General features: G+C 44.1%; 4 protein-coding genes across 7 annotated transcripts; 3 read left to right on the top strand and 1 right to left on the bottom strand.

Annotated features, from left to right (window-relative positions):
• Positions 1-38394: 38394 nt before the first annotated feature.
• COTL1 (coactosin like F-actin binding protein 1) lies at positions 38395-61321 on the bottom strand. Its single transcript, XM_064160046.1, has 4 exons — positions 61105-61321; positions 60656-60738; positions 50406-50563; positions 38395-39781 (listed from the first exon to the last, which is right to left on the bottom strand). The coding sequence occupies exons 1-4, from the start codon at positions 61179-61181 to the stop codon at positions 39671-39673; spliced, it is 429 nt and encodes a 142-aa protein (XP_064016116.1). The 5' UTR covers positions 61182-61321; the 3' UTR covers positions 38395-39670.
• Positions 61322-61445: 124 nt separating this feature from the next.
• Positions 61446-82681, top strand: KLHL36 (kelch like family member 36). 3 transcript variants are annotated; one of them, XM_064160043.1, is made up of 5 exons: positions 61446-61736; positions 67057-67138; positions 70937-72010; positions 72768-72925; positions 79342-82681. In XM_064160043.1, exons 2-5 carry the CDS (start codon positions 67079-67081, stop codon positions 79895-79897), a joined length of 1848 nt encoding a protein of 615 aa, XP_064016113.1. In that variant the 5' UTR covers positions 61446-61736; positions 67057-67078; the 3' UTR covers positions 79898-82681. The 3 variants fall into 3 exon arrangements, with proteins under 3 accessions (XP_064016113.1, XP_064016115.1, XP_064016114.1); XM_064160045.1 differs by having other exon boundaries at positions 67060-67138; XM_064160044.1 differs by lacking the exon at positions 61446-61736 and adding an exon at positions 66324-66787.
• A 5398-nt stretch (positions 82682-88079) lies between these two features.
• On the top strand, positions 88080-136978 carry USP10 (ubiquitin specific peptidase 10). The gene is made up of 14 exons (XM_064160048.1): positions 88080-88188; positions 105497-105565; positions 108772-108817; positions 112725-113750; positions 119125-119216; positions 120659-120768; positions 121233-121288; positions 122610-122713; positions 123483-123582; positions 124811-124991; positions 129444-129609; positions 131749-131893; positions 133133-133198; positions 136245-136978. The coding sequence occupies exons 1-14, from the start codon at positions 88168-88170 to the stop codon at positions 136430-136432; spliced, it is 2370 nt and encodes a 789-aa protein (XP_064016118.1). The 5' UTR covers positions 88080-88167; the 3' UTR covers positions 136433-136978.
• An 8181-nt stretch (positions 136979-145159) lies between these two features.
• CRISPLD2 (cysteine rich secretory protein LCCL domain containing 2) lies at positions 145160-186263 on the top strand. 2 transcript variants are annotated; one of them, XM_064160049.1, is made up of 15 exons: positions 145160-145357; positions 149344-149672; positions 156310-156428; positions 160187-160319; positions 160442-160557; positions 163221-163321; positions 164862-165020; positions 166935-166995; positions 167984-168050; positions 169040-169170; positions 169303-169346; positions 170842-170914; positions 172503-172578; positions 179131-179264; positions 182403-186263. In XM_064160049.1, exons 2-15 carry the CDS (start codon positions 149430-149432, stop codon positions 182455-182457), a joined length of 1512 nt encoding a protein of 503 aa, XP_064016119.1. In that variant the 5' UTR covers positions 145160-145357; positions 149344-149429; the 3' UTR covers positions 182458-186263. The 2 variants fall into 2 exon arrangements, with proteins under 2 accessions (XP_064016119.1, XP_064016120.1); XM_064160050.1 differs by lacking the exons at positions 160187-160319; positions 160442-160557 and having other exon boundaries at positions 145166-145357.
• Positions 186264-247929: the final 61666 nt, after the last annotated feature.

Consider the following 247929-nt stretch of genomic DNA (forward strand, 5'->3'; position numbering starts at 1 on the left):
AAATCACAGAATTTTTCTCTGTTTGTTTGTTAATTTATGAAGATTTTTTTTTTTGGTGGCTGGTTTGGATTTAGACCAGGGTTTCTATTTAGACCAGGGTTTCTATTCATTCAAGCAGTTACATCATGGAAAATGTGATAGTTAAACAGACACATATTTCACCTTATTTGAATTAATCAACTTTTCCTGTGCTCTGCTGACCGTAGTGTAATTGATGACCTTTTCTTGCTTAAAAAAAGTTTAACATCTTACTGCAAAACAACTCAGTAAGCAGTAATTGTCGCCTGGAGGATTACAAAAACAATAATATGTGTGTTTTTCAATCAAGTCAGATGGTCACAGGTTTGTTAGGGTTGAAGGAAATTGTACATCTTCACTTTTTATTTCATTTACTGCTACAGTTGTTCCTGTGACAACTGTAAGGGACTTGTGTCGTAGAATCATAGAATCAACCAGTTGGAAGAGACCTCCAAGATCATCCAGTCCAACCTAGCACCCAGCCCTAGCCAGTCATCTAGACCATGGCACTAAGTGCCTCATCCAGGCTTTGCTTGAACACCTCCAGGGATGGTGCCTCCTCCACCTCCCTGTGCAGCCCATTCCAATGGGAAATCACTCTCCCTGTGAAGAACTTCCTCCTAACATCCAGCCTATACTTTCCCTGGCACAACTTGAGACTGTGTCCCCTTGTTCTATTGCTGGTTGCCTGGGAGAAGAGGTCATCTCTGAGCCTCCTCTTCTCCAGGCTAAACACCCCCAGCTCCCTCAGCCTCTCCTCACAGGGCTGTGCTCCAGGCCCCTCACCAGCTTTGTCACCCTTCTCTGGACACATTCCAGCACCTCAACATCTCTCTTGAATTGAGTGGCCCAGAACTGGACACAGTACTCAAGCTGTGGCCTGACCAGTGTTGAGTACAGGAGAGTACACTCAGCTTAAGATGTTTCTCAACGTTTTATGTTTGTCTAGTGCAACTGAGAACATGTTACTACAGCAAGTCATAGCACAGGCTATAGCTCTGGGCATCCCCATGTTAGCAGTAGTGTAGTGCCAGCGATGGCTGCAGCTGTGCAGAGAATTAGTTTTAACTTCAATTGCTCTCAGAAAAGTTTCCAATTGTTTTAGCATTCTGTGGTGGGCTCTTGCTGAAACACCTCTGCCTCTAACTTCTCCCAAAAACAAGATGGGTTTCATTTTATTTTCCAGACGCATTGCTCCTGTGTGTGAGAGTTTCAGAAAGGAGGAAGATGACCACTTAGAACAGTTTGCTGCTATCAGAAAGAACCCATTTATTTGCTATTTCCTTCCTCCTCTTGAGCTTGCTGCATGACTGATGGGGCAAAAAATATGTCATGAACCACTAAAAAAGACAAGACAGGTTCAGCCTGCACCTCATAACCTACTCATCTGAAATTCATGATCATTTCATAGGATTTCACTCTACAAATAGCACCTCCATGACCCAGGAATTCTGGGTCTTCCTAGTAGCAGGCACCACATAAATGAAGCACTCAGTGTTAGGGTTAGGTTAAGTTTAGGGTTAGGATTCTTAGTACATCTTAGAGTTTTCCAGACCCCTTCATGCTTCAGCTCCCCACCTTTTACTGCAATTGTTTACATAGGTGTGGGTTTTGGGGGTGTTTGAGAATTTAAAGTACTGTTTCAAAGATGATTGACACAATTTTGCAGGCTTTACAACAGCAGCTATGTGACTGTTGTGAGACGGTTTGACTCCACCTTAAATGAAGAAGCCTGTCTGCTGCCATTGTGAGCTTCGATCACTCCAATTACAGTGCTTTTCCCAGCCTGACAGCTGGCACACACGGCAATCTCTCGCTAAGGCTTGCATGAGAGGTGACTTTTTTCCCCTCAGTCAAGCAAATGACCACAGCACCAAGCACAATCCCAACACCACCCAGCAATTTACTCAGCTGGAGAGTTTGCTGATTTCACACAGCAGCTGTTTAATGCAGTACCCACTATAATGTGCACAGTGTCTGCCCTCCCAGCGCATGCAGCAACACAAAGCATACTGAAGCAAGGGGGTTATTAAAAGAAGCTGTAACAGTTAACATTAAACAAAAGCTCAGTTAAAAATGCTATGCTTGTTGTAGCTGGAGGTCTGGCAACACAGGCTACTTGAGTCAGAAGTGGGTAAAGAGAACAAAACTACATGTGTCTGCAGGAGGAAACATTGTTCTGTCCAGAGAATTGACTGACATTGTCTCAAGTGTTAGGAGAAGTTCTAGTGCTTGGCTTCACTGTCTGGCAACTTCCCCTGCATGGCCACACTGTACTGACTTCTCAAACAAGATTACTGTGGTGGTTCTGGATAATGGAGGTGAACCTTCTCCTCTTCCTGGCAACGTGAAAAGTTCTGGCACATTCACTGAGAACCTAACTTCCCAGGTGTTTGATGCACAAAGAAACAAAATCCAGTCACAGACACACTGAGAGTTTTCACAGCAGTCAGAATTTGCCTCTTTAACACTCCTGTTCCAGAGCAGATCCTGTTGCTTTTACACAAGTTGAGTACCAAAGCCTGAAGAAAGGCTGTGGATTTCATCTTTCACAGGGCCTGTTGTGACCTATGATGAGTCAAAGGTTCAATAATGAGCCAAAGGCCAGAGAAGAAGTTTGGTATCAGTTTTTTGGGGGTTTCTGTTTGTCTTAGTGGCAATGCCACCTTGTACAACTCTCTGGTTGCCCATCCAGTGTGTTCAATTATGTGTTCAAAAGCTTTTCTTTAAATAATAATTTGTTTGTGTGGTTTTGTTTGGTTCTTTCCCCCTCTGATACACACTGCTCTTTTCCTTCACTTGACTCATCCAAGCAGCTGGACAGATGCTTCTTCTGGCACAATGGAAGAGATCAGGCACAGTTGTTTTTTGCAGATGTGTTATCTGGTGTCTTACTGTTATTGCAGTGTCACTAACTCCCAGGAGTTCCTCAGAACACCTTTAGAAATGTGTTCTCTGGAAACCCTCTCCAAATAGCACTGAGTTGAGAGCCCCAGCTTAAAACTGATTAAGTCAGATGCAAAACACCTGTTAGAGAAGAAACAAACTGATATATTTGCCACTCTAGTCCATTAACACAAATTAACTTATGCCCCAAACCCAGCTGCCTTGCAAAGTTCTCCAAAGGTACCAGGATAACCTGGTTACTTCCTTCACCCCCATCTCACTTTTTCATAGAGAGTGAGTAACTGCTGGGACGTGCAAAGCTATATTAACAAATTGCAGGTCTCTGACTAGTAAAGAACCTGCCTGAGAAGAATGGGTATGCAGCAACTCTCTTGCAAATATTTCCTCCTAATCCTAGTGAGCCTCACAACTCTGTGGAGCTGGCTAGTTTGACCTTTTTTACCTCTTTGACCTTTATTTTTCACTTCTTTTCACTGTTGAGCTGGAATTGTAGCTGCCAGTGCCTTCTCTAGCGATCAGAAAGGCTTCCAGAAGTGTTGGCTTCGTGTCCCATAGAAATGACAATGAAACCCAGAGCCAAGAAATGAGAGCAAACCACAAATACCCTGGAGAGAGATGTGTCATGGCTATGATTTTACACCCGCCTCCTCAGCCTTCCTCCTCCCTGCTGTAAAAGTGTGTTTGAACAATGCAGAATGAAAGTTGTTGTGGGATTTCTGTCTAGTTTATAATAGTTCAGGCTCTGTTTTGTATATAACCCAAGAGAAACTGCCTGCAGAAGTAAATGTTCACTCTCCACCTGTCCTGTAAGCTAAAAGTCCCTTTAAGGATTCCAAGTGTGCCCTAGCAAGCAAATGGGTGCTGATTGTGCTCTGCCCTCCACCTGTCCTGGGAACTAAAAGTTCCTTTGGGGATTCCAGGTGTGCTGTAACAAGTAAATGGCTGCTGGCTGTGCTCTGCCCCTTAGTGTATTGTGAGGCAGAAGTGGGTGGTTTAGGGTCTTTGCTAGTTTCTTTGTTGTTTCCCTCATTCCTGCTGGCTGAAGGTAAGTTCAGATTTCTCAGAGGGGAGGAGGGGACCTATATCACATCTTTGTCATGCCTCTAATCTCCTCCATAAGACCACACATCACAAGACCCTGAAAAATTGCTCTAAAAGCCAAGCTTTGACTGTTTGTGCCCAGCAACCTCTATTCCCCTGCCCTTCCTTGAAGAAGGTGGTTTCTCATGCCTTGGAAACAGGCTTTGAAATAAGAAGTTCTTTTTTAAAAGCACTTTTCAGTTGTGATAATTGTACTAATCCTTACCCAAAGTCTGTGATAAAGGCATGTGTTTGGTGAGACTGGCAGCTGCAGGTGCCCAGCCTATAGGAGGGCTGCCCTGAGTGTGTGCAGACACCGGAGTGGGCACACCACTGCTCGTTTGCATGTTGCTTTAGATCTACCTTTGTTTAGAAAGGTTTAGCATTGCTATGGCAACCCCAGCCACAAACTGTAGAGGATTCATGCTCAAACTCAAAAAGACTCACACTTTGAGGGCTTTTCTCTCTTCCTCTTTCTTATTTTCTCCCATCAGAGACATTGCTTCTGAGCAGATGGGACTATAGCAGCGTTACCGTGGACTCTTTGTACATTAGTAGCCCTTTGTTCCCTGCTTTCACAAGGCTGAGCAAATGCAGCTGCTCTTGGAGTCAGTGGGAATATCAGGTGTTTGTTTTCCAGTTACTTGGATCAGCAGGATTCTTGCAATGAGATCACCCAGTCCAGTGGCTCTTTTCAGCCCCAGAATATCTTGGTGTGGTGAGGTTTATAACTGCTGGTCTTGCACTGCTCTTTGGAAAGACTCTCCCTTACTACAGCCAGAAAAGCTTTGGTGTGTGTTCTGTGTTCCAAAACTTTGGGTCCCTGGGACGTGAGCTCTGTCAGGCCTTGTAGGAGTGGTGTAAGAGATTATTGCCTCATTTTCACTTTACACCCTGCTCTGAAATGTTATGAACTTGATTGCAGAACTCACTCGCTACATGCACACCTCTGGCTTCAGCTTAGAAGAGTACTGTGAGCTTCCATGGATGGGAAATTATTTGGCTGCCCCTTGGACTGTGAGTGTTTTCTCTATCTAGCTGCTTGCTTGGTCCCATCTTGGACAGCTGCATACAGTGTTATGATCACATCTTTAATTTTTCTATCCTTATCCTACTTATGCAAATAGCATGTGTGCACAAAACTCTGTCCAGAGGGTGACCTTTGAGATGAACAGGGGATGTGAAAAATTCCTTTGAATCATAGAGTCAGACAGGTTGGAAGAGGCCTCTAAAATCATCCAGTCAAATCTATCGCTCAGCCCTATCAGTGAACTAGACCATGGCACTAAGTGCCTCATCCAGGCTTTTCTTGAACACCTCCAGGGACAGTGACTCCACCACCTCCCTGGGCAGCCCATTCCAATGCCAATCACTCTCTCTGGCAACAACTTCTTCCTAACATCCAGCCTATATCTCCCCCTGCACAGTTTGAGACTGTATCCTGTTGTTCTGTTGCTGCTTGCCTGGGAGAAGAGCCCAACTCCATCTGGCTACAGCCTCCTTTAAGGCAGTTGTAGACCGCAATGATGTCTCCCCCGAGCCTCTTCTTCTCCAGGTTAAACAACCCCAGCTCCCTCAGCCTCTCCTCACAGGGCTGTGTTCCAGGCCTTTCACCAGCTTTGTTGCCCTTCTCTGGACACCTTCCAGCACCTCAACATCTCTCTTGAATTGAGGAGCCCAGAACTGGACACAGCACTCAAGGTGTGGCCTGACCAGTGCTGAGTACAGGGAAAGAATAACCTCCCTTGTCCTGCTGGCCACACTGTTCCTGATCCAGGCCAGAATGCCATTGCTTGCCCACAAGGCAGCAGAACAGCTCAAGGAGATCTCTCATCATACTTCATGCTCTATGTGTTCTATATACTTCAGAACCATCTTCCTTTCCCAAACTGAAATATCAAAAGCATTTCTGTTCAACCCACTGACCCTTGTCCTTGTCCCTGATGGACAGAAGTAATTCCTACACAGGTAACATTTTTCTCTGTTTCTGAGGAAACCTTCTTTATTTACTCTGAGTCATGCTGGATGTTATTAGTGGATCTGTGGTTACACAGTTCACCCTTTTGTTGCCTGCCCAGAATTCACCACAAGATTATCCATTGACAGAAAGTGGAAGACCTTTAGAGGTTGGAACTTAAGTTTTCCTGATTTATCTCTGCTGACTCTGACCTTTTGCCTAGAATCCATCCCAGGTCTTACACAAATGGCTGCGATGTGCACAACTTCCAGAACACCACATTTGTGCTTGCATCCTTTGGCTGAAAGGGCAGCCAGCTGTATGGGTGGGGGGGATTTCCTGCACCATAGGAGATGAAATAGGGAAAACTCAGCCAAAAAGACTTTTTCAGTTCTCTGAAGAACGTGCCTCTGTGAGCTTCCAGACAAATCTGCCTTTGATTGTCTCTTACTTGCTTGAGTTGAGGATATAGGAACAAATATAAGGAAAAGAGAGATGTATTATTTCTTCCTCTGTTTTCAAACCAAAGAAGCAGATCAGCATGGCCAAAAGAGAGTAGCAACAATCTGAGGAACTGCTAACTTAATACAGGCAATGTGAGGGGTTATATTTGTACTGTCTGAGCTGTAAAGAGCAGAATGTACAGTATTTAATCATACAATCTTATATGATTGTGGTGGATGCATATACTTGGTAAATAGTGTGGTTGGCTCAGTAGTGACCATTGTGCCTCTTGTGGGAAGATCTTTTGCTGCAGCATTAGTCTCTCGAATGCTATTTCTGACAATGAATAAGCTGCAGTGCATGTGAAAGGACTGGTGCAGCATGAAGCCTCTCCCACACAAACAGCTCACAAGCGATCACCCCCTCTTTATCTCAAGCATACAACACAACAAAGGTCTGCAAGGCATGGCAATCAGGCAACGATTGTAGTATCAATCCTATTGCTTCTGAATTAAAAGGCACGAGAGAACTGTATGTACAGGACACCTAAATGTTTCCTGGGCATAAAGCCACAGGAAAAAAAAATGTAACCACATGAAGTATTTCATGATTTGGGGGACTTTCTGACATGCTAGCACAAGAAAATCAGTATGTTCTCAAGGAAAGGCAGAGGTTTTGCAGGGAGTCCTTTGTAGCAGCAGAATATTTTCTCACTGGATTTTGACCCATTTTCCTAATGGAATCTTTAGAGGCCTAATGTTCAAAACTCTGGTGCATGTGCAAATTAGGAGTAAAAGCCTCATTTGCCCATGTGTTTGCCGTGACTAGAAGAACAGAATTAAACTGAATTGGTGTTAAGGGATTAATAATACTCTGGGTCTGAACAGAAGCATGAGGGGGTGGGAGGTGGTTCTAATTTCATGATTCCTGCCAATGTCAGCCCTGGCACATGTACAATTAGCCTACTTGATTAGCATCACAGAATAAAAATATGAATGAGGGAGCTATTCTACTCTGCCAGCCTCGAGGCTGAGGAGCTGGAAGGAGCAGGGAAAGGCTGAGTGGTGGGCAGTGGAGCCTTGTGGATATAACAGTTGGTAATGAACTTTTGCTAGCTGGAGGCTTAGCATGACTTCCTTTTCCCCTGCTTATGGCAGAGCTCCAGTCACAGCCTCCTTCCTGAAGCCGTGATCTCTCTCCAAGACACAAGGCAGCTTGTACAATCCTCTTCTCCTTGCTCACGTTAGAAGGCACAGAGAAATGACTGCTTCGCGTCTTGACAAGCTGTGGAGCCACAGATATGTGTTCCCTGGGCCCTCCCATTAAGTACAACAGCCTTCCAGAAGAAATAACTGCAACAGTTCTTGCTGAGCAACACAATTCACACAAAGGCAGGAGTATTAGTTGCTTGCTTTTTTTCTGTCTGCCAGCAAAACAACCAAAGCAATCCATCCCTCCCCTAGAAAGCGGCAGTAGGAATAAGTAGCTGCAGAATCCTAAGGGCAGATGTCTGATAACAAATCCATTCAGTTTAGCTCTCCCTCATGGAAAATCAAGGAATATAAGAACTCATTACTACCAGTGCCCCAAGCAGCAGCTTAGCAGCTAGCAGCAGCGACAGCTTAAATTATTAGTGTATTTATAATGGAGTCTTTTAAGTCTGCCACATAGAAGGATTTGTGAGTCAGCAAATAGGTCTGCAAGGGACAGGTCGGCACAGAAGGGATTCTTACTCCCTGAATACATCCAGGTCTGCCTCTGTTTCCTTTAGTAGTAGCTATTGTTCTGGGAATGGGATGTTGGTTGTGTTTAATTTCTTTGAGAGCTTAAATGCACGGAAGGCAAAGAGAAGTGGCACAGAAGGCAAAGAGAAGTGTCGGTTTCTGACAGGTTATAATAAGGCAGGTCAGCCTCTCAGAGTTGGCATGAGCATAGAGATGAGCTGTGAGTAAGGATGTTCTACCAAATCACCCGTTGTGCAAAGACTGCTACAGTTTACCCTCTTAACCTACGTTTGGAAATATATCGTGCTTTACAGATGCATATTGCAGTAGGTTTGGGGGAACTGATTGACTTTCTAATAGGTTTAGAGCTGAAGATACCAATTTAGGGCTCAGAGGAAGGAAAGCCCTTAATCCTGTTCAGTCTGGAGGTTCCTTGCAGGACTGAGACTACAGAGAGCCCAAAACTAAACCACAAAAAGCTCTGCCCATCACTTGTTTATCATTTCATTCTTTTTTTCATTCAAGTAATGGGGAAGACCTCAATGATAAGTACATGTTTGCATTTAAACTTCAGGGAAAAGTAGATTCCACTCACAGCTGTGCCTAGCCAGAAAGCAGCAGCTGAGTGCCCTCAAGGGAAGACTTAACCAACAGGCACACCTTGTACCTAGATTCGATTGTGCTTGATTCACATCAGCGTCTCTAAAAGCTGTTGCTGAACACAGATGCTAATCACTGGTGCTCACCAATGCTCCCATTCTGCTTTTTTTAGCAGTAGTAATCCAGGTAACCTGGACAAACTCCAACTTGAGTAATTATGTTCTCCTGACCTGAATTCTTCTCGGTGTTTCAAATTAATACTGTTCTTGCTCTGATACCCTAAGTGAGCTGTTGCCATCGTGTGCACTCCTAAAGACTTCATCTTTGTTTCATCTGTGTTAGCTGGATGTACAGCATGGCTTGGCCACATTATGGCACCTTTATAAGCTCAATCTCTTTGCAGGGATAAAGGGCGATAGGAATTAGTAAATTTCACTTACATTTTACAGTGTCTACTTCAAAATCTTTGTTGATCTATATCAGATCACACAGTACTGTACCATTGCATACATGCTCTGTGAGGTGGTTGCTGTAGGTGCTTGAGTATGCAGTCCTAGAACTTCAGATTTTCTTGCCGTTTATCACTAACTTCAGAGAATGAAAGCTCATGGTTCAGCCATTCAATAAGGAGAATTTCAAGTCAACATTTCCACCTTGTTCTTCCCACTTCCAGCTGGTCACTCAATACCTGCAACACACCCAGTGGGCTCCTAGAACTACATGCTCTTCAGCTAGGCTGAGGAGACACCAATGCAGAGGGTAAAACATGCGTACAGATGAACCCTGCTTGGTTTGGGAGGGGTTTGGTTTAATTTGTTTTTTTTTGAGAGGGGGCATTTGGAGTGTTTAGATTGTTTGGGTTTGGTTTTTTTTGTTTGCTTTTAAATGGAAATTCCAAGATGCCAAAGGATAAAGCAGATCTAGTGGATCATCCTGAGGATGTCAGCTGAACCAACATTCACCAGACTTCCGTTGCTGTCTTTATTCCAGTCTGTTCCGAGTGTGAAGTACACCCTTACCGTCGGTGTTGTGCCGTTAGTTTCAGGGGGTTGTGCTTTTAACAAAGTCATTTTACTGTACCTCATCACCCTTCAGCTAGTGCTTGGGCCTTACCTGCACTTATTCACATGCCATGATTTGTCAGATCCCCCATATACCCTGATCTTCCTGATAGACTCCCTTCACCAGTCAGGCAAGCACGGGAAAACGGCAAAGTTCAGGGATGAATACAGGAAACAAAGAAATATGTGTAGGAAGGGATCAAAGGGAAAACTGATGTCAAATCCCCAGATTTGAAAGATGGGACAGGAAGTAGGAAGGTGGATGAAGAGGAAGAGAAAAGCTGCTGCAGGACACAGCAGCAGAGCGTGAAAAGCTCTGTGGCAGAAAGTGGAAAAATGGAGTGTCAGTGGGTAAAAGGAAAGCATAGAGGATGGAGCCATGAGTAGAAAGAACAAGACCTGGGACTGGAAACAGGAAACAGCACAAAGCCTCTGCCAAGGGGAAGCCAGCAAAAATCCATTTGGATCAGCACTCCAGCCATGCTAACATTCTTACTCTCATGCCTTTCAAAGTAACACCACAGGGAGCTGCAGCCATTCACAGTGAAAACTCTTTGGTTTATGTCAGCTCACGAAGCCATGGCATTTTCAGTAGTGCAGTAAACCCCATGAATTATATGTGTTTGACTGTATAAGTCTTGCTCTTTGCTCAGATACAGGCAGACAAACTGAGATGCACAAAATGGGCCAGATCATTCCCTGATGCATTAAACATGATGAACTTGACCCAGTATCTTTTAAAAGCACATTTACTTAACTTGAACTGTTAGTTACAAATGCTGGAGCTAGCTGAAGCCACTGATTCCTTGAAATAAGGACATCATATACTTAAACCCACTTGTAGTAAGCACAAGAATGATTGCAGTCTGTAGCTTAGTATCTTGAACAAAGCACTCCTGGGATTTTGGAGAGGACTCGGTAGTTAGTGTGCTGTGTTGCTCTCACTCTGAGAGTACCTGAACCCAGAGCAGAGCCCACTGTGATGTTTTCCTGAGTCATTATGGGAACTAATAAGAGATTACACAATTACTTCCAACTGGCTTCCAAAATGGTTTTGTTCCTGGTGTAAATGTGAGTAGATCAAGCAGGTTAATTGGGGTTTTATATCCTCGTATTTCACTGGAAATAAAAGTAGGAAACCCCCTTGCAAATTAATCTACCTTGAACTACCTCTGGTTTTTAGCATTATCATTTTTCATACTTATTCAGTATTGGTGTAGGGCTATGTTTATGCTTCAGTCTTGAGAAGCTTTAGAGATAGAAGACATTTGACCTTCCAGGATACCTGTTGCATCAAGCCCCTTTCTCTGTGTAAGCACCTCCCTGAAGTGACGCAAGCACATGAGCAGCCTGAGATAGGCAACAGTTTCTGAGAGGAACTGAGAAAGAAGAGAGACTTTAATGGGAAGTGCATATAACAACCACAGTCAAAAGCCATGTTTTTGTGTTACTGCCACTGTTGAGTACTGTCTAGAAGCAAACTCTCACAGAGCCATTTTCAGAACTGCACAGTCACTAAGTGGTTAATGATAAAAACCATGACCACAATGACACTGTCTTTCTCCAGCCTTTTCTCTCTGATGAGCTGAAAGCATGCCACACACGTGTTCATGATTAAACTTCATAGCATTACCCTGGAGCAGATAACTCTATAGTTAATGGAACTGGAGTCTCTCAGTGCCTACCTCAAATTACAGAACAAGAAAACAGCATGAGTTTAGGCTGAAGAGATCTTGCTGGCCATTCTGGAGATATCCCAGTCCATGTACTTTGCCACCAGAATTTAGACACAGCCAAAGAGCTTCTCATCATCCTGAGCCGTTTCCTTCCTTTCATGCTTACAGATGTCTGTCTTTATCACTGCTTTTATCTATCGTTTTATTCTCACCCTGTCCTTCCATCTCTGTCACTCTGAAATGATATGAAATACCACAGTTGTGTCAAGAAAAAGACCTGAAGCACTGAGAAGCTGATATATGTCCAGATTAAAAAGTTCTCCCTAGGGCCAGATCTAGAGACTGTGTAGCCCAGATGAGTCCCATGAATTTCAAAAAGATCCAGTGAAGCCCCAAACATGAATAATTGCTTCATGGTTTGTGTCTCCAAAGGAGATGGCTTGAAAGGATGACTGTCCCATCTGCTGTTGTGTGGTCCTATCATACCATGCCCTTACACCATGCAGTCAACCCTACCAGTAAGCTGCAGATAGATCTAGCAAAAGACTCTCTGCCTTCATCTATTTTGAGGAATCATAGAATCAACCAGGTTGGAAGACACCTCCAAGATCATCCAACCTATCACCCAACCCTATCCAATCAACCAGACCATGGCACTAAGTGCCTCATCCAGGCTTTGCTTCAACACCTCCAGGGACGGTGACTCCACCACCTCCCTGGGCAGCCCATTCCAATGCAAGTCACTCTCTCTGCCAACAACTTCCTCCTAACATCCAGCCTATATCTCTCTCTCCACAACTTGAGACTGTGTCCTCTTGTTCTGTTGCTGTTTGCCTGGGAGAAGAGACTGACCCCCACCTGGCTACAGCCTCCCTTCAGGCAGTTGTAGACAGCAATGAAGTCTATCCTGAGCCTCCTCTTTTGCAGGCTGCACACCCCCAGCCTCTCCTCACAGGGCTGTGCTCCAGGCCTCTCACCAGCTTCATCATCCTTCCCAAAAATCATTGTTCGGAGTGACATCTACACCTCCTTACAATCATGTCTGAGACACAGTGGGCATAGGAAGAGAAAGCGGACACTCAGGCACAGAGAAAAACAAATTCTTCTGCCCACAAAGGTCATGACTTTTTCACTGGAGGGAATATTTCCCTCTCACTCGTTGCTTTCCCACAGCTTAGTTAAAAGAGGGGGTGTCTGCTACCTAGCTCTGAATCTGAGGTCAGAAATTAGCTCATTTAGTTCCATTTTTTGCAGATCTTTTGTGTGACTGGTCAGTAAGATCAACACTGTGTTGGAGTTCATACAGAAGATGCATGAATGTTTCCTGTTAGTTACCATAGAGACAGCACATTCAAATCTTTGTTTTCCTTATTCCTTATCGTTGATCTAGAATTAAACCCGACACCTTTTCTAGTCTTGTTTGATTCTTTTTGTTTCTGCTGCACGTAGACAAGGAGCTGAATTGCTGGTCACATCCTTGTGTTCAAAATCTACTGTCAGTCTCTCTCTCCTCCAAGCTGCTGAATACCAAGAATGCAGACTTAGTGCCACCGTCTCTGGGGTTGAACAGAGTTCATGTCTCAGAGCTCTCCACTTTGTTCCTTAAACCATGCTCACACAACTTCCTGTTTAGACTCAGAAAAAAAGGGGGAGGATGCTGAAGAAGTCTTGGTGCTTCCTGTTGTAGGCTCTGTACAGTTGTTTCTTCCACAGCAGCAGCTGACTGTCAGGGTACTTCTGAAATGCACTTCAGTTAATTGTTCACATGCTTGTCAGTTCCAATGGCTCCTTTGCAAGAGCAGTTTCGAAGCCTGATTTCAAGTGCCTCCACCCCTGTAAAAAAACCCCAGATTGTAAAAGCATTAGCTGAGCAGGCTTGGGTTTGTGGCTCTGTAAGCTTTGTAAAGAAGGTACGAGATAGCTGGGTCAAAGCTCTGCGGATGTTGCTGCCTCTTTGCTATGTTCTCTGCACTCCTTTGAGGTTTAGGAAAGGGTCCTGGTACCAATGCCAATGGCATCCTGGCCTGGATCAGGAACAGTGTGGCCAGTAGGATGAGGGAGGTTATTCTTCCCCTGTACTCAACACTGGTCAGGCCACACCTTGAGTACTGTGTCCAGTTCTGGCCTCCTCAATTCAAGAGAGATGTTGAAGTGCTGGAAGATGTCCAGAGAAGGGTGACGAAGCTGGTGAGGAGCCTGGAATGCAGACCCTATGAGGAGAGGCTGAGGGAGAGGCTGGGGGTGTGCAGCCTGCAGAAGAGGAGGCTCAGAGGTGACCTCATTGCTGTCTACAACTACCTGAAGGGAGGCTGTAGCCAGGTGGGGGGTGGCCTTTTCTCCCAGGCAACCACCAGTAGAACAAGAGGACACAGTCTCAAGTTGTGCCAGGAGAGGTCTAGGCTGGATGTTAGGAGGAAGCTGTTGGCAGAGAGAGTGATTTGCATTGGAATGGGCTGCCCAGGGAGATGGTGGAGTCACTGTCCCTGGAGGTGTTGAAGCAAAGCCTGGATGAGGCACTTGGTGCCATGGTCTAGTTGATTGGATAGGGCTGGGTGCTAGGTTGGACTGGATGATCTTGGAGGTCTCTTCCAACCTGCTTGATTGTATGATTCTACTTGTCAGCTCCTACAACTTCAGTGCATGTTGTCTCACTGAGTGTGGAGGTGAAGTGATCCATACTGGATGCTGCTGCAGTGTGGACTGGGGGAATGAGCCTTGCACTCTAGGAGCTCACAGAGATACATAATCTAGCTACAGCCTCGTTGCACAGCACTGCAAAGCTTTGCAGCTGAGGCCCTTTGGTTGTTAATTTCTCCTTGTGGTTTGAGGAAATTAAAGTGCCACAGTCACCAGGGTTAATATATTCACTGAAAAGTCAGCAAGACTCATCCCACATGAGCAACAAAAAAGAGTTCTACTTAGATTTCTTTCTTTTTCTGGTTGGTTTGACTGAGATATTTTCATGATAAAGAGAAGCTCTGAAAAAGTTAGAAGAGAGACCTCTGTGAAATAAGCAAGGTTTTAAAATGCACAAAGAGGTCAATACAGTTTAGGTGATTGAGGACCCCCTCAAAGGCTTGCCTGTAAAAAAATGTTGAGTGAAGGCAAGACCCAAGTTCCAGAGAATATTCCTTGCCCCAAGACTGACTATATCCAGGAGACAGAAGGATGTAAACCAAGTGCCATCATGGTAGATCTTTTCCACCACCTTCAATATCCCCTCCCAATTTTAATACCTACCCTGAATCTCTTTTCTGCTCTGTATTATTTTGTCACTAATTGTACAATAATTCTTCACTCACCATAGAACAGGGAAACCCATCTGTTGGGTACTCTGTGCCCTCCTGACTCCTCCTGACCTAAATTTGGAAAAGCTGCACCTCACACCTCCTTTCCATTCCCTCAGGGTGTTGACTCTGAGGCACTAACAGATTAAACTGAAGTTCCAAGTGCCAGCAGTCTGCCCTGTCTAGCTCCCAGCAATTAATAGTCTCACAAAGAGGACAGATGAACAGCATATGAAGCAGCATCCTGAATCATGCTGTAATTTGTAGGCCACAGTATTCAAGTCATGAAACCAGAGCTGGTGATGAAAAATTCACTTTCTGCTTCAGGGAAAATAAAGTTGTGGATCCCAGAGGGGATGTCTTTAGGAATAAACTGAGATCCTGAATTAGACACTGCCTCTTCTTGTCCCCACCTGAACAATGGATGCTGTTTGTGGGGTGTGATAAACAGCAGCACATAATTCTGGGTCAGAAGGATCCAGCAGTGCTGGTGAGGCAGGAGGTGGTGTCTGAGGTGGTTCAGAAACACTCTTAAGCTGTAACATTATGATTCTGTTGACTCTTATTACTGCTGTAATAAGCACTTTTACATCTCCGAAGTGCTTCTAGATCTTATCTCACTTAATCTCCTAAGGAAGGAAAACAAAAAATGATCAGTAACAGAGAAGTCAATGGTGTGGTTTTGTGAAAGAACTCACAGTTTAAGGGGAATTAAAGACCTGGTGTCAAGCTAAATCAAAGCAATGGAAACTAGCTGGAACTTGGATCTGTCCAAGGATTCGAGGAGGCAGAAGTGTATTGCATCACTCTGAATATGATCTAGGGGTGGATGCCCTTGTGTGGTGAAAGGGCAGAAGAGAGGAAGGCCTATATGAACTATATGAAAGGCTGAGCTCTGAGGGGGAACAGGGCTCATGGTTTTATTGCCAGCAAGAGAGTGGAGTCTGGCAATAACTGGTGCCGAGAAAACCACTCTTTCTCCAGCCCTTTGCAGTGTCCATCTGAGTCCTTCCTACCAGAGCAGGAAGCTTATGCCTCTCTTTGTAACTGCCTGCCTTGTCCTGGTCACAGCCAGGCCTGCTACAGCCCTTCTGTGAGATCCCAGTGTCATTATGCAGGGAATAAATGTCAGTTGGAGGGCTAAATTAGAGCTAGGAGCTCCAGAATCACAGAGAAGTGCCCAGTTTGCAAATTAGCACAGTACCTCTCACAAAGATCCTGGCTTGTTTTGCTATGGAGGAGGCCAGTTGGATGAAAATATTTCTTTTTGGATGGTAGTTTTAGAAGAATAGAAGAACTGGGGTCACAGAAAGCTAAAATCTTTCCAAGAGCCAAGTGCTGGTTTGAATGTGGTCCTTTCTTTCATGGTCTTCAACTATTCCCTGCATGCTTAGAAACACTTTCTGAAGAACCATTTTTGAAGTGGTACAGCACAAGAAAAGCATTCTGCCTTCAGAGAACACTGAATGCTAATTTACTGTTGGCAGGTTGTGGGAAAAAAAGGCTCATCATAGTCCCCTATACCAAGAATGTTTTTTTCCCCTGTTCTTTTTTATTTTAATAATGTGTAAAATTAGGGTTAAAGTGCTCTGTTTCCTACTCTCCACTCTGGCTTTGGTGCTTTGTGAGTCCTACCCAAGGCTGCTATTCTGTGGCACTGCTCAGATATAGGAATCCCCCAAAGGCCTTTTGTAAAGCTGCTAATTAGACAATGTTTGGCAGTGACAAGTGAAGGGAGTGTGTAAACACAGCAGCCATTATATCCACCCAAATATCCTACATACTGATGTGGACACTGGCACCAGTTAAGGCATGGTTTGTTTTATGTCTGGCTGCCTAGCACACCCCAACAAGGTACCCATCTGGTTTGAAAGCCCTATTCTGTCACCAGCTCTTGGATGAGTTTTTTGTAGGTCAGCTCTCAGCTGTTAAGCAGTGTTTGGGTGAGGAACCTCACTGCCTTCAGTTAGAGTCCATATGTGCTGGGTATTTTCCTCTTCAAAATTCCACTTGTGTAAGCTGGATCTTGGAAAAAGAATAGTCACTCGTTTTCTCTGCAGCTTCTCAAGATGTACATATCTAAAGGCTCCTGCTATCCTTGTGGGACATGTCAGGGTCCTTTTAGAAACAACCTGATGTCCTGCAGTACCGTTGCAACTGAGACACATAACCCCCCCTTGGATGTGCGTTAGTGCAGAGCACAGTCCTGCCCTTTCCCACCAGGGAATCTCCAGCTTGCCTCAAGCCAGTACTTACTTCACAGCACAGACACAAGGCAAGTCTAGACTCAGGTGCAGACTGACAGTAATTTCTGAGGCAAGCTGGGTTTTATGTTGTAAGGGAGGTTCGAGGGACTAAATTATGCCTTTAATGACATCTTTGAAGCATTTTATTGTTTTCAGAGATTTAATTATGAAGACATTCCTGATTTGTGAAGCTTGAATAGGCAAATGCATCTACAGATGTTGCCCGTTGCTTTGTTTCTGGGATTATAGATTCATCTTTTACAGCCATGGAAATTAGTGTACAGTGATTCTCTCAAAGCTCCTCGTTACAAAACACAGGACAATCACAATGTCTGAAATGCCTGCAGCTTGGAAAGGCTTTAAAAGTGTTATCTGTGTGGTGATTAGAACATAAACTATGTACTGGTTCACTGTAAAAGAAAAATATGAAAGCCCACTGCACTCTTAGACCTCCATAAATCTCCAGATATCTACAGGAGTGGTTTCCTTTTTGAATTATGATCAAACAGTGGTTTAGAGCAGAGCTGGCTGCCGAGTAGAGAGTTCAGACACGTTCAGATCTGCCACACAAACAGTAAAAGTGATGCACTGTCAGAAACAGGGACTTAAATCCCTCTTCATGAGAGATGCTGGAATGACTCTAAAAAGCTGTCACTACCACAGTTTGTCTGACCTAAAGTTGGAAGTGTATTTAAAAATGAATGAAACTAAACAGAGCTTCAGAAAAATATCAGATGTGAAATGTTGTGTGGTTCATATTAATAGGCAATTGCAGGCGTTGGATAAATGAAAAGTTAAATCAGGAGAGCACAGTAAGAGAGGAAAGTGCAGGTATCCAGCTAGCTCACTGTATCCAATGCTTTTGATAACAGTTGTAACTCTAATGTTACCATTTTCTATACTTGCACAAGCAATGTCAGGAAACACAGATGAGAACCTGGTAGTCATTGCAGCGATCTGAATTCATGTGTGAATTTGCTCAGCTCCTGTAGCTATTTTGGGGTGGATTGTACACTGAAATTACAGAGAATGATCCTGAAAATGACTGACCTCTTTGCAAGCATGCACTGCACACAGGGCTATCAAAAAGTTATTTTGCAATTGTTGTCTTCTCTTCCCTGGGTGAATTCCTATAGTGACATGATGGGTTTGGATCTCAAAGGTCCAGCCTGAGAATGCTTTCCAATTCTGGGTGGTCCCATGCTGGAACAAGTAGCTCGAATCTGCAGAAAGCCTTCTCCAGAGCTCTTATCAAAGAGGCTGCTATCAGACTACAATGGGACCAGGAGCTCTTGTTCTCAGTTTCAGCAGGGCTTCTCTCTGGCCATTGGTGTTTATATTCATGGCCATGTCTAATTAATGTAATTAACTGCATCCCTGATAAATTTACTTACTTATATCCACATATATAATTGGAAAGGAATCAACGTAAGGCAGAACTATATCAGCCTAGTGTTTAAAGCTAGTTTTTGAAATTATATGCTCTGCATGACTCTCTTCTGAGTTGAAAGCAAGGCTCAGCCTAGCCTGTGCAGGCTGGGGCCTTGGTTTTGCCTTCCTCCCAAGGACAATTACAAGGGAGTCTGTGGTAGCTGCACAGAAATTGTTTTGGCTAAGACTTTCCTTTTCTGGGTGCAGATCAGAGCCCAGCTCCAGCTCAGTTACTGCAACTGTAGCAGAAATTCTCTTAAACCAGAGCAGTTCAGTTCTGTCCTCTTCATTCTTGCATCTCTCAGTGTTACAATAGTCCTCCTCAGGCCCTTTTGAAAAAGTACTCATCCTCTCCTTCAGCTTTTTCATTTTCAGTGTGTTGTTTTCTTCTTTTCTCCCAGTGCCTTTTCAGCCTTGCTTTTCCTCCCTCATTTCATCTAAGCTCTGATTCATACTGAATAAAGTACCCTCCCCTCTAGCAGGCAATTTAATTTTACAGGAGATAACACTCATATTTTTTTTTCCTTTGTAGTAGTGTCCTTCAAGTAGACAAAGGTTTTCTCATTGTGTTCTGTAATTAACTTGTCTTTGAGTCAACTGGTACACTCTACCAATGCAGATCATTTTCTAGCTTAGAACATGGATTGGTTGAAAGAAAATGTATGTTTTAATCAAAGTAACATTAAAAACTATCTGAGCTGGTGTACTGGTTCTGATACTTGGGCAATGAGAAGTGTGCCAAGAGTATTTATGTAAGCTTTGGGATTTGAATGGGGGTGCTTTCTGTGTCCTCTAGTTATGTATTTCCTTTTCCAAACTATTTCCACTCTGCAGTAGAATGGCTCTTGGGCCTCCCAAAAATGTCTAGGGAAAGAATCTGAGGGAGAGATGAGACAAATAGGTTTTATCCAGCTCAGACAACTTAGTCATTGGCTGGAAGTCCACCTGTGAGAGATACAGGAAGCTTGAACACCTTATCCAACACAAAGGTCATTTTCATGTTTCCTAGCTTGCTTGAATCAGGAAGCTATAAATGGCAATAGTGGGGCAGAAATACTACTGAATGGCTTTGTCAGTGAAGAAGGTAGGTGGGAAAGTGTTTAGGATGCTCAGGATCCATTCCAATGTGAGTCTGTTCCAGCCCCTTCCCAGATGAAGGGTGGGATGGGCTTTCTGTCACTCAGAGAATAATTATTCCTGTCCTCAGAGACTCAGGCCAGAAATTCAAGCCACACCAAACCTAGGCCATATGTTCCTACAGAAAGCTCATGTTTCAGCAACCAAATGTTTTTGGCCCAAAGAAGAATACAGAGTTTTTCTGTTGACTTCAGTATGGCCAAGATTCCACTCGTCAATTACCTTAAAATCTTTGGCACTTGGCTGCAGCACATTTCTCTTACAAATCCCTGAGGTCATGATTCAACAATACAAATAAATCCAGCTTAAGGGCTCCTTGTGCCAGATCAGAAAAGTCATGACACAGTCACAGCATGGAAAGCACTGATCCAGAGTAAGCAGACTTGACTGTATTGAAAAATAACAAACATTTGTAGGAGGCATCTTCTGCAGCTACTGCTCTGACATCTTTACTCTGTCAGAAATTGTCCATTCCCTTCTAGGCAGGGGGAAATTCATGTGAACACCACAAGTTCTGTGCTCCAGCTGCTTCACCAGAAAGCAGATCATGTGCTGGTGTCTGAGCCACATCAGATATGTGGCAGGTCAGCAGTGCAGGGCTCTGGTATTAGTGATCAGAGAACCAGGGCCTCATTCCAGAAGTGTGGGAAGACACCCAAAAAAGAAACAGTGCTTTTTCTGAGACAGAGAAAATCAGGGTAACTGTTTCTCCTGGTCCTTTTGTGAGGGAAGTGGACAAAGCTGCACCAGCAAATCATTGCAAAGAATTCTTCCTTAAGCACTGCGAAGATGCTTCCAAACACACAATGAGATGTGAAACGTTCCAGCTGTGGCTGGAGCAGAACTCTGTTCCTCCCCAGTCCAGCACATGAAGATTTCTTAAAGCTGGTCCCTGCCAAACACTTTCTGGTAGTAAATGACCAAAATGCTCAGGACTCAAACAATCCAGGCACTTTCTTACAGCAAGAAAAAGCATAGCAAATCAAGGTGATTCATTTCAGAAAGTCCTTTTCCAAATAGCATCTAATACTAAGGAATTAAATTATGCTTTCATATAAAGCAAGTAGCAGTTCCAAAGCAAGTTCCTCCTGAGAAAAATAAGTGATCCTTGATTGAAAATTTACTTCACTTTTTCTGGCTCAAATCCATCCATGAATTTTCTTTCAGCATTTCAACAAGACACTTTTTGTCTGTGAGACATGCTACTGTGAAATGAGGTTTTAATAGCCATTTCCACTTGGGCACTTGGGCTCAAAGGGTAAAATTCATTGTGCCACACAGGTGCCAAGTGAACATTTCATAGTGACTGGGGACGTAGCTTTGTGGTCCTTGACCATGCTATTAAGTCCTCCTGGTGACAGAAGCAATAGATAAGGTATCTGAGGTCACATTCACAGTAGCCAGAACAATCCTGCAGTCTCTTCCAAAGAACAAGGAATTGCAGTAAACAAGGGAGAGGCTTCCCAGAAAGCCAGCTCAGAGTGAGCTCAGTCCATCATGAGCCACAGAGAATTGAATCCATGTACTGTAGTATCCCTGCAAGTCATTCCTGCTGGAGAGTGGACATGGATGTTTGCAGTGTTTACACATCTGAAGGTTTTGGCTGATGTATATAGGGACAGAGTCCTTCCTGATCCATAGTGCTACCCATCCTTCCTGATCCATAGTGCTACCCATCCTTCCTGAACCATAGTGCTACTCATCCTTCCTGATCCATAGTGCTACCCATCCTTCCTGAACCATAGTGCTACTCATCCTTCCTGATCCATAGTGCTACCCATCCTTCCTGATCCATAGTGCTACCTATCCTTCCTGAACCATAGTGCTACTCATCCTTCCTGATCCATAGTGCTACCCATCCTTCCTGAACCATAGTGCTACTCATCCTTCCTGAACCGTAGTGCTACCCATCCTTCCTGAACCGTAGTGCTACTCATCCTTCCTGAACCATAGTGCTACCCATCCTTCCTGATCCATAGTGCTACCCATCCTTCCTGAACCATAGTGCTACCCATCCTTCCTGATCCATAGTGCTACTCATCCTTCCTGAACCATAGTGCTACCCATCCTTCCTGAACCATAGTGCTACTCATCCTTCCTGAACCATAGTGCTACCCATCCTTCCTGATCCATAGTGCTACCCATCCTTCCTGATCCATAGTGCTACCCATCCTTCCTGAACCATAGTGCTACCCATCCTTCCTGATCCATAGTGCTACTCATCCTTCCTGAACCATAGTGCTACCCATCCTTCCTGATCCATAGTGCTACCCATCCTTCCTGAACCATAGTGCTACCCATCCTTCCTGATCCATAGTGCTACCCATCCTTCCTGAACCATAGTGCTACCCATCCTTCCTGAACCATAGTGCTACTCATCCTTCCTGAACCATAGTGCTACCCATCCTTCCTGAACCATAGTGCTACCCATCCTTCCTGAACCATAGTGCTACCCATCCTTCCTGAACCATAGTGCTACTCATCCTTCCTGAACCATAGTGCTACCCATCCTTCCTGATCCATAGTGCTACCCATCCTTCCTGAACCATAGTGCTACTCATCCTTCCTGAACCATAGTGCTACCCATCCTTCCTGATCCATAGTGCTACCCATCCTTCCTGAACCATAGTGCTACCCATCCTTCCTGAACCATAGTGCTACTCATCCTTCCTGAACCATAGTGCTACTCATCCTTCCTGAACCATAGTGCTACCCATCCTTCCTGAACCATAGTGCTACCCATCCTTCCTGAACCATAGTGCTACCCATCCTTCCTGAACCATAGTGCTACCCATCCTTCCTGAACCATAGTGCTACCCATCCTTCCTGAACCATAGTGCTACTCATCCTTCCTGAACCATAGTGCTACCCATCCTTCCTGAACCATAGTGCTACCCATCCTTCCTGAACCATAGTGCTACTCATCCTTCCTGAACCATAGTGCTACCCATCCTTCCTGATCCATAGTGCTACCCATCCTTCCTGAACCATAGTGCTACCCATCCTTCCTGAACCATAGTGCTACTCATCCTTCCTGAACCATAGTGCTACCCATCCTTCCTGAACCATAGTGCTACCCATCCTTCCTGAACCATAGTGCTACTCATCCTTCCTGAACCATAGTGCTACCCATCCTTCCTGATCCATAGTGCTACCCATCCTTCCTGAACCATAGTGCTACCCATCCTTCCTGAACCATAGTGCTACTCATCCTTCCTGAACCATAGTGCTACCCATCCTTCCTGAACCATAGTGCTACCCATCCTTCCTGAACCATAGTGCTACTCATCCTTCCTGAACCATAGTGCTACCCATCCTTCCTGAACCATAGTGCTACCCATCCTTCGGCACAGCTGCTCTGTCTTTATAGCTGTTGAAGGTAACCTGTGCTGAAAGGGACAAATGGTGATTAATTCATTAGTGATAATGGATAGTGATCAGTTTGTGTACAGAGCACACAAGATAGCACAGCCCCAAGACTTTGGCCACTACAACAACCCACTGGAGAGAGCTTCAGAGAGGGGGATTTCCCATGTCATGGCACCAACACTCTGAACCATGCTGTGTGTTTTGTTCTGCTGTGAGGCAAGGCCTCCAGTCAGATCCTTGTTATTGATGTCTATTTTTAACAAGAAAACCCACTCCCAAAGTAATCAGAATGAAAATGCATAAGGAAAAGTGCTAGCTCAGTTTCTTGGAGTCCATAACAATGGCAGAATGGACTGATTCTTGGCACTACAGCAAAGTCAGTGAGGCAGAAAACCAGGGAGGATGATACCTGTGAGTGTAAAATAATCAGAGCCAAGATGTGGGGTTTTTTTGTAAGCAAGACAAATGGATGGGATTGTTATGACAGAGAAGATTACAGGAACATTCAAGTGCTTAAAATTCTAGTCAGGAGGGAGGCTCTGTTGTGTTCAGTCTTATATAAATGCATAATAAGATGCAACCCCTAGCCTGGAGAAATTACATTCTGAGAGGCAGGACTCAGAGAGGCTGGGGAGGAACACAGGCACAGAGAAGGGAAGCAGCATGCCCCAAGTCAGACAATAGCTTGGTGGCAGCAGTAAAAATAGAATGGGAGCCTGCCTCTTCCCACATTGGTGTGACAGGATCTCACCCCCTCCTTGACTGATTGTGGTGCAATAAATCATCGTTCGCAGAAATGAGACACAAACTACTCACATGTGCAGCTGCAAACCTATTCCATGCACAGGTTTTCAGCTATTTCTTGAGCTGTAGTTTTGTATTAGATGTGTGGTCATAGAATGATAAGGGTTGCAAGTGACCTCTGGAGATCATTTAGTTCAAACCCTCCTCGATAACACAGGTGCACCTAGAGCAAGTTGCACAGGAATGTGTTCAGGTGGGTTTTGAAAGTCTCCGAAGAAAAAGACTTCACAACCTCTCTGGGCAACCTGCTCCAGGGCTCCAGCATCCTCAAAGTAAAGGATTTTCTCCTTAACTTCAAGTGAATTGTCTTGTGTTCTAGTTTGCACTTATTGCCCCTTTGTCCTCTCACTGGGCACCACTGAAAAGAGCCCAGCCCCATCCTCATGACCTCCACCCTGGCCCCTGAATAGAGCATTTAAGCCCAATAAAAATGTTTTCCTTAATAATGTTTTATGAAGCCCTTAGAAGTATTTCTTAGGTTCCCAGGTGTCTGCAAACTACACTTTGAAAGCCTGTGTTTTATAAGGCTGTTTATACATTCTTGGTCTTCAGTTGTTGTGGGGTTTTCAATGTTTATGCTAAAAACTAACAGCTGCAGGAGTGCAGAGCCACCCCATTTCTTGTCATCTTTTCTGGACTAAAGTAAATGGAATAATTGACAATTTCATGCTGTATGAAAACTCTGAAAGTGTTTAAAGTCAGCTATGAAGAGCTCCTACAATGACTCTGGAATTTAGAGTCAGAATTGCATCCAACACAATTCTACCTCCTTTGAAACTCAGGACCCCTAAGATAACACGTAGTACCAAAACATTTGGGAGTCTCCAGATGAATCAGTAGTGGCAACATCTACCCTTGTGCCCAGGAATTAATATTTTGGAAATCTCCATGGAGATAATTGCCATGGCAATTCAGCAATGCCTTGTGTGTGAAACACATTCATATTAACACCTCCAACTTGTCCCAAATGCCCTTTCTCCATTCCTGCAATGTGCCAGAGAAAGAAAAAGCTATTGCATGTTGGATTAGATTTCCAATTACTAGGAGAATACTCAGTTGTTGACAGATCTGTCTTCCTGTTGGAAATAAATGTAAACCAGAATAGGAAAGCTGAACTGATCAAACTGAGGCCTTTTCAAAGTGAAAAAAAAAGAGAACAATTACCGGATACAAGTAGATAAAAATTTTCCCATGGGACAGAAATTCTGTGGAACGTGCTGGGTTTGCAAAAGTAAAACCTTCCCCAGCAGAGTCAGTTCAATTTAGCACCAGAAAGGGAGGGAGGGTACATTGAATTAGCAGTAAAAGATATGTCACTGTTAAGACAATTTTTATGGCTCATTACACATATACCAATGTATCAAAATCAACACAAAATGGTGTGATTGTGCCAAAAAAGACCCCAACTAAACAGGTTTTGCTTTGATAAAAGCATCACAGCATTTTGTGTTTTGGTCTCTCCCTTCTTCTCTTCCTCCTCCCTTCTTCTCCTCCTCTTCCTTTCTTCTCCTCCTCCTCCCTTCTCCTCCTCCTCCTTCCTTCTCCTCCTCCTCCTCCTCCCTTCTCCTCCTCCTCCTCCCTTCTTCTCCTCTTCCTCCCTTCTTCTCCTCCTCCTCCCTTCTTCTCCTCCTCCTCCCTTCTTCAGTTGGAACAAAGCAAATTTCAACCCTACAGAAAAACAGAGGTTGGAAGGGAACTCTGGAGGCATTGTGGACCAAGCTCCTGCTAAAAGCAGAGCTGATTTCTGAGTTGGATGAGGTCTTGGAGGACCTTGTCCTCATGAGCTCTGAAATTCTGCACGAGCTGAGGTCTGAGAGGCTTTCTGCCTCCCTGTTCCAGTGCTTCACCATTCCCTCTATGAACACTTTTCGCCCCTTAGTTTTGATCAGAATTTCCCCTTTTTTGTGTGTGTGTAGTTTGTGACCTTCTCCTCTCCCACTGCAGCATAGCATCATGTCAGGAAGCTGAGTTAGAAAAGGATAAGCACAGAGGTCAGTCAGCCCTAACAGCAGGGTTGGGGAAGGCAGGATGTTGTGCTGTTGAGGAAGCTAACAGTGTTGATTTGCTTTTTGACTCTCTGTGTGAAGTATCATTTTAGAAAGAAACTGACTAATACTGATCACACCAAAAAGGGAAAAAAGCCCAATGCTGGCAGTGCCTCACTTTCCCAACTACATGTGGTTTAGTTCCTCTCACATTCTCCCTGCTCAGTGCTCTTTCACCATCTTTACCCTTCCTCATCATTAACATTTTTCAGGGAGTCAGTCTTTACTCAGCAGCAGTTCATCAGTGCAGATCACTTTAGAGACACAGAAAATGTCTCTTGGACTTACTGTTGCATGAAGAAAACTTTAAGCCACAGTAACTTTCTTACCCTTCTGCCAAGGCTCTAGATTATGTTTAAGTGGACAGTGCAAAATGTCAAGGTTTTTTATTTCCTGCAGACCTGTAGCAGTCTTTGCCCTGATTTTTTAGAGCTGGGTGGAACTGGAAACTTCTTAACAGCCAGGGAAGTGCCTAGTGTCTGAAGATAAAGACATAACATGATTTCCTGAGTGCATGAGTAAAGGTGACTGCCTGACACACCAAAAGGGAGGACCAGGTTCTCAGATTGTTTTTCAAATGGTCAAAAGGGGAGAGCAAAGCACATCATAAAAGACAAACAGCTTGCAGGATTCTTTGTGGGGCTGATGCTAAATGCAGTTGCTGCAGTTGCACTTGTAAGGGGAATAAAAACCCAAAGCAAGTTGTTTAGTATGTCTGTAGCTGAGCAAAATTAAACTTCTGACCAAGCCACAGCTCCCAATCTCTGGGCTTTTCAGGAACCAGGAATAAACTGAACTCATGTGTCAGACTGGCAAATTCTGTTATAGCCAGGCCCACTCAAGAGACAATTGAACACATCAGGATGCACCAATGGAGGGGATTTTCTGTTAAACTGGAGCAGACAAAGCAGGTTCCTCTATTACTTATCCTTGCTATTGCCATCAAGAGGTGCAGCAAGCCAAACATAATAGCTGTAGCACAGACCCCAGCTCTTCTTGTGTTCCTTTAGCAACCAAAAAAAGTTGAAATCATCCTCAGAGAGATGTGCATGGGTGCAAGGACATTACAGGGTCAGTGGCAATGATGTGGAACAGAATAATGAAATGCAGAGATCTCCAGATGAGTCTCAGTGATTGCCATGATCATATATCACACACTACAGCTGCACCTCTGTCACTTGTGTTTTGGCCAGATAGTCTGGAGTCCTGTATCCCTCAGTAATGGAAAAGGGACTAGGTTGATCAAAACATTTTTCCACATCTAACTTCTCTGATACTGTTTCTTTTGAAAAGGGCTTTAGGGTATTGCATTATTTCCACCTTTGTAGGAAAAAATTTCTCTTAGAAAGATTCTTATTAAATTGTCTCCTGCTGGGATTCAGTTACAGAGTTGGGTTATCTGAACACTCCAGAGTGCTCTGAAAATAGAAGAGGGAAAATGCTTTAATGGGAGAGAAAGTGCATGACTGCTCTCAAATGTTAATGTGAAATTTCCTAGAGTGTTGGACACAGAGACAATTGTAGCTACTGAATTAAATTTCTTGCTAAAAATATTCTAGTCAACTCCAAAGAGTCTCCTCTACTCTTCTCTGTTCCCAAAAGCCTTCTGGAGATTTTCCACTTTGAAACTATCTTTCCCTTTATCTTGTACTTGATCATCCTCAGTGATGCTTTTGGGGTCAGTTATTTTTTCTGTATAGGTTTCACTCCTTTGTCAGCCTGGCTTCCATGTAACCATTCCTGTGTGTTCCCCTGAGAACACACATCGGTCGAGGAAGCGTCTCATGAGTGAGGCCATAAAGAATCAGTCCCTCCAGCAAGGAATTTGTGATCTAAGCCCTTAGACCTGCTCCATTCAGACTAATCCTAACAATCTGATTTACAGTATAAGTTGTCAGAAACAAACACCTAGAGACGTATTTCTGCTTATGGATCTGCAGGCTTCCTTCAGAGCTGCATGGAAGTTTCTCTTTTAAACCTGGGCTGTTGTAGGTATTTGTCATACTAATTGAATTTCTGCCCTGGCACTTAGAAGATACTCGAGGTGAGCTGGTAGAACCATCTGCATATGCTGGGCAGCTGGAGTCTCAGGGCAATGCTTAGCTACTGTGGTGTTGTTGAAGAGGGTGTGCTTCCAGGAGTTTGGTTTGCTGTCGTGTGGGTGTGCAGCTGATACTTCTATCACTAATCTGCATTGTGTTATCAAACTGAGTAAATTGCCACTAACCAATCCCTGCCAATTGCTCAAAGTCAGTGTGGAATTTGGGACAGGAGATAATTCAAGCCTCTGATAGAACTGCTTCTGAAGGGAATGATTGTGTCATTTTGAAGAACTGTGTGGAGAACTTTGTATTTCACATGTTTTCAACAGGTTGAGGAAATTAACTGAGCCCTAACTTTATCAACGTCCAGATTATCCCAAGCACCAAAGTCAGAGGAAAGTTAAATGCTAATTTAGAGGCTCTGATTGTGTCCTCTGAACATGGCTACCTCTGACTCTGATCCATGGGTGCTAAAGGAAATGAAAACTAGAGAGAAAAGTGATCCAGTCTGTGCCATCATTTGTCCTCTGATGCATTGTGATGTCCAAGTACACCTGTATGTTCTTAAGTTATCCTGAAAAACTGCTCCACCGAGTAGGACATCTTTCAAGAAGCTATATGAAAGAGGAGATTACAGCTACTGGAGAGATCCCAGCAGTGGAGATGACCCACTGTCAATATTGGGCTGCTCCTTAGGTCAGTGTGAAGCTGTCACGGAAAGGGAGGCATGAAAACGCAACCATGCTGCAGCAATGAAGCTGTCAAAGTCAGAGCACTCTAATGCATTCTTCTTAGTGATTGCTTCTTCCTGAGCTCATCAAGTAGAACATCTTGGCTTGGTGATCTTGCTGAGAAACACCATTTCAATTTAATAGATCCCCAGCATGGTGCCCAACCTCCATCTCTCTTTTCTGTAGCGCTCACTGCTTGAAAACTAGTTCAGGATACCTGCCCCTGTGCTCTAGATGAATCAGATCTTGTTTTTAACCAGCATAGTGGGGAAACTCTGCAGCATCACAGATGTATGCTTGATGCTCTGTGCCATCAATTCCTTATGGGAAAACCAAATGTACTTTATGGTGTGAGAGGAGGTAGAGGATCAAATTATCCTTCTGGATTTTGTACTTAATTAAGAACTCCATCTTGCTCAAGGCTGAAAAGCTTTGGCTTCGGTTTACACAGACACATGGTACCTGTCTGCCTGTCCATATTTCTTAAGCTTACACATTCCAGCAATATCTCTGTGTCTGGTCCTGTAAAAATTGATGGCCAAAAGCTTATTGATTTCAGCTGAGCAGGGGCCAGCAGATGCTGGTTTTACCTGGACAGTGTTCTCTGACAGATGTAGCTCACTAATAATTCATGTTGTTGGATCCAACATAAAGCCATAAATGCACAATAGAACAAAAATCAGTTCTGAGCCTGTTTTTATCCTTTCCACTTAATGAACAGGAACAGAGAGAAGGGCCAGGTGACCTGTAATGAAAGGTCTCTACAATTTCTTCTGTACATCATTGCTGAAATGAGCATCAGCTTTCTCTCTGGCAGAGCAAGAGGGTAACACAGCACCCTATTAATATTTATAAGACATTTTCTTTGATTGATGCTTTTGCCACACCAAGTTTGCAACTGTTGAAACGTAATCTGGACCGGAAAGCCTGGTAAAGAGGAAAAGATTGTTCTGTAGAAGAGGATAGTGAGGTACAGTTTCAACTATGGGCAACCAGCAGAGCTTGTATCAGATGACAGAAGGCATTGCTGTAACTGCCTTGCACAAAGGAATGGTGGAAGCATGTTAGTTAATCTCTGCAACCATTTACAGGGTGTCCAACCACAGGGAAGCTGTGTGTGAGGAGACAGATAAGACTCCACCAGTTCTCTCCTGGAAAATAGTGGAGGTCCCTGGGAGAATCTGAATACTTTCAGGTCTCTCAGGAATTTTCAGGATTGCATGGAGGTTTATGCAATCCATTTCTGACACCAGGCTGCTGAAGCAGAAGCTCTCTGATCCCTTCTTAATGTTGATTTCTGAAGTGGATTCAGATGTGTGCATGTGTCTTCCTTCCTTCCTTTGGAACAGAGTGGATGGTCAGATGTGGCTGTGGATTCAAACACTGAATTTCAGGCCTATCTGCGATTTGCATTGCTCTGCTTGGAACGTGAAAAGTACTCTCTCTAGTGAGAAAGTGGATGCTGTTCCAGCTCCCATATCCCTGATTCAATCTAAACCACATGTCCCTCACAAAGGACCTTTCAAAAGCAAGGCATTTCAGAAATCACTGCTATGAATGGTCCAAGAACCTCCATTGTAAGGAAGTCCCCAGATGATCTATTGCATGCAGATTTGTTTGGTAGCTTGGATTTCTCAGTCCAGCAATGGGTCAATTTTCACACAGATACAAAAAGAGCTTTTGTTGTCCTCAAATATGTGTGAATATTATGGAATCCTTTTTTTTTTGGGGGGGGAAGGAATGAAGGCATATCTGTAGTTTGAAAGTGTAATGTGCCAGAAACAGCTGCTTTGAAAACATCCTTGCCCCTACATGTTTTTCATTAAGAACATGCATTCCCTACCAGAAATGAGTACCAATTTTTACTGAGGGCTCGAGCGTGCTCTTGCCGGGACGTCTGTTGGTAGAAATAACATAGTAAAAATGGGCTTTCTGAGGAGTTACTTTGTGTATATTTGAGGAGATAACTTGTAACTGGGTAGTAATTCTGACAACTGGCTTGTAAATGCATAGCTCTGCTAAATTCAACTACTACACCTTGCATCGCAGAACAACATCGTTACTGCCTGGTTACACTTGCAGAGCACTTTTACAACTCGCAACCAAACAAAAGAGAGGAATTGCAGAGTGGCAGGGAAGTGTCACCACGGGGGAACAGTTAGGCTTGGAAAGGAAGTTTACAGCGAAAGCTGTTTTGTTGCTCTGATTTACATTCTCACTAAAGCTAAACCGCAGGAGAGTTTTGGCCAGTGCTGGGTGTTTGCAAGCTGGTGAGCACAGACCGCAGACCTTCCTCACTAACTGGGTTTGAAAACTTGCCCCCGAATAATTCTTGCAAGAAGGAAAAGCTGCACTTTCTGCACTAATATTAAGGACAGTTGCATTGGTAGGACAATGATAATTGGTATTTGCCCTAGCAGAACTCTTCTGCCCTTACTTTAAGATTTAATCATGACCGTTTAGCAGGATTTGTGATGCAAACTAACTAGCGAGCATCTTCCTCCCCCTTCCTCGGCGGCCGCACAGGGGCTTGGTAAATAGACTCATTCTGCATGGAGGTTGACTTGCAGGGAACAGGTCAAATGCCCGAATGGAAAAGGCAGAAACTTGAGCATACATTTCACTGCTTTCGCTTCCATTTTCAAGCACTGAGCCCTTGTACTGCGAGAGTGTAAGCAGTATCTCTCTAGCAGGCTCCACAGGCGCTGTTTGCTACTCCAGTGTGCGCCTCTGGGTTAAGTGAAGGCTTTGTGTGCTCTTGCTGTTCATCTTGTTCAGCAGCTTTCAGTTTCTGTTCATTCGCTGAGAAGAAAAGGCAGCCATTCGCAAGCAGTTTCAGGGGTGTTTTCTGGAGTGGCAGCTCTTGCCAGGAGAGCAGAGCAGGCAGCTGAGGGCCAGTAACCAGTTCCATACCTGGTTTTCATCTGCCCTTCCGTTTCTGTCAGAGCTCTTTCCCAGCACATCACTCAGAAGGTTCTTAAATGTTTTGTTCAACATGCACTAAACCCAAACTTTTTTGGTTTCTTACCTGATTTGGATTTAAGGGGATGAGCTTGTGCTGACTTAATTTAATTCCACATCAGTTCTTAAATTCTTCTCCCACTGGAGGCTTCTTCTTTTCTGGCTGTGCTGGCAGTAGCATTTGGAAAAGTCATAAACCCTGCTTAAGACAACTTAATCTACACAAAGCGGTGCTGAAAGGGGAAAAAAAAAAAGAGAAAGAGCACACAATTTATGTATCCTTGCAAGGCTGAGAACTTTTACAGCTATGAGAGACAAGTTTTGTCTTTGGACCCAGCTGTCACACTTCAAGATGTTGTTATTTTAGCTGTTTGCTCAGTCTAGAGCTGGCTCCTTTATGCCTTGTGACTGTAAATGCCTCCAAGTTCAGTAAAGACACAGTTTGAATCAGGTCTTGTGGTATGGTACCTGAGATACTGAAGATACTTGGAGTTCAGGTGAGAGATGACCTCCAATCTAACCATCTGTGCACAGCTGGCAGTTGTATTTCCCCTGTTTGTTGAGGCCAATACCTGGTGTTTCATTCAAGTATCTGTTTCAGAAGGGGAGTGTTCTCGTTTTGTGTAGTAGAAGAAATGGTGACACAGTCCGTGGCCTTGACTGTTTTTCAGGAGGCTAGTCATCTTCCCTTATGAAAATGCCTGTCGAGTTTGTTGCTTCAGTTTGTCTGTCTTCAGCCTCCAGTCACTGGGTCTTGTTCTGTCATGTTGCACTCAGCTACAAGACACCAGTTCAGCCTCCAGCAAAACATCATTTTCTTTCCTCGCCCCACCAGGCAGCATGGTTCATGTATACAAAGTGCAATGCCCCAACACAGCCAGCTTTGTTGATTGGATCCAATTGTTAGTTTCCTCTCCTTTGCATCCCAGGTTCAGGTTCTTCTTGGAATATGCCATCTCATTCACTGCAAATTTTTAAATCAGCAGCCAGGGCAAAAATGAGCTCAATTTATGATTGACTCCTCCATGCACTCGTGTAATAATCCTCAGATAAACTGATCATGAGATTGTGCTACTTAAAGCCAGTGTTTATCTTTCCAAGCACTTAAGGCATTAAGTGTCAGTATGGGAGGAAAATGAAATGCTGGCAGAGAAACTTCAGAAACAAACATGAACTGGAATATTAAGAGACTCGATGCAGGAAGGGCTGTCTAACAGATATATGGTTTCATTTGACAGGTTCTAGCTTTTAAAGATCATACATTCTGTAGTGTTTCTGATTTACTGCTCTGATATAAGATATACTGCTCTGTACAGATCAAAGCTGAGATTCTTTATCAGATCATTCCATAATTGCATCCAGATTAACCTAGTGGCAGTGTGATTGTGGAAGTTTAAGGATTCTCCAGAAAGATTGCCTTAAGTGTGTTAGAAGGAAGATACAGCTAGGTGTAAGATACTGTCTGGAAAACAGCTCAAAAGAGAAAAGAAATGCTTGTTCCAGACTTTAAAGAGGCTTTTTGATTCTATCTGAAATGGGTTTTGTTAAGCCTATCATTCCAGCTGGACTGAAGATGTCTGGGGGGAAGAGTCAAAACATTTTCAGAGTAATGTGTCTGATGGCAGGCAACAGAAGCCCTAGAACTGGCTGCCTAGGGAAGTGGTTGAATCATCATGCCTGGAGGTGTTCAAACTACATGTAGACGTGGCACATCAGGACATGGTTTTAGTGGGCATGGTGGCATTGGGTCATTGGTTGGGCTTGATGATCTTAGAGGTCTTTTCCAACCTTAATGATTCCATGATTCCAACATAAAAAGCTATGTAGATGTGGTGCTGAAAGGCATGGTTTTAGCAGCACACTTGGTAGTGTTAGGTTAATGGTTGGGGTTGGATGATCTTAAAGGTCTTTTCCAGCCTAAACAATTCCATGATTCGAGGCAGAAGAGAGCTGAAAATTCAGACTTGGTCACAGCACACTTTAAAATCTTTTCTGAGCTCTGTCTTTTGTAGTCAGATTCCATCTCAGTTTCCTCACGTGAAGCTTCTCCTGGTGCATAGTAAGCTCGAAATCAGTGTAAGAAGGCATCATTCACACATTCACAGAAGGGTGATCTCACCACAGCTCCTCTGCTCGCAGAGCCTCTGGCTCCCCTGAGGATGCCCCCAAGACCTGTTTGATTTCTGATTTTGGCAAAACGCTTCCTCCCATGGAAACTGACATTAAGAATTAAGTGGGACAAGATTCAACTCTTATTATTTTAAAATTGTGTCACTGATATGCTTATTGGAACCTTGCCCTAGGTGTAATAAAACCTAGTTTAGATTGCCAGAGGGTTCAGCTGCTGCCTTGAACAGCTGCATTGCTGCAATTTGCCAGTAGGATGTATTACATCCTGATTACAGTTTTTGTTGAGTGATAAGCCAAAAATACAAGGCAGAAATGTGGCTAATCTTGATAAAGGAGATGAGTCTACTCAACTACTGTCTGCATTTAATATTTGCAGAACAGATGATGTTTGTTCCCCTTCAGCTGCATTTAACAAGGGAATGCACTTTCATTCTGAAGATATCTTAAGGTTAATGAAAGCTATTCGGGGGCATTTTGATTGTAGAAGCAGGGAGAAAGGTGAAATATCTTGGGAGGTTTCTCTTTGTTTCCTAGCCTTGATAAGCTTACACAAATCAGTCAGAGGAGCAAAGTGAGCTCCTCCAGGCCAGAAACAGATGTCTATGAAAGCTGAAGAGACCACAATTTTAGCAGATGGGATGCCAGCAGAGGTGCAAATCACACTAGAAAAGGCTCTACCACTCCAGGGATTAAGCCTGAGTGGGCCTGAATGGTCTTTTATTGCACTCATTTCCACCAAGCAATATGCAGTTCGTCATGCTGCAATTAAACCATCTCGCAGTGGCCATAAAGCCAAGCCTCAGATGAGGGCTGCCTTAATACACTGCCCCCATTATACACCAGAGAGCTCCCAAAAGCTTGAGGTCGGGATGCAGAGGACCTTCATAGCTCACTAAGAGATCTATTTCACTTCCACAGGCCCACGGTTCCAGCCTGGGGGAATCTGTGAGAGATGCCCCAGTCCCTTGCTTTCAGCCCCTGCCCCAGCATCACCACAACGCTAAGAGATGCAGTGCCAGGAGCAAGCGGAAGCACATCCGCCGGGGACAAGGCATGAAAATGAGCTGCTGCCGTCACGCCTGGAGCTGGGCTTCTAGCTCATGTACTGATGTCAATTAAACAATGTCCCTTTCTGTGCTGTGCCATCGGGTGCTGAACTGAGATGGACTCGAATTGTAATGCACAAAGTATCTTGCATCCTCTCTTCACTCCTCTCTGCATCTCCTGCAGTGCCTTACTGCTAAGTGGTGCCTTGTCGCTAAATAACTGCAACAATTCAAGCTGGAGAGATTAGATCACCCCAGGGGTCCCTCCAGCAGAGCCTACTTAACACCAGCAGTAATCTGGCATTATGCACTTTGGGACAGCAGTCTATAAAAACACAAGCAGAGCATGCTGGCAGTTTCCATGGGCCAGCCTGTGTAGCCAGGGTTGCCTGGCTCAGCTATTTTCTGTTCTGCAAGAGCCACTTACTCCTCGGAGTGAGAATTTGCGTGTTGCAGCCAGCTATGACTCAGAGCAGTCTTGCTGCCTGCCCCCCACGCTGAAACCATGACCTCGGTCCTGAGTACAGAGGCTTGTTCGCCTTGATGGCTACCATGGCTTCCTGAACATCTCTTGCAGGGGGAGGCAGGAGCACCCATTCCCCCCATCCCCCAGCACCTTCTGACTGCACTGCTTATGCAGTGCCTCCCAGTCTAGGGTTGATAAACTGAAATCATCTCCAGTGTTTGTATTTGCTCAGCTCTGGTGCTGCCTCCCTGCTAAAAGTAGATGCTGCCTCAGATCTGCTGCACTCATCATGTGGAGGGATAGAAGAACCTTTGGTGATGCCAAATATAAAGCAGACATTGAACCGCTTCAGTCTGTTCCTTGCCAGACACAGTCCCCAGTGTGCTGTCGCCGCCGCTCACACTCTCCCGCACGCTGTTGGAGGCAGAGCAGTCTCCCCAGCCCCAAGCCCTGACATACGGCAAAGTCCCCCCCGCGACCACAGCCTGAGGGACACGGTTGGCTCCTGTACCACAGCGCACAAGCCTTTGTGCAGCAGCAGGTCTTTAAAGCCTGATGAAAGGGCTGATAAGGCTAAAACAGGCTTTGAATGCTAAGGCACCTGGGTGCATAGAAAATACATTAGAAATGTCTTATATGGCCATTAGCATAAGTCCCAGCATGGAGCATTTTCAGCTTTGCTCCGAGAAGGTGAGAGATGCGTCTGTTAAGAGGCTGAGAAGGTGAGGGACCCATCTGTTAAGAGGCTAAAAAGGTGAGGGATGCATCTATTAGGAGGCTGACTCCCCAGGGCCCTTTCCTAAACAAGGGTATTGTGCTCCAGGAATGACAGTAAGGTCTGGCTGCTTCTAATCTGCCTGAAACAGTCCTCCTGATGAGAAGTATTTAGAAAAAAACAGTAATAGATATTCTTAATTCCTCATCTCCACCTCTCTGGGTGCAAAATGTAGTCTGTAGTAGAGTCCCTAATGTATCTAAACAGCACATCAACCACCTGGAGACATTCAGCTACAGCAATGTGTTGTGAAGTATGACACCAAGGTGGCCTGGAGTTTAAAACAGAGCCCATTTCCAGCTGATGCTGTGTTACTGTGATATGCCAAGCATGAGATCCCAAACGTGCCACAAATGATTGTTCTAATGTTTTTACTCTTCACGTCCCAGTCTTTCTTCTACTCAGTTTTTGCAGATTGTTTCTTGCATTCTTAATTGCTAGAAGGGAAAGATAATGCCTGTGAGCACTGTGGGGTGAATACTTTTCCAGCCAAGTAACAGCAGACCCCAGAGATAAGTTTTATCCTTCAGAGTAGATGATGAGTTACACCAGGCCTCTGTAGCTGCTCCTATTACAAACATAAGGGTTTGACATAGTACCAGTAAATTCACTCACTCTCTTGAGGAAAATGAAGACAATTTGGTAATGCTGAAGTATAATCAACATTCTAAAAACAAAGCCATTTAATGTTTAATTCAGATCACTCCTACAGGGGCGATGAGAGGAAGCACAGCACTGAATTCTTGAAACACTTTCTGCTCTAAACACTCCTAGGCACCTGGGATGTACATTCATCAGCCTGGGCTGGGGTCAAGGCTGAGTGTCTTTCCAAGACATTCCTTGTGACAAAGATAATCTTGTGTTTGACTGAGGGTTAGACAGGCATGGACTTAATTAATTTGGCTTTGTTAGAGGAACAGGGCTGTGCAAACAAGAACTTTCCGGTGAGTTTTTCAGCTGCACACCAGTGAAGCCAGACACAGACCAGCGGTGATGCTTTTGTACCTCTCAACCTGTTTTTTCCCCCACAGAGTTCTTCAGAGGATTAGCAAGATGGTATGGCTAGGTAGCCTGCCCAAGAAAGTGAACTTGAGGCTGGAATCAAAACAAAGCCCCACTAATTGTCTCTCATTGGTATCACTCATTAGGCTGGTTTCTTTCACCAGGACTTGTTCTGATGTCTTAGCAGGAATGAGTAACTCCTCTTCCTCTTTTTATCCTCATGTGGATCTAACGTTGCTCAGACAATTGCTGTGCTAGTGACTGTAAGCTCAGTAGCCCTGGGATCGAAATAGGATCACCTGTGCCAGTACACCAAAGTAATGATCCAGAGGGGGAATACAGGATCTTAGATGTTCTGCAAACTGAGCTGATAGGGTAAATGGGATAGTTATTTCGTACAACTACTGCAGAAGTCAGGAGAGAATCCAAGGGAGTGGCAAGGCTTGTGTTTGCCCTCCAAGCCCACCCCACCATTGCTGCTGGTTCATTCCTGGATGCACTGGGCCCCAGCAGTGGCTGTCAGAAAGGACATGGACCAGATGTGTCTGGAGAGGTTACCTGGAGGAGACAAATACTCAGAAAAGACTTAGAAAGTTTTTAGAAAGATACCCTGTGGAGGCACACACCGACTGAGGAGAGCAAAGCAACCAAGGGGGCCATTGTGCTGCAGCCTTTCCCTTCATCCCTGGAGCCAGCTTGCCAAAGGCAGCACAAGTGCTCTGCTTTGTTTTGCTGAGATGCCCTCAAGGAGCTGAGAAACCTCTGTGCGGAGCTCTTCTTAGCAGCTCATCAAACCCCACACCACAGCTGGCGCTGATGAATTTCTTGCAACACTGCTGTTAGGCTTCAAGTCCAAACTGAGACTGTTGCCTCAGCACCCCACAAACGGTCAAGAAATTTATCATGGTCGCTGAACCTTAGTAAGACAAAACTTCAGAGCATCACAAGCTCTCTGCAAAGCTCTTTCCCATTACTTATGCCTGGCCTTACTGCCACTCCTGTAAAAAAGAACCATTTCCCTTCTTTCAGAGCAAGTTTTAGTAAGTTCAGTCCAGAATGTGGAACCCCACACAGGAAATTGCAAAACTTCAATCTTAAAGTATTGTTCTTGCTCCCAAGTCGGTTCCTGACCTCTCTACATTTGCTTTACATGAGTGTGAAATTCTCTTTGACCTAATTACTATTCCCACTTGGCATTTTGGTGCTGAATATTTAGATGTAGAGCTGATGAACAAAAAGTGTGTCAGATGCAGTGTGGTCACTTGTGCTTTTCAGAATGGAAATGAGCAGCCAAGGGCTGCCTGCCCTGAGATCATTTTACATTTAAGCCAGTGTTTAATTCTCCTAATAGCCCCAAGATTGCAAGAGCTCAAAGCCTTATAGCCAGGATTAAGAGACCTCCTAAATATAGGCTTGTTGCAGGGAAGGCAAAAGAACAACAGAGTCACTGAGAACTGTTCTTGAAAAACATTTATTTCTGCAATGGGTTTATAGCACTGAATCCCAAGCCCCTGTACAACACAGTGTCCTCCTTCCACATAATTCTGGGGACAGTTACCTTTGATGGGGAAAAAAAGAGAAACCAACCAAGCCATACAAAGAAGTCCCTCAAACAAACAGTTTGGTACCAAAACAAACAGTGCCCAGGTTATCTCTGGGCTTCAGCTGTTGAGTGTTTCATCCTTACTGGGGCAGCTCTGCCCTGCTTCATCCCTTGGTCACAGGTAGAGGATGGTTCACTGCCCGAAGGCCCCAAACAACTGAGGGTGTTGTGTTGAGCTGCAAAATAACCCAGGGGGAACACGGGCAGGGAGGGCCTGTAGGGCTCAGCAGCTATCTTTGCAGACATCATTTAAAAAGGAAATCTATGCATTTCAGTTTCACCTCCTGAGTCCCAGCATTAGGAAAGTCAAATACAAACCCAGAGACCAAAGTACACAAAATAGTGACCAAGTGTCCAGACATTTCTAAGCCCCTCAATTTACTGTGCCTCAAAAAAAACCACCCCCAAACCCCTGCATTCAGATCGAGTTGGATCTTATTTTTGAGAGGGAGGGATAGAGATGCAGCACGTAGCATAGCAACTCTCAAACAAGGTTTAAGGCAAATTTATTCCCATTTGTCATGAGCTGAAGAATTTGTTGTTTAACAGCTTTGTTGTTTAAGCTGTTAGATAACATCTTGCCTGGACATTTAAGCTCTGACAACTTAAGACGTGAGCAAAGTCAGCTTAAGTTGATCTGAGCCTAGAACAGCAAAAAAAAAAAAATTGTTCCCAAGAATATTAGTTGGAACAAATTTAAAAGCAAAAAGAGAAAACAATGAGTGTTAAGAACTTCCACAAAACTTTCTCCTCTTGGAGACCAAAGTTGAACCCAAATAAGACACACAGACATGCATGCATAGGAAGAAGGACACAATGGCAAGCCTCTACAAACACGGTGCTGAATAAGAGAGCAAAGCAGACCCAAACCTAAATTCCACAGATGTGAGACGATGGACAGAGCTGTGAGTAAAAAAATGGGGAGAAAACAAAAACAGAACCCCAGAGAGGGATGTTTCATGATATGGGTTGGAAAATGAAAGTCCATTGTATGCAAAGAAAGGGAGTTCTTAGCTGCACACACAGAAAGCTGGGGATTTCAGTTGCCTCATCTCTCACTTGTGTTACTTGGTTGTGCCTTTCCCCTCCCTTTGAGATCCAGGTGATGGTGCCCAGAGGTTTGTGCGTTTACTCAGTCTGTGCATCATAGTTAGCCCCTCCTGCTTTCTTCAGCTCATTCTTGATGTAATCTTCATCCAGCTCTTTGTGGTCACTGATCACAAATTCTTTGGCAAAGTTCTGCAAGAGATAAAGGACAAGCCTGTTAAAAAAGAGGCTACTTATTTAAGCCCTGAATGAAGATGAATTATCCACCTTCCACAGCTTCATGAGCAGCATACCCTGATGATAACTAGAAAGCAGTGGGTGAGGCAGAAGACTGCCTATGGCAAAACCCAAGACTTAACCTGAAAAATGTTGTGTCTACTTCTACAGTCACCAGCTGCAAGACCCAATCTTTGCCTGTGCAACAGCTCTTCCTGGCAATAAATGCACAGGCTAGGTCAGATCTAAGTAGTATGCCAACTAAAAAAGCTCAGCATTGTTGACCTTCTAACTGCCACTCTACATAGTTATGAGTGTATCACCACCAGTGCTCCTCCTAAAATAAAGAGGACAGTGCTATACCACAGTACTCTACAGCATCATACCCCACCAGATGATAGAAAGATGCTTCAGTTAAAGATTGAGCAAAGTGCAGATGGTACCAGGAGCAATTAATTCTACTTCAGTAGATTTACTGACTCCTCCTTTCAACCATCTAATACCCAGAGTGGCCAAAACCAATACACTGCACCAGACAGGCTGCTGATAGCCTCTGTGGTCTAATGATCCAAAGTGACCTTTAAGAACTTGCTTTATTAATATACTTGTGTGCTGCAGAGTGGCTGCTGAGCTGCTTCAGTGCTTGCAGGCAAGGCCTAGGCAGTGTGCTGTGATGTGAGACTGTGAACAGAGAAAAGCTTTCTCAGCACAGATTACTGGGACCCCACAGTGCCTTTAGGGCGTTTCTCACCACAGTGTCACTACAGACAAGGATTTATTCCTTTGTGTCCCTCCTGCCTCACTGCAAGGGTGGCATGCATGTGTGTGCACAGCTATTTCAGCAAACATGCACATTTACCTCATTCTTTAGCATCTTCCCTTCTCTTCCTACCCACAGCTGGAAACACTGCATGTGTCTTTCCCCTCACCCCAACCCACACACCTTTTAGACAGCATGAAAAGCACAAGCATCCATTGGCCTCTGCAGGGCCAGGGAAAAGCTGATGACAAAACAAATGAATGAAAATCCCAGCAGCCCTGCTGCAGTGTCTCAGGCAGGGTGCAATGCCTGGCTCCCTAGGCAGAAAGCACCCTGAAAGCTGATGGAGGCTGCCTGGGAAAATGAGGCGATGCTTTGAGAGAGAAGCAGTCCTTGTCCAGGTCTCCCCAGCACTGGAACAGCCCGGGCACAACTGTGGAGGCAAGGGGGGTTCTAATTGGTTTCAGACTCTAAGCCATGGGAGAGCTCTTTATTTGGCAGCATCTCAAGGGTCTCAGTTTGGGATCAGAGTCGGCTAAAGGAGGGGGTGGAGAAGGATTCAGCTTGAAAGAGCCTCAGCACCTCTTTCATGCGGTGGAAGAAATGGAAGGGAGAGCAAAACAACTCCCTCCCCCACACCAGTCTCCCAGGCTGCAGCTGATCCTGTTTCACACTGTAGGAAATCCTCACTACCCCAGAGTTGCTTAGCGGGGGGAGAAGAATAGAGCTTATAGCAGCTATGAGAAGCCTTGTCTGCTCTGCTTTAGTTTATCAGCTGCTAGACAGAGTCCTAAGAAATACCAACTGCTTCACAGCACCATTTTGTTCCATGCTTCAATGGCTGCTTTTCTGGTGTGAGGACAGACAGACATTACAGGCACTAAGCAGTGTCTTAGCAGAGTTCATGGAGAATGGGAAGGAAATTGTTTATTTAGAGGAAACAAAAGTCCTTTTCTTGAGATGGGAAATGAAGAGGCAAGCAGCCCAAAACATCAGATTCAGTCATCCTCACGAGTGTCCTACTTAGAAATCTCTCGCGTGGGATCTGTAAAAGCTCAGTTCTTGCTGAGGCCAAACAAAGGATTTTCAGCTCTTTGCTTTCCACTGAGGTGTGCTACCTACATGGGTTTTGGAGTTGAGCCTTTTCAATTTCTTTTCTATGTGCTAAAAGGTTTAACAAATCTTCATCTCAGGAAGCAGATTATCATGGTCTGCCTGACCTCAGTGTTAGTGTGTGCCCTGACTTTAGTAAGAACTGAGGCAGGCCCATAAAATAATTGCTGAGAGGGATTCCATGAGAAGTGTGTGTGTTTAAAAATGCAGGAAGAGTTTTCTTCAGTGCCCACTCTTCAGAATCCAGTCAATTCCAAAATTAAAACTGCAAGGGGAACTAAATTGTATGTACCACAAAGTACTTACAATTGCTCGAATATCTTCTTAGCTAGACAGTTATCCACATGATTCCTGGGTGATGATCTGTGGGCACCAGCCACTATTTCATGCCATTGTCACCAAGACACCTTGCAAAGTCTGAACAATCTTCCCCCTAGCACTGTCCAGATGGGTTGTGTTACCAGCCACTCTTAAATATCCTCTTAGCTGACTGGGCCACCTCTCATGCCAGATTTGTACCCTCAGAGTGCAAACTGGGTCACAACTATTAATAACTCTTTCCTTTATTCCATTCTGCTGGCAGGTGCTTCTTCAGTTCTTTGCACCAGCTTGTACCCACCATGATGTCTCATCAACCCTGGCACCATGGGGAGAAGATACTTCTGGTGAGTTTGCTGCCTGGAACTTGTGATTTCAATATCCTGCTTGACTTTTCTTCAGCCTTAACCTCCCTTATCACTCTGAATTCAGTTTGAGCTCTTTGGCATTCAGCTTTTGTTCAGGGTGCAAATCATAAGGCGAAGAGAGGCATATAAGTATTTTAGAGATGGCTGAAGCTGTCCCCTGTGCCATCAAGGCAGAAAGATAGGAATGCCTCCAATGTTCAGATGAAGACACTGGGCACCCATGACCAACAGCAGCACTTATCAGCCAAAGGCAATCTTACTCCAAGTTAATTCTTCTTTTTTCTGGATTGTGTGGGTTTTTTTTCTTTCCCCCACTGAAACTGCCAGAATGTAAAATTACTCACAGCTGATTTAATTTGGTCTGATGCTAACTAGACCAGGCAATGGTCCTTATTTGGCATGACTGTCACCTGCAATTACCAACAACCAGTCATAGCAAACCAGCTCTTGCAAAGCACCAGGAAAAACTCCTGTCTTCAAGAGACTAACAGCAATGCCAACAGGCATCCAGATTTCTGCTCTGCCACCAGATTTTCTTTCTGCCCTTAAGAGACTGGGTGGGGTAAGTTCCTGCTTTCTCTTCCCTCTCACACCAGTATCTAGTGCCTTTTCAGAGAACTGCAGAAGTTGCAGCTGCCTAAGGCACAGCGCATAACTCTGATGCTTGGGCCTCGCTTTGCTGACAAGCGTCTCCATTTGACATCTGCCACTTTATTTTTTCTTCTCCTCACACTGTCCATGAGCTTTTTTACAAATCTAGCAAGCCCTGTGAGTGAATTCTAGCCCTTGTATTCACCCCAGAGTCACCAGCAGCCTGCAGATAGCAAAAACAGCAATGCCATTTATCTTTGTCCTTCTCAGGACTCAACAGTGATAACAGTCTCTTTGCTTTGCCTCTCAAATCCTTGAGCATGACATAAAAAGAGCTCATGGTCCTTCAGTACACCTATCTAGCATGTGCTTCACTTTGTGTCTGAGTAGCAGAGAGTCATCATCTTGCAGTCCAATTCCCTGTGTCAACCTCCAGATAAGTGAAGAGAGAAAGGCTTCCAACCATGCAGGTCAAGCTGCAAAAACTGAGCCTGCATCTCTCTCTTGGAAGAATGACATTTATACAGCAAGCTCAGTCCAGCCTTTCTCTTCCAGGGAAAAAAAAGGTGGAGTAGATTTTCTTTCTCTTCCAGGCTCTGAATGTTTAACACATGAGGCTATAAAATTTCCCTAAGCTGGCCAAGGGAAAATCTGTCTGGTGCAGATACTGTGTATAAAAGGTCTGCAAAGGCCCCTGTAAATCCCAGCATGTGTAGGCCTGAGGCCAGAAGCAAAATCCTTGTATCGTCTGCAGACACTTGGGTTCTTAGCAGCTAGGGATAGTGTCAGGTAGTTAAAGCAGCTTCTTGCTGGTTTTATTTACACTGGGGCTTGCAGCACCCTCCACTGATGTTCAAAATCCTCAGGTCCAATGTGTTTAATGTCACCACTCCCATCCACTGGTCATCTTGTTTTTAGTGTGGACACACTACAGAGGAGGTGACATCTCCCATGGTTCTTTTCCTGCAATCAGATGTCAGAGCCCAAGCTAGCAGCAAAACCCCTCTCTTCAAATTTGCTCCTTGCCAATTTTTACATGAACTGGTTTCAGCCACTGGGAGAAGCCAGCCCAAACGTCTGGCAAACACATCTCTCAGCAGTTGGAACTACATTTCAGCTCATCTGCAAATTCCTCCTATTTGTGCTGCATCCCACTGGAAAAGTCACAGGGCTGTGTGTCAGATGTGGGGTGATGGGAGGCTGCTTATTCTGGCATGAAAAAATTACTTATAAAGTTACCACCTTCTCTAGACTAGGACTAGGAGTTCTTGTACATCCATATCCATTTGGTGTGGCAATTAGAGTAAACCAGAATAGGAAAAACAGTCAAAAGGAACAACTCTGTTTGCCTTCCCAGCAGCATCTCACCCACCCTCCTGAGAAAGATAGTCTCAAAGCCACCATGGTGTAGCCATTACAGCATGTGTTTGATTTTCTGAGTGCCAGTAACAAAGGTATGAAACAATCTTCTGTTTAGGTTGTTGTACTGACATGAGAAACGTAAAGCACATACATGGAGTTATGCATATTGTATCTGATCTGAGACAAGAGACAGTAACCCCAGAAGTGGATCCTCTCCCATGAGGCACTAACATCAGTGCAGTGAAGAATCCAGAGGAAAAAAAAAGAGACATTGAACAGATAAAAAAAAAATAAATCTGGCTGTGAGCTCTAAAGCAGGATCTTAGAAATTGTGTTGATACTGCTAAAGCCTGGCAAATTCCTCACCAAAAATAAGAATGAATACAATTCCAGAAATATTTGCTCACAGAAACAGAGCTGTTTTACCCTGGATATGATTTAGGCAAATAGGAGAGCACAAGACATTGTGGGGGCAGGAGTGCTGATGAAAACAGAGAAGAGTCAACATTCATGGAAAATAAGACAAACTGGCACATGTTGTGCGGTGCCTTTGCTGAGACAGCCCTGCAAAAGAGTTCCATTCCATCAGGAAAAAGACCTCCATGCTGCCTAACAAAGGGTTAAAACCTGGTAGGAAATACAGTCATGAAGGGCGAGGAGTTCACAGAGAGGAAGCAACACTCAGAGGGAAACCAATTCCTATTTTCAGTTCTCCAGCACGTACATTAGAACAGGGCAACTTCAGCACAGGTTGCCGCTCCCAGCCCCGCAACCATTGTGCCTGGGCTTGTCCTTACTTGAAGACAAACACCATAACAACATCCTTCAAAGTCAGTAGGGCCATTCACTGGAAGGTCTGATCGTCCTGTACCTAAAACCACAGCTGCCAAGTTTCACCTTGCAGGAATCTTTATGACTGAACCAAACCTCACACTGGCAGTCCTTCCTAGCCTTGACAAGCAGCTCACAATAGCCCTGATCTCTGGGCTTAAATTGACCAACTAGGTTCTCCTGGGCCTCTGGAATAAAAGAGGTCAAAACACCAGGTTTCAGAGAGAAGTTGTCAATGTCCCCTCCCTAGCAGTGTTCAAGGCCAGGCTGGACAGGGCTTTGAGTAATCTGATGTAGTAGAAGGTGTTCCTGCCCATGGTAGAGGGGCTGGAACGAGACAGTTGTTAAGGTCTCTTGCATCCCAAAGCGTTCTATGAGTCTATGAAGAGCCTTCAGAGCACAGAGAGTCTCCTAAATGGATTTGTACTAATGCTGAATGAGCCATAGCTTGTGCATATAAAAAGAGGTAAAAAGCAGAGCTACCCTTACTGCCAGGGACATAAAACATGAATGTAAGACCAGCTTTGGATAATCTCCTTTTTGTCAAGTAGAGAATAGACTCAAAGCTTTTCAGTTCAGCTGGTATCTGCTGGTAGCTGGGTACAGCCTTGGCATGACAATGGGTGGTACACAGTGACCAAGCTGTGCAGAGGACACAAACGTTGTGGGGTCTGCTGTATGTTGTGTCTCACTGCAAGCATCTGCAAGTTCACCTATGTGCACAGGTAAGACACACTACTGATGATGACAAAATAGATGCAGCATTGAAGTTTAAGTCATCCTGGCTTACTATTTCAAGAAGCTCCCCCGGCTGTTTAGATCATTCTATATCTAGATTTAGACTGTACTCCAGAAATGAACTCCCAAACATCTTAACAGTCTGCAAAGCATGGGATGTTGTGTTTCCAGATCTGTCCTTGTCCTAAACAGAAGCTCAGTGGAGAAAAGAAGGGGTACTACATCATCTCACTCTGTGTCTCCCTTTGCACAAGCAAGTCTCCATGCATTATACTATCATAGAATCAACCAGGTTGAAAGAGACCTCCAAGATCATCCAGTCCAACCTAGCACCCAGCCCTATCCAATCAACCAGACCATGGCACTAAGTGCCTCATCCAGGCTTTTCTTGAATGCTTCCAAGGATGGTGACTCCACCACCTCCCTGGGCAGCCAATTCCAATGCTAATCACTCTCTCTGGGAAGAACTTCCTCCTAATATCCAGCCTGTACTTAGTTGTAACCTTAAGAAGAAACAGATAAATACTTGCTCCCCATCCTGGCCTTACTTCTAACCTTCTCTCATCTCAACTACTTCGACCACATCACAGGCTTGATCCAAGATTTCCAGGTAAAGAGGAAAGGATGGAAATAGATGTCTGTGAGGAAAAAGCTACTGAATGTTCCTTAAATGCAAAATGCATTTCTCTCCAATCCAAAACAAGTACAGTAAGTGCAATACCCATTTTCCAACAAAATGAAAGAGGTAATATGGAAAGTCCCAAGTAAGCAAGAAGACCTGATGGTACCATCTCTGCTGTAGGGATCAGGGCAACTAAGGCTATTTGCACCAGTTGAGATCCATCTCTGTACTTCTACAGTTATTACAGATAAAAATCAATTGTCCTTTCTTCTTGAGAGATTTTCTGGTAACCTCCCCCAGTGATTATCATCCTGGCTTTAGATTTCACAGCACCTGCACCCTCTTCCAAGGGAGGAATACAAAAGGGAAGGCAAGCCAGTTCCTCTCCTTGCTTTGTATTTCATCCTTTTGTTCACAAGCCCAGAATCTACTCTTCAACAGCTAATATCCCTTTCGTTTTCCTCATGGCAGGTGCCTCTGGGAGAGCATTAGTGATCACCACATGTGCACACTCTTTATTCTGCAGATGCAGCAGGGTGGGTTTTGCTGGCTAGGCGGTACTCAAGCTGACTGCCTTTCACTTCGAGCATCTCAGCAGCAGAACAGCATTTACTGGCATTTGTTCAGCTTTCAGCAGAGCTCAGCCGTAGCTCATCAGTGCATCTACAGCACAGCAGAGAATATAAAGCAGGCCTCCCCTCCCCTCACACTGCAGTTTTGGCCTTAAAATAGCGAGCCACAGTTAGCTTTGGCAAATATTACAAGCTAGTCAGAGTCCTGTGAGTTTTACTGAGGACTTCTCGGACTGAAGAGCTGTTGTTCTGGAATTCCAGACAGTCACTTCTGTAGACCACAAAATCAAAGCTGCTACCTGCTGCACAAAAAGCCTCCTCCTGCCAGGCTTCCTTGGAAGGAGAGCCACACTGCATAGGGTAGGTAGGCCTAGGAGTCATGCTCACATGCTAAAACTGTGGAGAGGCAAACTGCATCAGCAGCCTGGATTCTCTTCAAGGTGTGTAAGGAAATAAAATCTCACTTTAAGGTACCACTTATTCTGAATGATGAACCAACACTGAGTCAGATTTGTAGTTCATCATTACAGCAGAGGATCAACTGTATTTTTCTATATATAATCCACATCTTAAATAGTCTCTGTGAAAAATCAGAAGCAGTGGAGTGATAGGGAATGTATACTTGAAGGTCAAGAGAACCAGTAAGAGTGAAACAGCTCTGGGATGAATTCCCTCCACTACCACAACATTTCAGTTGCACTTTCTGGTCCTCTTTTGATTTTATTGTCTGGAAGGTTACATTGTCTGGGGTTGTTTAGCCTGGAGAAGAGGAGGCTCAGGGGTGACCTAATTGCTGTCTACAACTACCTGAAGAGAGGTTGTAGCCAGGTGAGGGGTGGCCTCTTCTGCCAGGCAACCAGCAACAGAACAAGGGGACACAGTCTCAAGTTGTGCCGGGGTAGGTATAGGCTGGATGTTAGGAGGAAGTTCTTGTCAGAGAGAGTGATTGGCATTGGAATGGGCTGCCCAGGGAGGTGGTGGAGGCACTGTCCCTTGAGGGCTTCAAGAAAAGCCTGGATGAGGCACTCGGTGCCATGGTCTAGTTGACTGGATAGGGCTGGGTGCTAGGTTGGACTGGATGATCTTGGAGGTCTCTTCCAACCTGCTTGATTCTATGATTCTATGCATATAAAGGAGAAAAGACTTCTGCTTTTATCCCACTCAGTTGCACGTGTGGAACTGTTCAAAGTAGTGTCAAGATAACTTCTTAGGGGAAGGAGATAACAACAGACATCACATTCAGAAATGCTTTGGAGCGGGTTTTAGGCCTGGTTGCTCAGTGAGAGTGAATTAGACACTGGCTGTATTGTTTTCATAGTTTAGTATAGATTAATTGGAATGTGAAAGCTTTTAAGTAACAGCCAAGAATGATTAATGTACCACCAGATTATTAACTCAAACAGACTACTAATCAAAGATGAAACAAGTGAAATTGCAAATTGTATGTAACAGACCTGAGGGGCAGATCTTGGAGCAGCACTCTGGAATGCTATTCAGCTCAACAGGAATAAACTGTTTAAACATATATATTTTTTTTTAGATCTCATGCTTTGTGACTCTTATATGAGTCATTCATTAGTACTCTGTAATTTCATCTTCAGCTACAATTACACAGTTTCAGCTGCTTCACATGAACAGAGATTTGCTTTCCTGTCTCTCAGGTGTCAGTATGAAAGTTGTTTTTCAGCGTGGACCTCTTTGCATAGTTACTATTTGGAAACATTTAGCACCAGTGCTTATCTTCTGGAAGAACAGGAATTTATTAGATTCATGGTTCTTATCTAAATATAATCTCCTCTGTTGTAAAAACTACCACTGAGTGAAGGGAACTTCATTCTCATCCTTCACATTTTCCTATTGGGAGATAATGGAATCACAGAGAAGAATCACAGAATTGTTTCAGTTGTATAAAACCTTTAATATCATTGAGTTCAACTATTATCTAACTACCAAGTCTAGTGCTAAACCATGTCCTTCAACACCACATCTCTGTGTCTTTTGAACACCTCCAGGAATGGAGATTCAACCACCTCCTTGGGGACCCTCTTCCAGTGTTTTAAAGCCCCTTCAATGAAGAAGTTTCTTCTAATATCCAAATGAAACCTCCCCTGGTGCAACTTGAGACCCTTTCCTCATCTTTTCTAAGGAGAAGAGACTGATCCCCAGCTCATCACAATGTTTTTTCAGGTAGCTGTAGAGAGACAGAAGGTCTCCCCTCAGCCTCCTTTTCTCCAGGCTAAACAATCCCAACTCCCGCAGATGCTCCTCACAAGAGCTGTTCTCTAAACCCTTCACCAACTTTGTCATCCTTCTTTGGACTCACTTCAGCACCTCTATGTCTTTCTTGTACTGAGGACCCCAAAACTGAACTCAGTACTGAAAGTGCTGGGTACAGGGGAACAGATTTCTTCACATAGGCAAGAACACAGTTGTTGAAGATTATGTCAGAAGTTAGCCTGTTATCCAAGTGCATAAAACAGATCTTTTTTCATGCTCTGGAGATCTGACCCTAGGTGTAGATGAGAGAGCTAATCTCATACTCCTTCAGAGGAAGCATGCCAACCATTAACATCTTCTCCATTAAAGTCAGCTTTCCTGCAGCAGTTCTCTTAAGCCTTCCACAAGTCACTTCTCTCGTGGCTGTCACTAGTTTTCACTCACTTGGACTGAACTTGAAGATCTGTGGAGTGAGACCAGCTCAAAGTGCCTTGGGAAGCCTTGACAGAGTTAACAGACAAGTCCCAGTGAAGTCTTTCCAAGGTGTGTACTAAGCACATTTCTTTTCTACTCTGATACACCCAAGGCCAAACAGAAGACTATTCAAACCTAGTTAGCTATTAAGAGCTGTTAGTTAATTGGTACAGATAGGGACTTCAGACTTTGGTTGATTAGGTTCATGAATTCATTGTGCAGAGACAAAAGGCCTCAAGAGAAGTTTAAACAAAGGTGTGGGTTTTTCAGTTTGATTTTACCTGCTTAACTTAATGCTGCCTTGTTCTCTACCATTCAAAACTATATTATTTCCATATCAAAGAAGGAAAAGGGGAACATCTTAATGATGATAAGGAGGGGAGTGCAGATATTCCCTTCTCATGAAATACTTAAGCTTAAACTCAGAGGTGCTTCTTTATGCCTGAATGCTCAAAGGGCAGATGTTAAATCTTCCTACTAGGAAGACAGGCAATAAGGAACTGTCTTCTTTTCAAAGCATTAACTGCTAAATTGAAGGGTGCTCCAGTCCTCCCCTACTCTCTCCCCTTCTGCTGGTGTTTGTAGAGCTGAAAGCAAAGAGACTTGGTAGTTAAAAACACAAATAAGAGGTTACCTGTACTACTTCTTTGACCAGAGTCTTGTCGGTCCCAGTTTTGGCTCTCTGCAGGCCACTGACATCCTCTCCAATCCAAGTGATGAGAGCAAACTTGACTCGCCTGCTCATGGCATCGCCAGTGGTGAATCTCACAAAGCCAAACAATCGAACATCATCTGCACAGACAAAGCAAAGCAGAGGAAATGATTAAAACCAGAAACATCCCTGCCTTGCCAATTTCTGGAATGAGACTATTGCTCTCAGCTCAAAGACCAAGCCAAGGCACTGATCCTGTGTTACAGTACCACCATTCGGGGTTAACAGGGCGATACAGAGGCTCTGCTCAGGTGCCCTTTGCTTGCAAGGTGCTTTTGTCCAATGTTAGGTCTGCCTCTTTCTGGGGGGCTTTGAGTTACTGGGAGGAAACTATCTGTGCTGGCCACCCCACATTAGCGTGCTGCTAGCGTACCTGGAAATGGCTAAAATACAGTCAGCAGACAGTTCAAGAACACAGAGCTAACCCTAGTTACACATTACACCAGATCATTCATCTGCAGGTCACTGGTCAAGAAGTGAAGTGTTTCCCAGCATCTCTTTCTTAAGGACAGCAGGGTCAGGGTCACATTTTGTAACATATACCCAGAAACTGGCCGTTGCACAAATCTGACTTTCCTCTTTTTCCCTCCAGCCACATATCTGGCTCACTTGTAGTATGAGTTTACAAGGAGAGGAGAAGCAGGAGCAAAAGCAAAATCTGCAATTACTTCCCCAGATGTGTTTTTCTACTCCTTCCAAAGCTCTATAGAGAAAGGCCTTGGACTTTAGGGCTGTTCTCATCTTCCTTTCACAGCTGGTTTCTGCTATATCACACCAGACTACAGTTACTTAGTCTGGCCATCTGTGTAAAACCCTTGTCAACTCCTTGTCTCAAAGAGTTCATCCCTTCACTGCAGGGTGACTCATCACCCAAGGCAGTTGGAAGCCTTCATGATCACAGGCACTTAGAAAGCATGTGACACCATCCACTGCTATCCCCAGCCTGCGTGTCGTGCACCATGCTGGAGCCTTCAACCAGGACTGTGCAGAAAGGCTGAGCAGATGGGCAGTTGTGCAATCGTGGAATATATTTCATCACAGCCACTTCATCTGTTACAGGCCACTCAAGACCTTTTCAATGAAATGAGATGACTCAAAATAGAAGAACAAACTTGCTGTTTGAAAAGAATCATGTTAATCCTGGCTGCACTTGTTGTGACCAGTTCAACATGTTTTATGGTTATTTGCCATCTTGACTACTGCCAGGTGAAAATGCAGGCTCCAGGTGCAGTAAGGTTTGCCAACATCCCCATCCTTGCATCCGTTACAACACGCTCCATGAAGGGTCAGAGCAACTTCAGGGATAGGAAAGGGGCAGCTCTGAGTTGCTTATCCCCAGAAAATAAGCTGCTAGAAAGAAGTGAGATTTTCTCTGAAAGCTGACAGATCTCAGAACTTGAGTAAAGACAGTTTCCCCTCGAGAAAATCTATGTTTTTAAGTCTGAACAAAAAAAATGGTCTTCCTGTGTTGCCCTCTATGTACCTTTTTGCCACTGACAGAAGACTACTGGGGACAATGGAAAATGTATGTAGAGGGATGTGTGAGCCAGTACAGGGTTTAAAACAAACTGCTCTGAAGATTTGAAATTTGAAAGAAAAAGATATTACTCAAAAGAAAAATCTCCATGGATCTCTGGAAGGAGAATAAGCCCTGAGTATTGACAGTGCAGGCAAACAAAACTTGTCTCTCAGATATCTATTACTGGCAAGTACAAGAAATGCAGGGAGAGACTCCTGTTTCTGACAGTATATCCTCTTCCCAAGATTGAGTAGAGCCATAAATGAACCAACAGCCAGGAAACACCCAAGCTGAGGAAGAGGCAGTAAATCCTCTAATGTTACTATTAGCAGTTCTATGAACAAAAATTGCTTTCCCAGAGCTGACAGTATAGGAGGCCACACTCCACTAAGAATTGTGCTGTGGTTCCTATAGGAACATAGTGCTGGAAGGCACTTTAATGTTACCAAGTCCCAGCCCCTAGTATACTGTAACCATGTCACAGGCCTTCCCATGGACCCGTCACCTTCTACCTTGAGTATGTAGGTTTTTCATCCCTCTCCCTTTCACCAAAGGCTGCTACAAATCATGGTGACTGTCTTGGAATATACAAATAATGTCAGAATATAACAAGTGTGAGAGATTCCAAATTGTTCTGCAGTGCTTTTTCATAGCTACATAGAAAGGAAGTTAAAGGAATTTACCTGTCAGTATGAACTTACATTTGACATGAACCTATGGGTCACTGACAGCACCAGGATCTGCTTCTCAGCAAAAGAGTTTGACTGCTTTCCTGTCTGCCTGAACCAGTGCCACCAAAGAGAGCCAAACCCTACAGTTCCCTGTGGGCTTTTATCTACTAGGTCACCTACTACTCAATGAATATAAGCAACTCTTACTTCATCATCTTGAGTCCCAATCAGTTTAATGAGCATCTGAGGTTGGGCTTGGGGCTCTGAGTCACCATTTTGGGTAGAATTTACCTGGGGCTAGTTTACTTGTGGGGGCTTGAAAGGCTGCACCCAAGCTGTATGCGCTTTCTCCTCCTGCCTCCCAATGGAGGTTATATCCCCAGAGTAGCCAGAGCAGGCTCTTCTGATGCCATAACTTTCAGTTATATGTAATATAAAATACCAATATGTGATGCTTTGTCTTGGATGTGCCAGTCTGTGAACTGCAAGCAGCTGAGGAGTATTTCAGCAGCTGCAAATACAGCCAAGAGGGAATGTGAATTGGAGCCCTTAGCAATTAACACATCTCTTTTCCTAAAAGGGCAACAGGGAGAGACGTGGAGGTTCTTAGCACTAGCTCAGTCTGGGTATGAGCTCGTACAACTGCAGGTCAAAATCCCTGAGCAGAAGTGGCTGAGTTTCACAATGAGTCTGAAGCATGTTCAGAGTGATAACGGGATCAAAACACAAGCTCTTTTATACTCCCAGATTTCCTCTTTCAAGTTAATTAGCACTGCCCTGCCAGATCACCTCGCTGAGCTGGAAGTCATCAATGCCATCAGTGCCAACTCCCTATAAATCTCCAGGTATTAATATCCAGCCCCCATCCCCCCTTCACACAAACCTACTTATAGTGGGTTTAGGAATTTACTGGGTGCTTGGAAGTGTGGGGGTGTACAACAAATCATAGAGAAGACAGTAGGTTTCCTCTGAAAGAGGAAATCCTGCCTTGCTCCATGCAACCATCTTCTCAGTCACTAAGTCATGAATTTCAGGATAGAGAGAAGCAAATAATAGATCTGGGCAGAACAGAAATAGCAGTTTTATTTGATTAGATCTTACAAGTTTCAAGCAGCAAAAATTAACAACCTTAATTCCCACTAATATCACTACTCCTTTATGGCTGCAGAGGCTGACAATAAGGCTGTACAAACAATGAAAAGTACAATGGATGCTTTAGTGTGAGCATCACTTAGTATTTTTCTCCAACCCCCCTACTTATCAGTAGGCAGGATTTTCCAAGTATACTGATTAAGCTTCCCTTGGCTGTCAACAAAGCTCGATGCCAAGCTGCAGAGGTTTCCCTGATAGTATTTCCTTTTATTTTTTTCATCCACTCAAATGCTTTGGTGCAGCTATACTGAAAAACTCCCCATTAGATTAAAATGCACTGACTCATCAGGAAAAGATAATAGCTGCAGGAAAGAAATACACTGTCAAAAGCTTCACAGTTTTTAGCTGTGCTGCTCTGAATGGCAAAGCCCAGAGACGTGCCAATGTAAGGCCACCACTCCCAGCTTCACCTGCATGCAGTCAAGGTCACATACAGAAAGGGAGCTGATGGAATTATCTGCTCTTGTGCTCTGTCCAGCAGTGAATTACTGATAGCACGTGACAGGTTTCATGGAGGATTTATTATGTTTGTTTCAATTGGATTCACTTTAGATTAATTTGTGAGTTTTCCACCTCTTCAGTCACCCATGTAGTCACAGGGCTAGAAGTGCAGGCAGAAAACCTTCCCTGTAGTGGTTTTTTCCCCTCTTTGTCCCTGTACTAAAGCCCCTACATTTCTGATGCAATGCTGCCTTGCACCACGCAGACACATTCATTGAAGCTATAAGACACATACATAATGTTTGACCTCAGGACCATAACCACAGGACTTGCTGTGCTGGGACACCAGCCTCACCCATGTAACCCAGAGGAGCTGACATTAGCACAGGGTACCAGGACAGAAGCGCATGGGGAGGATGACATCGTGCTGACTTATTCAGCTTTCTCTCATCCATTGGGACCACCAGCAGTGTTTCATCAGAATGAATTGTTGCTATCCTAGTGACAGTGGTCCTGTAGTGGTCTCTCTGCCGACCTAGGTGTATACTGGGGGGTAAAGTGGGAGAAAGCAGAGGATCCAGCTAATTTTTGTTCCCTTCGCTGAGGGAAGGAACAGTTGCATTAGTTGATGAGAGGTTGCTCCACATCCTCCCTGGGCAACCTGTGCCAGTGTCTCACCACCCTCACTGCAAAGAACCCTTACCTAACATCCAGTTTCAATCTTCCCTCTGCTTCTTCAAACCCATTCCTCCTCATCCTGTCATTACCAGACCTTGTCAGTAGTCCCTCTCCAGCCCTCCTGTAGCCCTCTTCAGATCCTCCAAATCAGAGGATACACAAAAGATGTAACTCTTCCTTACCTGCTCTTATGCCTAACACAGGTTAGTAAAATGCAGCCCCACAGCCATGCAACTTTATGCATCACAAAACTAAACTGAATTCAAACAGTTATTCCTGTCAAAATGAACAATAATATTCCCTAAAACACCCTCCTGTCTATTGCAAAGGACAATCTAAGCCACAGCTCTAACTGGCAGCTGACCCTTCCACGAGCACGACTTCAGAGCGAGCAGAGAGGGCACAGGGGCAGGGAAACGCTGCAAAGGCAGTGTGACATTTCTATGAGCCACTCATGGCCCCAGGTCTTCCTTTAAATAGATATTCAGGGAAAGCAGGCAGGAGGAACGGTAAAGGAGGACAACAAAAGCAGTGGGAGACTGATTTATAAAGCCCATTTTAGCAACTTAAGATGTAGCCAAAGACAGATAAGCAGCTATCTCATTACATGTCCTCCTGCACTTTTACAAGTCTTTCCTACAACCCAAGCTGCCAATGTAATCTTGGTGATCTCTAAAACACTTAACTTCTAGATTTTATATGCAACCCAGGCTTTATAGGACAACTGCCACAAGCCTAAACAAGCTTTCATTTGTCTTCAGAGCCAATTCTATTTCTATTTGCTTCCTAATACTTTTATGTCAACCAGGAATGGTTTTATAGGACATTTATTTCAGACCAAAGATTTCCAGTTCTTCTTCATGCTGAATGTACAGAGTGGGTTCTGGTTTGATCTTTTCAGACACTCGGATAACTATCCCTTTTCATGCTGTCATTGCAATTATTTATCCAGAGCAGGGTTTTCCAAATAAAAGGCTCATTATTTCCTTTGTCAGAGATGCACTGAAAAACAACTGCTCCCATGTGGCATGGGGGGGAAGCACGGTCTTCTGACCTCTCTGTCACTTCATGGCAGAATACACCCTTTAAAAAAAAATGGAGGAAACCACAGAGAGAGGCAGTGAGATGCTCTGCTGCTTCAGAATACCGAAACAGAGACAAGCTGCCCGGCGCAGCCAAGCGTTACTGACACACACCAAAGTCTAGGCGGATGGTTTTGATTGGACTTTTCGTTCAGCATCTCGCTTGCAAGTCATTCTGCTTTTCTCAGCAACACCATCACCAGCCCGGGCAGGAGACTTTGAAATTAAAAACAACAGAACACAAGAGCCTGCACATCCTTCCGTGCAATAACCTTCAGCTGTTAGCTGTGTCTGGCTTCACACCCACCAGCTGAGCTGGTGCACTTTTAAGAAGGGTACTGATGGCACATACTACCCAAACACCAAATTAAGGCTGCTTCGGGAGCCATGCCATCTGCAGAGGCAAGAGCTGTAACTGTGGAGTAAAATGGATCAAAAGCCTTGAATTAAGTCCTTGTTTAATGCAGAGGTAATCTCTGCTGTTAAGTCCAACCAAAACAGTCTGTAACCAGAAGACACAGGGGGTCTCTGCGCTCTGTGTTTAATGACCCTGACACAATCAATGTCCTCAGCTTTGGTCTCCAGACTCTATATCAGACAAAGGCTAATACAGCCACATACTTCGGTCATTATGCAAGACTGCAAGAGGAAGAGCCGACCTCCTAATCACACAAGGACTTTACTGTGCCAGTGGTTTACACCAACCTCTTTGACTTTACTTCGGGACAAGTTGTAGAGGTGTTCACATATCTGCTGCGTGTCTTTGGAGGACAGAGAATACTACTACTGCCTGAGGCCAAAGCAGAGTCTACTACCCCCCAGCCAAAGCGTTCGAGTCATCTTGTGACCTGACACAGACTGTGACAGCAAGAGCACGACAGCAAGTGATATGACAAGTCCAAGATTCAAGCTGCGTTTGGAGCATAATCTTTGGACTCTGAACAAAAGGGCAGTGAAGAAACTTTTCTTAACATGTTTTCTTCCTTTAAAAAGACTTGGCAACAGCTATCCTCAAATAGCAGAGCAGGGAAAGGATGATAGTTTGGTTGTGCTGTTCCTCTAACTTTTATACTCGTCCACAAAGCTTAGTAAAGAGCTTAGGAAGAACAAGCCTCCACCCCAGGATACGTGACACGTAGGTCTGATATGCAATGTGTGTCTGAGAGTAGAGCAGTGAGAGTGATGAAACTCAGACAAGGCAGGCTGGGTGCAGCAGCAGTTCCTGGCTCAAAGCACAGGCTTCACTGCCCCAGGAACTCAGCATCTCAGTCTGCTATGTGTTGCTTCCACAGCAGCCCACAGAGCATTGCTGGAGTTTGCAGAGAGCTGGTACCTAGCATGGGCTTTTTTGAACTGCTACTTCCATTAAAGGATGTCATTTCAGTTTCTTGCTTTTCCCTTTGTCCTCAGCTGCTCTTGTTGCTTGAGGAGGTTTGCAGAATCAGTAATGGATTGGGCCATGATCTGCATAAAAAGGGTTTATGTAGAGGGGGAGGAAAAAGCAAAAGCACATCCCTGATATCAGCAACCCCCTCCAGCCCTTCCTAGCCTCTGTCATGGCACAAGGCAGGATATCCACCACAGGCAAATGTCTTCCCTAACTGGTACAAAAGACCTTTCTGGTCTCAGAATCACATGAATTAGCACACACTGACACCCCCTGCTCTGAGAGAAGCAATATGTACCCCTTGCTGAATGTGCTTTTAACAGGAATGGTTATTAAAAAAGCAGGGGACACAGAGGTTTGCCACCCAGAATGGCACTGAAATAGGTAGTGCAGAATGTAGAACAGAGCAAGCTCAGATGAAGGGACTTGGTGATACTGAGGTTTTTCAATTTCAGCTCCTGCTCTCACCTTCAACCACCACATTAAACTCAGCTTCTACCAGAGGCAGTTGCAGTACTTTGTGGCTTCTGGGGTAGTGTTTTTCACAAAACATGAATCCAAAACAAGGAAGGAAGTTTATTCTGGTGCCAGTTTTTCTAATCACACTTTCAAGCTGTTTGCATTGATAGTAGCTCTTCTCCCCTTCAGCAAAATGTGGAAGGAGTGTGGAGCAGGAGGGAAGAGACATTGCAGTAGGGAGGAATAATATTTAGCAGATCATCTCATCCCTTTCTACTCTTTTTTACTGGCTTTGTTTCAGTAAAAACACTCCAGCCATCTCTACTTCATGGTAACATTTGGCACCTTTCTTCCAGATGGGAAGGGAAGCTCTGACTTCACTGCTGGCATGAGCCTTGTTTTCTGGCTACATCTCTAGTGCTCCAGGTGAAGAGCTGTTGCACAGATGGAGGCACCAAAACTTGCATCTCTTGCTTCCCCAGCTGCCACACCACCCTAAGTTGTGAGTGGTGGGAGATCCATTCTGGCACTCAGACAAGAACCTGGTACCTGAATTTGCCTCATTCTTTAAGCCTCCAAGGACTCTGCTCCAGAGGTAGGTTTCAGGACAACCTCTTGCCCTGGCCTGCCAAGGAGCAGGTTCATATGGGAAGGAAGAGGAAAAGAAAGAGGAGAGAAAAGGAGCAATGGAGCAGCTATAAGGGATTTAGTTCCATGTTACAGTTTAACAATAGACCACAGTCTACCCCATAGATGCCTTGTTTTTAACTCTTCTCTTACTATGCTTATGCCTACAATATGCAAAGGTTCCTTTTTGCTGCACAAATGCTTCAGGATTGGAGCCAGCTTGGCACCTTGATGGAATCAAACAAGGTTTCCTTGAACTCAGCCTATAATATTTATAAACTCTATTTGTGAATAAGGGTTTGGCACATGCAGATGATGGCAGGAAAACAAACCTCACCATATTCCAAAGTACAGTATGCTCCTCCATTAATTGTTATATGCATTCTACCCAGCCCAGCCAGTGCTTGATCTCGGCCAAAGCCTCTCTGCCTGCTTAGCCACTGGATAAAAGTATTCCCCTTGCTACAGAAGGGGATACAGGAACTGTCCTTGAGAGGGTGCCAATCCAGAAAAAGAATTAAAAAACAACACAACAAACCAAACCAAAACAAATTAAACATTAAAAATCAGGTTAGGTAAAACAAGATCTCTTAAAAACAGAGAGAGAAAATAAATAGGGAAGGCTCTTCTGCAGGCCTCAGATGTCTGGAGATGTAGGAGACACTCAGTTATTTTGGCCACAAAAGGAGACAGAGAACACAGCATTCAGAAGCTGAAGCTGTTGGCCTCCCAAAAAAACACTAACCCTTCAGATAACATTGACATGAACTTCAGAAGTGCTGAGCCCTGGTTTTCCCTGCATGTCAGATAATTGCTTTTTCCCTATGTTGCCCATTGAGAAAAGTTGAGTGGGAAGGAGTTCTTGCAATACAGGCTACCAGCTTTTCTGATATGAACTACAAAAAGATCCTTTTCAGTTCTGCAAATACTCCCTGCAGAGGTCTCAAGAAGAGCTGGAAACAAGTGGCTGGCTTAATCCTTGTAAGACCCCACTGCAAATGTCGTAGTAGAGCAGTCTAAACCCTCTTGATTTAGTGGCTGCTTTCCACGGACTAACGTGTACTTACCTCCTATGATATTTATTGACTGATCAGACCAGTCCTACCCTCATTTAAGTTACTGGGAAGTTCTCCTCTCTAACTCAAATCCTAAGACGTGGCAGACCAATTTGGGCAGACACTAGCATTTCAATAGCTGTGGGACTCTGACTACAGTGCCTCTGGGACTCGCCCCACCTTGGAAAGGGATAGGCTGCTCAACACACAATTCCTTTGCAGTACAGACACCTAATTCTAAATATACAGGTTAACCATCATTGTAGAGATTGTGGAGCAACGAGGTGACTGAGGAGGACTTTGTTATAGCCCAGTATGAGTCCCAAATGCTTCACATCCCATTGGTGAAATCGTTAAACAGCAGCTGAGACAGGAAGAAAAGCTCTACAGTTCCCCACTAGAAGTTATTTTGAGCAAAATCAAGCCATTCTTTAAACACATCAGCAGTTACGATCAGTGGAGGTTCCTCAATTTACTTCCATATTCCCCAGGCTTTGTTTCTCTTGTTAATGTTCTACCACCAAGAGTTAAACAATCAACTGCCACGTTCAAACCTAGAGCAGCAACTGTAAGGGGTTGTGCAAGGCTTCACACACATTGTTCCCAGGGCTGTATTGTTCCAGACAGGCACAAGCCCTTTTTTTTTCTCTCCGGGTTTAATGCTCTTGAAAAATCCAAGCAAACCATCTAACTGTAGTTACTTTAGTGCTGTGAATACACTTTACAGCAGGATTTTATGGCAAAATGAGCTGTGTGACTGCATCATTTCAGTCACAAAAAAAAAAGTGTCTTTTTTTCTCCAAAACTGCAGTGCTAAACAAGGAGACTGTTGCTAATCAAGTGTTTCGTCTTGCTTATGATGAAGAAGCAATCAAAAAATGGGGAAGAAAAGCCCAAAGGACCTGAAGTCTAAGTCTCAGACAAAGGACTTGCCGGACTATGGACTTCAGTGAGTTGCACTCTGTGCGGCTGCAAACCTGGTTATGCAGGACAGGGCAACACTAATTCCAGTTTACCCAAGTTTTCTCCCATCCTTTCCCACCCCTAAACTAGGCAGCGAAAAATACAGTAAGGTGCCAAAGCAATCACGATGGAGCTTACCTGTGCACTTCCTTTTAAAGGTTTCGTAGTCTACCCCTTGGTCTCCAGGGACGATAGTAGAGCCATTGTACTTAAAAGTCACCCTTTGAGAAAGAGGGAAAAGAAGGGGAATGGTACATTTAAAAGTCACCATTTGGGATGGGGGAAAGGGAAAGATACAGTTCAAAGTCACCCCTTGGGACGGGGGAAAGGGAAATATACAGTTCAAAGTCACCCCTTGGGATGGGAGAAAGGGAGTATTATGTTTAACAGTCACCCCTTGGGATTGGGGAAGGAAATATATATTATAGGGAAGGGAAGAATATATTGTAAAAAGCCATCCTTTAGTAAGGGAGGAAGAGGAGAAGGGGAATAAGGTCTCTAAAATTCATCCTTTCGGGAGTGGAAGGGTATGGAAGAGGAACCCCAGAACACTGGTGCCTATCCGGGAGATGCCGGGGAACACTTACCAGTTCACGTCGGTGGCATCGTCCCTGACGAGGTTGTACGCCTCCCTGCACGCCTCCTTGTCGATTTTGGTGGCCATGGGGGCGGCCAGGGGTGGGGATGGGGGAAAGCGCGGAGCGGCGCGGAGCTGGGGGGGCCGCTACCGCCGCCGATGATGCCGCTACCGCTGCCGCACCGCGCAGAGCTGAGCCCGCTGCCGCCCGCCGCCCGCCCCCGCCCCGCCGTCGGCCGCCAATGGCTCCGCAGCGAGCGCTGAGCCTGCCCCCGCCCGCCCCTCCCGGCCCCGGCGCGGGGGCTTGGGGGTGATGCAATAACCCGGGGACTGGGGGACGGCAGGGAAAGGGGAAGGGGAAAGGGGAGGGGGGGGGGAAACCTGTCTGGAGGATGCAAAGCCGAGGCGCTGCCCGGGCAAGGTGGAAGAGGGGCTATACCCGGCGCCAAGGGCCCACCGCGGTGCTGCCGGCTTTTGGGCCGCTGATATTTTTCCAGACCCCCGATGTTTTTGCAGCCCGTGAAGGACGGGTGGAGGAAGGAGGAAGAGGCGATGCGCAAGATGGAGCAGCCACTGCCGGTGCGGCGAGGCCGTGAGCCGGGCCGGGCACTCGGGAGGTAGCGGAGCAGCAGCGCGGAGCAGGTAGGCGAGGGGAAGGCGGGGGAAAGGCGGGGGACCGGCTGCAAGTCGGCGTAAGGGGCAGCGCTGCCCGGGCATGGTCAGGAGCCTGGCAAAGCTGCTTGTGAGACTGCGAGCGGGAGGCCGGTGTGAGGAGCCGGGCTGGGAGCTGTCGGTACCCGTCTGCATACATGCGAGCCTCGGACGGGGGCTGTGAGGGTGACTTTGAGCCGTCAGCGCTCGCTGCAGCTAGCTTCAGGTGTGTGTGCAGGCGCTGGAGGCCTCTCCGTGTCTCTTGTGTGCGCCCGTTTCGGATGCAGCGATCTCCCCCTACTGGGCTCCGCTTCAGCGCTGCTAATTAAACCCAGAAAATCGAACTCGAGTCAATAGGCTAATGAGAGATGCTGGGCTTTGAGCAACGGGACTGTCTGTAAGACTGCACATGGTTCTAGGGTCCACAAGGACAGCTCCTTTGCTTTGCAGAACGCAGCTAGAAATAAGTATCACCAGACACTGTGGCGCCCAAGGACCAGAGTTTTAAAAACCAGTCCTTGTACCTCTTAGTGGGTTTCTACCCTGAACATGAGGGACTGGATATTGCAGTTCTAATAAAAACTACATTCTGTGATAAAAGCTATCACATGTTGTTTCTTTTGAAGTTTGCAGTGGCATGTTCATTATTTATTTCACATCAGTACATCCTAACAGTGAAGCCTGTCCAGTAAGAAAATCTCTTTCCCAAATACAGTTGTTCATTTTTCCAAACATCTGGAGGAACAAGAAAGCCAGAGCATGTGCCAACTGTAGGATACTTCATTTTCTACTGTAGAATAAGAAGCCCAATTCCTGCAGGCAGCTTCTTCCAGAGCGTCCTGAATGACGTGAGGTTCCCTGTAGCATCAGGGCCCAAAACATGAGCATCTTGCTGCAGTGCATCTCAGTGATGTGGATGAGGTCATAGAGAAGAGAGAAATATTTCTGAAGCCAGCACAAGTGCAGGACATGGCATCGGGGTGAATCACACTCTTATCTGTAGACTGCAGGCTCTAGATGATAATCACACAAAACTAGTTCTGAATCTCTATTGATTTTCTTTTGGATCTGCCTTTGGGAACACTCCTTTTATGCTGACCATTATCTGCTCAGAAACATCTTTTTTCCATATTCTGCATTTATCATCCCTTGGCACTACCTTGCTGCTGTTTATACCTGTAACAAATGATGGTTGCCCTTGTCTTTTCACTCCTGTTCCTCAAGTCCTGATGTTTCCTAGGGCAGCAATGGGTGGCTGAAATGCCTTTTCCCTTAGAAGGAGAAAGCATCAACCTTGTTTCTGTCTCTCTGACCCAGTGGCTGGAGTGTACAAATTATATTCATTAAGGACTTCACATCTCACACTTAGAAGTGCCAGATTCTCACCTACATAGGACCAAACCCTCTTCTCTTGGCTTCTTTACTTTGTCTTTGACACATTTTCATGGATCTTTTAATGCATGAAGGAGTAAGTATTGTGTCCAGCTTCACCAGGCTGTAATTGCAGAGGGAAAAATACTGGCTCTGATTTGCTTTTCATATGGGAGTTTTGAGACCTCCCTCTTGTTCACATGGGTCTTTTCAGCCTGTGCAGGAAGGTGTTCCAGCAAGCATGAAGTCTTGGGTATCTGGACTGACCTTCAGATGTCCAGATTCTAGTAAAGAAGTTCAAGGAGGGCCTCAGTGGAGAGAGCTGAGCGAACAGGGTGGCTCTGCAGAGCTTTGGTCCCACAGGAGGCTTAGCTGACCTCCTAAAATATATTGCTAGTGCCTTGCTTCTGTGACTCTTTGCCATCACACCTTTTTGCTCCTTTTCTGATCTTGGCTCTCCCAAGTCCTGCTTCTCCATCTCTGTCTTTCCAGTGCAAAAGCACAGAAAATAATGGAGAGAATAACACCCTCTTGAAGGAAAGGCTGCTGTGAATTCTTGGGTCACACTAAGCATTAGAGCTGTCACCAGAGCAGGATTTTTGCTCAGGTCTTTATCCCGGGTTCCCATGATCACAAGGGCTACGGTGTTATCCCAAAAGCCTGGTGTGCAACAACCAATACACACACCAGAGCAGGGGTATTTATCTCAGATTTGCTTGCATGAAGCCAGGAGCTGGGTGATACTTGTCTGAGCCAGCTCTACCTATTGACAAAGTTTCACACACTTATACCGTTCTGGTTAACAGACCCCTGCTACCTATATGTTGGTATTCTGCTTCTTGTTTGGTTTACCCCTTCTTTGCCTTCAATTAAAGCAATGGCATCTACAAAATTAATAGTGTGTGCTCTGGGAGGGCTCAAAACGATGTGTGTCTTGCTATTAATAACTCTTCTAGGAGGACAGGTGGAGGGAGCTGGGATTGTTCAGCCTGGAGAAGGGCAGACTCCAGGGAGACTATTCTAATAAAGATCTTCTAGTACCTGAAGGGGGCCTACAAGAAGGCTGAAGAGGGACTGTTTACAAAGGCCTGCAGTGATAGGATGGACAGTGGTTTGAAATTACAGAAGAGTAGATTTAGGTTGGGTGTTAGGAACCAGTTCTTTACTATGAGGGTGGTGGAACACTGGAGTAAGTTGCTCAGGGAGGTAGCTGAGGTCCTGTCCTTGGAGATATTCAAGTTCAGGCTTGACAAGGCTCTGAGCAGCCTGATCTAGTGAAGGATGTCCCTTCTCAGTTCAGCAGGGTTGGAGCAGATGATCTTTTGAGGTCACTTCCAGCCCAAATCATTTTATGATTCCATGATTATTATGGGATGTTAATGAATAACGTTCACTCATTCGTGAACAGGCTTACATCTTTGCAGTTGCTGCTGAAAGTTTCTATCATTGACAACAACTTCTTAGTTCTCAACTTTTTAATTCTTTAGATCTTGATGTACTTGGTGCTTTCTTACAGCCTTTTGTTTTTCTCTGGTTGGAATTTCCAGCACAAGCCAGACATCATCAATCTGTTAGCTCCTCTTCAAAGTTCTAGTCTCTAGCAGGCATGCACTGCTTATACAAAGTAACCAGCTTTACACTATAAAGCCTCTGAGCAATGGTCCTCACCAGAACATCAATGCTGTATATTCATCCCTACCTTAAACAGTGTCACTATAACCTGGCCATTCACTAAAGCAGTTGCACTTGGATAACAACAGGAAAGACCAAAGCTACAAAAATGCTTCACTTTTTCAGACTTACTAATCAACTAGACTAGCAGAGACCCCTCATCAGCTCTAGTTTCTCTGGGGTGGCTAAGAGCACATGCAGTTGGGAGGATGCTACTGCTTCAGCACTGAAGCTGTTAACTGCACTGGAGGGCTGCAGGGCAGCTGGGGTGGATGAAGGTTCTCACTTCCCAGGCAGGCCTGGCACACTGCCCTTGTTTGAAAGAATGATGCTCCGTGCTGTACTCATCATCTGCCAGCGACAAGTGCCCCTTCACCGTGTGGGACACATGTGTAAGCTTAGCTGTTCTTGGTGAGAGCAGATGGAGCTTTGTTGCATGCACAATCTTGCTGGCTTCTGCTGTCCTGGCGATAACCTCTGGAAGATCCCCAGAAATGCTGGATTAACAAAGGGGTTTTCTTACTTCTAGTGATCCAGTGAAGGCCATTTTGCTGGTGGGACTCCTTGGGGTCTCCATACAAAGTCTGCTTCTTATGTTATCCCTGAAGGAGGTGTATGGTCAGCCCTGCTGCCCACCAGAGTGGTTTTTACTAACAGCTAAGCCTCTTGGTCCCTAATCCATGAGGAAAAGCCTTAGGGCAGCACACACTGCAGAAGAACTGCCAGCTGCTGGCTGGCCAGTTGTGGAGTCAGTCAGATCCGTGCGTGGACAAGGAGGATGAGATGGTGACACTCACAACGCACACACACATCCACTCTGTTCACTCCCTCACAGCTTTGCACAGTAACACCCCCAAGCATCCAGCACCTGCTGTAGCCACGGCCTCGGATGCAGCCATGGATGCCAGCCCCATTCCCGGCCCGGACTGCCGACAAGGATGAAACCCAAACCCTCCCGGGGCTCCGCTCCACCGTGTGGCCCAGCCCAGCTGGCCCGACCGAGGGCCCGGCCGTCCTTTGCTCCCTGCGGGGTCCCCGGCGGCGCCGTGGCCCAGCCCCGCGACACCTCCTCCGGCGCCCGGCCCAGCGGCCGGCTCGGCGCCGCTCCCCTCCCCGCCCCGCCCCGGTCCCTCCCCGCCGCTTCCAGCCGGGCGGCATTTCCTAGGCCGGCCATGGCCGCGGCGGGTCCCGGGGCGAGGCCGCCTGCAGCCCGCCGCCACACCGCGCTGCGCTAGCTCCCCGCTCCCGCCCGCAGCCCGCCGCCACACCGCGCTGCGCTAGCTCCCCGCTCCCGCCCGCAGCCCGCCGCCACACCGCGCTGCGCTAGCTCCCCGCTCCCGCCCGCAGCCCGCCGCCACACCGCGCTGCGCTAGCTCCCCGCTCCCGCCCGCAGCCCGCCGCCACACCGCGCTGCGCTAGCTCCCCGCTCCCGCCCGCAGCCCGCCGCCACACCGCGCTGCGCTAGCTCCCCGCTCCCGCCCGCAGCCCGCCGCCACACCGCGCTGCGCTAGCTCCCCGCTCCCGCCCGCAGCCCGCCGCCACACCGCGCTGCGCTAGCTCCCCGCTCCCGCCCGCAGCCCGCCGCCACACCGCGCTGCGCTAGCTCCCCGCTCCCGCCTGCAGCCCGCCGCCACACCGCGCTGCGCTAGCTCCCCGCTCCCGCCCAGGGGACGGCGCGACTGCGGGCGCTGCGAGGCTTCTTCCCCCGGGCACCGCTGCCGGCCCTTAGGGTTCGTGGCTGTTTTGCCTTTTCCCGTCTGCTCTTTGGTTGTTTTTCCGTCTGAATGAAGGCTGTGTAAAGCGCAGCCGGCGTAGCTGCCGGGAACGGGCCAGCTGCCGGCGGACGGAAGAGGAGTTCTCCGAGGGGTCTGGCCCCGGGGACCGGCGCGGCTGCGCTGCTCGGCTCACCCCTGCCCTGGAAGGGTCTAAGCAGCAAAGCGTGGTCCGGCTGGCACTGTCAGGAATGATTTTACCTCTGGCGGCGGTAGCGAGAGCTAGCAGTAAGTAAATAACTTAGTAGCAATAAGACACACACAGGTCTTTTAGTTATCCCCCAGCGTATCCCGCCTTATTGACACAACCAAGAAGTAATAACACGAGAAAACAATACCAGGGAGGGAAACGCACATTTTTAACACTCGGACGTCTTCAAGCTGCAAGTTAGCATGAGTGGTTCTTCTTAACTGTGTTATTTATTCAGCAGGATACGGAGTTTAGCAGTCTGAAAGGACTGGCAGGCTGCTAACATCTTCCTTTGGTTTTGTTCTAGAAGTACTTTGCATCAGCCGGTCATGGAGGGAACCAGGCAAACCAGGATTTGTCGTCCACACAAGATAAGTGAATCTTCAAAGGTTAGTACGTTTTGTATTGCCTATACAGAAATGACAAGGGGAGGGTAAAAGCTCTGCTTTGAGCAGACTGTTTTGGAGGAGTGTGAACATTCTGAGCTTTTAAAGAGAGAGCTGTAAGAACAGTAATCTACTTGCTCAAATATTTTCTGATAGAAGTTGCTACCTTCTATCAGTGATAAAAAAAAAGAAGGCAGCATCATCAAATGGGCATCTGCTCGTCCTGAGTCATTACTTGAAAAAGAAACCCACATCACTGCAGCACAGTGTTTTCTCTACACCAAAAATTCAGTCATTAAATGTGATGTGCTTATTTGGGGTATTTTTCATACTGGTCCATCTCATAAAATCCAAGCTAGCTGCAGAAACAAAGCTGAGGTTGCTTTTCAGATTTAGTCTTTGTTTTGTACCAGAGGAGAGGCTTGATCCTGTAAATGGGAATTCCAGTGAACTTGAGATGGTTTTGTAGGTTTGCAAGGTTAATTTTCTTTGCATAAAATTCCTGTCTGTACAAATAGATTGATTTTAGTTGGGAATCCAGGGAAGTCCATCCTAGGTAGCTCTTCATGCAAGTCATTGGGATGTTGACCTTTAGTCTGTAAGATTTAATGTTAGCTGTAATTATGTTCGCTTTCTTTCGTGCCAGTGTGAATTGCTTTTCTGTTCCAGTGTGAGCACTAAGTTACAGGTGCTGCAGAGCAAGTACCTTGTACTACCGACAACACCTGGAGGAGAAAAACTTTTCAGTGCCCGTGTCAGGCTTATCAGAGTTGAGTGAGACAGATCACACTTCTTTTGGCACCACCAACAAGCAGTGATACTGCATTAACGATCCAAAAGAAATCAGGTCTTTGAAGACAAAAGGAGTAAAAATCCTGCTCTAATACAGCTGATGAAAGATGAATAGGACTAATTTTTTAAATGCATCCCTACCAGTGTCATCTTGCCCTGAGTGCTGATCCTGTCTACCATTTTAATGGTTTAGTCTGAATGTAATAATAATTCATCACATGAAAAATTAATTAACTTGACAGCATTGTTTTGTTTTCTTGCTTAGACAGCAGCTGTCGCTATCTGTTCAACTTAGAATCACTAGATAATGCAAAAGCTGTTCTGCAGGCCATAAATAGCTGGAGAAAGATGTTCATGTTTAGGCTAAAATTAGGCTTGGTTTTCAAACGTGCAGTTGTCGGCTTCTGTTGCTTGCTTGCTGAGTGAATGAACTTGCTAAGTGGCTGAAATCCCTTAATGTATTCTGAGCCCATCCAACGCCACACGTAGTGATTTTATGCTTGATTTCTGAAGTAGCAGCAGTTCTACATGGCAACAAGAGGTTTAGGAGTACAAGTTGTCAGGCGTATTTGCGGTCAGGATTACGCTGCTGACTCAACAGCCAGCTAAGCACATAGGGATCTCTGGCAAATCTTAGATTCTGCTGTAATCTTGTTATGCATGATGGTGGTATTAGAGGGAAATAATCAGCCAGTTTACAGAGACAAAAGGGGAATACATTTTTGGTTTAATCCAGTAACTGTCCCCCATGAATCAGATTTGGAAGAGGGTGCTGTGAGGTGATGTTGTCTGTTCAGCCACTATTCTTCATCATCGTTGCCACAAATGGGTGCTTTGTCCTTTGCCATATTTATGCTTTTTCCTGCCTTCTCCATCCCCAGGTCTCTACTTGGGCTCATGTATGGTATCAGCATTTCTCAAACTCTCTAAAATGAAGGTTAAAAAAATTACAGCCCTTAGACTCTATTTTTTTTCTATTATAGATGTCTAGGAGTTTTCTTTCTCAGTGTAAGTTACTTTGTTGTCGATGCCATAGATCTCTTTTTAGGTCAGAGATTGGGTGAGACAATGGGTATGAGCAAATTAAACAGTTTTGCCCAGATTGAAGCCTCTTTGCTTAGTCTGGTTTAACTCTGTGCACTTGCAAGTACAGAGCTACCCCAAGAGAAAGCTTTTTGGCAGCAGAGTCTCCATTGTTTAGAAAAGAACATAAGCAAAACTTCTGGGATATCCCAGCAAAATGCCAGGATATCATGGGAAGAGCAGCACATGTGGTTGTCATCTCTGGCAGACAGCCTGTTGCCCCACCACCAACTGAAAAGCAGACATGGGAGATCAGGCTCCCGAGGTTGGCATTAGGGTGACTGGCTGCCATCACGTCTGGACAGCGGTGAGCTGCATGTGTTAACCCTGGTTATCTCCTCCTACAGCAGTGCAGTTACCAAACAGTGTACACAGAGAATGCATCTGGAGTGAGGGAAAAACTTAGCCTTAGGACTTGACCCTTTCCCATCCAGGTGGCTAGGGAGCTTGTCTCACCATGATTTGACCAACCTGTTAATGGCTTGGCCAGACAGCAATGATCATGTGCTTTCTGTTTGGGAAACCACAAAAAGCTTGGATAGTCAGAAAGCAACAGTTTCTAGAAGCAGCATTTGGGTGAAGGATCTTGAGTACTGAGAAGCTTGAGGAGACCTCAGGTCCTCTGTGTGACTGTTCGTGGTGTAGATATGGACTGAAACTCCTTTTCAGAGTGTCACTTCTGGGAAAGCAGCCTGAGGGTGTAGTGCTAGGTGAGACTCAAGGTTCTACAGCCAGAACTGTTCAGACTTAGGTATGAAACAAAGACTTGCTTCCTCTTTGCCTCCTTTCATTTCTCTTACATGTCCATACAGGCTCTGCATCTCTGCCTGGTTTGGATTTGGTAATTAAAGTTACGTATTTGCATTTAACTTAACTGGCTTTTATTAAGAGAGATCACAAAGTAACTGACTGTACCATTAAGCATTACATTCCTCTGGAAGGGTGGTCCTAAAAGCTGCATCACTCAACATGCTAGGGTCACCAGCCCCTTCAGTGCATGTTCTGCAGGACATTCAAGGGGTAACAAAGTATTTCCATTTTGGTTCTTTGTAAGACTGGTAAAGTGAGTCTGTGAGAAAGAGGCAAACACTGGTAGCCTCAAAAGCTCAGTGGCACGTACAGAGCTGGTGGGAAGAGTGTCTGGGCCAGAGGGCTTCCAGAAAGGCACTTAATGGACACGTTCTGAGGGCCTTTTTCCCTTTCTTTAAAACAAAAATATTTAGCTGTGTTCATTAAACAAAAGCTACCTCAGCTTCTGGAAGCAAGCAGAAGTCTTAGGGGAATAAGTTTCCACATGTGTGGCTTTGCACATAAATAAACAGCTCTTATTTTTGACTGCAGTGTGTGTGTCTGGAATAATATGGAAAGAAAGAGAAATTTTACACTGACAGGCTTAGAAATGTAGAGTTCTGAAAAGATTTGAGAGGGGGTAGCTGTCAAGTAAGCACTCACCCAAACAATACATGGGCTGAATGAAAATTTGGCACGCTGCTGCATGTATGTCTCCCACTCCAAGTGTTTTGCGAGTAGCTTAGTTGGGAAGAACTCTGTAAGGAGTCATTTGGGGGACAAGTAAGAAAAGGAATGTCAGCAAGATGTCTTGAAGACAATGAGTGGAAGAGATTCAGAAAACTGTGCCTGCATAAATCATCAGGGAGCAGGTTGGGATGCAGCATTGTGGAGGAGGTAGGAGTCAATTATAAAAAGAACAGGGGAGTAGGAGGCACTGAAGTCTGCACAGGCCTCTCAAAGGGAAGATGAGGAGCTTGGGCTCATACTACTTTGCTTGCCAACTGTTTCAAGTCAGAATTTATTACATATGTGCAACATTAAGTCAGCTTCCTCTCTCTTGTGTGTGACTGATGGAAAACACTCTGTGCGCCTTGAAATGTATCTTGGTGGAGATAAACTGTTTGTTTATTTCAGGTGTACAGGTGGGACGACCACTCTAGTCTGGTCCTTCAGAGCCTGAATGAGCAGAGACATCGAGGCCTCTTCTGTGACATTGTCCTTGTGGTGGATGAGCAGAGAGTCCCTGCCCATCGGAACCTCCTTGCCGTTTGCAGTGACTACTTCAACTCTATGTTCACCATTGGTATGCGAGAAGCCCATCAAAAAGAGGTTGAACTTTTTGGAGCCTCTTACATTGGTCTCAAGGCTGTGGTGGATTTTCTTTATGGCAGTGAGCTGTCTTTAGATGGGGGCAATATTGACTATGTGCTTGAAACCGCTCACCTACTGCAGATCTGGAAGGTGGTCGACTTCTGTTGTGAGTATCTGGAGAATGAGGTCAGTGAGGAGAACTATCTGTACCTGCAGGAGCTAGCCTCTATTTACAACCTCAAGCGCCTTGACTCCTACATTGACTCTTTCATCCTGCAGAACTTTGGCACTCTGTCTTTTACCCCAGACTTTCTGCAGAACATTTCCTTGCAGAAGCTGTGCCAGTACCTGGACAGCAGCAATGTGCAGCAGGAGTGTGAGCACGACTTGCTCCAGGCTGCCTTGCAGTGGCTTACCCAGTACCCAGAAAGGGAGAATGAGGCTTACCAGGTTCTGGATAACATTCATTTTCCTTTGATACCCAAAAGTGATCTCCTCCATCGAGTCAAGCCTGCTGTCTGCTCTCTTCTTCCCAAAGAAGCAAACTGTGAGGGGTTTATAGAGGAGGCAGTGAACTACCACAACAACGTGACTGCTCAGCCCGTGCTGCAGAACAAGCGGACAGCCCTGCGGACCTGTGAGGAGAGGCTCCTCTTTGTGGGCGGGGAGGTCTCTGAACGGTGCCTGGAACTGAGCGATGATACCTGCTTCTTGGACATCAGAAAGGGGCAGTGGGTAGCAGAAACCCCTCTCCCAGCCAGAAGAAGTCACCACTGTGTTGCAGTCTTGGGAGGCTTCATCTTCATAGCCGGAGGGAGCTTTTCAAGGGACAATGGAGGGGATGCAGCTTCCAATCTCCTATATAGGTATGATCCCCGCTGTAACCAGTGGATAAAGGTGAGACTTAAGCTGTATTATTTCTGTTTAAAATCCTTAATGTTTAGAGTGTTTTCTTCTTTTTGGTGAAAGGCCAGGGCTCATTAGAATAGCTAATACAACAACACTTGCAGATGGAAATTGTTCAAGTTGAAAAAGCAGTTACTTGAGTTCTTTCTGGCAATGCTTGAGTTACACAGCAGGAGAGTGTGGGGCAGATTTTTAACTTCAGCTGAGTTTTGAACATCTCATCTGAAATTCCTGGGCAACATCTACCCACATCTCTGCAGATTACTTTTGAGAATAGTCCTAAAGTGGACATAAGAGAGGCAATTACTTAGTTCATCTTTCTGAAGCAGTCACTCATATTACTAAATCAAAAATTAGTCTGATGTAAAAGGATGTCTCTGACACTTGTCAAATGTCTCTGTGCTAAATGTCTCTTGGAACAAACTGTTTGCTTCCATTCCCACTGTAAAACTCTGCAGCCAGTGCAGGTTCCTGTATAAACTACCCTGTGATTTTGGGAGGAGGCTCATGCAATACAAACATTTATAGGATAACCTCTCTCTTTTGCCCCCTTTTTGGAAAACGAATGCTCTGTAACATGCTAAGGCAGAGAAACAGAAGTGTTTTATCAATACAGTGGCCAAACCCAGTAGCTCTCCTTTCCAAGTACATGGGAAGAAGAAACTGTCCTCTCCTCAAACATGCATGTGTATTAGCCAGCTTGCTTAGCAGGTGTTTGAAGATATCAGCATCTTATTGTCTTTGACAGGTTGCCTCCATGAGACAGCGCCGTGTGGATTTCTACCTGGGAGCTATCACCGACATGCTGGTAGCTGTTGGTGGCAGGAATGAAAATGGGGCACTTTCTTCAGTGGAGACCTACAGTCCTCAGAAGGATTCCTGGTCCTATATAGCAGGCTTGCCCAGGTAATGGAGGTGTTTGGGAAGTCATCCTGTCTTTGAAGAATGGTAGGAAAGGAAGCTTGTGTGACTTTAGGTGATGAAGGGAGGCAAGAAGATAGAAGATACATAACCAGCGTGGTGTCAGCAAGCAAACCATATCAGCATTTGATATTTGAACAACCAGCTCTTCCAGGCTGTGCACCATGTCAGCTTGATTAGGTTCAGTTTTTGTCCTTAGGCACCTCTGAAAGATGGGAGGGAGAGCACTGAAAATTTTGCTCTGTTATTCTTAAAATATTTTTTCCTGAGGTGACTTGGAGTTTAATCTCTTCAGAGGCATTGCTTAGGGCCTGTTCAAAGGCTTCTGTAATTTATTTAGCCTTATTTTGTCACCCTGGTGTCATTGTCTTCCTTGTAAGCTGCTCAGGTTGGCTGTTGCAGATAAACCACACTTACCTGTACTGCAGATAGATAACTCTGGCAAATGTGACTTCTCTTTCTCTCAGTCTGAGTTAAAATTTAGCTGCTCTATTTTGAGAGGCTTTAGCAGTGCAGCTCTTCTTGTAACAGCAGCAGAGGAAGTTGCTAGTATTCTGCATCAAGTTTTTAGTGGAGACTTGGTAAGAATGGCACTCCAGCATTTTACTGGCAAACAGCTGTTCAGATTTAGTAATATTTCACTGCTGTGGAAGCCACAGGAGCATTGCCTGTGTGGATGCTATCCTCATGGTGCCTGAAACCTGCAACTTCAGCAGCAGTGCTTGCATCAGGAACAAGACACTTGTGATTTCATTTTAGAGTTCAGATTTTTCCCTTAGTCCCTGAGCTGCAGAGCTGCAGAGCCATAGGCAGCCAGTGAAGGCACAGCAGCCTGTTGCCTGGTTCTATTTTGGGTAGGTGCTGCAATGCGAGTCTGATCCAGGCTAACAGCTGGGCTTGAGTGCTCTTCAGAAGCAGGATGCTTCTTTCCATTTGATTTCTGCTCACACAGGCACATCTAACAGTTGAGGCTAAACACCACAAGCATTCCTGGGAAGTTGTATATGAGAGCATCTTCAGTTCCATCTGTTAAGCCCTTCTGCTAATTGGGGTGACCTGTGACATGCCACAGAAATTGTAGCACAGATTTTCCTTTTCTCTTTATTTTTCAAAAAACATTTTTCAAAGTGTAGATGTGACCTGACTGCCTTGCCTGGTGCTAGAAAAACACTCACCTTAGACCTGGCTTGGATATTTTTAGTCACAGATGATCCTGGGAAAGCTTGCATGGTTGGCTTAAGCCAATGAGACTGTAAGCTGTCTGAAAAGGGCCAGGTTGTCTGCGCGTTCCCCCTGCTACCTGTGTGCTGGCTTTGGGGTTTTTGCAACTGCCTTATTTAATTGTGAACTTTTGACTTTATTAGATTGCCTAGCTGATCAACTTGGGCCAGGCAAAAGTCTCCATTTTGGGATAGGCCCTACTTACATTTCCTTAGCTGGTTGCTGAGTGCAGGGTCAGGCTGTATAACAGAGGCTGTTTTACATTGCTGCAGCATCCCAGATAAAAGTTCTGCATCTTCTCTTCCTACCTGCTCGATTCTCATCCCTTGCAAACTGCCCCTTGTGCCAGCTCAGATGTTTGTGCAGCTGTGTGGTGAATTAGAGTTTTTCACTTTTCAATGCAGCTGCTCTCTTGCATGTATATGTCATAGAACTTGAGTTGGAAGAGACCTTGAAGATCATCTAGTCCCAATCCCCCTGACAGCATCTCACCATTCTCCTAGTTAAGAATTTCTTCCTAATATCTAAAGTAAATCTCACTTCTTCCAATTTAAAGCCCCTATACTTTGTCCTGTTGCTACATGCCACTGTAAGAAGTTCCTTTCCAGCTTTGTTATAGGCGTCTTTCAAATTCTGGAAGGGCTGCTATGAGCTCTTTCCCATAGCCTTCTCCAGGGGGAACAACCCCAACTCTCTCAGCCTGTCTAGTTAGATCTTAATGGGGAGTTAGTACCTTCAGATTTTCAGCCTTCTTTCTCCTTTTGCAGACCTCTTGCATTAGGCAGTATGTTGTTTGCATGTGCTAGTTTGATTGATTTCTGAGCAGAAAGAATAAAGCAAAAAGAACTTTATGCAGGTTGCCAAAAGCAAAAATGAGTGGAGAGGTGGGCAAAAGAAAAGCTTTCTGTATGCAGGGACAAGCAAATGCTGCTGGAGCTCAGATGTGGCTCTGGCAGGTGCAGGTGGCTGCTGGAAGGGATCTGGGCAGTCCTTTCCTGATGTACTTCAGATAGATTCACTGACAGCAGAGGATGGACAAGAGGGAATTTTGTCACCTCTTCAAGGCTAGAGGATAGCACACTAACTACAGTTCCTTCTGTAGGCTCCTGTCTTCCCTTCACATGCTCTTGAGCTGGTCTGTTTTCCTCACCATGTGCTTAAGCAACTCAAACTGACTTCAGTGATTGTTTTCACTCAACCATCATCTTCTCCAGCCCTCTTCTAGTGGTAGTTTTTTTTTCTCAGTAAAGGAAGTTGTAAGTTCCAATCCTCTTTTTCCTGGTTGCTTGATCAGGCATTGCATCCTAATATAGCTGCCTTGTTTCCTGCATTTTTCTGCCATCTTGCCTCTAAAGAGAACACATGCAGGCTTTTTTTCCTCTTGGGTGCATGTCCACCAGAACCAAGTTCCCTGCTTGAAGCTGTGATGTTGTTTCTGACTGCTGTAAGCCAGTAACTGCCTAGAAGACCATTGTGTGGAGTGACAGTGGCACACATTGAGGTCATCCTGGGGCACAGTTTGCATAGTTTGATTTGAGCTGTGTGGAATGGGACTCCCAGAGGTTACATTTGTTAAATCTTCTATTCTGAAAACAGATTTATTTTTTCCTTCTTCCAAGGCTTATAACTTGCCATGTGTGTGGAGATTTTGGGGGGAAAGGTGATGATTGTGTCCTTGACTAAATATGCCTCCTGTCTGCTGCCAAATCCTGTGTCTGTTGCTGAACACAGGCTCAGCCGTGCTTCTCTAAAGAAAAGCTTTGCAGGCTCTTTTTTATCTCTTCTTCCCCCACCCACTACTGCCTTCCCACTCCAACATGGTCAAAACAACACATTGTTTTCTCCAACCACTTTCTTGGAAGGAGCTGAGCTATTTTGACTGGAATAAAGCTACCATACTAAAGAAGCAAACACAGCCTCTTTAGGCAGATGCTTAATGTGGAGAACTTCAGCCAAGCTATCTGAAGGGTGGACCTGGTCCAGGTCTGTTACAAGTGAATTTCACCTGACTCTTGTCCAGGTCTTTGGTTGTGGGATACCTTTCCCAGTCTTCAGAGAGTTTTTTTTCACCATTTTCCCAGGCTCTTTGGGAGCAGTTGCTGCCACAGTTTCTAGCCCAGAAGGGAGCAGCAGGGGCTGACAAGCTTGGCAGAGCAGAAATTGCTGCAATATGTTCTTGTTGTGAATAGACCATGAAAAAAACTCTGCTGCAAACATCAGTGAAATTAATTGAGTGGCCCTAGGTTAAAGTTTGGCAGAACAACTGAAAGCTGTTGTACAAGGAAATGTGTTGAAACAGGTTAACAAATGATGGTATCTGCTCTGCTAGTTGTGTCATGAATGATCTCTCAGGGTTGCAACAGGTGGACACCAGGATTCACAGCAACCACAGCTTGCCTGGACTTTGCTGGGGTAGGGGATTCCCAAAGCTTTAAGGAGTTGGAAGAAGCATTTGTCTGTTTAGGAAAACAATTGATACATTTTCTGGTTTTACTGAAGGGTGTAACTATGTCAGAAATGGTCATTTTTGCAGCATTGTATCTAGGTAAGCTATCCAGAGTGGGGATCTGGAGCTGACTCTAACAGATGCTCTGAATTGAGACCTTTTTCTCCTTAATGCCTCTACCTTTTTCTGCCCACTCTGATAGACAGCACTGCCAAAAGGCTGGATAGTTTCTGCTGGAGGGTGCCTGGGCCTGCTGTACTGAAGTGTGCTCTTCTGCTGCCTGTTTGGAAATGCCTCTGCTTAAACGGCAGGGCCTGCAGGAAGAATTCGTATGGATTGGCTTTGAATTGTGCGTTTCATCTCACACAGTTTTCTGGTGTGTGAAGTTCTGGATGAGCTTTTCAGAGTCAGGCAAAGTGAAACACATCTAGCCAGTTTCAATGGGTAATCTCCCTCTGCTGGGAAATAACAACGATTTGGTGCTTCAGATATGATCTCCTCTTTCAGAGCAGTAGCTATTGCTGTTCACTGGGCGTAGCCATTGGTTGAGGCAAAAAGAGAAGCATCAGTGCTTTTTCTGTAGCTCTCTGTGCCAGACTGCAAGCATGTGCTTGATAGAAAATGTTTATTGTTGTCTTACCTGCACAGAATTCCCCTTCCCAGTTACTGTAGGAAAATATTCCACCTACTTCCCAAAGGCCATTCAAGTTTTTCTTAACTTGTGGTCTTTTTTTTTGTTATTTTGAAATGCTGAATGATTGCCATCAGCAGTACAATAACCCTGGGTTATGTCACTGCACTCTTCTTCTCCTTTTGAGTCTTCAAAACCATCTGTTACCTGACACTGCCTCCTCTGTGGAGGGCACTGCAGGTCCTCTGGGTAGCTTGCTGGTGAGATGTGGGTTTAAAATCTACTGCAGGTTGAGAAAGGACATGGACTCAGTTTGTCCATCTGAATTCCTGGCTAGGTAGTCTACTTTTTAAGACTCATTCCCATGTACATAGAGAAACAAAGACTCTGGCAACCAGAATGGTGCTACTGGAGACATAGAATCCCAGCTCTTGTCCATAAGAGACCACAAACAAGGTGGAGCAGCACCTGTGTACGTTACACCGGCCATAGTGTTCCTGGCAGGTGCAAAAGCTGAGCTATGTCTTAGTCTTCTCTGTTTTCTTTCTTTTTTCATGAGTGGTTAAGAAGCAGTACAGTTCTGAAGCCATCTCTGCAGGGTCTCCAGGGATGGTGCCTCAGGCTTGTAGTTGAAAGGTCTGTCCTGGTCACTCAGCATTCTTAGGCCAAGTGTCTCAAGGATTTTTCCATTTCTTGTAGCAGGAGCTGGTTAGAATATCTGATTCAGGCACTAGTCAGAGCTCAGAAGCTTTGTCAGACATCTGGAATAGTAAACATATTTTGACTTTTCTTAGAAGAGTTCCTTTCAGGGTAGATGTGGGATTTCTTTTGTATTCTACTTTTTCCCTTGGCAGAAAAGTGCTTGGCATTTATGTGTGTGGAGGAAGTTATGCTACTGCTTGTGTTAGCTGAGAGAAGCTTAGCATACGAAATAAAAACAGCTCAAGGTTCTATCCATGTTGAGTTCCCAGCGTGTTCAGGCATGGTTCAAAAGCATTCCAGGCTAAACTAATGCTAACCTAGGTTTGTCTGCCATCCATAGAGGTTGAGTTGTCTTGAGTCCTTGACTACAAAGGATAGCTGGTAGCAGAGGCTTGTGAGCGCAGCATGATGAATCTATTACTCTGCAGCCCTATGGGTATTGAATTGCTTAGGCTCTTTGTACCAGTGTGTGAGCCAGTCTGCTGTGGCTGGTGCTGCAGCTACAGCTTTTGATGGCCCATGCAGCCCAAAAAAAAAAGAAGACATATTCAGAAAGGATATGTTCAAAGAAGCAGAGGCCATCCTTTGCCCTACCATTCCACATCTAAGAGCTCAAAGGGGTTTGGTCAATAATATCCTAGCGTGCCGTTAAGAACAGCCTTAATAATTCAGTTTGTAGTGGCTTTATTGTAGCTGATCAAAGCAATTTTCTTTCTGCCCTGTGGAAACAGTGTGCATGATCTTGGTTCTACCATTTCATGTTGCCTTATTTCAAACACGGACCTGGATCTGTCTTTCACTGAGGTCTGCTGCCTTGTCTTGGGATGACCCAAGTTATCACCTGTATAGCAGAAGTGGTACAACAGGTGGACAGCTCCTGAAAAAGGCATCACAAGGATCGTGACTGCAAATAAATCAGGCAGTGAACACAGGGTAAGAAATGTGATTCATGATCCTGAAGCTGTGGAAGGGGAAGGCAGCAGTAATTTTCGTGTTATTTTTTCTTGGTTAATTGCAAGTGGTAATTCTGAGAAGTATCATGAATATTTCCCCCTTCTGTCACAGGAACCCTTGTTGAAATGTGGACCTTTTCTTCTCTGCCCCAACCCAAGTAGTGGGACAGGAATATGGCAGCAAAGGTTGTGCCAGCTAGGGCAGGATGAGCTACCTCTGTTGTGTGACCCACTGTAGGGGATGGCTTCAGAAGTAACTGTGATAGCTCAGCACTCTGAAGTGCAGGGTGGAACAGCTTAAGAGTAGTTACTGGGTAACTACCAGGATTAGGGTTTCTGCTCTCCTTAGTTACTCTTTCTTCTTTAGCACCAGCCCTTGCTGAATGTTTGTGTATCTTGATAAAAGCCATAAGCACTAAATCGTATCACTTGTGTTTGCCTGCCCTAGGTTTACCTATGGCCACGCTGGAACAGTCTACAAGGAGTTTGTGTACATTTCAGGAGGCCACGATTACCAAATTGGCCCCTACAGAAAGAACCTGCTGTGTTACGATTACCGCACGGACGTCTGGGAGGAGAAGAGGCCGATGATCACTGCCCGAGGGTGGCACAGCATGTGCACCTTACAGGACAGCATCTACTCCATCGGCGGCAGCGACGACAACATAGAAACCATGGCTCGTTTTGACATTCTGAGCGTGGAGTCCTACAGCCCTCAGTGTAACCAGTGGACCAGAGTTGCTCCTCTGTTGCAGGCAAACAGTGAGTCAGGGGTTGCAGTCTGGGAAGGCAAGATTTATATCCTTGGAGGTTACAGCTGGGAAGAAACGGTCTTCTCCAAAACAGTCCAGGTTTATGATAAGGAGAAAAATAAATGGTACAAAGGAACTGACTTACCCAAAGCCATTGCTGGAGTGTCTGCATGTGTCTGTGCATTGAAACCCAAAACAGAGGACAAAAAGAAAAAGACAAAAACAAAAAAACATCAAGATCGAGGAAGATGACTACTTCTGAATGGCCACCCTTTGACGGTGGGTTCCAGAAGACCCTTGTATTTAATCATTTCTATCTAATCTTTTATTATTTTGGGGGCTTTATTTCTTTACCTTCTTTTTTTAATGGGGGGAAAGCATCTTCTGAAGCCTCAGAAAATGTCTATTTGAATGTGGTTTTTGGATTAAGCTCACGTTTAAGGTAAAAACAACAAAAGAAATAAAAGCAACTTCTGCTACATAAGGGGGGATACGGCAAGAGAAGTTTATGCTGCTCTTCTGAATGTTAAGGCTTAGTCTTTTACTTCTGTGGATCATGGCATTTCCACCTACATCCTATTATATCAACTTTTTGTAATAAGGTTGGATCTGCAGCTAAGACAATAATGCCAAGGGGGAGGAGGCAGAGTAGTATTTAGTTTGAACTTACAGAGCAGTTCAAAGCAGTTGAAAAGCAACTGCTAAGAAAATCTGAAATGGATCTTCAGTGTTGTAATTATGAAGTTTTGTAATGTTGAATTCCATTTACAATACATTCTTGAGTAGTTGGTATCAGATTTCTGGAACATGAGTGTTCAAAGAGAATATTGCTTATGGTGAATGCAGGTCATATGAGCTGGAAGAGCAACTAACTCCACTGTACTCCTAAAATTAAGACCACCTGACTGTGTGGCTGAAGAATAGCTAGGACTGACTTGGGCTTGGATTGATGCCATTATGAACCCTGAAGTCTGGGAGAGGTGGCATGATTTTGTATCCCTTGTTGTGGTACTTCTCATGTCTAAACACAGTAAGAAGTTTTTTCTTGAGCTTTGAGACATGACTCAAAGTGAAGAAATAAAAATAATCTGCTGAAGAACTTGAAAGAAGATTTGAGGATTTGGATGAGAACTCTGCCGTTTGCTTTGGGCTTTAAAGCAGATGGAACTGATAGAGCTCACTGCGAGTGTGGGGTTTGCTGAAGAGCAGAAAGAAATGGCAGGAGGATTCTTCACGTGATGTCCCTCCCTAGCTCTACCAGGCTGTAGAAGCTGCAATGCACTTCATTTAGCTTACGCCTCACAGTGATCTCGGTTAGTAGCCAGTGTGAGCAAGGGCACATACTGGAGTATTCTACTGTCAAAAAGTTTATTAACTCAGGAAGATTAATTGGCATTTGGTAATCTTGAAGAACAGCAACTTAAGTTTTTTATCTGAGTTAATAGCTCCCACTTTCCTCTCTTCTTCCCAAGTTCAAAATGTCTTTTCATGCAAGAAGCCTTTCCTGATGGAGTTGGCGGGGCCCTGAAGTCGTGCAACCAGACACCTGCCCCAGTGAAACAGGTTCAGAAGGGAAAACAAAGTATGCTCAGGAGCGTGGTCAGGATCCAGGCAGTGGGACTGAACTGAAAGCAGTCTGTTAGATCTGCTGTGTCACACCATCCTCTGCATACCAAGTACAGAGATTTCCAACCCAAGTGTTAGTCCACCCTCTCCAAACACAGCTGATTCTGCCGCAGATAGTCACATTCCCCGACTGTCTGGCCAGCGCTCAGGCATTCACCCCGCGGCGGGTTCCAAACGCACCTCTGATTCGCGAGAAGCCTCTCACCAGCAATCTGATACAGCCACTTCAGTTAGTGTAAGGATGCCAGGCCACAGGTTAGTTAATGTTCCTCCTTCCCACAAGAAGAAGTTTTTAGGACGTTTTTAAAACCAACTTTTATACTTTTTTATATAAGACGTTTTGCTAACTCAGCCTCTTGTTTGCCATCTATGCTATTATTTCCTGTAGAAGCTCTCGCTCTGTACTTGTGCCCCTGTTGTTGCCCAGGAGCTCTTCCTTTGGATCTTTGCGTAGCTCATCAGGAGGGGATGCAGCTGTCAGAGCAGCGTTTACATTCTCAGCGTTGTCAGGCACTCAGCTGTAACTATGACTATTGTATGGCCTCCTCCCTGAGAGTCCAGCTCGTCAGACATGCTAATGACCACGCTTTATTTTCGGCTGGTGGTGATCTGCCGAGTGTATTTCAAGGGCTCTGGTTTAAAGTTCTCCTGGGAAACTGTTGATTGTTGCTGTTGTTTCTCCCTCGGTCCTTTCACATCTCCCTTGTTGCGCCATAACTGTGTTTCAGGTTTGCCTTCTTCCCCAGCTGGTGTACAGACAGCTGATCCTGCTACCCACTTCTTCGTTTTCGACTGTTTACCTCAGTAATTGGAAAACATTTTTGCAGTTAATTTCATTTGAAGCACTTGTAAGTTAAAGAACTCTTGGCTGTGTTGCAAGGATCTTTGTATTGAACGAGGTACCTCTGAATAAATTGCTGGAGTGCAAGGATGTTACAGGTTTCTCCTTCAGTGCTAAGAAAGGATTTAAGAAAACTAGTTGAAATTAATTTTGTGAGACTCTTTGAGGTTTTTTTTGGTGTTTAAAATAGAAAAGCCTCAGGAGTTAATGATTCATTTGCATTAATGGATTTATTTTAAAACCTTTTGTACACTGCATGAGGTAATGTTTCTTTTATCCTCAAAATGAAGTTTAAAAGAAAATCCAAACCAAGCATTTTGGTTATGACAGACTCATTAATGAGCTGTTCGGGGAGTTTTATAGCTGAAATCCTTGTTCAGATGACTGACAACTACTTCACTTTTTGGGACATTTTCCTGTGTAACTACAGAACAAAACTCTCCAAGACTTGCTTTGTTTCTGTTAATGGGTTGCTTGTTACTATATCTCCCCCCCCCCCCCCTTTTAATGTGTTTATGTATTACATTAAAGTCTGGAAACAATAAATCCAGTTTAGACTGTTGTATTCATCACTGGTCTGATTTCCTATTGATTTCATTGAGGTTTTCCTTCTGGATGAATTGGAAAGAAGACATGTTGTAATTATTTTTAGGTAGTGTTGATAATGATGGAAACATTTTAATAGGCAGAAGCTAAATGTAACGCTATGAAGTGGAAGTAGAACTTTTTTTGGCTAATCCACCTTTTCTGCATCAGAAATGACTGTTTACATGGAGCTTTTGCCACAGCCATGTGACAGTTTATATACTGGTTTCAAAGACTGTATTTAATGGGGTGTAGATAAACACACTTCTGACTTCATGAAATTAGGCTTAATTGCATAGGCAAAATACAGCCTCAGTACTCATCACTGTAAGCTTTATTTTTCCCAGTTCGTTTATCATCCCTTCAAAAGCAGGGGCTGTGGGTGAGCGTGGGACATCTTTCATGTTATTAGATGCCACAGGGGTGTCATAGCTGTCATTGGTGTAAGCATTCTTCTGTTATTAAAGGAACTAATTACTCTATTCGCCCCTCCAAGACCCACGGCAGTAAGCATTGCTGAAAGCACAGCCTGGCAGACTGCTCCTTGCTTTTGGGTGTCGTGTACCCAGACTTGGCTTATCACTTGGGAAGTGTGCAGACAGCACACCATCCCTGAAAATGGCTTTAGCTCCCAGGTGTTGAACTGCTTTGTGAAATTCCTTGTCAGGTAGCACAGCTCCTTCTTCCTGCCCGGGGGGGAAATAACTACTGCTCTACCTCATCTTTAAAATAGCTGGTATTGCCAAATTCTGAGGAAAGCTTGTCTTACCTGGCACGAAAGAGCTATGAAAAACCTCAGGTTTTCTCTTCCCACGCTTCTATGCCTGTATCTTGGCATCAGCACGTCAAGGAGCTGCTGTCTGTAATAGTGACATTAGATAACATAAATCCCCTGAGATATTCTGAGGAGAAATTACCCCATGGTGTGAGATGTAGTTGTTTTGAAGGCTTGAGAAAGAAGCTGGAAATGTTTTTGTTCTCAAGTTGAAATCTGAAATGGGGAAAAATGTGCCAGAGTGTCTGTCTCTGTAAGAGATCAGGCTGTTTTCTTCTGAACACCAGTGATTTTCTATCTGCTGCTTAGAAGCCACTTTTCTTCAGGGACAGCAAAAGAGTGTCTCATGTCAAAGGAACTTAAAGTACCAAAGGTTTGGTTTTTTTTTTCCTTTTTCTGAGCAGCAATTTTACTCATAGCAAAAAAAAGTCCAGACTCTAATTGTGGTTGTTTCATTGCTGGTACATCGTTACAAAGCTCTGAGTTAGGAGTTTCTACTAGGGGGACAAAAAAGAAGAAGAAACTATTATGATAATCTTTATATATACTTTTATTTCATGTTGTTGTCATATTGCAGTTCTCTTGAATGTCATAGTGAATAAAAAGATACTTATTCCTCCATGAACATACAGCTTTGAGTTGCCTTACAGACCACATCAGAGCAGATGCCTCCCCCGTCCAGATGGAAATGTTCTGTCGCTGTACTGTGCCAGAGCACAGATGAGCTCCATCTACCCTTCCAGTGGTAACAAGTAAGCAAGGCACAGCACAGCAGTGGGGCTCTTGATACCACCTGCAGCTTTTAACATCACATGGAACCTTTCTGTAACTCAGAGTAGCTTTGGGAAGAAAAGTACCTTTGTTTTTATCATGAGGGGTTTGATGACAGAACATGAAAGGAGAGCGAGATAGCAACTGGCAGCTCTAAACAGACAATTGCACGAGAAGGCTTGTAACTAAGAGAAAGATAAGTCACAAATAATTCAACTCAGAGGTTTGCACAGACCATTAAAACACAAACTATACTGAATCAAATATCCATATGATCAACTAAAGTCTTGTCCAGACTGCAGATTAGTTTCAGGTTGACTTGAACTAGGTTCCTCCCATCAGAAAATTAAATGCATTTGTCACAAGTCTTCAGCTAATTTAGGAATGCAGAGGTTGACATCAGGGTGCATTAATGCTTTTTCAGAATGAAGCTCTTGCCGTTGGTGTCCTCTGCTACTCTGCTTATTGCTTCCACCTGCACAACTGTTCCTGCCACTATCTCAACTGTCGTTTGTGAACACTGGGATGTCTGTTGCTGGCCTGGACAATTTAGGCAACAGAAAGCTCAAAACTTATTCTATGAGCTTGTTGGAGTACTCTGAAGCATGAATAAAGTACAGGAAAGTCTCAGGAGTGAACTATCCAGCCTGAGCTGCTTTCTAAGAAAAAAAAAAAGAGGTTGACCAGAGGCCCTAGACAAGTTCTATAAAGGAAGGAGAAGCACTTTGTCAGAGCTGTGAAAATGTTTTAGTATAACTATGATCAGTAAATGGACCTGCTTTGGCAGTGACTTCTGTTCCTTCTCCATAGGCACCACCGCTTGTAACCACGGTCACTGTGAAACCAGCTCAATTTACCCCTAGCAAAGCTTATGGTGTCTCTATGGACCCTACACTGAAGGAGTGCTGTTATAGAATCATAGAATCAACCAGGTTGGAAGAGACCTCCAAGATCATCCAGGCCAACCTATCACCCAGCCCTAACCAATCAACCAGACCATGGCACTAAGTGCCTCATCCAGTCTTTTCTTGAAGACCCCCAGGTCCGGTGCCTCCACCACCTCCCTGGGCAGCCCATTCCAATGGGAAATCACTTTCTCTGTGAAGAACTTCTCCCTAATATCCAGTGGCATCTCTGGGGATGCTGATCTTGACTGGGCTGTTTTTCTACTGAAAACTTAAAATATCAGGAGCCAACTGACTCAGCAGCAGAAGCCCCTCCCAAGAGCCAACCAGGGAAGATGACTGCTGCGTGTAAATGCTTCATGGTAAGCAATGGTATGGATGGAGTGAAAAGAGCTACCTCCCCAGCACTATTTTTGAGTGAAGGGCATAAGGCTGGGACTCCTTGTGCTTTAAATGTTTTTGGCTTGTCTCTACACCTTAGCTTGCTGTATCTTGGGCCCCCCAGAACACAGTATGGTGCTCACTGTTTTTTAGTTTTCTTCCCGTTGACAGATGACTGGAGAAGCAGCAAAGGCCTTGTTGTACCCAGAAACTATTGGGATGAATGTTCTACATTTCTGAAGGAAATTCTTGAGAACTCCTAAAGCTCTTAGCACTAGGAGAAAGCTTTACATGGACAGCAGTAAACCTCCCGCAGTGATATGCCAGTTCTTGCAACACTACAGGATGCAGTGCCCTGACCTGAAAGCATGGATGCACAGATCCTGCTTGCTTCACAAAAGTCATATGTGTTAATCCTTCACCTCGTGGGAACTGTCATGAGCACAGGTCTTATGATCTTGTGAAATCATGAGAAGTACAGTATGTGTGAGCTGTTCCCACATACTTTGCATTTCCAGTAGGATAAGAACAATTACAGGAGTTACAGCGAGGCAGCAAACTTGGGAGTAGTTTATTCAGCTCACTAACTCATGTCAGTTAATCCTTTATTTCCATAGCTGTGGACCTCATTTGTTGTTGAAGTCACAAAATAACTAAGTCACCACCACGTTGTTAGAAGTAATGCTTTACTCTGAATCTTAAAAGGTCATGGGTACACAGAAACAAAACCACACTTGCTTTTTTTGAAGTCAGGAAGGCAGCATCTTGTTTGGGAGCTATAATTCATGGCTATTGGCATAAAGGATAGGAGAAAATAAATCTGATTTGTGCAGTGAGGCAATAACAGGCCAATAAAAATGTCAAAAATAGGTGGTAAACCAGAGCTGAGGTGGAAACTTTCCAGCAGGTAAGTTTCTTCAAACCCTGCTATTACAATAAAACCTACATTACTGCAATATATTCTGGTAAAGTGTTAACAGACTTTCAGAGTGAAACTGAATTAAGGGGGATAAAAATGAAATGGTTTTAAATGTTGATGAAGGATGAGATAGTGACAGCCTTTTTCTCTATTTGAGCTTTCACCCTTACCTATGGTTTTCTGCAGTACCGGTGCTGGAACTAACTGGTTTTCAGGTGGGAGGCACATTTGTGTTTTCAGCCATTTGCTCAGGGGCAGCGTTTCCAGCACAAACAGTTTACTTCGGCAGGATTGCCGGCAAAAGGGAATTTTGCCTTCAACCAGATGAGCTATATAAGAGTTTTTAGCTCCATTATTTACCTTGTAAATTAGACTCCCGCGGGGGAGAAGGGGGTTCAGATGTTTGCTGTATGCAAAGAGCCTGTACATTTGTGTTCCCCCCACTTTTCCTCCCCCCTTTTTAATATTAAACACCTATTTTCACTGCTAGTTCTCTGCCTTAGGACAGAGCAACACTCGCTGGAAACAAGAGAGGGAGTGGCAGCAGGGTGTGGCAGCTAGGAGGACAGAAGCTGATACAGAAAATCACTTAAGTGTCACGATCACACATTAAGTGTTGCCCTGGATAAGAGGGAAAGGTCCTTGTGGTACAAACACGGATGAACCTCCTTCCTGCTTTCTGTGACCTTCTTCTCTGCGCAGCCAAAGACACATTTCCTTTGCTTCCAACTTCTGCAGTTATGTTAGAGCTTTCTCCAACATTTGCTCCCCAAGATTTGGTAGCTCGTTTAAGGAACAAAAATGTTAAGTAAGTTAGCAACCAATTTAACGGATTCTTGCCTGAGGGGTTCGGTATTCAGTGATGACTCAGTCCTCTCAAAATCACGAGACTGGATTAATCACTTGTTTGCTGGTTTGGCTTTTTTTGACACAAACGCTGAACCCCTTCCCACTCTTCTTGTTTGGGGCAGACGTGCAACAGCCTTGTTCTGACAGCACATCGGCACGCAGCCAAGCCCTCACCTGCTGGAGTAACCCTTGGCACAGGGCCCTTCGCAGTCTTTCGAGGTGAACCCACGATTAATTGCTTGGGGGCAGCCTGGCTGCTGGCCTATTTCCAGCTACGTTCCTCCTGCACAGCACTACTTTAGCCCAGCAACACAGGGCCGGCCGTACTACCCCGCTGAGGTTACTCAGAGCTGAGCCACAGGCTGCGTGGCCACAGCCCCAGCAATGTGGGGCCAGTCTCCCGCCACTGCTTCAGCCTGAGCCCGCCTCACGGTGGCCTCAAGGCCGCCCACCTGGCGGCAACTCCTCCACCCTTTCGAGCTGAAAGCGAACTTTCTCGGCAGCCTCGCCCTCCTTCCCGCCTCGAGCTGCCCAGCTCCTTCCCCGGAAAGGCGGCTCTAGGGGTGCCCCCCACGCCCCGGAGCCCCCAGCAGCCTGAGACCCGCCGCCGGGCCCCCTGCCGCACGCCCCCCATGCTGCGCTCGGCCTCCAGCGCGCCTGCGCCGCCCCCGCCCGCCAGCCCCGCCCTGCCCGCGCGCAGGCGCGGAGGCGCGCGCGGCCCTGCCCGCCCTCCCCGGCGGCGCCGTGCGCAGGCGCAGTGCGAGCCGCCTGCCCGCCCGGCTGGTGCGTGCGAGAGAGAAGATGGCGGCGGCGGAGGCAGCAGCGTGAGGCGCCCTGGAGACGCTGAGCTCCCTACGGACGCGGAGCGCCATGGCTGTGAACAGCGCTCAGGTACTGGGCGGCCCCGCGCTGCTTGTCTGGGGTGCTGCGGGGGGTTTGCTGACGGGTTCCGAGGGGCGACTGGGCTCCGCGCCACGGCTCTCCGAAGCGGGGGGGGGGGAGAGGGAGCGTCGTGGCCGGGAGTAGGCCCAGGGTGATTCTGCAGCTTCATTGAATCTCCTGCGGGCGGTGGGGGGGCCTCGGTACCGGGCGGGACGGCAGCCTCCCGTGCTCCCGACGGCGGCCCTGCCCCGGGGAGAGGACCAGCGTGTTGGGGTTCGTCGTCGCGTCGCGCCGGCGTTGCCGTGCCTTGGCGAGGGGGAAGAAGCGGAGGGGGTGAGGAGGCCTGCGGAAGTCCTGTGCGGGGTGAAGCCGGTGCTGTACCCCCATGTGAGCCGCTGCGAGGAGAGGAGGGTTGGAAGAGAGTAGCTTGAGCTTCTTTTTATTATTATTTTAATTCAGGTGAGGAGAGACAGAAGCGATTCTATAATGAGAAGGGAATAAGGAGATTTGTAAACTAATCCTGTCGTCCCCCCCCCCCCCGCCGCCCAAACACTCAGTAAATCTCAGTGCATTGGGGTGCAAAGGGCTGAGTGTTGCAAGAATACTGTGCATGGGGACCGCGTGTGCAGTTTCCCTGTCTCCGACTAACTAAACCAGCCAGAAGATTTGTGCACGGAGTGAAAAAAAAACAGAACTGCAATCGGGGTAGTTTTTCACTGGTAGTTAAAAGCTTGATTCCTGGTCTAATCTAGTGTGTGCTTAGAGCAAATGATTGAATGGGTTAGTTTCACTGTGTTTTTACTGTAACATTTTTCTCCCCAAAAGAAAACATGTCAGGCTAAATGCCAGGCAGTGTGTGCTCTGAGGTGTTTATTCGGAAGATTTCTGTACAACTTCGTTCTTTTGCAAATGAAAAAGCTTAGGAAACTTTAAACGTGTTAAAGATGATTTTATTAAGAAATGGTATGTTTCGTGATGAAAAATGCCTTCCATAAAATGTAAGCTTCAAAGAAGACGATGCTTTATTCTGAGTTAGGTATTTTTTTCGGAAGGGCAGTTAAGGTCCACGTCTAATAAGTTGTGCATTAGTGGCACTGACAATGATTTTTCCTTAAGTAAAAGTTTGTAATCAGTGAAAACTGTCGTGGCCTTTCATGTCCAGCTTGATTGATTTATGTTCTAGAGAAAGAGGCATGGGATTTTATTAACATGAGTGATCTGAGCACAATTACAATTCCTGGAATTCGTTTTAAATAGTTTTAGAACTGTTTTATCCTTCACATTTTCTTTCAAAGTGGAGGTAACTCACATTTGGACATTTTTTCAGTGTTCTAATAAATGATAGTTGGATTCAGTGTTCAACTTGGAGGCTGTTTGACTCACTTCTTTCCCCTCTGCTCAGTACTAGACCGCAGTGCATGTGGTCAGTTTGATAAGGAATTGGGTTGTACATTGCAGCTTTCTTAATGACTTGGAAGAACTAAGGAAATTTTTCTGTCTGTAGTTAATTAAGATGATGCCTCTTGAAACAAAAAGAGTTCAGTGGATGATTTATGGTGAAGCTATAATTAAAAGTAGGCTACAAATTCATGTTTAGCAATAACTTGTACACAGGTTTTTAAATCAATGCCTGCTTTGGGGAAAGGTAGATATTTAGGTCTTGTGAGAATTGCTGATTAAATTTCTGTGTAGTTGGGAGGCAAATCTGTAAGATATCTTTGTTCATGTCATTAAACCAGCCTGGGTTTGTATTTTGTTCCCCCCACACACGTTGTAACCAGTTTATTTAAATACTGTCTGGGATTTATGTGGCTGAATATTCTAGAGCAGTACAGTGCTACGATGCTGAAGCGAGGTAGCTGGTTTGGATTTTTTTTGGATGGAAAGAAGGTAATGAAGATAAACTTAGGAGACAGTTTTGCATGTAGCTGTTTCCTTTTTATTTTAGTATGATAGTTCCCCAGATCAGTAGAGTTAGATTAGAGAGTTTTGATAAAAGTTGTGCATTCTGATCACAAGACTAAATAACGTTATTTAGTCATGGTGTTTTTGTGTCAGAATGCGGAGTCCTAGGCAAAAGTGCTTAGTTTTTCCATGACTGTAATTTGAGTGTACTGTAACTGAAACCTCCTTTTTTCATCACACAGGGGAGAAAAGGGTCTTGGGGAAAATCATGTTCTAATAGCTGCAGCGCACAGTCAGATTGCTGCCAGTTAATGGATTCATGTAATAGTGGGCAGAAATACTTCATCAGTTCACACATTGTAACAAATGAATCATGAAACGAGACCATATTGTGTATTTTCAAAAGGACATTAAGTTTGTCTGGCCAACTAGTCAGCAAGCGCAGGAGTACGTGGTAAAATAGTTTAGATACTGCTGGTCGTTTGTACCTCTGTGTTCCATGTCATTATTTCATAATTGTTTCATGAGATATTTAAGTGTTGCTGTCAATTTTCTAGGTGTGTTCTGAATATATTCAAAATCTCTTTAGGACTTTTTTTACTAGGGTGAGCTAAAAGTAAACCTGTTCTATCAGTACAAGTTTTGTATGACGGTAGATACATTTGAGCCGGTTTAGCACAGAATGTAGTCGAAACTATTTGTCATCAAGGTCAGCTGAAAATCTTCTTTAGAAAAAAAGGATCTATTATAAAACCGTTTCCTTGTTTGGAAAAAGTAATGCTGTAGGAACTGTCTAAACAGTTGCTTTAACCACTTTTCCTATTGTTAATCATAGAAAGAATACAAACACATAATCTATAAATCTTGTGAAAACAAGTTAAGCAGAAGAAAGGATACCATAGCAGAATGAATCATTTATGCTTGTTTTGTTCTTTCACCATTACTGTGGTGTCAAATAAACTTGGTGCCATTTTAAATGTACTGTGTTGCCCCTAAACCCAACTGGAGTAAAACCCAATGGAGTTAATGTTCATAAAAAGCTGAGCAAGCTCATAAACTGCTCATCCTCACCCAGGCAAGCCTGTGTCTGGCCTGGCAACCAGAATAACTGGAACTTGGGACATGGTATGCAACCCGACTCCCTGAAATACTCCACTGCAAACTACCTCTTTTATGGCTGGCTTGGAGTGTGGCTCCCTGGCAGGGTGTAGTTTGATGTTCCCTTAAGCCACTGCTGTTTCTGGAAGGAGGAGGGAAAAAAGAAAGAGGCAGCAGTCTGTAGGCATTTGTTCTGTGCTGTGTCTGCAGTGTTTTGCCTGATGTTTCTGGGTGACTGTGATTAGGAAATCAACCTGTATCACAAATAATCTTTAAAAAATGGCTATCACACAACTGGATGAGTTTCTTGTGCTGTCTTGCAGATGTGTCTGATGTGCCAGTGTCCTTACAGGCGGGAAGAAGTGTGTGGAGAGAGGGCAGTGTGGATTCTATCTGTCAGGTCCCTGAAATACACTGAAAACTGGGAAGGGGGGAGGAGGGCACCCTGAAAACAAAATGAAAGATAGTCCTGGGCAGTGACCAGCGGGTGAGTTTGGAGAGATGTGTTCAGGTGTAGCATCCAGCAGTAGCTGCTGCATCTCCTCTGTCCCATTCAGTTGCTGTTCTGTGTTTTAAGGGGATGAAGAAGCTGGATTTGTTACCCTTGCCTTTTTTTTTGTTTTGCTCCCACTTCCATCACTGAGAAGGGTCTGAGTTCATCCTCATACTAGAGCTTTTGCCTCTGGAGTGAGTACTTCTAGGCTTCTCTGGTGTCAGGAATTCAGGCTGCAGCTTAAGTTGTGAGTTTAGGTAGCCAGAAGGTGTCATTTGCCTTTCTAAAATGTGAATGGTGAATCCGCACAGAGCACAGTGGGAAAACTGACATGGAACTTAAATTTGGAACCATATGGTAGCGTGCAAATAATAGAATAAACCAAACATGTTTTGTGAATCACTACTTTTTGTGTACCTTTGAGGATATAGCACTGACTGGGAGATTTTTTTTAGACTGGATCCAGCCGTTTATCCAGTAATAAATGCAGTTTTTGTAAGCAGTTGCTTAGACACACCACGTTTTCCATTCTTGTAGCTGTTGAAATACTTGTAAAGCTAAGTGGCGTTTGTTTGTAGGTAAACTAAGCAGTCTCGTTTCTGTGTAGTGATATACACGCAACATGCTGTGTCGTACAAAACAGCCAAATCTGTTGTAATAGAAGTTGCTGGCCTTGGGCCATTGGATTATAGTCGTTTGTCACTCTAATGCCATTTCAGCAATGTAGATGTTCATTTCTAAAGAATTAAATGTGCTAGAACTGCGTTTTTTCGTTTCGATGGAAGTGTTTTATGTGTGGTCATTAAACATACAGCTGGGGATTATGGAACAATAAGATTATGCTTCACAGTGGAAAAAAGTGTGTATATGTACACGTGTGTCTGTGTGCTTAGGGATACACACACACACAAACCAATGGAGCAGTTCATTTATAATTGGGATTCTCTATGTTGTCAAATAGTGACATCTGCGTTTAAGACTACATGGTTCAAGCGTTCCCAGGAATGGTGCCATGTTGAGGTTTTTGTTAGATTAGTGCTCGTATTAACATATTCATTAATGCTCTAATAGAGAAAAACTTTGAAGTACATTAGTATTTTTCATTTTGCATTTGACTCTCTAATATCTCATTTAATTGCAGATGTTCTTGATCATTTAAATACACCTAAAAGCTTTTTCTTCTTGTTTGACAGCATAACATTTTTGATTTTTCCTTTGTGCTGCAAGGTCTGTTTTTCTTCACCTGTAGTTAAGCAGGAGGTATGTTAAATCACAGCAGCCCTAACAAAGTGTTTGTGTAAGTTTATTTAAAACATGCACCCTATGGAAGAGCATTTGTTTGACATAAAATTAAGAGGTCCTATGGTAGTGACAAATGCTAGTGCTGTGCAAACTGAAATGTGCAGAAGTGCTTTGGGAATTTTGTTAACTTGCAGTAATGTATGTGAATTCGTATCATGTATGGACGTTTAAAAAAAAGTATTGTATATTTGCATTGGGATTACAGTAGGAAAGGTATATGGATCAGCCTCCATTGTGCGTGTAATGTTTGCAGAAAGTGGAAAATCACTTAAGAGTTTTGTAACTTTACTTGAGTAAAACCCACTGACTTGGGTTCACCTTTGAGGTGGAAGAGAAAACTGCCCTATGTGTAAGAAACTGCAGAGAACATGTCTTCAAAGGTTGTGTCAAAATATGCATTTAAAAACTATCTAAGTGAGAATGTGGATTTTGTCAAATAATTTTTATATTAAATGATTTTTTTGCTTGTTTGTTTCAATCAAGCTGAACGTATGAGCAAAAACAGCAGTGCTGTATTCCCTTGGTGCACCAGGCATGAGTTTTCATGCATCATTTAGATCCTGCTGTAGTGAATCACAGGTTTCCTGCCTCATTTTTCCACATGAATGTTGCAGGCTGGCAATGGGTTTAGCAGTGTAACTTAAAATAGAGAAGTTACATGTCATTCATGCAAAGAGGAGAAGGCCTTTGTCCTGAAAATGTTTTATCTTGTTGAAGTGGGATTCCTTTGTAGGTGGTGGAGCAACACATTGCCAGTAGTGATTCTTACAGTGTCAAGGTAGTGCTTGTATTCTCATGAGCACACTTTAGCAGTTTTGCCTATGCACATACCTGTCTCAGATGGATGTGGATATAACTTGGTCTTTAGCTTGTATTGAAAATATAAACATATGTTTTAAGTTGGTTAGAGATCCCCTGTTATTGGTATATAAAACTCCTAGAATGTAGGTGGGGTTACCCAGGTATTGGATGACAAGAGTGACTTTAGATGTGCTAACTGCCATACTGTGAAGGTATTAAGACTTCAGATGCTGTACATGGTATCAAACCACAGATATTCTCGCTCCTGTCTGGTGAAGCAGAGTTTTGTTTGCACATGGCTCTCATTTGAACAGGCTGATTATAAGTTTTAAAGAGAAAAATTAATCCAAAGCTAAGCTGATGTGAGTTAAAGAAATGATTAATAGAAAAATTGGTAGATAGAGGCAAGATACTGATAATTCCTTTGATTTGTGCTGCTGGCATTAGGCTGGATGCAGAAGGAGATGGAAGAAGTTGAGCTACTTAGTTTAATGCTAGCAATGGGCAATTAGATTAATTGTATTCAAATAATATTTTTGGATGATGCTGCTTAGGAGGGTATTTGTTTAAAAATGATGCTATGCTGGTACATCATATGGGATGGCCTTGTCATTTTAAATAGGACTAGGTATTATAAAAGGAGAGAGAAATAAAGCAGAGAGAAAAAGAATCATTGTCAGCAAAAGATATAGCTGAATTGCAAGAAGAGCCAAGTTCTCTTTAAGTTCCAGTCTGTATCCTTCAAATCATGGTCTATAACAGTAGCTAGCTGTTAGCAGAGAAAGTAAGAAATGGTGCTGTAATGTCCTTAAAGCATGAGAAACATTACTTTTTGTTCCTCTGTGGCCTTTGTAATACCAAACTAAAGCCATCATCTTGAAAAATTTTGTGGAGCACTGTAGTTAATTGAAAATTGGAAAAAAGGTTGAAGGCAGCTTAGGCAATTCCTAATACTCATCATTTTCTTCTTCTCTACTAATAGCAACAGGTTTGCCTTCTCAGTTTTGAGAACGCTTGGTCACTCTTGTTACTGTGACTCAAAAGGACTGTAAATACTCCAGGCTGACATGTAGTGTTTTAGATGTTGCCAAAAGACTCAGAGTTCCTTAATTGAGGAGGATAAAGGCAATGGGCATGTATTTCCCTTAGTACTAATAGTTGTCACAGAAAGGCTGTTAGACTTTTCTGTTTTGGTCTCATTGCATCCTTAGAATAGAGATTTCCTTGAGTTCTCATCAGTCTTCACTCCAAAGCATTAGGGTAGTGGCTCTTTTTTTCCCTTTGTTTTGTGCTGCAGCTTATAATACGGAGTTGAAAGTTGCAGTAGTTTAGAGGGTTCCCTCATTTCCAGTGCTCGATTGTGTGCTGAGCTTCAGTATGTGTACACTATTTTTGTGTTGGTGTGGTTTCGTGGCCAGTCTGAGCTCTTCAGTTTGTAGCTGTTCAATTTCTGTGCCATATTTTGTATATGTATGCTTCGAATTTATTTATGTTGTTGCAGCTTAAGAAAGTACTTGTAATTAATGAACACCTACTTACTATGTTATCCTTGAAGGTCAGCTCCAAGTATCAGGGTCCAGTGCGTTGTTGTGTGTACCAAATGTGTTTTTATAATTTGTATGAGATTTTTTAATTGGATTTGGGACCCAAAAAAGCAATGCACATGAGAAGTACGTTCTTTCAAAAGCTGCCTGAATTGGTGGTGTTTGAAAGTGGAAAGTATTATAAATTCACAATAAGCATGGTGAAATAGGATGATGTGGTGTCATCATTTTGCTCAACTTTGTCTGCAAAATAGATTAGATGGAAATTTGCTGGTATTTATGTGGGATGCCCTAAAATGATCTTGCTCCTTTATATTGTAGGTGGATGAGGGTGAAGATAGAAGGTGCTGGAGTTGCAACCATCACCCACACTGCATCACCATGCCACCCCTATCCCATCATCCCACACCACTCCGCACCACTCACCCCACCACAGCACCACACAGTAGTACCACAATGCCCATGTCACCTATACACCAAATGTAATTTCATGGCCAGAGGGCAGCCTCCTCTTTTGAGTCTCAACAATGGATTTTGAAGTCTGCAGGTTTGGCTGTTCCTTAGAGGTTGGACCACAGCTTTGTAAAGTAGCTCACAAATGGAGTTGCATAGGTAAAAGTGCAACTTTCTGGAAGTAGTTTGTCCAGAATGTCATGTTCAGGCTTTCTAACTCCACTAATCTGGAGTGTTTTGTTTTTCTGTAAAAAACACACTCGTCCAAATATCCTGGGTATTATTATGTTCCTCTAAGAGCTCAATAAAATTAGTTCAGTTCTTAGGAAATTATCAACAGCAGGTCACATTTTAATGTTAAATATTTCATTATACTTTCCACAAATTAACTTTGAGCTTTTCTTTTTTTTTTCCTTTACAAAATAATAGAATCATAGACCCATTTTGATGCCAAAACTATTTAAAAATTGTCCATTTTCAGATTTCTCCTTATTTTGCAGAGCCATGCTGGCCTGTTTACTGTAAACAGTAAAAGCGTTTCCTCTTCATACTGGGAAGAGAAAAATAGCATTTTCAACATCAGCCTGAGTGGGATTGTAAACACTTTAACAAGCTGTTGAAACACTTAAACTTTCTTACTGAACGAAGACCTCTAAAGATGTGATAAGCAAAGGTACTTGGGTACTGATACAGTTAGTGTAGATAGGGACTAAATCTGAATTCCTCTACTATGGAACTGTGCATACCCTTCATAGACTGAAAGCTATTCTGATTCAGATTGAACATTGTAACTCACTCTCATTAGAAGTGAGTCTGGTGATTTAGATCTCTGAATCCAGGGTTCAAGTGACCAAGCGAGAATCTTCCTTTTCATCACCTTGCTTTCATGTCTCCTCCAGTTTGAAAGTGAGCTAGTGGAAGCTCAGACAAGGAGACAAAAAAGAACGCACACTGTTGTGACTGATCAGCAGATGACAAGACAGTAGGTAAATCAGAGGTAATTCAAGTCTTATTTTTCATTCTTCATTATAGGGAGACTTTACAATTTGTGCAAAAGACTCAGTAACTAGTAACTCGGAACTTGAAGTAAATGTTTTTGCTGAAGTATGAGCAACCAGCTTGAAGGTGGTGTTTTCAGGCTCTTTGAGGGTGTGAAGATAGTGGTGTTTTACCAACAACTGTTCTTGAATTAAAAACTAAGGAAGTATTTATTTCATTTATTTTCCTATTTTGGAAGAATTTAGTTTTCTTTTGCCATTTACAAGGACTGCCTGCTTGGAGAATTTTAAGAAAGTGTTTTTCTTTGGCTTTTATTTTGATTTGACATTGCAAGAAAATGAATAGAATGGAAAATATTACTTCTCTGAATTACTGGCAGATATTCTGTGGGCTTGTAGTGTTGGTGATGTTGGTGTAAAAGTGTCCATTTTTTGCTCTCTGGAGAGGTAAGATTTGATGTAATCAGCCCTGACTATTGATTTATCTGCCCTCTTGCTCACTGTCTGGAGCACACTTTCCAGGTATTTCTGCTGTAGTCCCAAAATGGATGCTCTTCACTGAAGCTCTTGTTTGTGTAACAAACCTATGTTCTTACCTTGTTTGCAGTGGAAGCTGCAAGGAAGGTGCTTTCCTTGGAATATCTTACTCTTTCTCATAGGATGCAAATGTAAAAGATATATAAAATATAAATACAATTCACCTGTCACTGAGTATTGCTCTGTGAGCACATATAAGTGATAGAGCTGCATTGTCCTCTTTATACTGTTAGGATTGACTAAATAAAATTGTCACTGTTTTGAAGCATGCTTTTTCGCTTGTTTCCTGGAAGAGAGGGAAATTACTAATTGAATTGGAGAATCTTTAAATGTGAAACAGAGGTTTTATTGCTGGGGCAGTTGTCCTTTGGAGACCAGAAGATAGGAAGATCTTTCTTGTAGTCAGGGAAGGTATGCCATGCTCATAAATGCAATGATGTCTGCAAGATGAAGGACTGGGTTTTTTCTTCCACTCCCTTTCCCCTCCACTGTTCACCACAGTCAGAACTTTACAGACAGCTTCCTTGGACTGACTGCGTTGCTTTTTGTTTGAAATATAAGAATGCTAAGGAGTACTTTCTTTTGAGGAAGCCAAATTTGTTTGGGTTTAAGTTACTGGCTTGTGTTTTCACATTTTTTTTTATGGTTATTTTACGATGTTTTGCCCCTGTTTGAAGCAGTTATGTAATTAACGGAAACAATAATGAACAAACAGAGTCTGCTCTCTTGTGAATGTTTGAATTACAGTCTTCAGGATCAACTGTTTTGATCCACGTTGTGCCCCTGTGATAGTGTCAGGCTGCAGGGGCCATTTGTTCATTACACCTACTGTGGATACACCCGAAATTTCACCAGCTTGCGCTTTCATACTAGGCAGTGATCTGGTTTTTCCTCTGGTCAGAAAATGAGCTTTTGAGAATGTGGTTTTTGTTTTTTTTTTTTTTCTTGGTAGTGGAATAAATTCCACTCTAATTCACATAAAATGTGTGGAAAATAGATATCTAACTTCCATCTGTGAGAATTCAGTAATAGCATCCAAGAAGCTCTGAGTTGTACACGAAAAAAGGGGAAGGTACAGTAATATTTTTGAGCCTTTGATTGCTTAAATGGTAGGCAGGCAGAGTTACACTGACTCATGGGCTTAGTTGACCTACATTTACCTACCTCTGATCTTTCTCCAGGCACGGTGTAGATTTGTTAATGTTCTAGTTTTAAGCTGCAGGCTAGTGATAAAGGATTGTAAGCAGTACTAAGAATTTGCTCAGGATTTGTTACAATTTCAGCTGTTAAAAGCTTTAATATATGGTGCTCTACTGTAAAGTGCAACTTCATTTCCATGCACCTATTTATAATAGTAGCCTTTATTTTGTCACAAAGAGGGGAGAACAGCATGGGATTTTTTTCTTTTTACCTTTTGGAAACTGGCTTGTCTGTAATACTGCTGTTCAGGCTATGATACAGCTGTAACTGTGTGGCTGGTGATTTTCATGACACCTGGCTATGGGTTGTTGCTTACAAATCCAGAGTATAAAGTTGACAAACCTTGAGAAAATGAAAGAGAAGTAAAGGGTGAGGGAGAAATAGCTTATTTGCTGCTAAGATGACTAATGCAAGACTGTTTTTCTCTGCTAATAAAACCCAACTGCTGTCATACTCATGTGCCCTTTTTTACTTGCCAGAAAACAGACTTCTCTCTGAATAGTTTAGTTCCTTTACTTCTGTCTTTCCTGATAGCCTCAGGAATAAGTATACTTTGTAGAAGTAGCTCTCTGAGCAAGGTTGTATAAGTTACGATATACATAAGGCATTTCATAATTTCAATTTATATGTGAACTAGTTTTGACTTGTTAGGCCTTCTGATTAGATACAGTTGAATTAATTCCTTGCTACCATTAAGTAAAAGCTGTATTTTTAACTCCTTTGTGGAAAAGCTGTTGAAGTGAAAATATTTGCAGGTTAAACTAATTTGACTGGGAGATCTGAAGCTGTTGGTTGTTAGATGAAAGCCATGTTAATGCTTCTTGAAAGCAGAAGTTGACACTTCATTTTCCTAGCTTTCTTGTAGCTCAGGTGATGCCAAGATGATGATGCATCAGCAGTGCTATTTCTACTCATTTTTCTAGGACAAGCAGCTGTGTAACACATACTCCTCCTCCTCCTTGTATCCTGCAGGAGGGCGTTCATGTTGCTAGACTGGAATACCAGTGAAGATTTCATTGCAGGCAGTGAAGTAACATTGGCATTCATTTTTGAAATGCTAAAGTACAGTACAACAAAACAGTCGATGTGGGGAGAGCCTGGAGATCAGTCATTTTAATCCTTTGGAGTCGTTGGGGACCTTCTTTTCCCCTCTTCTGCTTGGAATTCTATAGCTTCTGCTTTTGTCTACCTAGTTAAGATGCCACTTGGTCAGTTATGGTAATTTGAGTTACAAAAGTACTCTTCTGTGTGGTAGCAAACACATCTTCTTGTGTATATCTGTTTGGTTAATTGGTTTGCCACAATTTGTGTTATAATCTAGACATAGTACCTTGAAGATATAAAGGTGATGTCATTGATGAAATGTGTTCAAAATGAAGTAAAATCTGCTGGAGTGCAAATGGTTGTTTTACTGTTGTAATCATATTACAAAGATTAACTGAGAAACTGATTCCAGTTGTGTTGCAACTGGAAACAGCAGTGACTGACAGTCAGGAGGGTTTGGGATATTGCTGTGAAAGAGGTATTTAAAATGAAGGTGTTTTTTTAAAGAGCTTATATTGAGAGGCAGGTCCTTGACACAGGGAAGACTGGTCCGTTACAGCATGTGAGACTGAAAGATAAAATTTGTGGTGCCAGCTCACTAGTGAGTTTTGGAAACAGACTGAAAGTCCTTCCTGCTTCACCAGTTTCAGTAGTCTCATTCATTCAATGTTCTGAACTGTACTATAGAAAAAATAGGTTGTGATATACTATTTAGAAGTTCCTCATCAGCAGAGTATTTGTATGATATTCCAGTCTCACCATTTTAACCTCTTCCAGGAGAAGGCAAAGATAAAGGTCTTTTAACGTCCTCCTTTCACACCGGAAGCAGCTGAGAACTGCAGTTATGTCTGGTTCATTCAAAAATTTCCAGGAATTTAATTGTAGGTTTGGGGATTTTCTGGTACTCTCTGAAGCTGTATGAGAATGCTATATATTCAGTCAATTTCCAGACTTTAACTACAATATCTTGATAAGTGGAAATGGGATTTATTTGCTTAAGTGCTAGTAAGATAAGGAAATTGAGTTGAAAACCAAGACACCACCAGCAGCTTCTGAGAGAATAGATATCATTTTATAGTTTCACAAAGTATATTTGATTTTGCAATGATTCTTTCCGCTACCCCAACTTAATATGGTAGTTGTTATTGTCAGTATCCAGAAGGAGGGATTTTGTGTATGTTGTACAGCTTCCCACCTAATACCATCTCATTTTTAAGGTTTATTTGAGCATTATTTTCATTCTTTATTTCAGAGATTCAAAAAGAAATTTAGAAACTTGCAGCAGTTCAGAACTTGTGTATCTCAAAACTAGGATTTTTAAAGAAAGGGTGGATACCTAATCCTTGTGAATGGTTTTCTTTTAGAGTAATGGATCATTAAACCTTGGTGTGGAGATACTAGGTGGAAGAAGTACCAGTTTCTGATTGTGCATTGCAAGAAAGGCATTTTGTTAGATAGGATACTCTCCTTAGTTGAAATCATGTGAATTTTAATGTCTGCAGTAACATTGTACATATTTGCTAAATGGTCAAATTGGATTACAGTTGTGAACTGCAAAATGGAATAAAAACATCATGTTTTGGATTTAGTTTTTTTGTTTTCCATTTCAGATGAGAGATTTGGAAAAGATACTGAGATAGTGGAAAGGCAGTAGTGGTAGTTTGTTGGGTTTTTTACTCCAGGATCCCACAAAGCTATGTCCTCTTCATACCCCTACAACCATGCTCCCTCCCAGATGACTGTTTATATTCCATATTTTTGCAAGTGTTGCAAATTTGTTGATATTTTTATGCTACTGTTTTGACATTGCTCTTAATCTCTGGCAGAAATCAAGTTCACTAGATGGAGGTATCTTAAGGGATACGTGAATGCACATAATGTGAGGTTAATGATGGCCCTGCAGATTTAAATGATCTAAAGAGCAGCAGGAGAAATGAACCGTGAAGTATCTGCTCCCAAAAAGTGAGAGAGGAGCCATAATGGAAAGCTTTTATATAGATTGTAGAGGAGGTTTGAGAAGGAAAAGGAAATCAGAATTGACTAAGCCTCTTAGGGATTATGTATCTTTAAAAATTAAGTCTACAGGTAATGTTAAAATAGGAACATGTCCAGACTTTCTCCTAATATTAAGATTTTTTTTCCAAATCCAGTATTTATGTAAGACTGGACTCTCTTCTAAGCATCATTCTTACTATACTTTGTGACTTGCCGCTCAGGCAGTTGAATACTATTTAGTGTGATTTTCAAGCAGATGCTTTGTTCATCTGACCATATAAATCAAAATTTATTTTTTTAAATAAGTGAATAAGTGAGTACTAAGTGGTTTGGTTTTTTTTTTTTGTCCCCCTCTGGGAAAGCTTTATTTTTTTTCCTCTTTAAGAGTTCTGCACATTTCTTTTTATTTAACCTTTTCACTAGCAGTGTTTTTAATATCTTGAGTTCGCATGTTGCCACAAATAGTTTAGTTTGTGTTACTGATGTATTTTGGTAACTGGGCCAGTTCAGCTCCGATGCTTCATCATAGCAATCGTGTGCATGTAGAGTTGCAGATTTTTGATGCACTGACACATAACCAAGCATCTTACTGCTGAGCAAGTCACAATCTCCTGCCCGTGTTAGGGCTGACAATAAGCAGTCTGTCTCTGAAAACCACTTTTCCCTCAGAGATTCTGTGATGAAAACCCAATCTGTTAATATTTGGACCTTGAGTTCTGGTGATGTACACCCAGGTTTAGAGATTGATCAGTGTGGGACAAGTTATTAGAATAATTTGGAAAAGACCTTTAGGATCAGAGTCTATGAGTGTGACCTTTGAAGTAATCAATTTGATGTGGTCTTGAGTGTGCTTGTTTCTTGTGGAAATGCATACCTGAAAATGCTAAAACGGGGATTGAAACAGTTTGAAAGTACTTTGGCAAAATATTACCACATGATAGTGTAACTCTGTTTGAAATGTTATTTATTGTGTGGGGTGAGTTAATGTTGATCATGAGTAGCTTCTGTAGGAACTGTGTAAGTGTAATTAAATTTGTGTTTGATTGTTCCAAGTGTTGGATTTGATTTATCAGCTTGAAAATACCTAACTGAGGCTTTCAAATTTTGTGGAATAATTGAGAGTGCACAAGCTAGAATCCCAAAAGCTCCTACTGATAATGAGATAATTTCTTACAAGGATGTATTGCTTTTTACAAAATCCTAGTGTTGTTTTGCTTTAAAAATGCTTACTGCTTAGACAGTTGCATCATTCAGTTGCAGAAAAACCTTTGAAATTTGAATTAATGCTTCAGACTAATTCCTACAGATGTCTTTCTGAAACTTTGACAGCTAAACCCAGTGTTTTCTCACATAGAGACCATTTATACAGCAGCAGGCACACTGATCCATTGGGATGTAGTATGGATGAACAGCAGACCAGGGAGCTAGCACAGTATTTCAGATTGTAATGGTTTCTTCCTCCCCCCCCAACGTCTGCATCCTTTTTCTGAGTTTGCTATACTTGCCAAGTAATGTGACATCTTGGTTCTTTGTTGTTTTAGCATGTAGTTGTGTCTTAAAGGATAGAAAATTCTGTTACGCTTGGAGAAATGTATTTCTCGAGAGATGAGGGGACAGGTCAGGAAGCTCTCTTAAGTTGGGTGGATTTAATGTCATCAGTCTTATGGCCTAATGAGTTTATTTTGAAACTGTATATATATCAGTTCATTGTGTAAGTATAAAGCATTGTTAAATAAAGCCTTATTGAATGAAAAAAAATTTTAGTTTCTGCAGACCCAAATGTGAAGGGTTTTTTTTGTGTTGTAGTCTGAGGATTAGTTTTTAAGTTAGATGTTGGTAATTTTTTTATACCCTGTTTTAAATTATAAAGAAACAGTTACACAGGTACTACATTTCCCCATGTGAATAGATCATTATGTAGTAAACTAGTGCCATAAAGATACAGTATTATTGATCATTTTGTTTGATTTTCATCTTATGTTCCTTAATTAAAGATCATGAATGCAGTTTTGCTCAGAAATACCAGGCCTGTGATACCTCAGTTAAAAACATAGCTAAATGAAAATACTATATTATCACATGCAGGAATTCGGGTTGGATTTACATAACTTTATGGCTGAGATTATAGTTTTGTTGCCTGACTATCAAAAATATCTGCTAAATGCATAATTCAGTTATGATTCAGCAAATGGCTTTTTAAGGCATGTCTTTGGAATGTGACCAATTCTAGTTGGTATATTACTGAATAAAAATGGCTTGGTTATGCTGAGAGCTTAAGGCAAATTTACATCCTGTGCCAAGAACTGTGAAGCTGTTCTGTTAAGTTTGATTTAGGGATCTTACTCTCTTTAGGTGTCATAGTGTCTCAGTGTCTTATCAGTTGGCTATGTGAAGATTTTGTAAAACGTTATCTATTTCACTGTGCTTCTGATGTTTGTATCACAGATGTTCCAGTTTGTTTTGACTGTTAGAATTGTTTGTCGACTGAACCAGATGATATGAGTATTTGTTTAAAGACACTGAAGAGTGTTAGAGTGGTTAAACCCTTTCTACACATGGAAGTTGATAACCCACGTTTTGTGTAATTAAGCTAGATTTTGTAATTGCTGTGGAATTTAGCTTAAATTTCACCTTTCAAATTTATGAATGTAGGTGGCTGACTCATACAAACACTGAGTACATGAGTTTTACTGGAGCAAGCCACCTAAAGTCTGAAAAAAAATAGCAGTTTATGGCAACAGCCTGAACTTCACTAGAGGTGATTTTTCACTTTATAAGAAGGTCACTGTGGTTCGTCTCCCAGTGTAATTATCTGTAACTTGATACAGCCAAGTTAAGGATTTGACTATAAGACAGGCTTGGCACTGCTTCAGTAAGCTTTTCTGCTGGAAGGGTGGAGGAGAGCAAAGCGTTGTCTGAAATGACTGTCGGAACACTGCAGATGAAGTCTCGAGTGTGAGATACGAGGCCAGACTGGCCTGCTTTTATCCACAGTCATATTTGTGACTAGTGACTCTTAATGTGAATATCCTTCCACGTGCCAAGAATGAGTTAATAGTGGTATTTTCCAGGCCTCTTGCCCATTATGTCAGTTTATTCAACTCCTTGCTCAGCTTCTTTCTGTCCCAGAATCTCTCTTTTGTCCTGAATGATCAGATGTGATTCAGCTGATTACAGCTGGTGGTGGAAATTTATAGAAACTTCCAGGTGCTATGAAATTCCAGTGTATCAGGCTTTTCTATTGGGAATACTTACTTCTCTGTAAAAATGTAAGCTCTCATTTTAGTGTGGGCTTTTTGTGGCCTTGTTTAGGTACTTGTTACTTCCATAGAAATACAGATATTTAAGAGGGTGCAGGAGGGTGATGTTGCAAAAAAGACACTTTGTCTTATGTGTGTTATTCCCAAGAGCAGCTGTATCAGAATTGACCATATTTAAATTTTGTGGGTTTTTTTCTACAGTGATGCAGTTTCAGTTCTGTGCTTGGTCCTGGTGCCATTAGTCTTATGTAACTCCTTGTTTCCACAAAACCCTGGAAAAGTAATTCTTGTTTTTTTTCCGCTCTGAAGAATAGGTAGATGTCTCTGTTGCATTAGAAGGTAAACCAGCTTGTGTCTAGGGTTTATGTGAACTTATCCAATTTCACACCCAACATGTTGGTTCGAAACAAAGCACAGGTTGAGCTGCAGTTTGTGTTGTGATTGCCTCTAGTGGGAATTTGAAGAGAAATGCATTGTGTACAGTTTTGGAGCCTGCAGTAGTTTGCTAAAGAACTAAGAAGGAATTAAGATTAGACTTGGATGCAGACAAGTGAGTCCTGCCTTCTAACCCACAGATCTTTCTGAATGCTAATGTCCTTAATGTATTTTATTGGAAATTGATTAATTGCCCTGAATATAAATTCTTCTTTAACAGGATCTTTCTCTCTCTCTCTCTTTCTTTTTTAGTATATTTTTGGGGAGTTCAGCCCTGATGAGTTTAATCAGTTCTTTGTGACTCCACGATGCTCTGTTGAGGTAAGATCTATTTTAAATTTAGTTTAGAAATTAATATTTTAAAGCTTTCTCTCTGTGTGTATTTGAAATAGAACAGTACAGTTTCTTTTACAATTCTCTTAGCATGCTGATTTATAAACTGAAGAGATGGAATAGGAATCTTCTTTCCATGCATGTGGATGTTAAGTCAATTTTTAGAAATAAGCAGTGAATTGTTCCACCTTCTTCTTGTCATCTCTCGGAGCAGGAGTAGCTGACTTTGTACTAATAGGACACTGAAAGAGATTTGCCCAGCCCTATTACCTCAGCTTTGATGATTTTTTTTTTTTTAAGAGCTGGATATGGAGAAAACTTTTTCATCAGTGATCTTGATTGTAAGTAAGGTGGGCTTCTAAGTCTAATGAGCTTTTTGAAGCATAGAGATTCTTAATATTTTTTGACAGGTGGAGCACTGCTCACCATCAAAACTGAGAAATGGATCAATAATGAACTAATTACAATGGCTGTGAGAACCACAGAGTGGAAACAGCTGGCTTTGTGTGTTTGTGTTTAACATACTACAGGTAGTATTGTAGCCTCTTACTCTCTGCAGTTCTTGGTAGAGAAAGAAGAAATAATTTTCCTTTGAAGGAAAGAGTATTATGCCATTGTCTTAATCTCCAGACTTGACAAATAATTTTCTTGTAGGTCAGTTTCCAGGTTTTCCTCCAGACATTTCCACTTAGACACTTCAATCCAGCTTCCATCTTCCCCCCTCAGCATAAAGGAAGCAAACACTTTAGCTGCAGATAGGGAAATCCTTTTGTTACATTTTACTAATCTGACAACCATTGTTAATGTGACTTAATTTCCTGTAACTTAATTTTTCAATTGTAATTAATACACTATATCACTGAAAATAAAGCGCATGAAGAGAATGAAATGGGATAGGAGGTGCAGAGATTTCAGAAGGGAAAAGATAGCTTCTCATTGCCCTCAGGGATAGCTTTATATCCTCTGGAAATGGGAAGTAATGCAGGGTAGATCTTCAGATAATTTATGTGTGTTCTAATTTTATTGCTGCTGTCCGACCATTAAATAGCAGCAGTGTGATGCTTGCATCCTATGTAGTGTCACCTTAAGTGTCCTACATCAGCTATTGTTGCGTTTACACAGTGGGAGATGAAAATGTCTATAAAGTGTGTTGAGGAAACATCATTAGAACCAGTCTACCTTTTATAACTGTTTCAGATGTACCACTTACCAGTTAGCTTTCAAAAAAAAACAAAAAAAAAACCATGTTGAACAATGTTTCTGAAGTTTGTCCTTGATCTGGTTCAGTTCAATCTTTTAATTATCTGGATGATGAAGTAAAGTTTCTGCTTATTAGTTTTACACTATGCAGAAAAATGGACTGAAAAAAATAGGGTGAAATTGAAGAAGGACAAGACTGAGATTTTAACACTGCACTGGTGTTTGACATACATTCTGTCGCAGGTGGTGCCAGTTTTGAGAGTCATAGCATCCATTGTCCATCTGAAGTCCCTTACCTGGCAACTGCAGGTTGGACTGAGGCACGGTTCCAGTTAAAGCAAAAAGTTGTCTAGAATGTCTCTTTATATGTGACATTCTTAATACATGTTCTACCAGATACCTGTTGACTGAGCTGATTCAGCTGACCCATTCAGGTCAACTCTGAGATCTCTGCTTTGCAGAGGTGCTGTTGAATAATACGTAGGGCACCATAGGTGGACTAGTTTATTTTGTTTTGGTTGGTTGTTTTTTTCCTTTGTTTTCTTAATCACTTTGAATCAGGGAGAAAAAAAACAATCTCCTCCCTCCCTAAAAAACCAGAAATACAAGGTTTTATTGTAACCAAATCTATGTTCAGTATTAATATGGATAATAGGTTCTTAATAGTTTAAAGTTTCTTTCTGATCTGTAGATTCTCATTTTTTCAACCTGGAAAGCTGATGTGTTGTGGTTTATAAATGGATTTTACAGCATGTGCTCTTTCTGTGCACTTCTTTATAATGGAATTTTAGGGCTATTTTCTCTTCCTGCTTCAAATCCACTGTTGCTTATGGTGCATTAAGGCGGCGGTATTTAAGTATCTGTAGCTTTAGTGAACTGAAGACTTCAGTGGAATATTCTTTGATTTTTGTTACACCATTATAATTGATATTTAGACTAGCATCATAAAACTGCACAATGCTCTCAGTGTTTTATTTCCCACTGCAGAAATGGTTCAGCTGTTACCAAGGCAGCAGCTGGGCTGTGCTGTAGCAATGGCCACCAGTTCACGTAGGCACAGGAGAATACTTTCAGCTAGTGAAGGAGTTTGGGGTTAGGCTAGGGAGAACTAGAAGTTGTCCAGCTGTGGTTATGCAATAGCAGGGTTTCTGTCAACTGCTAAGTCCATAAAATGGTGCCACTGTTCTATACCAAACATTTATGATCCAGATGGAAATTATGCGCTGTGGTTACATTATGCTTAGGCTGATGATCAAAAATTCTTGATTTTCTTAAATACTGTTAATCTTCTCTGAAACAGTCTAAGGGCAACACTGTAGCTGAACCAGCTTGGAAGTCAAAAGGTTAGGTGTGACTGTTGTCTGTGCAAAGTTTTGTTTCATCCTTTCACAGGTAGTGTAGTTTACAGTTCTTATTAAAAAAGAGCCTATATTCCTCATTTTAAAATGATGGTGTGTTACTGTTCGTGAAGGAAGATCTCATGCTGTGAGGTGAGTTGCTTGAGAAGTCAGCCTCGAACTGCACCAGGGCAGATTAGGCTGGATGTTTGGAAGAAGTTCTTCACAAAAAGAGTGATAGGTCATGGGAATGGGCTACCTGGAAAGGTGGTGGAGTCACTGTCCCTGGAGGTGTGTAAAAGGAGACTGGATGAGGAACTTAGTGGCATGGTTTAGTTAATTGGAAGGCGTTGGGTGATAGATTGGGCTCGATGATCTCAATAGTATTTTCCAACCTGGTTGATTATATGATTCAATGAGCCTGCAATGTGTGACCAATATTATCTTTCAGTAATTGTGGTAATCTTCAAGGACATTTGAAGCTACAGTGTGGGATTTACTAAATAGAGAAACCTGAGTTCACACTATACTCTCAGAAAATCAAACCTTAATAATGATGTTATTTTTAAAGGATGCAGATGTTTCAAATGAAACTGATCTCAGATGTTAATAGAGTTTCTTTGTCTTAAATAAGTTTCATTTCTTTTTTTTGCACAGCTGCCCCCGTACAATGATACAGTTTCATGTGGTATTAAGTCCACAGGTAAGTTTTACAATGGTAAGAAATCAACATCCTTTATTCTAAACTTAAAGTTGAGACACATTCCTTAGGTTTACTGCAGCCTTTGCTTCAGTTTAATCTTTAGAACTCCTTCAGCAGGTATATATACACATATTTAGCAGGCTAGGGTTTTTAACTCCTTTAGTGAAAGAGATCCATGAGAGCATTTGAAATACTGCACTCACCTGCAGCTATCTAGGGAACATATGCTTGATTGTGCTACCACGTGACCTTAATATGTTGGTGAAGTATTGCACTGAAAATGTGGAGGACTGAAGTTTGCTAGAGAACTTGTACTGAAGAAGTCACTAGTGTAATGTTCAGCTGACCCTCCTGGATGTGCCATAGCATGAGTGTTTGCTGCAGGCAGTTCTCTGCTCAGTGTTCACTGCGATTCTTGTCTCTGTTTAGCTCAGCTGTTTTTCTGGAAACTCCCCTTTTTCTTTTGCTGGGAGTATGACTCTGATGTGAAAATGCATTACAGAGTTCCCATTTTAAAGCTATAGCTGTGGACTTGACAATGTAGCCTTGCTTCATGGGTCCATCAAGTTGACAGTTACATGGGGATTACCACGTGGTCATCACTATATAGCTTAAACCAAGCTTTCACAGTAGTTTAAACAGCAAGTAGATGAATATTTTGTTTTACCCTGAACCAAGGAAGAGCAAGGAAGCAGAAACTTACCCAGTTGCATATCAGAATGATAGAGATGACATCTAGAGCTCCTTCCAATTAATGCAAGTGTCTGACTGAACGTTTCTCAGAAGTAAAGTGGACCAAAAGGCACCTATTATTGTTTAAGAACACCTGATCATTATGCTTGGTAATGTTAGCCCTTCATTTAAAGGTAAATAAGTTAGTCATAAAGAAGGATGACAGGTCCTGTTTGAAATATTTTTTGAAAGTGAAGGAACTTTAGTGCAGGACCAATTCTAGGACCCTAGGTAGCTTTAAGTAAGTTTGGTATGAATTGTCTGTTTTTGATGACCAGAGTGCTCAGTCATATCTTGCTTTGTCCAGCTATGGATTAAGTTCCATTCTTGAAGACTCAGATTTTAATGTTCAGGAAGTTGGTTTGTACAAATGTTTTTCAGATCATTCCTAGACCCTGAGAGAACCCCTCCCAGCCCTTAGATTAGGTAATGACAGCCAATTAGGTTTTGCCTGAAAAATTCCTTTAACAAACTTGCACTGTATTGTGCCTGCATATTAGCACTGTGATGGCTGCATAAGCAGCTGTGGAAACTAAAATGGAATGCTTTGCTTGTGCAGAATCTTTGTAATTATAACAACATGACATCCACTGACTGTACTGTCACTCCCCCTAGTCTTAATTTTTTTTCTATACTTTGGTATTTAACTTTATTACAGAATTAGAAGATCTGTTAACACTTACTAGGAATAACCAAATCATGGGTGAAGCTCTATTATGCAGTATGCTGTGCAGACTAATTAGGGCTGCTGTACATAGACTTCATCCTTGGAGCATCTGCTGTTACTTGTTTCAGTATATGTGTCATGTTGTTGATGACAGATCTGATTCAATCCATTCAAAAATAGCACCATGAACTAGACTGGAACCAAGATGTCCAGAAGCAAGTGGACGGTCGAAGCAAAGAGAAAAATTTCCCTCTCGTTTGTTTTCAGATGAACTTCACACAATCTCATGGCAAATGAGCTTCTGACAGTCATTCCATAGACTAACTATACAGTAGCTACTGGTATTTATTCTTCTACTCCTGCTGCAAGCTGTAAAGTTTAATCCCTCAGCTATAAGTTTCTAATTTGTATGTTAAATGCCAAAACTCCTATTACACTCTTGGCAAGATTTTCGTACCTACAGCTAAATCTCCCTCATGCAAAAATTCTCAGGGATGTATTTTGTTCTGTGTTCCCCACTTGCTCCATGTTGACTTTTGTAAGTTTTCTAGTGCACAGTAAGCCATTAAGTTCACAAAAAAACCAACAAAAATGTTGCTTAGATTATATTTTTTTTGCTAGGTTAGCTTTTGGTAACAGAAATTCTGGAAGCTTGAAGGAGAGTAGAGGAGCAGGACTAGAGTTCTGAAGTGAGAACTGTCAGTTTTGGCTGTGGTAGATTAAAGTCCCTGATTATTTTGAATTGGTAGTGATTGGATGCATGCCTAAAAATTAATTTTTACCATTGTTAGAAGAATATTAAGTGCTACCAGTTGTTGCTTCTGCTTTTTACTGCTGTAACAAAGGGCAAAGAACTAGCTCTTTGTTCATGCTTAAACTAACAAGTTTCTCCATGAGCAGATGAATTAATAAGGAATAGTTTTAAGGGATACAGGACACAAATCTACAACAAAACTTCCCTTTTCAAGCAAGTGAAGCGGTGGCTGGTTTTGATCTGTGCATGTCTTGACAGGTCAGTGTGTGTAGGGCCAACAGTCAAGTAGTGTTGCTGCTGGACAGTTAGGTGATGTCTGAGATCTCCCAGCCCTTCCCTCTTAGGTGGATATCAGGCAGCAGCTTTCCACCTCTGTGGCTCTAGGCTGCTGATTTGTTTAAAGCAGACTTTAAGCTCTCTTTTTTTTCTGGTTCAAGATAGTGATTGCAGAAATAGCTGGTGAATGGTGGAGTGAAAGGCTTTCTCATGGGTATAGAGGAGAGGTAAGGAAAATGTGAAATTCCTGAGACTCTCTATTTCCTAGATGCAGAAGTAGTTGTAACTGAAGCATTCAGTGTTACTAGTTGGCACACACATTACAAAACTACTTCAGTTCTGTAAAACTGTAGTACTTTATGACTCTCAGTATTTTGTCATAGCACCTCTTTGGTTGGAAAGACCTTTAAGATCATCAAGTCCAACCAATATGTTAGCTCTGCCATGTCTAGGCTAAAACATGTCCTGTGTCTTTTTTAAAGTCCTCAAGGGATGGGAATTAAACCATTTCTCTGGGGAACCTGTTCCAGTGTTTGAGAGCCCTTTCATTCAAGACATTTCTTATTCTTACCTGAACCTCCCCTGGCACAGCTTGAGGCCATTTAGGCTACTGCCTGCTACAAGAGAGAAGAGACCAACACTTACCTCGCTACAATGTCCTTTCAGATAAATCCCAACAAAAAACAACCAAACCAAAACCCCCAAACAGCACCCCCCCCCAAAAAACAAACAAAAAACAAAACAAAACAAATGCAACAAAAAAAAACCCAAATTCAATCCTGTTCATAAATTATTCTCTCCAGGTTGAACACTGGTAAATGTTGAGGCGTATCTGTTCAGTTCCTTACAATAAAATCATGTATTCATGTTCTCATACAGTCATAAATTTGACTGTGATTAAAATGTAACACATTGATGAGCCTTAAATTAACAAGAATAATTGCAGTATTTTCATACAATTAATGAAAATATTTTTCAGTTATTAGAAATGATGATAAATCTTTACACACCAGAAAAACTAAACTAAACTCTACTTGTGGAAATTAAGTTTCCAAAGTTCAACAGGTAAAGGCTTGGATTTTGTAGCTGTCAGTGGAAAAGAGTGGCTTTAGAAGAGGTGTGGAGTTAAATATTGCACCATATTTTATGTGCAGTTATCCAGTTATTAACTTAATGTAGAATATTGCTAAAGTCATTGAGCTTTAATGGTTTTTCTGAGTAGGTGAATTTTATAGGTGTTACTTGCAGGAACAAGGCAGTGATTTGGAAAATTACATAATTGTTTAAGAAACCTGGATCACAGTCTTAAGAAAATGATGTTTTTGAAATAGTCTTTATTTTGCACCTGGAGAACTGCATTCATTTGAGGGAGTCTAGCTTGTTTTCTGACTTGAAGGAAAGTAAAGACTTTTTTCTTGATTTTAAAGCGTTTTTATTAGGTGTCATTCACTTACTCAGGTTTGCTTTCTCTTGTCCAGGGGAAGAGTATCAGAGAATTGAATTTGGTGTTAATGAAGTTATTGAGACACAGCCATCTGTACTAAATAACACCGACTACAGTATTTCAAGTACTCTGAATCCTCAGGCTCCAGAATTCATCCTCAGCTGTGCACCTGCTCAGAAAACCCCTGCTGATACTCTCAGTGAAACAAACTACAACTCCATTGACTGCCAGTTCACTGATCCAACCCTCACTTTGGACAGCAGTTCTAATGCTGAAAATGATGGTTTGGCTGGAGGCCTTGGACAAAGGGAGCGGAAGAAGAAGAAAAAAAGGCCTCCTGGATACTACAGTTACTTGAAAGATGTCGGCGATGGCATCGCTCCCACAGAAGCTCTTGTCAACGGCCATGCAAACTCATCAGGACTAAACAGCATAAGCGCAGAGGACACGGAACTGACAGGAGACATACCCTCTCTGGCCACACCGAGGACTTGCAACAGCCCGGACAACTCTGTGGACTTCATTAATGAAGCTGTCTCTGATGATTCTGTTTCTACTGCACTAGACAATAGCAGGACTGCAGGGCAGCCTGAGGTATGCCGTGTTACTAATTCTGAACAGTTTTGCATCCCCTCAGAGACTGGCAGAGATAGCCCTTTAAGGACAGCTGTTGTACAGTCTTATGCTGGTACTGATACTACTGAAAATGTTGGCGTTACTAATGGACAAACACTTGAATCCTCTGGTGAGGACACAGCTGCCAATGGGGTAGAATTGCACACTGTGGAAAGCACTGACTCAGACCAAGCTAAGCCTGAGGAAGCTTCACCTACTACTGAGGCAACAGTCCCGGCTGCAGGATCAGTCCCTGTTAATCAGCCTGCAAAATCATGGGCTAGTCTTTTTCACAATTCCAAGCCCTCTGCTTCCACATCTGTGGTCTATGTTGAGACTAAGTATACCCCTCCTGCCACATCTACTCTGGTCCCTGAAAAACAGGTTGAAGTCAAAGAGGGACCTGTTCCAGTTTCAGAGGATCCTGTAGCCATAAAGATTGCAGGTATAGTTAATACACACGAGTGGATGTTACACCGGAAGGGTATTAACTCTGCTTGTAAATTGGAGCGTGCGATATTGATAGAGAAGATCCCTCTGTTACGTTCTTAATGAGATGCCTGTTCAAACATTGATATGAAAGGTGTAATTTAAATCAGCTAGTTTTGTATTCCCCTGAGTAAACATTCCAACAAGACATCACCACTTCATTATCCCAGATGCAGTGAAACTGTTGCTACATGTCAAACACGCAAAAGTGACCGATGACTTTTAAGTAAGGCTGGTTGCGTTTGGCAATGTGCTGTTGTAATAAGGAGAATGTGTGAGAAAAGTTTGTTCTGAAAAGGGTGTGTTGTGTTACCCAGTATTTACAATCCTGTCCTGCATTCCATTGCAGTAAAGAAAGGGTATTAGTATATTTATGCTAAGGCAGCTGAAATTCCTGGACATGGACAGTAGCTAAAGTGTAACATCTAAATAGGTCTGTCTTTGCATACTCTTATTCTGGAAATAGTTTGTATATTTATTGATTTGCTGTTTGAAAGGCCTGTCTTTCAAATTCTAAAGAATTATCCTTAACCACTGTAATCATTTTATTCAGAAACAGTGCTTGCTATTGCCTGTTCCAGAATAAGCATAACAAACTGTCCAGGGGTACATCAGGAAAGGCATGATATAAAGGCTTTGACTATTGGTCCTGTCATACCTGTGGTCCTAATGAGTGATGCTAAAATGTTCATGGCATCATGCAGTCAGAAAACGTGAAGAAAAATACCTATGTGGCTGCATTTTGTGTCACTGACTCATGAGTGTGGGAACAAACCCAGTCCTTCTAGATCTGTGAAGTAGTCTGTGTGTGAAAAGCGTTGTGCAAAATCCTGCTATTCAAGCTACCAGCTAATTAACAAATACATGGTGTTTCGTGTAAGACAGCTTCAAGTCAAAGTTTCCTACTCAAACCAGAAACTGACCAGGAAATGTCTATTCAGAATACTCAGAAGTATATTTCTGCTTCTCATCCCCTCCTTACTCCGTATGGTTTCATTGTCTGTTGAGAGGAAAGCTGTCAGAATAACTTCTATTTGTGTGTGTTTTTCATTTAAGCATCACAAAGAGTTGACTGTATTAAAAAACCAAACATATATAAGCAGCTGATGATGATTTGTGTGAACCCATACACGTGGAATGTTTACTCTTAAAATTAATTTCCAAATGATAGATGAATTTAGAAGTCTACAACTACTTGGTGCAGATGGAAAAGGATTTTTTTTTGTTAGATGGTTGTTTTTTTTATCTTGTCCACATAGTTTCAGCTTTAAGTCAACTTTCTAGACTTAGCTGTTTCTGTTCTATTTCTTGCCACCAGGTGGGAGCAGAGCTTTTTATTTTGTCGTGAATGCATTAAAATAGCAATGTAATTTTTATGCAGATTTTTTCTGCACCTTCACTATCAGCAGGCTGGTTTTGCAGAGGAATAATCTTGAGTATTGTCGTTGTAGCTGATTTAGGTAGCAGTTCTGTTGCTGCAATTACTGTGATTCAAACGCTGCTGATTTCAGTATAAAACATTTATTGGAAGATGTAAATGCCATGTAATCAGTGCTTTGCTCTGTGGAAGAAGGTGACTTTCTTCACTGTCTGTCCTTATTTTAGTGTTCTCTGTCCTGTTTGGTAAATCAGTGTTTTGTTCATATGCCCACACTCAAAAATGTGTTATATGAGTTTCAGTTTATGATTTCCAAACGCATCCTTTTCTGTGTTGCATATGTATTTCATTTCAGTCCTTCTGCATATGTTAACATCATTGTCTAAGAGTATATAGTAGTCCTGTTTATCAGAGGTAGCTGGTGATTTTATTCATTGTTTCCTTTGTGGCTGAGTTGAGATCCTAATGTTGAATTTGCTGGGAATTTGGCAGTTTCAACTCAAGCCAATGGGAATCCATCTTTGACCGCAGGTGCCAGAGGGTGATAAACACAGGTAAAATCTAGAACTAAAGTGCCTTGAGTTTGGCAAGCAGAATAAATATTCTGACTTACTGTTGGAGTTCTGAGCCCTTTCTGCACAGTTTCTGTTTAAAACAGGTGCTCAGGACACAAGAAGATAAGTTACATTTTATTAATTTGTTTCTAAGGCATAGTACAATTAGAAGTGGTCTCTGTAAAAAATAAGGCTCTCAAACTTCACTTGGCACATTTCAGAGTTAGTATGCTCTGATGCATAACCTGATGACAGTTTGTAATGCCTGACAATAATTTTTGAAGTAAGGTAGGGAAATAAGTGACTGGAAAAGTAGCAGTTCTTTGCATAGTCTCTTAACTGTTCTTGGTAACTAGGAAGAAATTCACTTAGAGAATCTGAAGATATCCTGAATCATGTTTTCTTGCAGTGTTTTCATTGTGGGTGGTAGAGTTAACAGTGCACATAATTTGTTTACAGCAGGCAGAATTTCAGATGAGTTGAAGAACACAAACAGTTAAGATTTAACTAAATCTGGAATGACTTTGAGTTAGGAGGAGGTGAAGTAAGTACAAGTATGGAATGATACATCAGAACAGGAAAACAAATGCAACATTACAATAGAAAAAATTGTAATAGTTGATAATAGTATTAGAGAATAAAAGGATATGGAAATAATAGGGAGTTGATAAGTGTCCTTAGTAAAACTGAAGAAGACAAAAGGTTTTAAAAAGTGTGTTTCAATACCAATTTACATGGAAAAGATCATAGAATCAACGAGGTTGGAAGAGACCTCCAAGATCATCCAGTCCAACCTAGCACCCAGCCCTAGCCAGTCAACTAGACCATGGCACTAGGTGCCTCATCTAGTCTTTTCTTGAACACTCCAGGGACAGTGGCTCAACTGTAGCTGTTGTTGCAGTTGAGGCCTCAAAAAATATGGGTATTTGTGCATTCTCAAGGAAAATGTGACAGTGAAGCAGGGAAAACAGAAATAAGATTTGAAAACTACACTCTTAGAGCAAACATGGACAATCTGGAGTTAACTTTTCCATTGTTGGAGTGATTGTGGATGTAACTTCAAGTGCATAAATTCATAAAGATGGTGGTGATGATTCACTGTTCTCACAAGGCTGTAGTAAGCAAGACAAAAATTAGTTAATTTGTAGCATAGGTATTTCAGTGTTGCATAGTAGAAAAAAATACCTACTGATAAAAATTTGGTAAGCACCTAGAGCAAGTAGTTGTGGAATGCAGGCATGCAAGCTTTGGTGTTTTTGTAAACAGCCTCAGAAATTTTATTTGGTGTAATATCAAACTGAATTCTTGCAGCAAATTATTTCATGTAGGGTTATCCAGCAGTGTGGTCTTGGCATTTGTTGTCGTTGTCCAGAATCGAAGAAATATGAATGACATCATACTTGCCAGTAACGAAATTGCTGACTTGTAACCTGTGATGTCTTCTGCATGGAGACCATGTCCACGTGGTTTCTCTTCCATTAAACTTCAGGCTTGCATTGGTTAGGGAAGTATTGTGGGATTTTTTTTGATTCAACAGGTATTTTGGTAGCACCAAATGAACTTTAGCAAAGTCTTCTGTTTCTGTTAGTAAATTTAAAATCATTGTGTTACTCTAGACACCTTCTCAAATCGGGGACAGATTTCACAAGTCAGTACCCACCAAAAGCAGTGTGAATTCTTTCTGGTTGGTCACTTGTGCTCTGTAACAGGTTTCTAAATTTTAAGGAGATTTTCTCATGGTTGTGTGGGTTTTTTTCCTGATATTCTTGTTAAAGTACTTCTAGATATTGTGTCGATACTAGATGTGAGATGAAAACGTAATACTTGTGTGTACTACAATTACATTCAAATAATTCCTCATGTTAAAATAGACAGCTCACTGTAGACATGGTTTAAAAAGCAATTTTATGGCCACAAGAGGATGCTAAAGATCCTAGATTTCTTTTGATTAAGTACAATACAAAAGTGGGAAAAGTACACTTGAAGTAAAAAGTCACTGATAAACATTAAAAAGGAATAGTTTGAAAATTAATTTTATGCCCTTTTTTGACAGTGCTTATTTATATTAACAAGTGTACACAACACATTTCAAACCTTGCTACTTTAATAATATATTCTGAAATAGGACATTTGCAATTTAGTAACAAATGTCTTTCAACACTCACTTGCATCTGTACTAAATGATATAAAACTTTTTCCCTTTCACATCCTTTTGCTGTCTGCCCTTTCATGAGTCAGGTTCTTTGTGTAATGAAAGACTGATTTAAATAGTTTCTTTTTTTTTTTGCTGTGTTGCTTGATTAGAACTGATGTCAGCAGGAAATATGATCCTTGCAGGTAAAAGTTTGGAAGTAGAAGGACATGAACTATATTTGCCATTCTGTCACCATCTCAGCTTAGTTAAGACTTTCTGCCTCTGTCATGTTTTCTTGTCTTTATAGAGAGTCTGTCTAGTGAACAGCTCAAAAGCTTTATGCAGTGTAGCATATAAGGACTGTAGAGGCTCTCCTATGTATTATAACAGTAAATAGCCCCCTTGGTAGACAATTGCTGTATTTATTTGCATTTTCCTCTCTGTCTCATATACCTTCTGCCCTTACTTTTCAAATTTAAAATGTACCAGATCCAATATTTTCCTTAAACAGTTTTTATTTGGATACCTAAATAGCAGGTCAGACTTCCTGGAAAAAAACTCCCCCTGTTGCTCTCAGTTTCATAGCTGAGACAGACTTATTTATGTGCAGTGGTTTCTAGTTTTTAAACTTTGGCCATTGCTAAAGTTCTTGAAAGCAGAATAAAAGCAGGAATTCTATTATGCAAGCCTGTTATCTTGTAGACTTTTGGAAGTCTTAAACTAGCAGTAAAACATAGTGTTCTGAAGACCACATTAGCATCTGCCTGTCCTGTTTGCGCTGAGATGTTGGGTTTTTTTAGGTGGTTGGGTTTTGGGTTTTCTTTGGTAAGATGGATCAGGCTCAGTTTACAGGTTTTGACATACGCCATCAGCTTCATCTCTCTTCAAAGCAGAATTTGGAAAGTGCTTCATGAAATTGGAATTACAGCTGATGGGAATTTACATCTATATATGTGTCTACATAAATAAAAGTATCTAATGTTAGGAAAACAAAAAACAATGGATCTTCTCACTTTTGCAACAAAATGATGACTTTTTGTACCAGCATTCTCCTGACCTGAATTCCAGGATGTCTTCAGTTGAAGAAACATGCCTTGATTTGAAATAGGAACAGAGTTCTAAATGAAGTGAAAAGTATTTGCTGGAGTTCCTGGGAATCTTGTTAATTGATTTGAATTACTTTGTAATGTGTCAACAGAGACTTGCTTTGATGGCCAGCATGTGCATTTTGTTGATGTGCCATTTACTATTTCTCATTCTGCAGAAATACTGGAAAATGTAAGGCTAATACATAAACCGGTGTCTTTGCAACCACGAGGGCTGATCAACAAAGGAAACTGGTGCTACATCAATGCTGTATCCTTACCTTGGAAAAAACTAATTCACTTAAGTTAAAATGTGTCTATTATATCTGTCAAAAGCTTTTCTGGATTGATCTGGTAAGTATTTTATAGAAGTGTTTGTCTTCTCATATCCTGCTAGCGTGGTTAAACTTGTTTAAGGGTAAATCCAAGGATATTTTGGATCATTGAACTTTGTGTCTGACGTTCTCCTGCAGCTGATTTCACAACCCTGTTTGCAGTTTATCTCCTTCTCAAAACTAACCTTCTCATGATTGAAAGCCTTCCTGTCATGTTAACTCTGCACATCAGCTCAAGTGGTTATTTCTCTTGAAGTAACTATCCTTACTCTTAGCCTTTCTTTTGTCAGTCTGGCAAGTGGATCATTTGGGTTTCTGTTGAGCTGATTGTAGCTGTTGTATGACTTGGGTAAAATAAGTGTTTAATCTTTTTATAATGGGATGGAATATTGGCTTGCTTTTAATGTATTAGAATTGTATTCCCCCACAAAGTAGCTTCACCTGGGGCAACTGAAGTCATCCTTCAGTGCTGAATTAGTGAGTGTCAGTCACTTCTACATAACAAGAGGAAACTTCCTTAAGTTGGACTTGATGAAGGACTTTTTCCCGAAAAGGGCTGTCAGGTTCTGGAACAAAGTGCCCTGAGCAGCATATTTACTCAGCTTTTCAATCCCACCAGGGGTGGGGACTCTACTACCGCTCAGGGCAGCCTGTTCCAGAGCTTGACAACTTAAGCATTAGCTCTCATTTTTCATTTTTTGGTGTTAAGGTATTACATGGGTATATGTTACTCAAGTTTTCCACACTATCAAGATCAAGTTAATGTATCTTAGGTATTTTTTGTGTCCCTCCAGTCTTCTAATATATTTTCTGTATTCACTGTTCCCAAGTAGCATGAATTTTGATATTTTGAAAGTATTTTTTCCCAACATAAACTTGCTGATTGCTCCAAACTATTCTTTACATGCAGAATGTCTCACATCGCATCAGGTTTGTTTGGTTTGGTTATGAGGGTAAATCGTCACCTTGAACTTTGGAAGTCTGTCAGTTGGCTTCTTCCATTCTTTTCAGAAGACATGTTGCAGATTATCACTTGCCAATTTTCTACTCACTGAGCTTGTAAAATCTTTCCTATGAAAGTTCTTTTGCTCCTAAACTAAGTGTTTCCTTCTGCTTTAATTAAATTCTTCAGCATTAAAATGTCAGTGTGTGCTGTGTAGTGCTGTGTGCTACAAGAGGTGCCAGGATTTTTAGGGTAACTTTTATACATCTTTAATTAATGCTGTGCTAAAAGTCCCCCTGTCTGTTTCAATTTAACTATCGGGTTGGTCTGCATAACAGAGTTAGCTTTGGGTTGTGTATAATTTCTGTTATCATTTAATGTTTGGTTAATATGCAGCTTATATTGTCTGAATATTTCCTTAATGTCACTGGATAGACTCTGCAAGCTTTGGTTGCTTGCCCTCCAATGTATCATTTAATGAAGTCCATTCCAATGTATTCAAAATCACAGCGGCCGTGTACCTCAACACCAATGATAGACAGTTTGTAAGTAGATGTTAAAAAAATCATCATCTGTGATCTCACTAAACTTGCTCAGAAATATCTAACACGTGATCATTTACTGCAGTTGGTGGAATTTGATTTGTACCCAGAAGTCTTTTTGGTTTGTTTTTTTTTTGGTGATACATGGCTTCTACAGTGAACCTTGGTATTTTACAGTTGCTTGAGTAGAGCAGGAAGATACTTCCTTTTGCCTGAGGAATATCACTTTCAAAGCATTTAATATGCAAAAGTGAACCATGAGAATGGCAAGAACTAACTTAACACCTTGATTTCATTAGCAATGATCAGCTTAGTATTTCTGTCTGAACTTTATTCAGGCTTCATTAAGATATTCTTTAGATTTAGTTCTTTTTGCCAGACATTAATGACAATGATCTAATTTTTACTTGTCATTTTAAGTCTTTACTTGCTGCTCATGTCTAGTTGTTCCTTCCCTTCTGTTTCAGTGTTCGTTTAATGAACGAGTTTACTAATATGCCTGTACCTCCTAAAGCAAAACAAGGTGAGTGGGAGTAGGGGGAGGTGTCTAAAAATCATGATAGGAAGACCGTGGGATGAGGATCTGTATTGTGTGATGCACCTTTAAATACAGGTGCTTGATTGCTTACATGTCTTTTTGGACTTTGGGGATTTCTTGATGCCTTAACATGTTTGCTATTGCTTTTCATTATTGATCATTCAACTCAAGGCATAGGTGCTTCACTTTTCTTTTTCTTTCTTCTTTTGGTTAGATACAAATACAGTAAGAATTACTTCTATTGAAAGTTAGCTTCACTGTTAAAATGACTTCCAAGTTAGAACATGTAATTTCTAATTATTTGGTACTTGTATTTAACTTCACTTTCTTCCTTATTTCCAGCTGTTCACTTTATCAGGTTGCTCACTTCTCTGATTCTTTATTAAATACTAAACAGGCATGTTCATTCAGAGCAAAATGAGGCTATAATGGGTCTCTAGTGGTTAGAGAGTGCCTGCAGGAATGTTATTGTGGCTTTCAGTTCCTCTTGGTCCTATGTGCTGTTTCAGCTTGAAAATTGAGGTGTATGATTCTTGTTAATAGGTGTTTATGAGCAGTGATGATTATGTAGTCAGAAATAGAATGTATTTTGATGGAAATAAAAGAATTGAAACCTACAATATAATTTTAATCTCTAACCCAAATCTCTTGTGTTAAGAAACTTATAGAATTGAAAAACAGTTTCAGGAATGTGTTTATGTAACATCGTAAACTATCACAAGGAGCTGGTTCTTCCAGTGATTTCCAAACAGTTCAGACATTTCTGTGGTTTGCTCCTTAAGTTTTGTTTCTGTAAAACAAATTCTGCTGTCTTATGCAACTTGTTATACTTCTAGGTCATTTTATTATATTGAGTAGTTTTCAAATACAGTTTCCGAGGCCTTGTATTGCCATTAGGTTGAAAGTTCTGTCAAACCAGTCCTTGTTTTTTTAATTGTTTTTCTGCAGTGATGAAAAGTGATCTCTTAGATTTACAAGTATATAAAAGATTTAAGGACATTTTTTGAATAACAAATAAGTTAAAAAAGGAATTAAGATAGCTCTTTTATGATAGTTATGGATATTCTTGTTAATCTTCAATGTTGAAGAGAGTATGAACTTTTCCGGACCATCTGTAAGTGTGTAGGGTGGCTATATGGATAAGAGTTGTATGCTATGAGTTCCAAGCTTGACTAAAATTGTACCAAAACTATTAATGAAAAAATCCTTTTGGATTCCAAAATCTAGTGCTATATGAAGACAAGGTATAACAAATTAAAACTAATATATATTGTTACTTATAGATACTTCACTTTTTGCCTTGCAGCTTTAGGTGATAAAATGGTGAGAGACATCCGAACAGGAGCTGCCTTTGAACCTACATACATCTATCGACTTTTGACAGTTATAAAGTCAAGTCTGTCAGAAAAGGTGTGACTTAACAAATCTTTTACTTTAGTAATTTCATTGCAAGGCAGTCACTGTCCTTAAAACAACACAAAACAATACATCAAGTTCTGTTCCTAAATGCCAGTGAAATAAAAACCTTCATTCTAGTGAAGCTTGACTGTCTGAAGATGTAGATCATGGGAGGATATTAAATAGAAGTTTGGGTTTGGTATGTCAGTATAGTGAAAAGAGTGCTACTGTAATGGAATATATCTTTATAGGAATATAGCCATTGATTAAGAAATGATCAGTTCTTTTCTGTTTGAGATTCAGCTTGGAACCATTGAAGGTCCACAGAGCCTTCAAAACACTGTTCTAGCTTTAGTTTCAGTTAAAGAAAATACAATAATTTCAGCCATATTTTGATTTGACCCTAGTCTGAGAGCAGCATTTAATATTACACTAGAAGGAAGTAGCAAAAAAAAATATAGTAACTCACATCTTTAAATCAAATTTGTGTTGGAACTAATGTAGAAGTGCTTGTATCCAGGTGTAACTTACAACTAGTTAAGAATTAATGAGTTAGGTTCTTTCTGAACTGATTTAAAATGAGGGCTTGATATAATAAAATGTATGTTTTATTTGACTTCTCTTGAGTTGAATAGATGGTGAGTTAAATTAGTAGCAGAAAGCTGGATGTTCAAAGATAGGAACCTTCTGTTAAAATGAAAATGTGAAAATGTCCTAATAATTAAAAATAATAAAATAATTAAATAATTAAAAAAAAACCAACCCAAAACATTTTTTTCAGGGCAGACAAGAGGATGCTGAAGAGTACTTGGGATTTATCCTCAATGGACTACATGAAGAAATGCTGACCCTAAAGAAACTTCTCTCTCCACATAATGAAAGTTAGTGGATGTTTGGGGTATTTTTCTATCAAAACTTTGTCTTTCAAATACACTCTTTTTGGTGGTGATTCTGTAAGAATACATATTGAGACAGGGATTGAATGCCATGTTTTAGGGGACTTGAAGGCATTACCAAGTAATATTTTGTTGAAGTCTGACTCATGAAATGAGTCATTTCTGTCCAGTTTACAAATAATCTGAATTGTTTCTGGATACTTGGAGAAACATTATTCTGTACGTTTTCTGAGTGACAATAATAACTCTCATACATGCTCTTTCTAAACAAGAAATTTCTGTATTACAAATTGTTCCTGAGCTCAGCTGAGCATTTTTTAAGGTTAGCTCAACTTGACCAGTCTTGTCTTAAACATAGGAATGTTCATCTGCCATGCATAATACCTGCAATGTCATTTGTTTACTGGGATTTCGGTTTTCTCTGTAGTAGTTCCAAATTACATCAGTACATCTTTTCACTGATCTTTAAGCCACTCAAGTGGAAACTTGTTTGTTAATGGTTAATTTATGTCTGATATAAACCAGGACACAGTAAATTATTTTTAAATTCTGGAGGAAAAAATTCTTTGTAAGAAATCTCAGCATTTCTATGCAGAGTACAATGCCACTTTATTTTATAGTGTCTTTATGTTTGTGTCACCTGTTAAAAATAAAGAAAACACTGCTAGTCTTAGGCAAGTGTAGAATGAAGATTGTTGATTATTCAATTTCTCTGTAGCAGGATAAGTTCTTTATGATAGAAAAACATCATTCCATATTTTGTTGTTCAGCTACATGCAGTTTATAACCTCCTGCCTTTGGCACTTGCCGAGAAAATATTTGCTAAGCCTTGGGTTCCCTGTAAAATACCTGTGCAGAAAAGGAGTTGTATTTAATAGTGGCATAATTATGTTTCCAGAATAAAACTGGGCTTTCTAATTTCCTACCCTATAAATTTGCTACTAAAAATATATCAAACTTTGCTAGAAAACTACATCTGTTTATGTACAGTCAGCAGTGAGCAGCATTCTGTTAATCCATGAATGAGTCCAGCTGTAAATGAGCCTGGAATACACTTCGCATTTACTTTCTCAAAGCTGTGAAATCATTTGATGCTCTGAAAGTTGTTTGTGTTGTATTTTTTCCTTTCAAATTCTTCATCGGTATACATGGGCTTTTTTGTAATACAGAAATAAATAAATAGTTGCCTCTTTTTTTCCTTCTGCACTTTAAGAACTCTCTGTTTCCAATGGCCCTGAGGCTCAGACTATTCATGAAGAAGAGGAGCAAGATGAACAAGGGGAAGGCAGCGAGGATGAATGGGAGCAAGTGGGACCTCGCAACAAATCGTCAGTCACTCGACAGGCTGACTTTGTTCAGACTCCAATTACTGATATTTTTGGTGGTCATATAAGGTACAGTGCTTTTTCATAACATGTTGAAACTGTGTAGAGTGCTTTGTCTTCACAAACAACTTTTCCCCCTCCTTTGCTTTCTGTATTTTCACCATTATTGGATAGTTGTATGTAAGAAACTCTTAAACAGTTTGTTAGGTTAAGGAAAGGTGAACATTTTACCAGAAAGTTGTTGTTAGGCAAGAGAGAGTTCAGAAGCTGGACTAGAATGATCAGAGAATTGACCAATGGTCATATGATCCTATGACTTATTGCAGAGCCTGAGTTTTTCAAAGCCTCTTAAAAGAATAGGATGTTTAGAGAACAAAACTAAACTCCTATGTTTCATACAGAGGAGTTTGCAGTATGTATACTTTGTATATTTATGTCTTCATTCCAAAGAACTTTGGAGCTACTTAATTTTTGTTGTCTCTGGAGGATTCCTGACTCATATTGTAAATAAGGATACAAAGGGCCAGTGAGATTTGTTAAGAATTAAATCTGGTCAGTAAAAGAATGAAATAAAGTATTAAACTTTTGGTCATTTAGACACGTTTCCCAGAGGCAGGAAGGTTAGGTGTAGTAGTTAATAAATGTTAAAGGCAAAAGAAGGTTGGACAAATGTAGATTACCACAAGATGTTACAGGAACGAAAAGTATGAGGGACATTACTTATATTCAGGTCTGATACCAGCTGAAAGGAGAAAGTAGATACTGACAATGTTTTTTTGGAGAGGAAGCCTTGTTTGGAGTAATGTGTAATTTAAAATGAAAGCAAGGTAAACACTCACTAAAAACATTCCAAAACAAAAATGCTAGGCTTGTAGAATTATTTTTAAATTGGAGACAGACACTTAATTGCTAGGGTTTGACTCCCTGTGTTGCCAGATATGCAGTCTAGAGGTGTGAACAATGTGGGCTAGTGCCTTCTCCCTGAGAAATGCTCTGAAATGCTTCTTCTGGGAGTTGAGTCAGACAGCTGTCAAATAAAAGTACATTTTTCATAGAAATTGGCAGACACATTTTTGTAAGTATTGGTGAAATTCCACCTTGATAACACATGTTCATATACCCAAGGTATTGTTCATACCTGTAGTAATTTATTGTGACCAGAATCATTTAGATCTCTACATGATTCCTTTAATTTATAAATTAAGAACACCAAGAGAACAAGGTCTTCTGTTGAAGTCCACAGAAAATGACATAAAGCAAAGGTAATGGTGAAAAAAGGCAGAACCTTGCACTGACCATCAGAACCACAGGGTCCAATCCCACATCTGCTACCACCACATTCACTTTACCCCCAAATCAGGTCACACGGTTTACTTCAGCAAGTGTATCTTGTGTTGTGATATTGGAAAGCTTTATCCTGGGAGGCTGAGGGTGGAGATGGGAAGGACTGAACACAGGATTGCCAGTAGAATTCCACTAAGCGAAAGCATCCGAAATTGGAAAAAATTAAGTGAAAAAAGCATCTAGGAAAACATGGTTTGAGTTGGCATCTTTTGGCTTGGGAAACTTTAGGCTGTCCTCTTGAGACTTTAATTGCCTATTAAATGTCTGTTTAGGCCTAATTGCTTTAAAATAGGCAAAACAAACAAAGAAAACCAGACCCAACAATGTTTCTTAAGCAATGTGAGACTTACATGTATGAGTCTGCATGTGACTTCTGTAGTCGCATGCAGAAGTCCCTTTTGACTTTCAGCTTGTGTGAATTTCAGATATTCATTATGCAAGCAAGCTTTTAAGCGAGACAGAGCTCTGCTGTTTATTTCCCTAAGCAGCACCAACTTTTCCCTTCGACTGCAGTGTTATTTCACACATAATCACAGAATGTCAGGGGCAGGAAGGGACCTCAAAAGCTCCTCCAGTCCAACCCCCTGCCAGAGCAGGATCACCTATACCAGATCACACAGGAACATGTCCAGGCGGGTTTTGAATATCTCCAGAGAGGGACACTCCACAACGCTCCTGTGCAGCCTATTCCAGTTTTCTGTCACCCTCACAGTGAAAAGCTTCTTCCTCATGTTTACATGAAACTTCCTGTTTCTCAGCTTCCACCCATTGCCCCTTGTCCTGTCTTTGGGTATTACCCAGCAGAGCCTGGCTCCGTCCTCCTGGCTCTCACCCTTTACATATTTAGAAACACTAAGGAGGTCACCTCTCAGTCTCCTCTTCTCCAAGCTAAAGAGCTTCCATTGTAGTTTAAACAGAGTAGCAGCAGACAGTGCCTCTTTGCTGAACAACTCTTACCTTACAGTTCTTACGGTACCTGATCCCTGCTTATGGCAGGGTGGTTGAACTAGAGGACATTTGGAGGTCACTTCCAACCTAAGCCATACTATGATACATGAGAGTAATAATTCAGTGAGAATGGTGCATTTTCCTTGTGACCAGTTGAAATTAGTGATTATTCTAATAGGTGATATTGTTACAGAAAATCACAGTCCAGCAAAGATTTTGCTTCCAGATCAAATTCTGCATGTATTTTTGAAGAAATGTTAGTTTAATTTCTAATAATGAAAGAAATAAAAATCCTTAGCATTGTCTTTTCTGAATAGTACTCATATTAATAGTTAAAGCTTTAATATTTGGGCCTGAAGGCACTTGGAGCCATTTCTGTTGATCGTTGCACTAAATAATGGTTAGTTTAAAAAGCTGCTCCAAGAGCAGCAAGCCCTACACAGTAGAGGGTTTGTGTGTCAAAATACTGTGCTTGCCATGTGTTGAAGGTTTTGTCCTTAAATATAGCCAAAGAGGAAGTGTTCAACTGAAAGATGCTACTGTTTTTCATATGCTGTCTTTCCTTTCAAGGATATATATTTGCCAATATAAAGATGCTTTGGCTTTCTCTTCATGCTTCAGGGGCTTTGCCTATGTCAGAGGGGCTCTTGAGGTAGGAGTTTGCAGTACAGACATTAAAACAGTGTCAGCATTTCAGATATGACCTGGAGAAACCACAATGTGGTTTCATTAATTTGGAGTTCTGTTAATTATCTTACTACTTTCAAGCTTCATAAGGCCCCTAAAGTGTAGCAATATAGTAAATAATTTCTTTGGCTGTATAAACCCAACTTTTTGTAGCAGCTGCAGCTTTTTAATGGAAGTGTTGCTTTCAAAAGAAAATAATTCTTGAGTCACATTTGGTTTTACATTTTAAGCAAGCTTTTAGAAACAATAAATCAAGAAGGATACACTTAGTGCAATGCTGTTGTGACTGAAGTGCATTGTCTCATTGCACCAAAAAATTATCACGCCAGTAATCACTGCTGCTTAAAGGCTGCAACTGATAGAATAGATAAACAATAATCAAAGATAGAATAACTAAAAAAAAAGGAACCCAAGAGACAGGTTTCCATGCCCTAGGTTGTTACTCCTGCCAGTTTTCCAAAAGACTGTTTTATGGGCAAAATCTGGACATGGAAAATGATGAGTGGAAAAGGAAATGTTGGTTCTTGATGGAGCGTAGTTTATGTTTCCTAAGACAAGATTTAAGCAAACAATTTAAAATCACTGAGAAATCAGTCTTAGTGACTAAAAAGTTTGTTTGTTTGTTTTTATTGGTAAATGTGGAGTCAGTTGTAGTTTTTACAGTAGAACTTGTAGTTTTGCAGTAGTATTTTCACAGAGTCGCAATCGTTAACTCTTGAGGCTGGAAGAGGCCATTGAGGTCAAATCCAGCTGCTTTTCTAGAACTCCTATGGCTGCTGCTAAAACAGTACCATCAAACCATGTCCCTCAGCACCACATCCACACATCTTTTCAATCCCTCCAGGGATTGTGACCCCACCACCTCCCTTGGTAGCCTGTTCCAGTGCTTTATAACCCTTTCTGTGAAGAATTTTTTCCTAATAACCAATCTGAACATCCCTTGGCACAACTTGAGGCAATTTCTTCTTATCCTGTCGCTTGTTGCATGTGAGAAGAGACCAACCTCCACCTCACTCCAGCCTCATTTGAGGTAGTTGTAGAGGCTGATGATGTCTCTCCCCTTAGCCTCCTCTTCTGAAGATGAAAAAAAAACTCAGTTCCCTAGGCTATTCCTCCTAAGACCATATAAGACTTCATAAAATTTTTGCACTGCTGAAAACATTTGAAAACATAATTTCAAAACTTTAGCACAAGAAGAACCCAAAGGTGAAATATTTTTAAGTGCATTATCAAAATTTTGGTATTTTTCTGGAAACTTTTTGTTGCTTATCCAAAACCTGTTTTAATCCTTACACAAATAGAACAATTCAAATATTCCCTCAGTGTACTCTTAAGTGGATGCAAAGAAAAAAACATACCAACATTTAAATTGCAGTCAAGTGGATCCAGGTGGTTGAAATTCGTTTAACCTTTGTATTTGGGTGCTTTTGGATTAGCAGTAAATTGAGTTACTAAAGCAGACCAGTTAATTGTCACTTAAAAGTTCTGTACTGTTCGAAATTACTCTGTTTTATTACATGTTAACTTCTTGTCTTTCCATAGATCTGTTGTTTATCAACAGAGTTCTAAGGAGTCTGCCACACTGCAGCCGTTCTTCACCCTGCAGCTGGATATCCAGTCAGACAAGATACGCACGGTTCAGGATGCGTTGGAGAGTTTGGTGGCAAGAGAGTCTGTCCAGGGCTATACCACAAAAACCAAGCAAGAGGTGTGTTTATCCCTTTTTACAGCCAAACACTAAAGATTTAAAGAGGGATTTTATACAGTTACTGGTTTACAAATAGTTGCTTGAATATTACTATTTAACAAAAGAGGTACTGAGCTTTTAACTGCCCTGTGGTGGTAAAATGTATTGTACTTAAATACACACTGAAAGGAAGAGAGCTAGCTCTTAAAAGTATACCTGTAAATAGGTGTATTTTCTAAGCTGATGTAGTAATCATAGGTTTAACTGGAGTGTGTGTTAAATTAACCAGATGAACTGTGGTGATAATACATACTATTGAGGGTAGATTTTAGTTGGTCTTAGCAAACTGATTCTTGGGGGATGTTAGATGTTCTTAGTAAAGGAGCATATCTGGAAAAGAGCAATCAAGCTGAATGACAGTATAAAAGTTGATAAGGGGGAAGAACTCTTCAGGTTCAAGAAGAACCAGGAGAGTGGAGGAGCTGAAGCAGATGCAAAAATATACCAAAGGCTGCTGTGAAAAGTAGAAGATTGATTACTCAAATAGGAATAGGACCGAACCTAGACTAGGTGTTATCTATGATGCTTGTAGACTTTGCTTTGCTGCTTTAAGAGAAGGCTGGAGAAATATCAGCTAGGACTTAGATTTTGAACATCTTTGTGTATTAATATAAACAGGAAATCAGACATTTTCTTGCAGTGTTCAATTAGGATTTTAAATGAAAATAAGTGCTTAAACTGGAGGGGCTTTCTTTTGCTGTTTCTGACCCAACTTCACTTGCTCACTAACATTTGAAGAAAGTTATTTTGGTTCCTTCTAGTATTGTAGAGAAGTTTGTTAAATTTTGAATATTTAACAGATATGTATTGGGGTTTTTTAAAGGCTTGATTTTTACCTTCACTACAACAATTTTCTTTTCAATTTCTTACTCCTACTTGCAGCCCTGCTTTAGTTTTCTCACAAAAGTGAGCTCTTGAGTAACAAACTGACCTTACCGTGTTTACTTTTCCAAGTTACCTTCCACATATTCCTTGGAAGGAGTCTTCACATCCCCTGGAGTTCTCAAACTGCTCCTTGAGGATCTTAAAAGTATTTTCTTGGGACTCTGACTCATGTTCACAAAACAAACATTTGTGGCACTTTTGGTTGGTAGTGTTGCTGCCAGAAATCAGGGTCCCTTCGTGCAGTTAAGACAGCAGAACATGTGCTTATTTCTCAGCTGCTGCTCTTCAATCTGGCACTGTCACACAGAACTGCTTTGATTTGTGGTTTACACTAGCACAGTGCTGTGAGCTGAAGTGCAGGCATCTGTTCCTCTGTGCCAGCTTGGTTACTGAGGGTGGAGAATGGCAGTTGCTAAAACCACTGCTGTAACATTCTTCAGCATCCTCAATTCCTGGGAGCTGTTAAGTTCCCTTTTTGCATAAAACTCTGAATTTGAAGACTTCATATTTGAGATTTGGAAGACTCAGTATAGAAAAATCTTGAGATAATTATAACAGGATGACTCAAATGCATATTTTTTTTCTTCATATAAAACCTCTCTAGATTTGCTCCCTAAAAGCAGAAGCTGTTCCATGCTAAGATGCGTGGAAGATGCAGGCTCTCATGAGTCCGTGGGGGAATTGTGTGAACTTCGTGTTTTTACCTTTACTTCAAGAGTTTGCCTCCTAACTTCTTACTCTGCATACTATTTCCTGATGCTTGAGGAGGTGGGCACTTGTAAGCATTTAGTTGTTGAGTGGAAAGAACAAGATTGTGTTTGGCTTGCTGGATTTGAAAACAAACAAAAACAACAATGTGCAAACTACACAAAAAATCCTCTCGGTGCTTCGTGAAGCTGCCATTCTTGCCCCAGGGATTTGATGGATTTGGGATGCAGAAAGACATATTTTGAACTCTTAAAACTCAGGTGACTACTTTGTGTAGAGATTATTACTGACACTATTGGGCTTTCTTTTCAGGCAACACTTTGGTTGAAGACCCAGTGTGCTTTAAATCCTAAAACTCAGTGTTTGTCATAAATTGATATGATACTAATAACAAATCTTGCATTTCTACTGGTATGTTTGAAACTAAATGCTTACTCCTCGTTGAAAGGAGCAATCTTGAGCAGTTAACAAAAATTACAGGTTTTCTTCATCTTTGTTCTGTGTTAGGTGGAGATCAGTCGAAGAGTCACACTAGAAGAGCTCCCCCCTGTTCTTGTTTTGCATCTCAAGCGGTTTGTATATGAGAAGACTGGTGGATGTCAGAAGCTTGTCAAGAATATTGAGTATTTTGTTGATCTGGAAATTAGTAAAGGTAAAGATTTTTTTTAACAGATTTCCCCCCCATCTTTAGGCATATCTGTGTTTCACTTTTCTTTCTTGTGCACAAGATTTATTTTCCATTGTTACCTGGAAATGTAATAATTTGGATTAATGCCTTGTGTGCTTTTCTTTCTCTTTATCGTTTTTCCTTTTTTTTTCCCTTCTTTATTTTCATGAAAAGAATATATTTGGGTTTCTGAGTTTAGTACTTCTGAACCTGACATTGCCTGTGTATGAGTTTGAGTATTCATTTTGCAAAGAACATCATGACGAGAGATGTTAAGACCTCTGACATATCCTAGACATTAAGTTGGCCAAATAAGAGCCTCCTGCTGATCCAAAGAGTAAGGTCATAGATTGCTGAGAACAAATACTGGAAGTGACCCTGTAGAATGAAGGTTGTGTCCCTACACAAGACTGTGGCCAAGTAATACTATGTATTTTTATCTCAAATTTCATTCACAGAAATGACATGATGGTAATAAACAGTGGGCAGTGAGAGGAAACTGGTGTTTCATAGAAAATGCAGCCTGAAGGTGGCCAAGCCATGCTTCAGAGGTTAAACAACTAAGTTCTATCATTTAATAAATACCTTCAGAGGTACTGATTATAAAATGTATGAGAGCTTGCATATAACCGAGCACCTGTAGCTTGCCAAATGAAGTGCATTTTGTTTTCATCTGATACGTTGACTACTAGCCAGCCAGTAGCTCAAACAAGGAAAAATCAAGTTAATGATTACTCTTATCTCAAGTGAGGTATTGTCCTTTGTCAGACAGTAACCCTTTGTTTTGCTTTATTTTATTTTAGAAATTTCCTTAAAGAACTTGAATTTGCAGAACTAGTTCAGTTCACCTTGAGGGACAAAATTTATAATAGCATGACTTATGGTGTTTTTTGTCATTGTTTGACAGCAGGAATGAAAGGGAAAAAAATAGTCTGATCTTTTGCCCTCTTTATTTTTTTTCTCCCCCTCTCTTCACTCTTTTTGATGATAATTTTAAACCTACAAATGTAAGTGTTCAGCAAACCTCAAAACTCGTAGCCTTGATTACCAGGTGTCAGAACAATGCCTGCTCTTTAAAGTGCAGCACATTATATTTTTGTTTAGTTAAAACTTTCTCTTTTATGGTAGTGTTGGTTTCTCTGAGAAATAATTGATCCCTTTTCAAATTGAATTTCTAAACTTGCTAACTGTTGCCATTGTGCCTTTTTTTTTTCCCTCCTCCAGAGCTACTATCTCCTGGTGTGAAAAGTAAAATTTTTAAAGGCCAAAGAACCTACCGGCTCTTTGCAGGTATTTGTCTATATGCCTCTGGTCTGTGTATTACAAGTACAAATTCTGCACATGGATTTCTAGAAACACTGGAGTTTTCCTGCATTGTACACATTTTTGTTTTGGATTACAGTGAAGTGGCTTGTGGGTGTCAGATTCTTTTATCTAGTGGGGATTTTTTGCACACGTACCGATACACATACGTTGTTATAGCTGTGTTTGTGCATCTCACTCATCCACCTTTGTACAAACCCAGGCTTTTGTAGCAGATCCACCCTGAAAAATACCAGCAGAAGCTGAGGTGCAGCTGCAGTATATCCCTAAAATACACCACATGTCCTCAGAATAATGTTTCCATTATGTCTTTTAAAATGTCTGTTTACACATGAGCTCTGCATCCCTTTGAACCCTCAGGATGGCAAAGTACGAATAGCATATTGTAGGTGGAACAGTTTAATTTGGAGGAGATGATGACTTTCATGTGAGGAAATGATCTTTTTAAGAGTGTCAGTGATGTACATGGAATGTCCAAGTTGGTAGTTAAAATTGGAAGCTTATGTAAGAATTCAGAAGCAGCATTTTAATAGTGAACAAAGCACTCTGGGCAGTGTTGAATTTCCTGAAGTTTTAAACTCCTACACAGTTTATGATTTACACCTGCTTGTTTCTGTTGGCCTCAGGAGAACATAATAAACTGGAGAGGTGGAGATCTTCACTTCTCCATCACCAAAACTGTGCCAGTACTGATGGCCTTATGTGACTTGGTGGTTTGGATCTAGTTTTGTGACCGCTGAGGTCGCAGAAGGAAATAACATACCTGTCTCTTGTGGAAATTCAGGACTGTTTCTGGCAGTGTAATTTTTTATTGAGAGTGGTTTTCATGGTGTAAGTTCAAGCAGTGTATTTAAGGTGGCTTGAAGGTTACTGCTGGGATTTTTTTTCCTAACTCTTGTGGAAAAGTACAGTGCTTTAAGTGTCCTGTCAGTCCAGGACTTCTCATGCACAGAAACGGAGCTTGTTAGATGAATTGTAATGTAGTGAAATAAGCTTTTGAAGAATTAAGTTTCAGATATCATGCAAGATTTACCTGATCATTTAAAATTTTCTTTAAAACCCAGTAATTTGAGTTTCAGCTAGTGTAAGAAAACCTCAATTTTCAAACTCCCTCAAATGTATAGATGTTGTATATTCTGCCTTTATGCTTTGCTTCCATTTTTCTGAAAGGTTTCTTCTCATAAGAGTGAAGAAACTCTTGAATGTGCCTGAAGTGTGTTTCTAGTCTGAAAGAGCGTAAACAATTTCAGAGTTGCATATTTCTGCTTTTACATTAAAGCAATTCCTTCTGGGTTTTATTTTTCTTAAGTATGTGGTTAGGTAGGGCTCAGAAGGAGTTAAATGCAGTTTTTTACATGCATCCGTAGAGTTTCATAGATAAAAAAATCTCTTCCTTGTGGAGGCAGTTGTCACACCTAGCACAAAGCTCAGCCTTAAGCTTTGGGTTGGGTTTATGCAAGGAAAACTGAAACATTTCTCTGCAGAACGCTTCTGGGGAGAACTGAGGAGAGCAGCCAGTTTTATTCTCTTGGCAGTAGGAGAAAATGACAAAAAAAACCCCAAAAATCAGAGGGAGAATAACTGAGTTGTGTCGTCCAAGTTAGCCTTTTTATCTTTCTTTCTTTGTGTAAAGTTGTGTGATTTTTTTGCCATATGGAATACTCCCTAGTCCTCCCTGATGTTTTTTACAGTGCTACATAGTTTTACCTGATAACCTATTTTTTTTTTTACAAATGGTTCCAATAAAACACTGCTGTCGTTAGCAGACAGTGAGCATGGTGCTTGGAACATAGGGCAAAGCATGGTGGTTCCTGTCAGAAGCTCTGAAGGGCGTGCTGTGCTGCTGCAGGTGGCCTTTGTGAGGCAAATCTTTCCAAGAAAATCCCCTTGCAAGTTGCAAAAAGCAATTTTGGTGCTTTGGGTTCTTAATTTATTTAAACTTTGTGAGCTTTAGTATGGAGAAACCGTACTGGAGGAACCACTACTACTAGTAACTGTGGTAATGTGGCACTGGCTGGGGGTCCAGTACCCAGCAGTCTGCTCTGTCGCTCCTCTTCTTAGATGGACAGGGGAGAAGGGAAAATATAACAAAAGGCCTGTAGTAAGCTGGAAGTAATTTTAATAATGCAAAGCAAAAGCAAACAACAGTGTTGTTCTCTACTTCCCATGAAGCCAGAGGATGTTCAGCAGGGCTTCAGTACACATGGTGGTTGCTCTGGAGGACAGGCAACATCAGCAAATGTGCCCAGACTTCCTTCTTTCACTTATATATGCGAGCTGAGGCCATACAGCATGGAATACTCTTTTGGTCATTTAGGGTCAGCTGGCCTGACTGTGTCCCCTCCCAACGTCTTGCCCACCCCTCAGCATACTTTTGAGGCAAGGGAATGTTGGAAAAGTACAGCCTGGGTGCAGTAGCCCAAACGCTGGTGTGCTATTGACACTCAGCTATAGCACTGCACAACACAGCACTAGAGCAGTGCTCTGGGGAGAATTAACTCCAGCTCAGCCCAACCCAATGCAACAGAGCATCAAATGCAAGCAAGTTGTCAACACTTCAAGATTCTTACTTAAACCAGATCCTGTCCTCTGACCAAACCATGAAGAGGGCAGTATTTAGTTTTTTAATTTATTTGCTCCTTGTTCTATCACAGGGAGCTCTTTTCACATGCTCCCTCTAATAGGACAAGGAGCAACGGGAGTAAGTTGCAACAAAAGAGGTTCTGCCTCAACACAAGGGGGAACTTCTTTACTGTAAGGGCCACAGAGCACTGGAATAGGCTCCCTAGGGAGGTTTGGAGTCTCCTTCTCTGGAGACTTCCAAGGCCTGCCTGGATGTGTTCCTCTGTGATCTGTGTTAGACAGTATTGCCCTGCTCCGTCAGGGGGGTTGGACTCGATGATCTCTTTGGGTCCCTTCCAACCCCTAACATCCTGTGACCCTATGGGTTCCTTTTTCAGTGGGCATTTCCCTTTGTAGAGGGTCTGTGCGCATCACAAACCTCTCTTTGCAGTTGTCTACCATCACGGAAACAGCGCAACTGGTGGCCATTACACTACGGACGTCTTCCAAATCGGTCTGAACGGCTGGTTACGTATCGATGACCAGGCGGTGAAGGTGATCAGCCAGAGCCAGGTGGTGACACAGTCTGCAGAACGCACAGCCTACCTCCTGTACTACCGCCGGGTTGACCTGCTGTGAAACCTTGCCCTCTCTCGCTGTGTGTGCAAGATACCTGCTTTGTAGAACACCAACTATCACTAACTTCTTCTTTTGTTTCCTCCTGTAAATGCTCTTTTGAGTGATATTTTTTTTTGCCCCTCTCTCACCCCTTTTCTTTTTCCTTTTCTTTTTGTTTGTTTGGTTTTGTTGTTTCCCCCTCCCTTTCCTTAGAGCTATGGGATAGAGTGGTAAAAGAAAAATGCCTTGGGGTTTGTGCACAACATAGTTTGTGTTGACCTTTGACTTTGCAGAATGAAGTCACTCGCTTGAAAGACTCAAGTCTCGTGAATTATGGAAATGCAAACAAAAAACCCTAGATTAAAAAATACGAATTAATGCTGAATCCTAAGAGAATAAAAGCGGATTTGCATTCGATTCCCACTTTCTAATTGCGTAGTAGAAGAAAACCCTGCACCAGCAACAGAACTTGTAGATTTCTGTGAAAATGTTTATCTTTACTTAAGTAAAAAGAAAAAAAAAAAAAAAAAAAAAAAAAAAAGAAAAAAAAAGGAAAAAAAAAAAAGAAAAAAAAAAAAAAAAAAAAATTTTAAAAAAAAAAAATAAAAAGCTCTCTCTGCTTCCCCCCCAATAGTTTTTGATAAGTGGTAAAATATGAGCCGATGTGTATGAGGTGGAAATGGTCCTATGTGCTTCAAAACATGTACAAAAACTGCAGAGTTGCTGGTTCTGAATAGGAAGACACATTTTAACAATGATGCGACGAGAAACTGCTTAAGTACACATTGCAGATCAAATATTTGGAGTTCAGATGTTAGTCTCTATAGATGGGTGATTGTAACTTTATTGCTATTAAGAAATTTCAAACTGCATTTATGCTTCTGTGTACATGAAATTAAGAAAATGGGCAAAATAATTAAGATTGATATTTCTTTAAGTCTGCTTTGTTTAATTTTGCTGTCTGCTCTCCTATAATGTTGAGTTCCTAATTGTACACAGTTTAGTGATATCTAGAAGTATAAAGTTGTCGCCCATCAATAAAAGTCACAAAGTTGGTTTAAGGTGTGTGTGTGTGTGTGGGTTTTGTTTTTCCTCTAGTGTAATTTTTACACTGGGAATCTTAAAAAGTTGTTCTCTGGTGCTTTCACAAGGTGTCCATAGCATTCCCTGTTTTATCTTCTGCAGTATCTTGAAACTATAGAAATGTTCCCTTTGGTGCTGTAGGAACGTTCCCATTTGGCACTGAGCTAGGAGTGAAATTAGAGAGGAGAGAGGGGATCAGTCTTCCCAGAACAGCTAGAAGACTGACGCAGAGCCTGCACCTGAGATGTGGCAGTTGCAAGGCTGAAGGGAATTGAATCCCTTTCGTATCCTGTGTGAAGGTCCTATGTACATCCCAGCAGGATCTTCTGTGGTAAATGCAACGTGTGGAGCTCAAACTGTGGTCCTTTTGTACCCTTCTGACTGGGATAGGCTGCGGTCCCTCCAAATGAGAGTTGTGCGCCATGCCCCTGCAGTGTGATGTCTGCTGCATGATGCTGCTTTAAAAAGAGAACTCCAACCTCTGTAGGAAATGATCTCTCTTAAGTCAGCAGCTGACTTCCAGAGCTATCAAGGCCATCATCCTGTCTATTCAAAATGAGGTAAGTCACTCCTTGAGACAATGCAGTCACTAAATGCTGTCAGCAGCCCTGCCTTACCGCAGGCAGGATTGGGCTGTGGCAATACTAGACCATGCCACCTTTCTAGCAGTGCTGCAATCCTGATGCTGAAGAAATTCGGTGGTTTGTCAGTTGCTTTGGATACTCAACTGCATTGTTATTTTTTTCATTAGCATATTTTGTTAGAATTTTCTGATCCAAAAGTTGTAACTGAGACAGTGTCTTTTATCTTGGTGACATATCACCAACTCCAAACCAATTTTCTTTGATTTTAGCCAGGGAAAACCTCTACTCCTGGTTGCTCACTGAGCCCAATGCCTCAAAGTTTGGGCTGCCAAAGCAGCATGCCAGGCCACTGCTAAAGGGCTGATGCTTCCAGGGTTTCCCAACACAGGGCCACCCATGATGAGAGTCACCCCAGAGCCAGTGTTGGTGAGACATGAGTTCTACATTGAGTTTGAAATGATGGAGAATTGGTAGGAGTTGTTCCAAGTAGGAAAGAAGCCAGTTGGAAACTACTGGTGTATACTGGCTGACAATTATGTCCTGTTTCAGCACCCTGGGTGAAGGAGGTTTCTCCTCAGCAGAAATCAATATGTTTGTTTAGGTTGGTTTTCTCTTGTAGCTATGTTGAGTGTTTCCATCTGTCTCCAGTGGACTGTGAAAAGCTATGGCTGATAGTAACCCTAATGGTTTACCACCACCTTAATCCAGATAAAATTGTGATTGATGAGTAGAGAATATATTTACTTGACATCAGTCCTTGCAATTAACTTGGGTTTTGACTAGACAAGATGCAGTGGCTGGTGAGTTTTAACCCAAGTTACTCCAAACTTATGGGTGTGAGTTTGTAGCCAGGACTGAATATACCTAATATAAACAAACTGGACCCCAGACAGGACTCTTACTGGTGAGGAACTTCCTAGCAAAAGGCTTTTACTATTTACAGATGTGGTTACTCATGGATGGGTTTGTAACACAGGCTTTACAACACAATACTTCTACATTTTGTTCTGGGGGATGGTTGCTGCTTGCCAGGAGCCCTACAGGGCTTCCCCAGGATTGGAGAATGTGCAATGAAATGAAGCTCAGCTTATTGCTATCTGAAGTCTTGCCTTGTGCTGTCTTTTGGAAAGAAAAAGCTGAGCTAGTCTCAGTCTTGTTGTGAGTAACAAATGAGTGTGCAGGTACAGATGACTCCTCAATTTCACAACAATGTTAACACCAGGAGCAGGCTGAGCAGTCTCAAATGGAGTCCAGCACAGCAGAAACAGCTTAAAAAGGTGAGACGGCTTAAAACAGCTTAAAAAGGGTGAAGAGAGGAAGACTAGGAAAATCTGAAAGAAGACACTGGTGTTACAACTAATGAGATTTGTGTTGAGTCACTGCATGTGTGACAGATTAATAGTGTAGTGTTTAAATTACAGTTTAATTGCCTAATGGGGTTTTATCTACTATAGGCTTGGTCCTAAGAACGTCCTATTTGATACTCAAGGTGGGGCTCAATGATTCTGTGGGTGATCTGATCTAGTTGAGGATATCCCTGCTCACTGCAGGGTGTTTGGACTATAGATGACCTTTAGAGGTGCCTTCCAACCTGGGCAATTCTATGATCCTATGTTGTCAGAAGGTTTTGGGAGATAAATGTTACTCTTTTCCCTTGGGAGCTGCAGTGAATTTCCCACTTTCCTCTGGGGTAAAAGAATAGAAAACAAATTTATATCACAACTCAAGTTCTAGTCTGAAACTTAGATCTTTTCTATGCACCATAGACATCTTAGGCAAGGTGTCAAGGTTGCAGAAGATGGTAAGAGATTCTCCTGCTGCAGAAAATGCAATTCTGTTCAGCCTGTCACTCGGTGTGAACAGGTTAGAAAGGTTATTAATTATCCTAAAAGAAGCAGCAGTGAGTAATTGTCAGTTTCAAAAACAAGTGTTGAAATCCTCTCCTAGTACCGAGTGGAAATTGTTCACGTTGGTAGTACTTTTGTTTTTCACTAAGGATATTACAAATGCACTTGCTGAAATCTTGTCTTCTGCAGCCTATTACTCAAAGGAAATAGAGAGCAAAAAGAGTGTAGCAACAGCCTGCTGTGAACACATAACCACAGCTCTTAGTTTTTTTTGTCTTTCAACCTCTCTTGCTCTTGCAAAAGAAGGATTTTGCAGCCTTTAGATAATTTGCTTTGCTCGTGATTATGTAAAGGGGAAAAAGAAAACCCCAACAAACCACCCAACACCCTCCCCCCCCCCCCCCCAACACGCCATAGATCTGGTGGTTGTTTACTGGTGTTTGAACCAGGGTTTAAGAAATAGCTGTTGAAAAGTGCACATTAATGCCTGGAGCTTTTGAAAGCAGAGACTTCAGGGGTGCGAATCCAGAAAGCTCTTAGAGAAATCTTACCCCGTGAGCCTGCCTGGGGGAAGATTTATTGGGGCGAGGGAGAAGGATTATCAAAAGCACAGGGTATTCGGGAGTGAGGGAAGGCTGTGTGGTTTTCAATCGGGAAATGGTTTTGTTTTCCATCATATCCCCCCACGCCCCAGACACTGTCTCACGCAGGGACGGGCTGCAGCAGAGGGCAGTGGTGGCACACACGAGGTTCCTGGGCTTAACAGCTCTCCAGCTGCTGTCAGAATTGCTGCCCACACTCGGGGAAGGTCCCGAGCTGTCAATGAGGGGTTTATCTCTGTGAATCTGCTCTAAATCTAGTTCTGAATAGGAGTGAGGAGTGCACCTTCGACATGCAGTGGGTGTTCCCAGGATGCTCCAGGATTCATGCAGCCGTGGGATTTATTGCAGGCTGTAAGGACCTGAGGGCTTGGAGAAGCATTTGTATTAGCAAACCACCAGACCTAAGAGCTGCTGGTAGCTGTGACTGCAATTCACCTTCTCTGGTTTGGGCTGAAATCTCCGAGTGTAAGTGTTGGGTTAGTGTTTCTGAGCTGTTTCAGTCTGCAGATCTGTACTGCCTTTTTCAGTGCTGCAGAAGTGTTTCACCATCTCTCACTGCAGACATAACCATGAAATGTGGCAAGCTTCTATACCAAGGTGAGTGGGTTGTAGTTTTTAGTTCAGTTTTCACTTGTGCTTAGTCTGGTCGTTGGTGTCCCCAGAATTCAACAGTTAACTGTTGTCTTCACTGATTTTGTGCTTATTGCCTTGCCTTACTGGTTTAACATTTCACCTGGACACTGACAAATCACAAGTTTGGTGAGGAGTTGTTCTCTTGCATATCAGCAGCAGAGGAAATGCATGGGAAATGCTTTCTATTATGAGCAGGAGGAAAAGAAGCTGCAGATGAACAGCAAAGGGTTGGGAAAATGATGAGGGGACTGCAACATCTCTCTTATGAAGAAAGGGACTTGAGGCCTTTTTGCCTGGAGAGCAGAAGACTGAGAGGGAGTCTTAATACTCAGAAATACCTTTGGGGTGGGTGTCAGGAAGATGGGGCTGGTGTTTTTCAGTGGCATCCTACAACAGGACAAGAAGTAACAAGCACAACATCAAAAATAGGAAGTTCCATCTAAACGTGAGGAGGAACTTCTTTACTTTGAAGGTGGTGGAGCAGTGGAATAGGCTGCCCAGAGAGGTGGAGGAGTCTCCATCTCTGGAGTCCTTCAAAAACCCACCTAGACAACATCTTATGCCACCTGCTGTAGGTGAACCTGCAGGGAGGTTGGACTGATGTCCAGAGGTCCCTTCCAACCCCTGTGATTCTGTGAACCTGGCTTGCCACAGTCTAGGCTGCCCTGAAACAGGAGTGCAGCAAGAGTAGACATGGTTTTGCAGTGCCAAATATTAGCTGTGCTTGGGAATCGATCTGTAAATGCTTGGACCCCAGTGATTTGGGATCACCATGCTGTTAATTTGTCTGCTGGAGCAGCCTCTGTATGATGCCAAGGGAGCATTGCGCCATATGGTCAAAAGACTGAAGCATCTTCATCTCATCCCAGCAGAAGAGCAGTATGGGCACAGTGGGGATTTCTCAGCCACTTCTACCCCACTGTGTCACCCTCCAACAAACACAGAGCCCAGACAGGAGGGGAAACACAAGCAGACAGTGAAGCTGAGGATTTGGTTCCCCCAGACAGGAGCATGGCCGTGCTGCTGTCTGCCCCGTACCCATCAGGAGTAGCTGCTGGTCTCCTTTGTATGATTACAGCCAAGTTTCTGCATGTATCCTATTGCCACCATGTTTACTTCATCCCTACTCTTCTCCTCCTTCTCTTCTGGAGTGAGAGTCAAAACCAGATAGTAACTATGGCTTCGAGCATCTCTGCTCTTCCCTCTGTCCCTGCTCAGATTTGGGGCTGTTATTAACTGAGCTTCTATTTGAATAGGAAATAAAGGGGAATGTCCTTGAAGCTGAAAATCAAGACATACTGTCTGCATGCTCAATTAAGAGGGCAGAGTGAAATCTGTCTTTCTTCCTATTCATTGGCTATTACATTAAAAGCCTTCTCTCCTAATATATACTTATATATGCAGCCTGCTTTATGTGGCTTTTACCACATATGAAATGGAGACGTTATAATCAAGGCAGTAATGATGCTGAATGATTAAAAGCAAGTTCTGATTGTTTTGGCTTGGTCAAATGTATGACCTGAAACTGCTGACTCGAGACAAAATGAGGTGGAGGAAAAAGTCTCGTTCCGGGCTGTGCTCATCCCTAAGCACTCCCTGGGCCCCATCTGTGTCTTGAGCAGTGAAAACATAGTGGTGTGTATGTTAAAAATTAATTAAATCAAATCTTTGTAAGGTAACAAGGCTGATGAGGCAGTCAGACAGCTCAAACCATCCTACAGGCATTCATATCCCATAGGAATGTTTGTGGAGATTACAAAATGTGGAATTTCTCTGAGATCTGGAAATAATTTGTATACCAGTACGTATAAAAGGAGTTAATTCAGCTTTCTGGTAATTGGAGTGAACAGCACCTTCTGACTCAGGGCTGTGGGGCTGTGTGGTTTTGAGGTGGCAGACTGGGTAGGGGCATGTTGGTTCACCACTCTTGGCCCTCTTTACTTGGGGAAATAAGGGAACTGGGGCCTGCAGCATCCTTCGACTGATGAAACAAACCCTTTGCATATAGAGAAAACTCATTGATCTGGAGTGAATCAGAGGAACAGGAAAGGAAAAAGGAGGATACAGTGATTTTGAAGTAAAACAGTGCAGAACCTCTTGTCAGCCCGGCTCTGCGTGGTCTTTGAATTGCCAGCCCTGGTGGCAGCCCCAGAGCTGCCCACAGTGCATTGAGTCGCTGTTAGCAAGGTAGAAGCTTCAGGTCCAAGTGATGGACCATATGCTGTCGGTGCACAGATACAGTTTGTTTTGAAGTAAACAGAAGCTCTTTCTAAATACAGCTTAGAGAGTGTGGTCAGTGGGGAAGAGCAGCCAGAAAGGGTGTTGCATCCATGCCAGGCTGCAGGCTGGGACTGCCTGGTGAGAGCACCATTTCTCCCGTGGCCCAGCTGCAGCTCAGTTTAAAAGGCACAAACTAGGAGCGGTGCTAGACCTCAAGTGATGAGGATCAGCTCCTTGTCTAGGAATTGTCAGGGAAGTGGTGTCAGAGATTCAAGCAGCAGATATATGTCTCGGAGCTGACTTCAGAGGGGTTGTTTCTTTGCTTCAGGGGAGCTGCTCTCTCAGCTGCCAATATTGGCTGCTCTGCTCACCGCCGTGGAACAGATCTGATCGATGTCATTCTGCTTTCTGAGCAGCGCTGGGGTTTAAACAAGCTACTTAGAGGCACAATATCCTGTAAGCAGTATATAAAAGTGTTTTGCTCAAAGACATAACTATTGACTGCTCAGAAGAATGGAAGGGCTTTTCCCCCAGCAACTTTGGAGTGAGGATTGGAGAGTGGCTTTTGAAAACAACATAGCTGCTTTGCTTGCATCTAGAAGATGGATGCTCACCTGCCTCTGTGCTGGACCATCACTGATGCCCCTCCACAAGGGGACATCCTGGGCTGAGGTTGAAGCACCCCAACAACCCGTGGTGCTCCTGGGTGAGGATCCCGAGGGATTCACAGGAATGGTGACACCTGGAACTGCTCACTCTGGCCATCACAGCATCCCGCTGCAGTCTGGTGGCTGCTGGAGCAGTGGCTCTGTCACATCCTCGTGTTGTTACTCATCACACTGATTTATTTTTTCCTGTTTGTTTACTTCAAAAAGAAGAAGGAACTTTCAGCATGCCATTTCTCAATCGTTTCCTTTCACAGTGAGTAAAACCACATTTCAGTAGTGGTTGCAGGCACAGGGTTTGAGGTGAGCTGGAGATTTCTGGGCACCAGCCACGCAGTGGAAGAGGTGAGGTGAGCCTTGCCCAGACCTCTTACTAGCTTTGATTTTTCCTTATTCTTTGGAAATCCTGCTGTGGAAGCAGCAGGACTGAACTGTGAGTGTGTGAGGGGAATGTCAGTGCTGGGAGAGCTTTGGCACCAAGCTGCAGAGAGTGATAAAACTTCTGTTTCCCAGCAAACACCTAGATCTGGAAAAAAGAGGGCTGCCATGGGGTCTGCTGGGGGCTGGACCCCACCTCAGCCCCATTTTGCCGTGGGGTCCAGCAGAGCTGCCTCAGCTCTGGATCAGCAGGACCCACTGGGGATTTTCCCGTGAGAAAAGGACTAGGAGACAGCTGGCTTCAGTCTCTCACAGAAAGTCTGCTGTCGTGAATCCCCCTCCCTCACCACCGAGACCGTCGCAGTCCCCTCTCGGAGGTGAGGAGGATGCTCCGGGGACCCCACAGGGCTCCGAGCTCTGCCCGCGCACTGGCAGCAGGGGAGAGCAAAGCAACCCCCTTCTACAGGACCATCGCCTGCCTCCTCCTCCTCCTCCCCTCCCACAGAGTGTTGCGTTACAGCCTTTGGGAGGATGGTCCTAATTTGCTGAGCCCCAATGACTATCTCCTGACTGCTGAGATCCCAAGCGACACCCCTCTGCTTCTTGCTCCTGCCTCCTTTTACTGCTTATGATTTTTCGCCCCCTTTTTAACGCCCCCTGCTTTTCATTATTGCTCCAGACCTGTTGCCAAACAGGATGATCCAGGGTTGTCGTCTGCCTGGAGAGCATAAATACCACTGGGGAGCTCTGTGAGACTGCAGTTGGTATGAGCTGCTGAGCTGAGACCTTGCATTCCTCACACCTCCTAAGGCTTATTTCACCCTTTTTTCTCCCCTCCCTCCTCCTCGTTTAAATATTTCAGATATATAATTTATTTTCCACAAGCAGACTTGGAGGAGCTGCAATTTCCTGGAGATTGGAAGTGCTCGGCTAGGTAAGTGCAAGCTTTGGTCCCTGCTTCTGAAATGTGGTTTTTGGGGTGGCTTGTGTGTGTGTGTGTGTGTGTGTGTGTGTGCAAGAAATGTCTCTTTTAAGAAGGTACAAATTTAGGAACTTTTCCCTGAAGTTGCCTGTGTGGTATGAAGCAGCCCAACACTGCCTGGGCTTCCCTTATGTGTGCTCTGTAGAGGTTAATGCAAGATTAATAAGTGTTAATCTTGAATGAATGGGAGGAGTTTGCAGGTTTCTACACAAAGAGAATCTATCCAAGGGATGCTGGAGTAGCTGACTAGCCACGGGCACAGCTGGGCTGCTCCAGAAAGCCTGTCTTTGTGCACCTTTGCTCTGAAGCCCTGGCTAAGAGGAATTCCACAGCGTGGCCACGTGTTGTGTCTGTTACCAGTGGGTTTTCCAGGTGGTTTTGCATAGAAACTCATCCACTTCAGTTCTGTGGGAGGGGATGGTGCTGGGACGCCCAGAGGGTTTGGCCCGCGGCTTGAAGAGGCTGACCGCACGCCGTGTTCGGTGCAGGTGATGTTATGTCCTGTGTCCAGGAGCTTGTCATCCCACTTCTCTTCTGAAGCCAACACAATTCTTCAAAGCTTGCCATGAGCACGTCTTGGTTAAAGAGATGAGCTGGGAGTTACTGCAGGAAGCGTGTTGTGGTTTGGTCAGTGGGTTTCTTTGCATGGGTTTGAAGCTGCTCCCATGCTGACTGGGGTTAACGGCCGATCTCAGGTTAACTCCCCGCAGCTTCTCTGGTACCCTCTGCTAACTTTTGCTATTTACTTCCTTGTCTGCTTATTCCACGCATAAATCCACCAATCCTGGGATGTTTTAGCTGCAAATATCCATCAGCAAGGAGTAGACACCCACTCCCGCACTTCAGCGGCTGAAAGATCAATAGCTGTGAAGGGTAAGGTGAAGCGAGGACATAACGAAGTCGCAGTCAGCCTGCATGTGGCTTCAGCAGGCAGCTCTGCAAATGCTACCAGCTCTTCTGCTTTCTGTGAAACACAGACACCATCCATTAGCTGGGGAAATAGCTTTCTAAAAATAATCTTTTCCGAAGTCCAGTGCAGCTTTTTAACTTCCTCAGACCCCAGAAGGAGGCCTCCTCTTTTGTCCCCAGTTTGGATAGGCTTCACAGCATAATAAGGAGTCAGTTTCTGCTGACCTACTCATTTCTGATCGCTCCCAGATGTTTACCTGGCACCAGTATCAAGGGCCTGATATGTTGAAGGGGAGGCTACACTAATGCTCCTCTTGAACCCTTGAAAACAACTGCAGAGGCTTCCTCAGCTGACCATCAGGTGACAGTTTTTTCTGAATAGTGTCAGATCCTGACTCAAAGGTGGTATGGTTTCAATCTTCCCCCACGAGGAGCTCCTGGTGCAGCCTGGAGGTATTGCCCCAGCTCGGCAGGATGCTTGGGCTGGCTGAGCTTTAACAAGTCCAAGTGTTTTGTTGCACCTGGGGATGGGGCTATGAAGAGAGGCAAGTGGATGGACATCTGAAACCAATGAGTGCTTGCTGAAACATGAGCGTCTTTCTGCTGCTTTCAATTAGGGAGCTCTTTGCTCTCTGTCCCTCTCTGATCACTTCGTTCTTCCTTTGGCTGCTCAGAGCTCCCCACCTCAAGCCAAAGCAGGGAAATGGAACCTGCACACCCTAAGAGAGAAAGAAGATAGTGCCCAAGTGACCTAATTTTAAGTGCCAGTATCCCCTCGCTCGCAAAGGGGGTAGAGGAAAGAACATCCTGAGGAATAATGACCCATCTGTTGTGAGGTTTTGGCTGGATCACGAAACCAGCCGCCTTGGCTTCATGGCAGAGCCGTGAGTGGGGCAGCTCCTCTGGGCTTTCAGATGTTACAGCTGACTTTTTTCAAGCTGTCCTCTCTGTAAGTTCAGTGTTTGCCTTAAAAGGGTGGTGGATTCGGGCTCCCATTTAGCAAAGGGCGCCCAGCCAAATAAAGAGGTACAACTGCAGCGTGTGTTAGCTGTCTGTTCCTGCCTGCTCTACCTACAGGACAGGCCCCAGTTAAGGTGGCTTCTGCTAAATGGCCACATTGTAAACGGCTGTGGCAGAGCATCTATTTTTAAACTCTTAGGGAAGTGCCTCAAAGTAGGAATTGTTCCTTGAATTTGGGTCAGACAGTCTACAAAAGCAGCAACTCGTTTTGCCTCCCCTGCTCCTCTCTAGCTGGGTTAGAAAGTTAGGCTCCTGCTTGGGGAGGAAGCAGAAGCCAACAAACAGGGCTGACAAGAGGATGAGGTTAAAGCAATATTTGTCCCAGTGACACCAAACCTTGTGTCTTTCAGGTGTGCCTGGAGCTGGGAGCAGGGTTTGGGAGTGTGTGTGTATGTGTTCAAGTTGCTCTGCAGAGCAGGAAATAGCGAGAAGCCGTTGCCTAATCTGAGCAAATGACATTTCTACGCTATTGTAGCAGGCAAAGGCTTAATGCTCTGCCTGGAGAGAGACTGAGGGCAGCTGGTTTTCATCTGCCTTAAGACAGTACAAGTAAGAAGCCTCAAACAGGGACTTTGTCTCTTTTGTGTAGACATTCAACAAGTTTTCTGAAGTTGTCAGTATTCTCAGAGAGTTTTGGGGTCCACACTTGTGCAGAGTAGCTGATGCTTGCCACTGTCCTCCACAGATGCTGTTTTGCTGGGTCTGGGGAACAGGAGTTTGGGATTCTGTGCTCAAGCATAGCTTTTCCAGCTGGGAGATGGAGGATGCTTCCTGGCCTTGGGTGGTTTCCAACTCATCCAGACTCAGTATGTCCAAATCTCGTGTCAGTGGGCTGAAATTTCTCAAGCAGTTCCCACTAATCTGGCGCCTGCTTCCTGTGCTGTACAGGAATGCTTTCAGGGTGTCTTTTAACAGTGCTGCCAAAACCAGCTCCTCACCTAGCGCTGAAGGCAGGCAAAATTTAACCCTAGGGAGAGATGCTATGCTTGCTCCACCTGCACAGATGCTTGTTGCCCTTGTGGATTGATTCTGCACTTAAAGAGGAGTAGGTGCTGCAAAGCCATGCAGCAGCACATAGTTCCTTCCCTGGAATAGCTTGTGAGCTAAATAAACTCAGCCAAGGCCCACAGGGCTCCTAAGACGGAGAAGTCAGAGTGGGGGTGGAGAAGAAGGGAAGGAAGGTTTGGAAATGACAGGTGGAATGAGAGCACCATGGAGCAGGGAAGGGGGTCAAATGGAGCTATTTAAACCCAGCTACAACCAAACCGAGACCATCTCTTCAAGCCCTCGTTGGTGACAGCTACTGAGCATGCAGGGGAACACCTAATCTGGCTGGGGGGGGAAGAGAACTCCGGCTCCTCTCTCAACTCATATCTCTGGCTGTGCTGCCGGCCGCTGCGAAGCGATGCGTCAGCCAGAGCTTCCCGGTGCGTCATTCCCCAGCGGGGACTTGGGCTGCTCCCTGCATTGGTGACATTTCACACAGACAGACACTTTCACACAGTCTGCCAGCTGCTCTGCTGGAGTCTAGTGGCAGAGCAGGGCCTCCGAAATAGCTCTTGCTGGTGCCTGACCTGCCCATGTCTGGGTTACTGGGAGTTTTACTTTCCTTTCTGTTCACATCCATTCTTCGCTTTAAGAGCTACTCGGTGGGCAAGGAGCTTGGGACATCGGCCTGCCTGTGAAAGGATGGTGCTGGGATTATTCAGAGCTGTTGGGCATTGCTGGGTGACAACTGAGCCTCTGGCATCTTCGGTGAAGAAGGCATCAGCTTCTGTGCCTGGGTAACGTTCACTCCCAATGCAACAAAGTGGAGTTCCTCAGTGTCATAGATGGAGGTCCTACCTGTCATGGTGTTGTTCAGGTCTTCCTGTCATTGGGGTGAAGGATAATTGCTTAAGCCATAGGCATTGATTTTTTTCAAGCTGCGTGGCTCCACCTTAGGGGCGTATAAGCACTGAGAGCTTCTCTGGCACTGCTCTGACTGTCTCTTTCTCCCCAAAATCCAGACCTGCACTGAGCCTCAAAAGTCCCTGCAAGAAATCCCACAAACATCTTCATCTTCACTTCTGCTGGCAGTAGAGGAGGAGGAGGCATGAATCCCCTTCTGCCTTGGATCCTTCTCCTTGGATGTGTACTGCTCCTGACAAAGGCAGCCGAAGGCTTTATCTTGCCCAACTCAAGTCACCTGGAGAGCATTCTGAGCAAATACCAGGATGGGGAAATTCACTCCAGATCCAAGCGAGCCATTTTATTCTCGGACAGACAGGAGATATTGATGCTCCACAATAAGCTGAGAGGTCAGGTGTACCCAGTGGCCTCGAATATGGAATACATGGTGAGTCCAGCTCCTGATACCTGAGTGTCTCTTGCCTCTTCTAGTTTTTCAACTTTATTTTTCTTACAATGCAAGAGGTGTAGCAAATTTCCTTTAAAGTAGTTTTTTCTCAAGAGGTTTCTTGGAGCTGTTTCTTTCCAGAGCAAATGATGCTCTACATCATTGGGCTGTTTTGTTTGGAAAGGGCCACTAACGGGTCAGCAACTCCATTCACTGCACAGTTTGGTTCCATTATTCATACACTAGAGTCTGGCCCAGCCCTGGATGTATCTCCAGTGATGGCAATTCCACACCCTGCTTCAGCAGGTTCTTCCATTACCTTAATGTCATAAAAGCATCAAATTTTCCCTAGTGTTTAACCCATATTCTCCCTGTGAAGGCTTTCTGCCCATTGTGACTGCTGCTTCAGGACACCACAGCCTGCTCAGTGAAACTTCCTATGGCCTTTGTGTTGCTGCCACCAGCTACCACCCAGTGCTGGAGGTAGTATCTGCCCTTTGGTCATACACTCATCACCAGAGATTTTTTTTGTGTGATCCATGATACTTCTGGGAATCTCTTCAGGACCTTAGAGAAACAGGGCTTATGGAATGTGGCTTCATTTGCCACATCTGCCATTTCAATTGCTGGAAGTGGCTGGAAAACTTTTGGAAGTTCATGGGTGAACTTTAGGGGTGGATGGGTAAGTGGCCAAACTAGAAGTCTGGTCAATTCTCCCACTTAAAAGTATGAATATAAACTCTGACTCTACCATCAGCATTTCAGATTAATAAGGGTGGTTTTTTTTTTTCCCACCTGATGCCAGAGACCCTACTTTGAGCTATTTTAGACATCTCATCAAAATATTGTGGGCCAGAAAATGATGTAGGCAAATAACTTGTGTGTCTCTGTGTGTGTGCATCTTTTCCCAAGGTGCAAATATAGTTATGACCAAAACTAGTCTGACTTCAACTGTGTGCTCCTGCTGACAGATGAAATGATGAACGATTTGTTAAGACCATGTTTAAAAGGGTAAAAGAAAAGTACACTGAATGCAATATAAAGTTGTTTGCCAGCTGTGCTGAAAGCAGTGCTGCAAATGGAAAATCCTGCCTTTTGTGGCTGTAGGAAGAGGGAAAAGAGAAGGGAGTGGAGATGACAGTAAGAAAGAACACACAGCTCGTTCCCATGAGCTGTCTTTCATCCCACTCTGGTCAGAAATTGAGTGCCTTTCTAAGAACTGGTGCTTAGTGTCTCTCTCAGTGGGCTCTAATGTTATGGAAGTGCTGTGTTGTGGAATGGAGAGGATAGGAAGGGACCTCTGCTCCAACCCCCATGTTAAAGCATGTTCATCCAGACAGGTTGCCCAGGATCACAATGTCCAGATGGGTTTGGAATCTCCCCAGAGAAGATGACTCCATAACCTCTTTGGGCAGCCTGCTCCAGGGCTCTGGCACCCTCACATGAAAGAAGTTTCTCCCTAAGTTCAAGCGAATCCTCCTGTGTCATAGTTTGTACCTGCTGCCCCTCATCCTGACACTGGGCATCACTGAAAAGAGCCCAGCCCTGTCTTCATGACTTCCACCCTTTAGATATTTACATGGATGGAGGAGATCCTGCAGGCAAGGTACTGCCAGAGCAGAGGTGACTTGATTGATTTCCAGAGAGTAAACACAAAGCATGAGAAAGCCAAAGGTGTTTTGGTTGGCTTTGAGGATCTGAGAGGCTGCTGTTGCGGACTGTCCACTGACCAGCTGCTGTTTATGCTTGAAGCATGGTTACACATTTCTATTTGCCTTTGCTCAGTCTGCTTTTCTAGTGGTTTTTATGGCTGATGGAGGGAAAATGAAAGGGCCTTGTATGCTGTGAAGAAAGGAGCTGAGTATGAGATGGTGCTGCTTGGAAGGGCTATAATCAGTCTTTCATTTATTCATATTTGCTCAATGCTACTGGGAAATGCAGTGTGTATTCTGAAAGTGAACTTCACTTTGATTCTCTATCCTGCAGAGGACATGTCTCATTTGAATTCATTTAAGAGGATGGTTTGTCTTTAGTACCACAGATGAACTTTGGTCTTGAGCATGACAGGCAATGTGCAGCACTCCTTTGTGGAGCAATGGGTAAAACTTGTTCTTGCCCATCCACCTCCAAACACTACCTTGTGAAAATCCATTCCAGGAAAGGGATATATTAGAACACAGGAAGATATTGGAAGGGAAAGGAACAGATTTGACATTAGAAAGAAATTCTTTACACGTTAGGAAGAAATTCTTACTATGATTGTGGTAGAACACTGAATCAGGGTGCCCATGGAGGTGGTGGGGTCCCCATCCTTGAAGACATTCAAAGTCAGGTTTGATGGGGCTCTGAGAAGCCTGATCTAGTTGGGATTGTTCCTGCCTACTATGAGGGGGTTGGGCAAGATGACCACTAAAGATCCAGCTTGATGGTGTTCTGCACAGCCTGATTTAATTAGGGTTGTTCCTGCCTACTATGAGGGAGTTGGGCAAGATGACCACTAAAGATCATTCCAATCCAGGGCATTCTATGATCCTCTCTACCACACAACCAACTTCAGTTGGTGAAGGCTGTTAACAAGTAAGCAGTAAGACAGTGAGTCCCTTGACTTATCTGGAGATCAAAACAATTGCATACACATGGGATAGATGTAAAGAAATGAACCAAGACCCAATTTTGCTGCTGGGTTAATATAATGAATGGAAAGCCAGTAGCAATATTCAGTGCTAAGGCAAAGTGTGTGAGCAATGTGCAGCTTCCTGACAAAACTGCTCCAGTGCTGCTCCAACAGCTCTATGATTGGCTTTTCCCCCTGCATGTTTGGACTTTCTAACAGCAGTCACTGCAGCCGAGACCAAAGCAAACTCCTTACGAATGAGCCCAGAGTAAAAAGGACACAATAGGTCCTGAGACATCTTGACCTTTAAGATGGCTTAGTCAGGTGGCTTTCAGCAGTGACGAAAGGCAGAAGTTTCTCCTCTTGCAGGGCTCTCAAAGACAGCTGGATAAAACTAAACTGTTTTCAGTACAGATGGCTGGAAGGAAAACAGTTTATTTTCATGTATAAGGCATCCATCCTTCCTCTCAGCTGTAGGGTGGTGCCTCTCCTTGTCGAGATGGAATGGTGTTTCTGTGTGGCTTAACAAAGCTATCCACACTTCTGCCGCTACAGGTCAGTCCTGGAATCTCAGGCTACTTGTAGAAGTAAATTGTCAGTACTGCAAGAAGTCTAAACTGAGGGGGAGATATGAAGACATAACCTGATCACTGCAATCCAGTTTCCTGGGGTTAGGTTGACAGACTAGCCAGGCTAAGAGAACTTCCCTCCCTGTAGGATAGTTGCACCAGAGGAGGCTTAGATTGGATATTAGAGGAAACTTCTTCACTGAATGGATTCTCAAACTCTGCAACAGGCTGCCCAGGAGGGTGGCTGAATCCATGACCCTGAAGGTGTTTAGAAGCTGCAGAGATGCTGAGGGACATGATTTAGCACCAGACTTAATAGAGTTAGAGAATGGTTGGACTCAGTGGCCTGAAAGGTCTTTTCCAACTGAAATGATTGAATGATTCTGCATACTCTTATAAAAGCCAAACCTACAAATGGTATCACTCTGTGTGTGTGCCATGCAAGAATTTGACACATACAGTGTGTTCTCTGCTTTGAAAGGCCATTACAAATCTGGAAGAGTCAAAATGAGACTCCATGTGCTAAACCACTTGGAATAAGGCTTCTTACTCTCTCCTTGAGAAGGAAGCTGAGTGCAGGCATCACAGGCATCGTCGCTCTGCCTCTGAGCTTCAATAGCTTTCCTAGACACTGCTTTGAATGTTGGCGTAAAGAATTCTTGCATGTGTAGCTGGGAAAGTCTGAAATCCCTCTCTCTCTTTTTTTTGGGTTTGATATGTTTATTGCTCTGAAACAATTCCAGCCTCCTGACCGCATTCACGTCTGAGAAGCAAGAGGCAAATAACTGCCCTAATTTCACTGGGAGATGGCTTTGTAATCTGATGCCTGCAGAAATGAGCCTCTCTACTCTTCGAGCACAAAGCCATAGCTCCTTCCCAACTGCCTGTCCAATGCCTTTTTGCCCAAGTTCATTTTATTTTATTTGTAGGCATCAAAGGGAGATGTAATGCATATGTTCACATCCATTTCCATTTCATGCTCTATTGCTCGGAACATCTCTGCAATAAATTAGGAGATTTGGAACATGCCTGCCTTAGAGCCTGCAGGCAACAACACTCTGCTAGAAGGTCTGAAGCACTAGCAGTGCATAACGTCTTGGGAGAGTTTCTGTGGCTTATGTGCTGGATGGGGAGACAGATTGTGGCTAGCCATTGCCTAGCACAGAAAGTGAGAGACCACAAAAAGCTGTGTGTGTCTAGGCACAATTGCAAATAGTCTGCTTGGACAGAGGTTTGTGGTGAGTCAAATCCCATGCACCTTCAGGGAGCTGGAGGGCTGAGGCAGAAAAGGGTTTCGTTGCCTCTGTCAGAGCTGTGCTCGCATGCAGTCCTGCAGGCTGACACAAGTTTGCTTCAGCTGAAAGCCAAGCTGATGGGCTCTGAGCAGCTCTGGGATGTTGTTGGAATGTGGGTTGCTGAGCATGCTCGATGATAAGCTGTTCTTGGAGGTCTGGGTTGTTAGCTCAGTTAGATGAGCTCATGTTTGCTTCATGAGGATAGTGTAGACACACCAAGTTCCAGGAGACTCTACGTTTTCCTGTTGTCTTAGCCAGGGACTTGTGGCCCCTGCCCAGCCTGGTTAAAACTGCCTAAGACTATGGTCAGATACTTGCTCAGAATGAGCACTTTAAAAATGCATTTGGGAGCCTAAGTGCCCTCTAGTCCTCTAAACAGGCTCTGACAGGTCCTTTGATATGTCTGAGACCAGAAGATGCTTTTCTCCTGGAGAAGACTGGACTTGGAAGGCCAGCTGGTTGTGATGGTAAATGTCCAAAGAGGACATGATCTCTTGCAGGCACATGAATGGGCTGGAGATGCATTGCAAGACCTCACTCCTCTTTGGTTTTATTTGTAGGAATGTGTGGTAATATTTTAATCCCAATGAATTATCCTCTAAGGACTGTTCTGAATAGGCCAGCTGTGAGGAATTACACAATGAATTCAGGGCACTGTCTACTGGGTCCAGCAAGTCTGGCCTTTAAAACAAATACTCTCCTGGGTGCTGGAGCCAACAAAGACTGCTTTCCTATTTCACATTGTACTGCCTTTGAGATCCTGGTTGGCTTACAGCTGGGTGATGTTCCATGAGGGCTGATCTCACACTCTCAGTGGGAGCATAGACAGGATTTGTCACTTTCTAGCCTGATGGCTATTTCAGTGACAGTGATATTAGCTCAACAGCTCTGAGGCTTTGCCCTGCTCTGTTAAATTTGACCAGATCTGTTGGTGGACTTTGCACTTATTCTGGAAGGAGAAGGGCAGGTGGGACCAGGAGACTTAGACCCACACTCCTTGATTTAAAAGGTTGGGCCAAAAATCTGCAGCTGTTTCAGCAGTGGATGGCAGGAGCACACCCTCTGTTGGAGCTTCCCATGATGAAAAGGCCTGGAAATGTCCTTCCTATCAGGACAACGTGTGGTGGTTTGGGTGTTCTCTGTCCTCCCTCCCCCCCACACTTTGGAAATCACTGAGACTAAGCTCAGCCAGCTCTGGAAATATGAATGAAGCTTCTATTTACAGCTAGCACAATATACAAGCAGATAGCTACAGTATATACAGTTAGATACAGAAATACACAAGGTAAAAGGTAATACAGAAATGCAACAGCCCTCACAGAAACCTGAGTCCCCAGGAGGGGCTCCCAACCACTCTTCCACCTTCTCCCACCTCTCTCAACCTTACCCCATCCCCCAAGGAAGGATGGAGGTTCAGCCAGAGGGTTAGGAAGCAAAGTGGATTAATCAGAGAGATGGCAGAGAGGCTAGAGAGAGAAAAAAATGCAGCTCTGAGCTCCCCAGCAGAAGTGCCTTATCTATGTTTGGACTCTTGTTCTTATACCTCTCAGCAAGCCTATGAGTGAAGTAGACATCATCCTGTTTCCCTTTCACAGCCTGTGATCTAATCCTTCTCACCCAAACATTCTAGCTAGCTTCAAACTAGCGCACAATGGATGGAAAATCATGCTGAACTTCATCACAGCACTGGCTGCATGTTAGAATACTTGCAGAGCTCAGAAATAGGTGTCATGAGGAAGAGTTGGGATCTCCATCCTTGATGTTTGGTTTGCTGTGGTTTGGTTTTTCTAACACATTGGAAAAACAACTGCCAAAAATATCTCATGTTTTAGGGTGGATAGTCTAGATGGATACCAGAGATCTTCCTGGGTGTGTTTTCTGCTCACCAGTGCAAAGCTTCTCCTAAGAAGCACAGCACCAAGCAAGAAAAATGATAGGCCCTCTGGTGCCCTGCATTTCTGTGGCAAGAAGTCACCCTGAGAAAGCTGCTTTTAAGTTAAGGCACATCACTGATACACACTGGCTTCACGAGGGCAGACCAGGCACCAGCAGTGCAGTTATTTAGTCTTTCTCCACTAACTGCTGCTTGTCAAGGCTCTTGATCTAACATGTTTGGGATGATGAATTAACCTGTTCTTTTCTCTTCTCATGCTCTGAAGACCTGGGATGATGAGCTGGAAAGATCAGCCCACGCCTGGGCTCAGCAGTGCATCTGGGACCATGGCCCTAGTGCCCTCATCAGGTCAATCGGACAGAACTTGGCGGTTCACTGGGGCAGGTAAGAGCCAGCATGCTGCAAGCTCCTTGCAAAGAGCAATTCAGAGCCAGTTGGAAAGCGCTGCCTAGGTCATGCTTAGAGCACTGTGAGGATGGGAGGAAAGTTGAGGATCATTAATTGCTGCTGCTTCAGAGAAATGTTTAAAGTGGTAACATCTGCAGCTGCCTTGAGCTGACTGCTCCCAGCATACCACCATCAAAGTGGCTTGCTCCATTCATCTGTATCTCTGGGTAACACAGCTGTAACGTGCTTAAGATCATCCTCACTCTTCCTTGATGAGAACAGCTACAGAAATCATAACTTTTGCCCCTAAATCTGCTGGTTTGGGGCTGATTTGGGGCTTTGTTTGTTTGTGTTTGGCTCTGGGGGTGCGGGAGGTTCCTGCGTCATTTTGAGAGCCAGTTGAAAGCTGAGGTTTCTCAGGAGCAGGGCCTGGGCTCAGATGCTAACTCAGAACTTCTCTCTTGCTGCATTTTCCATAAATATTTATCCCTCTCCTAATTTCTCTTTAATGAAAACACTTTGCAGATTTTAAAACACTTTTTTAAGCTTCCTGGGGAAGGTTTTTAACCCGGAGCTGTTAGCTTAGCTAGGAAAGCTGATGTTAAAGCTTCCAAATGGATTTGCCTCTCCTCATGGGGAAATTTGCTTATTGTTAAGCTCTTATCATTAAGCTTGCTTTCTAGAGCAAACATTTCATATGTGCTCAGAAGCCCTAATGGGTGGAAATGTGGTTATGTTTGTTGTCTACCAGGTGGATATGTGGCTATATTTGTTGTCTATCAGGTAGAGCTCGGCTGGAAGCGATGGAAGTTTGCTGGTGTGACATTAGCCTGATATAAAAAATGGGCCTGGTTTTGTTGGCAGAATCAACTAATGATTGGAAAGCAGAGTGGATAATCTGTTGGAAACACGGTCAAAAGATTGTGCTGTTCTTGGCTAGCCCACGAGCATTCAGCATGGCCATGGCTTAGTGATGGAGGTAGATCCAATCTTGCTCCCTTTGCAGTCACTGGGAGGAAAAAGAAATCAGATTCATCTCAGATCTTTCAGGAACAGGTCACAACTCGATTGCCTTAGTTTCCTCTCCTGTTAAAGTAGCCACTTAATGACATCACAAGATGAATGCTTGTTAAATACTTCTAATGAATGATCTTTAATGAAGAGTTGGCTGAAAGAACAAACTCCAGTTGGCAATGACATCATTTGTGTTTCTGGCTGCTTGCTTCACATGAGCTGTTGAAAGGGCTAAAAAGCACTGGGGCTGAAGCACTGCTCTGCTTTGATACAGAGCTTGAAGATTGCTCTCTGCTCATGGGGGATGTAGTGTGCAAGGTACATGAGAGTTTCTACAGGCAGGTTGAACACTGTTTGTGCTCTCCCTAATAGCCCAAGTATCGCAGAACCCCAGCACGGTGGGGGTTGGAAGGGACCTGTGGAGATCATCTAGTCCAACCCATCGCTAAAGCAGGGTTGCCCAGGGACACAATGTCCAGGTGGATTTGGATTCTCTCCAGAGAAGGAGACTCCACAACTTCTGGACACCCTCAGAGCAAAGAAGGTTTTCTTCCTGGGTTCCAGTTTGTGCCCTCTGCCCTTTGTCCTGTTGTTGGGCACAACTGACAAGAGTCTGGCTTCCTCCTCTTGCTCCCTACCCTTTAGCTATAGCTGAGCATTGATCACATCCCCTCTTGGTCTGCTGTTCTCCTGACTAAACAGTCACAGGTCTTTCAGCCTTTCCTCCTTACAGAGATGTTCCAGTCCAATTGGCTTCTTCATATCCTCTGCTGTACTCCTCAGTGGAGAATAGACCCTAATGGCTTTAGAGCTGGGGAACCTAGAAGTGACCCAGTACTCTAGAGGTGGCTCATGGTTAACTTGCTGTCCACCAGCACTTCCAGGTCCTTCCCTGGGATGCTGCTTTTCAGCAAGTTAACCCTTCAGTTGTACTGGTGCAGGGGGTTATTCCTCCCCAGGTGCAGGACTCTACACTTTATTGAACTTCATTAGGTTCCTCTCCACCCAACTCTAGCCAAGTACCATCAGTGCAGCTGCAGACTGCCATACCTGGGTCATAATCTGCACAAAGTCCACACAGCCTGTGGGAGGGGGAGCTTGGTGCAGAGAGAAATAACTGAACTGAAAGGTGGGTTACATGTGTTGTGCACCAGCTCTAGGTGTGATGTGAGTGGGGGAAAAGCCTGCTGACTTGCAAAGATCTGAGAGCATTCACTGCTGCTGTCCTCCCAGATGTAGCAAACTGCCTGGTGGTAAAACAGGCACACGATGGCTTTTGGTTTAAGATGTTAGGCAAACCTGAACTTCTGTTTGCTTTCAAAATAGGCACTTTCCATCACACTAGAAGGGTTTTTCTGTACTTGTGTGGAAAAGTCAGGAGGCCATTTCAGGTCAGCAGTGCTTGAAGGGGATGTCAAACCTCTAAATAATGCACAGAAAGTCAGACCAGGCTGGGAATCTTCAGGAGGGGAAAAAAAAATCATCATCAGTGAGGTATTCTTTTTATGTTCATTAAACTATACTGCTGGGATTTTTTTTTTTTAAAGGAGCACCTTAATGAAAGGAATTTACCTTGAGAGAGGAAAAAAAAACCCAGCAGAACTTATATTGGAGCATCTGAGTTTGCAGGGTGACAGCAGGCTACAGGCATTGTTTGCAAACTTCTGCTAGAACTTTGTGATGGTTTGGGTCCCTCCAAACTCCCCCCCCCCCACACACTTTGGGAATCACCCAGACTAGATTCAGTGGTTCTGGAAATTGAATGAAGCTTTATATTTACAGCTTAGCACAATATACAAGCAGATATTTACAGTATGTACAGCTAGATACAGGAATATACAAGATAAAAGGTGATACAGAAACACAACAGCCCTCCCAGAAACCTGAGTCCCCAGGAGAGGCTCTCAACCACCCTTCCACCTTCTCCCACCCCTCTCTACCTTATCCCAGATGTTGCCTTGTGCCCGAGGAGGATTGGAGGGTCAGCCAAGGGGGGTTAGGAAGCAGGTGGATTAGTCACAAAGACTGAAGGTTAGGTGAGAGAGAGAAGTTCATCCCAAAGCCCAGACAGCATCTCTGTTACCTAGATTTACATTCTAGTTCTTCTAGATCTCAGCAAGCCTATGAGTATCACAGTATCACAGTATCATCAGGGTTGGAAGAGACCTCACAGATCATCAAGTCCAACCCTTTACCACAGAGCTCAAGGCCAGACCATGGCACCAAGTGCCACGTCCAACCTTGCCTTGAACAGCTCCAGGGACGGCGACTCCACCACCTCCCCGGGCAGCCCATTCCAGTGTCCAATGACTCTCTCAGTGAAGAACTTTCTCCTCACCTCCAGCCTAAATCTCCCCTGGCACAGCCTGAGGCTGTGTCCTCTTGTTCTGGTGCTGGCCACCTGAGAGAAGAGAGCAACCTCCTCCTGGCCACAACCACCCCTCAGGCAGTTGTAGACAGCAATAAGGTCAGCCCTGAGCCTCCTCTTCTCCAGGCTAACCAATCCCAGCTCCCTCAGCCTCTCCTCGTAGGGCTGTGCTCAAGGCCTCTCCCCAGCCTCGTCGCCCTTCTCTGGACACGCTCAAACATCTCAGTGTCCCTCCTAAACTGGGGGGCCCAGTGAAGCAGACACCACCATTGTTTTCTCCTCACAGCCTGTAGCCTAATTCTTCTCACCAAAACATTCTAGCTAGCTTCAAACGAGCACAACTTTGTGCTTCAAACTGTCTTTTCTTCTTCAGGTATCGGTCTCCAGCTTTTCACGTCCAATCCTGGTACGATGAAGTGAAGGATTACACATACCCATACCCTCATGAGTGCAACCCCTGGTGCCCAGAGAAGTGCACAGGTGCCATGTGCACACACTACACCCAGGTAAAGGACGTGAAGGACCTTTGTACTTCTACTCTCGCTTCCCCACCGCGTCCCACTTGTCAAGGTGTGTGCCCGCAGCAGGGCAGTTTGCTCCTTTTCAACCACCCACATTGCCCTTGCAGATAGTTTGGGCCACGACAAACAAGATTGGCTGTGCTGTGAACGTCTGCAAGCAGATGAATGTCTGGGGGGAAATCTGGGAGAATGCCGTCTACCTGGTCTGCAACTACTCACCCAAGTAAGGCTGAGGAGCTGGGCTCTCTCCAACCTTCCCAAAGCTGGCAGGTTGCTTAACTAGCCTGGGATCTGGGGAAGAGATTTCTGGCAGTCGAGACTGGTGGTTGTGGCTTTAAATTTTCTCTTTAGACAGTAGCACAGAGCTGGTTCGAGACTTCTGAGTATTGCCTGGAAAACTGAATGAGGGGCTGGGGCCAGGCTGGAGCTTTGATGTTCTTGCCATGGGAAGGAGGAGCAGGAGATGGCCAGGATGGAACTGGTGTGTGCTGCCAAGTGAGGCTTGCTGGCTCTGGAGGGTGGGAGGGGATGGGGTGGTGATTAATGCTGCTCAGCACTGCTCCAACATTGTACCCAGCCAGGTAGGCTGCCACAGTATCACACATTTTCACCCTTCCCATGCAAAATCTGCTGGTTTAAAGACCCCATTATGTTGTGTAAAACCAGTCTGGTTGCTGTTGAAAGCACAGTGAACTGAGGCCCGTTGCAAGGAGCTGCAAAGAGTCAAATCCCAAATCAGATGAGCTCCTCATGGCATAAACCCCCCCACTGAAATAGCTAAGTGTCGACTGGTGCAATTAACTCAATGGTTTGATTAAATCTCAAAATGACAATCACATTTCTTGATTACTCCATCCAGGAGAAGTTTCCTCCCTTGTAATGGCAGCTACTATTTTCTGCTTTAATGACTAACAGGTGAAGCATCCCCATTGCAGGATTTAAACCCAAAATGAAATGGGGAAATCACTGTACAAATGGCACAGCTTAGGAAGCCCCTGACTTCTGGAGATCGTAAGGCAGAGTAGCACAGAGGAACAAGATGTGTGGGTACAGAGCTGGCAGCTCATAGCACCATCGAGCCAGAGCCCTAGGCATGGATTGCCTAAGCCCCTTGCCCTGCTTTAGTTACTGAGCACATTATGCTTGTGGTTTAGTGGGGTTAAATAACCTGCTCCTCATAAGAGATCATCCCATGGAGCCCCTGCAGCAGGCTGGGCTTTTTACACATCATTCATTCAGGGCTGCTGGATGGAAAAATACTCTGCAGTTTCTACTTGATCTTTTCTCTCTGGCTTCAGTGCACATTGTCCTCATCTAGCCTTATAGGTGGAGACAGCTGAAAGAGCAATAACCCAAAGGTTTGTAGCCATGGGCTGAACTCTGGCTTCTCCAACCATCTCAGCCCCTAAAGTCTGCAGCACAGAGTGACAAAAAAGAGCTTCTGTCTCTGGATAGCTTAAGCAATATGCAGTCATCCATTGATCTACTTCTGTGTGTGCAAGATCACAGTACTTGTATTGGAGCTTAATGTAGAAGTGTCACTGCACAAAATTCATTTAAATAAAACCTTACAAGTTGCATCTTAGAGATAAGTGAGGAGCAACATTTTCCTTACAAAGCTTATCCTAGGCTGGTTGTTTAGTCTTTGCTTAGTTGCTCTGGGACAGGGTAAGGTTTCTGCAGCCTAAAAGGCAAAACTGGGAACTTGGAGATGGCCTGGTTGGGTGAGGAGAGAGTGCAAAGTGACCTGGCACGAGGGACTGAGGAGAGGCTGAGGGAGCTGGGATTGTGCAGCCTGGAGAAGAGGAGGCTCAGGGGTGAACTCATTGCTGTCTACAACTACCTGAAGGGACATTGTAGCCAGGTGGGAGTTGGTCTCTTCTCCCAGGCAACCAGCAACAGAACAAGGGGACACAGTCTCAAGTTGTGCCAGGGAAAGTCTAGGCTGGATGTTAGGAGGAAGTTCTTCCCAGAGAGAGTGATTGGTGTTGGAATGGGCTGCCCAGGGAGGTGGTGGAGTCACCATCCCTGGGGGTGTTCAAGAAAAGCCTGGCTGAGGCATTTAGTGACATGGTCTAGATGACCATGACAGGGCTGGGTGCTAGGTTAGACTGGATGATCTTGGAGGTCTCTTCCAACCAGCTTGATTTTATGATCCTGTGATTTGCAGTGGTTTTCTGCTTGAAAACAATTCCAGATGGAAAAACGGAATCCTAGAATCTGTAGGGTTGGAAGGGAGCTTTTAAGGGTCATGTAGTGCAACCCACGTGGAGTAAGCAGGAATATTCCCAACTAAATCAGGTTATTCAGAGCCCCTGAAAATACAGTGTCTCTGAAAAGATAAGAGCTGTGCTCCAGCCTGTCCCAGGCTGTTGCCTGGGAGTGCTGCAGAAAATGATGGGACACCTGTAGCTCTGATGACCAAGAGATATGAGGCCTCCATTTGTCCAGTGCTTGCTTTCTTCACTTGGCACTCTAAGGCTGTCTTCTCCCCATTTAAAGCTCCCATCCAAGGATGAGCACAGCAGACAAGACGAAATAGGCTCCAGTTGTTCCACGGGAGGTTTAGGCTAGATATTAGGATTAGAATTTCTTTACTGGAAGAGTGGTCAGGCAGTGGAATAGGCTGCTCAGAGAGGTGGTGAGGTCACCATACCTGAAGGTGTTCATAAATGATGTAGACATGGCACTTGAGGACATGGTTTAATGGCCATGGTGATGTTGAGTTGACAGTTGGACTCGGTGATGTTAGAGGTCTTTTCCAGCCTTAATGATTCTGTGATTCTACCAAACCTACTCACTTTCTCAATTCCCTTAGCACCAGGTGGTTCTGGGGGCTTGGGTGAGTGGGTGTCTGACAGGTCCACATCGCTCCTGTGCTTGCAGGGGCAACTGGATTGGAGAAGCCCCATACAAGACAGGTCGTCCCTGCTCTGAGTGCCCACCAAGCTATGGAGGAGGCTGCCAGAACAACCTCTGCTACAAAGGTATGTGCTGGAGAGCCTGAGACACCTCCTGGAAGGTGGAAAAAGGCTGGAAACGTTTAATTAGAAGCAGATTTATGCACCTTTTAATGAACCATGCTTAACATTTTGACACCATGACCTGTGGTATATCAGTAGCTGCTGCTGAAACCAAAAAGCCCTGAACTGCTTAAAATATGGAGCTGGGATCCAGTGAGTTTTCCCCAGTGAAAATCAGAGCATGCACTTGGACAGGGGGAGGCTGCTCTGAGCTTCCATGGGTTTGGCTCGGGAGCCCCGGCAGGATTTTGGGCACTGGCAGGCTGTGGGCAGGAGCAGTCCCCACGGGGTTTGTTTGGGAAGGGAATGTTCTCCAGTGCTTACCAGACGCAATGTGGGTGGGCAGAGCTTGGCTGCCTGCCCTGCTCCTTCAGGGGCCAGGGACACAGAGAGTTTCCCTCTCTCCCCACCTTGGTTTTCATGGCTGCAAAATGAGTACAGCAATTCCTGTCTCTTGGAGGAAAGCAGGGGATTGTGGATGGTTATTCCTATCTGTGGAAAAGAAAGGTCAATAGAGTGAGACACTGCTGCTGAACCCTCCAATGACATAGTGCTGTGCCCCAGCACACAGCATTGCCTGGCATCGTGCACTGACAGCTTTTTCCTTCTCCCATGTGTTTTGCTTCACAGAGAGCTGGGCTTTTAAAAACAGACAGGTTCCTTGGAGAGTTGCCCTAAGTAGAGGCTTATTTTGCTGCAAGGGTGCATTTAGCCTCCTCAGAATTCCAGTTTTGGGGGGAGGACCCTAGGGTGCAAGTGAAGAGAGGGGAGGGGATGCCTCAGTGGGACAGCAAGAGGGAGGAATTCCTCTTGGAGCCACCATCCTTCATCCATTTGTTTGCATCATTCCTCTCCTCGTTGCTGAGGACAAGAGCAGCACAGGGTTTCTGGCTGGACTGGCCAAGTGGAATGAATTTTATTGGCACTGTTTCCCAAAGCCCTTTGCCCAGCTGCAACAGCAGGCAGCTTGTTCTCCAGCAGAGGTACAGAGAAGAATAAAGCCACCACAGACACTAAAGCCAGGATCACACTGTCCCAAGACCCCACGCTCTACCAGAGGCTGGGCTGAAGCTCATGGGCTGGTTTGAAGTGCAAACCCAACTGGGAGAAGAAAAGTTTGCAGCCACATTCTCAAATCCTAGAGCCCTCTCTTTGCACAGCTCCTTTAGCAAATTTCTGCTTTCCTCCTGATGGGAAGAGCTCTATGGGAAACAGGGATATTAAAACTCCCCTTTCCCCACCCCCCCCCACTAAATGGTAGGGAGCTTTGCAAACCTTTGCTGCAGGATGCTCTAAACGGACAGAGGAGTGCGAGAGGAGCAGATCTCCACTCCCAGTGCCACACCTGCCCTGCGCTGCCTTTAACAGGCGTTTTTTGAGCTCCCAACTGTCCTAAAGTAGGTCTCTGTCAAACCACATCACCTCCCTCAATACAGGACCCTGTTGGACTTCCTCATCAATGTGAACATGCTGTAATTATTTTCAACCCCCCTCTCTTCCCAAGATCACCACTATGAAGATCCCATCATAGCTGAGACAGACGAGACCAACGAAGTGGAGATTTCACAGCCTGCCGAGCAAATGCCGGTGCGGTTCTACCCTCCAGAACCCAGGAGCAACAAACCTGTCAAGCCCAAGAAGACCATCCCAGAGTCCTACATGAGTAAGACAGCCTCTTTCCTTTTCAGCTCCTGTGAGCTTTAAAGTATCACAGTATCACAGTATTATCAGGGTTGGAAGAGACCTCACAGATCATCAAGTCCAACCCTTTACCACAGAGCTCAAGGCTAGACCATGGCACCAAGTGCCACGTCCAGTCCTGCCTTGAACAGCTCCAGGGACGGCGACTCCACCACCTCCCCGGGCAGCCCATTCCAGTGTCCAATGACTCTCTCAGTGAAGAACTTTCTCCTCACCTCCAGCCTAAATTTCCCCTGGCACAGCCTGAAGCTGTGTCCTCTTGTTCTGGTGCTGGCCACCTGAGAGAAGAGAGCAACCTCCCCCTGGCCACAACCACCCCTCAGGTAGTTGTAGACAGCAATAAGGTCTCCCCTGGGCCTCCTCTTCTCCAGGCTAACCAATCCCAGCTCCCTCAGCCTCTCCTCGTAGGGCTGTGCTCAAGGCCTCTCCCCAGCCTCGTCGCCCTTCTCTGGACACGCTCAAGCATCTCAATGTCCCTCCTAAACTGGGGGGCCCAGAACTGAACACAGTACTCAAGGTGTGGTCTAACCAGTGCAGAGTACAGGGACAGAATGACCTCCCTGCTCCTGCTGACCACACCATTCCTGATGCAGGCCAGGATGCCACTGGCTCTCTTGGCCACCTGGGCACACTGTTGGCTCATGTTCAGGCGGGTATCAATCAGTACCCCCAGATCCCTCTCTGTCTGGCTGCTCTCCAGCCACTCTGACCCCAGCCTGTATCTCTGCATGGGGTTGCTGTGGCCAAAGTGCAGCACCTGGCACTTGGAGCTATTGAACCCCATCCCATTGGACTCTGCCCATCTGTCCAGGTGGTTAAGGTCCCACTGCAGAGCCCTTCTGCCCTCCAACCCAGCCACATCTGCCCCCAGCTTAGTGTCATCTGCAAACTTGCTGATGACTGACTCCATGCCCTCATCCAGATCATCTATGAAGATGTTAAAGAGGATGGGGCCCAGCACTGATCCCTGAGGGACACCACTAGTGACAGCCGCCAGCTGGATGTGGCACCATTCACCACCACTCTCTGGGTCCGTCCCTCCAGCCGGTTCCTAACCCAGCACAGAGTGTCTTTATGGGGAAAGATGTGGAAAGCAGTGAGGAGGCTCAGGGAAAAAAAAATACCTGGGAGGATATTTGAGTAGAGGAGGAGGCAATCTGTGTGAAAATTCTGTTAATTACAGCAGAAGCCTGCCTGAAGCAAGGAGGAAAACTTTCCAAAGCCACTTAAACCTTCTGCAAGCCAATCTGCAATAGCTACTTGTTCTTTTAAGTCACCTCAAGGAAGTATCAATGAACCTAAGGCCCCTCAGTTTAGGAAACACTGGTTTAATTTCCCATTTAGACTCCTCCATGCTCAGCATTTGCCCTCATTGCAGCTTCTCTTTCTTTTTTTTTCCCCTATAGTTTTTCTCTCTCTCTTTTTTTTTTAATGCTTGGGAAGACTTCTGAAGTTATTTTTGGAGTACTTCCTCTGTCATTTTCTAATGGCTGTTAATTAAAAAAGACTTAATGTGCACAGAAGGTGAGGCAAGCCAACACATCCTTTTCAAGCTTATCTACTAGCATCTCGAGAGTCTGTAATTAAATGGAGAATGAGAACTCTGGCTGCAGACCTCAGGCTGTAAATCAAAGCCTATAGCTGTCAGATGTTCCTTCCTTCACAATATTTCCAAAGACACCTGTCTTAAGTGAAGAGCTAAAGAGGCACCAACTGCTTCAGGCTGGGTTGGTCTGTGATAAGGTTTCTATCTTTGCTGCACTGAAGACCTCTAGGAAAGGTGCATGGTGGTTGCTCATCTTCATAGCTTGAGAGCAGGCTGTGGTGGTCTTTTTCCTTTTCAAAACACTCATTTCATCTTTTTTTTCCTCCCCAGCACAAGTCATTACCTGTGAAACCAAGATGAGAGACAAATGCAGAGGCTCAACATGCAACAGGTAGTGTTTTACCTTAGAGTCACAGAACTCATGGGGTTGGAAAGGACCTTTAAAGGTCATCCAGTCCAAACTCCCCCTGTACTGAGCAGGAGCATTCTCAACTAAGTCAGGTTGCTCAGGGCCCTGTCAAGCCTTCCCTTGAATGTCTTCAGGGATGAAGCCTCCACCACCTGCCTGGGCAACTTGTGCCAGTATTCCACCACCCTCACAGTAAAGAATTTCTTCCTGATTTCCCATCTAAATCTCCCCTTCTCTAGCTTAAAACCACTGCCCCTTGTCGTGTTGCTACATAGAATTAACACTTCTTGAAGTGCTGCAGTAAAAAAATGGGCTAAAAACTGTCCAGTGCCTGCAAACAGAATTGGCCATGCAATAGGGTTGGGTTTTTATTGTTTGGTTTGGGGTTTTTTGGTTGTTGTGGGGTTTTATTTTTGGTGACTAGGTAGATCTCTTTAAAGTAATTGTTGGGGTTTTTTTTCTGTTTTAAATTGAAAGTGCCTTAATTTCTCCTAATAGAAAGCCTGCAGTCAAGGCTAGCAGCAAGGTGACACAGTTTATTTCATTCAGCTGTAATGAGCCACACTTTCAGGTGCCCAAAATATTTGAATGCATTTTTTTTTTGGGGGGGGGGGGGGGGAGGGTCAGAGTAATTTCTGAACCTTTTTCATGCATTCCACCACTGTCCAAGCCAGACCAATAATTCATGGCTTGTTCCCTTCCAGCCAGTCAAGAACTTCTGGTTAAGGTTTCTGCAAAGAACAGGACAGTTTATCACTTGGAGAAAACCCAAATCCACAGAATCTAAATATTGGTCAGGCTTTTAAGGAGGGTGGAGAAACTGTTCTAAAAAGTAGCTATTTCACAATCCTGTTTTGAAAGGGGAGAGTTACATGCAATGAAAGGAATGACTCTTAAATGAAAGAGAGGCAAAGTCTGCTTTTCTTGAATTGTGTTTTTCACCACCCTCAAAGATATATATCTTCACTAGGTATTTGTGCCCAGCTGGCTGCTTGTACAGTAAAGGAAAGATCTTTGGAACCTTTTATTATGAGAGTGTAAGTACCTTTTAATAGCTCCTAGATGTAATTTGTGGGGAGTTAGTGGTAATAGCAGAAATTCTACTGTAATTTGGCTTTGTGCATTCTCCTGTTGTGGTGATGTAAAAGGGTCCTAATGGAGATTGTCTTCATTTTTCTCATCATAGTGATGAAAAAAAAAAGGGGGGGTGGGGGGAAGCCAACAGTCTAGGAGGACAAAGTGATTCTGGATGTGATTTGGTCATGAGTGCCCTTAATGTGCAAGGAAGCCCATGGGAAGTGAGGGACAGAGATGAATAGACAGCTCTTACAAAGACCTCTTTAGTGTGGGCAGCTGTGGGTGACAGAAATTCTGTACCAAAACCACCACTAAACCTTGTAGCTAAATAACATTTGGGGCTGATTTGCTGGATCCTGAATTTTAATGACAACTTCTAAATCATGTATAAGTAAAACATGGTGCTGTTTCCCCACCAAAACTGCTTTGAGGGTGAAGAAAGATTGGAGGTAAAGGGCAGCTTCTGTTTTCCCATTCTTGCTGCTGGGGAGATTGTATCCCCCACGATACTTCTTCGCCTGCGACAACTGCAACTGCAGACAGTCACCTTCTCCAAGTGGTTTCAGCAGAAATAGTTTGGGCTTGGATATTTTCTTGGGAACTGGAAATATTTCCTACTGGAACTGGAAATATTTCCTACTGGACATCAATTTCCAGCACTGCTTTCTTCTAAATTGCATCTAACTGTGTGGATTTCTTATTTAAAGAGAGCTTTGCCATTCAACCAGGCAGTGCTTAAACTAATAACAACAAAAAGGAAAAAAAAAAAGGCTGTGTTGGGAGAGTAAGATTTAACAACTAGATTCCAAAGGAGTGTCCTCAGCTGATTTTCCCCTTGGCGTGTTGGTGGTGGTTTCATTTCTTCTTCCCCGTCGGCTCAGTGGTCGGTCAGCGTCGCTCCGAGAAGGAGGTTTGCTTCACTTGCTGTTTGTGTTTGTGCTCTTGTCAGTCATCAAGCATATGTCGTGCTGCAATTCACTATGGCATCCTGGACAATAAAGGAGGCCTGGTGGATATCACAAGGAAGGGAAGGATACCAGCCTTTGTGAAGTCTACCAGGAATGGAGTGGAGTCTTTTAGGTACTGCCTTCCTCAAAAAGCTTTTGGTTACCTGCTTTATGTAGAAGCAGGTGATCACATGCAGGCATTGTGATAAAAGCAATTCTGGGATGCTTGTTTGGTAATCAATGTTTTTGTTTGCTTGTTTTACAGAAAGAGTAAACCTTCAAATGCATTCATGGTTTCCAAAGTCACAAGTAAGTGTTGAAAGCTGAGAAGAAACCATTATTGATAGTGTTTTATCACAGAGCGTCAGGGGCTGGAAGGGACCTCAAAAGCTCATTCAGTCCAACCCTTCTGCCAGAGCAGGATCACCTATACCAGATAACACAGCAATACACCCAGGCAGGTTCTAAATATCTCCAGACAGAACTCCACAACCCCCCTGGGCAGCCTGTTCCAGTCTTCTGTCACCCTCACAGTGAAACAATAGGACACTTGAAAACCTCATTGCTTACAATGCTCTTTGTCCTTTTAAGTGGCTGTATCAAATGCTTCAGCACCACAACTAAACCCTGGACAGTGCTGGTCTTCCTTTGAAGTGGTCATATCAAACAGTTCAGCACCACAACTAAACCCTGGACAGTGCTGGTCCTCCTTTGAAGTGGTCATATCAAACAGTTCAGCACCACAACTAAACCCTGGACAGTGCTGGTCCTCCTTTGAAGTGGTCATATCAAACAGTTCAGCACCACAACTAAACCCTGGACAGTGCTGGTCCTCCTTTGAAGTGGTCATATCAAACAGTTCAGCACCACAACTAAACCCTGGACAGTGCTGGTCCTCCTTTGAAGTGGTCATATCAAACAGTTCAGCACCACAACTAAACCCTGGACAGTGCTGGTCCTCCTTTGAAGTGGTCATATCAAACAGTTCAGCACCACAACTAAACCCTGGACAGTGCTGGTCCTCCTTTGAAGTGGTCATATCAAATGGTTCAGCATCAGCCACTATGGGCAATTCCACCATCAACCACTTCATTTTACTGTAGGGGATCTAAGAGGAAGATTCAGACAAAGGTGCTAGTGGGCCATTTCCAGCAGCATCGCTTGGTGATGGATCATAGTTGGGTCCAAATATCAGCTAGAGTGTACCAACTTACTGATAGTAAAGTGATGGAAGATGAACCACCCTTGCATGGAAGCTTCAGTCCAGTGTGAGCACTGTATAAACACTGAAGAGAATAGTACCTAATAGCATCATGAAACACAAAACAACCAGTTTGTAAGGGTGAGTCACTGTACCTGTGCTAAGCATACAAATAAATACTGTGGAGCTCTACTTTTTAAACAGTTGCCACTTCCTCAGTGCCTTTGAACAATTCCTGCTCCTACACATAGCATCGTTTTCATTAGCTCTGCTTGAGTCACTTTCAGGCAGCACTGTATGTGTCAGGTCATTTGGACTGCACATCTGGAGCTGGAGCAAAAATACACCACCTTGGGGATCAGCTGCTTTTCTCTTTTGAAAGCTGTGACCTTTTTAAGGCCACATTATGACCTTATAGTAACAGAATTTCTACTGGAGAGCTGGCCAGCCCTCTCCTGGGAGCCAGTCACTGGAAGAGCTCTGCATGTGCTCTCATCTGGACATGAGTCTCACCAGATGCCTCGTGTGGTTCTGACTTGTGTTTTCTGCAGCTGCCTGAGATATTAGGTGTAGTAATTTGCCTCTCCACGTTTATTTTTGCAGCACAGACGCTGGATTGTTACACTACAGTAGCGGATCTGTGCCAGTTCAAAAAGCCAAGCACCCATTGCCCAAGGTAACACAAGCCCACCTATGTTCTGCTCTGCTCTGGGGATGGAAGATGCTGAGGTCCCCAAATTTGAGGGTTAGGGGGAATGGGGAGGGCTTTACCAGATGAACTGGAGGAGGGGTTGGGAATAGTGCATTTCCTGCTGCCACTGTGCCATGGTGATGGAAAATTCATATATAGAGGAAGCAGGTAAAGAAAAAAGATAATAATGAGCCATTTCCAGCAGCATCTGGTGATGAACCATGGCCAGGTCCAAACATGAGGTTCAGTGTCACAACTAGCTGATAGCAAAGCTATCCTTGTGTGAAAGCCTCAGCCTAGTGTGAGCACTGTATAAAAACTGAAGAGAATAGCACCTGGTATAGCAGAGACAGAATCAGTAACATCCAAATCAGGCAGCACACCCCTGGAGATGAGCTGCAACTGCGCACTCTGCCTTTATTCCCCTGTGCTTGCTGAGTTTTGGATGTGGTTCTCCTTTCCACCCTAAACCATGGAAGACGTTTGCTCTAGAAAGCTGCTTCGTGCAGGTGTGGGGCACAAACACATGCAAACGACTGCATGTCCAGCACTGTGCAGGTGTGGGGCACAAACACATGCAAACGATTGCATGCCCAGTGCTGTGCAGGTGTGGGGCACAAACACATGCAAACGATTGCATGCCCAGTGCTGTGCAGGTGTGGGGCACAAACACATGCAAACGGTTGCATGCCCAGCGCTGTGCAGGTGTGGGGCACAAACACATGCAAACGACTGCATGTCCAGCACTGTGCAGGTGTGGGGCACAAACACATGCAAACGATTGCATGCCCAGCGCTGTGCAGGTGTGGGGCACAAACACATGCAAACGATTGCATGCCCAGTGCTGTGCAGGTGTGGGGCACAAACACATGCAAACGGTTGCATGCCCAGCGCTGTGCAGGTGTGGGGCACAAACACATGCAAACGATTGCATGCCCAGCACTGTGCAGGTGTGGGGCACAAACACATGCAAACGATTGCATGCCCAGCGCTGTGCAGGTGTGGGGCACAAACACATGCAAACGATTGCATGCCCAGCGCTGTGCAGGTGTGGGGCACAAACACATGCAAACGATTGCATGCCCAGTGCTGTGCAGGTGTGGGGCACAAACACATGCAAACGATTGCATGCCCAGCGCTGTGCAGGTGTGGGGCACAAACACATGCAAACGATTGCATGCCCAGCACTGTGCAGATGTGGGGCACAAACACATGCAAACGATTGCATGCCCAGTGCTGTGCAGGTGTGGGGCACAAACACATGCACACGATTGCATGCCCAGCACTGTGCAGGTGTGGGGCACAAACACATGCAAACGATTGCATGCCCAGCGCTGTGCAGCAGCTTAGGGGAGCCCCTTTGAAAATGCCATAAACAGGCAATTTGCTGCTCTAAACCCCTCTGCTTGCAGCTCTGCAGCAACCACCAAATGTCACCCGAGGGGAACGAATAATGAAATTCGCTGTTGCCACCTGCAGACCAGATGCAGGCACTTGAAATCTCCCAAGAATGCAGCTTGCTTTCCTGTTGAGCCTTGACGTGGAGAATAAACATGAATGCATTGTTTTCTAGGATTTATTGTCCAGCCCACTGCAAAGATGAACCATCCTACTGGGCACCAGTGTTTGGCACAAACGTTTATGCAGATGTGAGTATGCTCTTCTCTCCCCGATGGCCCTGTGTGCCATGCTGTGTGCCTTGGAGAGCCAGAGTCAGACCCTGTGATTTAGGGAAGATATTTCCTGAGCAGTGTGGGGATGAGGGAAGAAGTAGCACCAATAGCTATGAGGACAGGTTTGGGTCAGTGGGTGTGAGAAGCTTACCCACTCCCCAGCACTGATTTATCCTTATGGACTTGGATAGGTCACTCACCTGCTCCATGCCTTAGGGACATGGCTGGGAAATGATGGGAGCACTTCCCTGCCTTTGCAAGGTGCTTTGGGATCAAAGTGGAGTATCAGATGAGCATCAAAGCACTTTTATTGTATTACTATCACAGCATATATTTGGCAAAAATAGACATTCTCCTCCCTTCCCTCTTTCTGGGGGTTTCTGGGCTGTTGAGACACAGCACCAAGCAGTGGGAAGCAAGTGTGTGAGCTGGCGTGGTTGGTTTGGTTTTCTAAACTGGGTGGAAATGAGCAGAGTCTTGATGGTAAAGTTAGACAGAGGCACTTTTTGGAAATCTCTTCATATTAGGCCTCTAAAAATCCCATGTTTCCATTTCCAATTTCAATGTTTTTCCATTGCTAGGTACTTCTTTCTTATATTTTCCCTATTTTTCACATATTTCTTCTCCTTTTTCCCTTGTATATTTTCTGTATTTTTTTCTCTCTTTTCTAACATTTTTCTTTCTTTTTGGTTCTCTTTTCACCCTCTGTTTCTGTTCTCTTTTCACCCTCTGTTTCCTCTCCTTTTTCTTCCTTTTCTTCCTCTTTTTGTCATTTCCCCCCTCTCTTTCCCCTCCTATTTTAATAAATTTTCTCTCTTTTTTCTTCTACCTTTTCCTTTATTTCCCCCCTTTCTTTTTTATCCCTCTCCCCGTTTTTTTACCCCCATCTTGTATATTTTTCCCCCATTTTTTCTTTTTACTTTCCTCATTTCTTCCCCCCTTTCTCCCCCCTTGGAGGTTGTGTTCAGAAATGGCAGCTCCCTGACTAGTGCCTAGACTGTAAGAACCTGCTTTTGGAAAGCTCTTACAGCTGTCAGATTGTGAACCTCTGTCTAGGAGCCACCACTGAGCTTTTGCAGACTCCTGAGAAAAATCATATGATAATTTTGGGGCAAGGAATTTGGAAAACAATTCCATTTAAAAAAAAAAGCAACCAACAACCCTCCACACATCTATGTTTTATTTCCTTTGAGACTGAATTTTTGGAAGGCAGAGCTACACGAACAAGTTAGGCTAGATCAGCTCACATGCCAATTCAGCAAGCAGCTGCCACCCCACCACCCTGCCTGCCTCTCTGCACGCTCTGACCTGCAGGAAATGGGAAATAGCTTCCTCTCTTTTACCCAGGACAAAACTACCTCAGCCTACCCTTGTGATTACAGGGGTATTAGGTGAGGAGCAGCAGCCCAGGCTGGCATTGTTTCCTGATTTGTACTGACGCAAAAGGATTAGAGTCCTTTAATGAATCTCGAGCTCCATTTCCTGCTGTACCCCCTGGGTATTGTTTCATAAATGGGGGGGCAAGAACTGTGATTTGGGAGGGAAATAGCAGAGGAAAAAAAAAAGCATGTGGCCACTTCCTAGAGGGTTTAGTTAACCTTTTTCTGGGCTGCTTCACTAATAGGGTGTGATGAAAGTGTTTAGGTTTTTATGAGGGGGTAAGACTGGGAGCAAAGCAGGTGGAACTAGATGGGGGAAAAAAGCAATTTAAGGTGGCTATGAGAAATGCTATGAAGGGAGAGGTATTGATGCTGAGAAATCATGGAATCATAGAAACATTTTCTTTGCACAAGACCTGTAAGATCATGGAATCCAACCATCAACCCAGCATTGCCAGGTCACCACTAAACCATGTCCCTCGGTATCACATCTACAGAGCTTTGAAGCTCCTCCAGAGATGGGAACTCCGCTGCCCTGGGACATCTGACTCAGGGAGTGACAACCCTTTTGGTGAAGAAATTATTCCTTATGTCCAGTCTAAACCTTGCCTGGTGCAACTTAAGGCCATTTCCTCTTGTCCTATCACTTGTTGCTTGGGGGAAGAGACCAACTCCCACCAAGCTCCAGTCTCCTTTCAGGGAGTTGTAGAGAGTGAGGAGGTGCCTGCAGAGGCTCAATTTCTCCATCAACCTCAGTTCTCTCAGCTGCTCCTCACCAGAGCTCTTATCCAGACCCCACACCAGCTTTGTTGCCCTTCTCTGGTCACATGTCAGCACCTCAGTGTCTTTCTTGGAATGAGTGACTTGAAGCCTTACCAGTGTTGAGTACAGGGGAGTGATCTCTGCCCTGGTCCTGTTGGCTGCACTGTTTCTCAGCCTGGAGGGCTGGCAAGAGAAACATGCCTGCTGTGCAGGGAGAACTTGGGCAAAGGCTTTTCCCTAGAAGCCTGACCTTGTAGGATGCTCTCCAGGAGGGAATGCTGCGAATTAACCCTAGCCCTAGCTGAGAAATAATTAATCTGAATGAGACAAGAGCTAGAGAGAGACTCAAGCTTCTAGAGAGCATTTTGGCTTCACGTCTAGAGTGGCACCTTAACAGCCCAAGGGGCACTTGTGCTCCAACTATGTCTGCTTAAATATGCTCTCTAAAAGAAAGTGAAGCATTTTGCCCCATTCCCACTCTGCATTCCCTGCAAAGTGCCCTCTGGTCTTTTAGCACCTTCTCTGAGCCGTTGATTTGCTCAGTGCTCAGGCAGTAAGGAGCTGATAGTCCAAGCTGAGATGAATAAAAAAATGCTTGGCTGGTCTGTGTAATGGCCTGATTCACTGTGGCATTGCCCCAGAATAGTGTTGACACTTGCATGATCCCAGGAAGACATGTGAAAGTTTGCTTTGGCACGGAGAGCAAAGCTGTGACATGAAGAGTTCAAGGGGAATGATTCTGATGTTGTTGTTTTAATTGAGAGTCTGTAAGAGCCACAGCCTTGGTTTGTGTTCAGGGGGGTTTACTCACTTTAAACACATTTTGATTGTAATTTTTTGTCTGCTCAGCAGTCTTATATTGCCTTGGATTGTGTCTTTATAAGATTATCTGCTGGGTTTTTCTGGTGGGTTAAAGTACAAAGAGATATTGGCAGCCCTTGCTTTCACCAGCAATGCAGGAAATTGTTCCTGGTGAAACTTTGGAACTGGAACACAAAGGAGCTTTATAATTTGGGGTAACTAAACAAAATGCAAGATAAAATGCTGTGGGAAGTGTTGATGCTCAAATCTTAGGTCTTTCTACTGAATGGTCTTAATTTTCAGTGAGAACAGAGTTGCTGCTGTCATGGGGGGTTTGCAGATGGAAGCAGCACATGTGAAACAGATCCAGCATCCTCCCAGCACCCAAATCAGTAGTGAGAAGCTGCTGGCTGGGGAACAGAAAATTTGTAGCCTCTTTTCCCCGGTGACATGTCCTAGCAAAGTTCTTTATGCTGCCATGTAAATGAAGTGGGGGAAATGGAAAAACCTCTATCAACACTTGGCTGTGTCTTGGAAAGTAAACCCAGCTTTTGCTACTGGAGAGGACCAGTTATTGCTGATGCTTTGGCCAAGCATTGGAACAAGATGCCCAGGGAGGTGATAGAGTCACCATCCCTGCAGGTGTTAAGAAAATGTGTAGATGTGACTTCTGGGGACATGAGTTAATGGCTGTTGTGGTGCTGAGTGGATGTTTGAATCCAATGATCTTAAAGGTCCTTTTCAACTGAAGTGATGCTGTAATTCTGTGCTGGACCTGTGGGAACACCTGGGGTCATTATCAAGGCTGCAGAAGAGCTTTTAACTTTCAGGAGACACTGTCATTTGTTGCTCTGCCTGGGTCCTTGTGTGACATAAGACTGCAAGGGAAACCTATCTCCATCCTTCCTCAAGAGCCCCATCAAGATAGGAGAAAAAAAAATGCTCTCTGCACTTGAGATAAGTCTTTTGTTGCTTTTTTTTTGTCCACAGTTGTGTGGCAATTGGTTGGAGGAGGCCAAATCAGCTACATAACGAGGCAGGCTTTTATCACCAGAGCAAACCAAGCTGGGTGGCTCTGCTCTCTGCAGATACAAACTTAATGATTAATCCAGTTACACTAATGAGGAAATTCCAGGTGATTAAAGTCATCATCACAGGCTATTGCTAATAGCCTACTGTAAAAAGTTTTGTCATTTTATGGTGTGTGCCTCAGAGTCCACTTGGTCAGGAAATGCTCTTGGAGCATCCCAAGGGGCCACGTCACGGAAAGCTGTTGCATTGTCACTACAACATTTGTAGTTGGTCCTGAATTGAGGAGAAGGCCATATTCTTGCAATGGTTCACCTTCCAAAAGCTCTGCAATCAGTTCCTCAAAGCAAATCCCAGTCTGGGGTAGGAGAGGGCAGTAATTCAACAGACTGATAAGAGGAGTCTGGGGTAAGGCAATAAAAAGTCTGTTGGGCAAAGCTTTAAGTAGGAAGCAGAACAGCAAGTCCTGGAAAAGAAGCAGGAATGCCTTGAAAAGAACATTGGTTAGGATGTCTCCCAGTGGAGAGTGCTGCAAATTGATTGAGGACAGTTACATTTTATGAGCCACTTTTAGATTTACACATTTCCCACTGCATACTGGGGTGAATTCACAGCATATCTTCCAAACACAGCCTTCCCTTGCTCCCTTCACCATATATAGAAGCAAAATATCAAATTGGCACTCAAAGCTCAGAGAGCTGCCAAGAGATAGGCCATCCAAAGTGATAAATATATAGGGGAGAAGGAGAACCTACCATATATGGCTGCAGGAATGAAACAGCACAATCCGTGTTGTACGTACAGAGCAGGAACGCTAGCCCTTGGCACTGCCTTTGTGGCCCTTTGGTCTTCAGAGGTCAGGGAGTTTATGGGATTGGGATTTTCACCTGCTGCAGTTCCCTCTGCAAGGCTGGTTTTTGATTGTTGTTGTTCCAGCTAGTTCTAGAGAGTTGATGGCCAAGTTTATACTATTCCTAAGCCATCTCTGCTTTTGCTCTTTTTTCTTTCCTCTTTTTTTTTTTCCCTTTTGGATGCTTTGGGAGCTTAGTCATCAGTTGCTAGTTTCTTGTGTTCCTCCCAGCTCTTCTGACTCTGCACATCTGGATGTTAGGAGGAAGTTCTTCCCAGAGAGAATGATTTGCCATTGGAATAGGCTGCCCAGGGAGGTGGTGGAGTCGCTGTCCCTGGAGGTGTTCAAAAAAAGCCTGGATGAGGCACTTAGTGCCATGGTCTGGTTGACTGGACAGGGCAGGGTGCTAGGTTGGACTGGATGATCTTGGAGGTCTCTTCCAACCTGGTTGATTCCATGATCTTAGAGAGCAGGATAATGGTGTGCAGAAGCTTTAGTCTTTTCAGAAGTGTTAATCTCCCTCCACAGAATCAAAGAATCAACCAGGTTGGAAGAGACCTCCAAGATCATCCAGTCCAACCCATGCCCCAGTCCTATCCAGTCAACTAAACCATGGCACTAAGTGCCTCATCCAGTCTTTTCTTGATATTGTCCTAGGGGGCAATGCCTGTCCAAAGCCTACACCACTCAATGGGTGCAGTCTTTCCATTTTTCCTAGAAAGAAGGATAATTGGTAATCATTCCCCTCAGCTCGGGCAAAGCAACTGCTTTTCAAGCAACTGGGTGAATAAACTTTGCTGAGGTGGCTGGTCACTAGCAGAGTTTCACCACAGTGGTTTCTTTGCTGCATAGGTTGAAAACTTGCCCTTGATTCAGCTTTGCCTCAAGAAGCATAGGTTGAAAAGTTGTCCTTGATTCAGTTTTGACCCTGGATCATCTCCCAGGTGCAGCTCCACCACAGATGGGTGTGGCAGAAAGACTGCTTGTCCTTGGTGGTGGTGGATCCTCTAACAGCTGGGGCTCATGGTGTAGCTACAAGATCTGGTCCATGACATCTTTCACCTCTGGTGTGTCCATAGGAGGGGTAGAATTACACAATTCCTTCATAGTTTTTTTTGCTTGTCTTTTTTGTAATGATCATTTTTATTCCCTGTTGTTTTCCTTAATGCTGATGGGAATGGAAAATCTCCAGCTATTGTAAGATATGAACCCTGGTGGGGTTTTTGGGCTTTGGTTGGTTTTGTGGTTTTTGGGTTTTGTTTTGGGGTTTTTGTTTTGTTTTGTTTCTTTGTGGCCACTTCAGCTGATTTCAGTGTACAACTGCAGTTTGAAGTAGAGAAAACTCTGGGGGGACCTTTTGGCCTTACAGTACTTAGAAGAGGACTATAAGAAAGATAGGGGGACACTGTCTAGCTGGAAAAATGACAAGGGGTAATGGTTTTAAATTAAAAGAGAGAGATTCAGACTAGATGGAAGATGTTTTTTTACACTGAAGGTGATAAGACACTGGTCCAGATTGCCCAGAGAGGTGGTAGATGCCCTGTCCCTGGAATCATGTCGGGTCAGGTTGTCGGGGGCTGTGAGCAACCTGCTTGAAGGTGTCTCTGCTGACTTTTGAGTTGGACCTTCCAACTCCAAATGCTCTAGAATTCCATGAAAGTAAATACAGGCAGTTTGTAAATAAAAGCAATTCAATCTCTTTCTCAGAGCTCCAGCATCTGCAAAGCTGCAGTGCACGCAGGAGTCATTCCAGATGAAAGTGGTGGCTTCGTGGATGTGATGCCTGTAGAGAAGAAGAAAAGTTATGCTGGATCCTTAAAGAATGGAGTGCAGTCTGAGAGGTGGGATTTTTTTCCCCTTTGTTCTTTCTTCTTCTGGGTTGTGTGCTCAGTTGCATGTCAAAGCCAGCATATATCAGCTAGGAAGGCTGTTGGATTGGAAACAGGTGACTTAACAGTGTCGCTGTGAATTGTGAGATCCAAGCAAATAGAGCGTGTTGTCCTGCTCTCACCTTCCACAAGTGAGCAGTGGCTTTCAGATTGGTGTGAAAGGTATGAAGTATTGTTAAACCTCCTTTTCTCTTAGTATCACTCTGTATTACACAGGATCACAGGATGTTAGGGGTTGGAAAGGACCCAAGGAGATCATTGAGTCCATATCCCCTGCCGGAGCAGGACAATACAATCTAGTATAGATCACAGAGGAACACATCCAGACAAGTCTTGAAAGTCTCCAAAGAAGGAGCCTGCACAGCCTCTCTGGGGAGCCTGTTCCAGTGCTCTGTGACCCTTACAGTAAAGAAGTTCCCCTTTGTGTTGAGGCAGAACCTCGTTTGCTACAACTTACACCCATTGCTCCTTGCCCTGTCCCAGGGAGCAAGCAAGCAGAGCCTGTTCCCCAGCTCCTGGCCAGCCCTCAGATATTTAGAAACATTTATCAAATCCCCTCTCAGTCTTCTCTTTTCCAGACTAAAAAGTCCCAACTCCCCCAGTCTCTCCTCATAAGTCATGCTCTCCAGTCCCCACATCATCCTTGCAGCACTCCACTGGACTCTCTCCAGCAGATCTCTGTCCCTCTTAAGCTGGGGAGCCCCAAACTGAACACAGTGTTCAAGATGGGGTCTCACCAGAGCAGAGTAGAAGGGCAGTGTGTGTGTTCCACAGAGTAATAGATCAGCATGAATATTTCTGCAGCTTTCAGCCTGGATCATGCTTGGAACAGTGTGGCCAGTAGGATGAGGGAGGTTATTCTGCCTCTGTACTCAGCACTGGTCAGGCCACACCTTGAGTTCTGTGTCCAGTTCTGGGCTCCTTAATTCAAGAGAGATGTTGAGGTGCTGGAAGGTGTCCAGGGAAGGGTGACAAAGCTGGTGAGGGGCCTGGAACACAAATCCTATGAGGAGAGGCTGAGGGAGCTGGGGGTGTGCAGTCTGGAGAAGAGGAGGCTCAGAGGTGACCTCATTGCTGTCTACAACTACCTGAAGGGAAGATGTAGCCAGGTGGGGGTTGGTCTCTTCTCCCAGACAACCACCAATAGAACAAGGGGACACAGTCTCAAGTTGTGCTGGGGGACGTCTAGGCTGGATGTTAGGAGGAAGTTGTTGGCAGAGAGAGTGATTGGCATTGGAATGGGCTGCCCAGGGAGGTGGTGGAGTCAGTGTCCCAGGAGGTGTTCAAGCAAAGCCTGGATGAGGCACTTAGTGCCATGGTCTAGTTGACTGGCTAGGGCTGGGTGCTAGGTTAGACTGGATGATCTTGGAGGTCTCTTCCAACCTGGCTGATTCTATGGTTCTCTAATTCTAAAATTTTAGAGTTCTGCAATTTACATTTCAGCAGTTTGGGTTTGCATGACACAGCTCCTCTTCTTTTTTTCCCTGTCTCCCTCTTGGTTTCACTTAGCTTCTATACTAACAAGCATGTTATTTGGTTGGCAAACTCTATCCTAGCTAAGAATAAACTCTACTGCTGGCAGTGACATGCAATACGAGCACCTGGTGCTGATGTGGGAGGTGAGGGAAACCGAAGACGTTCTCTCAGTGGGGATGAGCATGAAGACTTGGGAAGTGTTATTTACACTCTGCAGTAAGGGAGCACCTTCATGCAGTGAGATCCACCAGGCAGTGAAATAGCTTTCAAAGATCAAGGTGAAAAGCTTGCTCTCCAGGACACTGGAAATTGCCTTTCAATGAGATACATTCCCAGAGAGGCTTGGGAAAAGGCTGCCTTTACCATTCAGTGGCTCTCTACCCTTGCTGGAATATTTATTTTGCAGGAATATGAAATCCTTTTTCCTAAGGTTTTACACCTCAGTAAAGCTGAATGAATAAGAACCTAAACAAGTCCTTGCTGCCATGCAAATAGCCACCCTCAGAATCTCAAGGCTGTTTGGGACACTTGTGCAGAGTGAATATTAGTACCTGTACCTCTGCAGACTGAAAACTAATATCCCTATTTATTGTAGTTTGATGTGAGCTCATCTGGCTGCTCTCCTTGCCAGCACCAGGACATGGGCCAGACAGGCTTTGGGAACCTGCCAGCCTATCTGACAACTGGTTTTTAGGAAAGCATCTTCCTCTTTATGCCTGAATCTCTGCATAAGAGGGAGCACAGCATTCCTTGAAGAAAAACTAACACTGTGAAAGAGGCTGCTCCTTCCCAGCTCCTTTTATTGCTGTATAGCACCTGAGATTTGGATTGAAAATATAAACCAAAGGTGAACTGGTGGCTTTGTGCCTCTTCTTTTCATCCTTGAACCTTTCTCCTGCATCTGATAGGGCCACATCAGCAGAGTTTGCTGAAGGAGCACACCTAAAGAAATCCAGAGTTTTCCGTGTGTCTATCACACCGCAGTGTGCGTTCGGGTCATAGAATCATAGAATCATAGAATCAACCAGGTTGGAAGAGACCTCCAAGATCATCCAGTCCAACCTAGCACCCAGCCCTAGCCAGTCAACCAGACCATGGCACTAAGTGCCTCATCCAGTTTTTTCCTGAAGACCCCCAGGGACAGTGCCTCCACCACCTCCCTGGGCAGCCCATTCCAATGGGAAATCACTCTCTCTGTGAAGAACTTCTTCCTAATATCCAGCCTATACCTACCCTGGAACAACTTGAGACTGTGTCCCCTTGTTCTATTGCTGGTTACCTGGGAGAAGAGGCCACCCCCCACCTGGCTACAATGCCCCTTCAAGTAGTTTTAGACAGTAATAAGATCACCCCTGAGCCTCCTCTTCTCCAGGCTAAACAGGCCCAGTTCCCTCAACCTCTCCTCATAGGATTTGTGCTCCAGGCCCCTCACCAGCTTTGTTGCCCTTCTCTGGACATGTTCCAGCACCTCAACATCCTTCTTGAATTGAGTGGCCCAGAACTGGACACAGTACTCAAGGTGTGGTCTGACCAGTGCTGAGTACTGGTCAGACTGGGTCGTTACGTGTTGGTTGGTTTTTAATTGCTCTGTTTCTGTTTTCCCTTTGCCTGCAGCTTGAGGAACCCTTCAGATGGAAATGCCTTCCGAATTTTTGCTGTGAAGCAGTAAATCCCCAGGGAAGGTGCAGGTTTCTTTGGGAGAGCGCTCTGTCGATCTTCAGAGACAAGAAGGCTCCTCTGACAACATCAGCTCTGACCGTACCCTCCTTGCAGATCTCTTTCAGGGAATGAAAAAAAAAAAAAAAAGAATAAGGGGAAAAAAAAAAGTCAAAAAAAAGCAAAAAAAAAAAAACCCAACCAAAAAAAAAACCCAGATAGAAAGGCACCAAGTTCTGACTCAGCTGTTTGCATCTCATGGCACCCATTCAGCATTGTATCTTCGTTTCGTGTTTTTGTTTCTCTAGGGGCATTCAGCAAGGACAAGCTCTTCTAACTTCCAATATATGAGAGATGTGCTACACAGAATGGTGGTGCCTCAGTGTACAGGAGATGTAGGGATCTCAGCCTGGCCCTGAATGGCGTTTTTAGGGTGTCAGGGATCTACTGCAATGGACATGAGGATGTGCAGGCTCAGATGTGAGCGACCGTCCAGGCGCTGGACACTTTGACATGAGAAACTGTTTTAAAAGTTGCATCTTCTGGGGAGAGACTGGGCTTTGATAGAGTGTTTTTGAGTATGTTTGATGTTTTCTGTGAAAAAGAGGAGAAAATTTGGTCTTTTCCCATCGAGGTGGCATGCATCAGCACTGCTGTGTAAGGCTGCTGGGCCAGCAGGCTAAGCTATGTTGTCCGATGGTGTCACGTTTGGGAAGAGGAGGTTCTTGCTGGCTGGACGTCAAGTTTTTTGAGGAGGGGGGGACTGGGGGAGTGTGTGAAATGGTGGCAGAGATCCTCACTGCAGGAAACAAGGCCACCAGATAATCAAAAGAGCAGGTTTGGTGTTTGCTGGTCAAACATTGACAGGTATTTGGCAAGCTGCGCCAGGTGGGTGAATGGGGGCACATCTCATCCTATACTACATGCCATTTCAAGTAAGATTTCAGTTAAATGCAGTGTATTGTTTTATACAGCAGTGCTGGTCGTTTTATCTGTAGTAGTTGAGTAGTGATAAAGTTAATCTTATTTCTGCTAGGAATGGTTGCATCCCCAGCAAGTCTGTTTGCTTCACCTTTGTGAAGCTCCTTGTGGCATGTGCAGTTCTGAGACTTTAAAGATACAGCAGAAATTGCTGTAGATGTATTTTTCCTGTTCAGTATGTGAAGCCTTCAGCTTCCCACTTTCAGTGTAAATGCTGTACCCATGAACATTTGATTTCTGGCATGATATGTTTTGCCAAACCCCTAGGTGTAATGATGTTATCTTCTACTACTTTGTTATTTAGATCTCAGCATGCACCCAAATGCATTTCAAAGCCAAAGGAAGAGCAAAGCAAGACCTGCTCTTTTAAGGCAGAAGAGTATTCTCTGCTCTATGTTGGAAATGATTTTTTAGTGTTGGTCTAAACCCAGATCTGGTTGTCTTCTGGTGCACACACCCCCAGTAGCTTCATTAGTCATAAGAAGGCAATGTGAATTTCAGTTCTTCAGCTCTTGCAGAGGTATGCTTGCCCTGCTCATTAATTTGATCATGAAATTACACAACAAATGGGAGAGTATTTCCCTCTGTTTAGTAGATGCCTCATAGCTCTCACTCAGACTGTGTTTGGTTTCATCTAGACAGACATATTCAAGACCAAAGCTATTTATACGGTTAAGCACTTCTGTAACTGTATAAGCTCTACAAACTCTCGCTCAGTTTGTCTCACCATTGGGGTTTCTTTCCCTGTGAAATCTGGCTTTTTGTAAAATATGGAATTGGGGTTGGTTTACATCACCTCCAGAAGTGCTGCACAGAAACCTGCCTTTGAGGTAGGTAGAGAGAGATGACTCTGCGTGTCGCCTTTGTTTGCATCTTCCGAGGTGTACAGTATTTGCTTTAGACAGGAAAACTGAGCTTGGTTGGTTTTGTGAGTTTCTTTTGTTCTTACTAAGTAAATTGATGTTTAAAAAACAGCTGGAACATGTCTTAGAAAAGCTGCTTAGAAATGCTAGGAGCATTTGAGATCTTGGCAGTGAGATGAGGCTTCTGTTTCTGCCCACCGTGAATAACGATGCTATAGGTGGCCTGGTTCCAGCCCGTTAAATAGTGCAGCTTGAATCTAGGACCATCATGGGCCAAATCATAGAATCATCTGGGCTGGAAGGGACCTTTACAGGCCACCTAGTCCAACCCTCTCTGCAGTGAACAGGGACATCCTCAACTAGATCAGGCTGCCTAGAGCCTCGTCAAGCTTTACCTTGAATATCTCCAGGGTTGAGACCTCAACCACCTCTCTGGGTAACCTGTTTCAGTGCTCAACCACCTTCATTGTAAATAACTTGTTCCTAAATGGTAGCCAGAGAGCTATTTATTGAATTGGAAGGCAATGCACTCGAGTGCCATTGGAATGGGCTGCCCAGGGAGGTGGTGGAGTCACCGTCCCTGGAGGTGTTCAAGAAAAGCCTGGATGAGGCACTTGGTGCCATGATCTAGTTGACTGGCTAGGGCTGGGTGCTAGGTTGGACTGGATGATCTTGGAGGTCTCTTCCAACCTGGTTGATTCTGTGATTCTATGGGGACTGCAGGAGCACACAAAGTGCCTCGCTGTGCTAGCATAGGCTCCCACCCCTAAACACACTGTCCATGACTATTAGGTGTGCTGTCAAACCATGGGAAGAAATGTGAGGGCTCTTGGAGAGAAGCCCAGGGGATGATTGTGAGCACATAAAACCCCAAATGTCTTGGAATGCATCTACCTAACGAGAAGCAGGGCGAGGGAAGAATCATGATTCCAACAGAAAGAGCCTAAAATACTTAATTCCAGGTACAATCACATGTTTTTATCTTCAGCCAACTGGTTTGGATTTCTTTTTTTTTTTTAGGAACTGATGTTAATTTAAGTCTGTTTATTTTTGTATTTGTTGTACAAAAGAGACATTGTGACTTTACTACACAAATATTATTCGAGGTCCTGGGTGCTATTAAGTTAAACATACCTCCACCAGAATTAGGGGCGATCAGGTCCTCCAAGGCAGTCATGATATATCAATTACTTGCAATCCTGTGTGTTAGCTATTCATACATAGGTGGGACAGTACCAGGGTGGGGTTTTTTTTTAGTCAAATATTTACTGATTGATTTTTTTTTTCTTTTTTGGGTTTAATTTCTGATACCAAAACATTTCTCAGCCTAATGTATTTCAGTGCAGCTTAAAGATGCAGCGTGCCTTTATACCCACCAGACCTGTTCCTCCTTACACCCCGCACAGCTCAGCAGATAAGTAAGCAACTGTCAACTTAACCCCCCTGGAAAAGCTGAGGCTGCCTTCTTGTTCTTTTCAGCTACATTTGATTTTAAAACTAAGATGCCAGTGCAGGCACTGCCACTGCCATCTGGCTCAGCACAGCCCAGGGCAAAAGCTGAAGCGTGGCCCTTCCCCAGCTGCCGCTGTGCTGTTGACTCCATTGGCTTCGTTAATGTCTTTGTTTTAAGCCAACAGCTGATTGAAGAGTCTCCAGTTGGTTGGTTGTGCAAGCTAAATATTTAGGGCCAGTTCATACAGTTGCTTGGTTTTCTTCTTCCCCCTCCCCTCCTTTTTTTTTTTTTTCTATGAAAAATGATGTATTTTACTTCCTATGTGTAAAACTTGCTTGTAAATTTTGGTGAGCCTTTGCATGTTTTTTTTTTTTCAAGGGGCAGTGTGTCTGTTTATAAACAAATAGGGTTTTTTTTTCCTAATTATAAAATTGTAAAATATCTCTCCTCCTCCTCCCCCTTCCCTCTCTCCTTGATTGTCTCTGATTTTTGAATTATTTGTGAAATAAAACCTTCCCAGAATGAGTGCTCCCCTTGTATTTAATGCTCAGCCAGAGCTGGGGCTGTGTCTAGAAGAGCTGTTTGGGATTTCTCCTGGGAAATAGAGAGCCCGAGAGAGATCGGGATGTGCAGAATCTGTTTCAAAAACAAAGGACTAAAACTACCTAGGATCCAGGCATTAAAACTCCTGAAACACCCTGAGAGGAAGGGAAAACCAGTGTCTGCCATTAAGTCTTTGCAATGCAAGGACTGAAGTCAGAATAACTGTTTAATGAGGTAACGCTGTGAAATGCAACCAAGATGAACAACTCTCCACCCAACCAGGCTGTTGATAGATGGTCCCTTATATATTTTTTTTTTTAACTTCTGAAGGGGAAAGTGTATGGATACAGCTTGGTTTTAACTCTCCTTGAAATTTTGTCCAAGCACAGACTTGTCCACAACATCACAAATCAAACCGAGTTGTTTTGTGGTAACTCAACACCACTGCGGTTAAAAGAGCAACATGACAAGGACATTTAGAGCTCAGCCTTCAGGCAGGGAGCACCAGAAGGAATATGGCCAAAAAATGTGGACTGAGCCTTGGGAGGGAGTCCTGATTGACAAGGCCATGAAATTTTATCTTTTCACCAACAAAATCAAGATGCAGAGAGGTTTGCACTACTGCAAAGCTGGCCGGGTACAGTTATGGTTGAATGGCACTCACCTATAAAACCCAAGCCAAGGACTGATATGGCAACATGATTACTGAACTGAATGTAAGTAGAGTGGCAAGAGAAACCCACATGGGTCTGCATGAGAGTAGCCAACTGCAGAAGAAGCAGGCCTTGTTTCCCAACTTTGTTGCTAATCCTCTGGGATCAGCAGAAATGTCTCAGTGCAGTGCCTGTTGCTCTGTGTTCTGCTGCCTGCTCCTCATCCCATGCTGAGCTCATCAGAGGCTATGAATAGCATGGACATACCTTGGGATGGTTGTTCTTCCCCAAACCCACATTCATTTATAGGATGCACCCAGGTGATGTTTTCAAAGCCATTTGCAAACGATGGGGTTGGCTTTCATTTCTTCTAAGGACCTACTTTAAGGCACTTAGAGGACATTTATGCCACTTTAGGGTGCGGGCAGAGCAGTGTAAAGAAGCCTCAGTGCGAAGAGAAACCACCCTTATATCTTGTTGACAGTGGTTAAAATAGGGTGATGGAGTTAAATCAACAAACAAGGTCTCCCTTATGCAGAGCTCTTCTCTGCTGCCTTTGCTCCTCACCTTCCACACCAGGGCTGTATGCAGTCTCCTTCATCATCCTCTGCATAGCCAAGCTCATTGCAGTGCTACTGAGTGTCAAACTGAATACAAGGCTATTTATAGCAGCCTAGAAGTCAGGAGGCTGGGATGGAATGTTAGAGCTGAAAGCTGAAGGAGAAGGGAGCACAGACTTGTCAAATAAATACAGTGCTTTGGAATACTTTACAAGTTAAGTGTTGGTTCTGACAGGCTTGGAGCAACTCTGGTTTGGGGGCTGTGGACAAACATGACCCCAGGAGAGGACCTGCCAACATATATGCTGTCCTGAGAGATGCTTGACACTGATCCTCAGGTTTTTATTTCAGTAGCTGCTTCAAGGCTTATTTCTGCACATTCATCTTTTGCACTTGTGGAAGGTAAGAAAATACCATCTGTGAAATGTGCCAAGGGGCTGGAGGACAAATCTGTCACAAATGAAAGCAAACTGATTTCCTTCTCTATCAGCTTAACAGCAAAGGAAGAAGTAAACCCAGATATGGCCCTGTGGGGGTAAGGAGGGTGGTGTTTAATACCATCTCACTTAATGGGCTTGTAATCAAAATACAATTTAAATGAATGCAAAGCTGCACCAGGAAATGTGTCTGTCTGGAGGGTAGCTCTCAGTGGTTTACAGCTGCTACCTGTTTTGTTGCATTTGGTTAAATCTATGGAGAACTGTCCTCTGCAGACAAAGCTTCAGCCTGGTTCTGACCAGCTATGTCACTAATAATCTCTGTGGTGGAATAGAGATTATGCTTATTAGATCTGCAGAGGGATGGATGGCACAGAGCTGAGATGGACTGAATGTGTGCTGAGAGGTAGGGCCAGAAAACAAGCCAGCACTCAGAAGGGAGGAATAAGAGGAATGGTTAAAAAATGGAGACCAACCAGTGAGGCAGGAACTCAACCCAGCTGTGACAAAAAAAAACCCCAAAACCAAAACAGACAAAAATATTGTCAAAGAGATAAATGTCATCTCAGATGTACAAAGAAGGATGCAGTCTCCAAGACACATGAGAAAACTCTGGACTTTGTTAAGAGCTCTAGTGCAGTATGCTGTTTGAGTTTGCACATACTGCCCAAAAAGTTATGTGCCTGACCGTGGAAAGCCCAAGAGGGAGCAAAGAGAGCAAACTGAGAGCTAAAATGGCTCCCAAGAAGGGAGGAGGGATTGTTGAGGATAACAAAGGAGAGGTGTCATAAAGGAGGAGAGAGTGTTTGGTCTTTGTGCTCAAAGGGGCCATACTGAGAAGTAACTCTAGCAGGAAACTTTGAGACTTGCCATTGGGCAAGGCTCTCACTGGAGGAGATGCTCTGCGTGGTCTTTTCAGGCTATTATTCAAAGGGGTTGAGGAAATGCTGAATGGCAGCTTCTACAAATGGTAGCCTGCTTTGAGTGGAGGACTGACTAGGGAATGTCTTATTGGTCTTCCCAGCTGTAAGTTCTATAATTTTCAAGGCTAAAGGGAGCATAAAGTTACATGGGAAGGGTTGGCACCTGTTTGGCTCCAGATGGTGCACAGTCATGGGCTGTCATTGTTCCACGGACAACACAGATAGAGAAGTCCTGATAGTAGTGGCTAGAGAAGTCCTGATAGTAGTGGCCTGGGTAAAGATGCACAGTGTGGTGCTAGTATGGATAGAGCTGATTAAAACTAGTCATTGTTCTGCTGTTTGCTGTTCAGATTTCTTTTCTTGTAGGTCTTCTGGCAGACAAATGAATCCTGTGGGACTCTAAGTTGGGTTTGCAGACGGATATGTGGACCTCCTGCTGCATCTGAGGTAAAGTACTGGGGACAACCCTAGAAGAATGCTGATCTGAAATGCTGGCACGGGCTGATTTAGGACATCCCTTTAGGGAAGACACTGAGCAGAGTAACACGAAGCGAGGGTTGGCTGTTGGAGTGCAAAAGAGGCTGTTGAAATGTGGAGGAGGCATCTCCTACTCATGCCAGGCATGTAGCACCATCTGAGGACAGGCTTTTGGTGGGAAGATGGAGACCATGGAAAATTTCCCATCTGCAGAGTCATGAAACAATCTGAGGCGTCTGGGGGCAGCAGGCCAGCTCAGCAGGATGTGTTTGCCTTCCAAACACACGAGTGAAGTCAAGCTGTCTTAAACTCTTACAGCAAAACAGATGCATGTAGCATAGCAGCCTACTGCTGATCAATGCCTTTTTTTTTGGGGGGGGGAACAGCTTCTTGATCAGAAAATTATGAGTTTTGTAAATTTAAAGTGTGTTTGCCTCCTAAACACACGAGTGAAGTCAAGCTGTCTTAAACTCTTACAGCAAAACAGATGCATACAGCATAGCTGCCTACAGCTGATCAATGCCTTTTTTTTTTTGGGGGGGGGGGAACAGCTTCTTGATCAGAAAATTATGAGTTTTGTAAATTTAAAGTGTGTTTGCCTCCCAAACATGCAAGTGAAGTCAAGCTGTCTTAAACTCTTACAGCAAAACAGATGCATGTAGCATAGCAGCCTACTGCTGATCAATGCCTTTTTTTTTTGGGGGGGGAACAGCTTCTTGATCAGAAAATTATGGGTTTTGAAAATTTGAAGTGCTAAAGTGGAGTGTGTTTGGACAGTGACCATTTTAATAAGAGCAATAAAATTAGAAGAGCACTTGAGGTTTGATGAGCTCAAATGTCTCTAATCTAGATGAAGGGAAGGACTTAAAAGAGCTATGTCTAGCTGATGTTGTGGACTGCTCAGGATGCAGTTCCAGAAAATGCTTGTGATCCTCTTTTTGAGAAGAGTCAATGGAAAAGTGGCCAAGCCTTAGCCCCTTGTCCATGCATGCAGCACAGCATGATGGTGAGGTGCAGCCCTGGCCCCCAAAGTGTCCCATGCTGACGCAGGAGAAAGTTGTGTGAGGTCTCTGCTCTGCTCTTATATAATCCATGACTTCAGATAAAATTAATGCCAAGTACCCAAAAAAGGGATTGTGTGTGCTCTCCCACAGCCTCTTCCCGTAATCTGCACACAGAGTTCGACAGTTTTACCAGTAAAAAGAGCTTTTTCCTTTGCCTTGAGATCCAGATTTAAAATTAGCTGCGTCTCAGCAGAGCCATCAGCAGCAGTCCCTGCCAGCCTCAGCGCTCAACCTTAGAGGTTTAGGGCTGCGAAGGAGCCCAGCAACCCAGTTTGAACAGTGACCAGAAAAGTTTGTTCAGGGAGGGCTCCTTGGCCGTTAGCAACAGGAGCCTCCATTAGCTCCTACACTGAGCAAACCAGTCAAACTGTACAAAAATACTTCATAAAGTAAATATTAGTGAGTCACAGATATTAAATATTAATAATTCATATGCTGGGAGCAGAAATGTTAGCAGGATCTGTAAGGCAGCTCATTTATACCTGCACCATTTCAGAATTGGATGTGTGTTCCTCCATCATTTTGTCTTTCATGTGCCAGCCTTTCACATCTGAGATGTAGGTTTGAGGTCATTCCAAGGTCTTGGGTCAGTGGAGCTGGTTGGTGTCTAAATCCCAGGAGGGGCGCAGCTTGCCTGGAAGGAACCCAAGCAGGGAGAGTGTTGTGAAGCTCTCCTCATCTAGGGGTGAGTAGTGGGACACTCCCAAGCAACCAAAAGATTTGATTCTGAACTTGAAAACTGCAGATAAATAGGGAGGTTTTTTTTTTCTTTGCCAGGCTGATCCCTGGGGGGAGAAAAAAAAATCAACTCCAATTTAACTACATTTATGCAAATTTTATGCAAGCATCCAATCCCCCAAAGCACTTTTGTCATATTAAGGAGCATAAATGGAGGAAGAGGCACCCATCATTTTCCTAGCAAAGCAGTTGTAAGTGAAAAAAAAAAAAAGTGGTTTTCTTGATCAAAATAAACCAAACCATGAAAAAAAATGTATAAAAAGAAAAAAAGATCAGAGTTTTAAGAAGTGAAGCTGCAGTTTCATGTCTTCATGTTTGAAAGCATGGCTTTTACACAGCTTGTTGGCACTGAAAAGCCTTAATGGAAAATGACTGAGGAGTTGTCTGGGTGAAGAGGAGAATGCTTCTGTTGAAATTTCAAAGGAGTGCCAAGTGGAAAAAGCAGAGGGATTTGAGGCAGGGCTGCAGATGATAAAGGCACTTCTTGGAGGAATGGAGCAAAAGGGGGATGGAAACACAGAAGGCTATGACGAAGAAGAGTCCAGTGCCTTAGTTCTCTTAAATCTGAGAGTAGTTTCACCTTGAACCTCCACAAACATATTTCCCTCTTCTACTCCAAAAGAAAACATGTTTTATTTTGCCAGTTAGGAAAGACTCAGTTTCACCATTGGTGACTAATTTCATGATGCTGTGCCTTGGCCCATCCTGCCAGGCTGGTCCAGCGTGGCGGTGGGGAGCTTACTGCCACTTAGGTGGTCCCAAATTACTTCTCGCTTGTTGTTTCTCAGATCCTTTAAGCCAAACCCCAGCTTTGCAAGGACTCTTTGAGAGCTTTTCACTCTCAGCAGTTGATTCTTTAATTAGCACACATTAGCTTAGCTTGAAGCTCTGCACGTCTTGGTGGTTGCATTTTCATCCTGTGTAGCTGTGCAGGTGGAGGTTCCCTTTCTGGGAATGGATGTTCCTCTTCACATTTTTCTTTCTGACCTTGGATTTGATCCAATGCAAGGAGAAAAGGCACATTGTGACTCTAGGGAAAATCCTTCTTACTGGCCTGAAAGCTGCACTGGCTCAGAGATGCCAGCAGTTACACATGGAGCTATTTTTCTCTTCTTAGCTAGCCTGAGGATCTAAGTGGTGTAGGAGATAAGTCTGCATCTTGCAAACCTGCTCAGGATGGTTTCCACTGAACGACCTCACTTGATGCTGCAGTCATCTGAGATGCTGTCAGGACATGTTTCACCTTTCCCCTGAAAGCCCAAGGAAGAGTTGCTATCTGCTCTGCCTTCTTCAGGAAAACCATCTTCTGTGGGCTGCCAGGTCATGATGCTCTGCCAGCTAAATGCAAAGTAAAGGGAATTTCTCGCTTGGAAAGGACAGCCACAGGGAGCTTAGCTTTCCCTCAGCTAACGTTTGGGCTTTCTGGAAATTAATGGGAGGCTTTCCTGCTTGGAGAGAGGGCAGACAACACAACCCTTGTTTCTACCTCCTCATATCAATGGCTTCCCAGAGAAAATGAAGTGGAACCACTACCTCAGCTGGTCAAACAGCACACACCACCTGGAAAGCTGCCGAGGATTACAAGCCTGGACAAAAGCCCAACTTGTGCTGTTATGCCAGTGACAGAGATCATTAGTTTTGTGCTTGATCACTGACAAGTGGATGTTCCCTTGTAACTGCTCCATTTGTAGAAACACTTCTGTGTTCAGGCATGCCTATCTGCTCCCTTGCTAGGGTGCAGTCAGGCTTTGTGTCTGGAAAAGCTTCATCCCATCCATAGGAGCAGCTCAGTTTTGATCAAGGAGTCATTCCCACAGCTGCAGGTGTGCAAAACAGGGTTGCCACCAACACCTTTTACCCACTAGCCCTCTGGGCTTGGTAATTTTGAGAGATGTCAACTTCCCATCAAAGCCCCTCTTCACGCCTGAGCTTTCCTGACCCTTATTATCACCTGCCAACCAGTCCAGTCTTCTCTCATCTCTACCTTTAATTAAAAGCATACCCTGGAACTTGCACAACTCCTCTGCATTCCCTCTCCCTTCCCCAGGAAGGAAGAGGAGGCTTGGATGAGGGCAGACACAGGCTGTGCTCAGAGTACATTGTCACATTAGCAGTGGGGGACGCTTTTCCTGGGAGAGCAGAGTGGCAAGGAAACTATTAGGAGAGGAAGCAAAAATAAACCACTGATTCTCTTTTTAATGAGTGTACTGAAAATTACTGCAGATTTCAACATCTGTTTTGACAAATGGGAACCCATACTGCAGAGGGTACAAAGGCACAGAACCTCTTTCTAAACAGAAGGCTGATAAAATGCTCTCAGGATCTCACTGAAGGAACCATTGAGCCAGGGCCTGAGATTGTCACTGTGCTTCCAGTTTGCATGCTCAGAGTTTGCAGGTGAACCCCAATTCTACATGGATTGGAGGCTCTAAACCAGCCAGGGACAAAAAGTGCATGTTTTCTGGAGAGGTGGCATCTTGGTGAGGGTGTCTTTAAGGGACAAATGATTTCATAGAATTGACCAATTTGGAAGAGACTTCCAAGATCATCCAGTCCAACCTAGCACCCAGCCCTAGCCAATCAACCAGACCATGGCACTAAGTGCCTCATCCAGGCTTTTCTTGAGCACCTCCAGGGACAGCGACTCCACCACCTCCCTGGGCAGCCCATTCCAATGCCAATCACTCTCTCTGCCAATAACTTCCTCCTAGCATCCAGCCTATACTTCTCCTGGCACAACTTGAGACTGTGTCCCCTTGTTCTGTTGCTGGTTGCCTGGAAGAAGAGACTGACCCCTACCTGGCTATGACCTCCCTTCAGGTAGTTTTAGACTAGTATGGAAGAAGGAGGACAGAAGCAGGCAGTTATAGACTAGTATGGAAGAAGCAGGACTTCAAACCATGCCTCTGTTTGATGAAAGTTGTGCTGAGCAGTTGGTATCACACAAAGGTACAAGAATTGTCTCCTGTGAGTATCCATAGGGTAGTGGGAGTGGGGGCTCTGACACAGGATCACCAATGAAGTGTCTAATTCATGGACCATGGATGGTCCTCACAACGTGTTGAAGGCTGTTGCATAGCTAAGAAAGAGTCCCCAGACCTGAACTGCAGGTCCCAGTTTGCAAGCTGCACTGCTCTGATTCATGCATACATGATGCACTCTTTGGTAACCACTGACTAAATTGCAGCTATCTTGATGCTCATGTCCTCCTCTGTTTTATTGAGGTCTGCTGTGGTAGTTTGAGGGATCCTAGGTCCTCCTTAACAAAACCACAGGGACAGAGGCCCATCCCAGGATATTGTAATATTGTTATTCTATTCTCTCTTCCAGTATCACAGCTTAAAAGACAGTGCCTGACTGATCTCTCTGTCTTCTCTTCCCTGCCTTTCTTCCCTTCATTTCTCCCATCACTGCACGCTCCAGTCCCAGGTGTGCTCGTGGCCCCAAACTGGGACAGGTCTGCTTTAGGCCTATTGCTCAAAGAACTACAGTGTTGGTGGGCTGTTGTGGAGCTTTGTTGAGCTGTTGAGTCATTGGAGGTTTGAACCACTCACCTTGCACAGAAGGTCCCCTCTGGGCACAGTAGTTAAGCCCCTTTAGTCTGCTGGCAGCTGGATGCAAACCATCGACTGAGTCAGTAGATGATGAGGTAGCATCATGCCTTGGGCTGCAGCCCATCACATGGTGCAACATGAGGTTTTGGTGTCTTAACCTGTTTTATGACAGCAGCAGGAGTTATGGGGCAGGAAATGTGTTCACAATGCCAAATGCAGAACCAAGACATTGTGAGAGATGATGTGTGATGCAGAGCAAAAGTGAGAAGGATGTTTCTGAGTAGGTCTTCACTTGGGGGAGCAGGATATGACTGATGCAGCTGACAGTTGGTTGCATCATCTTAGTCACTCTTCTGCCTCACACCAGCTGGGACAGTTGTCCAGAAACATGTCATTGTAGCAGGGCTTAAATCTAGAGAGTGCTCTAGGGATGAGGGTACAGTTTTGTTTGTACTGGGTAGCTAATAACAAGACAGGAGGGAATCAAATGAGCTTTTGAGAAGAGAGAGACTCTATTTTGATCAAATATACATGAAAAAGCACTGAAGTCTAAGGAGGAGTCTGACATAACTATCACAGCTTTTGACTGTACCAAGAGGATACAGTCATGAAGGTCTTCATGATATGCCATAGGAAAAGGGCCAGAAGGTGAATCAGCCTCTAAGTACTGCCTGTCAACAGGAGCTAGCATTGCTCTGGGTCAGTAAGATCTGCATTCTGGATGAGAGGGCAGGGAAGAAGAAAGGTTGCTTGTCTCTTTGTGAATGGGGCCAATTATTCCCTTCCAGAAGTAAGGCAGATGTGAAGCATCTTTCCAATAGCATCAAGGATATGATTACATTGTAGCCCCATCTGGCTGATGCAAGATTTCCAGTCTTTGTGCCTCATCACAGTAAACCCAAGAACTGCTCACATTCTTGCCCACCCAAAGGAACCAGTCTTAAAAATCAGCTCTAAGCCAAAGGAACTGGGGCCATATCCTGAGACCTAGAAAAGGCAGCCATGCTTTGAAGCTTCCTAGATTTTCCTTTGTTGAGCTTTTACTTGTGATGGATCCCTGTGCACAGTCTGACTCATGGCTTTGGGAAAGAGAGAGATAGGTACTGCCTGCTGGGAAAGCAAGCTGCTAGCACACACAAACCAGCATGCTGGGTTCTCAGCTTCCACTTAGTGGTCACCAAAGGACACAAATATCAAAGTTCTCTATTGCTCATCTCACTTCACCAGCCTTGTAGTTTCCTTTGCCCTTATCTTATGCTCTGACACAATGTCCACCTGTAGCAATCTGAGGTTTATTTTCGGAGTGGAGATAAGATTTCCTGGCACATCTCACAAAAATAATCTGAACTTAAGACATTCTTTTGATTATAGAGCAGATAATCATAACTCTTTGCTCTCCTTTCTGAACTATTTTCCCCAAGAAGCAGTTGGCTTTTCGTCAGTGGACACCGAGAGTGTGCAGTAGCTCTTTGGATAGCCTGAAGCAGAGGTACACGAGTCATTTGGAAAGCTCTTGCTGCCTGCTTCAGCAGTGGTGGTCTAAGGTGTGGTCATTTTGTGATTAAAACTTTCTTGGTGAGAAAGTTAAACTTCTGACATCTGAATTTTGTGGGATTTTTAAGTAAGGAGTTGACTTTTTCTCTGGAAAACCTTACTGCTCTCATGGGAAGATGAGAGCATGCCTGATATAAATACTTATGAAAAGCATATTGCTTGAAACACTTCTTCTGTGCTCTGGGAAGCTGAACCACAGCTTCACAGCCAACGAGCAGTTACTGTGTTACTCTTTGGCTTTACAGCAAACCGCTCCAAACTGTCCTGCAGATGAGTCACCTTGACTTCTGACATTGCATGGTATGGGTTGGACAGCAAACCCCATGAGGAGAGGCTGAGGGAGCTGGGGGTGTGCAGCCTGGAGAAGAGGAGGCTCAGGGGGACCTCATTGCTGTCTACAACTATGCAAAGGGAGGTTGTAGCCAGGTGGGTTTGGTCTCTTCTCCCAGGCAACCAGCAACAGAACAAGGGGACACAGTCCCAAGTTGTGCCAGGGGAAGTATAGGCTGGATGTTAGGAGGAAGTTCTTGCCAGAGAGAGTGATTGGCATTGGAATGGGCTGCCCAGGGAGGTGGTGGAGTCATCGTGTCTGCAGGTGTTCAGGAAAAGCCTGGATGAGGCACAAAAAAGCTGGGGAGGGACTTTTAGGCTATCAGGTAGTGACAGGACTAGGGGGTATGGAGCAAAGCTGGAGGTAGGGAGATTCAGACTGGAGGTGAGGAGGAAGTTGTTGAGCATGAGAGTGGTGAGAGCCTGGAATGGGTTGCCCAGGGAGGTGGTTGAGGCCTCATCTCTGGAGGTGTTTAAGGCCAGGATGGATGAGGCTGTGGCCAGCCTGCTCTAGGGTAGGGTGTCCCTGCCCATGGCAGGGGGGCTGGGACTAGCTGATCCTTGTGGTCCCTTCCAACCTTGACTGATTCTATAACTTGGTGAGGCTTGCAAGCCTTTGCCGTGGATTATGTCATTGCAAAGGGTGGTTTCCTGTTACAGTTGGAAAGGCTGCATGGATTCAGACAGAGCTGCCCTCTCCCAGGGCATCACATGGGCCTGGAAACAGAAATAAACTTTCACATGGCATTTCTCCTGGCTGCTTGCCCCTCTGAGGTATATGGCGTATCGAGAGACGAGCGTCAGCAAAGGCATCACTCTTCACTTACTATGATGTTATTTCTAGGAGTTTGCTTGGTCTACAAAGAGCAGAAACCTGATAAAATGGTTGGATGAAGCACAGGGTAAATTCAGCTGTCCTACAGATGTGAGATGGTAGAAAGCTGTTTGGTTCTGTCTCCATAAAACAAACCTTCTCCTTTGCTTCTTCAGCAGGCAGTCTCTTAAGCACTGTCACAGCCTCTCCTCCCCGGCAGAAAGAGCAAATATCCTCCCCATGCTTCCACTGCTGGAAACCCATCTGCAAGAGATGAGATTTAGGCTTTGGAAATGGTTTTGTGAGTAAAATGATGAGAGAAAAGCAATTACAATGAGCATAGCAGTTGTAAATAAACCAGGAAACAATGTTTAATGGGATTAATTTAACGATGGACTTGACTTTGTTCTTAGCAATCTGTTTTCTCCATCTGAATTTCTGCAAAGAGATTGTCAAAGAAGTCCCAAGATTTACTACATGTATTTGTCCATTGGATAAGCACAACTCTTCTCTTGGCCTTCAGGTTTCTTCACCTTCCCTAATGTGCTCAGGTGGAGTTGTAGAATCACTAAGGCCAGGAAAGATCATGAAGTTCAACCCTAGCCCAACTAGCATGACCAGTAAACCACATCCCCAAGTGCCACATCTGCAGGTTGCCTGAACACCTCCAGAGGTGATGTCTCCACCACCTCCCTTCACAGCCTGTTCTAATGCCCCACCACCTTCTCAATGTCATGAGAGACTCTCTTCAGCTTTCCTATTGGAGAACAGATACCTGTCTCATGATTCCCGTGCACACACAGCTAAAATACATTTCTTTGGCACGTTACTGTCCTTTACCCTTTTTAGCTGTGGCAAGTTTTCTTGGAGATACATTCTGTTTTCTCTTCTGCTCTGCACTGAAAGGCATTAAACAGCAAACCAGCAAAGAGGATATGTTTCATATTATCTTGTTTGAAAGAATACTCTTGATGGGTAAATAGCTACACCCTTCATAAGTGTTTTCAATTTTCTCTTTGCCATGTGAAAGTAGTAATGCTTTCAACAAGCAGCTCTCTCTTGAGCTATTTTCTTGTTTTGGGATACCCAAATAGTTTGGAAAATCAAAATGTTTCCAGAAAGCATGTTTTAGGCATGCTTTTAAGAGCCATGTGAAGTTCAAGCTGTGGCTCTAAAGACCCAAATGTTCACGATGCTGGATGCTTCATGTTGAGTAGAGTATCTTTCAGTGTGGGAACCAATGTGGGACCTGTAAAAAGACAAAGCAACTGCATAAGGCCACTTACATGAGAGACTTCACTTGATTTCTTTCTTCTTAAGTGCAGCAAAAAGCATCTTGTATAACAAACCAATAGCTTGAGATGTGCAGGGAAGAATGGTACCTTCAGATACTTGTCAGAAGCCTGGGGTAAGATATTCTTGTGATGAGGCTGGTGAAAGGCCTGGAACACAAACCCTGTGAGGAGAGGCTGAGGGATCTGGGGGTGTGCAGCCTGCAGAAGAGGAGGCTCAGGGGTGACCTCATTGGTGTCTACAATGACCTGAAGGAAGGTTGTAGACATGTGGGGGTCAGTCTCTTCTGCCAGACAATCAGCAACAGAACAAGGTCTCAAGTTGTGCCGGGGGAGATTCTAGGCTGGATGTTAGGAGGAAGTTGTTGGCAGAGAGTGATTGGCATTGGAATGGGCTGCCCAGGGAGGTGGTGGAGTCGCTGTCCCTGGAGGTGCTCAAGAAAAGCCTGGATGAGGCACTTAGTGCCATGGTCTGGTTGACTGGATAGGGCTGGGTGCTAGGTTGGACTGGATGATCTTGGAGGTTTCTTCCAACCTGGCTGATTCTATGATTATGTCTCAGAAAGAAATGCCAAGATCATGGTGTTTCGGTATCCCTGCTGTGTCTCTCCCATTTATCAGCTTATACCTTTTTTCTGAGTGCAAACCTGATGTTTGTTTCTTTTTGCCAAGTGGGATGTGGAGGTGGAATTTTCCTTGACATTATTATGAGAGGATGAAGGGAGGTGGCCTAGACTCAGCTTATTCTAGGTTAGCCTTGCATCCTCATGACAGCCTTTTGGTCTTGCTGTACCTGAGATGGTTCCCTCTAAATGTTCTCTCCTGTATTGTTCTACACTTGTTTTTTCACCCCAGTTTAAGGTTGAGAGTGGCTGGGCTTGGCACAGCTGATTTCTGGGCCCAGAACTCACTGCTGATCTTGAGTTGCTGGTTGATTACATTAAATTGTTTATAGATTAAGTCTGAATAAACCCTTCAATTAAGATCATAGTAAGTCGGATTCTAAGGTTAAAGCTCTTTATGGCAAAACAGGCTCCTAGGAACTAGCTGTATTAAGAGTAATGATTTGATTAGAGAATGAGAAACAGGACTGGGAAGACAGGAACCTGAGCTCAGCAATAAAATGCGCATAGTTGCCTTTTTCTTCTTGGAAACTGGTGTGCAAAGGTACAATTATACAACATGGCCAACATTTCAGCAGGCCAATACAAACCATTTGTGCTTTTCCTGACTCTGGGCATCTGCACAGTTTTGCTTTGCTTTAATATTCTCAAGCCAAACCCTCTCACCAACATGCAGCACGAAGAGGGTCCAATATGAGGGCTAAGGCTAGCGCTGGGACCCTCCACTGGCTGCAAGTGGTGCCCATAGCGGTGAACTGACTGTGCTGAGCTACAGGAGTGTTTGGTTCCTCCAGCTCAGAATAAGCTTTTGTATACTCTCAATCAGTAAACAGTTGAATTTAAGGGTATCTCCAAGCAGAATGTAATTTGGAAGAGCAGGCAGGGTAGATAGTGTGGGCTGCATTGTTGGATTTAGTTGAAATTGGAGTCGGAGTGAGAGATACAGAAGCAGCCAAACACCCACACGACCCCAGTGCCAACCTTCACTGCTTTTTCAGTATTTAATCTTATGTTTCCTTAGAAAACCAGGCTAAAATTGGAGTGGAGGATCATTTTCAACCCTTCAGCATCTGAGTCAGAAAGGAAAGGCTTTATTCCCAAAGTGAGTACTTCCAGTAGCACTGCAAGTGCTGAGCAGAGTTTGCTTTCTTGTTTGTCTTATCTTTCTGTGGGAGAAAAGCAGTCCTGGGACAAACACCTATCTCCTACTAAACCTGACATCATTCTCCTCCTTGGAACTTTTTCAAGGGTCTTGAGTCCCCACATCAGTCATGTTTCACAACACCCTGGTGCCAGCATTAGAGATAAGTCATTAAAAGAAAAACCAAATCACCATGATCAAGCACAACAAACTGGAGCTATGTCTGTCAGGTTGAACATTTGCACATGGGGAAGCAGTGGTTCAGTTTCTGCTAGTGATTTCTGCGACTGCAAAGCCAGGGGAAGAAGCCTACATGCAGGTAACCTGCGTGCTTCTAGGGGTCCAACTATCTTTCAGCATCGCTCTCTGCTGTCTCAAGTAGCAACACTTCAGGGTTCAGCTGAACTGTCATTCGTAAGGCAGTGCAAGGCATCCTCTAAGGCTGCTTTATCTTCTAATGAATGTTTCTCCAGAAGCCTTGAGGTGCAGAAAGAAGCATAGCTTTCTGCTAGTCAGAAAGAGAACAACAATAGTGATAAACACTCTGTGTTCTTTCTGTGGAAGAGGTAAACAAATTGGAGACTCTGAGAAGCTGTTTAGCCAAGTTTGGCTGTTGTGTTCTGAAGTATGATTGTGATTGCAGCAGTTCATTTGCTGGAGGCTACGAGGTCACAGAATTAACCAGGTTGGAAAAGACCTCTAGGATCATCAAGTCCAACATATATAAGATCATAGAATCATAGCCCTCTAGGATCACTGACTCCAGCATATATAAGATCATAGAATCATAGCCCTCTAGGATCATTGACTCCAGCATATATAGAATCATAGAATCAATGAGGTTGGAAGAGACCTCCAAGCTCATCCAGTCCAACCTAGCATCCAGCCCTAGCCAGTCAACTAGACCATAGAATCATAGAATCATAGAATCAACCAGGTTGGAAGAGACCTCCAAGATCATCCAGTCCAATCTATCACCCAGCCCTATCCAATCAACCAGACCATGGCACTAAGTGCCTCATCCAGTCTTTTCTTGAAGACCCCCAGGGACGGTGCCTCCACCACCTCTCTGGGCAGCTCATTCCAGTGCCAATCACTCTCTCTGTGAAGAACTTCCTCCTAACATCCAGCCTAGACTTCTCTCAGCACAACTTGAGACTGTGTCCCCTTGTTCTGTTGCTGGTTGCCTGGGAGAAGAGCCCAGCCCCACCTGGCTACAGCCTCCCTTCAGGTAGTTGTAGACAGCAATGAGTTCACCCCTGAGCCCCCTCTTCTGCAGGCTAAACACCCCCAGCTCCCTCAGCCTCTCATATAAGATCATAGAATCATAGACCTCTAGGATCACTGACTCCAGCATATATAAGATCATACAATCATAGAATCAATCAGGGTTGGAAAGGACCACAAGCATCATCTAGTTCCAACCCCCCTGCCATGGGCAGGGACATCCTACCTTAGATCAAGCTGGCCAGAGCCAGATCAGGCTGGCCATAAGACCTATGGAGTCAGCAGGCATTTCCATTTACTTCGCCCAGCTGTGTTGAAGAACCACATTGAAGCTCCACACAAATTGAAGTTTGGATAGAATTTAAACCTGGTTGGTTTGTTTTTCTATTATGTTAGTTTTTTAATGGATCCCTGGCAAACACTGGATATTTAATTCCACTGGTAGAAAAGCCCTAGTCTGAGCACAGCAGTTTTCAGGTCCAAATCAGCTTGTGTTTGTGGAAGCTTCATGCCATTTTGCAAAGTTTATTTTCTCAAATGAGAAAGAAACATCCAGAAATACCAAAGCTTCTACAGAAAACAACTTGGACTAGGCCAAATAAAACGACAGTCTCCCTTTGGCAGGGAGATGAGATGATGCAATTAGCTGATTTTTATTGAGAAACAAGTAGAAAGGTATGAATTTGATCTATAGCCTCTCTTTTCTAGACAGAAATACCACAAGGGAGAGAGCAGAAAAGATAAACAGCTACATGCTCCAGCAAAAAATGACCTGTGTCTATGCCTGTAGTCAGATAATGCTCAATTATAAGACATAAGAGATAAAAAAATATAGACTAAAATTAATCTTCTGAATTTATTTTCCTCTTCTGTTCTACCACTTTCAAGTTTCCTTCAAATCTCTGCCCTTTGCTGAATTTTTCTTTGGCAGATATCTGGCCTGGTCTGTTGCAAACTGGACCAAAAGGGATGCTTTGAAAAATCACAAACACACTTTTCTCTTTTGTTCTTTTATTGAAGAGATCAGAAAACATAAAACTGTTTGTGTCAAATCTCTGCTACTGTGAAAATCTATGAAACAATTTCCTCCAGAAGAAGCAGAACTGGTATGTAAAACTCATAACAAGCAAAAGGAAGAACTTATACCAGGGCTTAGAGAAAACCCAATTTATTTTACACATACCTCTGGAGTTTGGTTTTGTGATTGTTTTTACCTTTTTTTTCCCCTCATTTTTTTGTTCTCTAACTACTTGGAGGAGAAAGAGCAGAAGGTAATTGTGCTTGGGTCAAATGGAGAAGAATGGAGCTTCCTCTTGTGCTTGACCAGATGACAACAGCACTCAGCACTGCACCACACCATGGTAAGTCCTATTGGTTTCCATGGATTACTGTCAAGTATTCCCTGCTGAAATAAGGGATCTAAAATCTGTCACCTGCCACCCATTCAACCTTTGTTAGATACAAACTTTTAGATGACTGCTGGACCTTCAGGGGCTTCACCAAAGCTTTTAAAGCAAAGCAGTGAGAAGAGCACAGTTTGATGATGCATTCTCTTTTGTGAAGCAAACTCTCTATCAGAAGCATTCTGTTACCAATGATTCCAGGACAGTGTTGCAACTGCACTTGCTATGGATTGGTGGTCTGGATGGGTTCTAGGAGGCAATTCATACCCTCTAGCACCTCCTGAGAGTCTGTGTTGGGCTTTTGGGCTTCTTCTGCACTCCTGGAGAAAGACAGACATCCCTGGAGGCCTTGGTGCTCTTCTGTCCATGGCTGAGGCTAGAGTAGGAGCACAGCTCTCCACCTTAGATGTGATGTCTCACATCGACTCAACCTGAAGAAGTCATCTCTTAACCGAGGTAAGGAAAGTCTGTCTTAGGAGAGGAACCAAAAGGCTAATCCTGTTTAAACTGGTGCTAAGGGTAGCCACCACTGAGGTCCTGTTATTAGACTTGGCTGTGAGAAACACCAAGGAGGTTATAGGGCTTGCAGGGATTACACGAGACCCTCCAGGTCCTTGTCATCCCATCTGAAAAGCAGGCTTTGCTATCTCCAGGTGTCACCCTTGCTGCTGCCTCTCAGGAAATGAGCCCATCAGCTGCCCTGCCCTCAATACCAATGCAAGGGCTTCAGCTCATGACTTGGCAAAAATTAGCCAGCGCCGTGGTTGACAACTCATCGTGTGTGGCTGCCTCAGCAGAGCTAACATCTGTCCAAACCCATATTCTCATGGATGTCAGCACATCTGTTCTTGTTGCTACATCTATTTTTGAAGGTGTATATCAACAGATGCATTGGGCTCTTGACCTGACAGAAGGCCAGTGGTGTAGCAGTCGTCTCTCTCATTAGTCAGCCTTACGTCAGCTGCTTGGTTTAGTAACAGTTGTGTTTTAGTCTTGCATTGGTGAGTCACTGCAGCAACCTTTGCAAAATATTTGGGTTTCATGTGGCAAAGCGTGAAATGTTGCTCAAGGTGAAGCCCAATCTGGCTTCAGAGATCTTTGGAGCACACTCCCTTGCATGACATCTGCAAATAAAAAGCAGAGTTGCTTGAGGCCACATCACCAGAGGTGACCCTGAGCACGACTGTGATGGTTTGGGTGGTCCCCGTCCCCCCTCCTCACTTTGTAAAATCACCCAGACTAGACTCAGCTGGCTCTGGAAATTGAGTGAAGCTCATTATTTACAGCTTAGCATGATATACAAGCAGATATTTGACAGTACATACAGTTATATACAGAAATAGACAAGGGAAAAAGTAATACAGAAACACAACAGCCCTCCCAGAAACCTGAGTCCCCAGGAGGGGCTTCCAACTGCCTCTTCACCTTCCCCCTGCCCCTCTAAACCTTACCCCAGTCCCAAGGAAGAATGGAAGTTTGGCCAGGGGCTTAGGAAGCAAAGTGGATTAGCCAAAGAAACGGCAGAGAGGGGTGAGGTTAGAGATGCAGCTCAGCCAGTACCCCAGCAGAAGCCAGATTCCCTTATCTATGGTTTGATTCTTATTCTTACACATCTCAGCAAGCCTATGAGTGAAGTAGACATCACCATTGTTTTCCTTCCACAGCTTGTAATCTAGTCCTTCTCACCAAAACATTCCAGCTAGCTTCAAACTAGCACAATTACCCTATGCTAAGAGGTAGCTTCCTGCTCCTACTGATTTGTAAGTCCTCTTTCTGATTCTTTCTGGTGGCATTGCATAGAAGGCTTCTCCAAGTAGAGCTGATTTGCAGTGCTGGATGCCAGAGGAGGCTCTGGCAGCACTGGTGGGATTGGGTGCGTGGCTGCAGAGCTGCACTGACAGAGAATGGGAGATTTTCTGGGAGTTTGCTTGGAAGTGTTTTTCACATTTGGCATCTGGACAAAGCAAACAGACACAGATCATTACTCCCCTGAACGCTATAGCTGGTCCATCAACCAGAGGCTGTTGGGAATGAGAATAAGTCCATTGTCCCAAATGTTTCTCCTGTCTTAAGCCTGGAGAGAACTGATAGAATTTATTTCCCCTATCATTTCTTGACCAAACCCTACTCTGCACAAGATCTTATCATTTCCTCATACAACAATAACCAAATCTCTTCAATTATGTTACATTCCTCCATCAGTGCAACTGACATCCTGTTTGCCTTCTGTGCTGCAGCTGCACAGGGAGATGAAAGCTTCAGGAATATTTTCTACAATCTCATACATCTCTGGGCTTATTTGCTAGCTGTAGCCCATGTCAGCTATTGCAGCACCTCTCATCTGGATCTGGGGATGGATAGCTTCAGGAAACATTGACCAACGCACTTCTACGTCATACGGTCGAGCCGTGGTTATTTCCCTCCTGTTTAAGAAGGTGGAGCTTGTCCTTTGCTGGAAGCCTGGTATGTTCCCTGAGGGTTACCTGGTGCTGCAGGAGTGCAGGTGTTGCAAGAATTCTGCTTCTGCAAAGCACAGGCACGGCAGGGAACAAAAATCAGCATTTTGGGGTGAGATTTGCACCTGTGTGTGGATGCTTTAGAGGTCATCGAGGTCTCTGTTGGGGGCTTCAGGGGAGTCTCAGCTCTTGCCTCAGTGATGTATTTTGTCTCTATTCAGTTGGCAAAGGTGCCAGTATCACCCTAACACCACTGTGCTCCCCAAGTGCATTAGCAGGATGTGTGGCAGGGTAGAAACATAGAATCAATCAGGGTTGGAAGGGACCACAAGGATCATCTAGTTCGAACCCCCTGCCATGGACAGGGACACCCTACCCTAGATCAGGCTGGCCACAGCCTTATCCAGCCTGGCCTTAAACACCTCCAGGGATGGGGCCTTAACATGGGGTAGCATGTGAAATATCCACTCTTGGTTGGGATAGTGACTTGGCTCTGTCACTTGACAGTGCTGGTCACACTCTTCCCACCAGACGCAGCAGAGCTTCATAATGCCTTTTAGTGTTTGTTGCAGCAAATGTGGCTTCCAGTTCTGTGTGCTTCTGAAAAATAAATAACTCTTTCCAGACTGAATCACTCAGGCACAGATAAATCTTAAATCTTTCTTTATACAGTAAAAGGAAACACAGACACACAAGTTTCTGCTTGGACATTCCATCTCTGTGTTTCAGGGTAGCAAGGGCTATGTCCTCCTGCTTCTGACCCACTTTGATGTTCTTAAAGCTGAATGTCTCCAAAGCCTAAAGAGAATCATAACCATATTTTACAAAAATCTGAAAAGACCTGAAATTGTGAAAGGGGAGGTTTAGATTGAATAACAGGAGACATTTCTTTACTGAAAGGGTGGTTAGGCATTGGAACAGGCTGTCCAGGGGAGTGGTGGAGTCATCATCCCTGGATGGTGTTTAAAGAATGTGTAGATGTGGCATTTTGGGACACAGTTTAGTGGGCATGGTGGTGTTAGGTTGACAGTTGGACTCAATGATCTTAGAGATCCTTCCCAAGCAAAATGTTTCTATGACTCTGTGGACTCTCTCACTCATGCTCGCTGCTGTTTGATGCACTCAGACCCAGCATTCATATCACAAAGCAGTCTTACATGTCAAAGGCAGAAAACTGAATGTGTCACCCATTGATACTTCAGCTACTGGTCCCAGGAGCAGGTATCAGATTCATAGAATCCTAGAGTCATAGAATCAACCAGCTTGGAAGAGACCTCCATGCTCAGCCAGTCAAACCTAGCAACCAGCCCTACCCAATCAACCAGACCATGGCACTAAGTGCCTCATCCAGGCTTTTCCTGAACACCTCCAGGAACAGTGACTTCACCACCTCCCTGGGCAGCCCATTCCAATGCCAATCACTCTCTCTGCCAACAACTTCCTCCTAACATCCAGCCTATACTTCCCCCAGCACAACTTGAGATTGTGTCCCATTGTTCTGTTGCTGCTTGCCTGGCAGAAGAGACCAACCCCAGCTGGCTACAACCTCCCTTCAGGTAGTTATAGACAGCAATGAGGTCACCCCTGAGCCTCCTCTTCTGCAGGCTGCACAACCCCAGCTGCCTCAGCCTCTCCTCATAGGGTTTGTGCTCCAGGCCTTTCACCAGCTTTGTCACCCCTCTCTGGACACGTTCCTGCACCTCAACATCATCAGTATGAAACAAGAACAGATCTCTGGATTCGATGCAGAAATTGCATTGGAAAACAAAGTGTCTTCGTGCTAAGATGAACTATGTTTTTCCTGAGGTTGGAGGGTCTTTGCATCTGTGCCAAGGTGAAGGTTTTGCAGCATTTCCATGGAGTGGATGACTAAACCAGCACTTTGTTGATGTATATATTTACTGCTGCCTTCAGAATGGGAAGGGAGGAAACAAATCCTAGCAAATGAATGATTGCTTAAGCCTGAAGATACATTCAGGGTGTAGCCAACTGCTTCATGTGCTCCTTGCAGTGCTCTTGGAGAGCTGCTGGCTCCTGTTTCCTTGATAATGATCTTTATGCACTCAGCTGTGAGCACACATTTCCCATGTCCTGTTCCCACTTCTCTAATTTAGACAAATTAAATTCCTGTTCATACACTGTTTTCCAAACTCTTCTTTTCTCCAGCTGTTCACTTTCATCTTTTGAGCTTATTCTCATCACCTTTCCCATCCCCAAAGGAAGGTGATGGCTGAGCTCAGGAGCCAGCAATACTGACCTTGGACCGCTCACATTACCACAGCCCTGCATGAGGTTGGCTTTATTTCAGGCAGCTCTTTCAGTCTGTGGCTCCATCTTGCTCCTGAGTTCTTCACACCTGAGCACAGCCCCTGCCACCAGTTCCTCATTCACACTTGCTTTTGGTTTTCTATCTTTTGCTCTTCCTTGTGTAATCTGATTTTTATTTCAGCCCATTTCACCTGTTTTCCAAGCTTCAAAGCTCTTGCAAGCCTTCCTACTGCGATACAGTCTTGGCCTTTGCAAGTTCAATGTTTCTTTATCCAAGTCCTGGGCACAAATACAACCTAGAACAGACTCCTGGGTCTGCCCTGCAGTCCTGACTCTGGTAAAATTAAGCAGGATGCTTTAATGAGTTTCACATTCATGTTAAAGGGGTTTTATCTCCATCATGTTTGCCTGTGTTGGCTTAGCCAAGTCTCATGCAGAGTCACCGTAAGATGCCCTGGGAACTGTATCTGCTGATCTTTGTTTCTGCTGCATGGTCACTGGTGTCCTGCTATGAATGTGAACATTATCTAGCTCTTACCTAAGGAATGCCATATTTTCTCACCTCTTTTGAGGTCTTAATCCAGACCTTTTCTTCATAGTGCTTGATTCTGTTCTTCTCGATGTGCCCCTTTTTCAAGCACTGGTGCTGTTTTTACTGCATTCAACACAGGGCTGTCATCTTCTCTGTGCTTCACACAGCAAATGAATTCCTTTGCTTTTGTTAGGGGAGAGGGAGATGAAAAGCTTCAACAAAACAGGAAGCAATGACAAGATATGGTCTTATTGGATTATTAGCCCTGGGGCATAAAACTTGCATGATATGGTATTTTTTGAAGCAGTGGCATCTAAAGGTGACTGGAAGTGTGAGATCTGAAATATACATGAGACTGATTTCTTGAAGCTCAGGCTCTGGATCTCATAATTTCTTTGAAAGCCATGTGTTAGGTTACCAACAAGAATGATGTTGGCCTGAATTGTAGGTGGAGAACTTATTCCTGTTATCAACATTCATTGTGCAGTTTTCCTTGATAACTCAGAACCCCATTGTCAGCCTGTGAACCTCGATCACAGAATCATAGAATCAACCAGGTTGGAAGAGATCATCCAGTCCAACCTATCACCCAGCCCTGTGCAGAGAGATGTGTTGCAGAACTGGACTGTAAAGTCTGCAATTTATATTTTCTGGGGTAGAAACTGTTCAAATGGCAACTGTGTTTGAAATATTGTGCAAAATAAGTGGTTCAGCCACAGTAACTCAGAGTCAAACTCTGAATGAAGGGAATTAATTTTCTGCTCCACAGATCATAGAATCATAGAATCAACCAGGTTGGAAGAGACCTCCAAGCTCATCCAGTCCAACCTAGCACCCAGCCCTAGCCAGTCAACTAGACCATGGCACTAAGTGCCTCATCCAGGCTTTGCTCAAACACCTCCACGGATGGTGACTCCACCACCTCCCTGGGCAGCCGATTCCAATGCCAATCACTCTCTCCTAACATCCAGCCTGTACGTCCCCTGGCACAGTTTGAGACTGTGTCCCCTTGTTCTGTTTCTGGTTGCCTGGAAGAAGAGCCCAACCCCCACCTGGCTATAACCTTCCTTCAGGTAGTTGTAGACAGCAATGAGGTCACCCCTGAGCCTCTTCTTCTCCAGATGCAGCAGTCTGACCAATTACCCTCTTTATTCTGCTTCAGTCTAGTTGACTGGCTAGGGCTGGGTGCTAGGTTGGACTGGATGATCTTGGAGGTCTCTTCCAACCTGGTTGATTCTATGATTTTTATTTGGGCTTGTATCCCTTCCTATCATAGGAATATACTCCCAGAAACACTCAGCATATATGAATTCTGCTCAACCTGGCTTAGGAATCTCTCATGTAAACCACAAACCCAAAGGTCTCTCAATTTCTATTTCCATTTCCTAACTATATTTTTTTACATAAATGTGATTAAACTTGATAACAATGGAACACAATGTACCAAACATCCTGGGGGAAAAAAAAAAAGGTTGGAATGCACACAAGCTTCAACTTCTAGGACAATTTGGTCTTTTTTTTCCCTCCTTTAAATAAAACCATCTGTATTTATACTTCAAAAGTTTGTTGGGGCCAAATGTTGACAAACTGCATTATTTCCTAATCTGTAACCTGGATGATGACCCCTTCGTGTCCTTAGTCTTCCTATACAAAATATGGTGTAAGAAGCCAGGAAAGGAAATTGTTTGCCAAAGGTATTTAAGGAAAAAAAGAGAGAAAAATGAAAGGATCAGTGCTACTGGGATTGGAGCCTTAGGAAAGGAAAAATCAATCATTCATCCTTCTTGTCATCAGGCTCAGTTAAAATCTAAGCAGGCTCATATTCTGTGGACAAATATTGTATAGACTAGGAAACCATTCTCACCTGAAATATTTTGGTTAGGTTTTTTTTGTTGTTGATTTCAAGCAGAAACCTGTAGTTGGAGCATGAGATTTCCTCAAGCCTCAATTGTGCTTAGATCCTTGGCTTGGTTCCTGCCTCCATTCTGGTTCTGCTTTGATTGAAGAGATGACTATACACATACAGAAAGAGAAAAAACGAGTGTTTTAGTTCTAGTTAATCAATTTGTATTAATGAATGCTAATGAAAATGAGAAGGAAGAAAAAAGAAGGAAAAATATCAGGCTCTCACTCACTGACTCCAGCAATTTGAATTCAACCCCATCCTAAAAACCCCAACAACCTCTTTGCTGTTTCTCAGAACTGAAGAAGCTGGGCTGGGCTGCCCACACAGCAGCTTTAAATCACCTGAGAAGAGGTAATTTGTCCCACAGCTTATCTCTAGACTGAGGAGCTTATTTCTGTGGGATGTTGTGAAGGCTGAGATGTCACATGAAGCACAGGCTCATGAGAGGCTCTTTAACTTGTTCATCAGCTGGGACCTCTGACTTCAAACCTTTCTAAAGCTGTGGTTTTCCAATGGCTGGATATAGCACAGGGATTAGTCACTGCTTCCTATGCTTTTATATTCCTGCTTGAACCAGCCCATATATTCCTGTACTCTTTTCACCTCTGTCTTAACCTGGGCTACCTCATTTGGGTTGACCAACCTGAAACAAAAACACTTTCTGCTTTTCAGAGTAGACATAACCTCAGGCATCCTTGTTCAAACAAAATCCCTTTTAAAGTGATTGCAATTAAACCGAGAAAGGACATGAGATCAAGTCTTTATTTTTAGGTTCTTTCCTCTACATTGATTAAGATTGACTTGGTTAAAAATTCCCTCCTCTTCTTGCCATAAATCAAGTGTGTTCTGGCTTTTGTCCCCAGGAGCAGACTGTCTGTTCTATTGCCAACACCATTCCCAGTTCTTTGTCATACTTATGGGACTTGATTATCTTCACTGACAGCCTGTTGCTTTGTGGACCTCCTAATAGTTTTCAGAAGGCTGAGACAGCTTTCAGCTTATGAGACAGCTCTTTTCTAAGCAAAACATGCTCTAGCATGATCTGAGCTGCAAAGGATTTGTGTTTTGGGAAAAAATGGGGTTTTCTGTCTGCAGTTTACTGTGGGAGTTATATGGGACACTTGGAGCAGGATGTGGGGCAGGTGATGTCCCCTGGGGCAATGACACAGCCTGTGCAGCGTGGCCGTTCATGCCCAGGCATCACAGCTTTTCACCTTGCAGGCATCTATCCTTGTGTTAACTCATGTGCATGCTCACCTTAACCCTCCTTGAGCACCCATCCCTTCCCAGCATGTTCTGTCTAGACTGAGTATATGAAACATTTTTCAGGACCTTCATTTGCTAAGGAGAATGCAGGCAGCACTTTCCTCTGGAGCCTCACTGTGTCAGGACATCAAGGATGGCTCATCCAAAGTGCACTTCAGGCAGGCTAATTACTATCAAAATGATGCATGCTATAGTATGTAAATTGTGGTCTTGCTTATTGCCAAAAATTGGAAGCCACATATGTAAGATTGCAGGCTGCTCTTCCTCTGTTTGAAGGGTGGTTTTTCCTTCTCTTTGGCTTTTCTGTCTTCCTGTGAAATGTTGCCTGTTGAAGGTTTAAGAGAGCATCCAGAGCAGTTAAACAGTTTCAGAGGTTGGTGCAGTAAGTTAAGTAAAGAAGCTGTGTGGCTTTGATAAGGAGACAACACAAGTATGGACGTAACAAAGTGAGGTCAGAGCCTCAGATACTGCTGATCATCTTAGCTCCTGTGCAATCCACACAGCCAGGGTGGTAACTGTAGGAGCTGGGGAGCTCAAGCAGAAAAAGTGCTGAAGCAATTCAATTCATTTCCAGACCAGACTTGGAGTTACATAAAATCTGATTGTAAAAAAACATTCTTGGTTCTAGTCCACAACTTTATCAGCATGTTACCCACTAATACTGCACTTCAGGAATGCACATAAATGCATGTTCAGATACAGTTAAATTCAGAACAATGTGAAGTATTATTTTATGTTCTGCTAAAATCACACAGAATATTTGAGGCTGGAGGGAATCTCTGCTCACAGCAAGGTCAAAAAGAGCAGGTTGCTCAGGAGCAACTTAGGTGCAGAGGGACCTAGACAGGCTGGATGGGTGGGCAGAGGCCAATGGGATGAGATTGAACAAGGCCAAGTGCAGGGTTCTGCACTTTGGCCACAACAGCCCCAAGCAACACTACAGGCTGGGGACAGAGTGGCTGGAGAGCAGTCAGGAAGAAAGGGACCTGTGGGTAGATAGTAGCTGAAGATGAGCCAGCAGTGTGCCCAGGTGGCCAAGAGAGCCAATGGCATCCTGCCCTGCATCAGGAACAGTGTGGCCAGTAGGACAAGGGAGGTTATTCTGCTCAACACTGGTCAGGCCACATCTTGAGTACTGTGTCCAGTTCTGGGCTCTTCCATTGCAGAGAGCTGTTGAGGTGCTGGAAGGTGTCCAGAGAAGGGCAACAAAGCTGATGAAGGGCCTGGAACACAAACCCTACAAGGAGAGGCTGAGGGAGCTGGGGGTGTGCAGCCTGGAGAGGACGAAGCTCAGAGGTGACCTCATTGATTCTGTGATACTGTGTGACTACCTGAAGGGAGGTTGTAGCCAGGTGGGGTTGGTCTCTTCTCTCAGGCAACCAGCAACAGAACAAGGGGACACAGTTTCAAGTTGTGCTGGGGGAGGTCTAGGCTGGATGTTAGGAGGAAGTTGTTGGCAGAGAGAGTGATTGGCATTGGAATGGGCTGCCCAGGGAGGTGGTGGAGTCACCATCCCTGGAGATGTTCAAGAAAAGACACTGGATGAGGCACTTAGTGCCATGGTCTGGTTGATTGGCTAGGGCTGGGTGCTAGGTTGGACTGGATGATCTTCAAGGTCTCTTCCAACCTGGTTGATTCTATGATTCTATGATTTTATTTGATGTTGTTTCTCTGAATCAGGACTTCAGTTTTTCTTTTATATCTCCAAGGTGAACAGGAGAACAGGGAAGTCATTTTTTTATTCTTTGCATTTTGAAGCCCTGTGTCTGTGTCAAGCGCAGTGACAGTTCAGCTGATTTGTAGACTTTATGCACTACTACCAAGGTGACAGCAATCCTGGCACTTCAGTAATGCTACAGAAGGACCTAAAGGAGTCTCCATGACAAACCCAGTAGATTCTTGACTTCTGAATAGTTTGATGAGTCCGCCAATAAAGGTTTAATTTCCAACTTCAGTTAATTCTGTCTCCCTAAGAGTAGTGCCCAGTGCTGATGCTTCTATGTGAGGTACTGTCTAGTTGTAATAAGAACCTGCAGGAACTGATGATGCTATGTCTGAGCAAGAGTCAGTAATGAGAGGTGGCCACTCAACAAGTGTGCTCAAAGGCTTCAGCAGTCTTAGAGGGGCTGTGAAATCCCCACCTTTGAAGCTTCTCAAAGTTTGGCTGGACAGGTCCATGAACAACCTGTTGCATTTTAGAAGCTAGTCCTGGTTTCAGCAGGGAGTTGGTCCTACCCCTTCGAACCCACATTGCTCTGTGATACTGTGTTTCTCTCAGACGGTGCTTGGAGGAGCTTCACAGCTTCACACCTCCTCAGTCTAAGATCTGCACCAATGCCAGAAGTCTGAAGTCTTGCAGGGCTTCCTAGCTCTTTGAAATACTCCTCTTACATTTGATCTCCTCTGCTCTCTCTGAATGAAGGCAGGCTGACCGGCAACTGGCGGGGAGGATGGAGGGGCTTGAAGAAGTGGAACAAAACCTCCAGATGATTGTCTGGACTGGCTCAAAGTGCCATCAGGTGTGAGGCTTGGATAGAGATTTGTAGAGTTTGACATCTTGCCCAGACAGAGTTGAGTTCAATCACTTAAAGGCATGTCCGGCTAGACACAGCCATTGTGTCGGATGCTGGAACAGGAATATCCTGCGTGCTTTCAATCAGAGCCACAGAAGTGTTTGGTTTTACAGGTCACTTCATTTGTTTCTGGCCCCTGCCTGTGATAAATAGCTCTGTCTACTGCACTTGGCTCTTGCAAAGCTCTTTGCTCAATGCCTGTAGGCTTTCAGCTCTACCTGAGATGATTTTTGGCCTTTTGGCCTCGCTGGCCCAACCCCTGGACTGGAAGGACATGCTGTGAGCTTGGCATAAATGGTATTTATTTGAGTCTGCCCTCTTGCTCATCAGGCAAAGCCTGGGGTGGAGAGTGCATATCTCAGCAATGGCATCCAGAGGATTTATTTGCAGGCAATTTGATTTAGAGTGTTGCTTCTTTTCACTGTTACAAATGAAGCTGGTTTCTGTTTGTTCAGTTATTTATGCTGTGATAATATTGCATCACTAAAATATACTGTTTTGGCAGAATCAGCTCATGATCCCACCTGCCTAAGGCTGTGGCCAAAGCTCCTTCATCACATATACTCCATGACCTGAGCCGTCACTGCTGTGTGCCTTCTTTAATCGCTATATGATGGCAACAGCCAGTGCTGGGGCTGCAGGAAGCAGACAGCCCACGGTGACTCCCAGAATGGTGACTGCATAAATATGCATATTGTTAGAGCTGTGCCAAATCACAGCCTGATCCATCAATGCCATCCTGCCCTGTTTGGAGATAAGTGTTATCAACCCAGCAGCTAAGGTGCAGCATATATTCCCCTTCCTGGCGACACATCTAAGGGGCCTCGTGGTCTCCTGCCTGCTGCAGAGCTGCCTTAATCTGGAAAGTGAGGTAGGTAGCAAAGCATGGCCATTTTTAAAGGCCTGGAGAGGACAGAATAATTCTACCTCAGGCTTGGCAGGACACAGCATTGCAGCACATTCCTTCACCATTGTAACTCTGGGTTGGGGCTGAAAAGCCAGACGATACTGGCAAGGCAACAGAAGCTGAGTTTGTGTTTTTTGGTGGGGGAATAAAAATGAATACCACCAACTGTACACTCAGGGTAGGGGAATTTTAGGAGAGTAAAAATGTCCTGACTCCAAATTGTGCCAGAAATTAATATCTCTGTTCTTGCAAAAATTGCTGCTTTGTCTTTCCAGTACAGCTAAGGCCTGATCATTACCTCTCATCTGAAAAGAATAATATCTCTCAGGCAGCATATCTGATCAGACTTGGATGGGTTTGCTTTTAAGTACAGGTGTCCTGACTCTGTTATTGAATTCACAGGGTGGAAGGAGTTCAAGGCTGAGCAGAGCATCATTCCCCAGCAACTCGTACCAGATGTTAAAGAAATGAACAGAAGTGAAAGTTATGTTCCCTGGGACAATGGCATCGAGGTATTTCCTAGGCTTTTGTTTCACTGCTGGAAAGCTTTTGTGTGTCCTGTGCTTGGGCTACTAGTGGACTTCCACTGCAGTCTGAGGGGACCAGGTGGACACTACAGCTGGCTGTGGTTAACTAAAACAAGACATCACAGCGGTAAAACTAGAAAGCATTGAGTCCAGTCAGAGAATCACAGAAAGGCAGGGCTTGGAAATGACCTCTGGAGATCATCCAGCCTCATCCCTCTGCTAACGCAGGTTTGCCTAGAGTAGGTTGCACAGGAACACATCCAGCTGGGGTTTGAAAGTCTCCAGAGAAGGAGACCCCCACAACCTCTCTGGATGGTCTGTTTCAGGGCTCATTCACCCTCAAAGTAAAGTTTTTCTTTAAGTTCAAGTGAAACCTTCTGGGTTCCAGCTTGTGCCCATTGTCTCTTGTCCTATCACAGGGCACCACTGAAAAAAAAAGGTGAGGCCCATCCTCATGAGCTTCACCCTCTAGCTATTGATTAGCACTTATAAGATCCCCTCTCAGTCTTTTCTTGTCCAGGCTGAGGAGCCCCAAGTCTCACAGATTCTTGTTTTAAGAGAGATGCTCCATTCCCCTCATCATCTTGATGCCCCTCCATTAGTCTTTCTCTAGTAGTTCTCTGTCCCTCTTGAATTGAGAAGCCCAGAAAGAGCCAAACCAGCAGAACAAATAGGAAAAGATGTCTGGTTAATGCTGACTCCTCTATTTGTTGCAAATCATTCCCCAGCCTGTCAATGATGACTAAGTCTGCGTAGGCTTAGACAGCTGATTGCAGCGAGACAGCGCAGCAGTGCTGCCTCGCAGCTCCTTTTACCAGCCCCACCAGAGCTTCACATGATTGCCTTAGTGTAGTCACACCATCATGCTTTCCATCATCCTTCTAAAACTGTTTTTCTGCTAATCTTCATCTGGCTGTTAGAATGTTGTGGTTGATCTTGTGGACTCGTCAAAAAAAATGCTTGGAGCTGCAAGGTGTCTCCAGTCCCATCAGCTCTTCAAACCAACCACAACTGTTAGGGACAACTGAGGGTAGCATTTGCTTGTGCCTGAGGAAGTGTTCCATGACTATCCCTAGCCATAACTAGCTTAGGTGCCTCTGAAGCAGTAGTCCTGGATGCAGCATCCTGGCCAGGATATGGAGGAGGAATGTATTGACTATGAGTTAAGAACCTAAAAATGTCCTATTGAATTCTCTATAGAGATCCAGTTACCATAAACAGTAATTAAAATAGTTATTGGGCTGTCCACTGGCACGAGGAGCATTGCATACTGTTAGGTTTTCCACAGGAAAAGAGCTGAGCTCAAGCCAGAGCCAGGCTTGATGCCTCATTTCATACAAAGGGAATCACAAACACGAGACCTACCTTCAGAACCCTGCAGTGTGCTCCCCTGAGGGATTCCTCACTCCAGATCAGGAAGCTGCCTGCTCCCGGTGCTATGCAGCATGCTGTGGAGTAGGGACAGGCAAGTGACAACCCCTCCAGTCCTTGGGACACGTCTTTGTAACCTTGCTTGTTCCCAGCAAAGAAATAACTCCTGTTTACTTAAACATTTGTCCTCTGTCACCAGTGCAGGATGCTTCACCTGAAAATATCTTATTCAGCCTGACTCACACTTGTTCAAGTGACCTTAGGTGCTTTGGGTTCAGAAAGAAGAGGACAAAAGGTAGCTTGGCTTTGCCCTTTGGGAGAAGAGACATGAAGTCATTAATCCTTTTACCTCCTCTTTGGGTGTTCTGAGCCTGATTTTTCCATCTTTAAGGTTAACAAGAGCAGTATCACCCCTGAAAGAATTGTTTAAAAAGGCAATGTCTTTTCTAAATCTAATGACTTTTGTGATCTGTGTCGATAGTGTTTTCTCCCTGGGGAACTCAGTTTCCTTTCTTTCATGCTTTTCTTTAAAGCCAAGGAAGACTCTGTGCAAAGGAAGAGTTCTCCAAAATCAAACCAACATAGAATCATAGAATCATGAGAGACCTCCAAGATCAGCCAGTCCAACCTAGCACCCAACCCTAGCCAATCAACTAGACCATGGCACTAAATGCCTCATGCAGTGTCTTTTCTTGAACACCTCCAGGGACAGTGACTCCACCACCTCCCTGGGCAGCCCATTCCAATGCCAATCACTCTCTCTGGGAAGAACTTCCTCCTAACATCCAGCCTATACTTCCCCTGGCACAGCTTGAGACTGTGTCCCCTTTTTCTATTGCTGGTTGTCTGGGAGAAGAGACCAAATCCCACCTGGCTACAGCCTCCCTTCAGGTAGTTGTAGACAGCAATGAGATCAACTATCTTGCTCCCAGTACCTGGGGCTACATTGGTGTGCCAGAGGTCCTGAAATACATGAAAAGATCCTGGACATTATGCCAATAGGAGCCTCTTGCTCCTTGTATTCACTGCAAATGAAGGTCCTGGGAGCAGTCCCTGTGCTTTGGGCACGTGGGTTGTATGACTGCGGGGGGTGAAGAGGGACTGGACTGAAAAGACTTTGCTGAAAAGCATTTTGGATCTTGAGGTGTCTGAAAACCTGGATGTGGAGTGCTGACACACCTCACGTCTTTTAGCTGGGTTTCCTCGTGAGCAGCTGCAGTGCCTGTAAAACAGCAGGACAGTGCTGAGCACAGCAAAATCCAGCCTTGAGAGCATTCAGGGACCTTGTAAGAGAACTGAGGAATTCAGAGGGTCTGAATGGTGGTGCCAGCAGAGCACAGAGCCTGAGCCCAAACTCCCTGCCACAGCTGCTATTTTCTTCAGCTCCTAGCGCTGCATCTGTTGAGGAACCCATCTACCTGGTGTGCCCAGGTGGCCAAGAGAGCCAGTGGCATCCTGGCCTGCATCAGGGATGGTGTGGTCAGCAGGAGCAGGGAGGTCATTCTGCCCCTGTACTCTGCACTGGTTAGACCACACCTTGAGTGCTGTGTTCAGTTCTGGGGCCCCCAGTTTAGGAGGGACACTGAGATGCTTGAGCGTGTCCAGAGAAGGGCGACGAGGCTGGGGAGAGGCCTTGAGCACAGCCCTACGAGGAGAGGCTGAGGGAGCTGGGATTGGTTAGCCTGGAGAAGAGGAGGCTCAGGGCAGACCTTATTGCTGTCTACAACTACCTGAAGGGTGGTTGTGGCCAGGAGGAGGTTGCTCTCTTCTCTCAGGTGGCCAGCACCAGAACAAGAGGACACAGCCTCAGGCTGCGCCAGGGGAGATTTAGGCTGGAGGTGAGGAGAAAGTTCTTCCCTGAGAGAGTCATTGGACACTGGAATGGGCTGCCCGGGGAGGTGGTGGAGTCGCCGTCCCTGGGGCAGTTCAAGGCAAGGTTGGACGTGGCACTTGGTGCCATGGTCTAGCCTTGAGCTCTGTGGTAAAGGGTTGGACTTGATGATCTGTGAGGTCTCTTCCAACCCTGATGATACTGTGATACTGTGATACAAAATGTACATGTAAAGATACTCCTGTGAGGAGCTTCTTATAATAGACTAGATAGAGAGGTTTGCTTAACATCAACTGCCAGCCTCTGAAGGTTAATATTTTCCATCCTGAAGAGCTTTCTGAGGGTTCAGCTCCTATAAATTTCAGGTCTGCATTCAATGCTGTTCCAGCTGACGCCGCTGCGAGGGGGGGTGGGGGGGGTGGGGAAGGAGTAGTCATTTCCATGGACTTCAAGAAAAATGCTTGATGAAAAAAAAATGAAATAGGCAGAAGTACAAAAAAGAAAAGAAAGGCAGAAGATGCAGCCAAGACATCAGTGATGAAGGCAGAAGAGACAGCCAGAGCCTTGGACTGCAGCACAGGACATTGTGTGCTGGAGACAGGAGTCACTCTGGAGAGATCAATATTTGTTGCCCTGCCAGCCCAAATGCCAAAGCACTGTGTCACCAAGGGAGATAAACCCCATTGTGTCAGTTTGTGGAGGGTGTGTGACTGGGATGTGAGATGGGACGTGTGTGTGTGTGATGGGGATGTGTGATGGGATGTGTGTGTGCTTTCTGCAGGGGACAGTACAACAAGTCTGTAAAAGAAGACACGTGGGCCATATACTTGGCTATTTCATGGCTGGGGGTCTTTGCTCCCTCTGATTTTGCCTTCTACCTGTGCTCCTGAGCTTTTCTTCTGTGTTTTGCCCTCACTTCATTCTAGAATTTCTTGGGCCTTACAAACAAATCTTGTTATCACTCTGGGTGGTCTTATCCCCTCACTACGAGAAAGACATTAAGGTGCTGGAACAAAGAAGCTTGTGAAGGGTCTGGAGAACAGGTCTGGTGAGGAGCTGCTGAGTGAGCTAGGGTTGCTTAGTCTGGAGAAAATTCAGGGGAGACCTCGTTGCTCTCTACAGCTACCTGAAAAGAGGTTGCACTGAGGTGAGTGTTGGTGTCTTCTCCCAGGTAGCTAGCAATAGGATGAGAGGAAATGGTCTCAAGTTGTGCCAGGAGAGGTTTAGATTGGATATTAGGGCAAAGGTATATAGCAAGCGAATGGCCAGGCATTAGAACAGGCTGCTTAGGGAGGTGTGGAGTCATCATCCCTGGAGGTGTTAAAAAACCATGTGGACATGGCACTCTGGGACATGGCTTAGTAGGCATTGGGGTGTTGGGTTGATAGTTGGACTCAATGATCTTAGAGGTCTCTTCCAACCTTAATGATTCTATGATTTTTTTCTAGAGTCTGGCTAAACACAACCTTTTGTACCAAGGAAGGGATCATGAAGCTCTTCTGCCCGGGTTTTTCCAATGTTGTGGGAAGAAGAATCACTGGGAAACTGTTTGGCTTTCTCTCACGGGTAACTGGAAGTGGATGGAAGCTGGGAAGCCTTTGCCTCTCTATGCAGGCTGAGAAGCCCATCAGCGCAGCTGAGCAAGGGATGAAGGTAGGATCTGGTTCTCTTTCCTTTGTCCAGGAGAGACCTTGGACACCAGCTTGTGAGTCTTGGGGGTCACACAGGTCCTGAGCCGCCACAATTACACACTACCTGTCTACTCAGGGGTTGCAAAGGACTTATCACCTATCTATACATCCCAAATTTCTTCACTGCTTCCTGGATTGCTCATAAATCCTAAATGTCATCTAGGCTGCCCAGTGGCAGCAGCAGTGTCTGGCTTCATCTGGAGGCACTCTGCAGAATGTATTTCATATGTCAATGCTGACTCCAGGTCGAGCCTCAGCAGCTTTTGGGTTGTCTAACTCAAACATGAGTATTTATTTTCAGCCACAGAATTCGCTTACTCACAAAATTTTTATTGCTGTCTAGTGGAGGCTTCTGTTCTGTTCTTTGGCTTGCAAACCTGACTCTGGCATGAGGGTTAGATGATAGAAAGGGTTTCTGTTTGCTTGGAAGGTGCTACCATATGGTGGCAATGGGACCATAAAATCATTGCTAGGATAACATCAGGCTGCAAGCTACAAATTAGTTGTCAAAGTAAAGAAATACTCCTCCATGATCCAAACCAGGCTTCACTCGTAGTCTTCTGGGGAACAGAGGCAATCAGAGAGTAATCCCTGCAAAGAAGCACTTGGTGAGGCAGTCCCAGGAAGAAGGGATGAAGGTATCAGCAGAGTGCTTTGGTGTGCTGAAATCTAGGGCACATCAGCTCTTTCTAGCTCTGAGTGCTGAGCCTCAGCAAACCCCTGAAATTAATTTTTAAGAGTGTGTTTGGTGTCCAGCCAAGGAACTTTTTCTTTGCTCAAACTTTTCCACTATAACTGGCAGAACTGTAGCTGCGAATGAAGGATTGCACAACTCTGTCTCCCAGTGAGCCAGACAACAGAGGGAAGGCAAAGAGCACCCAGAATAGATGACAACTGGCATTTAGATGAAAGTTTCATGGCTGTATATATACATGCACACTATATATGCTGTATAAATAACTATATACAGCAGCCCCCTGTGAATCTCATAGGGTTCAACAAGGCCAAGTGCAAGGTCCTGCACCAGGGTCGTGGCAATCCCCAGTGTCAATCCAGGCTGGAGGATGAAGGGCTGAAAAGCAGCTCTGTGGAGAAGGACTTGGTAGGTAAAAAACTGGACGTGAGTCAGCCATGTGCATTCACAGCTCAGGAACAGCCACGACCTGTGCTGATCCCCAGCCATGTGGGCACAGGTAGAGGGAGGGGATTCTGCTCCACTGCTCTGCTTTGCTGAGACCCCACCTTCTGTGCTGGGGCAGATCTGGAGTCCTCAGCACGAAAGAGACATGGACCTGGTGGAGTGGGGCCAGAGGGCTGGAAGAATGAGGACAACCTGAGAGAGTTGGAGTTGTTCAGCCTGGAGAAGAGAAGGCTCCAGGGACACCTTTCTGTGCCCTGTCAGTATTTACAGAGGCTGATCACAGACTTTTTTAGTAGGACCTGTAACGACAGGACAATGTGTGGTGGTTTTAAACTGAAAGAGAGAGATTTAGACTAGACAGAATGAAGAGGTTTTTTACACTGAGGGTGGTAAGACATTGGCCCAGGTTGCTCAGAGAGGTGGTAGGTGCCTCATCCCTAGAACCATTTCAGAAGGGGTTGCTGGGGGCTCTGAGCAACCTGCTCTGGTTACAGATGCTTCTGCAGGTGGATTGGCTTAGATGGCCTTTATAGGTCCATTCCAATCCAAAACATGCCATGAACATCTTCATGTGCCACCAGTAACAATCAAAGATTGTTAGGTGCACATCAGGAAGCTCAGATACAAGAGAGAGCAGCAGAACAGACACAATACTTTCATTCATAAATTGCTCTTACATTGTGTTTCTTGTATGGGTAGGAGAACCTTTCCTGCCTTGCTCACAGGAGACTTTTCTTGAGGGCTCCTTATTGCTCCTGTATGTTTGTGCTGCAGAGAAATTTAGATGAGCTGAAATTCTGGCCCCATGTAATTTGGAAGGATCATGACTCCCACTCCCTTGGCACAATATTAAAACCAAGATAAAAAGTTTTCAACCAGACTTTAAAGGGTAGTTTAATGATCTGATTTTGACAATGCTTTACCCATACTCACCAGGCACTGCAAAATTCAGGTGGATGGCCCAGATCTTGGTATCTCCTCCTTACCCTTCCCATCTGGTTTTCATCTGTTCACAGAGAGACAATAGTTGTCTTTTGGGAAAGGGAAAGAGAGAAACTAACACCAGCAGGATAATTATAGTGGGGCTACAGAGGTCAAAAGAACATCTTAAAGTAATAAGTGAAACGGAGAGATGCATTAGTTGCGTCAAGAGAAGCTTTGTGGGAGAGGATGAATTCCCCTCTAAGTTATCAAATAACATCTTTCTTCAGAGTTGAAACCAGTGATGCTTTCCACTGTAACTCACTTTCTGTGGCAGGTTTTATTTGCTTTCAGATTGCATGGAAAATAAGTATGGGTTCCCCCCCCCCCCCCTTTTAAAATGCATAACCATGTTGCAATAAAAGGAAAATAAGAGACAGGAGTTCAATGCAAAAGCTTGTGGAAACACACAGCTGAAGAGCATTTGATTTGACATTCAGACATGTAATCCTCTCTGCCATTAATTTTAAACTGATCTTATAGTTTTGGTTATGTTCTTTTTATGATGCATTTTATGCCTCATTTGCAGGCAGATTTACAGCCCTTGCACAATGCTAGATGAGTGACTCCACATGCTTCATGTCAACAAGTTCTCTTGCTTGGGTTTCCCCCCCTCCCCCCCTCAACTCCTGCTGCTTAAAAACAAGCCATAGTACAGTCAAAGTTCATTTGCTCTTGTCATTTTTGAACTGTTCTTGGTCATCCCAAAGAATTTAGTGAAAGTGACCAAGAGTGTTTTGACTCTGCAACAATGAACAAGAGCTTGTATCCCTAGAAAGCCCAAAGTTCAAGCTGGGTCCAGATTGCCAGCATGGTGAGGGGCTGAAGGGGCCTCTGGAGATCATCTAGTCCAGCTTCCCTGCTAAAGAAGGTTTACCCAGAACAGGTTGCCCAAGATCACAATATCCAGGTGGGTTTGGAATCTCCAGAGAAGGAGAGTCCACAACCTCTCTGGATAGCCTTCTCCAGGGCTCTGGCACACACAGCAAAGACATTTCTCCTCATGCTCAGGTGGAACCTCCTTGGTTCCAGTGTGTGCCCATTGTCCTTTGTCTTGTCACTGGGTACCACTGAAAAGTGTCTGGCCTCATTCTATGCTTTAGACATTGATGAACATTGAGAAGATGAGGCACTTGGTGTCATGGTCTTGTTGATTGGATAGGGCTGGGTGCTAGGTTGGACTGGATCATCTTGGAGTTCTCTTCCAACCTGGTTGATTCTATGATTCTAAGATTCTCTCTCAGTCTCAAGTATTTTAGCCTTTCCTTTTAAGTGAGTTACCCCAGTCCCCTCAGCACTTTAGGAGCCTCCATTAGACTCTCTTCTGCAGGTTCTTGTCTCTCTTGAACTCAGGAGCCAAGAACTAGACACTTAGGTATCTATCTACCTACCTACCTCTGTTGTGCTGACCACCTGAGTTTTGACATGATTAAAGGGCAAGGTGAAGCCTTTGTAACCTACAAGATGCCCTTTCCAAAAGAATCTCATCTACAGAAGCAGAGAGGAGAGAACAATGCTGCTCTTTACAGGCTAACAGATGTGAAAATACCTACAAATACAGAATAGCCAACAATAACCTGGCACAGATTGTGAGCTGTTGGAAAGAAAAACACCTTTACCCTGGGTTTTGGATAAATGCTGTGGCTTGCAGACAAGTACAGATTTTGCCCAAAAGTTCTGGCTGATGCTTTCCCTTTGATGGGTCCCATAGGATGGTCACATCACCACTTCTGCATCATGCTGTACCACCCAGAAGTCTTACACATCAAAGACAGAGACAGTAAGTTCAGTAGCTAGATTATTTATATTTGTTTTTGAATCATAGAATTATTTGGGTCAGGAGGCCTCAGATTCAACTGTTAACCCAGCACTGCCAGGTCACCACCAAACCACATCTCTCAGCGCTACACCTACACATCTTTTCAATCCTTCCAGGAATGGTGACCCCACCACTGCCCTGAGCAGCCTGTTTCAGGGCTTGACAACCCCTTCAGGGAAGAAATTGTTCACAATATCCAACCTAAACATCACTTAATACAACTTTAGGTCGGTCTCTTTGCCCTAGTGCTTGCTTCTTGGGAGAAGAGACAGATGCTGACCTCACTCCAACCTCCTTTTAAGAGATTGTAGAGAGACAGAAGGTCTCCCCTTGGACTCTGTTTCTCCAGGGTGCACAGCTCCAGTTCCCTCAGCTGCTCCTCATAAAACTTGGCTCTTCATCAGCATATTTGCCCTCCTCTGGACATGCTCCAGCACCAAAATGTCCTCCTTGCAGGGAGAGCCCCCAAACTGAATCCAGTAATTGAGGTACAGCCTCACTGAGTAAACACAGCCTCCTCCTGCCATCAGTTCTGGCCTGAGTGGAGCTCACCTGCAGGACAGAGGAGAGGCAGCAGGGCAGAGGAGACTTCTCCTCCATCTGCTGCACTCCTCCTTCAGACCTGAGGCTAAAGAGTTCCCCTTACACAACCTGGACACACATCTCAGGGCAAAGCCTGCTGAGAAGTGTTAACCAGCACAGAACATTCCCCTCAGCCCTGTTTACAGCACTCAGGCTGCCCAGAGCTCTGCTGTTTGAGGGACAGGAGATCAACCAGCCAAAGGGCACAGCCTGCTCCAGAGAGCTTACAACCACTCAGGTGTGCTTCCCCCTCCCCTGCTCTGCAGGTGAGCTCTACTCAGGTCAGAACTGATGGCAGGGGGAGTGCATGCAGTGCTCCATGAAATTTGCTGCCTTTTGGTGTCAGTGTCTTGAAGATTCTTGGTGATATTTGAAGTTCTAGCCCCTGGAATTCTATGATTACACAAAAATATTGGCTTAGTGCAGTCTCCTTTCATGGTTCTAGTATTCATAGTGAGGAGTAGCTTAGAAAACATGGGTCCTGAGAGCTTGGAAACCTGAAAAGATGGATCCATCACTCATTAGTTTTGGTTTGAAAAAACCCTTACTTTATTTTTTGTAATGAGCCATACTTGATGATTCCTGAATCCTACCTCTTGTATCTTACATCTTGCTTATTTCCAAACCCCTCAGAAGCTTACAAAGTCTGACAGAGGCTTCTAAGACAGGGTTAGCCTTTGGCATATTCATATACATGGGACTTGTAAAAGCAGGAAGAGTCTGCTCAGGATATCCCCCCACAGCCTAATGTAGCCCCCAGGCCAGTGCACACATGCACTGGTGCACCTGACTCACACAGCATGTGGCTTCTTTTGCCAGCTTGCCCTTGAGTGTGGAACTTTAGCCTATTAATCCCAACGGGGAAAGAAGCATCTGTGTGTGGGGTGTTGCAAGGATGGTGGCTGTGTCCACAGCATAAGGGAATGAACAGAAGGAAGAGGGGAGGGCTGATGCCTTGATCACACAGCTCATCCAGCAGGGCTGTGTTACTCTCTGGTAGCAGACTAATCCATCTTCTGTCCTTCATGCAAGGGAAGAGACAGGCATGTTCTGAGTCCTGCTGGGATAATTAATCCCCTGATGGGTCCATCAGCTCTTCAAAAGATGGTGTTTGGAGAGAGATTGCCAAGACTCCAAAATGCTACCTGATGTAGTCAGTGAGGCAGAAAATGTTCCTGGCATGAAAAAGCTTCTAGTTTGGCCTTCAGGATGCTTTTGTTTTTGAATCTAGGAGCTTGCTTGGAGAAAGCAGCAGTGGAGGGACATTGTAAAAGGGTTGGGAGCACACAGAACTCCAGTGAGCAAACAGGGCCTGGAACATCATCTGGATGTGGTGTGGCAGCTGGGCAGAAGGGTGAGCAGACAAGGTGCTGAGAGCTCTGCAGTGCAGAAGGTAAAGTTCAGTTGGTGTTAACTGGTCCCCATCCTGGCTTGAGAGGCAAACTCAACTAGTGGTCAAAGCCTTCCCAGAAGAGGATCTAGCTGTGATTACCACTTGGCAAAAGCCATTGCCCAAAGGACTGTGACAACCTAGACAGAATTCCCACACAAGCATGCAGCTCTGCAAGTCTCCAGCTGCAGGAGTGCCTGAGCCTGGCACTTGTACCAGAAGACAGCAGCGATGACACCTGAGTGTAGTGTGAGCAGGTGAATGACTTTCTCACCCTGGTGGCAGACCTGAAAGAAGAAATGGAAAGGTTAAGGAGTAGCAAAGAGTATGAGAGGGAGATAGTTTGGTGAAGCCACACCTTGAGGCAAAGGCAGCAGATGGAGGCTCTGCAAGAAGCCTAAGATTCCCTCCCCTCTTGCCCCTAGGACCTGGCACTTGGCCTTGCTAAACCTCACACAACTGACCTTGGCCCATCAATCCAGCCTGTCCAGATCTCTTTGCAGAGCCTTCCTACTTTTGAGCAGATCAACATCTTTACCCTGTCGTAGCTTGTTGTCTCAGACACTCTAGAAAGAGCTGTTGTGGCTGCAGCCTCTGAGGTATGCAGAGGAAATGGTAACATATGTGTGCAAACTGTGTCCAAGTGGAAAACAATCCAGAGTTATGGAAGCAGGCAGGTGTTTGTAAAATAATGCTCTTTGCAGTACCTACTTCTCTGTGGAGATGGAGTATTGGTCATGGTAATAGTAGCTCTGTACACAGTTATCAAGGTCCAGGAGCTCACATGGTCCAAACCATTTGAAAATTGGGAAAATCTTTATGTTTTCCATCTTTTTCTCTTAGCTGTACTTACAGAAAAAACCACTACTCAAGTCCAGCAGCAAGCAGAGATGGTGTTGGTACCTAGTCCTGCTAAGATGAATGTGAATGTGTTTCCTTTCAGTGGTGTTCCAGGAAAAGTGGCAGAAATGACAGATGTAAAGATGATCCTGCCTATTATTATGGTGTGATGAAAGTCCCATGTACTTCCTCAAACGTCACTGAGCTCTCCTGGCTGCTTTTCCACAGAACACCAGCAATATTTGATTGTTTCCAACTGGAGGAATAGATGAAATGAGAAAGAGTTGTTGCACTTGATAGCGCCTCATGGCTGGTGGTCTGGCAGCCATTCAGACAACACATAGGAACACTTAGAGGAAAGCATCTTGGAGACCTTTAAGAGCCTTTCTTAGAAATGGATATATGTGTGATTCAGTTCACTTCTCTTCCTCAGCCATGACAAATAAATGCTACCAGTGTCAGGAAGAGTAGTCCCAGTGAAAGGCAATGGCAGCTTGTTCAAAGAGGGATTACATCTGAAACCTGGAAGCAAATTACTGTCAGCCCTGCTCTTGGAGGAGGAAAAGAACCTCAGAGAAAAGGAATGTGACATAAAAAGAAAACCCAGAGTGTTTGCTGCCCTCGTGCCAAGTCTTTTTCTCTCCTGCAGAAAGACCAACTCCTTTCCTTGGGGAGAGCTGTGCAACCACATAGAGTTACCCCCGAGCCATGTCAGATGAGATTCCGTAGCCTTTGCTGTGTATATGGGAGCTTTGTCCAGGATCAGGGTAATTAGCAACTCATACAATTAATCTCATCTTGGAATTTTTCAAATCATCCACTTAAGGCTGTAAGGAATGATGGCAGGAGGCTGCAGCAGGAAAGAGGTACGTTGTAGTGTCTGCTGCAAGATCCATCTGGAAACAGTGACTAACACAGCTTTTCCCCTGGATGAGCTGATGAACATCCAGGCTGCGTGCATGAGTCAGTGCTGAAAGTCAACAAACTGCAGCTCTCTACTTGTCACCCACAGAATCACTGAACATTAGAGGTTGGAAGGGGCTTCCAGAGATGATTGACTCCAACCCTCCTGTCAAAAGCAGCATCACCTAGGGGAGGCTGCACAGGAACACATCCAGGGGGATATTCAAAGTCTCCAGAGGAGGAGAGATCTCTACTTAGCGTCTGGACTGGAAGGACCCAACTCATTACCCCTAATACCCTTTGCTGCTGAGAATGGATCTGAGCAAATGACACCACAGATCTTCTGCTGCCAGCACAGGCTTCTCCTTTACATGTCACCACTGGAAGACATAACAGATGTCACCTGAAATCAGTTTTCAGTCTGATGCAGCATTTGATCATCCATTGTGGTTGGACAGGCTGTTTAGACTGGAGAAAAAGAGGGTCAGTGGAGAAATTCTCACTCTCTACGTCTACCTGAAAGGAGGTTGTAGAGAAGAGAAGGATCAGTCTGTTCAACCGGCTAACAAGTAGTAGGGTGAGAGAAAATGGTGACAAGTTGTGCCAAGGGAAGTTTAGACTGGATATCAGAAAGAATTTCTTCACTGAAAGAAATCAGGCTCTGAAACAAGCTGGCCAGGGAGGTGGTGGAGTCCTCACCTCTGGAGGTGTTTAGGAGCTGTGTAGATGCAGTGCTTAGGACGATGGTTTAGCCAAGGACTTGTCAGTGTTAGGTTACTGATTGGACTCGATGATCCTAAAAGTCTTTTCCAGGCAATTCTGTGTGATTCTGTGACTGTGAAGCATCATGAGCACCACATCAAAAACGAGCATTGCTACTGTTATGCTCATTGACCTTCCTGTAGTCTACAAGACCCAACAGACCCCTCTGCTGCTTACTCTGCACACAGAAATGATGTTGCAGTTCAGTGAAAAACACCCTTTATGTCTGTAATTCCAATCCTGGATTTGAGAGGAAGCTTAAGGCTGTAGGAACAAAGACTAAATGTTACTTGGACAATAGCAACCCCAGGAGCAGTTGGTTTTGGTAGACCTAACTTTGCTTCAACACCTTCCCTAGCTGGAAGGATCTGATTATTACCCCTAAAGATAAAAATGACCAGAAAGAGGTGGGGCATGGCTAACATCTGTCCCTTCAGCACCAGATTTCTGCAAGCTATTAACAGAGGGAACTGAAGTAATGGGCTGCAGGAGAGTGGGCACAATTTGGAGCTGCTTTTAAATGACACTTGCTGACAAAGCCAGAGGTTTTTGCTGTGACTGATGTCAGTTCAGGTTTACTCATGTTTTCCTATATTCTATTTGTTTCAATGTGGTCTTAAAGTCTATCAAAGACTGTGGCTTAGGCTTTTTTTCCAGTGGTTTGTCAGTATAAAAAGATGCCATTTCCACACAGGCTGTTGTTCCCAGTGTAAATGTGTTTTTAGGCACAGAGCAATATAATCCTACAGATTTGCAGGGAAGCTGCAAACTCTTCTGGCAGTGTCTAAGGCGACATAAATTGCTTCTATTTATGGAAAACCAAAGGCCCTTTATCTCTGAGGTTCCCATGAGTTCTTCCATAGCTTAGTCAAGAAGCATGAATTAATGTTTGGTTGGAGCTATTTCAGGGATACTGCAGAGGATGGGAAGAGGCAGCCACAGCCTCTCAGCCTGGCTTCTAAAAGGAGTCTCTCCTTGAGAACTTCAGGTTTGTCTAATTGCAGAAATGAGAATTTCTTTTCACACTCCTTTGATTTAAAATGATCTTAGAGTTTGTATCCCTCATCTCCAGCTCCTGCAAAACTGGCATCCAGACATTCCTAAACCTGCTGGTTCTGGAAAGTGAGGGACAGTTGCATAGCTGATTTTAGCCCAGGGTGAAATGATGGCCAATGGTGTCCCCTGCAGTAGGGGTAGACCTAAATGAGAATGTACAGGAACAGGAGAACGAGAAGATACAGAAACCCTGACAATCATGGTAGGTGCTCAGGTCTCCCTCAGTCCTGTCAGGGACAGAAATAGCTTTTTTTTTTTTCCCCCATAGACATTCTGTCATTGCAAAGTTTTTCTTGAGAAATTCCAGACCAAAAGAAAAGAAAAAAGGAACATTTGAGTTCTCCTGACTGGACTAAGAGAAATTCCTTGTGGTTTAAACAGTTAGACTTCAGCTATGTGCTGGCAGAAGGCCCAGTTTGAGAAGTGATGGGGGAAGCATCCATTGCACAGGGACCTTTTGGAGCCTTCTCTAGGGGCTGTTGGAGTGTCCTCCAAAATGCTCTTGCCATAGCTCAAGGATACACCACACAGCACCACAGTGGTCATGAATTCAAGCCCTCACATGGTGCCATGCATGTGATGATACTGCTGTTGGGAGATTTGCCCCTTGCTAATGACACTTTGGCAGCCACTGAGTTGCCAGATGAAATTATTTATGTTTGCAATGTAATTAGCACATTTCTATTTATTTCTGCTGTTAGCATCTCATCTTAGTTTGTAGGAAGCCTTATGGTCTGAAGCATTTTGGCAAAAGTAGAGGGCAAAGTGGAGTTATTTTAGGTTTGGTTTAAAAAAAAACCCAAACCCCACAAACAACCTGAAAGAGATTTTTTTTGTCCCCCTTGTATTTCTAAAAGAAGACCCTAAAGGACATGTGAACCACTCTGCAACATCATCCTAGGAAGCTTGAAGGAAATAAAGAAGCCAGAAATGAGGTGATTTGTCATTGGAATGGGCTGCTCAGGGAGGTGGTGGAGTCACCATCCCTGGAGGTGTTCAAGAAAAGCCTGGATGAGGCACTTAGTGCCATGATCTAGATGAGTGGCTAGGGCTGGGTGCTAGGTTGGACTGGATGATCTTTGAGGTCTCTTCCAACCTGGTTGATTCTATGATTCTATAAGATTCTTCCCTTAAAATATTTTTCAGTGCTTGCTTGGAGACAAACAAGCTACCAGATAAAATATTCTATCTTATGATGAAGGGGAGAAGAAAAGAATCTGCCGTGGTCTAGTTGATTGGATAGGGCTGGGTGCTAGGTTGGACTGGATGATCTTGGAGGTCTCTTCCAACCTGCTTGATTCTATGATTCTATGATTCTATACCAGATAAAATATTCCAGCTCTTGATGAAGATATCATTCTTTAAAAATTAAGAACAATAGGAAGATCCCTTCCTTGCAGGGTTCTAACCTGATTTATTTCTTATGGAAGATTTTCTCTCACTGAACATGCAAACAGATGGTTTAAATTACAAGATGTGACTTTGAAAGTCTGGTAATTTTTGTGGGGAGTTTACTGCTTCCTAGGTTTTCCATCAAGAAGAGTTGTCTCAACTCCCTGGAGTTCCCTTCACTGGGCTCTAAGTTTGCAAGAAATGACTTTATCTCCTTAAGTGCTTCTTCTCTATCAGATTATTTCACTTTGAATTAGGACAACAGCAGCTGTGTTGCAGAGCCTTTGTTGTTTTTCTCCCATTGTTGCTGTGGTTGCCACTGTGAGTTCACAGAATCACAGTATCTTTGGTAGGAGGAGACTTTCAAGCTGATCCAGACCCACCTTAAACCCAGCACTGCAAGAACGCCACTGAACCGTGTGCCTCAGCACCAGGTCCACCTGCCATTTAAACATTCCCAGGGGTGCTTACTCCATTGATGCCCCTGAGAGATCATTCCAACCTTTGATAATCATGTTTCCTAAATTTGCCTAATATCCAGCCTAAACCTCCTCTGGTGCAGCTTGCATCTGCTTCCTTTAGTCCTGTTGCTTGCAACCAGGGAGAAGAGGCTGTCCACCTTCACACTCCTGCAGAGGCAGCACCCAGGATTGAGGCCTTTTCAGTCCCTCCTGGGGATCCCAGAGGACATAGGATGAGACAACCAACCTATGGACCATCTCCAGCTGGCATCCCTGCAGTCAACTATGAGAGCAAGAGCCCAGTGGGGACAGGAGGGGTAGGTAAGTGGCTCAAGGTTGTCCATATTGGAGGTGGTGACTCCGCAGAGAGTCCTGAGGTGAGGGGGGAAGCCAGCAGCAGTTTGCAGCAGGATGCCAGAGCTGTGTTAGTGGTGCAGGTCCAGTCCCATGCCTGCCTTTTCCCCACAGAAAATATCAGCCAGGGCCACAGGGAGGGAGCACAAGGCAGTGGCATTGCTGCTCACTGGCATCTTAGAGAAATCACATCGACAGACTCATCTTTTCTTGCCTGATTCTTTCACATTCCAGTAGTTCAGGAAGTTGTTTCAGTTTTAGGAAATCTGAAAACTCTTGAACTCTTGAACAATTTTTTGCAATGGCATCATTCTAGGAAGAGTGAAATGGTGGGAAGAAGAAATGGCCTCAGGTTGCACTAAGGAAGGTAAAGACTGAACATTAGAACAGTCTTCTTCACTGCAAGGGTTCCCAAACAGTGGAACAGGCTTCCCAAGGAGGTGGTTGAATCCCTGTCCCTGGAGGTGTTTAAAAGACCCAGAAATGTGGTGCTGAGGGACATGGTTTAGCACCAGACTTATTAAAGTTAGATAATGGTTAGACTCTTACAGGTCTTTTACAACTGAACTGACTCTACAACTTGGGCAAATGAGTCCTTTCCATAACACTGATAGGCTCAGAGGGGATTCACCAAGCCTAAAGGTGTGCTTATAACCAGCTAGCTGATTTTTGGCTGGCCACATGCTGTGTTGCTGGTTATGTAAATGTGCAGATGAGGATCATTCTCTAGGCAAATGATATGCAAATAGAATATCTATTGTATCCTTGAAGGCCCTGGCATTTGGTAACTGAAAGCAGGTAAATTGCAGAGAGCCTTTGGCATCTGTCATGATAAGAAGTAGGAATCATCTCCCTAACTAAAATTACCAATGCAATTATATTAGTTACTATTGCCATGGTTTGGGTTGGAAGGGACCTTAAAGAACATCTAGTTCCAGTTCTCCTGCCATAGGCAGGGACACCTTTCTGTTTGCTCAAAGCCTCACCTAACATGACCTTGGCCATTTCCAGGCTTGGGCCATAATGTCACTTGTGTTTTCTCATTGCACCAGGACCTTTGTTTTCCAGCTCTCCCTTATGTTGTGTTTCTCAGATTCGTTAAACTACTCCCACATGTTGCAGGAGAACAGCTGAGGTTTGAAAACTTACTTCATGCAGTTGGTTTCTGCTTGGACCTTCTTAAGTGTCCCTTGCTGCTACTCTGTGCCATTGCTGGCCTCGTGCCCTTGCGCAGTGACGAGCAAGGAGTGCCAGGTTAATCAGACCTTACTGTAATGAAAACCAAAGCTAGCTGGTTTCAAAAACACGAGGGTGTAAGTCACTGCTTTGGTAAGGAAAGGACTGTAAGAGAGTTGTTTGTGCCAGTGTTGGCTCCAGAAAGATGAAGCAGGCAGAAAGAGATGTGTGTTTGGGTTTGAATTCTCTGCACCAAGGCAGAAACCCAAGGCTTGCATGCTGTGACAAAGTCCCCTGATGATCATAAATGTGCACAAATCCATTTTAGCACAAAACTCTGCCAGCTTTGGCCCAAATTGCTGCTAGAAGGTTTTTGCTGATGCTCTGAGAAGTGGCTCTTCTATGGTACCTCAGCCCCACGGACGTGAGAAATCTTGGCAATAAAAACACTTCCTCCAGTAACACCTTCAAGACTGGCACTGCCTAATGGGCTCTGAGCTCACATGTGGAAGCAGCTGTTTCTCACTATTACAGAGGACATATTACTTCTCTTGGTCCATTTGAACACATGGAAACCACAAAAGCAGAAAAAAAAAGTGAACCAGGGCTGAAATATGACATTTCCACCTCCACATGCAGGAAGCAATAATAGTTCAGTAGTGCTGGCATGAAAGGGACTGATCTCAGCTTTATCGTATTGGGAAAGTAATAAACACCCCTATTAGGAGAGCTGTAGGCCACTGCACCCTTCCTGTACACCCACCATGATCTTCCTGTTCCTTGCCTCTTGCCATCCCACAAAAGAAGGTTAAATAGCATGAAGGATGTACTGTCTTGCATGCCTGTAGAGGCTTGAAGGTTGTTGAGACCTGAGACTCATTTCATCAGCAGTAAAAGTAGCAAGAAGCAGTAAGTGCTCCAAAAACTTAACCCAAAGGGGCACCTTTACTAATTGAAAAAGCCCAAGCTAGAAGATGCCCCTGCTGGTGACTCCATCCTGTGTCACAAGGTGGAGACCTATCAGCCAGAAGACATGAACTAACCAAGGAGGGTATAATTGGCAGCATGTAAGGCACGAAACTGCAATGAGACCAGCTCCAGGTTTTCACCATGTCACCTGAATCAGAAATCTTAGGCATGCCCTAGGACAGTCTCAACAACAGTATAGGACAACATTCCAGAATAAGAGATTAAGTAGTCCACTAGATGACCTTCAAGAACACTTAGGACAATGGAAGGTTTCCAGGAAGGCTTTTTCCCCCCCTACAGCTGAAAGAGAAAAGGCTACCTACAGAGCAAAGACAGCACTTGGGTTGCAATTTCATAGTTCACATTCATATCTGAAAAAATATACAGGAGGTTTAAAGCTGACTTTTAATCCTGGTATTCTAGCTGGCAGGCTTGTGAAAGCTCAGATCTCAGTCTTCAGTTTCATTGCTAAAAGGAAATATTCAATGCAAACTATGCTGGTAGAATAATACTGACTTGTTTTGTGCTGGATCTTTCAGAAGGGACCTCACCTACTGGGAATGCTCACTCCTTTCCAACTCTCCTTCTTTTTTGCCATCCTTGGAAGACACTCCCAAATAAATCTAACCTCATGTTTTCATTCCTGGAAGACAAAAGTCTTGGAGAAACATCTTCCCTTGCTCCTAAAAGGACTGTGGTAGAGAACATGAACTATGGAGTATCCTGTGGCAGGCAAGAGAATGTCAGAAGTGGGCATCACTCTGGAGACAGAAATCACAGGTTTCCTTCTTCCTTCTGCTGAAGCCATAGTAGCTGTGTGTGATGTGACCACGGTTTTATTGTTCACCAGGGTCTGTTAACAGCAACTCAGATTTCAGGAAAGGAAAGGCAAGAAATTCCTTTTCAGGAGTATCAGAGCATCCTGACTAACTGTACGGGTAACTTGTTCCCTTGAAATGTTGAAACAGATGATCTGGAATAGACAGAGCTTGACTTTTGCCTCCTGCAGCTGGAAGGAACAGGAATAATGCTCTTCAGTTTATATTTGCTGGAATTCACACTCATCTTCTGAATCAGTGTCTCCAGTTCAAGAGGTCCAGGTCCAGGTCACCTTACTGGTCTTGGCTAATGGAACAAAAGCTTGACTTTGGAAGTGGAGAACTTTGGAGGGATTTAGCCTGCCCCAGAGACCTGCAACATACCACTGGTTGAGCACATTCTTTTCATAGTCTGTGCTTCAGCTAAGAACTGGTGATTTGTAACTCATAGGTCTTTGTTAATACTGGGAAAGAAGGAGTGAGATTACAGAGACTCAGATGTTTTTGAAGTATCCTTTTGGTAAAACAGGTCAAGAAGCAGATGTAGCAATTCCATCAACCGTGCTCATTGTCCACAATGTGTTTGGTAATCCAACAAGGAAAAAAATAGGCTTCACAGTGTGTTTTGGGTGGATCATTTTTGTTGTTGTTTCTAAACACTGTGTTCTGGAGCCCACGATTTCCAGGCAGCTTTTCTTGTTTATACTGTTACACTAAAAGCTGGAGCAAACAGAGGACCAGTGGTGTCTTTGCAATTGAGAGCAGGAAAACTGGTTTTGAACTTCACATAGTGCTGGTCATGACCTTCTAAGAGCTTGAAATGTCTACAGCTTTTTCGTAGTGAAGTGACCAGAAACTTGCCTTGCAATTAATAGGGTTGCCCTCTCCCTGTCATCACTCTGTCACAACCTGACTACCTGAATTTTGGACTGACCAAACACCTGACTAGACCTGAAAGAATATTCTTGTCCAGTGTTCCTCCACCAAAAGGAATCTTGCTCTCTGTTGGTTGCTTCTATATACTATTCACTTCCCTGTGTTTCTGAGCCACAGTAGTTCCTACTAAGGATCTTATCTTGAGCACAGCAGTGCTCATCCATGGCATCTTCCTTCCCATCTGATTTTTCATGGCAGGCTTTACAACAGGATGCTTGTGTAGGCATGCCTGAAGAACATCCTGAAAAGTGTCAGAGTGGCAATGTGCAGATGCTAAGAATCTTCCCTGCTCACTGGAATGAGCTGCATGAATTGGGAGTGGATTTTCACTAGATGAGTTATCCTCCCTTCCACCCCTTCCTCCCTATCTGCCTCTCTTGGACCACACCTGATGGCTGGCACGCCAGAAACAGTTATAACAAGTATGTCACATCTCTTGACTATAGCTTGATGTGGGAATATTTTATGTCCATTCATCTGAAAACCATTGTAGGGAGACACCAAAAAACACAACATTGCTTGATGTTTATTGAATAATTTGCTCCTGGCTTCTTGCCCATAACGCAGAAACCAAAAGTAAAAACTAGCATGCACTTAGCTCTCTCTTTCTCCTCCTGCTGACTGTGCCTTCTGTTTTATTTCAGGTTTAGGGGCTGTCTCTAGAAAGGAAGGGTGAACAGAAGGATACAATGGAAGCTTATACAGTAGTCCAGCTTTTCAGGGTCCAGCAATGCTGGAGTTTTATTTATTTGCCAAAGAATTACCAGCTCGAAACTGCAGTTATACTTCTAGCTTCTAGGGCAGTCAAACTAAACAGGAAAGCTCATCCTCAAGGGCAGGTAGGTCTGTAGTTTTCTGAAAGGCTTTCATGTTCTTGTTCATGATGTGGAGAGTGCACAGACCTAATGAGGTCAATGGGGAGTTTGTCTTTCCTTGTACCAAAGTCTTTAGTTATGTGTGGGAGATATGTCAACCTCCCTGCTTTTCTGTCTGCTGCCCAGGTGATGTAAGCCAAGTTGCTTTAAGCTGAAGCAGAATTACTCCTGTTTTACTACTTCTAAAGTGGCTTAGTTGAACTTTACAACTTCAGACCCCATGCTCAGCTGCCAAAGAAGTCTAACTTTCCACTAGTGAATGTCCATAAACAGCTAAAGACTTGTGCTTGGGACCTTAACATTGCTGAAAATCTGTTTGAGGAATTGAAAGTCTTAAACTTAGCAAGAGGATAATTCATAGATTCATAGAATGTCAGGTTGGAATGGACCTCAAGGATCATCTAATGTGACCTTTCAGGGTTAGGATATTGTTTAAATGAGATGGCTCAGCACCCTGTCATGATGGACCTTGAAACTGTCTAATGTGTGCCTAATAAAACAAGGCTGTCTCACCTGCAGGGATTGCCTGGTAAATCACCTCAGAGCAGCCTCAAAGGGTGAGCTAGAGCAGGTGGGAACATAGAGATAAGGGCACTTTTGGAAGAAGACCCTGTCTGAATTTTTTGCTTAAACTAGCACTCAAATACTTTGTGTGAAGCATTTATTGGCAGAAAGATGAAACCCACCCTTGGTGGGTGCTTTTGCCATGATGCTGCCAGAACCTGGCTGGTGGGAGATGCAGGTTGCTTGAGGTTAAACTGTGTTGGGCTTTGGGTTTCCTGGTGTTATGGGAAAACATCCTGATTATTCAGATGAAGTTATAAAAGATGCCTGGAATTGAAGTGTCCTACAAATGAATGATGGCCTCTAGAGTGATCCGATATGTGATAATGATTTACAGCAGTTTTATGGATGGCTGATACCTTTAAGTGTTACAAATCTGTTCCATTATCACTGTGTTATATCAGATTAGTGCAGCAGGGGAAGTACAAGAGCTAACACCAAGTGGAAAACAGCAAGACATCCCCGCTGCTTGTGTGCTTTAATATGACAAGAAAAGGAGTACGTCAGCCATGTGTTCCTTTTCAGGGAGGAGCAGGACATCAGGAAGTCTCCTCATCCTTGCTAGGTTGCCAGATGATGGAAACTGGAAAGGCTGCCAGAGAGAATTGGGATCACAAGTGTTAGTATTCCATTTTTAGGGGAATAAAACTACCCATCCTGTAGAAACAAAATGAAACGAAACAAAACAAAAACCCACCCAACCAACAAGAATAAGAGCCCATAAGCTCAGTCACATATCTGTCTCTGGAGGATGTTTGAGTTGAGTTCTTTAAACACTCCCTTAGTCAGTTTATGACGTTGGTTTCTGAGCTCTTTCAAGTGTGGGTTTTTTTTTTGTTTGAATCTCTGTTTGATAGCAAGAGACAATTCACACCACTTTTTTTGCCCAGACTGAGCAGCAAAAGGACATAACTCAGAAGGGGCTTTCAAGCCACTCTGCAGACCTTATGTAAAAAAATAACAATGAAGAAGTTCTTAATCAATCTAGAAAATGATACAAAGAGTTCACAACAACATGTACTTACAAGAATGTGCTTTGAGGGACATGTTGTACTTTATGCTGAATTATTTTACTTTCACTGCAAAATGTTTTGAAATGGCTCTTTCCTGCAGGGTTATGTATCCACTTCTATGGTTCAGGAGGACTACTTGGGATGAGGAGCAAAACAATGCAGACACATAGGGGTGAAGCCACAAAATGAAATGGTTGCTTGCTTGTGGCTTAGCTCAGCATGTCTCGGTCTGAAGTGTACTTAGTTAATCTCATCTGGCTGCTGAGCTCCTGAAATTCCCCTAGGACCTCCATTTCCACAATGAGGATCCTGAAGCATCAGGATGCACTTTTCTGGGAGCTTTTCTGATGATGCTTCTGGGCAAATTGACAGCAGATTACTGTCAGGAAAGGTGGAAGCAGAAATACAGATATCTGTCTCTCTGTAGCCAGGTGGGGTTGGCCTCTTATCCCAGGCAACCACCAATAGAACAAGGAGACACAGTCTCAAGTTGTGCCGGGGCAAGTATAGTCTGGATGTTAGGAGGAAGTTGTTGGCAGAGAGAGTGACTGGCATTGGAATGGGCTGCCCAGGGAGGTGGTGGAGGCACCATCCCTGGAGGTGTTCAGGAAAAGCCTGGCTGAGGCACTTAGTGCCATGATCTAGTTGACTGGCTAGGGCTGGGTGCTAGGTTGGACTGGATGATCTTGGAGGTCTCTTCCAACCTGGTTGATTCTATGATTCTATGATTCCCCATCCCTGTCTTCGGATCATGGACGTTCCCTCACAAAGCTTTTGGGTCCTCTTGCATTTAGCCTGTCTTATCCAGAGCAACTTTGTTCCCAAGGCTCTTGTAATCATCAAGCTCAGTTGTGGAAAGTTTATTTTGTGATAAAGCAGAACACGACCATCAGCATGGCTGTTCTGCCCAGCCATTGTGGAGACAAGGGCTGCCACCTGCGATCCAGCACATGGTTAATGTCAGGTACTGAGGTAATTTTTGATCCAGGGATGACAGAGATGTCTCATGCCTCAAAGGTGAGTCCTCTAACAATGTAGCATAGGTGAGGGCTGTGATTGGGGTGAGAGGTCTGCCTCGGGTCTTTTATCCAGGCGTGGAGATTGTCACAGTGCGACAGCAACTGGAGCACCTAATTTCCCATGAGGGCTGTGGTCAAAGGCATATTTCTTTCTCTCGGCATTTTCCATTGGCCAGCAGCTCCCTGCTCCCCATGCCAGTTATTTTGGACCCTGGGCCAAGGTGTCTTGCTGTCTCCACAGACTGGAAAAGGAGCCTTGGCAGCAGCAGTCTGCTTTGCACCATAGGATGTCCCATCTCGTCAGGGGATTTAACCTTGAAACTCTGTGCAAGCCTGGTCTTTAGTCCAGTTCTTAGCTAACCAGCAGAGCTCAGCTCACTATTAATTCATGAGTAAATTTTTCTTCATTAAATTATTTTCATCATCATTATTTCATAATCCATAAAGGGAGAACTTGATGTTTTATTCCCCATTCCTTTATCCTCTTAGTTTTTAAGTGCAGTGAAAAGGGCTGCTGTGACCACCCTTCTCTGGCTGACAAACTGTGAAAGAATAAAGCTAAAAGAACACAACAAGCTTAGTAAGAAAAACCTCTACCCTGAGCCTAGGTGCTGTGCTCCCAGTATCCAAGAGAATAACAACAATCTCAGCAACTCTATGGCTGCTTCTCCCTGTGTCATTAATTATGCCTTATCTTGACAGAGAGAATGGGATTCACATTACTGCAGTGTGTTTTCCTAACAGTTCCCACTAAGGAAAAACTGGTTCAGAAAAAAAAGAAAGTAAAGCAAAGAACAAGGACAGCAAGAGGGGGAGGCACAAGGCATGCCTTACACACCAGACCAGGCAAGGTAATAAATCACAGCGATGTGTTCAAGGGGCATTGAGGAGCATGGCAATTTACCAGGGCTCTCCACACCTCGAGGGATCAGAGTTTGGGGTTATGCAGACATGGTAGTAGGGAAGGCATGACCTAAATACCAGTGGGAAGTCTATTGACAGGTAGATGCCATTTCTCTGTAAGCCTCACTGGGCTGGGTGCCCATGGTCTGACTTTTCTTGAGCGTCTGCAGTTATTTTCAAGCTCTTATTAATCCACCTGCTATTCATCATGTTGAGCAATTTGTCCCCATGGTGCCAAAGCAGGAGAGGAGGGAGAAAAAGGTGACATTTAACCTTCTCTCTCTCATTTTCTCATAGTGAAGAGAAAAAGATCTAGAGGTCTCATTGCAGATGAACCCTTTCCTCTGAGCCCTGGGAAGGCTGTCATTCCCCCAGTTTCTCTGTATTGCTGAAAGCTCCAAACTCTGGACACCAATAGTTTGAAGGGCCTTATATTAAGGGTGCTGAGACTCAACCTGTGAGACATGTCTCTGCAGCAGTGTTTGAAGAACTCTCCTTCTATATAGAAAAGAAGATGCAAATATTTCCTTTAGTGAGTGTTGATTAAGAACAATATGAAACACAGGAGTTATCAGGAGCGGTGCCTGGAATCAGGACACCTGTCTCCTTTAGTTGATAAGAAGCAGTTGCACTCTTGTTAATGCTCTTTTTCTGGCCTAGTGAAGCTTCTTTTTTTCCTACATGATGCCAATCAGAAGAGGTCAGAGCCCAGAAAATGCTGTGGGCAGAAAGAGGTGCTTGTCTCTTGGTTGCAGAGAGAGCTAAAAGAAGGTGCCCAGCTTCCTGAGCAAGTCAGGAAGATTGTTGTGTAGGGCTTGCTGTTACCTTCACTGTGAGGGCTTTGAAAGTGGGCTTAAGTTCTCCTCATCAGTGAAATAATTTCTATTTCCTTGGCTTTTCTCCCAAAGCTTCCCTGAAGGATATCATTCACTGCTGTGAAGTCCTCAGATGCTAGCAGGAGATGTGACCTCAACGTTACCATAATTTATTGCCTTCACTAGTTGTGGAAGAGCTGTGGGAATTCCCTCAACCACTGACCACTGGCCTCTGGAAGGGTGTAGTGGGGGAAGGCTTTGTACATCTACTCTTCCCTACTCTGCCATTAGCCGGAGAAGGAGCCTGGGCACCAAGCTGGGTGAACCTCTTCTCTGATGCAGGAAGGCAATTCCCTTAAGCAGCAAACCAACATCTGTCAGGCACTTCATCTACAGCTCATAATACTTAATTTTTTCTCTTTGTTCTCTGCCTTTCATCCTTTGGTGACTTAAGAGGCCACCCAAACCAGAGGGGAGCCCTGAGTCTTTAAAGCAGGCACTCAGCAGTGTCTTGTGCAGTAGCACAATATCAGAGGAATGAAATGCTCCCCTGCCTTTGGGGGGAAAGAGCAGTAACAATTCTCAGAAGGTTTATTTAAACATGGCTGTTTATTTTTGCTGGAGATTGAGTTACCTTCCCTTATAGGAGTAATGTTTTTGGAATCCTCTTTGGTTCTCCTGTAATAAATCACAGTTGTCTGAAGGAAAGGAGTGAGGCTCTTTGTCATTTCTCTTTGTTTTTCCTTCAATGGCAAGTGAAGGAAATGCCCCAAAAAGAATAAGTTATTATGGACTTGCTTTTGACTCTGTTTAAGCTCTTGGCACACCTAGAAAAATTACTGCCCTATCTCTGGGCAGTCCCAGCACAAAGCCACAGCTGGTTTCTAACTGTGGATTGGCAGGACCTCTACTATCAGGCAACACAGAGAATAAAGAAAACAAGAAGAAAGGCTCACAGTGAGGATGGCAGGGGTGCAGGGAGGAGACCCTAGGTCCTGTTGTGACCTCAAGCCATATTTTGTGCCAGTGATTGCCAAAAACCACAAAGACAAAATTTCCTTGCTGGTATTGTGGCTTCTTTCCAGTCACAGGCTTGGTTCCTCAGGATGGCCAAACAACAATGCAAAGTTGCACCCAGGGCTCTTTAATTCTTTGTGAGGGAATGGCATTTGGGCTGGAGCACAGCAAAGGCACCTCAGGGAAGAGCAGACTGATGGCGAAGACTAAGACTTCAAAGAAGTACTGAAATGGCTCTGACTCTTCTCATGATCCCTTTTTATTCTTTGTGTGCAGCTTTTCATCTAGATCTGCTGCTGTGGGCTAAATTGCTTGGAAGTGTTGGGCTGATAGAACAGCTGGAACTGGTAATCTGCAGCATCTAACAGGCTCTGTTAGGGTGATTATCTTTCACTTATATTTTTCCAATCACTCTTCACTTTTCTCCATGAAATTCTGAAAAGCTTTCACAAAGAACAACTAGCTTTTGCACACTTGTGAACATGTACAGCTAGATAAACCAAGGCTGTGATCAGATAGTGCATCAGCAAGTGGGCAAAGGCAGAGGGGAAAAAATAGGGTGAAAACCTGCCTGCAACAAAGTCCTTGGAAATTCTTTAAAGTCTAATTTCCTAGAGGAATTAGCTTTACAGCACTCATCTCTCTAGCCCTGACCACAGAATCCCAGCATGGTGGAGGTTGGAAGAGACAACTGGGGATCATCTTGTCCAATCTACCCTGCTAGAGCAGGGGTCACCCAGAGCAGGTCGCTCAGGATCACAATTTCCAGGTGGGTTTGGAATCTCTCCAGAGAAGGAGAATTCACAATCTCTCTGGGTAGACTCCTCCAGGACTCTGGTACCTGAAGTAAAGAAGTTTTTCCGCATGATCACTTCCTTAAAGATTAAGACAGAGCAGTGCTGGGAGATAAAGCTACAAATAAATATCTGCAAGGTGGCAGAAGTGGAGAAGACATCTTCCCACCACTGACCAGCATTGATGTGGCAGGAACACCTTTATTTGGACACTTGGCAGGCTCACTTTGGTGGTGAGTACTCTTTCTGCTGGGTAGGTTTCTTTCAGCTACCTCTGTTTCAGCCCTAAATATTATTAATGACTTGACTTGGTGATCTTAGAGGTCTCTTCCAACCTAAATGATTCTATTTTTAGACTTTTTTTAATGAGCATCTTGTTGCAAAGGCATTGTCCTTAGAGCAGCATTCACCACGAGAAGAACATATATTATGCTCACTAGGTTGTAGCCAGCCCTTTGTATGCAGTCATATGGAGTCCTAAATATTATTAATGTCTTGACTTGGTGATCTTAGAGGTCTCTTCCAACCTAAATGATTCTATGAGTCTATTTTTAGACTTTTTTCTGAGCATCTTGTTGTAAAGACCTGGAAAGGGCAATAAAGCTGGTGAAAGGCCTGGAACACAAACCCTATGAGGAGAGGCTGAGGCAGCTGGGGGTGTGCAGCCTGCAGCAGAGGAGGCTCAGGGGTGACCTCATTGCTGTCTACAACTACCTGAATGGAGGTTGTAGCCAGGTGGGATTTGGTCTCTTCTCCCAGGCAACCAGCAATAGAACAAGGGGACACAATCTCAAGTTGTGCTGGGGGAAGTATAGGTTGGATGTTAGGAGGAAGTTGTTGCCAGAGAGAGTGATTGGCATTGGAATGGGCTGCCCAGGCAGGTGGTGGAGTCACCATCCCTGGAGGTGTTCAAGAAAAGCCTGGATGAGGCACTTGGTGCCATGGTCTAGTTGATTGGATAGGGCTGTGTGCTAGGTTGGACTGGATGATCTTGGAGGTCTCTTCCAACCTGGTTGATCCTATGATTCTATGAAAGGCATTATACTTAGAGCAGCATTCACCCACAAGAATAGCATACATTACACTCACTAGGTTGTAGCCAGGCCAACCTTGTATGCAGCCATATGGAGTCCTAAATATTATTAATGACCTGACTTGGTGATCTTAGAGGTCTCTTCCAACCTAAATGATTCTATGAGTCTATTTTTAGACCTTTTCTGAGCATCTTGTTGCAAAGGCATTGTACTTAGAGCAGCATTCACCCACAAGAATAGCATACATTACACTCACTAGGTTGTAGCCAGGCCAACCTTGAATGCAGCCATATGGCAGAGCTGAGCAAGTTCAGAGGAAAATAAAGAAGGTAGAGTTATTTCAGGCTTTGCAAGGCAGGAAACGGAAGGTTTTTCCCTCATTTTCAACCTCCATCTCCCCTTAGTGGGCTTTAGGATTTACAAGAATTTAGAGGAAGTATGGTTCAGCAAAAGTATTTCCCCAGATTAGATGATGCTCATTCTTTGGTCTCCTTTAAAAATATTATAAGATTCTTCATCAGACCATGAAGCTCAGAATGTCAATTTAGAGTCTTACACAAATAACCCAGGTTTTGGGGATCTTGTCATGCTAAGTGGATTCTTTGGCATCAAGTGGTTTTATTATGGATGGAGCCACAGCAGAACCACATTAGAAAAGGATATTGTTACAACACTTTCAGTATCAACAATGCTACTTGGAGAGGAATAATGTGTTCCAGATGGCTATTAAGAATGTCTGTCCTTTTTAGAGAGGGTTTTCTTTGTGGTTGTTGTTTAGTTAATTTATTCTGATAAAATTTGGGATACTTTTGAGTCCTGACAAGTAGTCAGTAAACAGGAAGGTCAGGTTATTCACAGGACATGTGCTCTGAAAGGCCATCCTCATTTGATTTGATTAGGTGGGGTTTCATATTGGTTTTATTTCTTTTATCTCATGTATTTTAGCCCATTTTTCTTGAGAAAAGAGAAAACATCAAAACTGTTGGCTTGCACCAGAGCTTTTCCACACCGATGGCAAGTAACAGGACCACAGCTACCTGTGTAACCGAGGGGTGTAATGTTAGTCATGGATATAACAGGTGAGATTTGGAGGAGCTTGAATAAACAAATCCCAAATTGTGCCAAGTATCACACCAACATTTCTCACCAGATCCATCCATCAGTCAGGCATCAAACTGGAGCTGAACAGCTTGCAATTGAATTAAAAAAAGATTTAAAGATGAACCTTTTCTGTCCTGTTGAACATATTTGAGTCTAGCTGCTCCTAGATCAAGCTAAAGTTCCTGTAAGCTTACAGGAGCTTGGTTGCTACAGGCTCTGAATAATCATGTCCTTGTGTGCTCCTCCTTTGTGCTGCTGCTTTGATAACACTGATGGTCTATATAATACTGATGGGGGGACACCATCTCCTTTCCATCACTGATGCCCTTCTGTTTCAAATTACCCTGCACACAAGGAACAGGAGGTAACTCGAGGCTGACACCGTCCCAGGATGGTGCAGATGAGCAGCAGCGCAGGTACAATATTACCTGAGCAGTCTTGCACAGGATGTTTCTTTTTAATCCCTCTCTGGCTTTCTGCTGTGGAAGGGATTTTTGCCCACGGTTTCATGCCTGTCTCTGGGCACAACAGCATGGACAAAGGCTGTTGTGATGTGCCTCAGCTTTTTATTGCCTGTTTTTCTTAAGACTTGCTGCAACTGGGCTTTCCCCCAGCTTTTCCTTAGGCTGTTGCTTAGGTCCTTTAAATCAGATATTCACAGGTCCCCAGGGGCACTGGTAAGTGTGAGGCCTGGAGACATCAGAGAAACTTGCACTGGCTAAATCTGGATGTATATTCTGCTAGGCAAAGGATATGGTGACATCCACAGAGCTCAACACACACCCCTGTTCCTGCAGCTTCCTCTCCACCATTCCCAGCGCCATCCATCCTTCTCTCCAGCCACCAGATTTTTCTCACTCAAGACTTGATTTTGCTTTAGTGTGTTTCTCCAGCAGGCATTAGTTAAGCCACTCAGTGAAAGGCTTTTGAAGCCATTCCCCAGAGCTGGGGGCTGCTGAGCATCAAGCAGTAGAAGAGCTTGAGGAGGTTTGTTAGTGCTGGAAGACCAGATTTCTTTTTCATATTTGAAATAGATCTGCAGCTGGTTGGTTAACAAAATATTATGCTCAGGATAACTACCTGAACCACCTCGCCAAGCCAAAGAGTCATAGTAGGGTTCCAGAAAAGCCAATATTAAATCCAGAGACATCAACATTAGTGAAGTAGAACTAAATTATCTCCAGCTGGCTCTGGCTCTCGCCTGGGGCACAGAAATAAGTAGCTCCCTTGAAAAGAAGTAAAGATGAAGGCTGCATTAATGAGGACCATAACAAAGCTTGTACCTCAGGTCATGTTCTTTATCCAGCCCTGTCATTCAGTCAATGACAATTTCTCATCTCCCATCACTGGCCCTCCAGCCTTTCCACCAAAGGCACATTTCCTTGGCAGTGAGGAGGACAGCCAGCCCTGCTGTTAGTGCATTGGAGACACAAGCTGCTGCTTCAGCTTCCAGAGCTGGCTTGGTGGAGGTGACAAGCAGAGACTCTTTGAAGCTTATGTTGCTCTTGATTCAATTAGCTGGTTTTAACTGCTAATTACATGTTTAGCACAATCACAGCTCACTGCCAAATGATTTTGTCCTCACTGGCCAGCATAAATGAGTGTGAGTCTTGAAATGAAAGGCCACAACCACCCCAAGCAGCACTACAGGCTGGGGACAGAGTGGCTGGAAAGCAGCCAGGAAGAAAGGGACCTGGGGGTACTGATAGATAGTAGCTGAAGATGAGGCAGCAGTGTGCCCAGGTGGCCAAGAGAGCCAATGGCATCCTGGATTGTATCAGGAGCAGTGTGGCCAGTAGGACAAGGGAGGTTATTCTGCCTCTGTTCTCAGCACTGGTCAGGTCACACCTTGAGTCCTGTGTCCAGTTCTGGGCTCCTCAATTCAAGAGAGCTGTTGAGGTGCTGGAACATGTCCAGAGAAGGGCAATAAAGCTGGTGAGGGGTCTGGAACACAAACCCTCTGAGGAGAGGCTGAGGGAGCTGGGGGTGTGCAGCCTGCAGAAGAGGAGGCTCGGGGGTGACCTCATTGCTGTCTACAACTGCCTGAAGGGAGGCTGTAGCCAGGTGGGGTTGGTCTCTTCTCTCAGACAACCAGCAATAGAACAAAGGGACACAGTCTCAAGTTGTGCCAGGGGAGGTATAGGCTGGATGCTGGGAGGAAGTTGTTGCCAGAGAGAGTGATTGGCATTGGAATGGGCTGCCCACGGAGGTGGTGGAGTCACCATCCCTGGAGGTGTTCAAGAAAAGCCTGGATGAGGCACTTAGTGCCATGGTCTGGTTGCCTGGCTAGGGCTGTGTGCTAGGTTGGACTGGATGATCTTGGAGGTCTCTTCCAACCTGGTTGATTCTATGATTCTATGAAAATGACAGCTAAATGTTGACTTTAGCTCTCTGCTAAATGTGGTTTAGAACAGCAACATATGGGCAAATGAAAAGTCATCCTTAACTTCACCTGCATATACGGAAACCTTCATTGTTTCTTACAACAAAAGTGATCTGAGGGTCTGAGGAGAAATGAGGATTTCAGAAAAGGGTTATCCACTGCTGTGACATCTAAGTTTTGCTCTCTGTCACTATTATTTTTAGCTGGCATCTGTAGGTTCTTTGGAAAAGCCTATTTGCCTTATGAATACATCAAAGATGTGTCAGTATTTACTGATACTTCACTTCTGATTAGAGACTTCTGATTAGAGACCTTTTCCTGAAAGCTTCACGGACTCCGAAGCTCCACCAGGTGCAATACACTGGGGGAAGAGCTATGTGAGATGCTTTACTTGTTGAATGGTGACATGAAGAAAGCTAGGAGAAGCTT

This window comes from Pogoniulus pusillus, chromosome 20 (genome assembly GCF_015220805.1).
Source record: "Pogoniulus pusillus isolate bPogPus1 chromosome 20, bPogPus1.pri, whole genome shotgun sequence".
NCBI lineage: Eukaryota > Metazoa > Chordata > Aves > Piciformes > Lybiidae > Pogoniulus > Pogoniulus pusillus.

Bases quoted from the DNA above. Each gene is read 5' to 3' on its own strand.
- USP10 (XM_064160048.1), top strand. From the start codon at position 88,168: ATGGCTGTGAACAGCGCTCAG. The intron at 108,818-112,724 runs GTAAGTTTTACA...TCTCTTGTCCAG, and splicing joins ATGTGGTATTAAGTCCACAG to GGGAAGAGTATCAGAGAATT. The intron at 121,289-122,609 runs GTGAGTGGGAGT...TTTGCCTTGCAG, and splicing joins ACCTCCTAAAGCAAAACAAG to CTTTAGGTGATAAAATGGTG.
- KLHL36 (XM_064160043.1), top strand. From the start codon at position 67,079: ATGGAGGGAACCAGGCAAACCAGGATTTGTCGTCCACACAAGATAAGT. The intron at 67,139-70,936 runs GTTAGTACGTTT...TGTTTATTTCAG, and splicing joins AGATAAGTGAATCTTCAAAG to GTGTACAGGTGGGACGACCA. The intron at 72,926-79,341 runs GTAATGGAGGTG...TGCCTGCCCTAG, and splicing joins TATATAGCAGGCTTGCCCAG to GTTTACCTATGGCCACGCTG.
- CRISPLD2 (XM_064160049.1), top strand. From the start codon at position 149,430: ATGAATCCCCTTCTGCCTTGGATCCTTCTCCTTGGATGTGTACTGCTC. The intron at 172,579-179,130 runs GTGAGTATGCTC...TCTCTTTCTCAG, and splicing joins GCACAAACGTTTATGCAGAT to AGCTCCAGCATCTGCAAAGC. The intron at 179,265-182,402 runs GTGGGATTTTTT...CTTTGCCTGCAG, and splicing joins AATGGAGTGCAGTCTGAGAG to CTTGAGGAACCCTTCAGATG.
- COTL1 (XM_064160046.1), bottom strand. From the start codon at position 61,181: ATGGCCACCAAAATCGACAAGGAGGCGTGCAGGGAGGCGTACAACCTC. The intron at 60,739-61,104 runs GTAAGTGTTCCC...TCTTTCTCAAAG, and splicing joins GATGCCACCGACGTGAACTG to GGTGACTTTTAAGTACAATG. The intron at 50,564-60,655 runs GTAAGCTCCATC...TTGTCTGTGCAG, and splicing joins CTTTAAAAGGAAGTGCACAG to ATGATGTTCGATTGTTTGGC.